The sequence below is a fragment of the Felis catus genome, chromosome X, assembly GCF_018350175.1.
Source record: "Felis catus isolate Fca126 chromosome X, F.catus_Fca126_mat1.0, whole genome shotgun sequence".
Lineage (NCBI taxonomy): Eukaryota > Metazoa > Chordata > Mammalia > Carnivora > Felidae > Felis > Felis catus.
Window position 1 is genome coordinate 86,162,947 of NC_058386.1, and position 214,352 is coordinate 86,377,298.

Sequence of the window (214,352 nt, forward strand, 5' to 3'; positions counted from 1 at the left end):
GAACTTCATTATTTGGCACCTGAATGAAGGGCGATGAGTCTTTTCATCTGGACTCTGAGTTGGTACAAACTTGCTGGGTAGTTTCTCTTTTCTTCCTTCACTCTCATTTCAGGGGCTTTTTGAGAAGTGTGGTCTTACTGGAACACTTTCATGTGTTGCTCAGGCTGCAATCCTCTAACCTGTGGCAACTCTATGGGGAGGACAAAGCCTGCCTTTTGGGTGGAAGTTAGTAGCCTGGCTGGAATGGCAATAAGACCCAGAAACTTGATGCCCTCTCTTTATTCCTGTCCTTATACAAAGTTGTCTGTCATGGGCATGGGACAGCCACCTAAGTCACCAGGACAGTTGCCAATCTTAAGACATTTATGTGTGGCTTCCTCCTCATTGGTCTAATGTGATCTCCTCCACATCCCTGGTTTAGCCACTTTTGGCCAGGAGACCTCCACTGGGAGCCAGCCGAAACCAGTACCCTATTGAATTAAAACCCAACCAGGAACCGTTTCCTAGGAAGTTGGCTGTAAAGGCTATATGTGTTGGAATGTCACTTAGATCATGATGGATTTCTATCTGTGCTGCTTTCTGTCAATGTCCTCTACTAACTAAAATTGCAAAATTGGGTAATTCCCCCTTGTAAAACTTTTCTAGTGTTTTCCATGGGTTAAAAACAGCAGTTCTTCATGGCCTTCTTAGCAAGGCAAACTCAGGTCCATATGCTGACACCCATTTGTAGCCCAGGATGCCCTCCTTCAGGGGCTCTTAGTCAGGTGGCTGGTGATCACAGAGACATCGTTAGAGAGATGCCTCAGGTCACTTTGATACCTTAGGAACCTCTGACATATCCTGCATGTGGGATGCCAACCGAGGGAGCCAGGGGGTATTTTTTGTGGTAATGGACCTTCTCTACTCTCTCTAGGAGGAACATGGGAGCTTCTCTTCAGTCCCCAAGGATTCTCCCTTGGAATGCCTTTTTAACCCACTGGAAACCATTTGGATTGCAAAATGCAGAAAAGGACTGATCCCTATAACACTGCATGGCCTTAGTAAACAAGGCAAATAGACGGAGGTACCCAAGGTCCAGGCCTTCACAGCTCTAAATCGGGATCCGGACCCAAGGGTCTCTTGCAGAACGTGTTTGGTCAGTAACCAGGCCAGTAAACTCCCTCCTGTTAATTGTCTAAACAGGCCTCCTCCTAATAGAACCCAGGTTATTGCAGGAAACACAGGCCATTCCTGACAAAGGGGATGCTGACTCTTTCTCTCTGTACCATCCTCCTAATAGATGTGAGAGCTTCCCCCTCATTCATTTCCCAGATTAATGGCTATGATAATTGGAACCAACTGTGGCCAAGTCTACCTCAGGACAGGGACTTTATTTAAGGAATATTCCCAAGCAGTTGCTGAATCTCCCTTGGTTTTGGGGAAATTCTTTGTCTTCTCTGGCCTGACATGGACTCCATATTTCCATTTTGATGGGAAAAAAGAAAAACATGGTGTCTGCTCCTCTGTCTGAGCTGACAAGGTTCAGAATCAGGAATCTTCCTTCTCTGCCTTCTGCAGGCATCTCACCTCTTCTTCCTTCCCCTCCCCCTCCTGTTTTTGCACCACCTTGGGTGTGGCCTACATAACTGGTTCCCATACCATCCTCAGTGCCTCAGGCACCAATGGCTCCTCTTCCCACCCTTAATGTCAAGGAGTGAAGAGCACCCCTTTGGACTGTCCGTTTCAGATTCCCCCACTGGTGTCCCAGGTAAAAACTGACAATGGAAAAAATTGATTGACTTTTAAGTGGATGCAGGTGAAACATATTCAGTGTTTGAACTAATTGAAGTTTGTTGGTTTAATTAAGATGGACCTGTCTTTAGAGTTATCAACATTAAATATGAAACTTTCATTCTACCAAGTTTTACTAAAGGTCAAATAAGCTCATGTTATCTCTGTTGGAATTTGTTAGCAAAAAGATGATTTAATGGTTAATTTTTTCTGTCTCAAAGTTTTCACGGGTAATCGTTAAGATAGGTAATTGTTAAGATTCAAAGTCTTTGGTAACCTGAAACTTTAGTTTTGCTCGCATGATAATTGGGATTGAATTCAAGGGACATCTAGATCTTTTCCAAACAGAATGGAGTGCTAAAGCATTGATTACTGAATGTAGGTTTGTGCTTTTGACTTCTTATTGCAGAGAAACTAAGGCTATTTGGGTCTGTTGGTAAACATGCTTTGTTCTTAAGTAGTTCATAAATTAGTCATCTAAGGAATTCTGGTGTAACAATTCACAATTGGTTACTACTAAGTTTTCACTGGAGACTAAGGTTTCTAAGAGTTAAAATTCTGCTAAATGTAGTTACGACTGGTGAAAGTAAGAAAAACAACTCTGTAGGTAAAAAAGTAGGAGATGTGTAAGAAAGATATAAGGAATGGAAATACATTTTTGTTACAGGTAAAAGAAAGTAATTTTGTCCTAAATGAGACTGGTTGTTTGGAAAGAAATGGCTTGGAACAAAATCTGAATGCAAAAGAAAGTTGTAGAAGGTTCATGAAGGGAAATCTTTGGAAAGGAATTTTATGTGTGGCCAGGATAGACTAAGGTTGCAATGAATGGATTTTAAAAGTACACTGATACAAGATTTAAATTCTGCTTTTCTCTTTGTTCAAAAGACAAAGTTTTCTTGAAATGTTGATCTGCTCTTGATAAAAAAAAATAATATGCAAAGGTTTTTTTCTATTTTTGTCTGCTGGGAAAACCAAAGCTTATGTTTTTTCCTTTTCAGTTCTTTAATTACTTAGTTAAAACTTCTCAATGTTAAAGAAGCTAAGTTTTGCTAACAATTATATAACCCTAAATATAGCCCCAAAAAGCCTCTGGAATCTCCTATTGCCATTTTGGTTAAATAAATAAGATTTATAATGATCTGTAATCCTATTTAGGATGTGCTTTATAACTTTCTAAGGTTTAGCAAACTTCCCAGGATTGAAATGGTAAATGAAATCTTTTTGACCAATTAGGCCTTTTTATTTGATATGCTAAGTTACTTGGAAAGCAATGTCAAATAATGGTAAACCTTAGGTGGTATTGTATGGGTAAATGCTGTAACCGCTCAAATATATATGCAATTCCAAAAGTTTTCATGATTTAGTATAAGGTCCTCACTTGATATTCTGATTATTGAGATATTATGTGTCAGAAAAATAACTGAATTTCCTTGTCAATTGCATCATAACGAACTCTTATCAGGTTTTTAACAGTGTCCATTTCTGAGATTTTGTCATTTATAATTGTTATTCTTTCACAAAACATGTTTCATCTTCAAGAAGATTCACAAAAAGGACTTTTAGGACAAATACAGGTATTTGACATCTTTAAGATTAATACTAAAATGGGTAAGAATTTCCAGAATAAAAAGCTGCATTCAAATTGAACAAGAATTAGGAACATGGGACTAAATGAACTGAGGTAGATTATAGTTTTTGTGACTGTTGTTGGAAATATTGCTGGTTCTCTAATATTTGCTCTTCCAGATTAAGGAAACTTTCTTCTAAGATATCTATGATATACAGAAATGTCATAAAGCATTCAATTGTAAACTGAATCATTTATCTTTTCTCTCTACCTAAACACTCTGAAATTCAAAAACTCTCAGTGAGTGTTCTTTCTTTCATTGGCATAAGTTCAACAAGAATCTGTTTTCCTTGGAAATCTGGACACCATTGGGAATACTGGTTATCTTACCAAAGCTTTGACTGGAATGTCATATTTGAGAGACACGCCTAGACTCAGATATGATCATACAGCTTTAAGGAACTAAGGTTGACTTTATGAAACATGGAGCCAATAAAGCCCCTTCGAAATATTGGCCTGATACCTTGCTTACAGAGTTCCCAACAGCCTTACCAGGTGAGTAAAGAATGTCACTTCCTGGCAGGTACAGGAACCTCAAGATATATTGGGGACCTCGTGAAGAGCAATTTGCCCAAACCTATAGGTATTGCAGACATGTCTGTATGATAGCAAGTACTTGGCTTGGTTTCTGGCCTGGGAAGCTAATACAGCAGGGGATTTAACTCCAAAATATAAGGGCTCGTATCAAGTCATGTTATGTATTCCCACTGCACTAAAGAAGGGCATTCCTCATGGACTCACATATCAAGAATTAAACCTGTACCTTCCTCACAGGAATCTAGTTTGCAAGCCAGCATGCCTTCTTATTTCTGTGAACCAGTAGAAGACCTCAAATTTCTCTTCAAATGACAGTAATAGACTGGAGGAAAATTACCAAAGGGTTTTTTTTAGGCTCCTCTTTCTCATAATACTAACCTTATTTTGTTATCTTTTTCAGTGTCTCCCTGCTTGGTGCCAAGACTCCTTCACTGCCACAACTTCTAGCTGACAGATGATCCTTTCTACTCAAGGAAGTTCATCTATGTTGTCTACCGTGGATTGGCTGCCTTTGCCAATATAAGCTGTAATGCCTATATAAATTCCTATATAATTCCTATATAAATATCCCAACTGTCCAAGGTTTATCCATAGATAGGGATATTTCTGTACCCCTATTCAGGAGGAAGAAGTTAAAGAAAAGACCTTCCACCCTCAGCAACCTTAGAGATTTAAGGGTCAAAATTGTTCAGGGGAGAATGATGTGGGAAACAAATGCAGAAGGAGATGAAAGATCAAATTAAATTTCCTTATAACCTTCAGCCCATTGACAAATACTGGCAGAGTAAAACATTTCTCCAGTAACTCCCTACAGTCTTAAGGTTTAATGCTTTGCTAGAGGGAAAAACCACCTTAGCTTGACAATAGCTAGGCCTCCAGTAATCTGTGAGTCTTTAGCATATGAAAATCTCTTTGGAAACTTCCCTTTTGACTTTACCTTCCCCCAGCCCCATAGAATGTAACCAGTCACTCTTCACAACCCCAGTGCAGCTCTTTCTGCCCATGGGTCCTGTCCCCGTGCTTTAATAAAATCACTTTTTTCCACCAAAGATGTGTTCAAGAATTATTTTTGGCCATCAGCTCCAAACCACCCCACCATCACCCCAAAACTTCGTCAATTTACAGACAATTGTTTTACTCTGATGGTTTTGCAAAAGCAGTCCTGCAAAAGTGCTTCATCTTCAAAGAGACTAGATTCGTGGAAAAGACCGGCAAGTACAGGTTTGTGGTAACTAAGATCATACCACTGAATTGAACAAGAATTTATAGACCTCGATTTGAAAAACATGAATTCATTTAACTGCTAACAGAAGAGCAACAAGAATGAATTACTTGAGGGGCGCCTGGCTGGCTCAGTCGGTTAAGTGTCTGACTTCAGCTCAAGACATGATCTCACGGTTTGTGTGTTCAAACCCCGCATCAGGCTCTGTGCTGACAGCTTAGAGCCTGGAGCATGCTTCAGATTCTGTGTGTCCCTCTCTCTCTCTGCTCCTCCCCCACTCATGCTCTATTTCTCAAAAATAAATAAGTGTTAAAAATTAAAAAACAAAAAATGAATTACTTGAACTGAATGAACTGATGAAAAAGATTATAATCTTTACAACTTTTTGTCTGAAACATTGTTGGTACTTTTGATGAGGTTTTGGGGTGATGGTGGGGTGGATTGGAGCTGATGGCCAAGAAAGAATTCTTAAAGACATCTTTGGTGTAAAAAGGTGATTTTATTAAAGCATGAAGACAGGACTCATGGGCAGAAAGTGCTGCACTGGAGCTGTGAAGAGTGACTGGTTGGTTATATACTATGGAGTTGGAGGAGGGAAAGTCAAGGGGAAGTTTTCAAAGAGATTTTCATATGTTAAAAAGTAGATTCGCAGGACACTGGGGGCCTACCTATTGTCAAGCTATGGTTGTTTTTCCCTCTAGCAAAGCATTAACATTAAGACAGTAGGGAGTTACTAGAGAAATGTTTTACTCTGCCAGCCTCAAGTATTTGTCAATGGGCTGCAGGTTGTAAGGAAATTTAATTATACCTGCCATTTCCTTCTTACTTTTGTTCCCCATGTCTCCATGGAGTGGTGATGTTGGGGCTTGAGGAAACTGAGTCTACAGGTTTCTGCAGATTAGGATATTGATAATATTGCCTTTTTCTTGTAATTAACTAAGATATTTGTAAACTGATGGAGACCCATGTCCTGTATGACTGTGATCTCTATCCGTTAATGATTTTTCCTTTCCTTTGTTCTTGGGAAGCCAGGAGTGCCTGAGGAATATCATATACATCCCACCTGCAGTGTGTGTGTGTGTGTATGTGTGTGCACGTGTGCACACGCTCACTTGTACTTTGCCCTCAGACTGACTTATGCCCCCTCTGTTTTTCCAGATTTAAGAAAAACTTTTTTGCTCTTAAGCTATCAAAAATTTGCTAACATATAACTTTGTGATGAGAGATGAAACATTTATCTATTCTCCCTACCTGTTCCCTCTAGAATTTGGAAACTCTTAGTAAGTATTCTCGCTTTCATGGCAATATATTTGCATAAGTTCACTAAGAATCTGTGGGGAAATAGGTTCAAGACTTCCTTATACTTAAATGGGTTAAAGAAGCTTAGGGCAGAAAGCTGCCACCACAGGGCAAAAGCACCCAAGGTTAGTCATTAAGTAGAAGAAAACTTAGGGAGGAAAGCCGGTGCCACGGGGCTAAAGCTCCCAAGGTTGATTAATGAGATATTATAATGGGATCATGAATAACTTGTTATATCACCTGCAGGAAAATGCTTTCCCTCTGGCACCAATATGCTTTGATCACAAATTCCACTTGCCCTCCCCCCTCTGCCCAGACCCTTTGCTTCTTACACACACAAATTAATGATTACTATCTGATTTTCTTCATGTTCACCACGTGTGTAAGATCTTGAGTGCTCACTAAATACATAGACAAAACCTCTGTTCCGGGCTCTTATCTCTTCCCAGACATTAGTCTCTCTCATTTTCAATTCTGCATCTACTCTCTTGCTGGACAAGAGTGAACTCCAGACTCATAGTCTGGGACAAGAATCTGTTCTTCTAACTGGACACACTTAGAAACATTGTTTATATTACAAGGCTTTGACTGGAATACCATATTTGAGAATGTACACGTAATCAGATACGATCAAACAGCTTTAATGAACAGCATATTATGTTAGGCAACTCCCTTCCTTTCAAGGGGTAGATTGTGAATATGTTCCATCAACCTACCTCTACCACGGCCCAAACTCCTACTCTGACTAAGTTGCATGCCTATTTGCAGCAGAGGAGCACCCTGTCCACCAGTCCACGGTCTCTAGAAACATGAATGCTACTAGGCCCTATAGAATACATAAATCCTCCACTCCATTCCTGTGGCAGCCCCTGAGGTCTGCAGAGACATAATGAGGAAAATTCCCATTGATACCTGATATACAGATAGGTCTAGTCTCAAGTCAAGGCAACCCATCCTCACAGACTATAGTCACTATTCGGCCCAACACTGACACCATCTGGATGGAAACAGGAATGAATCACAGCCAGTGAGCTGAACTCAAAGCAGTTTGACTAGTGATCTCTTATGAGTCCTGGGTGTTAACCCTTTACTCTGACAGTGGGACTGTTCTATGGTGAATAACCCTATGGCATGAACAATGGGAAGCCAAGGGGTACATGATAATAAGCCCTTGTAGGGTCAGAATACGTGGGAAGACATTTGGATTTGCCTGCAAGAACTTGAGGCAGTCCTCACTGTTCCCCATGTTCCAGCTCATAAGATGCTGACAGCCCCTGACAATCAGGAATCTAATACGCTAGCCTGGGTATGAACTCTAGTAACCTACCCTTCAGTAGACACAAAAGATTGAGTGCATACAGTGGTCATCATAGTACCCAAGTGAGATGGTATAATGCCAGGGAATGCTAGATTGTCCTTCAAATATGGTGACTTGGTTAATGCAGTAACAGCATGTCCTATGTGTTCTTAACAATGCCCAAGGCAACTGCCAAAGGTGCCTGGGGTCATTCAGTAAGTTCCTAACCAGTGAGCAATTGACAAATTGAATATATTGGCCCTTTTCCTCTGAGTGAAGGTCCTAAATATGTCTTAGTTTATGTGGACACCTCATCTGGCCTACCACAAGCTCTCCCCTACAGCCATGCAAATCAGACTATCACCATTAGAGGATTAGAAAAGGTGAGTAACATATATAAATACCCTCATTGAATAGACAATGATTGGAGTCACATTTCAAAAGTCATGATGTGCAAGACTGGACAAAAGAACATGACAGAGAATGGAGGTTCCATCTCCCCTATAACCTGCAAGCATCAGGGTTGACAGAAAGGAAAAATGGAATATTATAACCAGCAGATTAAATTACTAACAGATAAAACCACCTTAACTGGGAGACCTAAGTACTATCCCAGGCCTTCATACATTTGAATGATCACCCAGTAAGGCTGATTGCCCCATATGCCAGAATGAAGACTCCTACCAAGACACCCAGTACCGTAAAGGTATGCAAGATGCAGAAAACAACTATTGCTCCAACTTTTACCACAGATCTACACGCTATGCTGCTGAGAATACCAAGATCCATCACATTTAGGAAAGGCATTACATACTGGAATTTGCAATGAGACATCCCACTGAAATAGGTGATTTATTTTGCAACTCTCTGTGAGAGGGAACTATTCAATCTCCACAGGGATCCTACTGTCTTGCTGTAAGCCAGACCTATTGGAACACACTATACCTGGAATGGAACACGCACCACTGAAAGCGGAGGAAAGGTGGAGGTCCTGGTGTGACGTATTTCACCCCTAGTCCATTTCCTCATGCCTGACAGTTCTGCCTCCCCTGGCCATGGCCAACATGTATGGTGCTCATGAATGGTATATCCAACCAGATAAAATTCCTAATGCTGTGGTCACATTAACATCTTAGGATCAGTCCACACGTGTAATTCTTAAAGAAAGGGAAGACCTTTCCACACAAGTTCCTACTAAATATGTCTTTCAACCTTAGACTTCTGCTGCTCCAGTATCCTGTAATCACAGGATGGGCCCTGATGGAAAGACCTTTCTGCAGTGGGTCCATTCATGTGCCCAGCAAAGGAATCAATCCAACTGTTGGGTATGTAGGCATTTACCCCTCTCTAGCTCCTTAGGATGGCCTTAGACATTACTACTGCCTCATAAGGAGAGACATGTACCATTACCCAAACAAAATGTTATATGTTCATACTCAGTGAGTCTGCTAACTTACCATCTTTATTGAATCACATGAGGCCACAAGTGAATGCCTTGAGTGATCCAACCCCCAGCCTAGGGGACTTGATAAATCAGTGATTTGGATCATGGGACTCTTGGTGGGAACAACCATTACTTATTGGGAATCATTATCTTAATCAGTCTTTTGTATGTGCTTATATTATTGTTGCGGCATCATCCTGTAGTGAAGCCAGGTAGCCACCAAATGAGCCACCTCCACACTAAGAAAATCCCTTGCTGACCACTCAGGGCACAATGTAAAAGAAGGGGGCATATAAAATTCTAAGAGCCAGTCTTGAAGGACAGAGTATTGAAGGAGATTATCAAACATGAAAGCACATTGACCTACAAGCTGGACCTGTGCAATCAGAGGCTCCTTATACCCCCACTGTCCTTGGAATGTACATGCTGCCCATGTTACCCACTAGGAGCCATTTCAAGGATACAGCCTTTAGAGGGTAATATGTTGTTGAGACCATCTGGACTAGATATGTAACTGAACCCCATTAAGGCCTCCATACAAACTTTTAAGATTATGGCAGGCAGGTGTGGAGATCTACTCCTCTGTGGCCACCCAAGACAAGCCTTGTATGTAACTTCTCTTGCTTATTGAAATCGCCATCCACCAATCTGGAGTGGTCTGCCTCTTTCTTTGGGTCTCTCTTTGCCCTCCATGTACAGTGCCAATTTCAAATTTCACTCAGAGAACTGCTGAGGTTGCAAACCAAGTTTTAGTGTGCGTAGGTATGTGAGTGAAATGTTTATTATGCTTGTGTGAGCCAATTAGTGAGCTTTTCTTATGACTGAATGTTGAGCATTTGTATATATGTGAGCATAAATGTGACAGTGTATGTGTGAACCTATTCACAGGGAAGAGTGTTCCATGGTATAGAAATTTGTTTGAGTATTTGTGTGTGCTCATTTGTATGAGTGTATTTATGAGTGTAAATACACACATTAGCATGTTTGTATGTAGTGAATAGGTAAGTGGATTTGGGGTATGATGTTACCAACATATGACTATACTTGTGTAAAGGCATGTATATGTGTCAGTGAATATAAGTGTATTTATGTGTTTGAATTTGTGAGCTTCCTATTGAGCGTGACTAGATCCATGTGCAAGTGACTATATGAGAATGTTTCTCCTTATGTCAATGATAATTTGCCTGTGTAAGTGAATGTGTGAGTGTGTGTACAGAATTCTTCTGAGTATGTTTGGTGTGTGAGTCAATGTGTGATAATGCTCATTTGAAGGAGTGAGGTATGAGTATATCTGTGAATGAATGTGTGAGTGTATGTGTATATACAAGGAGGAATATATAAGAGATTAAATATACAAACTTGAACATATGAGAGTGGGTTAGTGTCATGATACTTGAGTGCTGAGGTATGTGTTTGTGTGCGTTCAAGTGTAGGCCTGAATTTGTGACCACATGCTCAGATGTTAGCATATGTATGTGAGCAAGTGAATGTGTATCAGACTCACTGCTGTAAAGTAGTTAATGTGAGTGTATTTGTATGAGTGAAATGTTAGCATCTGAACATAAGCACATGTGAGTGCATTTTCTTATGTGAGTGAAGGTTTGTGCTTTGTGGTGGATATGAGTATGTTTGTGTATGAGTGTCTCTATAAGCATATTCCTGGTTATGAGAGTATTAATGTGTATATGTAAGGGTCTGTGCCACTGGGAGCATCTGAGTTTATATTTTTGTGTCCCTGTGTGTGTGAATTTGTGGGCATGCTCATGTGACTGGGTAAATGTTTGAGCATGTTTGCATAGAGTACATTTATTAGTGTGTGAGAGAAGGTATCTGATACATCTGCATTTTTTAGTATATTTGTGAACATGTTCATGTGAGTGAGTGAAGGTGGGAGTATATTTGTGTGAATGAATGAATGTGTGAGCATGTGGGTATGAATGTATATGAGTGTACCTACATGTGTGAGGAATTTGCCAGTATGCTCCTTTGAGTAAATTATAAACACGATAATGAGTGAGTGTGTGAGCATGTACATATATATGAGCATGTAAATTTGTAAGAGTTAATGTGTGACCTTTTTCATGTTTTAGAGTGTGTTATATAACATATTTGAGTGTTGAAGCAAATGTTTGGGTATGTGCAAGTGTAAGGAATTTGTGAGCATGTTCATAAGTATTAGTATATTTGTGTTAATGAGTGACTATCACATTTGTTTTTGTGACCCTGTTAACATATGAGTGCATTGCACATTTAATGTGAGTGTGTAAGTGAATCTGAGTGTGAGTGAATGTTTGAGTTTATGGTAAGTGTGATGTGCTGGTATAACTGAATATGTACATCTACTTCTGTTTGTGAGTGTGTTAATGTGCCTGAGTAAGTGAATGGGTGAGGGTGAGCACATAGGGTATATGTGACTATGTATGAGCTTATGAGAATGCAGAGGTTGAGTCAGTGAATGGGTGAGGGTGAGCACATAGGGTATATGTGACTATGTATGAGCTTATGAGAATGCAGAGGTTGAGTCAGTGAATGTGTGAGCATGGCCCTGTTTTTGAGCTTGGTAATGTGTGTGAGGGAATGTGTTTGTGTTAGATATATAAGTGTGTCTTCTATAAGAATGAATTTGTGAATATGCATGATGGTGGTAGTTTATGTATGTGTGCCTACATGTGTGCAAAAATTGAGCATGTCTGTGTTAATGAATGTGTGAACGTGTTTATGCACATGAGGATGAATTTTAGTGAAATTGTGGACATGCTCATGGGTGAGAACAGGTGTGTGCATGAGTGAACATGAGAATGTTGGCACATGAAAATATGTAAATATGATTCTATGACTAGACTAGACGTGATTTGTGTAAATGTTCACATGTAAGAGTGTCTCTATAAGCAAATGATTCTGTAAATGTGTTTGTATGATTGAATGTGTTATCATGTGTGTGTGTGATCATGCTAAGGATGCCCAAGTGTGTGACTGAATGTATGGGTATGTCCCTGTTTGTGAGTGTTTATATGCATGTGTGAGAGAAAATGCGATTGTGTGAATGTGAGCATATATGAGCATGTGCTTTGTGAGAATGAATTTGTGGGCATGTCCATGTGAGCAAATGAAGATGTGTGCACATGGATGTGAGTGTGTCTATGTGTTAGTAAACTTGTAAGCATGTTGTAAGTGAATGTGAGTTCATCTCTAAGCTTGTTAATATGCAGGTGTATTTATGTGAGTGATTGTGTGAGTATCTGTTAAGTATGAGCATGTTCATGTGAAAGTGAACACATGAGCATGCTCCTTCTGTAATCATGTTATTTTGTGTAAGTTAAAGCATGAATATGGGGACACCTGGGTGGCTCAGTCAGTTAAGCATCCAACTTCTGCTCAGGTCATGATCTCACCATTGGTGAGTTTGAGCCCCATGTCGGGCTCTGTGCTGACAGCTCACAGCCTGAAACATGCTTCAGATTCTGTCTCCCTCTCTCTCTGCGCCTTCCCCACTCATGCTCTGCCTCCCTCTCTCTCTCTGAAATAAACTTTAAAATAAATTAAAGTGTGAATATGTACATCTAAGTATAAATAAGTCTGATATGTGAGAGATTTTGTGATCATGTTTATGGGAGTGAATTCTGAGAATGCTTGTGTGAGAGAGTGCATGAAATTATATGTGTGTATGACTGTGTGAGTTAATATGTCACTATTCTTGAGTAAACTGTTAGCATGTTATTGTTAGTAACTGAACATGAGCATGTGCATATGTATTATCTACGTGTGCTTGAGTAAATTTATGTTTGTGTGTTTGAGCACAGATATACGAATGAACAGCAGCCAGGTTTTTATAATTAGTATATTGATATGCATCTATGACTGGGTATGTGAAGATGTACAAGTGATTAAAAGTGAGTGTCTATGTATGTGAATGAATTTTTAAGCATGTTTATGTTTTTAAAGAAATATGTGTCTGTGAACATAAATTAAAGAGTGCACATAAATTCAAGAATGCATCAGTATTGACACATATGAATAAATAAGTAACTGAGTATATAAGCTTATTTGGGTGATTGAACATGTAAGCACTTCACGTGTGTAACCATGTTGATTTGAGTATATTTGTTTGAGTGAGTGAATGAGTGACCATGTGCATGTGAATGGATAAGTACACCCACCAGTGTGAGTAACTTCTAGGCATGATCATGTCAGTGAATAAATGTGTGGGTGCATGTATGCAAGCATGCCTAGTGCTGTGATGAGAAAAAAAAGCTATTCTGAGTTGCTACCTATGCATTTTATAGTATAGCAACCCTACTCACACCCTGAGTTGACATCGAGATAAGGACCAGAGTTTAGGACTCCCATCACAAGTTCCCACTTTGCTTTTACCAAGGCACATTTTATTTTTCAAGTTTATTTATTTTGAGAGAGAGAATGAGCGGTGCAGGGGCAGAGGGAGAGAGAGAGGGAGAGAGAGAGGGAGAGAGAGACTCTCAAGCAGGCTCCGTGCTGGGGCTTGATCTCATGAACCATGAAATCGTGACCTGAGCCGAAATGAAGAGTCAGATGCTTAATCAACTGAGCCACCTCGGCACATCTCTAAATGGTTATTTTACAAGGTGCCTTTTGCGGGGGGATGGTGCCTGGTGGCTCAGTTGGTTAAAGTGTCCAACTCTTGACTTCGGCTCAGGTCATGATCTCATGGTTGGTAAGTTTGAGCCCCATGTCAGGCTCTGTGCTGACAGTATGGAGCCTGCTTGGGATTCTCTGTCTCCTCATTCTCTGCCCCTCCCCCATTTGTTCTCGTTCTCTCTCTCTCTCTCTCTCTCTCTCTCTTTCTCTTTCTCAAAAAAAAAAAATAAACTTTAAAAATAAAATAAAATAACCACTTAGAGTTGAGCTCGTGAAAAGTTAGTGACCTCCACCCCAACCACCTTATAAGATGCTTGCTACCCTCTGTACCTTCTGCTTGATCTTGACCTGGGATGGAGCACCACCCTTCCCCTGGTTTGCTGTGCTCCCCACCCCGATCCTGCCTCATTTCCGGGATCTGTAAGTAATAAATCTTGTGACCTGACTTCCTTCATGCAAATGTACTGAAACTGTCCCTTCAATCAAAATAACCTTTGGGTTTTCATTTTCCTGAAATTGGGAGCTCAGATGCTGAGGGAGGTACCTGACAACCCCATGTGGGTGGCTTGTGCCTCCCTGCTTGGCAGCTCATGATCTGCATATTCTTAATTTAATACACCAGCTCCAGACCCCCCAACACAAGGACATAATAGGAATCTCAGTCCATAAGGTAGCTGGCTCTGTTCCAGTAAAGGCTTCAGTTTCAATAGGGTCTCAGGACACTTCTAGTAGTTGTCACTCTAGTGACAAACATCTTTGGGCTGAGTCTGAGAGTCACCAAAAGTCCACAGGTAAGGCATTTCCCTGTCCATTTGGTCCAGAGGTTCCCAGAAGTGAATTTTAGAGTGAACAACCTTCTGTTCTCAGAGCACTAGTGGGAAAGCTGAAGTGATAGCCTTCTTTAATTTATCTAATATCTACTGTTGATCAAGTCCCCACTGAAAAGTGGAAGAATTATGGATGAATCAAAAGATGGGGGCCAGCAAATTTTTGAACTTAGGAATATGTTGGTACCAGAATCCAAACATTCTTACCAAACAACCCAGGGCAAACTTCCAAAGGAAACATTATATATTGGAGTCCAAAGCCTTCTCTGGGGTCATTCTCCTGCCATCTGCACTAATTGTGTGGGGTCTTTTAGTGGAGACATTTTTCCATTCCATATTAGGGCAATCAATTGTTCAATTTCAGCCCCTGCTAGGTGGAGCTCACTTTCCATCAGATAAATTCTACACAGCCAGACAGCCCTTTTGTCATTTGCTTCTTGAGCCAAGTCTCTCTTAAGGAGAGACTGGGTCTTGGGATAAATGAGAGGATGTACTCCTTCTTCCAAGTTAGAAGTGACCTCACCTTTTTGGCCCTCCCCTTCTGTCTTTTCTGTTTTTATGACTTTTGTGTTACCGGCAAAGCAGTAGGTAAAATAATTCTCATCACTATCCTGATGCTATTGCACCATCTATTCTTCTAGAGGGTACCAGTCCTCTTGCTCAGCGTTCTCCCATCTGTCTCAACTTCCCAGGGAATTAAAACTCCAACCTCCTCTCCAGGTGGTGGTCTGGTGAAAAGCAACTGTGAGCAGAGCCCAACACATATCTTATGGTTTGGAATGCTTGTTTAGTAGGGCAGCCACCTTTTTTGGGGCCCTGGGAGAGGCAGGAATATAAACTTCTTGCTTTCAGTCACTTTAAGTGGTGCTTTAGCTGGCTAGGCCCAGGGATTAGGTCTCCATATCCGTCAGGTTAGTGATTAGAATGATACTATCTGCAATTGGTCTAAAGAGACCAGCCTCAGCCTAATATCTCTCACTTACTGATTCCTTTGCCTGCCACAGTGGTCCCCAGGGACAAGGATGTCCCCATCCCCTCATCTCAGTGTCCCAAATCACCAGCACAGCTGCAGGGAGCTCCTCCTGCTGAAGCCTGTTATGGGGTCAGAGGTAGCCCACTCTCTGTCCAGAGGCATCCACTCCTCTCGTTTTCTTCTTCAGGCCCAAAGGCCTTACAATGTCCACTGCCTGCCTAATGAGGGGCCCAGGTGGACAGGTCCTTAGGGAACTCAGTGCCTCCAACCCCAAAAGTCAATTGCAATGAGAGAGGTTGACTCAAATGCTGGTGCTACTGCTTGGTCAGGCTAAACACACATACACACTCACTCACGGAGAGACCACAGAAAAATATAGAATAATACAGCAAAGCTGACATGGAAACATTCCAAATTTTGAGTCTCAACCACTTAAGGATGTCCAGGATCATTTTTCCAACTCATTGTCCTACTGACTGCGTGGATCCTATGTTGGCTTCCCAATTATCACCAAAATCCTCCCCTATGCTTACCACCACTAGTAGCAAGTGCTAGGCATCTGGAGGCTGATCACAGAAAAAGATATGCCCAAAAGTTGGCAGTAGCACACAATGACCTTTATTTGGAGGAAGCTTTCACAGGTGTGCATGCAGGGGATGTCTCTTATAACAGGAGACCTTCCAGAGGCTACCATGTGGGAGCCACCTCTAAGAAGGAGAGGAAGGAAAGGTAACTCTCAGGGAAAAACATGATCATTGTAGGGACTTATGTGCCTAGACAATGCCACTCAGCAATACAATGAGGATTCTCAGGGTCAAAGACTGCTGAAGGGAAGCAGCAGCTTGCCGTCTTGTATAGCTACAGGGTGTATCTTATCTATGGTTAGCGGATGTTGGGTGCAGTTGTGCATGCTATGCAAAGCAGGAAAGCTCTAGGCTCTAAATAGCTAAAATAGTCTGCTTATATGGGATATGTTTAAAGCAATTTAATGTGTAAACATTTGAGTTTGGTGCTGGCCAGCTTTTGAGTTAATGGGTTCTAACCTACTATGAAAAAAATAGTCAACATAGGACCAATAAACTGAGGCCACCTTTGTGTCCTTTATATAACAATGTCCACACTGGAAGGTGAACGTGTGAGCCTGTTCAAATATGAGTGTATTAATAGTATATTTATGTGATTAGGTAAATGTGCACATTCATGAGCATGAGTGAACAGGTTACCATGTGCATGGATACTAGCACATTTGTGTGTGAGTGAATTTATAAGTATGTTTACTTGTGTGATATTTTTAAAGTATTAGCATATTTGAATCCATGAGTTTTGATCCATGTATGTGAATGTGTCTTTATGTGAGTGACTGTGTGAACATCCCGGTGAGTGTGAGAATGTTTATCAGTAAATGTGTGGGCACATTCCTATTTGTGAGTGTGTTAATGTGCATGTGTAAGTGAATGTGTGTACGCAAGCATCTGTGAACGTGACTGAATGAATTGGTAAATACGTTCCATTAAGTGAATGTCTGAGCAAGTTTTGGTGAGTGAGTGTGTGAGCATGTTTGTGCAAGTGAATAATGACTGTGCATGTATATAAGCACATATGTGTGGCAGTAAATGTGGAAGCCTGTTCAAGTATGAGTTTTTGTGTTTGAGTCAGACTGTTCACATGTATAAGTGATTATGTAAGTATGTGCATAAATGTTAGCATATTCATGTGTAAGTGTGTCCATGTGGACATGTTAAAGTTGAGTATATTTTGTGAGCTAATGTGCAAGCACAGGCTTATGAGTATATGTTAGCTTATCTACATGGGTGAGTAAATGTGTGAGCTTTGTGGTATGTGCATACTCATTTGTGAGAATATGAGTATGGCACCATTGTGTGTGTTAACACATGTAAGTGAGGAAATGTGTCAGTACATAACTGTGAGCACATATGAGTGTGTCTACATGAGTGAATGTGTGAGCAAATTTTATTTGAGTGAATGCATGTGTAAGCATGCTTGTATGAATGAACGTGTAACTGTGTTTATTTGTGTGAGCTTCTTAATGGGTGAGTGTGTTTCTGTGCAGAATATATGAGAATATGCACATGAGTGTATCCGTGTGAGTAAATGTGTATTCAAGTGAATGTGCGAGCATGGTAATAATATGCATGTGTAAACTCTGTGAGTGTATGCTTGTGAGCATGAGTGTCTGTATGTGAATTTGTATGTCCGTGTGAGTGAATTTAAATATTTTTTGTGAGTGAACATGTATGACTGTATGTGTCTATGCAAGTAAATCTACGAACATGTTCATGTGAGTCCATGAATAGGTTTTAACGTTAGTGAATTTTTGAGTGTGATGAATATACTCGTGAATGTGTAGTGACCATGTTTGCGTATGTGACCATGTTAGTGTGTATTTGCAAATGATTACATGTAAAGGTGTCTATTTGAGGAATTTGTGACCAAGTTTGTGTCTGTGTGGTTGAATTTTTGTGCATGTGAGCATGTGAACACCTTAAGGATGAGTATGCTTATGCATATCAGTAAATGTGTGACCCAGGGTACATGAGGCATATTTGGGTGTGCAAGTGAATGTATAAACATATTAATTGGAGTATATATTTGTTTGAATGAATGTATGTGTGTGTCAGTGCATATGAGTATGTCTATGAAGGGGAGTAAATTTGATAGTATGTTCATGTGAATAAACATGTAATTGTGTGGATATGTATAGCATATATGTGTGTGAGTGAATTCAGCCTGTTCATGTGTGAATGTTAATGTGAATTTGTGTTTCTATGTGTTCATGCATAAGAGTTAATTTTTGAGAGTGCATGATGTTAGCATGTTTATCTGTGAATGAATATGTAACCACGTTCATTCATGTGAGCCTGTTATTGTGTAGTACATCAGTGTGTATGTACGCGCAAATATCTGTGTATGAATATTGATCATGTCCATGTACATGAATGTGTTAATGAGTGTACATGTGAGTATGTGAGCAGACTCACTGTGCATATATGTGAATATGTCCATGTTTTTGTGCAAGTGATATAAATGTGAGCATGATCACATGTTTGAATGTGTAAGCATATGTGTGTGTTCATGTGTGAGTATGAGTGAATGTGTGCTTTGTATTTGTGTTTTTATGTATCTGTGTTTGAGTGAATGTGAAAAGATGTTTATGTCTGAATAAATGTATGAGGGTATAGATATGTGTGCATATTACTGAAATGCAGGTTTGAGTGAAAATAGGAGTCCATGTATGTGAGTTAGTAAATATGCAAACATGTTTGTGGGGGGCATGATAACGTGTATGTTCTTCTGTGTAAGCAAAAGTGAGCAAGTTTGTATGTGACTCAATGTGTGTTCATCTGTGTGGAAGTAATACTGTGTGTTCTTCTATGAGTGTGAGTGAATGTGTGTGGGTGAGTATATGTAGGTTCTTGTGTGATTGAGTGAATATGGTCCTATCTGTATGTGAATGTGTGCTCATGTTAATATGTGTGAGTGTGTGTTTGGGGTAAGTGAATGTGTTAATGCATGTGTATATGTGTTTATGAGCATGTCAACTAAGTGAATGTGTAAATTGTTCATGCATGTGTGATTCTGTTAGTGCATGTGACTGCGAGTGAATGTTGGAACTAAGTATGTGCAATCATATCCATGTGTGAATGTATGAAAATGTGTGTGTTTTTGTGTGCATGGGAGTGAAAATAGGAGTGTGCTCTTGTGGGATACTGTGTTAACATGTTTGTGTATGTAGAAATGTTCATTTTTATACTCATGTGGGTGAATGTGTGAGCATGTTCGTGTGTGTGAGCATGAACATACCTGAATGAAAGCATGAGCATGTCTGTGTTTTTAGCATGTTAATGTGCTAGTATGAATGAAAGTTTATGTTTGTGTATGGATGAATTATTGTCTTCATTCATGTCTATGAGTGAATTTGTGAGCATGTACATGTATGTGAATATATTTGTGTGTGAATTAATACATGAACAAGTTGGTATGTGTCTGTGTTAACATGTGAATATTTTTCCTGTGTGTACTTTAATGCATAAGCAAGTTCATGTATGTGAGTGTGATCAAGTACAATTTTAAGTGAAGTTTTAAGTGTGTGAATGTATGTCAGTGTGTCTATATGTGAGTTAATTTTTGAGCAAGTTCATATGAGTGAATGTATGAGTATGTTTGTGATCATGTTAATGTCTTAATATGTGCATGAATGTCTGAGCATTTTGTATGCGAATGAATGTGTGTACATTCATGAGGTGTTTGATGTTATAATGTGAATACGTTCATTCAGCAAATGTGTGAACATGGGTATACATGTGAGCAAACATGTAACTACATGTGTGATTGTATTAAAATGTGCTATGTGCAAACAGATTTGGCTTAGAGTATGTGAGTAAATGTATGAGTGCACTCATGTGTGAATATAAAAACATGTTCATGTCAGTGAATGTAGGAGCCAGGTTGTATGTTTACACATGTTCATGTCAGTGAAAATGTTAATGTCTTAGTTTGAACACATGTGTGAGAGTGTTCTGTGACTGTAATAAGTGTATCTATGTGTAAGTGAATGTGGAAGTATACTCATAAATGTGACTGAATGCATGTGCATGTTTGTGTGGGAGTGACTCTGAGTTTGTATGTGTGAATGTGTTCATGTACAAGTGTGGATGAATATGTAATTTTATGTGTGTTTAAAAGAATGTATCAGCGTTTTCATGTATGTGCATGAATGTCTGAGCATGAGTGTATGTGAGCATGTTTGTGTGCAAGTAACTGTGTTTGTGTTATGTCACTGTGTCAGCATGTTCTTATGTGGCTGACTTAACATGCATGTTCATGTAAGTATGTTTGTGTGAACGTGTGAACCTTTTCATGTGTGAGCTTGTTCATATGTAATTTGTGCATATAGACGTGTGACTATGTGTTCAGTGAATATATGTTTGTCCTTGTGTGTGAGCATGTTCATGTGAGTGAATGCAAGTGTAGAAGTCAGTGTGTAAATGCACTAGCATGTTCATATGTGGAAAATGTGTGAGCACGTTAATGTATAAATGTAAAAGCATGTGCAAGTGTGCATGAGTGCATGTTTCAGCATGTGATTATGTTTGTGTGAGTGAATGAAAATGCATGTATGTGTGTTTTTTTTAATGTGCAAATGTAACTGGATGTGTAAGCATGTGTTTCACTATGTTTCTTCCTCCTGGGCTTTTTTTTCAGGTCTCTGTTTCCATTGGCAGGATTCAAACATGATTATGGGTTTAAAAGTATACAGTGAACTATAAGGTGCTGTGCATGAGTAAATTTTAATTTTCTATTGGCTCAGAGCTGCCTATAACTAGCTCTACAGCAAAGCCACATTATCCTCTATGTATTACATCACACTGCTGCTATGGAAATATGCATGACTATTGTGATTCAGCCTGCTGGCTACACTGCAGGCTGACTGCCCAGAAGCCACTAAGGCAAAGGAAGAAATGTGTTACTCCAAGTCCAGTGTTTCAGAAAGCAAAGTGCTACTGGAAAGAATTGTCTGAATGACAATGGAGAAGTAAATGGGCTTCTGAGTTAAGGTGCAGCCCAGACACCAGCATTCAGGGCTATTGTGAACAAGCCCTGGCAAAGTGCTATGTACTAACAGGGTTTTCTATAGATGGAGATTTCTATTACAGTCTTTCAGGCCTCCCACATGTCTTTTAAGGATGGAAACGCTATTATGCAGTTAACAAACCTGAACTGGGCCAGGCAGCCAGGGCCCCAGACCAATCCCAGGGTCATTCTTCTCATTCTAGACCATTCAGGCAATTCTATCCCTCCTGATGGAATCCTGGGGACCCTAAAAGGCCAGCACAAAGCCATGTTCATGGGATCCCAGCTGAAAGAACAGTCCATATTCCCCTCACCAAGCCATAAGCCTGGCACGGAGCTGTATCCCAGAGGAAGGAAAACTTTTTCTACTTTATCTGCCCATAATGGCCATCTTATGTGCTAGCAGTGGTCAGTATGAAAACATAGCTAAAGTATCCCCACATCTCTAAAAGTATCATTGAAAGAGAAGTGTTATGGACTACATATTGGTGTTCCCTCAAAAACTCATATGTTAAAGGCCTAACCACCAATATGATTACATTTGGAGGTGGGGCCTTTGGGAGATAATCAGGTTTAAATGAGGCCATGAGGGTAGGCTCCCCATAATGATTAGTGCCCTTATAATAAGAGAAAGAAACATGAGAACTCTCTCTCTTCCACCATGTGAGCACACAGCAAGAAGGCAGCTGTCTTCTGCAAAAGGCTGAAAGCTCTAACTAGTAACCGAATTAGCCAGCACCTTGATCTTGGACTTCTCAAACTCCAGAAGTGTAAGAAATAAATGTCTTGTGGTTTCCACCCAGTCTACAGTATTTGTTATAGCAGCCAGAACTAAGAAAAGAAGCTTCCAGATAAGGTACCTAAAATCCATCTTTGGAATGATGGCCTCAGCTCCGTATCCCAGTGCCATCCTCCCTGATGAGCTCTGGAAGGCAAGAAAAGTGGCAGCAATAACCACTTCTCTCCTGCTTCAGAAGTTCACTGCTCCAACTTCTGTTCCTTAGTATCTACCACAGTTCTAGAGCTCAAAGAGCAGATGAAGGAAGGAGTGATAAAAATGTCCCACTCATTCCTTCACTTCACAATATGGCAGAGCCTATGTCATTCCAGGTGCTGGGCTGGGTTGAAGCCCTCAGGGAGCTGCTTTTCACAACACTGTGGCTTCCCTCTTGCTCAGAGGGAAGCAGCTTTGCTAGCTTTCCCTGGCTCCTGCTCCTCTTCCTCTTCTCACTGCCCCTCCCTTCTTAAGGAAGTAATAAAGCTCCTATTTAAACCTTAACAGGACATGTCACTAAGGACTCTGTGAACTTGTGTAGGAGGAGGAGGCCTCTGTTTGTGAACTCTGAAACTCTACTGCAGCTTAGACACAAAGAGAGATTTGACTCTGAGTCTAGTGGGAGGCCTCATAGGGAGATCTAGGGGTCCCTAAACTTTATAGCCCTTAGCCTAATTTCCTTGAAGCCAGGCTTATAAGGGCAGGTGACTCTCATGGGATAGGTGCCACTGCCTGGATCCTGCTTACCACTGATGACCTGACAGACATGGGGACAGGCTTGGGCTCAACCTGCCTTTGAAGCAGGTTTGAATGGGTTTTAAGTGCTACTGATAAACCAATTACTACTTATTTCTGGGCAGTGTTTTCTTTCTTATCCTCACTATTCTTCTTTACCTTCATCCCTCTCTGTCCAGCATCAGCCCTCATTCTCCTGCTGCATCTTTCCCCCTTTGATTATATGCAATTCAAAATGTAATCTAGCATGTTCACTCTTTGATCTTGAGAGTCTGACTCTCTTCTAGATCAAGTTGTACATCTCTACCCAGGCCCTCTTTTCTCCCTGTGAAACACTCCCCTCAGCTATTTTAACCTCACCTCCTTGTTATTTACAGCCCACAGCAGGTGCTTGCCTTCCTCTTCTCCTGCTCCCTTCAGCTAAGCCTCCTCTCTAGAGCACGCTATGGTCGCTGACCAGGCAGGGGAGGCTATCACCTACGAAGAACACTTGGCACCATGGTGTTCTGCTTTGTTCTCTGCTTTCTCCATCCCTGCCGCCCACTCCATTCAGACTGAAGCTGCCCCATCTACTGGCCTCCCCACTCCCCATGTACACATACACAGCCACAGACTTAGAGCCTACAGTGACCCCTTCTGTATAAATAAGGTCCTGAGTTGTTCTTACATTTCACCCTTCATTTACTGTTTGACCAAATCAATCCAGAGACCCACCCCGTGCCACAGGTCTGCATGCTGAGAAAGCTTCATATAACCCACCAGCCACCCCCAACCACCACTGCCACTTAGGCATCAGGTCATAAACAAATCAGAATCTGTTTGAAAGGAGGTGGTGAGGTACCTCAGAGACAATGCAGACTATCCATACCTGACAATCCCCAGAGGTCGGCCCTTGCCTGCTGCTCTCACCCTGGCCCTGGATGCCTACCAAGATATAGCTACCTTGCCTTAAAACAGGGGAAGAACATGCTTGGTACCTAAATACTCATTGGTTAGACTTTGCTAAGATATAAGAGAACAAGGAAATAAAGAAATGAGGTAGCTGCTCTTCCTTGACACCTACCAGTATCTGGCCCAATGGATCCAAATGTTGGTATCATATAACGGGAAGTTGGCTCTGCTCTAACACCTGAACTCCCATATACCCAGCCCTCTCTCCCTCAAGAGTTTTGGCCTCCTCCCCAGGGAATCCACCTAGATGAGGCACTGCTGTCCTTATAGGGTAAAGTCATTGAAAGAGCCTGCCCTCTGCCCTCTGCCCTCTCCACTCTGTTTCCCAGTTCTCAGGAGCATACTCACCTTGGAACCTGTGCACCGCACCTTATCCCCCTCACACGCTGCAGGGACCAGTGGAGTAAAGGGAAATCAATTAAGAGACCCACCTCCAAAGTTCAGGGCCTAGGGCAATGGCCTTGGTTTTCAAGGTGGCTCCCATGCCAAACATAGTGGCCCTACTAGTCTAATTTCATGTGCCAAATCCTCACAGCTGTGTGTTCTTTAGGACTGAGGCAATGAGTATTCAAAAAACTCTATTTGGGGTGCCTGGGTGGCTCAAGTCGGTTAAGTGTCTGACTTCAGCTCAGGTCATGATCTCACGGTTCATGGGTTCAAGCCCTGCATTGGGCTCTGTACTGACAGCACAGAGCCTGGAGCCTACTTCAGATTCTCTCTCCCTCTCTCTCTGTCCCTCCCCGACTCACACACTGTCTCTCTCAAATATAAATAAACACTAAAATAAATTAAAAAAACAAAAGAACTCTATTTGTTTGCACAAATGCAAACCCTTAGCATTCATTAATCCTTTAGAATTAAGTTCAACCTCCCACAGAACCTCTATTTAATGCACCCTTTCTTTTGTCAGTCATTGGCTTAGGTTTCCTGGGTGTCCCCTGGGTCAGAGAACATTACTTCTACTCTGTGGACTCAGGATAGGTTTTCAGTCACTTAAAGCTGTGTGATCCAGGCTACTTGCCCTTCCCAAGGGGATGGCTGAGAGGAAATATAGAAACTGACTCATTGGCTTCCTGGTAGTTTGTGCTTCAGTTTCATTGTGATTTCTCATCTATTCTCTCAATATTTGAATGCTAGGCCAAAGAGTTTGGATTTTATGTGGAAGTTAAATAAAGCCATTAACAATTCCTGAAGTAATCAGGCTAGATTTATAAAGATGATGCTGACTGCAGTGTGTTGAAGGGACTAGAGGTACCAAAACTGGTATCAGTCACACAAGAGGTTAGGAAGTTGTTGCACTAACTCAGCAGCAAGATTCCCAAGGCCTGATATTGGGAGCCCATGATCAAAGAAGAGATAAGATGTTTTTCTGGAGGTAGAGCCAATAAACTTGGTGAGAGTCGAAGGCTTAAGGGACAGAGGGACAAGCACCTGGGGCCTGGGCAGGCAAAGGAGACTGGATAGAGTAGATCACATGCCCAGTTTTCAACAAACTGAATAGGGTGAGTGTCCAGGGTGCAAAGAATGTGTGTTCAAAAATGTGTATGCCATACAGCATGACAGATGTTACAGAAAATTCTAGCTTGAGAAGCATAGGGCCCTATGGCCTGCACACCTATTTCTGTGGGTAGTGCTCCTCCAGTCACACCAGGGAATGAGCCTCAGATGTGGTACCCTCACAAGGGAGTGTGGAGAGAGCAGAAGCCCTCTTCCACATAAAGCGAGAGAAGTGGGAGAGACTCCAGGGTCAAAACAAAGTGCCTGAAGATTGGCAGGCCAGGAGTGCTCCACTGCAGGTCAGGAAGGTGGGATCTGGAGAGGCGGAAGTGTAGAGCCTGTAGGTATGTCAATGGTCAGCTTAGTTGGTGGGACTGATTTGCTGTGTCTCAGCTCTATTCAACTTAACACACAGATCTCAAGTGTCTAGAAGTGGCTTACCTCCAAACTTTGGACTCTGATGAACATCATATCCTGTCAGCATCCTGTCCAAAACTTTCTGAATCAATTTCATTTGTAGTTTTTGCTGAACCAGAGAAGTCACTGATTATCAGTAAATACATGGTTTCTTAGACAGCATACAGCAGAGGTCACCCCAGCTATAAATTTTCCAAGGCCTTCTCTTCTCCTGTATACATAAAGACATACATAGTCCTATGTGTACATGCTCACTCTCCTACCCACCTCTCTCCCCACAGAGAGTCAGCCAAAAGCACAGTAACAAGGCCGACTTCTACTTCTTCCTCAGCTTTTATCCAGAGGGTGGGGCACAAAGACTGGGTCCATGTTATCAGGCAGGATGAAGGGGTAGCAGCTGGCCTTCTGGGAAGGAAGCAGGCAGGAGGCAGCACTCAGGAAAATGTATTACTTCAACCCCTTGAAGAGGCCCACCTTGCAATCAGCATGGACACAGCTCTCCAGGTTGGTTGACTGACCCAGGAAAAGTAATCTTCCACCCTTGGTGCCCTCTTGAGCTGTGCTAACCAATTTACCTTTTCCAGGTAAAAGTCACACTTCCCCTTTCTGGGCTGGGACCGGGCATTTTGTTGTCAAATAGATGTCAACCTTGCTCTTATACACCTCTGTTTTTAGGGCATAAGGCATATGATATAAAGAACCTTTTGACCCTTACCCAACAAAGCCATTTCAGATTCTTGGGCCTCAGCACTGTCTTCTCAAAGATATCCATTTTGGAATCTAGCATGTGTCTCACTAGTCATGTGTTTCCAAGCCTAGAGATGTCTTGGGTGAGTATATATTAAGTACCTAACTGTAGCCCTGCAGAGAATTGGTGTAATATTGTGATATATATATATATATATATATATATATATATATATATGAGGAAGAATATATATATATATTCTTCCTCCTTATCCTTCCTCCTTATTTCCTGGCTCACAGCTTTCCAAACCCTTGAAATTCCCTAAGTGTTGAGACTGATACAGGTGTCTCTTGTTATGTGAATGAGCACATAAACAGCACCTAAGGACAAGGTCTGTTTGCCAGGAGAACCAACAAAGTGATTAGAGGGCTGAAACTTCCAGTCATACATCCCTGACCTCCCAGGAGGGAAGAGGGGCTGGTGGTTGAATCAATGGCCATTGGTCAATCAGCCTCCACAAAAACCCAAAAGGACAGGGTTTGAGGGTTTCTGGCTTGATGAACATATGGAGATTTGGGGAGAGTGGTGAGTCTGCAGAGGGCATGGAAGCTTTGCACCCTTTCCCCGTACCTTGTCCTATGCATCTCTTCCATCTGGCTGTTCCTGGGTTACATAATTTTATATATAGTAAGTAAAATGTTTCTCTTAGTTCTGTGAGCCTCTGCAGCAAATGAACCAAACCCTAGGAGAGACTTGTGGTAATGTCTCTTTTATAGGCAATCAGTCAAAAGCACAGGTAACAACCTGGACTTGTGACTAGAATCTGGTACGGGGGGAAGGTGGTCTTCTGGGACTGAACACTTAACCTGTGGGATCTGATGCAGTCTCCAGGTAGGTAGTGTCAGAATTGAGTTGAACTTTCAGACACCCTGATGGTGTCTAAGAATTGCTTATTAGTATGGTGGGGGGGGGACCACCTCAGATGTTGGGATTGAGCCCAAAAACCTAATTTAGCTGGCCTTTCCTAAGGTCTCTGAGATATTCACCCAAGGCACCTGAGACCTTCAGTGAGGCCACTCCCCCCCCCCCCCCCCCCCAGCCAGAAGGGGCTTGTGAATGAGAACAGGCCCTGAGCATCACTGCGACACTTGGGATCTTCCATATGTTGGCTAGGGAATATTAGTGCCTACAAAACTGTGTGTGTATGTTCAATAGCACACTCTGGTATGTGAGACTGTGAACAATGCTGAGCTGCTGCCCAGAACCTTGCCCAACTACCTTTTCTTCCCCCTGGGTACATGTTCATTTCTGCCATTTAAAAACATATTCCCGATTATCTTCAATCATAACATTTCATTTTGTAATATTCCAAAGTATGTTGCATGAATTATTTCTGAATTAAAGCAATGTGTTCCTACCTGTTTCCAACCGTATGTTACCCATGTGCCAGTGCTCAGGATCTTGGGGCCACAACAAATACATATTTCTGTGTGATCTGCATGCAAATAGCTGACCATCTCTTCAGGTATTTACAGGCCTAAACTGAAATCCAGACGAAAAAAAACCTGTATCTTCAAAAGTTTCACAAGAGTAAGTACAAAAGTACACCCATCTCAGGCCACATGAATATACTTCCATAGATTACACCATCTGGGCTCCAATGAAGCAGAGACAATAATTTCCATTGGTAACATTGAATAGGGTCTCCCAGCCTTTCCACATACACACATGCCCCTGAAAGTGGGCTAAAATTTGTACTCACAAGTGCCTGGGTGGCTCAGTCAATTAAGCGTCCGACTTGGGCTCAGGTCATGATCCCGTGGTTCCTGAATTCAGGCCCCGCCTCCAGCTCTGTGCTGACAGCTCAGAGCCTGTCGCCTGCTTCAGATTCTGTGTCTCCCTCTCTCTCTGCCCCTCCCCAACTTGCATTCTGTCTCTCACATAAATAAACATTAAAAAAATCAAAATCTGTACTCAACAGGTATCTTTCATGTCTATGTTTTGTGTCTTGCCCATCACTCTGTACCCATTTTGATCACCTCCTATTCACCCCATTAAGGAGGAAAGGATTCTTTCCTATGGTTGTGAGGATGGCCAAAAACGTTAACACCTGACACTGGACAAATGTGAAGACAGCAGTGGATCAGTCACATATACTCACAGCCTGAAAAAGGAGGACACAGCAAACCAGAGAGAGCCTCACTCGAGTTGCACTCAGGAACCCTGAACAATCAGGGTCTGTAGGAGACAGGCTTTGCAGTGTCAAGGACAGAGTGCCTCTGGTTTCCAGGGGAGGATGTTATTGGCTTCAATAATTAATTCCACAGCTGGCAGGGAACTGAAACTCGCTAGAACAGCACTGAGTCTGTTTAATAAGGAGCGTTGTTTGGCTAAGAGACCTTGTCCACAGGCACAAAACAGGCAGGAGAACTTGTGGTTAGACCATTTGAGGTCCTTCTAATTTTACCAAATGTCAAGACAACATATAATATTAATTGTAGGCCTTGTACCATAATTTACACCTGAATGCCTTCACATCAGTTTAAACCTTGGTGTTGACTGAGACTTTCAGGGAGTAGTGGTGCCTCCCTAGGAAATGGCATAGGCACTTGCCCCAAAAGACAGAGGGCCACATGGTGAGGTGGTCATCAAAAAACATGAACTTTAAAGGTGCCCTCCTCTTGTTGGGATGAGTACTGGGTGTTGTATGTAAGCAATGAATCATGGGAATCTACCCCAAAAACCAGCACACTGCATACACTGTATGTTAGCTAACTTGACAATAAATTATATTTAAAATAATAATAATAATAAATAAAAATATTTGAAATAAAAAAAGATGCCCTCCTTTGTGGCTAATAAAGACAACTAACAGACCTGAATTTAGGCTAATCAGTGCTTGTAACAATGCCTGTAACAATGACTGTAGAGGAGATCTATTTACCACTTTGTAACTAAGTAGAAGTTCTCTGAGGAGCCAATTATGCCTCTCAATTAAACAAGCCACTTGGGGCCTACACAGAAGTTGGAAGTTCCATTTACTGCCTTTTTCAAGAGCCCAGCATTGTGTACTCTGAGAACTGAAATGAGTGCTTTGGTCATAACAATAAGATCTGGGGCTCCAAATGGCATAAGGGGTTTCCTGTTGCAGCCCTTACACTGTGACCGTAATACAGCTGATCCTAATTATTTGCAGATTCTATATCTGCAAATTTGTCTACCTGCTAAAATGTACTTGTGACCCCAAAATCAATACTCAGCGCTTGGGTGCTTATTTGCAAACATGTGCAGAGTGGCAAAAATATGTGAGTCATCGGACCCACAAGTTCTCAGGTTTATTTATTTATTTTTTCAACGTTTATTTATTTTTGGGACAGAGAGAGACAGAGCATGAATGGGGGAGGGGCAGAGAGAGAGGGAGACACAGAATCGGAAACAGGCTCCAGGCTCTGAGCCATCAGCCCAGAGCCCGACGCGGGGCTCGAACTCAGGGACCGCAAGATCGTGACCTGGCTGAAGTCGGACGCTTAACCGACTGCGCCACCCAGGCGCCCCAACAAGTTCTCAGGTTTAGACAAGGCAGCATTCCAGCTTCTTATTTCACTTCTCATACTGTATACAATGACCTTTCTTTTTTAAATTTTTTAAATGTTCATTTATTTATTGAGAGAGAGAGAGAGAGAGAGAGAGAGAGAGAGAGAGAGAATCCCAAGCAGTCTCCACACTGCCAGTACAGAGCCTGATGCGGGGCTCAAACTCACAAACCATAAGATCATGACCTGAGCTGAAATCAAGAGTTGGATCCTTAACTGACTGAGCCACCCAGGCGCCCCAACAAGTGGTCTTTCAACAGCATATTTAGTGCCATGTCGTTCACACTTGTGTGCTTTTTGTTAGTGATTTCACTGTTTAAATTTTCCCCCATGTGTAGTGCTGATGTCCTGTCTAGTGTTCCTAAGCACAAGAAGGCTGTGATGTGCCTTATGGAGAAAATACATGTTTTGGGCATGAATTATAGTGCTGATATCAGTGAGTTCAATGTAAGTCAATCAATAATATATGCTAAATATCAATTTAAATGAAGTAACACTATACACAAAATAAGAGGTCTTTAAACAGAAATACACATAAAACGAATTTATGTATTGGATTGGTTGATGACAATGTTGTGACCAGAGGTTCACAAGAATGTAACCAGGTATTTCCACTAGGAGCAATGGTTTCCTATTCACTAGTTCTGTGCTCATGGTGACTTTTACAGGATGTAACTACCACAAATAACAAGAATCAACTGTATATGTAAAGACATCTGGTATCCTCTGAATTAGTCTGCAAGGGCTGTCATAATAAAATACCACAGATTGGGTGGCTTAAACAACAGAAATTTATTTTCTCACAGTTCTAAAGTCTAGAAGTCAGATATCAAGGTACCAGCAGGGTTGGTTTCTGATGAGACCTCTGTCCTTGGTGGATGGCTGTCTTCTATGCCCTCATATGGCCTTCCTTTACATGAAAGTGGACAAAGACAGGGAGAGAGTTCTCTGGTGTCTCCTCCTTTTCTTATAAAGACCCAATCCTATTAGATTAGGGCCCCACCCTCATGACCTCACTGAACCTTGATTACCTCCATAAAGGCATGTCTCCAAATACAGTCATATTGAAGGTTAAGGTTTCAACATATGAATCTGTCGGGGACACAAATCTGTGGGGAAGCTGTAAGCCAGAAATCATGGACAAAGGCCAAATATATATGAAAAATACATTTTAGTCATCTGAATGATTAAATACCTATTTCTTATAAATCACAATATCACATTCACCTATATTCAGGTTTGATGCACTCTTTTTTCCCTTCTTTCATTCTTTTTGCTTGTTTGTTACTGGATATACTTTGTTCCAGGGGGCTCCTCTCTACTCTGCTCAGATTTATAAATTTCTTCAACCAGAACCAGAATCATCAGGGTTTAGGGGCCTCCCCTATAGCAATGGTTGCTTTTTGGCACTGGATAGGGGTTTTTGCATTGGGAGAACAGTTTAATACTACATGTTTCTTCCCCCTTTCTCATCAATTCCTGGGCCACAAGCAACCATGGGTGTGCACTTCAATATCCTTGGGTGTCAGGATAGTGTGTAGGTAGCAGCAAGGGAAGCAACAGCACAGGAGATAAGCAAGCTCACTACCCTGTCCAGGACAATAACTATTAAGGCAATCAGGGTGCCATGCTTCGTTAATTCTCCCTGTGGTAGTAATCCCCTTCCTATCTGCAAACCTAACAAAGGGCCATCCCAGGAGTACACAATCACAATGACCACATGGCTGGCTGCCCCAAGTAAACAGAAATGCTCACCAGGTTAGAAGCAGTGGTCACTGCCTAAAAAGTCACTAACCCAACCCCTAGTAAGAAGGACTCAAGTACTGACCGATTAGGATGCTGGGTTGTTGCTACCTTTATGGGTGGGAGCCTCAGACACTGTCTGGCACACACTGTTTGACTTTGAGCCCAAACTCAAAGGCACTTCACACTGAGATGCAGTCAATTAACTCCAATTCTTATGTTAAGGAAGGAAGACATGGCAATATCCAACAAAAACGACACAGTGCCACCCAGGCCAGAGCACAAGCCCACCAGGAATTGGTGGTCCTGTCCCAGGCAGCCTTCACTATATCACAGAACAGTTGGTCAAGGAACAGCTAGTAAAAGCTCACCAGTTCTCTTTGATTGTGCCTGGATCATCATGTGTGTGATGACAATTGTTTTAATCACCTCCCCTTCTCCTCTTTGTTGACGTAAGGAGGCTCATCCTAGAGTTATAGGGATGGCTAAACACACATCACCCAACTCCAGACAGAAAAGATCAATAGTCACATACATTCACAGTCCAAAAGAGAACATTGCATACCATGCAGAACACATGAGAGTTGCACTCTGAAATAGCATAAATCAGAAGGATCTGTGAGAAGGCGCCTGGGTGGCTCAGTCCTTAAGCATCTGACTTGGGCTCAGGTAATGATCTCATGGTTCATGAGCATGAGCCCCCGCTTCAGGTAAGAACACGAGCCCTGCTTCAGGTGAGTTTTGCTTCTCTATCTCACTTGTGCCCCCCCTCAAAAAAAGAAAAAGAAAAAGAAGAATCTGTGAAAAGCAGGCTTTGTAGTATTAGGAGGGTGAGGTACCCCCTGCTTCCTGAGTTATGTGATTGGCTTGTTTGAATTACTGTGCTGGCTGATAGGGAACTGAAACCACTACCCAAGGATAATACACAGGAATACATCTAGTCCATTTGATAAGGAGGATTGTTGCCTAGTGGACCCTATGAGGGGTGGGGAACAAAGTGTGAAAAGGAACTTGTGATTAGTCCATTCGAGGCTCTCCTGATTTTACAAGATGTCAATAAAGCATAAAAGAATAATTTTAGGGGCACCTGGGTGGCTCAGTCGGTTAAGCATCTGACTGAGGCTCAGGTCATGATCTCGTGGTTTGTGAGTTCGAGCCCCACATCAGGCTCTGTGCTGACAGCTCGGAGCCTGGAGCCTGATTCGGATTCTGTGTCTCCCTCTCTTTCTGCCCCTCCCCCGCTAGTGCTCTGTCTCTGTCTCTCAAAAGAAATGAATAAATGTAAAAAAAAATTTTTAAAGAATAATTTTAGCCTTTACCCATGTGAATATAAAGGAAACCTCATTTAACATTGAGATGGGAAGCCCCGAAAGAGGAGCTCTCAAGTACATACCTCACTGTAGCCTACATAACCAGCAGGAAGAAGGAAGAGAATTTTTGCCATGGAAGACACTTTTCACGTAAGAATTTATCTCCTGTCTTTAAGAACAGGAAAGATCCCTCCCTGCCCCAGCAACAAAGCATTAAGCACCATCTGAAGCCAATGAGAATCCCACCCAAACCTCAAACTCTTGTTCTTCTCCAATAAACTTTTTTCCCCTGAACCCTCCCCAATTTCCTCCTAAAACCTAACAAAAGCCGACCTTTCTTTGGTTTCTTCGGACTTGCCTATGGTTTGCCATAGCTTCCTTGTCCCAAATTGCAACTTCTCTGCTTTTCCCAATAAACTCATAGTTTTACTTAAATAAAATTGCTCTTTGCTCTATTTACAGTTAACTTACTTGGTGGTCAGAAGTGGGATCCTAAGGAGACAAACCCCAAAGGACAACAACTCTCAGAATCAAGTGAGGTATCCACACAGAGAGAGCCCTTTGTGCACCTCACTTCTGCAAGTTTCCATCTACTTCCGGTTCAATAATTCTCCTCTTGGATTTTGAGCTCCCTCCTTTTGGATGAGCTCTTTGCCTGTCCTCGGGATCTATTTAAAGGCTCCATCCTTTCTGGTGAGTACTCAGTTGGTTTTCCGAATCTCTGATTTTGAGTAATGGGATTACAATCTTCTAAACATTCTCAAGAGGGTCTTTCTTCTGGGACTCTGACTGATTTTATAGTTTTGAAACTATGGTCCCTCCTCATGTACATTTTTAACTACCTGGACCAACTTAGCCAAAAATAATTTAGAACTTCAATGGCCTTTAGGGGGACTTCTGACCCCCAAACTAGAAAACTCTGAACTTAAAATTAAATAGACTACATGGAAGGAATGTAATTGTTGGAATGAGCACTGGCTGATGTATGGAAGTGTTGAATCACTATAGTGTACACCTGAAACTAATATAACACTATATGCTAAATGGAATTAAATTTAAAAAATAGAATACACGGGATGCCTATTTTAGTTGGTACCTGGAGGCTTCCAAAAATATATTCAGGACTCAAAAATCACCTCTTCACAAAATAATGTTTCCAAATTAACTGAGGTAAAAAAAAAAAAAAGGAAGACAAAAAAGCTTCTAAAGCCCTTTACTCCTCTCCCCTGTCCTCTTGGTCTCAGGTACCATATTGTTCCACTCCTTTTTCTTGGTCTATGGACATGCAACGACCATCTTATGCTGAGTCCCTACTACCGTCTTCCTCTTTCCCTCCTATGCTGGCTCCACCTTCTTTAATATTCTCACTTCCTCATTCTAATCCTCTCACTGAACTTCCCTCTTTTTGAATCTCTCCCTGTGTCCTCGTCTCCCAAAGTTATTGAAACCTGCCCCTTTATTTTTTTTCCCAAAGTTTTTTTTTTTTTTTTTTTTTTTAATTCTGAAGTTAGTTAACACACAGTGTAGTCTTGGCTTCAGGAGTAAAACCTAGTGATTCATCTCTTACATATGGCACTCAGTGCTCATCCCAAAAAGTGTCCTCCTTAATGCCCATCACCCATTTAACCCACCCATATCGGATAAAGGGTTAGTAACCAAAATCTACAAAGAACTTACCAAACTCAACACCCAAAAGATAATCCAGTGAAGAAATGAGCAGAAGAATAGACACTTATCCAAAAAAAGACATCCAGATGGCAAACAGTCACATAATAAGATGCTCAACATTGACTCATCATCAGAGAAATACAAATCAAAACCACAATAAGATACAATCTCAAACCAGTCAGAATGGCTAAAATTAACAACTCAGGGGAGAAAAAAAATCTTCCTCTTTAAAGTTAAACACTCCACGGGCACCTGGTTGGCTCAGCTAGTTAAATGTTTGACTTGATTTTGGCTCAGGTCATGAACTCATGAGATCATGAGACTGAGCTCCAAGTCAGGCTCCATGCTGATCCTGGAACCTGCTTAAGATTCATTCTCTCCCTTTCTCCCTCTCTCCCTCTCTCTCTCTCTCTCTCTCTGCCCTCTCCTCCTCAAATGCACATGTGTGCTCTCTTGCTCTCTCTCTCTCTCTTTCAAAAAATAAAGTCAAACCCCCTGAGGATTCAAATTCTAAGCCCCTAATTTCTTAGTTCCCTGGACTGAATTATGAGCTATAGTCAAAAACTTCCCCAAAGTGACTGAGGATCTTCATAGATTTGCTGAGGAATTTAATAGTTTTCCAAACTTACCAACACAGTTTCTCAGATTTGTATTAGTTCACGTGCTCATTGGTGAGGGGCCAGGTCCAACAGTGGATAACACTGCCAACCAGCATAATCTTGAACAATCTCTAGAACTACAAATGAGGCACTGTCCCCCTGACTTGTTATATGATCAAGCTCTTTCAATTGTGAAATGACTTTACCAGTCTATTCTTAGGGCTTTCCCAAAACCTGTCAACTGGAAAAAGTTCCATGCTTATACCCAGAAGCCCAATGAGCCCAGTGCATAATTATTACAGCCAGCTCCAAATTGTTTTCAAAGAAGATTCTGGTCTTCTTTTAAATGTTGAATCCACTGGGGTAGCTTTTAATTCTATGGTCATGAATGGACAGAAACAGGATCTTGTATAGTTAAAAAGGACCAAGATGGAATGGAAAACTATGTCCACTCCAGGTTTAGTTAATTAGCAAATCAGCTCATCCACACCCTAGATGATTCAACTACAAGGAAGACCACTGAAGTCCCTAACTTACAACTCTGATAAATGGAGGCCCCTAAACAAAACCAAAATGCTCCTGATCTTTGTCATTGCAAAAATCCAGAGCATTGGAAAAGACTGTTACAAGCTTAAGCACTTCAAGTGCCTTCAGTTCTTTAAGCAACCTTTCCAGTGCCTTCATAACCGCCAATGACGGGACTCCAAGGAACTACAGGGGATTTTCCCAATCCTGCTCTTAACCAGTTCAGAGAAACAACTCTCCAGACTAGGAATGAATCTCTCTCTGTGTTGTTATTGACACCAGAACTACACCCTCAGTGCTCAACCCCACTGTTATTAAACAGTCCCTGCCTTGAGTATTACAACAATTCAAATGGGAGGGGATTGTCAAACCTCAACAGGTTCCTGTCTCTGAACCTATCACCTTTTGTTTAGGCCCTCTAAGAGATACTCACCCTTTTCTCCTTAGTCTTCCACCCCACCCCCCATTCATTTACTGGGCTGAGATTTCATGGAGAAATACCATGCTGGAAATTCTCTCAAAAGAGAGAAATAAATTCTATAATTTGACAGCAACAACCAAAATAGCCAATTAGGTGATGCAAATGAACCTTTAAGGTCATTTATTTGTTCCATCTCTAATGGCACTAGAGCTAGTTCTAAGGACACTAATCATTTGTCTCCTTTTCACAGGAGGGTAGCATCCATCTATCCAAAATTTTAGCCTTAAAGGTACACAAGGTCTCCAAGGAAAAACTGCAGTTTGTTCAAACTCAAGTTCGTTATTTAGGGCACCTAATCTCAGAACAAGGGCTGCACCTAGATCCAAGTAGGCTTCATAGCACCCTGCACTTCCCCAAACTCAAGACTAACTGCCAATTACAAGATTTTCTCAGGCAGCCTGGCTGCCTACTGTCAGAAATGGATTTTGAACTTTTCTCTCATGGCCCAGCCTTTATATACATTACTAAAGAACACCAAACCTGACCCCATTAATTAGGAAGCTTGGGATGACCTAGCTTTTAATACCTTAAAAGAAAACTAAATAAATCCCCTTGCCCTTGAGGGGCACCTGGGTGGCTTAGTCAGTTGAGCCTACTATTCTTGATTTCAGCTCAGGTTTCTCATGGTTTGTGGGTTCGGGCCCTGCATCAGATTCTGAGCTTACAGTGCAGTGCCTGCTTGGGATTCTCTCTCCCTCCCTTTCTCTCTACCCCTCCCCAGCTCTCTCCTTCTCTCTCTCTAAGTAAATAAACTAAAAAATAATAAAAAAAATAAATCCCCTTGCCCTTGGACATCCCAATTACCAGCTTCCTTTTTTTCCTTTTACATATGAAAAGGAAGGGAATACCCTTGGGGTATTCAACAAAAAACATGGAGACCACCATCAACCCACAGGGTAATATAGCCAACAGCTAGACCCTGTGGCATGAGGTTACCTCCCTTGCCTCAGAGCCATTCCTGATACTGCCATCTTAGTTAAGGCCACTGAAGAAATAGTCATGGAGTCCCCTCTAACCCCCTTTGTGCCCCACAAAATAGAACCCTTCCTAAATCCTAATGACTGTGAATAGAGGTCTGTCCATGATCTCAGAACAATGTAAACAATGTTATCCCTCGTCACCCTGTTGTTCCCAACCCTCATAGTCTACTAGCCTCCATTCCAACCTAAATTCTCACCATACTCAACACCTTTCAGCCAGTCATCTCACCTCCTGTGAAATCCTCCCTCTTGCTAACAGCTCCTCACATAACTTTTTTTTTCAACTATAAGAACCTTAACCCTGCTACACTTCTTCCCTCTTCTAAGATACTCCTCATGACTGTTTGACAGATCAGTTCCTGACTCCCTGTGAAAACTTATAGGAAAGTCCTTTGGATGATGCTGATTAGTCATGGCTCACTGGTGCTTCTTATATGAAAAGAGAATATGGAAAACACAGTGCTAGACATGTAATTCTAACTCCCTCCAAAGTAAATGAAGCAGCATATTTGCCTTTGGCTACTTCAGTACAAGCCAAGCCAGAACCAGGACCACTCACAAGGACCAGAAAGACTCTCTTCAACCTCACTGAAAGGACCCCTATCAGGTACTGCTAACCAACCCACATGCTGCCAAATTCCAAGGAACAAACTTTTGGATTCCTGGGTCACATATAAACACCAAACCCTGACGAGACCTGCACACCATCTGGTGACCTGAAAATAAAGATTTCCAGGAAATGAAGCAGATGGCAGCTGAAGGAAACAGCTTTCCCAAGATGATGGGACCAGACACATATACCTTCTGTCCCTTGGTTGTTCTCACTCTTTCTTTGCCCTCTCTGGGAAAGAAAATGCCCTTATGTCCACATTTCCCAATCCTATGCAAAATGGGGTAACCTTTCTGACTGCTGGATCTGTCACGAGAAGCTCCAATCTGTTCACAATGTCAGAGATCCCTTGGTGTTACCTAAAACGAATTTCCTTCTAGTCCCAAATACCATTGCTGATACAACCAAAAGCCTATAGATGTTAACTATAGGGTTAGGCTATTGTGACCAGGCATTCCCACACCTTGTTTCAACCTTTCCTTAGTCATAACCATACTAGCTCAGTTAAATCCCTCCATCTTTGCCAGTTGTACCATCTTCACTCCCCCAGGTTCTTCTCCTTATCTAACTGCAATATGTCTCCCTGTACCCAAGGGAAATACAGATACATTTGTTCCTCTTTGCAAGGTTTTTGCAAGGTGTTTTTTTTCAATGTTTATTTATTTTGAGAGAGAGAAAGAGAAAGAGAACGGGGGAGGGGCAGAGAGAGAGGGAGAGACAAAATCCCAAGCAGGCTCTGTGCTGTCATCATGGAGCCTGATGCAGGGCTCAATCTCATGAACCCCAAGCTCATGACCTGAACCAAAAATCAGAGTCCCACGCTTAACCATCTGACCACCCAGGTGCTCCTGCAAGGTTTTTAGAAAATAAAAAATGGACTTTAGGAAAAAATGGACTCTCACAGAATGTCATCCCAACTCCTCTGACCCATGGCTTGAAAAGGTCAATCAGGACATTTCCAGCTAAGGGCTCTATCAAAAACCAGACCTTAGCTAGAGTCTCCTATGCTCCACCTGGATTTGTTGGCAATGGACAGCATTTCCTATGGGCATATGAATGCTTAGATAGCTGGCAACTTGGAACTCAATGCTATTGGGGCATTTAACTGTTCCTGTTAACATCCTTAACAAATCAAGAGACTTCCCATCGGTCTGCCCCATTAGGCTTCCAGAGCATCTTAAATGTGAAATTCTGGGGGGCATACATGACTCCCGGTTTGCCTCCATCGGAAGAGATTTTCTTCCTTGGGTTGGAGTAAGTGCCAGTGAACACATGATCAGATATCTCCCCCTAACCTTAGGAGAGCTAGCCAATTCCACAGCAATATCAGCCCACTGACTATCACTTGACTGTTTGACTAATGTAGTTTTAGATAATCACATAACCCTTGGTTATCTACTTGCTGAACAAGGAGGTATTTGTGCAATAACAAATATCACCTGTTGCACATGTATAAATTCATCTGGAGACGCAGAAATTCAATTACACAAGATCAGGGAACAAGTGCACTGGTTACAACAAATCTCACTTAATGACCCCCGGTCTTTTGATCTATTTAGCTGGGTTTGGGGTCTCCATATGGAACCATCACATAAACTGTATTTGTCATATTACTTTTAATCCTGCTTGTATAATTAATTTTAAACTTGACCTGATGCCTGTCAAATCTCTGCAGAAGTAATGTATCAAATAGGGTGATGCTAGCTCAGCACTTCAAGATGATCTCCAATGTTTATGACCTTGACAAGACATAGACCTTAGATGGAAAGTGACTGAGATTTCTCCTTCCTACGCTTCCTTATTCCTCAAATGTGGCCTTGATGGTTTCCAATCATTATGCACTTTCCCTCCAATGTGGGTCAGTGACAACTGAAGAAGATCTTTCCTGGTACTGAGGGACAAACCACTAAATTTAAAAAAATCTGACTCTTGTTCAGCAATACTTTCGAGGAAAAATCTTGATCAAAAGGGGGATATGTGAAAATAAATGAAGGAAACATCATTTAAAATGGAGTCAGGAAGCCCAGGAGTGGGACTTCTCAAGTACAAACCTCTCACTGCAGCCTACAAAACTAGCAAGAAGGAAGATAATTACTTTGCCAAAAGAAGGCACTTTTCACATAGGAATTTATCTCTTATCTTTAAGAACAGGAAGATCCCCGCCCCACCCAGCAAGACACACTAACCACCACCTACAGCCAATGAGAAACCCACCCCCATCCTCAAACTCTTGTTCTTCTCCAGAACTTGTCCAGAACTCTCCCCAATTTCTCCTTAAAACCTAATAAAAGCTGGCCTTCCCTTTGTCTCTTCAGACTTGCCTATGGTTTGCCATAGCTTATCACAAATTGTAATTCCTCTGCTCTTCCCAAATAATCTCATTCTTTTACATAAATAAAATGGTTCTTTGTTCTGTGTAATGTTAACACCCAACAACCCTCACCGCCCCCCCCCCACACACACAATGGCCAATGCCTGTGACCGCAAACTGCCTGGAACCTTAGTCCCTGGGAATGAATGGGTGGTGGTATCCTCACTCCCTGCTATATGGGCACACACTGAAACTGGGTGCTATCAGGTGCCACTGTAATATATAGGCTGAAACACATGGCTCCATCTTAACTGGCCACCCTCATCACCACCACCAACCCCTTCAGGGGCCGAAGGGCAGGTTGCATAGGGGGGCTCAGAAGCCCAGGTCTATGTGTCCCCCCAGTGGGCTCCTACCAAGAGATCACTCGCCCACTCACCACCCCCTCCGCCACCTCCCTCTTCTCCTCCTCTCCATTCACCGTAGCCTAGCAACCCGCTTACCAATAAAAGAGGTCCAGGATGACGTTGGGAACGTCGGAGGAGGATTCACTACAGGCCAAAGTGGAATTTCAAGGTGAGTGTGTGTGTGTGTGGGGGGGGGGGGTCGTCGCCCTCCAGGAGCCAGGTTCCGAAGAGCCGTAGGAGGACAGCGGCTCCCAGCAAGCCCGGGATGGCATAGCTGAGACCGACCACAGGGAAGGCCTCGGACCAGGAAAAGAACAGAGGGAGGTGAGCAGGAAGCACTAGGCGAAAGGGAGCTGGGGGAGGGAGGCAGGAGGCGGTAGGTCTTCCGCAAAAAATCACTTTTAAGAACTGAAACCAAGGGGAACAGAAAGTGCGGGAGTCGCTCAGGAGCCCAGAGCCCCGCGCGCGGCGAGAGGAGCAGCCAGGTAGGAGCTCTACTCCACGCTGCGCCCGTAGCACGCGTCCTGTGCTTTGAATTGCGCTCGGTCTGAAGCCAGTCCCATCTGCAACTGGGCGGGCACTGAGCCAGCTGCGCCGCTGGCTCCGCCCACTCCATGGCAGCGCCTGCCTAGCCAATCGGGAGATTCCAGGAGCCACACAAAAAGACGTGCAATCCTACTACCTTCTCCAACTACGGCGCTGCTCAGTCCTCTGCTCTTTCAGGCCTCTGCGGTTTCTCCTGGGGCAGGCTTCAGCACCTTGGTTGCTGGAGGGCTGGGCTGGAATCAGCTGCTTGACTTACCCTCCTCCGCCTGCAGCACCTCCGCCTCTGCAAAAATGCAAAATTTGTTTTTCTCTTGGAAGAGCGTGTGCCCAAGAGTTTGGTGGGTTTTGTTGTTGTTGTTGTTATGTTTGTTTTTGTTTTGGTGAAGGAAGTGCAGTGCTTTGAGTGCCCTGGCTGAATCTGTATTCTAAAAGAGCTGGACACCTTGGGGGAATCAGGAGGTACTAGACTGCTTATCATTCCCAGACGCTTGAGCCTCCAGTAAACCTCAGTGCCTCGCCTCTGGGTGGAGTGGAGGAGGGTCAGCAAATAAGTTTTATGAGGGGACTCTGGCCACAGCAATAGTGGCCCTTCAGTAGGACAGAAATTGGGCTCCAGGAGCATCCCCTCAAATGGGGTTCATGAGCAAACGGCCAAGAAAGAATTCCTGAGACGTTTTTGGTGCAAAAAGGTGATTTTATTAAAGCACTGGGACAGGACCCGTGGCCAGAAAGAGCTGCACTGGGGTTGTGAGGAGTGACTGATTATATATTTTTAAGTTTGTGGAGGGAGGGAGATAGAGATAAAGTAAGTTTCTAAGGAATTTGGAAGCAAGTCTTTCAGGACCTTGAGGACTAGCTGTTGTTAAGATAAGGTTACTTTTAGTTTTTAACAAAACACAAACATTAAGGAAGTAAGGCAGCCACGCATTCCTCAAGGAAGGTCACTCTCTGCATGTTTCGGATATCTATCAGTGGGCTGCAAACTGTAAGATTTAATTTAAGCTACATTTCTCTTGCCTTTGTTTTACTCCTCACCACCACCCCCCAACCAGAGGATGCAGAGTTGGAGTGTTCTTGGCTGACACCATGGAAGGGGAAAAGAAGGCAAAGGTAAGTGTATCTTTAAGGGAGTTAGCCCCTAGAGAGCAGGCCATTCTACTGTTCCAGCATTCTGGCCCCATCATATGGAAAAGCCTGGCATTTTGTGTAGAGGGCATCTGTTCTTTCCACTACCCTGAACATAGTCCTGTGGGATAGAAGGATATCAGAGAATGAGGAAATGCCTCCACTCATTACCCTCTGTCCTTCCCATCTCCAAGATGAAGCAAGTTTTGGGGCGCCTGGGTGGCTCAGTCTTTTAAGTGTCCATCTTCCACTCAGGTCATGATCTCGTGGTACATGGGTTAGAGCCCCACATCTGGCTCTGTGCTGATAGCTCAGAGCCTGGAGGCCGCTTCGATTCTGTCTCTCTTTCTCTGCCCCTCCCCCCGCTCGTTTTCTCTCTCTCTCTCTCTGTCTCTGTCTCTCTCTTTCTCTCATAAATATTAAAAAAACTTTAAAGGGGCGCCTGGGTGGCTTAGTCGGTTAAGCATCCGTCTTCGGCTCAGGTCATGATATCGGGGTCCATGAGTTCAAGCCCTGCGTTGGGCTCTGTACTAACCTCTTCAGAGCCTGGAGCCTGCTTCAGATTCTGTGTCTCTCTGCTCCTCTCCCACTCATGCTCTCTCTGTCTCTCAAAAATAAGTAAACGTTAAAAAATAAAAAGCTTAAAAAAATGAAACAAGTTTAGAAAGAGGCCTCTTTAGAGCACATAAGCCAGACAGGCAGTCAACAAATAGAACTCAGTGATGGCATGTCATTTAAAAGTGTTGAAATCAGGGGCACCTGGGTGGCTCAGTCAGTTGAGCCTCCGACTTCAGCTCAGATCATGATCTCACAGTTCCCTGAGTTTGAGCCCCATGTCAGGCTTGCTGCTGTCAACACAGAGCCTGCTTTGTGTCCTTGTCCTCTGTTCTCTGCGTCTGTCCCCTTCTCTCTGCCCCTGCCCTGCTTACGCTCGTACTCTCTCTCAAAAACAAAACAATATTAAAGAAAAAAGTAAAAGTGATAAAATCAAAACAGATTTCAAGTTCGCTTTTGGTTAACTATAACATTCAAACAGAGGAGCGCCTGGGTGGCTCAGTCGATTAAGTGTCTGACTTGGGCTCAGGTCATGATCTCACGGTTTGTGAGTTCAAGCTCCACGTCAGACTGTGTGCTGACAGCTCAGAGCCTGGAGTCTGCTTCAGATTCTGTGTCCCTGTCTCCCTCTGCCTCTTCCCCACTTACGCTCTGTCTCTCAAAAATAAATAAATGTAAAAAAAAATTTAGAACATTCAAACAGAAACATTGTTCCCATTGTCTTTCCTTGAGTATTTGGTAAATGAGTTGGGACTGCTTGTACCCAGCATATTGCAAATCTTCTGTTTGGAACTGCTGGGGGTAGCTGAGTGTTTTGCACAGCTAAAGATTTAACTCATTACCCCACCTCAACAACAACCCATCTATTTTTTTACCATTTTTGAATCACTTTTAAAATATATCTCATCATTTTCTGCCTTCTTAAAAGCAGCAGAGCACCCTAGCACCTTCCTTTCCCCTCTTTTCCCTCGTACCTTTTTTTCCTTCCATTGCAGCAAATGCTTCCTTCCCACCAGTGCAAGATTAGAAAAAAAAAAAAATAGGTGGGAGTATCTATATATCACTAACCATTACATACAGGAGTGGGTTTGTCAAGCCTACTGCTACTGCCCTTAATCCTTCATCCCTTGTCCCTGGTCACTCAGGCATCCTTGGAGACAGTCCTTGCTTACCAAAGATGGAAAGGCCATTCCAGGTAATTTTGCCCAAGCACCTGAATTGTACATGTGGGGACACTGAAGCCTAGAGAAGGAAGAGGAATTGGCCCAAGGTTACATGGCAGAGGCCAAAACTAGAATCTTGTTTCCAGAATGACCTAGTTCCAGAACTGGTTTTTGTTTTTGTTTTTGTTTTTGTTTTTCCAGTGATAAATTGGTTTTGCCTGGTATTTCAGTCAACCACCAGCAGGTGGGAGTAAATTTGTTTGCAAGCAGGTTGTTCTTAGCACCCTGGAACAAATTGCACACTCAGTCCCACATTTGTCAAAGCAAGCCTGAATTATTTTCTCCCTAGGTGTCCTTGTGACTACAGTGATTGCTAAAAACTTGATGGCAATAGTTTACTTCCAGAGCTTACATCCCAGACTCCCATGACAAATACCCCCAAAGTCAACAAGAAATCTATAAAAGCCAGTATAATTTGTATGTGTTCAGCTTTTGTATAGTTAATTTATTAGAATATACATAAATATCCAGGATTAATGGACTTAAACCTGAATACAGGATCATGGTGTACTGACCTAGGCGTTAACCCATCTGTGTTCTGACCCAGCTCTGCCACATTACAGAGAGTATTCCAGTTTGGCTGGAGTGTAATGTGAGTTGGGAGGTAAGACAAGAGGTAAAAGAGGTAAGAATAAAAAGAATAGGTAGCACCTGGCCTAGTGAGGGTCACACAGTAAATACGTATTCAGTGAATAAGTACAGCAAAAAAAGAGTTTTAGATCTGATTGTCCAAACTAAGGAATTTGATTTCTGTTGTACATTCAACGGTAAGCTTTTGACGGATTCGTGCAGGGGAAATGATACAATGAGGAAGAAACATTCAGTACCTCTGTGAGGGAGAAGGAGAAACTGGAAGGAAGAGACTGGGGAGGAGAGCAGTTAGGAGAATATTGTATACCTCTGCTTCTGGTAATGGCAGACTGAGTAATTTGGACTAATCATCCCAAATAAGGACAACTAAAAAAAAAAAAAACTAGATAAAACATAAAAAGTAATTACCTTCACTAAGAGCTAAGAAATGATGAGGCTAAAATCTAGAAGAAGACAAGGACCTGGATAGAAAAGCCCAGCACTATAATCCACTTTTGCCCAAGGGAATTTGCTGAATTCAAAAGGAAGTATTGTGAAACTGAGCTGTGGTTTTCATGACCTTATGGGCAAAGGGGACAAGAAGTTGAAACCTTCCCAAATGAGTAGATCTAATAAGCCACTCATCCACTTTAAGCTGAAACTAAGTGGCTACCCTCCAGGATAATAATGAATCAGAAGTAACAAGATCTTGCATGGACTTGTACCCTAGATACCAATCAGCAGGGTGATCCAAGGAACTCCCAATCCCTGAAGTTGGATTAAAGGAGTCTTGGTCAGGGGCACCTTGGTGGCTCACTCAGTTAAGCATCTGACTTTGGCTCAGGTTATGTTCTCACAGTTTGTGAGTTCAAGCCCTGCCAGGGGCTCGCTACTGTCAGTGCACAGCCAGCTTTGGATTCTCTCTCTCTGCCTCTCCCCTGCTCAAGTGTGCACGTGTGTACGCACATGTGTGTCTAAAAAATAAATATAAAAAAGAAATCTTGGACAAGCACTGTTGCCAGACATTTGGGCTTGCAGCCTAGATACGCATCACCAGGGTGATCCAAAGAACTCCCTTTCCTGAACCTGGATTAAAGTAGTCTTGGACAGGTACTGTTGCCAGGCATTTGACAAGAGTAAGTGAAAATACTCTCCACAGAAAGGTTTTGTCTTCTATGTCTGAAATCTGTCTCACAAATAATTTTTCAATAATATATCCGCACGTAGTTAAAAATAAGTAGGCACTCAAAGAAAAAAAAATCATGGTGACAACTGGAAGAAAAAATAGACAAAAATTCAGAGAGACTTCAGATATCAAAATTATGACACACAGACTATAATGACTATGGTTTACTATAGTTCAAAAAAATAAAAAATAAGCTTTAATGGGGTGCCTGGGTGGCTCAGTCGGTTAAGCATCCGACTTTGGCTCAGGTCATGTTCTTACAGTTTGTGGGTTCAACCCCGAGTCGGGCTCTGTGCTGACAGCTCAGAGCCTGGAGCCTGCTTCAGATTCTGTGTCTCCCTCTCTCTCTGCCCCTCCCCCACTCACCCGCTGTCTCTCTCAAAACAATGTTAAAAAATTTTTTTAAATATGCTTTAAAATAGCTGCAGGGAAGAAAAAAAATCATAAAAAGTGACAATTTGAAAAATAATCAAATAGGACATCTAGAACTAAAAAATATAAAGATTGAGAGTTCAGTGCATGTGTTTAACAGATTAATAAACACAACTGTTAGACAATAATAGGTATAATGAAAAATAAACTTAAGAGAATTATTTTTTAAGCTTTTAATTCCAGTTGGTGAACTGCAGGTAATATTACTTGCAGGTGTACAATATAGTGATTCAGCAATTACACACAACACCTGGTGCTCTTCACAAGTGCCCTCCTTAATTCCCATCACCTGTTTAAGCCACCCCCCACCCCCCACCCCCCATCTCCTCTGGTAACCATCAGTTCTCTAGAGTTAAGAGTCTGTTTCTTTGCCTCTCTCTCTCCCTCCCTCCCCCTCTTTCCCCCTCCCTCTCCCTCCCTCTCTCTCTCTCCCCCTCCCTCCCTCTCCCTCTCCCCCTCCCTCCCCCCCTCTTTCTCTCCCCCTTCTCTTTCTCTCCCCCCTCCTCTCCCTCTCCCCCTCTCTGTCTCTCCCTCTCTCCCTCTCCCTCTCCCTCTTCCTCTCTCCCTCTCCCTCTTCCTCTCTCCCTCTCCCTCTTCCTCTCTCCCTCTCCCTTTTTCCCCCTTTACTCCTTTGTTTTGTTTCTTGAAATCTACATATGAATGAAATCATAGTATTTCTCTTTCTCTGACTGACTTCTTTTGCTTAGCATAATTCTCTCTACTTCCATCCATGTCATTGCAAATGACAAGATTTCATTCTTTTTATGGCTGTGTAACATTCCATTTTTGTGTGTGTGTTTGTGTGTGTGTATACATACTACGTCTTCTTTATCCATTCCTCAGTCGATGGACATTTGGGCTGCTTCCATAATTTAGCTATTATAAATAACGCTGCTATAAACAGAGGTGCACGTATCCCTTTGAATTAGTGTTTTGTATTTTTTGGGTAAATATCCATTAGTGCAATTCATGGATCATAGGGTACTTCTATTTTAAACTTTTTGAGGAACTTCCATACTGTTTTCCAGAGTGGCGGCACCAGTTTGCATTCCCACCAGCAGTGGAAGAGGGTTCCCCTTTTTTCACATCCTCATCAATACCTGTTGTTTCTTGAGTTGTTGATTTTAGCCATTCTGGCAGGGATGAGGTGATATCTCATTGTAGTTTTGATTTGCATTTCCCTGATGTAAGTGATAAGAATCTTTTCATGTGTCTGTTGGCCATTTGTATGTCTTTGGAGAAATCTGCCCATTTTATAATTGGATTATTTGTTTTTTTGGATGTTGAGTTGTATAAGTTCTTCACATATTTTGGATATTAACCCTTTATCAGATATGTAATTTGCAAATGTCATCTCCCATTACTGGGTTGCCTTTTGTTGATTAACTTTGCTGTGCAGAAGCTTTTTATTTTGATGTGATCCTAATAGTTTCTTTTTACATTTGTTTCTCTTGCCTCCAGAGACCTATCTGGAAAAAGTTGCTGTGGCCGACGTCAAAGAAGTTACTGCCTGTGTTCTAGGATTTTTATGTTTCCCATTCTTACATTTAGGTCTTTGATCAACTTTGAATTTATTTTTGTGAACAGAGTAAGAAAGCAGTCCAGTTTCATTCTTTTGCATGTAGCTGTCCAGTTTTCTCAACACTATTTGTTGAAGAGATTGTCTTTTTCCCATTGGATAGTCTTTCCTGCTTTGTTGAACATTAATTGACCCATAAAGTTGTGGGTTTATTTCTGGGTTTTCTGTCCTGTTCCATTGATCAATGTGCCTATCTTTGTGCCAGCACCATACTGTTTTGATTACTACAGCTTTGTAATATAACTTGAAATCCAGAATTGGGATGCCTCCAGCTTTGCTTTTCTTTTTCAAGATTCCTTTGGCTATTCAGGTTTTTATGGTTCTATATCAATTTCAATTGTTCTAGTTCTGTGAAAAATGTTATCGTGATAAGGATTGCATTAAATGTGTAGGTTTATTTGGGTAGTATAGACATTTTAACAATATTTGTTCTTCCAATCCATAAACATGGAATATCTTTCCATTTATTTGTGTCTTCTTCAGTTTCTTTCATCAATGTTTTAAAAGTTTTTAGCGTACAGGTCTTTCACCTCTTTGGTTAGGTTTATTCCTAGATATCTTATTATTTTTGGTACAATTGTAAATGAGATTGTTTTCTTAACTTATCTTTCTGCGGTTTAATTATTGGTGTATAGAAATGCAACATATTTCTGTACATTGATTTTTGCATCCTGTGAATTTACTGAGTTTATCAGTTCTAGCAGGTTTTTGGCAAAGTCTTTCAGGTTTTCTGTATATAGTATCATGTCACCTGAAAATAGTGAAAGTTTTACTTCTTCCTTGACAATTTGGATGCTTTTTATTTCTTTTTGTTGTCTGGTTGCTATGGCTAGGACTTCCAGTACTATATTAAATAACGTGGTGAGAATGGACATTCTTGTCTTGTACCGGACTATGGAGGAAAATCTCTGTTTTTGCCCATTTAGGATGATGTTAGCTGTGGGTTTTTCACATACAGCCTTTATTATGTTGAGGTATGTTCCCTCTAGACCTAATTTGCAGAGGGTTTTTATCATGAATGGATGTTGTACTTTGTCAAATGCTTTCTCTGTGTTTGTTAAAATAATCATATATGGTTCTTAGCCTCTCTCTTATTGATGTGATGTAGCACATTGATTTGCCAATATTTAACTACTGTTGCAATCCAGGAATAAATCACACTTGATCGTGGTGAATGATTTTTTTTTAATGTATTGTTGGATTTGGCTTGCCAATATTTTGTTGAGGATTTTTGCATCTATGTCATCAAGGATATTGGCCAGTAGTTCTGTTTTTTTAGTGGTGTCTTTATCGGATTTTGGTATCAGGGTAATGGCTGGCATATAGAATGAGTTTGGAGGATTTCCTTCCTTTCCTTTTTTTTTAAATATAGTTTGAGAAGAATAAGTATTAACTCTTCTTTAAATGTTTGGTAGAATTTGCCTGTGAAGCCATTTGGTCCTGAACTTTTGTTTGTTGGGTGTTTTTTGATTACTGATTCAATTTCATTGCTGCCAATTACCCTGTTCTAATTTTCTATTTCTTCCTGTTTCAGTTTTGGTAGTTTATTTCGAGGAATTTATCCATTTCTTTTACGTTGTGCAATTTGTTGGCAAATAATTTTTCATAATATTTTTTTATAATTATTTGTACTTCGGTGATGTTGTCATTTCTCCTCTCTCCTTTGTGATTTCATTTATTTGAGTCCTTTCTCTTTTTTCCTTGGTAAGTCTTGATAAGTTTTATTGATTTTTTTAAAAATTGTATTCATTTATTTTGAGAGAGAGAGAGAGCAGGAGGGGCAGAGAGAGAGAATCCCAAGCAGTCTCTGCACTGTTCAGCGCAGAGTCCAACGCAGGACTCAATCTCATGAACCATGAGATGGTGACCTCAAGTGAGATCAAGAGTTGGATGCTTAACCTACTGAGCCACCCAGGTGCCTCTCAATTTTATTGATTTTTTCAAAGAACCAGATCCTGGTTTCATTGATCTTTTCTACTTTTTTTTTTTTTTTTTTTTTTTTTTTACTTTTTAGATCATTTATTTCTGCTCTATTTTTTATTATTCCTTTCCTTCTGCTGGTTTTAGGTTTTTGTTTGTTGTTCTTTTTCTAGCTTCTTTAAGTATAAGGTTACATTTTTTATTTGAGTTTTTCTTGCTTCTTGAAATAGGCCTGTATTACTATATCCTTTCCTCTTTGGGCTGCTTTTGCTGCATCCCAAAGGTTTTGACCATTGTGTTTTCATTTTCATTTGTTTCCATGTACTTTTTAATTTATCCTTTTATTTCCTGATTGACTTATTCATTGTTTAGTAACATGTTATTTAACCTCCATGTATTTATAGTTTTCCAGATTTTTTCTTGTGGTTGATTTCTAGTTTCATAGTGTTGTGGTCGAAAAAATGCATGGTATGACTTTGATCTTCTTGAATTTGTTGAGGCTTGTTTTGTGGCCTAATATGTGATCTATTCTAGAGAATGTTCTATGTGCACTTGAAAAGAGTGTGTACTCTGCTGTTTTAGGATGGAATGTTCTGAATATATCTGTTAAGTCCATCTGTTCCAGTGTGTCATTCAAGGCCAGTTTCCTTGTTGATTTTCTGTTTAGATGATCTGTGCATTGCTGTAAGTGGGGTGTTAAAGTCCCGTACTATTATTGAATTATTATTGATTAGTTCCTTTATGTTTGTTACTGTTTTATGTATTTGGGTGCTCCTATGTTGGATGCATGAATATATCTTCTTGTTGGATTGTCCCCTATATGATTATATAGTGTCCTTCTTTGTCTCTTGTTACAAACTTTCTTTAAAGTCTTTTTGTCTGATCTAAGTATTGCTACTCCAACTTTCTTTTGACATCCATCTGCATTATAGATGTTTCTCCATCCCTTCACTTTCAATCTGCAGGTATCTAGGTCTGAAATGAGTCTCTTGTAGGCAGCATATAGATGGGTCTTGTTTTTTATCCATTCTGTCACCATGTGTATTTTGGTTGGAGGGTTTAGTCCATTTACATTCAAAGTAACTATTGATAGTTGTATATTTATTATCATTTTTATTTGTTTTTGTGGTTGTTTCTGAAGATTTTCTCTGATACTTTATCTTTTTCTCTTTCATGTTTTGTTAATTTTCTTTAGTGATATATTTGGATTTCTTTCTCTTTATTCTTTGTATATTTATTAGTGGTTTTGATATATGGTTAACATTAGACTTGTATATAACCTCTTCTGCATATAGCAGTCTATGTTAACTTGATGGTCATTTAAGTTTGAACCCATTCTTTTCTCATCTCCACCTGTTAGGTATATGTTATTATATTTTATATCTTGTTTTGTGAGTACCTTAAGTGATTTTTTTATAGAAATATTCATTTTTACTGCTTTTGTGTTTCATACCTTTATACTGTCACTTTTGCTCTCTCCTTTCCACTTAAAGTGACCCTTTTAATATTTCTTGCAGGGCTGGGTTAGTGGTCGTGAACTGCTTCAGTTTTTGTTTGTCTGGGAAACTCATTATCTCTCTTTTCTGAATGATAGCCTTGCCAGATAGTGTTCTTGGCTGTAGGTTTTTCCCATTTAGCACTTTATATCATGCCACTCCCTTAAGAGAGAATTAATAAGTTGAAAGGTAGATAAGAAGAAATCATCCAGAATTCCTCCTAGTGAAACAAATTATAGGGAAAAAAAGAAAATATATGATAAGAGACACAATGAATAGAGTGAGAAGGTCTATAGTACAGTTGAGTCTCAGAAGGACAGGAAAGAGAAATGGGGAAGATGATTGCAAAAAAATTTCCAGAGCAGATGAAAGGCAATACTCCAAGGATTCTAGAAACCCCTTGCATCCTAGGCAGGATAAATAAAAAGAAATCCACACCTATACACATCATAGTGAAAGTGGAAAAAAAAAACAAGGACAAAGAAGACTATGTTAATGATCCAAATTAGAGACAATGAAGTCTTTTTTTGACATGTAAAAAGTTGTACACATTTATTGTATACAATTCAATGAGCTTGGCAATAGGTATATACCTGTGAAACCATCATCATCATCAAGGCCATAAACATAGAGATAATGAGTCTTAACATTAAGCAGGAATAGAACAGATTGAGACAAGCAGATGAGCCTTTAGATTCTGGCCTTTAGAATGTCTTTTTCTCAAACTTACCATGAAGGACTATTTTATCAAGGTATTATCCATTTCATTCTAATTAATTAAATTCATTTGTTAACCAATCTATTTGTTGGAGCAACCTGACTCCTAGGAGCTGTTCCCAGTTTTCTCTTCATACATGTAAGGCCATCATCATATACATACGTGTCCCTTATCTCATGGGCTATAAAAATAATAAATATTCTCCATAGAAATTGTGATGGTTAATTTTATATGTCAACTGGACTGGGCTAAGGGATATCCAGATAGCTGGCAAAACATTATATCCAAGTATGTCTATGAGGGTGTCTCTGGAAAAGATTGGCATTTGAATCAATAGATGGAATAACGAAGATGGCCCTCACCAATACAGGGGGGCATCACCCAATGCACTGAGGGCCTGAATAGAAGGAAAAGGTGGACAAAGAGTAAATTCATTCTCTCAGCTTAAGCTTAAACATCCATCTTCTTCTGCCTTCAGACATTGATGCTTCTGGTTCTCCAACTTTCAGACCCAGACTGGGACTTACACCATCAGCCCCTTGATTCTCAGGCCTTTGGACTCTGACGAAATTATGCCTGAACTTTCCTGGTTCTCCAGCTTGCAGACAGCAGATCTCAGGGTTTCTTGACCTCCATAACCACATAAGCTAATTCCTATAACAAATAAACACATACCTCAATACCTACCTACTTACCTACCTACCTACCTACATAACATACATATATACATACATATATATTCTATTGGTTGATACTCTGAAGAACCCTGACTAATACAGAAATAAAATGCCAGTAGCAACTGAGCTCCAAGAATGGAGAAATGTGTTTTTATATGACTTTCCAAGAGAAAGCAGAATAAAAGTGAATCTATGTAGAAATTCTTCTTTCTACTCATCTTCCCCATCCAACTTTCACTGTTTCTGAGGAAAAGTATATAAAATGAACAGTTTTGGGTTCCCAAGGTGTTTAATTACAACCTTCAGCCTTGACCATATGCATTCACTCACTGGACTACCTATGCTCAACCTGCATAGAATTTGTCCAGGGGTTTATATTTGTAATAGACCTAAAAGTGCAATGGACTACTTGTTACTACTGCTGTTCACACACTAATGAATAGCTAGTTGTCAGGAATGTGATAGAGGCAATTCTCCATATGGAAAGCTGTTTCCATCAGAGTTTCTGTGGCCCGCTGAATTTCTGACATTTCCTGACAAAATCTAAGCTAAAAACAACTGTTTATGATTTTTTTAAGAAGAATTTCAAATATTTTGTTCAAAATACTTAATTCATTGATTTTGTTGAGGAACATGCATTCTTTTTAAATTTTTAATGCTTATTTTTGAGAGAGAGAGAGAGGGCAGGGAGGGGCAGAAGAGGGGGAGACACAGAATCTGAAGCAGGCTCCAGGCTCTGAGCTGTCAGCACAGAGCCCAATGTGGGTCTTGAACTCATGAACTGTGAGATCATGACCTGACCTAAAGTCAGACGCTTAACTAACTGAGCCACCCAGCTGCCCCGAGGAACAAGCATTCTTATGTACCCACAAAGACCCCTCAAACTCCCACAGAATATTGTTTCTCCCAGAGAAGATATTAGGCAGGAAAGCCTTTTCCATTGCCTAATCCCAAGCCAATTAGAAAGCTATCCAACAGTAAAAACACTAACCTGTCCTCATTTATAGAATGCAGTATGCACCAACAATTTTGACCAAGTGTCACAAAGGGAGAGATTGCTGGATTTTTTATTCTATTTTTTCTGGTTTCTCTTCACTTTTGCTGGACATTCACAATTTGTGTAGGTCACAGCTCTCTCCCCAAAGTTCGCAGAAACCTGCTTTTTAACATATATATCATCTTCCAGCAGTATATTCCTCCCTTTCCATTGAAGGGTGGGAACAGGAAAAATGCTCCACTACATCCAAGGTATTTATCTCAGGGACTTGTAGCATAGTTTACTAAAAAGGGTAATGGACTACAAATCTGAAGATCTAATGCCACAGCCTCTGAATCTGTTTTATTGTGTGAAACATGGAAGCGGTAATAATGCCTATTTGCTAATGGAACTACCCTGACAGAAGGGAATCCCTGTGTGTCCCAACTTCTGGCTCATTTCCTCAACCTTGACATGTTTCTCCGTTGTCCATCTGGAAGAACTGTTGTCACTACCACTTCTAGCCACCAGGGGTCATCAGTTCTCATGGTCTAACTGTGGAATGTGCCTTTTTATGCACCCCCCTTTTTTGTCTTAGAGAGAGAGAGAGAGAGAGAGAGAGAGAGAGAGCGCGAGAGAACAGGAGCTGGAGAGAGGGGCAGAGGAAGAGAGACAGAGAATCTTAAGCAGGTTCCACGCTCAGCAAGCCAGACTAACATTTACAAACTTAACATTCTTCAGAAACTCTGTGTAACAGAGGGGAATAAACACAGGAAACAGACACTACTGAGGGAGGTATTAATGCACTAATGGATAGACCTCTACCACTACAGTGAAGTCCTAGCTGCTACTGTCTACATTGTCCTTCACTGGGGCTTCTGATGGCTGGCCTCTAGTTACCCCTGCCTCTCTCCTGATTCCAGGGGGCGAGAATCAGGGGTCCTGTACAAATGATAAATGGTAGCCCCTGGAACTGTACAGGGCACAGCCTGTGTTGCCATATGTCATAGAGAACTTGTCCCCACCAGCACTCTAGCTTCTATTCCATACTGTGTAGACTCAGGCAGTCTTACTAGTTTACATTTAGCATGTCCAGTTAGCATTGCTTGAAAGATGGATCTGCATGCCTTTTGTCTTAGAATACTAGATGGAGAAGTGTTCCCCAGTCAGATACAGTGTCCATCCCCATAATGCAATCAGATAAAAGAGACAACCTCTTCATATAAATCCTGTTCAAACATACCAATTCTTCTACAAACTTTTACCTTGATTCCATTAACCCTTATATTCTTTTTTTTAATTTTTTTAATGTTTTATTTATTTCTGAGACAGAGACAGAGCATGAGCAGGGGTGGGGCAGAGAGAGAGGGAGACACAGAATCCGAAGCAGGCTCCAGGCTCTGAGCTGTCAGCACAGAGCCCGATGCGGGGCTCGAACTCACAGACCGCGAGATCATGACCTGAGCTGAAGTCAGACGCTCAACCGACTGAACCACCCAGGCGCCCCAACCCTTATATTCTTAACTGTATCTCAATCTTTGTCAATCTTTAACTTGATTAATATGCCTAAACACTGCCACAAGCACATTATTGGTCAGGTTTCTCATTGTAAACTCAGCCTTTACGCTTTTTAAATTTTCCAACTGGGATAAATAGACTAGATTTGTTAGGAGCACTTTAATGTTGGGGAACCAGCAGGGGGGCCCTTTGGCCCTCCCAACCTTTGGTAATGCTATATTAAAACCTTGGTTTTGAAAAAAAAAAAAAAAACAACCTTGGTTTTAACCCCATCAATGTCCATATTATTCATCCCATTTCTCAACTATCTAAACATTTTTACCCTGCAGGACAAATCCTGTGACTCTCCCCTTTCTTTTCCCTGTTTGGTTCACTCCTATCAATATTTGCCTTATTCACCTTTTTTCCATAATAACTGTTTAAAACTTTCCACCTTATTGGGAAGTCCCTTGACTCTCCTCTCGCTTTTTCCCTATTCTCTTGTTAACTAACCTAATATTTTTACTAGCATCTGGAAGACCCATGAGGGGAAGTTGAGACAGCAATTTCAATAAAGTCCTGAATTGTCCCTCAGTTTTGTAGCAAGGTGTTTTGTCGTGCCCATGTGAAAGAGGACCCCTTAACCACAGCATTTACCATGACATGGGTAATTGTCATATTCAGTGGGTAAAATAGTCTAGCTATCATAAAGGCTGTCCACATGGCTTGCATACAGAGCATATCAACAGCTACCTCTGGGGATATTCCACTTGGCTTTCACAGGGGGAGACTTTTACCTTTCTCAAGGTAAACAGATCTTATAGTGCCTTTTACCCAGTCCACCAGACTCGATGTTCCCTTAGGAATAACCTCCTTTGTGTCTGAATCACATATAGCTATCTGTGAATGTTCAGTAGTGAGCTGTGTGGGTCCTGCATCAACCCTAACATGCTTTTCTATTGCCGGGTGAACTGGGGAAACTCTGGGCCCTGAGGCCTTGAGCCAGCCTGACTCAATGATGTCAGGCAAAGGCTCTTGGTCTTATAGGGAGAAAGAATTCAAGGACATACACAACACAGTGGATGAGTGACACATAAGCAAGAAAGTTTATTAAAATGAAAGTATACTCTAGAGACGTGAGAGCTAGCAAGGGAGAGAAGAGAGAGAGATGTAAGCCCTGGGGGTTTGGGTGTCTATATTTTATTGACAGTTGTTAACAAGGGGTGGAATATTAATCACTTGAGACAGGGATTTCTTGGAAGCAGGGTTTCGTGCTTTTTCTTCCTTATTTGGTCAGGAGTTTCCTGCCATGGAACCCACTATCTTGGTTTAATCCAGCTTCATGTAGAGTGCTGCCAAGACAGGGCTCTGACTTTCTCAATAGCAGGCAATGACTTCATTTTTGCTGGTCTCCAGGCCTCCTATTAGAACCTAACTAACTTCTTCTAATACTTCTACTCTGCATCATTCACAGCTAAAGACACAGACCCTGAATTAGTCATTGCCATAATCCATTTCAATAAAGGTTCCTCAAGAAGCCGATGATACTGATCCACAAAATGAAACAACTCCTTCACACTGCACCCTCTTGAGGCAAAAGGGGAGGGTGACTTGGGAGGCAAGTTGACCAAAGTAAAGCCATTTGGGTTTTAGCTGACCCTAAAAGTCAGCAGGTTATAAAATGAGTCATAGTATCCAACTCATGGAAGACCACAACACCCCACTCCTTCTGGCAGTAAAATCCATAAAGCCTGGACACTCTTAAAATTGCTCCCTGTGGGTACTTTCACAGCCCTAAGACAATGAAGCAACTAACTGCCCAACATAAATGATAAACCCAAAGCCCCTCCCTATACAGTTAGCTAATTTTAAAAACTTATAAAACCCTTCAATAGAGGCAAATGGGGATCTTCTTCCTCATCTGGGAGGACAGATCACTACTTTGTAAAGTATTTCCTTTCTTACTTCTAGACCTAATAAATCTTTGTCCCTTTCTCTAAATGGCTTGTTCTTGAATTATTTGTCCTGCATAGCCAAAAACCCTCTTAGAGAGGGTCCTGAGTCCCTCCCTCTTGGGGCCTGAGTCCATCAAACATTATTCTGGTTTCATTAGTTTCTTGGTTTTGTCCTCTCCCCACATTGACTACCTTCTTGATGACCAGAGATCATAGAGGGAGTTTCTTTTGTGCTTGCATAATTTTTCTCTTGGCTTTGAGGTGAGTGGCCAAAGCTCAGACTAAGTGAAATCTGAGCTTGGTCTAGCATCAAGATTGGACCCAGTACCCTCTTTTAATTTCATTTTAAGTATCACAGATAACAAAAATCGAGGGATTAATATTTGGTCTTTTTCTTATTAGTTTGCATTTCCTTATGCATCTAGTGAACCAACCCCAGGATTTGGATCTATTTTTTTTTCTTTTTTTTTTTAATCTGAAATTTATTGTCAAATTGGTTTCCATTACAATACCCAGTGCTCATCCCAAAAGGTGCCCTCCTCAATATCCATCACCCACCCCCCATCAACCCTCAGTCTGTTCTCAGTTTTTAAGAGTCTCTTATGCTTTGGCTCTCCCTCTCTAACCTCTTTTTTTTTCTTCCCCTCCCCCATGGACTTCTGTTAAGTTTCTCAGGATCCATATAAGAGTGAAAACATATGGTATCTGTCCTTCTCTAAGTGAAATAAGTCATACAGAGATGGATCTGTTTTTAAATTCCATTGGTAACTGCTTTTAGTATAGCTGCTGCTCCAAACCGGCAGTAACCGTGTGGCCACCCAGGAGTCAAAAGTTATTTACCCCCAACCTTTCATTCTTTCTCTTCCCAAACCACATGTTTCCATGACCCAGGGCCAATCTAGAAAAGATCGCGCCTCATTGACACTAACTGTATGAGAGAAGCCCCAGTCTTCCCTCCTGTTGTCTCCTCTTCCACTAATATAGAATATTACTACAACATTCACAGTGCTTCTGCCACCAGATGTGTGGGTCTGGGGTTGGGGATCCTCATATCCAAGCAATTCTGCAACACCAGCTTGGTGTCCTACACTGATGATTTTCAATTATTTTCTCCTGTTCTGGGTATTGCCCTTTCATCTCTTGAAAGTCCTTTGATGTCCAAGAGTTTTTGATTTTGATGTAGTCTAATTTATCATTTTTCTTGTTGTCGGTTCTTTTAGTGTTACATATAATAAATTGTTACCAAATCCAATGTCATGAAGCTTTTCTCCTATATTTTCTTCTAATAGTTTCATAGTTTTCACTTTTTCATTTAGGTCTTTGATTAGGTTTTGAGTTAATTTTTGTATACGATGTAATATAAGAATAGTTTTCACATTTTATGTTTGTATTGACTATTAGGCATGTAAGTGATGACATTGAGTAGGGATTTGGATATATGACCTCCTCTTCTGCATAGCACATTCTTCTCACTCTTCCTTTAAGACCCAGTCTAGCTATTATGAAGTATCTCAGACTGTAAGGGAGAAGAAAACTTCCAGAAGTTGGAGTTCATAAAAAATGAGGACTTGGAAGTGGCCATCACATTTGTTGATTAGAAGGCCCATTGGTGAGCACTGAGGCAGCAGAAAACTGACTACCATGTTTGGAGGAATCATAAGAATAGGCACTCTATCAGAAGACTTTGCTGCATGGCCTTGTTTGCCTTTTATTTTGGCAGTCTTTTTAGCATTTCTCAAGTGTTTTGATGATGAAAGAGATCCAGGAGATTTACACCTTCTATTATACTTCAAAGATGCCACCCTCTTTCCAGAAAGGGATGTTATAACTCTGGAAGTTATAGGCAGACAGATTTTGGCTTAGACTAAGTTATAATACAGGGAGCATCAGAGTCAGATCAAATTATGAGTTCAAATCCCAGTTCTGCCACTCACCAGCTGTGTGACCTTAGACAAGTCACTTTCTCTGATCCTCAGTTTTCTCATCTGTAAAATTAGACATTGGGGAGGATTAAATGAGATCAAGTTAGTAAAGACACCAAGAGTAGTTACATAGTAGCATAGTGACACAATAGTTGTTAGAGAAGGGTTAATACAGAAAAATAATATTTAGGAAAAGCCAAAAATGGAATGAGGTTTCCATCATTGGGGATGTTCAAAGACAGACTACATGATTACTTGATGAGAACTTAATGGAGAGGATTCCAATGATTTTGCCAGCTGAACAGTGAAGTCCTTTCTAATCTTCATTTTTATAATTCTAAAAATTCCAAACAATGGAAATGTAGACACGAAAGTTGTTGCTGAGACCATCCTGCAAATTGTGGAGACTTCATGCCCAAATGTTATCTTCTTGGAGTAGTTGGTCTAAGGGTGAGGATAAATACCATCCAAGGATCTATTGAAGGTATGGAGGGAGGAGGGTGATGGCATAGTACTGTCTCAGATTTGAGAGCACACTGCCAGCAGTCCTGTCTGCTGCTGCCATCCAGCATCCTGCTTCAGCACTGTGTGCATGTCCTTCCAATAATCAAATAAGCCCCCGAAGACTGCAAGTTCATTTTACTCCCTGACTCAGTCAACTAGGGTATCCCATGCTAATCTCTCATTTACTCTTTTATGGTTTTATCATAACTGGCACCCATTTTGAGAGAAGACTTTAGAAGTTGGTACAGTGAGAAAGTGTTGATTATCTAGGCCTTTATTTATGGCTTACAATATCTTTCAGTTTGGCCTCCAAAGTTATCTCCACTTGGCTTCCCCACTGTGCCTTCTTCAAGCCAATGCTGGTGACCCCCGTTCAAGCCTTCATCCCTGACCTAGACTTTTGCAATAGCCTTCTGATTGGTTTTTCACCTCTGGTGTTAACCCCCTCTTTAATCCTTGCATCATCCAAACCATTTGTTATATGACTCCAACCTACCCTTCTAGCTAGCTTCTCTCTGCTGTTCCTGTCATGCATGCTCAGCTCCAACCTAATGGAGCTACTGGCCGTTCCCTGAGCAACGCTCTCTTCCAGGTACTCAGTTTTCCTTCTTCTGCCAAAATCCTATCCTTTTTAAAAAAATCCAGTATCAGGGCGCCTGGGTGGCGCAGTCAGTTAAGCGTCCGACTTCAGCCAGGTCACAATCTCGCGGTCCGTGAGTTCGAGCCCCGCGTCAGGCTCTGGGCTGATGGCTCCGAGCCTGGAGCCTGTTTCTGATTCTGTGTCTCCCTCTCTCTCTGCCCCTCCCCCGTTCATGCTCTGTCTCTCTCTGTTCCAAAAATAAATAACGTTGAAAAAAAAAATCCAGTATCATATATTCTTCTAGCCAAAGCCACCTGTGAGTATATGCACTGTGTGGCTCTCTTTGTACCCTGATCACATAGTACTTTTTATTAGAATTCTCATTGTCTCTGTCTCTCTCCTTCCCTCCCTCCCTCGCTCTCTCCCTCTGTGTGTGTGTGTGTGTGTGTGTGTGTGTGTCTGTGTGTGTGTGTGAGTGTGTCTGTGTGTGTGTGGCTTATTTCCCTTAAAATTCTGTAAGCTTCATTTCTCACATGAGTAGCTGCATTCTCATCGTATTCTGTCTCATTTTGAAAACGAATTCTCTTTGGGGCACCTGGGTAGCTCAGTCAGTTAAGCATCTGACTTTGGCTCAGGTCACGATTTCATGGTTCATGATTTCGAACCCTTCATCAGGCTCCATGCTGGCAGTGCAGAGCCCACTTGGGATTCTCCCTCTCTTTTCTTTCTCTGCCCTCCCCTGCTCATGCTTTCTCTCTCAAAATAAATAAATTTTAAAAACATAAAAGATATTTTAAAAACAAACTCACCTTGTCCACCATGATTTATCCCCTGATTCCAGTCTCATTTAACAGATAAACAGATAAACCCAATCAGGGTTTGCATGGGTTACACTAAAAAGTAATTTTAATACCTGTCATCCTAAAAGACAAATTGTAGAAGTCATTTTAGGTACTAATTGACATTGTAGAAGTCTGGGTGGGGAAAAAATCAGACTACAATTGACCAATTCCACTGAATGTTGGTTCCTTGATCAGCAAAGAGCTGTATTTTCTCTCCTGTTTCAGCTTTTCTTTTTTAAAAATGTCAAGCCCATGGGGTATGATTGCTTGAACTATATATTTAATTTATTTCTTAGCTTGTGAGCCTAACTTAAGCCATTGGTTTGTTCTTGGATATTATGCGATTTTAAAGAAATGAGCCATTCTCTAGCTTGTTCTTCAGGATGTGGGAATATTGCATCCATTTAATCCCTTGAATCTACAGAGTGGGTTGGCATAGAAATCAGAGGTGAGTATAACATTATTTGGGCAGTACCAATTTCCAGAAAACAAGATAATAGGAACCCACTACAGCTCTTCTGACAGCTTCCATGTTCCTGATGTTGTTTAGGAGAAAATTGCTTATTACAGTGAATTGGTTCCCCTAGACTTTGTTTCTCTCACATGGAGTATACTGAGTTGAGGTGGAAAATAAAGGGTCAACATGCCTTAGTAGACAAACAACCACCAAGGCTATGTCTATTAATAGCAAATGACTAAGGTAGGGCAAAGGGCATTTGGAACAGGTTGCAAACATATTCAAGTGCATAAACCTATTCCAAAAGCTATTAGGTCTAGAAAACCTTCACTGTAGACCTGTAGATACTATTTAGGAGTCAGCCATTGAATTAAAGTCAGAGTGACCCTTCTTGTGTTCCATTAAATGCAGAAATGTTAGGAGAGCTTCTTTCCACTAAAATCCATTATTATGGCACTCAGTTTATGCAGAGCTTCACTTTAGATTTCTTTTTAAAGGTGGAAATGCTTGTTTCAGGTTGAGGATTATGTCTGGAACTTACTTTGAAAAATTTACTCTATAACCCTGCTCACTAGTCAGAAAATGACCACTCTACTCCAGAGGACTAACAATAACAATTTAATCCTCACTGCAGCCCTGTAAAGTAGATATTATTCTTCCCATTTTCCATCCAGGAGGGGAGATGATATAGTGAAATTCAGAGCTTAGACCTTAATGGCAGACTGGCTGGGTTTGAATCCCAGCTCTGCCACTCACTAGCTGTGTGATCTTAAGCAAGTTACCTAACTTCTCTGTGCCTCAGTTTCCTCATCTCTAGAGTGAGAAAATAGCAGGACTTCCTTATAGGGTAAAATGAGTTAATTCATGGAAAGAACCTCAAACTGTTGCTGAGCACACTGTCAATTCTCAAAGAATGAAAGATCTTCCAGAGGGGTGGCCATTTCCTGGCCAGTCGATAGGACAAGTGAGAAGGAAAACTATGGATCACTGAAGTAGGCTACAAAGAAAAATGTGGGTCATTGGAGCAGGCTAGCCTTATTCATAGTTCCTGAGATGAGCTGTGTGACTCCTGTTGGAGGCAAAGGCGGGTGTATAGAAAGATTAGATAATGCTAGTGCCTTGGATGTGTCCCAAATGTTTCTGCCCCAGCCTGCACTTCCTGGATTCCAGGATATGAAAAAAAGGCCCTTTCCTACACAGACTCCAGGAAGAGTTTAGAACCCCAAGGAATATGCAAATATGCAAGTTCAATGAATCACAAATAAATTAATTTTGAAATGACTACTTTATCCTTTTAATTTAGAAGTGGCAATTTACAAAGCAACTGACTATTGATCATAGTTTTTCTTTGGAAGACCTAAAGCACAGTTTCTGGCTTACCCAATAGGGGTGTCAAACACCTGGGTTACATGAAACCACTTTGTCATTTTACCTTGTAATTTATAATGAATACACTTGGTATTTTATTGTTGTCACAGAATTTAAATGTTTCAAATATAATTTTGCTCAAAGTTCTCAGTCCATATTGAACTAACCAGTATTTCACCTTCCTAGGTAGTTTCCATAGCAGCAACTTCAGTACCTTTCTATCAGTAGCTTTGTATGCTTAGAGCCATCACTCCCATGGATAGCAAAGGGAAAATTTAGCTGAACATGGTGTGTGTTGGCTTCAGTAAGGCTCAGTTTCATGCCCCTCACTTGGATTCCAGCTTCTGACTACCCAAATGGTTTCACAATGCACATTGGAAGATGTGGGCCCACCTGGCAACACTGCCAATAAGCAAGGAGTCCTAAGGGGCCCTTAGTACAGAGAAATTCACTGGGCTACTAGGGTGGTGAACTCAAGGTGATCCAGTATTTCTTCATTCATTAGTATAACAAAATTTACTGAGAGAGCACCATGTGCCGGGCACTGTACCATGCACAGCCAGACACAAGTTCTGCCCCTACGGAAATGAATTGTTTAGTAAAAATAAAAATGATGAAACAAGGGATTCTGATACAGTGTGATACTGTGATATACATAAGAGGGGCCTCTAAACCAGGCTTGAGGGTTTGCAAAGAAAATTGGGAGGCTGGGCAGGGGGAGGAAGGAATATTAATCTTTGCACTTTGTTTCTCTTTTCCCCAACCCTGCCCCAGTCTATAAGCAAGTCCTATTTTCTGACCAGAATACATTTTAACCACTTTTCAACACCTTTACCTTTTTTGCTCTGGTCCAAGCCACCACCATCTCTGAGGTGGACAACCACAGTAGCCTCCTAACTGGGTTCCCCACTTCCAGTTTTGTATCCTCTGGCAAATATCATAGATTAGCTCACTTGACCCCTGTTCCAACTCCAATCACAGCAAGCATTACTGAATGATAGAGGTTGGAAAGCTAACCCACATTTTCTGAACTTCTGCCCTTATGGCCTGTATTCCACAGACACTTAGCCTCTGCCAAAGCATAGAAACTTGTATGAGATTTGAAAGGGGATGTGAGGTGTAATCTATGCTTCTTCTATGGTTTCTGCTTTCTGCTAATGAGCATAGTCTTGGAAGCTTTTGCTTCTTCTGTAGCAGCAATAATAGAAGCTCCAAGGTATAGCTCCTAGTTTTGTGGGTATCACAAGGCAAAGCATGGGATATATGCTTTGTTTATTGCAGATAGAGAATGAGGCAGTGTGATCTTGAAGCTAAAATTTGTGATGATCTCAGCAGAGCCAGAGTCATCCTGGAGCCAGCTATTAGAGCAATGGATTCCACACTCTCCACCCTCCTGATTATGCCAGTTCTGTGGTGTTATTCAGGAAAGTAGTTCTGGAAATTCATATTAGAATTTATTCTTCTGGCTCTTTCAACACCTTTGTAAGCATTTCTGCTTAAATGCGCTGAAGTGGCTTCTGCTATCTCTAATAGAATTCTCCATTCTACTTTCTACACAGAAGGTAAAGGAAATATTTTAAAAATGAAAACAAGATCCTATAACCTCCTTGCTCAAAACCTCCACTGGCTTCCCATTCTACTTATAGTAAAAGCCAAACTCATAATTTCCTTCCACTCTAACCTGCATGACTTTGCTGAAGCTTTTGTTACCCTCTTGCTGTTCTTCAAATATACCAAGAACACTCCTGCCTCAAAGCTTACTTGATGTTTACTGTTCCTTCTACCTGGAATATTCTTGCCTCTGATAGGTGGATGGCTCAACTTTTCACTTCATTATACCCATCTCTCTCTAATCTAAGAATAGCCCATATTCACTCTCTGTTTACTTTCTATGTGTACTTTCTGAATAGCATGCATTGCTCTCTGATATCATCTTGTTTAATTTTTTTGTACATCATCTGTACCTAAGTTCCATAAAGATGGAGACTTTCTCTTACTTTTTTCAGTGGATCCTTGGGAAAAGCAATGACATATACAAATTGAAAAAATACCTAGGAATTCCAGATGAGGATGAAGAAATAGAAGAGACTGGGCATTTTTCAGTGCTGCTGGGATGTCTGTGGAGTTTTAGAAAGCGAAGCACCAGATACTGAAAAACAAAATCACTTGAGAGCAGTGGTAATTTATGAAGAATATTCTTGCAATTGTGAGATAGAAATACTCAGGCAATATGAGGAACAGCCAGACCCGTGTCTGAAGTGGGTATCATTATGTCATTGGAATCTAATTAGAAGGCTGGTTCATGATCTTCTCTGAAGCCTATTTGGGATTTTCTTCTACAAAAGCATGTGCTTGGTCTGGTCTGCTCATCTGGGGAGTAATAAAACAGGGTGTTGAGGTTCAGATCATTTGAGGGGGCAAAACTGTATTCTGAAAGCTTCTGCTCTGCATTCAGCCCAGCATTGCACATTCTGGGATGGGAGTAAGAAAGGGAAAGACACAGCCCCTTCCTGCAAAGAGGGAAGAGAGATGAAATACTCTATAATGAGGGCCAAGGGGCTGACTAGGAGATAACCAATCTCTAGGGATCATAAAGTGGGTGATCTGGAAAGGGAAGAGACCAGAAGGACAGAGAATCAAAAACCTTGGCAGTAGCGAATAGGAGACCTTGAAGTGCCTTAGAACTGGGGGAAGAAGTCAAATAAAATTGACCATTTTTGTTCATGAAGCCAGAAACAAAGGAAGTATTAGGCACTGTAATGTTGGTTTCCTATGTCCCTAGATCACCTGCACTAGAATCCTCAGAAGTATTTGTTTACCTGCTGCATCATCTATTAGGAGTGGCTCCAAAGATTTTGCAGTTTGACAGTCTTCCCCTGAAATAGTTTTTACATATACTATGCATTCAGAGCCACTAATACAGATTACCAATAATTTGTCAAGTGCCGAAATTCTGGAATGGATCTGTTGTCATTAATGAAAGCAGACTTACAGTGTGTGTGTGTGTTTTTTTTTTAATTTTATTTTTTAAAATTTACATCCAAATTATTTAGCATATAGTGCAGCAATGATTTCAGAAGTAGATTCCGTAGTGCCCCTTACCCATTTAGCCCATCCCCCCTCCCACAACCCCTCCAGTAACCCTCAGTTTGTTCTCCATATTTATGAGTCTCTTCTGTTTTGTCCCCCTCCCTGTTTTTATATTATTTTTGTTTCCCTTCCCTTATGTTCATCTGTTTTGTCTCTTAAAGTCCTCATATGAGTGAAGTCATATGATTTTTGTCTTTCTCTGACTAATTTCACTTAGCATAATACCCTCTGTGTGTGTGTGTTTTTTTTTAAAGGCAGAGTTGGGGCGCCTGGGTGACTCAGTTGGTTAAGTGTCTGACTCCGGCTAGGGTCATGATCTCAGGATTAGTGAGTTCAAGCCACACGTTGGGCTATGTGCTGAAAGCACAGAGCCTGGTTTGGATTCTCTGTCTCCCTCTGTCTCTGTCTCTCTGTCTTTTTGTGTGTCTCTCTCTCAAAAATAAACATTTAAAAAAGATAAAAGGCAGGGTCAATTGCAAATAACAATAATCTTGTTAGACCATCTTCTCATCAAACAGATTTTAGTATGGTATGTGACATCCTTTACCCCACTCCAATACTCCCATCTCTACTAAACATACACACCCAGAGCCTGCTCTAATGCATGGAGGAACATGTTTGTTCTCAAAGTTAACACTATAAAGAGGTTCAAATATGGGAATATGACAGTGCTGAGAAATATTTAAGCTGTTTTTATGAAACACAACAAACCTAAAGAAAAGTGCATAAAACATAAGTATACAGTATAAGGCATAATTATAAAAATCTGGGCATTAATGTAACCACTACCTGAGTCAAATAAAACATGACCAGCTTTCCAAAAGTCCCTCATGTTTTTTCCTTATACCCTGTTATTTTGTATACTTTTTTCATCTATGTATGTATAACTGTTTTTGAAGTTTATAAAATGGTCTCATATAGCATAGTATATATTCTTGTGTGTCCTTTATTTGTTTTTACTTGATATTATATTCATAATATTCATCCAACTAGTATACAGCCAACTTCATTTTCTTTGCTATATGATATCCTGTTTATGGGCATATCACTTCATATACTCATTCAACTAGTTTTGGAATTTAGGCTGTGTTCCATTTGGTACTGTTGCAAACAAAGAGTACTGAGTTTTCTTGGCCATATCTTCTGGTGTGCATGTACATGGGATTCTCTAAGTTAAGCACCTAGTGATGGTATTATTGGATCTAGGATAAGTAAATTTTACCTCAATAAAGCTGGGGAGAAAAGAAAATTCTTACAATATTAAAACTAAATTTTATAGTGGTATTAAAAATATGAAGTACCAGAAATTAATATAAAACATGCAACACTTCCACAAAGAAAATGATAGAACTTTATTGGGAGTGTTGAAACAAGACTAAAATAAATCACATTATACCATATTCATAGATTGAAAGATTCAATATTATAAGATCCTATTTTGTGGAATTTGTCAATCTAACTCTAAAGTGTCTGTGGGAAACCAAAGGATCAAAATAGTCAAGATACTCCTAAAGAAGAAGATGATAGAAGATTCACTGTACCAAATATTAAGTCTCCTTATAAAGCTAAAGTAATTAAGACAGTCAAGTTCTAGCATAAGGACAGAACAGGGAACCCAGAAACATCTCCACTTCAACATCTACTCTAATTGTTACCTTTATCTTTAGTCCTTAACTGCAACCTGACTGTTCATTGAGGCCCTAGCTTATCCTGAAGTCCTCTCCACTAGAGATTCTGTTCTCTCATACACCACATATCTTAGGGCCAGAAGAAATATGGGTCTTCCTCACTCCTATGTTGCTTCTAGACCATTCCTTATTATTTCTGAAAATAATCTTTGTCCTTTTGAGGTTTATGCCATCCTACTATGCCACCTCCTATAACTCCTTTATGCTGTCATCCATTGACCATAGCCATCCACTGGCCTTTGCCCATCCTGTCATCCTCCAGATGACTCTAACATCTACATCAACCATTCATCAATTTAATGTTCTCATTTCCAGTGAACTTGTCTGCACCATACTAATCACAATGTCCCACAGACACTCTCCAAACTTATCCTTTACCCTAATATGCTCTACGTCTGACATCCAAATTACCTTTTACCCAGTAAGACTTCATCTTCCTTGACCTCTCTATTTTCTGCCCATCTGTCCTCTCCGTCTTCTCTCTCTTTCTCCTCTTACCATTGATTTGGTTTGGGGGGTGTTCTCCTCTTCATCTTCTCTTCCTGTCCACACTCAAATTTACTAAGTTGGCAATATCTCCTTTACCACTTATCCTCTATACTTTCAACACCTCCTGCATCCCCACATCCAGTCATGGCTTAAATCTCCTCATTTGTTGATTTTCAATTCTAGGCACTTCTTAACATGCTTTATACCACTATCTTAGTTTAGGTCTTCTGCATCTCACACATAAATCGTTGCTATAGTCAATATTCCATTCTTGCCCCTCTCTGATCCTTTCTTCACATTGCTTCCAGAGTAATATACCTAAAACACAAAGTACCTCCCAAATTAGAGCCCTTGTAGTCTTAAGTATGAAATCTAAACTATTATCTCTGGCAACTGAGGCCCCTGCCTGCTTCTTTAACCTTCACCTCCCACCACTCCACCTTAAAAAATCCTTTGCTGCACTTACACTGAAACATTGGCAGTACCCCCAAAATACGCTTTCATGCCTCTATGACTTTCTCTGAACATACTGTTCTTTCTGCCTGGAGGTCTCTTTCCCACATTACCATTTTGCTCTCTATGTAACTCCTCATCTTTCAAAACTCAGCTTTCTTCATACTCCTGTACTGACTTTGCAGTGTCATGACACTTATCCAATAGAATTTTGGTCATTACTCTGCTAGTCAATAGACTTTGAGCTAACCACTGAACTTTTTGGTAGTTACTAGATGTTGAACAACTTGGAGGTCAGAGACCATGTCTGTTTCTTTGTATCCCTAATTACAAGGTTAGAACCAGTTGTATGGTAGATGCCTTTTTAGTAATTTTTTATCGGTTAAGTAAAGAAATAAACAACTTTGCCATCTCTCTTGGACTTAACATGTTCCTAATGATGCCTCAGGAAAAGTAATAAAATTGCTTTCCAGAATTTAGGTAATTTGATTAGTACAAGATCAACCTAAAAGCAGTGCAAAAGCCTCTTACTTAATACCTCAAATTAGCTGTGAGTCAACTAGATTGCTGCAAAGGCTGCCCAGAGACCTGTCATCAAGTAAACATACCAAAATGAATCTTTGAATTATCAGAGTATTCAGAGGTTAAGAAATAAATTTGAATTTAACATGAAAAATAACTCGAAAATATGACCAGCTGGGATATATGATGACTAATTTTAAGGAGATTGGTTCAGTTTGGTACCTAAGCAAGTCAACTCCCTTGTACTTTAGAATACAACACTGAATAATGCATACACAGAGTAGCATCAATGTCATTGACTTTCCTCAGCCTCACACTGAAGGGTTCCAAAGCGCAGCCTCAACAAAAGATGAAGTTGTTGACCCTAGTGCACCTGGAACGAGACTTGCAAGGCAGTCCGAAAGCTAAAGTGTCAGGAAAAGGGATTTTAAAGAAGTACATTTATCCCTTGTCATTACTCTTGTTATACATGGACCCAGAGCACAGAGTAGGGAACTCTCGTTATACATGGACCCAGAGCGCAGAGTAGGGAAAGAATAAGGCAGAAATTGGCAACTTCTCCATAGGGCCTACTTTTCAAATATTTTTATTATTTCTCCCAAACCAGAGAGTTAAAGCAGGAGTTCCTTTTTGTGTGAGATGCAAAGGAGCATCTAAAAGAAATCAGAGCAGTGAGAAGCCTCTTCATGCTTTCTGTTCTTAGTTCAGACCCAGCTCAGGCTGAAGGCTCCCTAGTCAGACCTCCACATCTCTCTGGGCAGCTACCCTGTATCCAAGACAAAGACCATGGCATGTGGAGTTTGTGGCTTCCTATCCTGCTCTTTCACCATAGCTTCCTCCAAATCTACCTGATGGCCATCAAGGGCAGGCAGGGTAGGACAGCAATGGGAGTAAGCCTAAGCACCCAGGAAAGACCCAAAGGGAGACCCTGTCTGGGTACCAGCCAGCAAATACCAACCCTGGTAGGACAAGCAAGGAAGAAACCATCTCTCTTCTTTCTGGGGCCCTTCCCTCTTCCAGCCCCTTTAGATACTCATAACACAGGCCTGGATGGAAGGATAATACCTGATGATGAGGGCCAAGGTTGGAGGCTGGAAGACATTAGACACCAGAAGCTAGAGATTCTTGGGATCAACTATGGTGGGTGCTGCTGAACTCAGAGGATTTGGTGGTGGGAGAAGCCAAGAGAGGAGCAGTCAGAGGTCAGTCTTGGATGTCTTACTTACCAGTATATCCTCAGTATTTACAATGTGCCTAATGCATAGTAGGTACTCAGTAAATTATTGACTGAATGAATGTACATATAAATGAATTAAGAAATGACCATAAGAAATGACAGGTCTTCAATGATAAAGATGGCACAGAGAAAGGGCAGAGCTTATTTGAGGACTACTTTGGTATTACTAGGTGTACAGGACTACTACCCCCTTTTTGTGGACCCTTTTTGTGTGGGTGTTGAATATCAGGTATATTTTGTATACAGTAGAGTCATCAAAACTTATAAGGATTTGGCATAATTAGAGTTGGGTTTTGGGAAGGTTAACACAACAATAATAGGAAGGATGGATCTGTGGGGGAAAAGAGGGAGACAGGAGAAAGTTAGGAGACTATGGCAAAAGTTCAGGCGAGAAGTAATGAAAGTAATGACACAGAGAATTGGTGACAATGTGGAGCAAGTAGAAATCTCATCTAGTACAATCACTTTGGAAGATAATTGCTATTACCTAGTAAAGTTGAACTTGGACAGACCCTGTGACTGAGAAATTTCATTTCTGGGTATATACTCTAGATCAGGGCTTTTCAACCTCAGCAGTGCTGACATTTTGGGACCGATAGTTCCAGGTTGTGAAGGGCTTTTCTGTACATTGTAGGATGTTTGGCAGCATCCCTGAACTCTACCCACTGGATGGCAACAGCTCACCCCCAGTTATGACAACCAAAAATGTTTCAAGACATTACCAAATGTCCCTGAAGGGAAAAATTACCCTCAATTGAGAACTATTGCTCTAAATAAACTCTTGTACATGAGCATCAGGGGATATGCATGAGATGATTCATAGCACCCTAACTTGCAAAAGCATAAAACTAAAAACTACCCACATGTTCATCAATAGGAAAATACATTGTAGCATTTTCATATAACTAATTCATATGAAAATTGATTACTATAACTGCACACAAGATGGATAAGTTTCACAAACAAAATTGTTGGGCAGGGGAGGAAAAAGAAGCAAACAAGTAATACATATAATTACATTCATATAAAGTCCAAAAATGGACCAAAAAGACATATCATTTAAAGGATCATACCTGTTCAGTGAACATATAAAGAAAATAAGTGAATTATTAAGAAAATTCAGGAGAGTAATCCCCTCTGGGAAGGAATGAGGGGATAAATCAGGGAGGGCACAAGTGGGCTTCAAAGGCATTGACCATGTTCTAGTTCTCAAGCTTGGTGATAGGTATACAGGTTTTTATGTTATTATGATATATACTTTACATATTATATATGTACATATACATATGTATACATATGCTGTATTACCTTGTGTATGCTAAAATAGTTCATAATTTGTAATGAAGTGATGGATCTAAAGTAAGGCAAGAAAAATAGAAAGGAGGGCACCAGAGTAAACAACTAATTGGGTGAGGGAGAGAGAAGAGCCAACTTTTCAGTGGCTCTTAAGAATAGTTTTAAATTCATTTTTTCAGATTTGATGATGAAATTAATGCTTTCTTATCTTCTAAATATACATAGCCCATTGCTTAGGCTTCTGAGCAACATAAATTTCATCAAACCAAACCAATCCTACTGTGTGATGTGATGTGATGTGATGTGATGTGATGTGATTCACAGGACTTGATAATGGCATGTTTACCAAAACTCCATTGTCTGAGAATTCTGCCCTCTTAGAATACTAAAACATGTGTTCATTTATATTCCTTAAAGTCATAAGCATCTGAAAATAGGGGAGTTAAAGTAAAAGCGATTCTTTGTCTCTAACTTTAGTATCAATAGCATATCTCCAACTGGTACAGAAATCTGTTTCCAACTTTGGCACCCCAGTGGTCACCATCCAGGTAGTGGAATAAAAGGAAAATGTTTTTAATCAAATCCTTTCAAAAGACTAACCCACATCAAAACATCTTAACCTTTCCTGAGTGAGGCAAAGTGGGACAGGATAGGCTTTTCACTAAAAGAAGCACAAAGTTTTCAAGGTTGAAGGACTCAGGACTCACAGAGAACATATTTCACACATGTGGAAATAGAAAAACCTACAAACATCCAGAGAAACAGGAAATGCAGGAAATATCCCTGACCTTATTTCGACATGAGCTCTCAGACACTCATAAAAGCCTGTTATGTTAGAGCTATAACAAACTCCTCAGAGTCTGACTTCTGCACATGGATGTGGAAGAAGTGGGAACCAGAGAGGAGGGTATACGTCTTGATGAAGATCCCCCAGCTAAACAGAGGCAGAGGTGAAGCTATGGTCCTTATCTCCTATCCCTAGCTCAATGCTTTTTTGTTGTTCCAGGACTTAAGAATTCCAGAAAGAGCCAGGAATATTGTTATTTCAAAGGCTAGAGCTGGAAGTACTCCCAGAGAAGAGAAGTGACATGCAAAACTCATAGCACTGAGGTTAGAATGTAGTCCACAGACTTTAAACACTTAGCACTGTTTTAAGGCTTTTAAACTCTCAGTTTAAAAACTCCTAGTTTTTAATACAAATTTGTGTAATGGTCAGGGATTTTTAGTTACAAGCAACAGAAACACCTAACTTAAGCCCCAAGGAAATTATTGGCTTAAGTAACTGGGAATTTCAAAGGTATATATGATGGTTCAAATGACATTGACTCATTTTCTTCTCTCCTTCCATTTTTCAGTTCTGCTTTATGCTTAGGTCTTATTCTCTCCATTATGGATGGGATTCCTCTATGTAGATAAGACTTGCATGGAACAACCTTAGCAACTCAACAGAACAATAACTATCTTTCAAGGGCTGTACATCTCAGGAAAGGTTTTTGATAAACCCTTGTCTAGCTCATGTGCCATCGCACGGGCATTTCCTCAATTCAAGTGGCTTTCACCATTTTGTCTTCAGCAGGCTCTTGCCATGGAAATGGCAAATGCCAATTCATTGTGGAATGGGTGTTTCTTTTGGTAAGGGAAACATTATTGTCACCCCACTCATAAGTGACTTTAAAGGCAAAAGGCAATAATAGAAGGGAAAGTAAGAGAATAAGAAGCATCACTTATGTTTTATCATGATAAATCAGGAATAAATGATTGGATCCTTTGAAAAATAACAGGGCCTGTTACATTAGATGTACAGCCAGTAGTTCTGCCTCCTATTCGTTGCACAACATCAGGCAAGTTACTTCATCATTCAAATGAAGTAATCTTCCCCTTACCTTCACATTTTCTCATCAGAACAATAGGGAAAAGAATCTTTGGGAACTTCCTGTGGTGGGGCTTACTTGTGTAGCAGCAGCAGTAGCCAAGGCCTCTTGGTTCTGCTGCATGTGACGGTCAGAACACCTCTGCCACTGTTTCCACTGTCGCACAGGGCTAAGTGTGTGGGCAGGTGGAGGCACCAGAGCTGCAGGCACTTATTTTTTTTTTTTTAAAGAATCTTTGTGTAATTCACTGCAAATGATTGGGATTACCATGACTGCCATATTGCCATATTGCTCGACTTAGAGGAAGGGTGGCAGTCCCATTAAAGCTTGAATAACAGTGGGCACCTGGGTGGCTCAGTCAATTGAGCATCTGACTCTTAATTTTGGCTTGGGTCTTGATCTCATGGTTTGTGGGAAAGAGCCCTATGTGGGACTCTGTGCTGACTATGCAGAGCCTGCTTGGGACTCTCTCCTTCTCTCTTTCTGCCCCTACCCTGCTCACGCTCTCTGTCTCTCAAAAAATAAATATAAATATATATTTTTTTAATCTTGACTACCAGGATGATGAAAGTATTACTGGTTAATGCATGACTGGATGTGATGTCTCTGGTTGTGACAATTAAAAATAATGGATACAAAAGCATGTTTCAACCTATAAAATTTGTGAAAATATCAAAGGCATTTATTCTGCCCCCAAGAAGCTTACATTTGAGTTCAATCAGAGAAGCAGAACTACAAAGAGATTTTTTTATATGTGGATTTGTCGCAGGGATTTGACAGTTGTGGACACTGGTTAACAGTCTCTGTATGGCTATTATCTTTGCATTTGATCTTGTATCTTAAAGCCCACAGCCAGGCAGCAGGAAAGGGAAGATGAATGCCAGGTGGGGGAAAGCAAGAACATGATGGTCCACAGGCATGCTCTGGAGCTCACAACGATGAACTGAAACTATGTCCATTCTTGTTGCCTCTAGCCTTGATGGCATAAATAATGTGGAGAAGTTGGGGCCCTTTGTCATTGAACTAAACACACATCCTAGGAAATCAGAGATGCTGAAATAGGATCCAGGTAATAGAGTGGTTGCAGGCCTGACTGCTGCCTTATACCAACACAGTGAGACAGTAACAATGTTTGTGAGTTCAAAGATGGCTACTTTCCTTATGCTCTGCAAATCTCCCCTAATAATATCTCTTGTGGCCCATCCTAATCTACAGAACAGGTTATTTTGGGAAATGTAGCTTAGATTTCAGCTTGCCACATCACAAAGCCAAGTGCTATGTGTGCATACTTGTGGCAAATATCATCTCATTGGAAGGGGGGTGAGGACATGGATGTGAGTTATGGGTATTTTGAGAATCAACAAGTATCCCAGTTTTTCAGGCACTTGGACTCTAGGAATAGGCAGATGTGGAGATGAAAAGGAAGATTGGGGCAATATTAAGTGACTCTTGAATGCCAGATAATGAACCTAATACAATAAGGAATGGAGAAATGATTGAACATTGCTAAGCAGATGACTGGCATTTTTGAAAATTTAATCTGCCAGCAGATATAGATCAGACAAGAGGGAGACTGTAGCAGGAAAGAAGCTTAGTACCAGAGGATTTGGGCTTATTTTGTTTCATCCCAGCCCCCAAACATTGGACAGACATGGAAGAGGATAAGAAGTACTAAATTGCCTCATGGCACACAATTGCCAGCTCTACCGTTCTGTGTGATCTTTCAGTTCCTCTGGCTCTAGTCACAAATTACTGTTGTCTCTCAAATATCCCTCCCGTGCCCAAGATGTATTTTGCAACCATTAGTTGTTATTCTGAAAATGAGAGAGGCCAGGTTTTCCTCAGAGGATGGCTACCCAAAGATATCTTAAGGCGTTGTTAGATGCTGACTCCATGTTCAGGCCAATTAAGTGCTGTTCTTGGAAGCACAGATGGACACATTTACACATTAGGGGGAAAGAAGTTAAAAGAATAAGCCTCCTACTGGATTGAGACTTTCTTTACAGTAGCTTTTCACTCCCATCTCAGCGGGGGGGGGGGGGAGTTAAGAGCAAATGCCTCCCTGTCGGGTCTACCACACTTAGTGTGTAATTGGAAAGTCCAGAGAGAGCTGCACCTCAGTCCTAGCCCTGGAACTTGGAGTCAGGGCCACAGGTACTCAGTCCTGGATCTAACCCTCCTAAATGTAGGGCCCTGGGCAACTACTTAGCTACTCCTCCTCCCAAGGCCTCAATTTCTTCATGTGTGCTGTTGAAGTAATGACAGCTTTGTCTGACAGAGCTGCAGTAAAAGCACCATGAAGTGACAGTCATAAAAGTACTTAGTAAACTTTAAAGAGCTGTGCTCAGGAGACAAAACATCATTGTATTTGTTATAAAAGGATCTTTACTGGTCTTAGTAATGCTATGATCCCAGCAGTGCTTAATAAATAACTCCTGGTGCTACTGCTGCAACTGAGCATTTGACTTATGAGAAAAAAGTTTAATTACAAAAAGAGACTGGGGGTGGCTGGGTTTCTCAGTTAGTTAAGTGTCTGACTCTTGGTCATGATCTCACAGTTCATGGGTTTGAGCCCCGCATCCGGCTCTGTGCTGACAGTGTGGAGTCTGTTTGGGATTCTCTCTCCCTCTCCCTCCCTATCTCTCTCTCTCTCTCTCTGCTCCTTCCCCGCTCTGTCTCTCAAAATAAATAAATAAATTCAAAAAAAAAGTTTTTATAGAAAAAGAGACAGGGTAACATACTATAAAATAAAAGTCACACAGCAGCCATCAGTGAGGGACCTGGGGAAGACGGATTGCTCCCACTTCATCAAACCCTCACTTTCTCCTTTGGATATTTCTCTTTTTGGCCTTTGCTCCCCCCCTTCTCTCTTTTCTTCAACTGAGTTCATCTCACAGCCCACTCCCTGAACCTCTCTCCATTCCCCTTTTCCCCTAAACTTGCTCTTATTCTCTCCTATTTCTTCAATTTTTTGTTTACTAAACTCTCTGCTGTGCCTGCCTTTGTCTGTCTCTGCATTTCACTCACTCTCTCTCTCTCTTCTCTCTCTTTCTCTGCTTCCCCACCCCCATCTCTCTCATACACCTTTAAACCAATTTTCTCTGCTAAGAGGTTCAGGAAGGAGAGCCTTCTAGTCAGTGTTGCTAGGTAACAGTATCACATGGCCAACCCCATATTTTTTTCTCTGCTTCTTCAGAATGTGGCTATTCAGATGCAGCGGATCTGAGAAAAGAATGGGTCTGGTTGGCTCACTTGCAGCTGGCCAAAGGTGTCAGCTTTACTCTTGGATATCTAGGTTGCTGGAAACATATTATGGGAAAAAAGCTAAGGAAATAAAAACGATTGCAGGATGGCATACATTCCTACATACTGCTCTCCAGAGCAGGGGGTTCTTAATTGGTATCCATGGAACTCCTAGACACACTGTGGGGAAGCCACAGGGGCTAAAACTTTCTTGAAAGTCATGCAAAACTGAAATATTTATATTTTTTGTGCTTCTTGTTGTTGTAAATGTTTCGTAGCTTTTCGCAAAGTCTCAAAGGGAGCAAGGTTTTCAAAGGAGCTCTTACATGTATTTCCAACTCCTACCAATTTGTGCTGAATGTTTTCTCTTATCCTCCACCCCACCCCCTGATCTGACCTGTTTGGAGTGCTTCCGTAAGTCCCCTCACCCTAAAATTTAAAGTTTCGTTTCCTCCAGTGGGAGGAGGCATCCCTAGGAGATCAGAGGTAGGGTTGGAGGAGAATGAGGACAGAACAGTTATTTCCCTGGCTGCTTCCCTGCTAATCTGCCAGGGATTTGTTTTACCTCTATACTGAAACAACTGTCAGGCAGTCCTCTCCATGTGGCTGCTATCTCTCTTTTAGTTCTGGTAAGTGCAACTTCTTATTCCTTCACACCTTGGGATATTAAGGTCCAACAGTTAATAGCCCCAGGGAACCTTGTTGGTTTCCTTAAGCCCTGCCCATGACTCAGTAGTCCATTTATTAAACCATCCTCAATTACCCAATTTGAGAGAGCCATATGTTTCCTGCCAGAAGCCTGACCAATAAATGGAGTCACAAAAAATTAGAAGGTGAAGGCGAGAAATAGATATTTGGAAGGTATCCAAAATATCAAGTATTTGAGTAGGTATAGACATTTTCAAAACCTAGCTGTAATGGCCAGAGCATTCTGTTTCAGATGACTTCATGTTGTTCCACCAGGATAAATTACTAGTAATGGTTAAAGCGTGACTATTTCAGAATTTATAACTTTGACATAACAATTCCAGTGGATCAACTTAGGATATTTACCTCTACAGCAATGACTACTTGAGATTCAGAGCAAATCTTGTACCAGTGGGTATTTCACCAGAGTCTTGATTCCATAGGAGATCTCAAGACAGTTCTTTATCATCCCACCTTGCTCAGATGTCCAGGAGTCTTTGAGGGGCTTGGATTGATGAATGGTTATAGGCAGGAATTGTTCTTGCTAGACAATCACTGAGCGATAGGCTCCTTGAAACATGTATCTCATGAGGGACACTGATTTGGTTTTCTCCAGTGAAACTTTTGTTTTCTCCCTTCTGAATCCATCATGTTCTATGTGGTCTGTCCCCTCTTTACTCCCCAGCCTGTGGAATCCAGGTAGGAGAAGAAAAGAAAACTGGGTCACAAATGTTTCCAAATCTTCTCTGTCTTACCCCTGAACTTATAACTTTTGAAAAACTCAAGAGCCGATATTTTGACGCTTTTGTTTTCTGGTTACATTCTGAAAACTTGCATTAAAGCCATGGGCTACTCATGTCTAGCATTTTGGCTGAGTTTGGAGAGGGTCTTGGGCAAAATTCAATGAAGCACAGAAGAGGAAAATGCTATAGTTAAGGTCTTGACACCTTCTTTTGTCTCAATTTCTGGAATGAGGTGAAGACCACCTTATACTGGATATAGATGGCATGAGCCTCCAGGGTCCTTTAAAATTAGAAGCCCCTTACCATTTTTTTTTCTAAATTGAGAAGCTTTTTGAATAAGACTATGAGGGATGATTTTATTCACAAAGAACAATAAAAAAGGGGGGGCAAGAATTTCTGAACTCTTCACATGTGTGGAAAAGTTCCATTTGTAATTGAGGACATTATTTGAGAAATCATCTGCAACCCATTAAACAAGATAATATGACTCAGGAATTCCACTGAGCCAATTTCACATTTTAATTTTTCTGATTTTAAATTCAACTGCCCATCATAGAGATATTAAAGTTCACAGCTACTAGTCCTGATTACCTAATGTAATGGAAAAGACCAAGAATTTACTCTGACAGTAATGGGCTAGTTCATAAAATCCCTGCAGATTTTGTTGAAAAAGGCAGGAAAAGTACTTAGCACAAACAGCATGGCACTGTATGCAAAGAGTTCATGTCTCAAATTATCTTCCCCATATTGCCTTTGTTTACCTAGACTTGATTGTAGGCTCTCTGGAGGTTTTTACTTTGTGAACCATCTGGCCTATCAAAACTGTTTGAATAATTCTGGGATGGGTAGAAGCACTTATCCATTTGTAACAGCAAATTGGCTGACTATCATCCTCACTATGGAAGGATATGTTTTTTCATTATTTTCATTTGTATAAGAACCTCAGCTAATGATGTGTATATATTTTGGGAACAGAGATGATAAGGGTAGAGCTAAAAGAAACAAACATATCAACTCTCTCTGAAATGTGCTTATATCACAGCTAGTGACTGTGTTATTTGGATACTCCAGGAAGCAGACACTAGGTTAGAAATGTAGGAATACAAGAGGTTTATAGGGGGACATCTGTGTAAAATAAAAGGAAGGATGAAGCAGGTAGAGGAAGGATGAACTGGGTAGAGGAAGGCTTAGGTCTCAATGCACATCTTACAAAGTCTCAGCCAATCCAATGGGAGCTATGGAGCAAACATTTCCCATTAGGTGAATTTTGCATTGGGAAGAAATGATCAGGGCTTTGGTATTGTATGGGGCCTGCTCAGGAAGAATGTGGTTTTGGCTCAAAAGCTGAGATGGATCCTGAAAGTGCTAATAGCTGGAGGCTTTCAGATCACTTCACTTTTTACAGCTAAATGGCAGGTTACAGCTAAATGGCAGCTAAATAGCAGGTTCCCTAGCTGACACAATGATCCACCGAGTTTACTGGCAGAAGTGTCTTGGCTTTTTTGATTCTGAAAATATTCCTATCATTCACCTTTTTTCACACTTAACCCATGATCATTGAATGACATGAATAACATATATAGAAGCTTGAGTTTTTAGATAAGTAGCATGCTCCTTATGCAATCTTTGTTATAAAGACCTAGATGAGTCATTTGGTACGAAAGATAATGCACACAGAGTAGGACTCTGCTCCAAGTAGTGACAGTGTCCAAGAGTCTTGAGAACTATGCATAATGCTAGATTTAAAATATCTCTGGAGGGGCGCCTGGGTGGCGCAGTCGGTTAAGCGTCCGACTTCAGCCAGGTCACGATCTCGCGGTCCGTGAGTTCGAGCCCCGCGTCAGGCTCTGGGCAGATGGCTCGGAGCCTGGAGCCTGTTTCCGATTCTGTGTCTCCCTCTCTCTCTGCCCCTCCCCCGTTCATGCTCTGTCTCTCTCTGTCCCAAAAATAAATAAACGTTGAAAAAAAAATTTAAAAAAAAATCTCTGGAGACATGTCAGGTAAGAAGTTGCTGTGGCCAAGGTCAAAGAGGTTGTTGCCTGTATTCTCCTCTAGGATTTTGATGGTTTCCTGTCTCACATTTAGGTCTTTCATCCATTTTGAATTTATTTTTGTGTATGGTGTAAGAAAGTGATCCAGTTTCAGTTTTTAAGTCTCTTATGGTTTGGCTCCCTCCCTTTCTAACTTTTTTTTTCCTTCCCCTCCTCCATGGTCTTCTGTTAAGTTTCTCAGGATCCACATAAGAGTGAAAACATATGGTATCTTTCTCTGTATGACTTATTTCACTTAGCATAACACTCTCCACTTCCAAACACGTTGCTACAAAGGGCCATATTTCATTCTTTCTCATTGCCATGTAGTATTCCATTGTGTATATAAACCACAATTTCTTTATCCATTCATCAGTTGAGGGTTGATGGCGGTGGGAGGGAGAGGAGGATGGGTGATGGGTATTGAGGAGGGCACCTGTTGGGATGAGCACTGGGTGTTGTATGGAAACCAATTTGACAATAAATTGCAATAAGTTTTTCAATAAATTTTTGTATATTAAAAAAATATACAAAAAAATAAACTTGATGTATAAAACTAAAAAAAAAAAGTATGCACAGATGTTTGTTTAAAAAAAAAGACAAAAGAAAGTGGTCCAGTTTCATTCTTCTGCATGTTGCTGTCCAGTTTTCTTAGCACCATTTGCTAAAGAGACTGTCTTTTTGCCACTTGATATTCTTTCCTGCTTTGTCAAAGATTAGTTGGCCATACATTTGTGGGTCCAATTCTGGGTTCTCTATTCTATTCCATTTATCTATGTGTATGTTTTTGTGCCAATACCAGACTGTCTTGATGATTACAGCTTTGTAGTACAGGTGAAAGTCCGGGATTGTGATGCCTTCTGCTTTGGTTTTCTTTTTCAACATTACTTTGGCTATTCGGGGTCTTTTATGGTTCCATACAAATTTTAGGATTGTTTGTTCTAGCTCTGAGAAGAATGCTGTTGCTATTTTGATTGGGATTGCATTGAATGTGTAGATTGCTTTGGGTAGTATTGATATGTTAACTATATTTGTTCTTCCAGTTCATGAGCATGGAATGTTTTCCCATTTCTTTGTGTCTTCTTCAATTTCTTTCATAAGCTGTTTATAGTTTTTAGCATACAGATCTTTTACATCTTTGGTTAGGTTTATTCTTGGTATTTTATGGTTCTTGGTGCAATTGTAAATGGGACCAATTCCTTGATTTCTCTTTCTGATGCTTCATTTTTGGTGTATAGAAATGCAGCCAATTTCTGTACATTGATTTTATATCCTGCAACTTTGCTGAATTCATGTACTAGTTCTAGAAGTTTTTGGGTGGAGTCTTTCAGGTTTTCCATGTAGAGTATCATGTCAGCTGCAAAGAGTAAAAGTTTGACTTCTTCTTTGCCAAGTTGGATGCCTTTTATTTCATTTTGTTGTCTGATTGCTGAGGCTAGGACTTCCAACACTATGTTAAACAACAGTGGTGAGAGTGGACGTCCCTGTTGTGTTCCTCATCTCAGGGGGAGAGCTCTCAGTTTTTCCCCATTGAGGATATTAGCTGTGGGCCTTTCATATATGGCTTTTAAGGTATGTTCCTTTTATCCTGACTTTCTTGAGGGCTTTTTTTTTATTAAGGAAGGATGCTGTATTTTTTCAAATTACTTTTCTGCATCTATTGACAGGATAGTATGGTTCTTATCCTTTCTTCTATTAGTGTGATGTATCACATTGATTGATTTTTGAATATTGAACCAGCTCTGCAGCCCAGGAATGCATCCCACTTGATTATGGTGAATAATTCTTTTAGCATACTGTTTAATTTGATTTGCTAGTATCTTAATGAGAATTTTTGCATCCATGTTCATCAGGGATATTGGCCTGTAATTCTCCTTTTTAGTGGGGTATCTGTCTGGTTTGGGAATCAAGTTAATGCTGGCCTCATAGAATGAGTCTGGAAGCTTTCCTTCTGTTTCTATTTTTTGGCACAGCTTAAGAAGAATAGGTATTAACTCTGCTTTAAATGCCTGGTAGAATTCCCCTGGGAAGCCATCTGGCCCATGACTCCTATTTGTTGGTAGATTTTTGATGACTGATTCAACTTCTTCGCTGGTTTATGGGTCTGTTCAAATTTTCTATTTTTTCCCAGTTGAGTTTTGGTAGTGTGGGTGTCTAGGAATTTGTCCATGCCAGATTGTCCAGTTTGTTGACATATAATTTTTCACAGTATTCTCTAATAATTTTTTTCATTTCTGTAATGTTAATTGTGGTCTCTCCTCTTTCATTCATGATTTTATCTATTTGGGTCCTCTTTTCTTTTTGAGAAGTCTGGTTAGAGGAGTATCAATTTTGTTTATTCCTTTAAAACCACCAGCTCTTAGATTCATTGATATGTTCTACTGTTTTTTTTGGATTCAATATTGTTTATTTCTGCTCTAATCTTTATGATTTCTATTCTTCTGCTGGCTTTGGGGTTTCTTTGCTGCTGTTTCTAGTTCCTTTAGGTGTGAGGTTATATTCTGTATTTGGGATTTTTCTTACTTCTTGAGATAGGCCTGGATTGCAATGTATTTTCCTCTTAGGACTGCCTTTGCTGTATCCCAGAATGTTTGGACTGTCATGTTTTCACTTTCATTTGCTTCCATATATTTTTTTAATTTATTCTTTACTTTCCTGGTTGACCCATTCATTCTTTGGTAGGATGTGCTTTAACCTCCATGTATTTGGAGGCCTTCCAATGTTTTTTCTTGTGGTTGATTTCAAGTTTCATAGCATTGTGACCTGAAAATATGCATGGTATGATCTCAATCTTTTTATATTTGTTGAGGGATGTTTTGTGACCCAGTATGTGATCTGTTCTGGAGAATGTTCCATGTGCACCTGAGAAGAATGTGTATTCTGCTTTCGGATGAAAAGTTCTGAATATAACTGTCAAGTCCATTTGGTCCAGTGTATCATTCAAGGCCATTGTTTCCTTATTGATTTTCTGCCTAGATGATCTGTCCATTGCTATATGTGGAGTATTAAAGTCAACTACATTTGGTATTATTATCAATAAGTTTGCTTATGTTTATGATTAATTGATTTATATATTTGGGTGTTTACCAAGTTGGGGGCATAAACATTTACAATTGACATGTCTCCAAAGGCAAGGGAAATAAAAGCAAAAATGAACTGTTGGGACCTCATCAAGATAAAAATCTTCTGCACAGCAAAGGAAACAATCAACAAAACTGAAAGGCAGCTGTCAGAATGAGAGAAGATATTTGCAAATGACATATCAGATAAAGGGTTAGTATCTAAAATCTATAAAGAATTTAACAAAGTCAACACCCAAAAAACAAATAATCCAGTAAAGAAATGGGCAGAAGACATGAATAGAACGTTTCCAAAGAAGACATCCAGGTGGCTAACAAACACATGAAAAGATGCTCAACATCACTCATCATCAAAGAAATACAAATCAAAACCACACTGAGATACCACCTCATACCAGCAGAGTGGCTAAAATTGACAACTCAAGAAACAACAGAGGTTGGCAAGGATGTGGAGAAAGGGGACCTCTCTTGCACTGTTGTTGAGAATACAAACTGGTACAGCCACTCTGGAAAACAGTGTAGAAGTTCCTCAAAAACTTAAAAATAAAATTACCCTATGACACAGCAATAGCACTGATAGGAATTTATTCAAAGGATACAGGAATGCTGATTCATAGAGGCACATATACCCCAGTGTTTATATCAGTGCTATCAACATTAGCCAAATTATGGAAAGAGGCCAAATGCCCATCAACTGATGAATGGATAAAAATGGTGTGGTATATATGTACAATGGAATACTACTTGGTGATAAAAAAGAGTGAAATCTTGCCATTTGCAACAACGTGGATGGAACTGGAGGGTATTATGCTAAGTGAACTAAGTCAATTGGAGAAAGACAGATTTCACATGTTTTCACTCATATGTGGAATTTGAGAAACTTAACAAAAGACCATAGGGGAATGGAAGGAAAAATAAGTTACAGAGATGAAAGCTAACCATTAGAGACCCTTTTTTTTAATGTTTATTTTTGAGAAAGAGAAAGAGAGCACAAGCAGGGAAGAGGCAGGGAGAGAGGGGGACAGAATCTGAAGCAGGCTCCAGGCTCTGAGCTGTCAACATAGAGCCCTACATGGGGCTCAAACCCACGAACTGTGAGATCATGACCTGAGCTGAAGTCAGATGCTGAACCCACTGAGCCACTCAGGCACCCCACCATTAGAGACTTTTAAATGCAGAGAACAAACTGAGGGTTTGATGGGAGTAGGGACTGTGGGGAGGGCACAGAAAATGGGAGATGGGCATTGAGAAGTGCATTTATGGGGATGAGCACTGGGTATTATATGTAAGGGACGAATCATGGGAATCTACTCCCAAAGCCAAGCCTATAGTGTATACACTGTATGTTAGCCAACTTGACAATAAATTATTAAAATAATAAAATAAAATATCTCTGGAAGGAGCTCTCCAAAAATTGGGAGGGTGGCAGGTTCAGAGGTGAAGGCACCCAAACATTCTCCCATAGTCACAAAGTAGCACCAGAACCACAGAATAATGCCTGTTTTATAAACCTGATGTCTACAGAACAGACTGGGGCCTCAGCGACACTCAAGGTCAACATGGATTCCCTCTTTTTGGGTCAAGTATTCAAACTCACAGTGACATAAGGATTTTCATCCTTACAGAAAGATGGCTTTTATCCTAAACATCTGTCCCATAACACACTAAGGCCTTCGGACTATGGGACTGCACAGAGAAAAATCTCAGTAGTAATGTGGGTTTTTGGAAGGCCATTTGTGTGGCCTCTAGGGGGCTTTGCTTCTACTTATTTGGTTCCAGAGTCATGAGCCTTTGGGCATGCATTTGAAACAAAGGTACTTTCAGGGGAACTACTCCTACACCTACTTCCTCAGCCTAACACTACTAGTGTTAGTGTTAAGCTCCTCTAATTCTAGGGTATGGTAACTTGCATGGGCTCGTTCCTCATAGTCTAAATGACTCTTTGCCTAGCAGAGAGGAATTTGGTCAACTTATTCCATTTAATGTATGTAGAATTGATATGAGCTCTCTGGTATACTGGACTAATACTAACGATACCTAAAAATTATGGAGGACTTATTGTTTGCTAGGAACTGTGTTAAGAGCCTTGCATGATTTTTCTCATTTAATCCTACAAGTATATATGGTATGCACAATTATTATTCACATTTTACATATGAGAATCCAGAGACACTGAGATTAAATAACTTCCTCCAAATTCATACCACCTGGTAAGAGGTAGAGCTCTGGCTCCAAAACCCACGCTCTTAATAGCTACAGTTGACTCCTGAACAATGCAGGTGTTAGGGGCACTGACCCCCACACAGTAGAAATTCCATGTATAACTTTTGACTCTCCAAAAACTTAACTAGTAACAGCCCACTGTTGATCAGAAGCCTGACCGATAACATAAAGTCAAGTGACATGTATTTTGTATGTTATATGTATTATATACTGTATTCTTACAATAAAATAAGCTAGGGAAAAGAAAATGTACTATATGGGAAAAAATCTGCCTATAAGTGGACCCATGCAGTTTAAACCCATATTGTTCAGGGGTCAACTGTACACTCATACAAGCTGCTTCCTCAGATGCAGTGTTTGTAGGTCATCTCACCATATGGAGTGCATCTCCCTTTCAGAAGATGCAGGAAATAGTAAAGGACAAAGACTGAATAATTCAGATAAAAGTCATTAGATTTAGAAGTTCAATTCTTACTGTAGTGAGACAGAACTATATTTTGGAAGGTATAAAAACTGGAGGTAGCAGTAAGTATCAAGCAAAATAACTAGCGAATGATATGTTGGAGGTAGGTATAGGTAAAGGGATGCCCATTGAGGTGTATACATTAACCTACAAGTACACTACAAGGCACACTCTGGAAGGCAAGGTTATTTTACTCCCTACCTGGACCTAGAGAGAGAGTGTCATGCCAAGGCATGGTCAGCAATGGGACAGGGATACCTGAAAGGCCCTAGTACTGGAAGCCTCCTATGCATAAAACTATGGCAGAACCCCAATTCCAGCCAAGCTAAGAGTCAAGTCTAGAGGAGTTAAGAAAGGGAAGAAGGAGCAAACAAGTGCTATAGCTCCAAGTTGGTCAGCAGGTAGGATCCAAAACCCAGAAAGCCAAAGTCCTTAAGAGCAACACCAGCAAACAAATTGAATGTTGTTCCAAGATAGAAGCTGTTTAGTCTTTTTGCATTTGCAGCCCACCTTTTGAATCAAGCCCTTGAAGCCAGGACATGTGAACTATAGTTAGAAGTCAATAAGCCCACTCTTGAGTGTGAAAAGATACACCAATGTTTTCTCATGACTAGATATAGTAGAATTCCCAGTGCTATGTCACACAATTCATTCCCACATATCTACTATGATTTTAGTCATTTTTACATCAAAGAAAAAATCAAATCAGTACTTTTTAATTTTATATCAGGCAGGAGATCAGCCACCATATCGTCAACACTGGTCTTGATTTTGAGTAGATTAATCTTTCACAAGAATGACAAAAGTGCAATTTTGAGAATGGATAAAGAAGAGTTGGTATATCTGTACAATGGAATATTAGTCATAAAAAGAGTGAGATCTTGCCATTTATGACAACATAGATGGACCTAGTGGGTATTATGCTAAGTGAAATAAGTCCGACAGGGAAAGACAAATACTATATGATTTCACTCATGTGTGGAATCTAAAAACAAATGAACAACAAGAAATGCAGAAACAGACCCATAAATACAGAGAACAAACTGATGGCTGCCAGAGGGGAGGGGGGCTAGGAGATGGGCAAAATGGGTGAAGGGGAGTGGGAGATACAGACTTCCAGTTATGGAATAAATAAGTCACAGGAATGAAAGGTACAGCATAACTTATATAGTCATTGGCATTGTAATAGCATTGTGTGGTGACAGATGGTAACAAGACTTGTGGTGAGCATAGTATAATGTATAGAAAATTGTTTAATCACTATGTTGTACATCTGAAACTAATGTAAATTGTGTGTCAACTATACTTCACTTTAGAAAAGTGTAATTTTGATTTTGTCAAAATTGAGTTAACAATATTAAGAAGTTGAGTAATAGACACAGAAGAAAAATAAAATTTCTCCCCAAACATAATTTTGAGACAACAAAGGCATTAAGGTAGAAATCAGAGGTAGATTTGTGAGAAATAAATTTTGTTGCAAAACATAATTTGAATATAAATGTAACCCGATGGAGGATCAGAGTTGAGGGCCTTGGAAGAGCTTTGGCAAAGTACAGGTTACACATTATTTAACTCAGAGCAAGCATTTGGAAGCAAGTGAAGAAACACCTTTTCTCAAACTACATCTTGGCAAAAAATAGAGTCTAGCCTCCTCCCTAGTTGCTTTCTTACTTGGATCTGATCATCACAACCATCCAGAAAGCTCAAGAATCAGACCAAAAAGTTGAAAATGTGCTTTGGAACTAAATGATGCCAAATAACAGATTCTGATGATTTTACCAAATGTTTCTTTCACCATCTCTTCCTTGTCTTTCTTCTTTCTCCAGCCTTCTCTGCTTCAACCCTTGACTTTTTCGTTCTGAGTCTTGGAGTAGTTAAATTGTATTTCAAATTGCTTTTGGCTTCCTGGAGTGACTGCTTTTAAAAGGCATTTTTTCTTTCCAAACACATTTAGTCCAAAAATATTTTTAGAAATAAAGTGGATTAAATATTGGGGGGAAAAAAGTCCAACAGTGTTCTGACCTTCTTTGCTCCATTTAAGGATTAATACTTGATAAGCACTTTGTGTTTCTCTTACTGAGTCTGGACTTGTCCCTACCAGAGCCCTGTTCTTTTCATTTCTTACTAGACTTTGAGCATCTTGAAGGGGAAGCCTATATCTTATTCATATCCATTGTGTCAGCCCCTAAAGCAGCAGTAAATGCTTAGCAAAGTATTGTTAAGTAAATACTAACATAGTCCTACTCCATCACAATATTTCTGTTTTTGAAATGGTCAACTAATGAACTTTAATTAATTTTAAATTTGTTTAACTTTGGTTTTACTACTGTGCTAAGGACTCTGCTGTCCTGAAGCCCATAGGCAGTAAGGGTAGTCAAATAGGCGATCTATTGCAGTGTGGTAAGATAACTGCTGCAATGATGAGAGCATGTAGGAACAGAACCTTAGTAGTCAAACAATGTCAGAAAATGTAGATGATATTTTCTGTGACTCCTAAAGAATGAGTAGCATTGTTTAGTCAGGCAAAATGAAATTTAGGTAAGCAGAGAGAGCAGCATGAGTAAATACACAAATGCAGGGAGAGAGTGAAAGCTTTAGGAAATAGCCTGTCCTGTGAGATGACGGGTGAGTAGAACATGGGATAGAGAGATGAGGCTGGAAAGGTAGTCAAGGATTAGATAATGCAACACATTATATGACAACTTGAGGAGATTCAACTTTATTATGTGTGCAATAGGAAGTGACATCAATTTGTAACACTATTCTAGTGGCACAAGAGAAGATACACTGGAGAGAGCTGGGCTGATCACAGACAACAGAGTAGGAAGCTATTGTAGTAATTCAGGTAAAAAAAATGGTGACTTGAACATAAGTGGTAGCAATTAATATGGAAATGAAGAAATGGACTCAAGAGAGAGACTTAGTACTTCATCTGACAATAGCAGAATACACATTCTTGTCATACACATGAAATATTCACCAAAATAGGGCACATTCTGGGCCATAAAACATACTTTAACAAATTTTGAAAAGTATAAATCATATAATGTTTGTTCTCAGACCACAGTGGAATTAAACTAGAAATCAATAATAGGTAACTGGAAAATCCCCAAATGTGTAGAGATTAAACCACACATTTCAGTGGTGCCTGGGTGGCTCTGTTGGTTGTGTCCGACTTCAGCACAGGTCATGATCTCGTGGTCCATGAGTTCGAGCCCTACATCAGGCTCCACGAGGACAGTGCAGAGCCTGCTTGGGATACTCTCTTTCTCCTTTTCTCTCTCTGTCCCTCCCCCACTTGCACACTCTCTCTCACAAAGTAATAAATAAATAAACTTTAAAAACACACACTTCAAAATAACACAAGTCAAAGAACAAATCTCCAGAGAAATTAAATATTTTGAAATAAATGAAAATACAACTTATCAAAATTTGTGGGATTCAGTGAAAGCAATGCTTAAAGGTAAATTTATAGCAATGAATGCATATTTTAGAAAGGAATAAATAGGTGGTGGGGTTAAGGAGTGCACTTGTGATAAGCAGAGTGATATATGGAAGTGTTGAATTCTATATTGTACACCTGAAACTAATATAACACTGTTAACTAACAGGAGTTAAAATAAAAACTAAAAAATGATCTAAAATCAATGGTTCCATTTTAGGAAACTAGAAAAAGAAGAGCAAATAAAATCCATAGTAAGCAGAAGAAAAGAAATAATAAAAATTAGAGCAGAAATTAATAAAATTGAGAGGAAGAAATCACTAGAGAAGATCTATGAAATCAAAAGCTGGTTCTTTGAAGAGATACTTAGAAGGGTGAACAGTTGGATGTGGAAGGGTGATGGAGATAAAGATACATGGATAAGTTTCAAATGATGATGCCAATAACTAAAGTAGTGAATGCATGTATTCCAAAGACCGGTTATAGCAAGTATTGACCAGGATGTGGAGCTACTGGAATAATCATATGCTGCTGTTGGAAATGTAAAACAGTATACCACTTTGTAAAATACTTAAGCAGTTTCTTTAAAAGTTAAACATGTACCTACTATATAACCCAGTCATACTACTCCTACCTGTTTACTTGAGTAATGAAAGCATATGTCCAAAGACTTGTGACAGATGTTCATAGTAATTTTATTTGTAACAGACCAAAACTGGAAACAGCCTAAATGTCCATCAACAAATAAATGAATAAACAAATTGTGGCATACCAATACAATAGATTACTGTTGCAATGAAAATGAACTAAGAGGGGTGCCTTGGTGACTCAGTCAGTTGAACATCCAGATCTTGGTTTCAGCACAGGTCATGATTTTATGGTTCATGAGTTCAAGCCCCACATCAGGCTCTGCACTGACAGTGAGGAGCCTGCTTGGGTTTCTCTCTCTCCTTCCCTCTGTACCCCTCCCATGAGCTTTCCCTCTATCAAAATATTAAACTTTTTTTTTAAAGAGTGAGAACCTACTAGATCAGAATCTATCTTTTTTTTAATGTTTATTTATTTTTGAGAGAGCGAGAACAGGGGAGGGGCAGAGGGGGGGGGACAGAGGATCTGAAGCAGGGTCTGTGCTGACAGCAGAGAGCTTAATGTGGTGTTCAAACCCACAAACCATGAGATCATAACCCAAGCCAAAGTTGGACACTTAACCGACCGAGCCACCTAGATGCCCTTCAAAATGAACTTTAAAAGATATTTTTTAAACTAATAATTGCTACAGCATGAATGAATCTCAAAATAATTATGCTGAGTGAAAGAAATCATACCCAAAAGAGTACATGTTATATGATTTCACTTATATAGAATGCAAACTAGTCTACAGTGACAGAAAGCAGATCAGTGGTTGTCCACGGATTGAGGTATGGGGAAAAGTGAGAGGGAAAGATTACATAGGGGAATGAAGAAACTTTGGGGAGTGATAGATATATTCGCTATTTTAAATGTGGTGATGGTTTTATAGGTGTGTTCACATGTGAAAACTTTTATTTTTTTTAACGTTTATTTATTTTTGAGACAGAGAGAGAGCATGAACGGGGAGGGTCAGAGAGAGGGAGTCACAGGATCTGAAACAGGCCCCAGGCTCTGAGCTGTCAGCACAGAGCCCGACGCGGGACTCGAACTCACGGACCGCGAGATCATGACCTGAGCCAAAGTCGGCCGCTTAACCGGCTGAGCCACCCAGGCGCCCCCATATGTGAAAACTTAAATGAGATTGCACACTTAAATATGTGCGGTTAATTGTCAGTTGTACCTCAATGAAGCTATTTTTAAAATGGTTAGGTTTATAAAAATGTACATATTTAAAAAAAAACAGAATCTCACAGGTTGGTACTTCAAACAAACTTACAAATTTGTGTCAATCTTTACTTGATCTTATCTTTTCAATCTCAGGTTAATTTATCCACTGCCAACTTTTACAGATGGATGCTCTCACCACAGCAATTCTGCCTTTGTGAGAGATCCTTCCACATTTATCATTTTATCCTCAATCCCCAAGAATCTAGAATTATTGTAGAAGAAAAAAATTTAATTACCACACAGAATGGATATAAGCATAACCTGTAGAGTCTTTGTTTTGTAATGATGACATTAGAAATACAAGTGAAAAATGCTTTAAAAGTCTACATATAAAATGACCAGAGATGCATGAATTGGAGGACAAATTTTATGAATACAATCTTAAAATATGACTCATCTTAGTAAAGTACTCATTTGATCCATTTTAATCCTCCAAATGTATTTTAAAGCTGACATCATACTCCACTCTGAGTATTATAATGGCTTTTGTCTAAAAGCAATACAATTCTGATGTGATTAGAATATCAGAAAAACCTTCTAATAAAGAAAAATAGTCAAACAGCAGAGCTGTCAGAGATGCTCAGTAAGTGTGGACTCAGTGACAGAGTCCTTTCCTGCCCTGAGTTTTTAGGATCCTATGACATAAGTTCTTAACCTGGAGTCTGATGATCCTGTGAAAGTACAGGAAAATTACGTGTTCCCTTCCCTTGTACAGTCTTCCCAGGTCATAACTTCTCTTCCAATTCTAGATCAATCATGGACTTTCCTCTTATATGCTATAAGAAAATGAGGAGAGAGGGAGGGGAAGAGACAGAAACAGACAAAGAGAGAGAGGCAGGAGCGTCTAATCTGAAGACATAGCTCTGGCAATGGACTTGCATGTACTACATGTACTGTATGTGTGACAGTCCAGTTTCCTTCCGCCTTCATGAGCCTCTTTCACTATTACTTCAACTAAGAGGTTGAATTAGATAGATGCTCAGAACCCTTCAAGTTTTAACTTCCTAGGTGTCTATGTACTAATGCAGCTCTTGACTTAACCTTGATTTTGCCTTCATTTCCTGAGGTCATTGCCATTTCCCTCTTTTCAGCCAAGGTTCTGCATCAGAGTGATGCTATATTGGCTTCTAGTTTTAGTCAGTGCCACTGTCCAGCATAGCAAAGGAAAGATTTTAACAATGACAAAAGCCACTGACTTTCCTTCTGAGTCTGCAGGTTCTGAGGCATCTTGTCTCTTTCACATTCTCTGACAATACATTGAAACTTAGATCCCATGATGACATGCTCCACAGCTGTGTTGCAACTCCCTATGCTTGATCAAATCATTTATCAAGTTGTGGTCACTCTTACCATAAAACATCAGGGCAGTAAGAACACCCTTAGGAATCATCACCTTGTCCATTATCTTCTCCACCACTACACCACTGTTTTCCAGATATGTGTGAGGATTATAAAAAGGAAAGGACACAGAAAGCCACTCATGGAGTCTACAGGTCAGGGTTAGAACCCAGAGATTCTGATTTCATGTTTAATGCTATTTACACAGTACCTCTTCTGTTAGTCATCTTGCCAGGCATAAAGCCTTATTTTATCTGGCCATTCATTCTTTCATTTAAAAATAAGCGATGAACACTTACTGTGTGCCAAACACTGTGTTTGGTGCTAGAAAAAATGCTGACAAGAACAAGTCATTTCTATCTTGAGATTTGCCCTAGCTATTAACTAAAGGTTGGTTCTTACAGTACTGCCTTGGGCTTAATGCAACAGAACAGGTAATCATCATTGCTATTATCTCCACCTCTAGGCACTTATCCACCTACACTGACCTAATCAAGATCCAATATGCTTTGAAACAGAGGCACCACATAGCATTAAACATCATTTTGTTGACTTTCTTCAATGCACAAGTATTCATTGAACACCTGCTGATTCAATCTTAATCTTATTACTAAGAATCTAATGCAGTTTAAAGATAGAATTAATCATCAAAAGAGAAAGCCCAGGTTCCTGCTGAGTCATTCTGTGGATGTTCACTGTGAGAGGTAATCCTTTATTAACCACTGAACATCCCTCTCAATGATCCTTTGTGTATTCACAACTGTATATTGGGGAGAGGATTTCAAAGAGAGAGTGACACACTAAAGAATGGGTACGAGTAGAAAGGACCAAGTTTAGTAGATTAAGGAAGCAGCAAGCACCTTGAGAACTCTCCAGTTTTTGGTGTGCAGCAGGTCAAGGCCAAGAATAAATTAATAACAGAAAAGGCAAGCAAGTTCCTGAGAGTCCAGGGGATTGGAAGTTCTATAACAGAAGTAGAGGTGAGAAGAAGCAGTCATTTGTACTGAGCCTTGGTTAGCATAGTCCTATCTGGCAAGAGAGTAAAGGCAGAGAGGAGCAGGGTTGGATAGTCCAGTGAGAGTTGGACAGAGGAGTTAAATCTATGGATTTAACCCATACACATTCAAATATTCCCACTGCCAAAGGGTGTGAAGTAAGGGAAAGGTGGGGTTGATGCTAATGCTGCCTATCAATAAGTTTATTATCAAGGTTGAGCATGAGGAAGAGACATGATCCAAATGTTGTTTCATTGAGTCTCATTCCTGAGAGCCCATAGTCTTGTGAGAACTTTCCAAGCATGATTCCTGTGGTTAAAGGTTAGCATTTAAAACGATCAAGGTGAAATTCACATAACATAAAGCTTATCATTTGAAAGTGAACAATTTAGTGGCATTATACATTCACAGTGTTGTGCAATCATCCCCTCTATCTAGTTCCAGAACATTTTCATCACTCTCGAAGGAGATCCAGTAGCCATTAAGCAGTGACCACCTTCTCCCAGTCCCTACCAACTACTAATCTGCTTTCTGTCTCTATGAATTTGCCCATTCTGGACATTTCTTATAAATGGACGCATACAATATGCAGTCTTGTGTCTCAAGCTTCTTTCTTCATTTGTTTAGCATAATGTTTTCTAGGTTCATTCATGTTATAGCATGTCACAGTATTAATTCCTTTTTATGGCTGATAGTATTCCATTTAACGGATACACCAAATTTTGTCTATTCATCCATTGTTGGACATCTGGCTGGTTTTCATCTTTTGGCTATTGTGAATAGTGCTGCTATGAAAATTCATGTACAAGTATTTCACTGAATGCCTGTTTTTATTTTTTTCAGATACATAACTAGTAGTAGAATTGCTAAGTCATATGGAAAGTAAGTGTTTAACTTTTTGTTAAACCGTGTTCTGCAGTGGCTGCACCCACTTTACATTCCCACCAGCAAATGTATGAGGGTTTCAATATCTCAATATTTCAGCCAACACTTGTTCTTGTCTGTCTTTGTTATTATAGCCAATCTATTGTGTGTGAAGTGGTACTGCCTTGTGGTTTTTATTGCATTTCCCTAATGACTAATGATATTGGATACCTTTTCGTGTGTTTATGTCTGAGGGACATTTATTGTTAATATCATTTATTCTGGTGAATAAACCACCCTTGTTATTTTGAATGCCTTCTAATTTTTAAAAATAAAAACTGCATGTTTTGAATATGATAAGGTAGTAACTCTCAAAATCAGATCTTTCTTCTTAGAGTTTGTTGTTGCCTGCTGTGTGTTGTAGTTGCTTGTTTGTTTCATGGTTATTCTAAACTAGTTTTTAAAAGACTTTGTCATGTGTGGTCTTTAAAGTTTGTTCCTTTAGCCAGTGGTCAGATAGTGGTTTGGGAGGGATTTTCTTAAACTCCTGGAGTTCACAAAAAATATTTTAAAAAATATCTTTCTTGTCTTTGCAAATTAGCTATGTGTTGAAGCACTCTTTAAATACCTAGTGAATCATGTAGAACCCTATCTTAGCCTTCCCTTTCTGCTTGTGCTGAGACCAAAATCAGCCATTGGTGAAAGCTGAGGTCCTTCTCAAGACTTGTCTAAACATGTATCATGCCCTGGGCATGCATGTGGCTTTTTAGATTCCCGTTTATATGTGAGAGCTTTTCAAAGCCCTTATTCCCCCAGGTAACTCTCCTAAGCTTTTCTTCCCAGGCTTTTGGTGTGTTTACTATTTATTCAAACTATAATCTTTTGCCCCAGGTACCAATGGCTTATTGAGTTGCCTTTCAGTATTTTCAAGGAGCACCCCCCCACACACACACACTCTTAGCCATTTTTCTGTCCTGAGAGTTTGGAGTTAGGCAAAACAAAGGCAAGTGACTTGCTTCATTCTTTCAAGGAGCCCCCAGACAGATCAAAACAAACAAACACAATTCCTTGAGAACAAGTTCCACTCTACTCTTGTAACCAGATACCTATGGAGGTGGGAGGCTGGAGTGAGGGGAGATATAGGCTGCCATCTTTAAGACGGGTATCACACCAAGGAGCGGAGTGGGACAAGGCCCAATTTAAATACCACAACAAAGCTCTTCTATTTGTCCCCTTTTCTGAATTCATCATTCACTCGATTACTGTAATCCTTTGATAATATTCCAGAGTTCTGACATAGTTTACTCTGACAGTTTCTGCTAATTTTCTTGGTGCTTCTGTGGAGGCACAGACTATTAGATCCTCTTAGACTCCCATTTTTGCTGAGCAAAGATGGGTATTTTACAGAGAGTATAGCTGTGGCCCCTGAATTCAAGCCACAGACTTCATCTAGTGCTTGACCCAACACAGTGATCTTTTGCAGCACTAGGGACAAGCTGATGGCAATAGACTTAACTGATGCATTAACATCTTACTTAATGGCAGTAATCAAAGTGAGCCTTTTAAAACTTGAACTCCCATTGGAAGAAGCAGCTCTCTGTAGCAGGTCAGTGGATGCACACTGGGTCCAGACTGCCTGGCTTTGCAATCTGGCTTTTCCATGTACTAGTTACATAGCCTTAGAGAACTTTCCTAAACCTTGTTTGCCTCAGTTTACTCACTTGAACAATGGGGATAGTAAGGCACTTACCTGCCAGAGGAATGTTGTAAAGATTAAATGCATTAGTACTTGCAAAGTTTTCAACAGAGTCTGACACAAAGTCTACATATGTGTTTGCTATTACTGTTGGGTCACTTAAACAGAAAACCTACAATAATTTTGCATCTTTTTTTCTCAAAGTAAAAACTAAAACTCTTCCAATGGACTTGCAAGGTCATATATAATCTGGCCTCTTAATCACCTCTCTGACTTCATCTCCTGCTACTTTTCTGATTGCTCACTTAGCTCCAGTCAATCTGGCCTCAGATGTTCCAGAATTGCTCCAGCATGGGAACCTTGTCACTGGCTGGTACATCTTCCTGGATCATTCTTCCCAAAGATATCCTCAATTGTGAACTCACTCACCTTCTTCCTTGGACTTCTTTGACACACTTACTCATCCTTCCTTCATACAAAAGTCCGCCTCTTGCTACACACAGTGCTAAACATTTTATCATTTGTTTGTATCCCCATAATATGTTAACATATGATAGTAATGAAATTCCCTTATTACTCTCTGGTACAATACTGCTGCATTATGGACTTTACTAACAGATTGAATGAAAAAAATTCACCAGCACAGAACCTTCGTACCAGGCGTTAAGGGATATATTGATCTTCTCCAGCAAGTACTCTGTGATGGAGAATCTCTTTTGGATAGAAATGACAGCCAGAATTACTGACATTGAATTGGGATTTCTGAAATCAAGAGGAATATTGTGATCCCAGTATTACAGGGACAAAGGAGAAATATTTAATCAACAAAGCAAGGTAGGTGAAGTTACTGTAATAAGGGGCAGAGCTGAAGCAGTAATCATAACATTCGTATCCACGAGGACAATATGAAGGGCTGTATAAATGCCCTAGCCCTTTGTTACAGTCTGGTTCTCAGAAATCTTTTTTTGTTTAAGTTTATTCATTTATTTTGAGACAGAGTTTGTGTGAGGTGAGAGAGTGGGAGAGACAAACCTAAGCAGGCTCCATGCTCAGTGCAGAGCCTGATGCAGGGCTCAGTCTCACAACCATGAGATCATGACCTGAGCCAAAATCAAGAGTCAGACGCTTAACCAACTGAGCCACCCAGGTGCCCCAGGTTCTCAGGACACTGTCCCTTTACATTGATTTTTTCATGCTGATAGGACCCGATGAACAAGATGTAGCAACTATCCTAAACACCATGGTAGAATGCATGCATGCTAGAAAGTGGGAAATGAACCCCACAAAAATTCAAAGGCAGTCTTCCTTGGTGAATTTTCTAGGGATCTAGAGGTCAAGGGCATATTGAAATATCCCTTCCAAAGGGAAGGATGACTTGCCACATCAGGCCATTAACTATTGAGAAATAGGCACAATGGGGGTTACTGGGTGGCTTAGTCAGTTGAGCATCCAACTCTTGTTCTCAGCTAAGGTCTTGATTTCAGGGTTGTGAGTTCAAGCCCCACATTGGACTCCATGCTGAGCATGAGGCCCACTTAAAAAATAAAAAAGAAATAAGCACAGTGACTAGTGGGCTTCTTTTGATTCTGAGGGCAATATATATCTTATTTGGAAGTCCAACTTCTTCTACCTATTTACTGAGTAAAGGCTGCTATAAACTAGCAGAATAAGAAGAGGCAACAGCCCAGGCTGCCATGCAACCTTCTCTGCCACTTGGTCAATATGGCTCAGCAAATTGAATGGCACTTACAGTGACTGGCAAATCAAGATGCATTTTCAGGCTCCTATACGTGATGTATTTGCTTATACAGTATTTCCTCCTTACTCTCATGGCAAATAGTTAATTTGGGTAGATACTATTACCTATATAATTGTGTTATACTAGCTGTTACACCTCCAACCCTTCTAGTTTTTCTCAGAGTAAACCAATGTAAGATCAGTCTCATTCTGGAAATTCCCCCATTATAATTTTCTTTCAAAAGTTAGAAATAAAACTCTGTTTATTTGCGAATGTTGAACCAGCCCTGCATCCCAGGAATGAATCCCACTTGATCATGGTGAATAAGTCTTTTTATATGCCGTTGAATTCGATTTGCTAGTATCTTATTGAGAATTTTTGCATCCATGTTCATCAGGGATATTGGCCTGTAGTTCTCTTTTTTTACTGGGTCTCTGTCTGGTTTAGGAATCAAAGTAATACTGGCTTCATAGAATGAGTCTGGAAGTTTTCCTTCCCTTTCTATTTCTTGGAATAGCTTGAGAAGGATAGGTATTATCTCTGCTTTAAACGTCTGGTAGAACTCCCCTGGGAAGCCATCTGGTCCTGGACTCTTATTTGTTGGGAGATTTTTGATAACCGATTCAATTTCTTCGCTGGTTATGGGTCTGTTCAAGCTTTCTATTTCCTCCTGATTGAGTTTTGGAAGAGTGTGGGTGTTCAGGAATTTGTCCATTTCTTCCAGGTTGTCCAATTTGTTGGCATATAATTTTTCATAGTATTTCCTGATAATTGTTTGTATCTCTGAGGGATTGGTTGTAATAATTCCATTTTCATTCATGATTTTATCTATTTGGGTCATCTCCCTTTTCTTTTTGAGAAGCCTGGCTAGAGGTTTGTCAATTTTGTTTATTTTTTCAAAAAACCAACTCTTGGTTTCGTTGATCTGCTCTACAGTTTTTTTAGATTCTATATTGTTTATTTCTGCTCTGATCTTTATTATTTCTCTTCTTCTGCTGGGTTTAGGCTGCCTTTGCTGTTCTGCTTCTAGGTCCTTTAGGTGTGCTGTTAGATTTTGTATTTGGGATTTTTCTTGTTTCTTGAGATAGGCCTGGATTGCAATGTATTTTCCTCTCTGGACTGCCTTCGCTGTTTCCGAAAACATTTGGATTGTTGTATTTTCATTTTCATTTGTTTCCATATATTTTTTAATTTCTTCTCTAATTGCCTGGTTGACCCACTCATTCGTTAGTAGGGTGTTCTTTAACCTCCATGCCTTTGGAGGTTTTCCAGACTTTTTTCTGTGGTTGATTTCAAGCTTCATAGCATTGTGGTCTGAAAGTATGCATGGTATAATTTCAATTCTTGTAAACTTATGAAGGGCTGTTTTGTGACCCAGTGTATGATCTATCTTGGAGAATGTTCCATGTGCACTCTAGAAGAAAGTATATTCCGTTGCTTTGGGATGCAGAGTTCTATATATATCTGTCAAGTCCATCTGATCCAATGTCTCATTCAGGGCCCTTGTTTCTTTATTGACCGTGTGTCTAGATGATCTGTCCATTTCTGTAAGTGGGGTGTTAAAGTCCCCTGCAATTACCACATTCTTATCAATAAGGTTGCTTATGTTTATGAGTAATTGTTTTATATATTTGGGGGCTCCGGTATTCAGCGCATAGACATTTATAATTGTTAGCTCTTCCTGATGGATAGACCCTGTAATTATTATATAATGTCCTTCTCCATCTCTTGTTACAGCCTTTAATTTAAAGTCTAGTTTGTCTGATATAAGTATGGCTACTCCAGCTTTCTTTTGGCTTCCAGTAGCATGATAAATAGTTCTCCATCCCCTTACTCTCAATCTAAAGCTGTCCTCAGGTCTAAAATGAGTCTCTTGTAGACAGCAAATAGATGGGTCTTGTTTTTTTATCCATTCTGATACCCTATGTCTTTTGGTTGGCGCATTTAATCCATTTACATTCAGTGTTATTATAGAAAGATACGGGTTTAGAGTCATTGTGATGTCTGTATGTTTTATGCTTGTAGTGATGTCTCTGGGACTTTGTCTCACAGGGTCCCCCTTAGGATCTCTTGTAGGGCTGGTTTAGTGGTGACAAATTCCTTCAGTTTTTGTTTGTTTGGGAAGACCTTTATCTCTCCTTCTATTCTAAATGACAGACTTGCTGGATAAAGGATTCTCGGCTGCATATTTTTTCTGTCTAGCACCCTGAAAATCTCGTGCCAATTCTTTCTGGCCTGCCAAGTTTCAAAAGAGAGATCAGTCACGAGTCTTATAGGTCTCCCTTTATATGTGAGGGCACGTTTACTCCTTGCTGCTTTCAGAATTTTCTCTTTATCCTTGTATTTTGCCAGTTTCACTATGATATGTCGTGTAGAAGATCGATTCAAGTTACGTCTGAAGGGAGTTCTCTGTGCCTCTTGGATTTCAATGCCTTTTTCCTTCCCCAGTTCAGGGAAGTTCTCAGCTATTATTTCAAGTACCCCTTCAGCACCTTTCCCTCTCTCTTCCTCCTCTGGGATACCAATTATGCGTATATTATTTCTTTTTAGTGTATCACTTAGTTCTCTAATTTTCCCCTCATACTCCTGGATTTTTTTTATCTCTCTTTTTCTCAGCTTCCTCTTTTTCCATAACTTTATCTTCTAGTTCACCTATTCTCTCCTCTGCCTCTTCCAGCCGAGCTGTGGTGGTTTCCATTTTGTTATGCATTTCGTTTAAAGCGTTTTTCAGCTCCTCATGACTGTTCCTTAGTCCCTTGATCTCTGTAGCAGGAGATTCTCTGCTGTCCTGTATACTGTTTTCAAGCCCAGCGATTAATTTTATGACTATTATTCTAAATTCACTTTCTGTTATATTATTTAAATCCTTTTTGATCAGCTCATTAGCTGTTGTTATTTCCTGGAGATTTTTCTGAGGGGAGCTCTTCCGCTTGGTCATTTTGGATAGTCCCTGGCGTGGTGAGGACCTGCAGGGCACTTCCCCTGTGCTGTGGTGTATAACTGGAGTTGGTGGGCGGGGCCGCAGTCAGACCTGATGTCTGCCCCCAGCCCACCGCTGGGGCCACAGTCAGACTGGTGTGTGCCTTCTCTTCCCCTCTCCTAGGGGTGGGATTCACTGTGGGGTGGTGTGGCCCGTCTGGGCTACTTGCACACTGCCAGGCTTGTGATGCTGGGGATCTGGCATATTAGCTGGGGTGGGTAGGCAAGGTGCACAGGGGCAGGAGGGGCAGGCTTAGCTCACTTCTTCTTAGGTGATCCACTTCAGGAGGGGCCCTGTGGCAGCGGGAGGGAGTCAGATCCGCTGCCGCTGCCGGAGGTTTGGCTCCGCAGAAGCACAGAGTTGGGTGTTTGCGCGGAGGGAGCAAGTTCCCTGGCAGGAACTGGGTCTCTTTGGGATTTTGGCTGGGGGATGGGCAGGGGAGATGGCGCTGGCGAGCGCCTTTGTTCCCCACCAAACTGAGCTCTGTCGTCAGGGGGCTCAGCAGCTCTCCCTCCTTTTGTCCTCCAGCCTTCCCGCTTTCCGAGCAGAGCTGTTAACTTATGACCTCCCAGATGCTAAGTCGTGCTTGTTGTGGGAACACAGTCTGTCAGGCCCCTCCGCTTTTGCCAGCCAGACTCGGGGGCTCTGCTTGGCCGGCGAGCCGCCCCTCCGCCCCGGCTCCTTCCCGCCAGTCCGTGGAGCGCGCACCACCTCGCCGCCCTTCCTACCCTCTTCCGTGGGCCTCTCGTCTGCGTTTGGCTCCCGCGACTCCGTTCTGCTAATCCTCTGGAGGTTTTCTGGGTTATTTAGGCAGGTGTAGGTGGAATCTAAGTGATCAGCAGGACGCGCGGTGAGCCCAGCGTCCTCCTAAGCCGCCATCTTGCCGCTTCCCTCTAAAACTCTGTTTAAATAAAAAGTTTAAGGATGTCTAAATTCCAAGAGGCACATTCTGACAAGTTCCCAGCTTTTTTATGGCTTCCTTGGTCTTTGCTTTATGAAAAAATGAAATTACAAAAACAGAAACTGTACCGTTATCCATCTCAGTCTATATGAAATAGGGAGAGAAATCAAATAGGATATTAACAGTGCAGAAAAGGAAAATGTTCTTTAGGAGGATTGTGCTGATCTTAAATGGGCTTCATACAGGTGTGCCTGAACAAGATGATGGCTGGTCCCCTCCAGCTGGCTATTTTCACATGGGAGAAGTGGTCTTAAGTAAGTGGATTTGTGCACACAGTATGTGCACAGGAAGTGAGATATGTGGAAGAGAGTGTTGATGTAGCCAGGGGTAAGCAGAGGGGCAAGGTGGTTGATGGTTATACTGTAGCAATGCCCAGGGACTATGTACGTAGGTCCAAGTCCCATAGAATTATGGGCTATAAAATCTAGCTGCAGGGCCCATTTCCAAAGCGAGGGGGCAGTACTTTTTCTGTCCTTGGGTAACAAAGTGTGACAGGGAACAAGGAAGGGAAAGGGGTAGACCAAATATTCAAACTGGACCACCAGTAACATTTGTAACATTTAAAGATTTCAGGGGCACCTGGGTGGCTCAGTCGGTTAAGCATCCGACTTTGGCTCAGGTCATAATCTTGCGGTCCGTGAGTTCGAGCCCCGCGTCAGGCTCTGTGCTGACAGCTCAGGGCCTGGAGCCTGTTTTGGATTCTGTGTCTCCCTCTCTCTCTGACCCTCCCCCATTCATGCTCTGTCTCTCTCTGTCTCAAAAATAAATAAATGTTTAAAAAATTTTTTAAATAAAAAATAAAGATTTCAAGCCAAGAGTTCACTTGGGGCCTTCTTGCCATATATAAGGGTTTAAATCAACAAATAAACTGTTAAATGAAATCTTATCTCCAATAACATGAAAAATCCACCTTCTTAATGAGCTGAAAGACCAGGTTCAGGTCTAGAATACTGGGTATGTTTTAGTTATATATTTTTCCTATTTAGTTTATCAAGAAAATTTAAAAATGCAAATCTGTCAGTCATAGATATAATTCTGGAATAGTTTGTTGTGTGATGTTCAAGACTATACATCTGGATACCTGGGGTATCCAGGGATGCCCTTTGTTGGGCCTGGTGTAGAAGGAAGTCACAGGGCAGGAGATTATACAAGAGTATGAATTCGAGAAGGCTGGGGTTATTGGGAGTCAGTTTAGCGTCTGTCTTCCATACTTAGAGTACTCATAGTTCTATTCTAGTGATGTTAAAGGAGAGTGGGCCCTCCCACCTTGGGCCCCTGGTCCACATCTCAATCCCTAGAACTCAGCATGCCCCCCTTTTTAATGCACTCTGAGATTCCTCATCAGGAGACACTTCACATACATATATGTGAATAGTGTAGCTTACTTGTTCCCTGTTAGCTGCATATAACCATCACCTTTTGGTTACCTCTCAGTCCTGGGAGTATAGGATTGACCATGTCATTCAACCCTCAGAAGCACAGACTCAGTAAAGAGGAACACCCAGGCCTTTTGGGGCTTGAGACATGGGGTCATTTGGGGAGCAAAATCAGGGCCTTAGGTACCTGTAGCATAATTAGGTGCAAGGTCATGGACTCTGAGTATGTACACAAAAAAAGGCTTATCTCAAAAAGAGTTGTGTATGTGTCTTTAGTCTAATGTGAATCCCCTAAGATTCTTAAGCCCACATAAGGACCTTTAATATATATTAACTACAGTTAATATATTAACTATATTAACACATAAATATCTGCGTGCATATATATACACATATATATATGCATGTATATACATATACACACACACACCCATACATACATACATACATATACACACACACATACCACCATCACCACCAACATGGCATGGACGAACAGAAACTAGGAGAGGGATGAAACAAACTATCCCTCAGAACCTCCAGAAGGAACCAATCCTGTGAACACCTTGACTTCAGACTTTGGGCCTCCAGGAATGTGAGAGAATAAATTTGTATTGATTTTTTTTTAAGTTTATTCATGTATTTTTGAGAGAGTGGGAGCACATGAGTGGAGGAGGGGCAGAGAGACAAGGAGACAGAGAATCCCAAACAGGCTCTGTTCTGTCAGTGCATAGCCTGACGCAGGGCTGGAATCCACAAACCCTGAGATCATGACCTGAGCTGAAATCAAGAGTTGGACACTTAATGGACTGAGCCACCCTGATGCCCCAGTACTTTACAATTTTAATCAGGCAGATTACTCCTCTGCTTAAAATCCTTCAGACCCATAAATTTGTATTGTTTTAAGTCACCTGGTTTGCAATAATTTTTGGGTTTTGGCAGCTCTATAAAACTAACACACCCTGGGCACTTGAGTGGCTCAGTCCGTTAAGTGTCTGGCTCTTGATTTTGGCTCAGGTCATGATCTCATGGTTTGTGGGTTCAAGCCCTGCATCCGGCTCTGCACTGACAGTGCAAAGCCTGCTTGGGATTCTCTCACTTTTCCTCTCTCTGCTCCTCCCCTGCTCGTATTGCCTCTCTCTCTCTCAAAATAAATAAACTTAGAAAACTAGCACATCCCTGCAAGAGATATTTGTGCATCACACCCCTGAGAATTCTAGTCTCTTCCTCAATCCAGATTTTACCATCATGTTCAGTTTACCTGCAACAGTACCAAGTCAGTAGGCTGGTCCTACTGTAGGTGAAATTAGTTTTCCCACATTGCTCTAAACCAGTGGTTCTTAAACTTTAGTGTACTTCAGAAGCACCTGAAGGACTTATAAAACCCTGATGGCTAGCAGCCTACCTCCAGAATTTGATTCAGTAAGTCTGAAGTGGGGTCTAAGAATTTGCATTTCTAACAAGTACCCAGTGATGCTGATGCTGCTTATCCATAGCAACTCAACAGCACCATTTGGTCTCCAGGCAAGCTAGGTAGTCCATTGGTTTCTTTCAATAAAATGCAGTAGAGGCTAGACCACCATTTCTGCCATTACACAAATTGCTTATAACGTTATATTTTAATTTATTTGAAGCTGCAATAAAATAATTTAAAATAGGCTTACCAAACAGTTGAAAGATACTCCTTTCAAAGAAAGTAAGGTGGTGGGCTAAAACAAATAGAAAGATACAAAGTTCTGAGTCAGTGTCATTTATGTAACAAAAAAATCTGCAACTTATTTATTTCAAACAAGCTTTTATTTTTTAAAAAAATTTTAATGTTTATTTATTTTTGAGAAATAGAAGAGACAGATCATGACCAGGGGAGGGACAGAGAGAGAGGGAGACACAGAACCAAAAGCAGGCTCCAGGCTCTGAGCTGTCAGCACAGAGCCCAACGCGGGGCTCAAACTCAGGAACCGCGAGATCATGACCTCAGCCAAAGTCAGACGCTCAACCGACTAAGCCACCCAGGTGCCCCAAATAAGCTTTTATTTTTAATGCAAACAAATGTTGTCAAATATATCTGTAAAAGGTAAGAGTAAAGCCAGACGTCAGTTAATATTATTTTGGGGTGATTAACTTTGAAACAAAACTAGTGGTTTGGGCTACTGAAAAGTAGAATATATGTGAAGAACAAATTCTTCTTTTGCCATCCATTTCTTTCTATGCCTTCCAACTGTAGGATGAAATAAGAGTCAATTAACAATTGCACACCATTAACATATACCAGTAACTTTCTAATATGAGTTAATCCTATGTACATCTATTGTCTCAACAAGGAGAAATGGAAACCATTTATTGTAACCCAGACCCTTAAGATATCAGGGTGCACATGCTTCAATCATTTGATCACACCAGCTTCGAATCCCTCTTGCCCACCACTAACAAAACTTCCTTTTTTTTTTGTTTAGAGGCCACTGTGATTTAAATACACCTTTCTACCTTAGAAGTCTGTGCTCTTTACACAAACCATATATCCCTTATACTCCCAGACCTTCAGTTTCCTTATCTGTAAAATGGGAATGAGGCTGTTATCAGACTCTGTAGCTGTGAAAATTTAGAAAGAGAGAAAGAGAGGTAGAGGGAAAGTGGGAGAAAGAGGTGGATAGTTGGAGGAAATATAAGCTAAGACTTAATTACCAATTCAGTGATAAGCAATCTTACTATGACAAATTTTCTTTCTTTTGAATGTCATATGAAATACAAAAACCTAAATAGAACTAATATTTGTGAATTAATCATGATCCTTTTTAATACTTTTGTAATCCTTTTAATACTTTTGTAAGGAGTCACCTCAAGAGGCGTTGTTATTCCAAGAGACTACATTTCTGTGACCAAGTGATGAAGGCACAGCTTGTGCATGGCCTATCTGCTTTAGCTACTTCTTCTGGTGACCATTTTCTTAAAAAATTATTGATCTCTAATGCAAAGTCTCATAAATCTCCCCTTTGTAGTAGTCTTTTTTTTTTATTTTTTTAATGTTTATTTTTGAGAGAGAGTGGGGGGGGGAGGGGCAGAGAAAGAGGGAGACACAGAATCCGAAGCAGGCTCCAGGCTCTGAGCTGTCAGCACAGAGCCCGATGCAGGGCTCAAACCCATGAACCGTGAGATCATGACCTGAGCCAAAGTCAGACGCTCAACTGACTGAGCCACCCAGGTGCCCCATTCCCTCTGTAGTAGTCTTAAAGCTATGGACAAAGGACTTGTAGCTATGAATGAAGTACATTTCAGAATGTACTGTCTTCTATACTATCTAGTATATAAGTATATTATTAACTTTTCAAAACTAAATTTCAACATTTTTTTCTTATTAGTTTACAGAAACAATTTTAAAGCATAAAACTCTCAGTAACAAGTATATGTCAGAAATGGTTAGTTAATACTTAGGGCTCTACACTAATACCTGGATTCTACACAGTTGCCCCCTGCTGATTCCATATCAATTTCAAGTTTTTCTTCTGGTTCTTCACTTTCATCCTCTTCCACTTCCTTCTCCTCACATCCAGCTTCTTGGGCCTCTTCATCAAAGTTCTCATATTCAGTTGCTTCTTTAGTGAAGAAACTTATATTCAGTTGCTTCTTTGTGACCAGAAAGTGGCAGAAAAAATAGCCCAATTTAAAATCAATAGTGGCATCCAGTATTCTGCCCTCAGAATAATCTGTAGAATAAAAATATGTTTAAAAAAAAGAGTAGCTGGGCACATTCCTACTAGTTGATAATAACACTTCTGGGGCCCTAGATTTATGCTGCTTGATAGTTTTCTCTGTGACATTTCCCCCCTATTTCCAATAGACCTCATACCCTGTGCTGATGATTATTTTGGACCCTTGTTAGAAGAGGTAAGAATCACTTGGTCATCAGCATTTTGTATGTTTTTGTCAGAACTTTGTTGGAAAATACATGTTTGATTTGAAGACAAATTCTATCATGAAGTTCATTGGTTCCTCATCCCCTGAAAAGAGCTCCAGTACCATTTCATCATTTTCTCATATTATCTTACCAGGAGTCAACATTTTTAAAAGCCATCAACCAAACGTGAGGTATAGCAGTTGTTTGCCCTTTTCCTTCAGGCTCATTTTCCATTTTCTCCCAAGTACCTTCCTGTACACCTACTTCCCACTGACACCTTCTCTGGGCTCATGAATTGCATTGATGATCTCAGGTCTCAGCTCTCTTATCAAACAGGCTGATAGAAATTAAACTTTTTTCTCAAGACTGTAAATATCTTTATACAATTAGTACATTCAGCCTGAAGGTTTTTTTTTTTAAACATTGACCTGTTGCTTAGTCACCTGAGGCAAGCACAAAGAGTGGCCTTCAAGTAAGCCAGCTGTGCCAATAGAAGTTACAAGAACCTGAAGATGTTGCCTCCATTCATGACCACTGTCTCCTCAGGTGCATAGGCCCCAGCTTTCCTATAAAGTGGCAGCATCCCCCAATACTTCGCCCTCCCAGACCTTGACCTCCACCAGTTCTGTCTTCTGGGCTGTAGCCCTCTCTGCAGGTTCCTCCAGTTCTCAGGGTCAGGTGCCCTCTGCCAGGTACCTTCCCTCCCAGACCTTGGCTCCTGGAATTTTACCTGACCCCTTATGGGTCCTTCACCTCTCAAGGCACCAGTCCATCGGCAGGGTCATTGGGCTCCCTGGAGTGGCACCTGACCACCATACAGTCTATGTGGGGCTGGACCAGGAAGGATATGGTTGTTATAATGACTATGATATGAAAGGGAATGGATCACAGCTCTGATTAAGGGCCAAAACTGTGCCATAGGAAACTCAAAGACGTGCCTTCCTTACCTTTCTTCTCTTCCTCTTTGTTCAAATAATTCTCGTTCTCTTCCTCAAAGTTGTCATCCTCCTCTTCTTCATTGTCCTCCTCCTCTTCCTCATCTTCCTCATTCTCCTCCTCTTCTTCTCCCCCCTCCTGATCTCCTCCCTTCCCCTCTCCCTCCTTTTCATCATCGTCCTCCTCTTTTTCCTCTTCTTCGTCCTCGTCGTCTTCCTCATCTTCCTCTTCCTCCTCCTCTTCAATTTCCTCCTCCTCTTCTTCCTCCTCTTCTTCCTCCTCTTCTACTGGTTGTATATCCCAATTCCTCTGGACTACAGGCTGAGCAGCCTCCTGCCCACCCTCTTCCTCCTCCCAAAGGGCTTGAACAGCTGCCTGAAAATCCCTAGGGGCTGCGGCCCTTGCAACTCCACCCCCCAATTCTGCAGGCACTGCACCATGCCTGATGGATCCAGGATCCTGGCCCACCTCAACACCGGCTCCCATCTGGCCACCTGAGATTAGGCCTTGATTCTCTGTGGCAGACATGGCAGAACAGATACACCAGTCAGTGCCTCAACTGTAGAAGCGATCTGGCCCCTTAACAAAATTGGCAAAGATGGCGACCACAGAGTTGAGGCTGTTGGCAGCAGTGCCTGCTGGTAGGTGATGGAGGCAGCAGAGGATACAGCGGTCTATAGTGCCTGTGGAAGCCCTGCAACAGGGTGGTTGTAGAAGTAGGGTATGGGGGTTGAGAGGGGTGCGTGTGAAGAGCAGCCAATTGAAACTACACCTGAGGCAGTGTTGGACAAGGTTGGAAGTAATCCGTTGGGCTGGTGACAGGAGGCAGAGCTTCGAAACGTCAACAAAGGATTGCCCCGCCCCCTGCCATTGCAAGCTCTAAGTTTATTTGCTGAAAGGTAAAGATTGACATGCTTGGGGTCCAATGAATTTTCAAGACCCTCAGCTTCTAGAGTTTCTGTCCTTCCCTTTCCTTTGAGACCTCAGAGTCCTGGATTACCTTTTTTTTTTTTTTTTTTATGAAATTTATTGACAAATTGGTTTCCATACAACACCCAGTGCTCATCCCAAAAGGTGCCCTCCTCAATACCCATCACCCACCCTCTCCTTCCTCCCACCCCCCATCAACCCTCAGTTTGTTCTCAGTTTTTAACAGTCTCTTATGCTTTGGCTCTCTCCCACTCTAACCTCTTTTTTTTTTTTTTCCCCTCCCCCATGGGTTCCTGATAAGTTTCTCAGGATCCACATAAGAGTGAAACCATATGGTATCTGTCTTTCTCTGTATGGCTTATTTCACTTAGCATCACACTCTCCAGTTCCATCCACGTTGCTACAAAAGGCCATATTTCATTTTTTCTCATTGCCACGTAGTACTCCATTGTGTATATAAACCACAATTTCTTTATCCATTCATCAGTTGATGGACATTTAGACTCTTTCCATAATTTGGCTATTGTTGAGAGCGCTGCTATGAACATTGGGGTACAAGTGGCCCTATGCATCAGTACTCCTGTCTGGATTACCTTTTAAGCCCATGCATGTTCTGTCCTTTTAATTCTACCAAATTCTAGAAAAACTAAAGTGTTCCAATATGGAGGCACTCTGCTGCATAGGGTGAATTGTTCCTTGAGTTCCACTTGGAGTCAGCTTGTGCCAATAGGGAAGGTTCATAAAAAACTGTATAGTTCAGATCTTAGCAATTGTAAAAACCTACCAGAAGGGAAAGAAAAGAGAATTTGGACGTTTTAACATTATTAAAGCTATTTAGGAAAAAAAATACAATTGAAATAGATGCAGTCAGAACAGTTGAAGAGATGTTAAAAAGCAGAGCCGGATGGTGTTTAAATTAATAGTGTTGAATATACTTCAAGCCTCCAAAGAACTAATAAAGAAAGATACTTCTTTTAAAGGCCAGGCTAAGCATGAAGTCAGGCTTCCTAGAATGATTTCTGAGTCAACTGCCCAAGACTTTTTATTGCATTCAGCCCCACTTAGCCAAGATCTGAAGTGTAAACAATTCTTAAAATTATGAAGAAATCAACACCTATTTTATTCTGAATGCATTTACCATTGTTACCAGGCTAGAAGCATCAAGAAAGAATTCCTGATGAATCCTCTGGGTTTAGACATACTCCTCCTTATCCCAGTTATGTAGCAGCAACTCATATCTCTGCATGGTAATCAGAGTCAACTTACCCCTCTACCATATAAATTTCTTTCTTTGCCTACTGGTCCTCTGCCATGAGGAGACTAAAGTGACCAGGTGGTAGTTGTAGCTTCAAGTTCAGTAGAACCCAACTTGATTCCCTTACCAGAAGCAGCCTCTCCTGGGACCCAGAACATTTACTATGGCAGACCCTAAAGTTTAATAGACATTTCCTTCTTGTAAACATCCTTGCTAAATGGTTCTACTCCATGATCAAATTGTGTATATCCCAATTGTCATAGAAACCAGAAGGTCACTATGATGTGTGAACTGTTGACAGCTTTCTATGGTCATCAAAATGTGAAAATTGATTTTCACAGTGAGAGCCATAGTCCATACTTCAGCCACTTACACCTTCCAATAGAAAGATTGAATAGACATTATTAAAGACAGGAAGCTCACCAAGGTGTAGTGTGGAGAGAAAACTTCAGATAATGGGTTAGGTAGATAGTCCATATAGGGTGGGTAGCAGATATGGTTTCCTTTGAAAAACAAACCACTGGGATTCCAATCTTATAATGTAACTTCCTTAGAGACTAGCATAACTGTTGCTACGTTAAATAGCAATCTCAAAGACAACATAGCCCCAAATATACACCCATCACTTGGTTGACTCTAGAGTTTGGCAGATAAGGAAAATAAGTCTCAAAAATGGGGAAAATTCAAACAGATCTGAGACTGATTATCTTCAGTAAATGCCTCAGGTCTCAATCATATGCCAGAAAGCTCAGGCTGCCTCCCTCCACTTCCAAACAAACCACAAACTGAACGGCAAGTCACCTAAAATCCCTACTATCATATCCTGATATTATTCACTTTGTGGCAGTCCATACCTCTGCTCCATATCTCATTTCCAGACATAATATACTACATGCTGTCAGTATAAAAATTTGTCATATCGATTGAAAGATTATCCTGTTCTTTCATAGGCATATAAAGTTTATCCTCTGATTCATGGGCTTAAAATAGCACTATTATTCCTCATGATGCTGAAAATGTAGGAATGTATGAATGAAGTGGTAGAAAAATATTAGATGATAGATGTGATTTTAATGAAAAGGCAGTTTTTGAGTAATATATGGAAGTCAGTTTCTATTATGATAAATATCCCAAAGTAGCAAGTGAAGATTTTCTGGTAACAACAATACCTAGGGCTCCAATGAATCCAGGAATGTCTGTGTAGATGGAGTGCCCAGGAAATCTTGGTCACATAGGTATAATATTGGAAAGTATAAAGAAAGGTAAACAACATGCTAAGCTGTTTCCAAAGTCAATAGTTTGTAGCTGTTTCCAAAGGCAATCTTTGAAACAACGTACATGAGGATGGCAGCAAAGATAAAAATGATTCTTGGAAAGACAAATCCATTTTTGACAAAGTGCCCTGTGCCCTAGTGATCATAGAGACATAGTGTGAGGCTATCACAGCTTGGAACTTATGCTCCTAAAGCAAGGGAACCCCTAATACTGCCAATGGATGGGGATGCTCAGAGATCATTATCACAGAATGGTGATAAGCAATGACTCAAAAAATAAAAATGTATATGAGGCTGGTGATGAACTGATAAAGATATCATTAGTGGGGAAAGTGAAACACAGTCTCTGTCATATTGGATTATTTAGGTTAGAAAAACAGCTGTAGTGTGGCTCAGCTTTCTTGGATTAAAAAGCAAAGTGGAAGAACTTTCTGTGTTCATGCCTAAGGATTCTACTACATGAAGAAGCCATCTTAGTTCCCAGATGGCACATGGGTCAGAATTAAACCTGGAAGCAAAATAAATGAAGGTCATTTTCAGGTTCTTAGTGGGGATAAATATAAGACAAATACTAAGGATCATTATTGAGCCTCTATAGTTTGTCAAAAGAACAATATGGTGGAGTGGTTGCATGTTTAAGGTTTCCATCAGAAAAAAAAGGCAGATGTGGGTTTCAGTCTCAAGAGTTGCAACTTATAAATTATATAATTTAGTATAATCTTTAACCTCTGTAAAATCAGCTTTCTTATCTTTTGAATAGGGATAATATTAATGGTAACACTATAGTTGATGAAAGTACATAATATAACATATGGAGAGAATAGCCATGAACATTCTTTTAAAATAAAGTAATGGCAAAAAGGTTTAAAATCAATAATCTAATTGTGTACATTAAGAAGCTATATGAAGAGGGGCGCCCAGGTGGCTCAGTCGGTTGAGCGCCCGACTTTGGCTCAGGTCATGATCTCACGGTTTGTGGGTTCTAGCCCCGCGTCGGGCTCTGGGCTGACGGCTCAGAGCCCGGAGCCTACTTCCGATTCTGTGTCTACCTCTCTCTCTCTCCCCACCCCCACTCATGCTCTGCCTCTCTCTGCCTCTCAAAAATAAAGAAATGTAATAAAAAAAAAGAAGCTACATGAAGAAGAGCAAATTAATAACAGTTAGTGTAAAGAAAGAAATTATATAGCTAAAAGGCATATTATCAGTTTTCTGATAAGCTAACATTATTTGTTTTCTTGTGAAAATAAATAAAATTCATTAAGCCCTGCTTGAATAATTAGGGAAGACAGAAAATACTAATTACCAATATCAGGAATGAAAGAGGGGATATATCTACAGATTTCTTAAACACTCAAATAATAAAAAAGAACATATGAATGATTTTATGCCAATAAATTTGATAACATATGAAATAGACAAATTCCTTGGAAAACACAATTTTAGAAAACTAACACAAGGATAGAAAATCATAGCAGTTGTGTATCTACAAAAATTTGAATCTCTAGGGACACCTGGATGGCTCAGTTGGTTAAGCATCTGACATCAGCTCAGGTCATGATCTCACAGTTCATGGGTTCAAGCCCTGAATCCAGCTCTGTGCTGACAGCTCAGAGCCTGGAGCCTGCTTCACAGATTCTGTGTCTCCCTCTCTCTTTGCCCCTCCCCCACCCACACTCTGTCTCTTTCTCAAAAATAAACATTTAAAAAATTTGAATTTCTAATTTTAGAAATGTTTCCTGGTAATGGTACACGGAAAGGGAACTGAGGTAGAGCCCAGTGGACTTCATGCGTAGGAGAGAGCTAAGCAGCTAAGGAAACTAGGGTGACTACAGATCGTAGAACAGAATACACAAGAGAAATCTTCATAGAGAGAAACTACTAATTCTATAGAAAGTCCCTTGAATATTAAGAATTGTAACCAGAACATGTACATGAAACTACCCCAGGCTGACAAAAAAAAAAAAAAATCAGAAGTATTAGAGAATGCTTTCTAGTGCTCACACAGGAGAGGGAAAAAGTATCTCTCCCCACCAGCCAGACTGGAAAAACTTTTATAATTCACTGGGTATTTGGCTGAATACACAGGAAAGTCTTGCCTCAGTAACAAATGATTAGCCTTGGATGGAGAATAGCTCCAAATCCACCATACAGAATCACAAAAGCAATTCCTGAAATAATCAAATTGTTCCCAAGTAACTTAAATGTATCTTAAAGAAAATTCAAGGGTATGTATGGGAATATAAAAATATCCAACAGCCACTAAGGTAAATTGCACATCTGACATCCATTTAATAATTAATTAGGCATTCAGTGGTCCAAGAAAACACAATTCATAATGAGGAGAATAATAATTACATCCAAACCAACTCAGAATTGGCATTAGAAGAATTGTTATATCCATATTCCTTATATTAGATAGAGATGTGGAAGATATTTTTTTAGTGGAAATCAAAATCCTACAGATGAAAACTATCATGTTTGAGATGAAAAATACAATGGATCCCAAACCAAAACCCCACCAAGTTATTTTGTGAACATCAACAAAGTGATTCTGAATTTTATGTGGAGAGGCAAAAGATCCAGAATAGCCAACACAGTCTTGAAGAACAAAGTTGGAGGGCTGACAGTACTGGACTTCATGACTATATAAAGTTTCAGTACTTTAGAAATTATGTTATTGGTGAAAGTATAGACAAAGGACCAATAGAACAGAATACAGAGTCCAGAAATAGACCACCATACATGTAGTGAACTAAACTTTAACAAAGGAGCAAAAGCAATACAATGGAGAAAAGGTACTCTTTTTCAAAAAATGATGCTGGAGCAACTGGCATTCAAATGCAAAAAAAATGAATCTAGATTAAAAAATTAATTCAAAGTTAATAATAGAACCAAATGTAAAATGCAAAACTATAAAATCCTAAAAGATAACATAGGAGAAAATCTAGGTGACCATGGGTATGGCAATGACTCTATGCATGTAAAACCAAAGGCACGAACCATGAAAGAAATAATCAATAAGCTGGAATTCATTAAAATTAAAAACATCTCAAAAAAAAATAAAATAAATAAAATTAAATAAAATTAAAAACATCTCTGCAAAAAAAAATTATGAAGAGAATACGAAGACAAGTCACAGACTAGAAGGAAGTATTTGTAAAAGATATATCTGATAAAAAACCATTATCCAAAATATACAAAGAACTCTTAAAACTCAACAATGAGAAAATGAACAACTTGGGCAAAAGACTTGAACAAAAGACTTAAACAGACACTTCATCAAATAAGATTAACAGATGGCAAATAAGGGTATGAAAAGATGCTCAACATTAATATGTCATTAGGGAATTGCAAACTAAAACATGAAGAGACACAACTATACATCAATTAGAATGGCAAAAATTCCATATGTTGACACCACCAAATACTGGAGAGAATGTGAAGCAACAGGAACTCTCATCTGTTGGCTGTGGGAATGCAAAATGGTATAATTATTTTGGAAGACAGTTCAGCAGTTGCTTGGAAAGCTAAACATACTCTTACCATGAAATCCAGCAATCATGCTCCTTGGTATTTATAGAAATCAGGTGACAATTTATGTCTACAAGAAAACCTGCACACAGATGTTTTTAGCAGCTTTCTTCATAATTTCCAAAACTTGGGATCAACCAAGATGTCCTTCACTAGGTGAATGGATATATAAACTGTACCAGTCGGAGGACAGGGGACAAACAAACGCAGTATGTTCTGCTGAATTCTTTTGTGAATCTAAAATGATCTTAAAAATAAAGTCTATTTAAAGAACAAAAAAAAAAAACCAAGATGAGTATAAATAAGCAAACAAACAAAATCCTATTTGGTGGGATTGATAGTAGATTATACTGGCAGAAGACAAGATAATGACTGAGGATACAGCAATAAACTACCCAAAATGAAATACAGAGGAAAAAAATCTAAAAAATATGAAAAGAGCATCATTGATATATTGGACAACTTCACGCAGCAAAATATATATGTGATTAGAGTTTCTGAAGTGGGGACAGAACTATATTTGAAGAAATAATGGCTGAATTTTTTTGCAAATTTTATGTAAACTATAAATCCATGAATCCTATTTACTGTTTCTTGTGCTTTGGGTTTGTTGAGACTCTTGGATTCATGGATTTATAGTCTCAACAAACCCAAAGCACAAGAAACATAGAGTAAATTTCAACAAGGTATATAATAATGTAGTTGCTCACATTAAGTGATAAAGAATAATCTTAAAATAGAGGGGGCGAAAACATATTGTATACAGAGGAACAAGGAGAAGATGCCATCAAATCTTTCATTGGAAACAGTGCAAGTGATAAAATGGTGTAGTAATACCTTTAAAGTACTTTAAAATTTTTCAACCAAGCATTTTATACACAACAAAGATCCTTTTAACAGGAAGAGAATTTATCACCAGGAAACCCACACTGTAAGAAATGTTAAAGGAAGTCTTCAGGTCAAAAGAAATTGATAACAAATGGAAATCTAGATCCACACAAAGAATTAAAGAGCACCAGAAATGATAATGACCTGGGTAATATGTAATTTTTCTTCTATATATCATTATGTAAAAGATAACTGTTTAATCAAAAATAATAACAGGGGCCCCTGGGTGGCTCAGTCAGTTAAGTGTCTGACTTCAGCTCAGGCCATGATCTCACAGTTTGTGAGTTGGAGTCCCGTGGCAGGCCTGCTTCGGATTCTGTGTCTCCCTCTCTCTCTGTGCCTCCCCTACTCATACTATGTCTCTCTTTCTCAAAAGTAAATAATTTTTTAAAAAAAATATTTAAATAGTAAATAAATATTTTCTCAAAAGTAAATAAATATTAAAAAAATAATAACATTGTCTTGAGGGTTTATAAAATATGTATAAATAAATGTATGACAACAAATAGCATTAAGGCTGGGAGGGGAGAGATGAAAGTATACTATTGTAAGATTCTTATGATGTATATGATATAGTATAATATCACTTGAATGTATACCATTATAAGTTAAAGGTACATATTATAATCCCTAAAGCAACAACTACAATAACAAAACAGTTATAGCTAAGAAGGCAACAAAAGAGTTAAAATGAAAACAAAATATAACCTGGAAAAAGGCAGAATAAAAGTAAAATGGGAACAAGGAATGGACTGGACAAATAGAAACCAATAACAAGATGATAGACTTAAATGTAACTATATCGATAACTACATAAATGTTAATAGTCTAAACACCCCAATTTAAAATGCAAAGATTGTCAGGTTGGACAAAAAAGCAAGACTCAGCTACATGCTGCCTACAAGAAATAGTTTATTTTTTTAGGGGCACCTGGGTGGCTCAGTCGGTTAAGCATCTGACTTCAGCTCAGGTCATGATCTCACAGTTCATGAGTTTGAGCCCCTATATATATACAGCCCCTATATATATAGATAGATATATAGATATATAGATATATATAGCCCCTATATATAGATATGGATATATGTGGATAATGAACGACCATGAATATATATATATATATTCATGGTCGTTCATTATCCACATATATCCATCAAATATATATATATATTTAATATATATATAATATTTTAATATATTTATATATTTAATATTAAATATATTAATATATTTAATATTTAATATATTTAATATATTTAATATATATATAAATATATATATATATTCATGGTCGTTCATTATCCATTCATCAGTGAATGGACACATGGGCTACTTCATAATTTGGCTAATGTAAATAATGCTGTCTAAACATAAGGGTGCATGTATTATTTTGAGTTAATATATTTATATATTTAATATTTAATATATTTAATATATTTAATATATTTAAATATATATCCATCAAATATGTATATCCATCAAATATATATATCCATCAAATATATATATATTTATATGTATATAAATATATACATCAAATATATATATCCATCAAATATATATATATATCCATCAAATATATATATATATCCATCAAATATATATATTTAATATATATAATATTTTTAATATATTTATATATTTAATATTTAATATATTTAATATACTTAATATATTTAATATTTAATATATTTAATATATTTAATATATATATATATTCATGGTCGTTCATTATCCATTCATCAGTGAATGGACACATGGGCTACTTCATAATTTGGCTAATGTAAATAATGCTGTCTAAACATAAGGGTGCATGTATTATTTTGAGTTAATATATTTATATATTTAATATTTAATATATTTAATATTTAATATATTTAATATATATATATTCATGGTCGTTCATTATCCATTCATCAGTGAATGGACACATGGGCTACTTCATAATTTGGCTAATGTAAATAATGCTGTCTAAACATAAGGGTGCATGTATTATTTTGAGTTAGTGTTTTTGTGCTTTGGGGGTAAATACCCAGTAGTGTGATTCCTGGATTATAGGGTAGTTCTATTTTTAATTTTTTGAGGAACCTCCATTCCCTTCCCCACAATGGCTGCACCAGTTTGCATTCCCAACCACAGTTCAAGAGGATTCCTTTTTCTCCATCTCCTTACCAACACTTATTTTTTCATGTTGATTTTAGCCATTCTGACAGGGGTGAGGTGATATCTCACTGTAGTTTTGATTTGCACTTCCCTGATGATGAGTGATGTTGAGCATCTTTTATGTGTCTGTTGGCCCTCTGTATGTCTTCTTTGGAGAAATGTCTGTTCATGTCTTCTGCCCAGTTTTTAATTGGATTATGTGATTTTGGTATTGAATTATAACAGTTCTTTGTATGTTTTGGATACTAACCCTTTATCAGATATGTCATATGCAAATATTTTTTACCATTCAGTAGGTTGCATTTTAGTTTTGTTGATTGTTTCCTTTGTTATGTGGAAACTTTATTTTGATGTAGTTCTAATAGTTTATTTTTGCTTTTATTTACCTTGCCTCAAAAGATATATCTAGAAAAATGTTGCTATGGTTGATGTCAGAGAGATTACTGCCTATGCCCTCTTCAAGGATTTTAATGGATTCAGGTCTCACAAAATTAGGTCTTTAACCATTTTGAGTTCATTTTTTTGTATGGTATAAGAAAGCGGGCTAGTTTCATTATTTTGCATGTGGCTGTCCAGTTTTCCCAGCACCATTTGTTGAAGAGACTCTCTTTTTCCCATTGTGTATTCGTTCTCCCTTCATCAAAGATTGCATCAAAGATTGACCATATAACTGAGCATTTCTTGTTTTGTTTTGTTCTATTTCATTCTATTGATCTATGTGTTTTTATGTCAGTACCATACTGTTTTAATTACTACCTCTTTGTGATATAACTTGAGGTCTGGAATGGTGATACCTTCAGTTTTGATTTTCTTTTTCAGATTGCTTTGGCTACTCATGGTCTTTTGTGGTTCCATACAAATTTTAGGATTGTTTGTTCTAGTTCTGTGAAAAATGCTGTTGGTATTTTGATAGGGATTGCATTAAATGTGAAGATTGCTTTAGGTAGTCTAGACATTTTAACAATACTTGTTTTTCCAACCCATGAGCATGGAATGTCTTTCCATTTCTTTACATCATCTTGAATTTCTTTCATCAGAGTTTTATAGGTTTCAGAGTATAGGTCTTTCACCTCTTTGGTTAACTTTATTGTGAGATATTTTATTGGTTTTGGTTTGATTGTAAATGGAATTGTTTTGTTAATATCACTTTCTGCTGTTTCATTATAAGTGTATAGGAATGCAACAGATTTCTGTACATTGATTTTATATCCTATGATTTTACTGAATTCATTTATCAGTTCTAGTAGTTTTTTGGTAGACTCATGAGGGTTTTCTACATATAGTATCATGTCATCTACAAATAGTGAAACTTTTACTTCTTCCTTAGCAATTAAGAAGAATTTTATTTCTTTTTCTTGTCTGATTTCCTGTGTCCAGGACTTTCAGTACTATGTTGAATAAAAGTGGTGAGAGTGGACATCCTTGTCTTGTTCCTGATGTTAAGGGAAAAGCTCTCAATTTTTCACCACTGAGTATGGTGTTGGCTGTGGGTTTTTCATATATACCTTTATTATGTTGAGATATGTTCCCTCTAGATCTACTTTGCAGAGGGATTTTATCATGAATGAATACTTTGTCAGATGCTTTTTCTGCATCTACTGAAATGATCATATGGTTTTTATCCTTTCTCTTACTGATGTGACATATCACGTTGATTGTTTTGTGAATATTATTTTTAATTTTTTTAATGTTTTATTTATTTTTGAGAGAGTGAGAGACAGAGCATGAGCGGGGGAGGGTCAGAGAGAGAGGGAGACACAGAATCCGAAGTAGGCTCCAGGCTCCGAGCTGTCAGCACAGAGCCCAATGCGGAGCTTGAACCCACGAACTGTGAGATCATGACCTGAGCTGAAGCCAGATGCTTAACCAACTGAGCCACTCAGGCACCCCAATTGTTTTGTGAATATTAAACCACCCTTGCATCCCAGGAATAAATTCCTCTTGATCGTGGTGTATTATTTTTTTAATATATTTTTGGATTCAGTTTGCTAATAGTTTGTTGAGGATTTTTGCATCAATATTTATGAGAGTTATTGGCCTGTAGTTCTGTGTTTTTGTGGTGTCTTTATCTGGTTTAGGTATCAGGGTGATACTGGTCTCATTAGAATGAATTTGGAAATTTTCCTTCCTCTTGTATTTTTTGGAATAGCTTAAGAATAGGTATTAACTCTACTTTAAATATTTGGTAAAATTCACCTGTGAACCCATCTGGTCCTGAACTTTTGGTTTGGGGAGTTTTTTGATTATTGATCTAATTTCTTTGCTGGTTATTGGCATGTTCAAATTTCCATCTCTTCCTGCTTTAGTTTTGGTAGGTTATATGTCTCTAGGAATTTATCCATTTCTTCTATATTGTTCAGTCTGTTGCCATATAGGTTTTCATAATACTGTGTTGCAATTGTTTGTATTTCTGTGGTGTTGGTTATTATTTCTCCTCTTTCATTAGTAATTTTGTTTATTTGGGCTTACATCTCTTTTTTTAATGAGTCTTGCTAGAGGTTTACCAATTTTGTTGATCTTTCAAAAAACCAACTCATGTTTTCATTGATCTATTCTCTTGTCTTTTATTTTCTATATCACTTATTTCTGATCTAATCTTTATTATGTCCTTCCTTTCTCTGGGTCTTGGTTTTGGTTTTTTTCTTTTTCTGGCTCCTTTAGATGTAAGATTAGGTTGTTTTTTTCAGACTTTTCTTGCTTCTTGAGGTAGAGCTGTATTGTTATAAACTTCCCTCTTAGAACCACTTTTGCTGCAACCCAAAGATTTTGGACCATTGTGTTTTCATTTTCATGTCATCTTTGCACAGGGGCCATGCAAATCTTCTCTGTATTATTACACTTCTAGCATACGTGCTGCTAAAGCGAGCACTGTTTTCATTTTCATTTGTTTCCATGTACTATTTGATTTCTTCTTTGGTTTCTTGGTTGACCCATTCATTGTTGAGTAGCATGTTATTTAACCTCCATTTATTTTTGCTCTTTCAAGATTTATTCTTGTGGTTGATTTCTAGTTTCATAACGTGATTAGAAAAGATTCACAGTATGAATTTTATTTTTTTCTAATTTGTTAAGACTTGTTTTGTGGGCTAATATGTGATCTATTCTGGAAAATATTCTTGAAAAGAGTTTGTATTATTGTTTTAGGATGGAATGTTCTGAATATGTCTGTTAAATCCATCTCGTCTCATGTGTCATTCAAAGTCACTGTTTCCTTGTTGATTTTCTGTTTGGATGTTCTGTATGCCAATGTAAGTAGGATGTTAAAATTCTCTACTATTATTGTATTACTATCGATTATTTGTTCATATTTCTTTTATATTTGTTATTAACTGTTTTATGTATTTTGTGCTTCATGTTGGGTGCATAAATATTTACAATTGTTATATATTCTTGTTGTATTTTTCCCTGCATTACTTTATAGTGCCCTTATTGGTCTCTTGTTATAGTCTTTTTTAAGGTCAACTTTGTCCAATATAAGTATTGCTACCCTGCTTTTTTTTTTTTGACATCCGTCCATTTGCATGATAGATGTTTCTCCATCAACTCACTTTCAGTCTGCAGGTTTCTTTTGGTCTGAAATGAGTCTCTTGTAGGCGGCATATGGATGGGTCTTGTTTTGAATCCACTTTGTCATTCTATGTCTTTTGATTGGAGTATTTAGTCCATTTACACTCAAAGTGATTATCAATAGATGTGTATTTATTACCATTTTGTGACTTGTTTTGTGGCTGTTTCTATAGATTTTCTCTGATCCTCTTGCTGTCTTCCATGATTTGTTGGCTTTCTTTAGTGGTCTGCTTGGATCCCTTTCTCTTAATTCTTTGCATATCTATTACAGGTTTTTGATTTGTGGTTACCATTGGGTTTATATATAATATCTTCTGCATATAGCAGTCTTTATTAAGATTATGGTTGCTTACGTTTAAACCCATTCTTTACTCTTCTCCCTCTAATGTTTTAGGTATACGGTGTCATATTTTACATTTTCTTATTTTATGAATCCTTTGCCTGATTTTTACAGAAATATTTCTTTTTACTGATTTTTTTTTTTTACTTTTCATACTCTAATATATGAGCTTCCTTTCCACTCAAAGAATCTCCTTTAATATTTCTTATAGGGCTGGTTTAGTGGTCATGAACACCTTTAGTTTTTCTTGGTCTGAGAAACTCTCTCTCCTTCTATTCCGAATGATGGTCTTGCTAGATAGAGTATTCTTGGCTGCAGATTTTTCCCTTTCAACACTTTGAACATATCATGCCACTCCCTTCTGACTGGCAAAGTTTCTCCTGAAAAATCTCCTGATGGCCTCATAGGGTTTCTTGTTGTTTTTATTTATTTATTTATGTTTTTATTATTTTTTGATATGAAATTTTTGTCAAATTGGTTTCCATACAAAACCCAGTGCTTATCCCAAAAGGTGCCCTCCTCAATACCCATCACCCACCCTCCTCTCCCTCCCACCTCCCATCAACCCTCAGTTTGTTCTCAGTTTTTAAGAGTCTCATGCTTTGGCTCTCTCCCACTCTAACCTCTTTTTTTTTCCTTCCCCTCCCCCATAGACTTCTGTTAAATTTCTCAGGATCCACGTAAGAGTGAAAACATATGGTATCTGTCTTTCTCTGTATGACTTATTTCACTTAATATAACACTCTCCAGTTCTATCCACATTGCTACAAAGGCCCATATTTCATTCTTTCTCATTGCCACGTAGTATTCCATTGTGTATATAAACCACAATTTCTTTATCCATTCATCAGTTGATGGACATTTAGGCTCTTTCCATAATTTGGCTATTGTTGAGAGTACTGCTATACACATTGGGGTACGAGTGCCCCTATACATTAGCACTCCTGTATCCCTTGGATAAATTCCTAGCAGTGCTATTGCTGGGTCATAGGGTAGGTCTATTTTTAATTTTTTGAGGAACCTCCACACTGTTTTCAAGAACGGCTGCACCAGCTTGCATTCCCACCAACAGTGCAAGAGGGTTCCCTTTCTCCACATCCTCTCCAGCATCTATAGTCTCCTAATTTGTTCATTTTGGCCACTCTGACTGGCGTGAGGTGATATCTGAGTGTGGTTTTGATTTGTATTTCCCTGATGAAGAGTGACATTGAGCACCTTTTCATGTGTCTGTTGGCCATCTGGATGTCTTCTTTAGAGAAGTGTCTATTCATGTTTTCTGCCCATTTCTTCACTGGATTATTTGTTTTTTAGGTGTGGAGTTTGGTTAGCACTTTACAGATTTTGGATACTAGCCCTTTGTCCGATATGTCATTTGCAAATATCTTTTCCCATTATGTTGGTTGTCTTTAAGTTTTGTTGATTGTTTCCTTTGCTGTGCAGAAGCTTTTTATCTTCATGAGGTCCCAGTAGTTCATTTTTCTTTTAATTCCCTTGCCTTTGGGGATGTGTCAAGTAAGAAATTGCTGCGGCTGAGGTCAGAGGTCTTTTCCTGCTTTCTCCTCTACGGTTTTGATGGTTTCCTGTCTCACATTCAGATCTTTCATCCATTTTGAGTTTGTTTTTGTGAATGGTGTAAAGAAGTATTCTAGTCTCATCCTTCTACATTTTGCTGTCCAGTTCTCCCAGCACCATTTGTTAAAGAGACTGTCTTTTTTCCATTGGATACTCTTTCCTTGTTTGTCAAAGATTGGTTGGCCATACTTTTGTGGGTCTAGTTCTGGGGTTTCTATTTTATTCCATTGGTGTATGTGTCTGTTTTTGTGCCAATACCATGCTGTCTTGATGATTACAGCTTTGTAGTAGAGGCTAAAGTCTGGGATTGTGATGCCTCCTGCTTTGGTCTTCTTCTTCAAAATGACTTTGGCTATTTGGGGCCTTTTGTGGTTCCATATGAATTTTAGGATTGCTTGTTCTAGCTTTGAGAAGAATGCTGGTGTAATTTTGATTGGGATTGCATTGAATGTGTAGATAGCTTTGGGTAGTATCGACATTTTAACAATATTTAATCTTCCACTCCTTCAGCACGGAATGTTTTTCCGTTTCTTTATATCTTCTTCAATTTCCTTCATAAGCTTTCTATACTTTTCAGCATACAGATCTTTTACATCTTTGGTTAGATTTATTCCTAGGTATTTTATGCCTCTTGGTGCAACTGTGAATGGGATCAGTTTCTTTATTTGTCTTTCTGTTGCTTCATTATTAGTGTATAAGAATGCAACTGATTTCTGTACATTGATTTTATATCCTGCGACTTTGCTGAATTCATGTATCAGTTCTAGCAGACTTTTGGTGGAGTCTATCAGATTTTCCACGTATAACATCATGTCACCTGTAAAAAGTGAAAGCTTGACTTCATCTTTGCCAATTTGATGCCTTGGATTTCCTTTTGTTGTCTGATTGCTGATGCTAGCACTTCCAACACTATGTGAAACAACAGCGATGAGAGTGGACATCCCTGTCGTGTTCCTGATCTCAGGGAAAAAGCTCTCAGTTTTTCCCCATTGAGGATGATGTTAGCTGTGGGCTTTTCATAAATGGCTTTTATGATGTTTAAGCATGTTCCTTCTATCCCGACTTTCTCGAGGGTGTTTATTAAGAAAGGATGCTGCATTTTGTCAAATGCTTTTTCTGCATCGATTGACAGGATCATATGGTTCTTATCTTTTCTTTTATTAATGTGATGTATCGCACTGATTGATTTGCGAGTGTTGAACCAGCCCTGCGCCCAGGAATGAATCCCACTTGATCATGGTTAATAATTCTTTTTATATGCTGTTGAATTCGATTTGCTAGTATCTTATTGAGAATTTTTGCATCCATATTCATCAGGGATATTGGCCTGTAGTTCTCTTTTTTGGCTGGTCTCTGTCTGGTTTAGGAATCAAAGTAATTCTGGCTTCATAGAATGAGTCTGGAAGTTTTTCTTCCCTTTCTATTTTTTGGAAGACCTTGAGAAGGATAAGTATTATTTCTGCTTTAAATGCCTGGTAGAATTCCCCCTGGGAAGCCATCTGGTCCTGGACTCTTATTTGTTGGGAGATTTTTGATAATTGATTCAATTTCTTCGCTGGTTATGGGTCTGTTCAAGCTTTCTATTTCTTCCTGTTTGAGTTTTGGGAGTGTTGGGTGTTTAGGAATTTGTCCATTTCTTCCAGGTTGTTCAGTTTGTTGGCATATAATTTTTCATAGTATTCCCTGATAATTGCTTGTATTTCTGAGGGATAGGTTATAATAATTCCATTTTCATTCATGATTTTATCTATTTGGCTCATCTCCCTTTTCTTTTTGAGAGGCCTGGCTAGAGGCTTATCAATTTTGTTTATTTTTTTCAAAAAACTAGCTCTTGGTTTCATTGATCTGCTCTACAGTTTTTTTTTTTTTTAGATTCTATATTGTTTACTTCTGCTCTGATCTTTATTATTTCTCTTCTGCTGCTGGGTTTGGGGTGTCTTTGCTGTTCTGCTTCTACTTCCTTTAGGTGTCCCATTAGATTTTTTATGTGGGATTTTTCTTATTTCTTGAGATAGGCCTGGATTACTATGTATTTTCCTCTCAGTTCTGCCTTTGCTGCATCCCAAAGCATTTGGATTGTTGTATTTTCATTTTCATTTGTTTCCATGTATTTTTTAATTTTTTTAACGTTTATTTTTGAGACAGAGAGAGACAGAGCATGAACAGGGGAGGGACAGAGAGAGAGGGAGACACAGAATCTGAACCAGGCTCCAGGCTCTGAGCTGTCAGCACAGAGCTGGACGCGGGGCTCGAACCCACGGACCGTGAGATTATGACCTGAGCTGAAGTCAGACGCTTAACCGACCAAGCCACCCAGGCGCCCCTCCATGTATTTTTTAAATTTCTTTTCTAACTGCCTGGTTGACCCATTCATTCTTTAGTATGGTGTTCTTTAACCTCCATGCTTTGGGAGGTTTTCCAGACTTTTTCCTGTGGTTGATTTCAAGCTTCATAGCGTTTTGGTCTGAAAGTATGCATGGTATGATCTCAATTCTTGTATACTTATGAAGGGCTGTTTTGTGACCCAGTATGTGATCTATCTTGGAGAAGGTTCCATGTGCACTCGAGAAGAAAGTATATTATGTTGCTTTGGGATGCAGAGTTCTAAATATATCTGTCAAGTCCATCTGACCCAATGTATCATTCAGGGCCCTTGTTTCTTTATTGATCCTGTATCTAGATGATCTATCCATTGTTGTAAGTGGAGTATTAAAGTCCCCTGCAATTACCACATTCTTATCAATAAGGTTGCTTACGTTTGTGATTGTTTTATATATTTAGGAGCTCCCATATTCGGCACATAGACATTTATAATTGTTAGCTCTTCCTGATGGATAGACCCTGCAATTAATATATAATGCCCTTCTTCATCTCTTGTTACAGCCTTTAATTTAAAGTCTAGTTTGTCTTATATAAGTATGGCTACTCCAGCTTTCTTGTGACTTCCAGTAGCATGATAGATATTTCTCCATCCCTTCACTTTCAGTCTGAAGTTGTCCTCAGGTCTAAAATGAGTCTCTTGTAGACAGCAAATAGATGGGTCTTGTTTTTTTATCCATTCTGATACCCTATGTCTTTTGGTTGGAGCATTTAGTCCATTTACATTCAGTGTTATTATAGAAAGATATGGGTTTAGAGTCATTGTGATGTCTGTAGGTTTCATGCTTGTAGCGATGTCTCTGGTACTTTGTCTCACAGGATCCACCTTAGGTCCTCTTGTAGGGCTGGTTTAGTGGTGACGAATTCCTTCAGTTTTTGTTTGTTTGGGAAGACCTTTATCTCTCCTTCTATTCTAAATGATAGACTTGCTGGATAAAGGATTCTGGGCTGCATATTTTTTTCTGTTCATCACATTGAAGATTTCCTGCCATTCCTTTCTGGCCTGCCAAGTTTTAGTAGATAGATCTGTCACTAGTCTTATCGGTCTCCCTTTGTATGTTGGAGCCTGTTTATCCCTAGCTGCTTTCAGAATTTTCTCTTTATCCTTGTATTTTTCCAGTTTGACTATGCTATGTTGTGCAGAAGATTGATTCAAGTTATGTCTGAAGGGAGTTCTCTGTGTCTCTTGGATTTCAATGCCTTTTTCCTTCCCCAGCTCAGGGAAGTTCTCAGCCATGATTTTTTCAAGTATACCTTCAGCACTTTTCCCTATCTTCCTCCTCTGGAATACCAATTATGCGTATGTTATTACATTTATTTGTGTCACTTAGTTCTCTAATTGTCCCCTCATACTCTTGGATTTTTTTATCTCTCTTTCTCTCAGTTTCCTCCTTTTCCATAATTTTATCTTCTAATTCACCTATTCTCTCCTCTGCCTCTTCAGTCTGAGCTGTGGTTGCCTCCATTTTATTTTGCAGATCATTTATAGCATTTTTTAGCTCCTCCTGACTGTTTCTTAGTCCCTTGATCTCTGTAGTAATAGATTCTCTGCTGTCCTCTATACTTTTTTCAAGCCCAGTGATTAATTTTATGACTATTATTTTAAATTCATTTTTTGTTACATTGCTTAAATCGTTTTTGATCAGTTCATTAGATGTCGCTACTTCCTGGAGTTTCTTTTGAGGAGAATTCTTCTGTTTCGTCATCTTGGATAGTCCCTGGAGTGGCACAGAACTGCAGGGCTCTTCCTCTGTGCTGTCTGGAGTAACTTGCAATTGTGGGCGGGGCCACAGTCAGACCTGATGTCTGCCCCCAGCCTACCACTGGGGCCACAGTCAGACTGCTGTGTACCTTTTCTTCCCCTCTCTGAGGGGCAGGACACACTGTGGAGTGGTGTGGCCCCTGTCTGGGCTACTTACGCACTGCCAGGCTTGTGGTGCTGTTTTGATGGGATCTGGCGTATTAGCTGGGGTGGATCTGCCAGGTGCACATGGGCAGGAGGGGCAGACTCACGGTGTTGGGTATTTGTGATATGCAAGCAAATTCCCTGATGTGAACTGGTTCCCTTTGTGATTTTGGCTGGGGGATGGGCGAGGGAGATGGCGCTGGCGAGCACCTTTGTTCCACACCAAGCTGAGCTCTGTCCTCCAGGGCTCAACAACTCTCCCTCCCATTGTCCTCTAGCCCTCCTGCTCTCGGAGCAGAGCTGTTGACTTATAACATTCCAGATGTTAAGTCCCGCTGGCTGTCAGAACACACTCCGTCTGCCCCTCCGCTTTTGCAAGCCAGACTCGGGGGCTCTGCCTTGCCGGGCGGGCTGCCCCTCCACCGCCCTGGCTCCCTCCTGCCAGTCCCTGTAGCGTGCACCGCCTCGCCGCCCTTCCTACCGTCTTCCGTGTGCCTCTCATCTACACTTGGCTCCAGAGAGTCCATTCTTCTAGTCTTCTGGCAGTTTTCTGGGTTATTTAGGCAGATGTGGGTGGAATCTAAGTGGTTAGCAGGACGCGGTGAGCCCAGCGTCCTCCTACGCCGCCATCTTCCTCCAAAATTCCATCCTTATAGGGTTTCTTGTATGTAATAGTTCTCTCTTGCTGTATGTAACTGTCTTCTTTTGCTGCTTTTAATTTTTTTCTCTTTATTGCTGCTTTTGTTATTTTAGTTACTATGTATCTTGGTGTGGACTTCCTTGGGTTGAATTTGGGGGGGGGGGGACTTTCTCTGCCTCCTAGAAATGGATCTCTACTTCCTTTCCCAGATTTGGGAAGTTTTCAAATTTATTTCTTCAATAAATTTTCTGCCCTCTTATCTCTCTGTTCTTCTTCTGAGATCCCTATATTGTGGATGTTATTATGCTCAATGAAGTCACTGTTTTCTGTAAGACTATTTTCAATCTGCATAATTCTCTTTCCTCTCCTTTGCTCAGCTTGGTTACTTTCAATTACTCTGTCTTCCAAGTCATTAATTCATTCCTCTGTTTCATCTAACCTGTTACTTATTACATTAAATATATTTTTTATTTTATTTATTGTGTTCTTAATCTCTGATTGGTTCTATTTTATTTCTGTGTTAAGGGTTTCACTGATGTCTTCCATTCTTTTCTCTAGTCCAGGGAGTATCTTTATGATCATTACTTTAAATTCTCTATGCAACATATTATTTATGTCTCTTTCACTTTTGTCTCTTGCTGTGGTTTCGTCCTGTTCTTTCATTTGGGAGGTGTTTCTAATCTCCTCATTTTGTCTGATTTTCTGTGTCTTTATATGCGTTCTGAGAAAGTCAGCTACTTCTCTTGCTCTTAATGATAAGTCTTATGAAGAAGAGGTCCTGGAGTGCCCTGCAGTGCATTGCCTTCCATTCCCACTGGTGCTTCAGTAAGTATCTCCTATGCACATTGCAAGTACTCTGCTGTTGACTCTTAACATCTTTTTCCTTCAGTTCAATTCTGCAGAGGCTCTCTTTGCCCAATGTGTGCAGTGTTTGGTTCCCAGTAGTGGTCGGGCACGTTTTAAACAAGGTGTGTGATGGTCTGCTTACAAAATGAGACCCACTGCCACTGCTGACAGAACTGAGATCCCACAATAGGTGTGGATCAGGAGACGTGGTGCTTCTGAGGTTTTCCCTGGTCTTCTGAGGGAGGGGACCCACAGTGTAGAGACTCAGATGAGTATGACTATGAAGAGTGGATCCGTGGAAGCCCAGGGGTTGGGGCTTGTTGTAAGCAAGTTAGGTAAAGAGTTTTGGTGCTATGATGGTTCTCACAGGTGGCCTTTGTTTATGTTGGGGAGCTGGGGAGGGAAATGGTGCTTGCCAGCTCCTTCATTCCTGGAAGGGTCTTCCCATGATCCCTGTGTCTCTGAGCCATGCTCTGAGATGAGCAAATCACTTACCTTCATGTCTGTCCCCATTGTTTTTCAAACTGCTGGCTCTACACAGTATCTGCATAAGCTGTTTGTTTCACTATCTCTTTAAGGGCAGGGTACAGTTCCTAAAGCTTTGGGGTTCTCCCAGAGCCAAACCTTCCAGTTTTTTAAATTCCAGGCTTTAACTCTTGCTGGTTTTAGGAACTCATGAAATTCAGCCACTCTCACTTTCAAAGGCAAATATTACAGAGATTCATCTTCCCTGTTCCTGGGCTCCCTGGTGTGAAAGTCTGTTTTCTGCCCTTCTCTGTACCACCAACTCCCTCCCCACCTTGGATGGCTACTAAGGTGGGGAGGGATCAAAGGAGTCCATTTTGCTCCCAGGTCACTCCTTCACCCCTTCTACATTCTTCAAGGTGGCCTCTTCCCTGCCTTTAGTTGTGGAGTTTGTTCTTCCAGTCTTCAGGTCATTTCCTGAGTTATTTACACTGATATGAGTGTTACCTAGTTGTATCCATGGGACGAGGTGAGCGTAGGGTGCTCATACTCTGCCATCTCTCTCTTACTGTTCTTATATCTGTGTTACCTCATTGTTCCCTTTTAGCATTTTTAATCTTATAGTAATTATTAAATGAGGTAACTATTAAAATATGTTTAAATAACTGTTGTGTTTTTTTATTTCCTGACTGGACATGATATACATGTAGTTTTTTATTCTAATCACTTTTACAGTTTTTTGTTTGGTTTTCTGCATTTTCACTATGATGTACCTTGTTGCAGTTTTCTTTGTATTTATTTAGCTTGGGGTTTGTATCTCTTCTTGAATCTGTGACTTTTTTTATTTTCATTACTTACAGAAAATTCTAGTCCATTTTATCCTCAACTGTTGCCAATTCTTTCTTCCTTTTTATATTATAACTCCAGTTTCACATCTGTTAACTGTTTTCACTGTGTCCCACAAGTCTCATTTGCTCTTTGTTGCTTTTTTTTAAGTTTTTCTCTTTTTGATTTATCTGCATATATTCTACTGTGGCTTAACATCCAGTTCGGTCATTTATATTTCCTGTGTTTAACCCACCATTTTACCCATTTAAAAAGTCCTTAATTTTATTAACCTTTGGTTTCAGTTCTACAATTCCATTTGTAATTTAAAAATAACCTCTGTAGTTCTATCAGATTCGTTTTATAGATTTAAAACTTAGGTACATCAACATTTCAGAATGAATACTTTCCTTTTATCATAATGAAATGTCCTTCCAAGTCCTTTGCAAGACTAATCTCTTTACAAATGTGCTACCTTCTGGTATTAAGTTAGTTAACACTTGATTTACTTTTGTTTGCAACTGCCAATATATCTTTATCTGTTTATCATGGTTTTTTGAATATTTTCAATTAATTTTTGAGGTAATTGTAAATTTATGTATAGTTATAAGAAATAACACAGTAAGATCCCCTGTACCCTTCACCCAGTTTCCCTCAATGGTAACAATTTGCACAACTGTAGAAGAATATCACAACCAGGAAATTTACATTGATGCAATTTATTAAGTTATCAAAATTCACCAGTTTTACATATATCCAATTGTGTGTATTTAGTTCAATACACTATATCACAGGCTTGGATTGATGTATCTACTATTATAGTCAAGATGCAGAACAGTTTTGTTATCACAAGGATCCCCGAAGCTGTCCTTTCATAGCCACATCTACTACCCTCTCCCTACTCCACTGTTACCCTTAACCCCTGACAACTACTAACCAGCTCTCCATTTCTAGAATTCCTTCAAGTGTTTTCTCTTTTTTTTGAATTTGAAATTTTCAGTTCAATTTGTTATAGTGTCAAATAGATTTACAAATATTGTACTTACCATTCTGCTAACACAATGCAAAAATTTAAGAGGGATATTTTTCTCCAGTAAAACTAGGGTTTCACAGTCTTTGATATGTGATGTTAAAGTTACACAGGCAGAGCTGTATATATGTAACTTTTTAGGATTAACTTTTTTCACTCATCATAATTCTCTGAAGATTCATCCAGATTATTACATGTATCAATAAGTTTGTTACTATTCATTACTGAATAGTATCAGTTTGTTAAACCATTCACCCACCAAGGAACATCTGGGTTGCTTCTAATTTGGGGCTATTAAAAATAAAGTTATAATGGACATTGATGTACAAATTTTTGTGTAAACTTAGATTTACATTTCTATGACATAAATGCTTAGGAGTACACCTACTGGATCATATGGCAGTTGCATGTATAGTTTGATAAGAAGCTGCCAAATTTTTTTCTAGAGTGGCTGAACCATTTTACATTCCTACTAGCAGTATCTCAGTGATGAAGTTTCTCTCTGCATTACCACCAGTATTTCATGATATCACAGTTTTTTTTTTTCATTTTAACTGTACTTATAGATGTGCAGTGATATCTCATTGTGGTTTTAATTTGCAATTCCTGATTAGCCAATGATGTTTAACATCTTTTCAAGTGCTTATTTGCCATCTGTACAAACCTTTTGGTGAAATGCCTCTTCATGTCTTTTGTCCATTTTCTAGCTATACTTTTTAGTGTATTTGCTGTTTTGAGAGTTCTTTATATAGTCTTAATACTAGTCCTTTGTTAAATATGAGGTTGCAAATAATTTATCCCTGTCTGTAGCTTATATTTCATCTTCTGAACAAGGTCTTTTGCAGAGCAATAGTTTTACATTTTAATTAGGTTCTGCTAATTCATTTTTCCTTTGCTTGTGGTACCTACTCTAAGGCCTCTTTGCCCAGAACTATATCCCAAAAACTCTCTCCTTTGTTTAAGGTTTTGTAGTTTTGCATTTTACATGGAGTTAATTTGTGTACAAGGTATAAATTTTAGTTTGAGGTTTTTAGTATTGTTGTTGTTGCATATGTGTGTCCAATTGCTCCAACATCATCTGTTGAGAAGACATCCTTCGATTGAAATATTTTTGTACCTTTGTTAGGAATCAGGCATATTTGTATGAGTCTATTTCTGGGTTCTCTATTCTCCACAGATCTCTCTACCTATCACATTGTCTAGATTATTCTACCTATATATTAATCTTTAATATTGTTAATCAGATTGTTCCAGATCTGGCCATTGGGAGCTCTTTCAGTCAGCTCCTGTGTCCCTTTGACATATCCCCATAGGTTTGTTTTTTTAGCACTTTTTAACTTTTTGGTGGTACAAGGTATTACAGGCTCATCTTTGCATTCCCTGACCCATCCCCTCAATTAGCCATTTCTCTAAGGACTCTTGGTTTCTTTTATTAGAGTGGCATTAGAAGTGAAGATATGGGTGTTGGATGTGCTCATTTTTTTTGATGTTTATTTCTTTTTGAGAGAGCGTGCACAGGTGAGGGGCAGAGAGAGAGGGATACAGAGGATCTGAAGTGGGCTCTGCACTGACAGCAGAGAGCATGATGCAAGGCTCAATTATGCCCTGAGCCACCCAGGCACCTCTGGATGTGCTCATTATTACTGGATTCTCATTGCTTCTAAGCCTTCTCAGCAGTTAGGGCTTAGAAGTATATGTGTATATGCTAACCTAAGTATACACACATATCTATAGTTAGTTCTATATTTACCCATCTCTATATTTAGCTAAACATGAGTTTGTACTGATGTTTCCAACTCTGATATATAATCACATGCTTTATCCTAGCCTTCACTTCTTGCCTATTGTGATCACATTAAATCTGTGGATCAAAATGGAAAGAATTGACTTCTTAACAATATTGAGTCTTCCCATCTATAAACATGAAATATCTCCATTTATTCATCTCTTTGATTTCTTTTACCGGTGTTTTATAGTTTTCCACATATAAATCATATACATATTTTGTAAAATATATACATTTTTAATTTTTGAATGCTATTGAAAATGATTATTTTTTTTTCAAATTTCTTGGTGTAATTGTTGCTAGTTGTGTTTTGTGTTGAATTTTTTGTATTGACTTGTAAGCAGTGACTGCTGCTATACGTGATTAGTTCCAGGAGTCTTTTTGTAGATTCTTTTGGTTTTCTGCATAGACATTAATGTCATCTGTAAATAAGAACAGTTTTCTTCTTTTCCAGCCTACATAATTTTATTTTTTTTCGTATCTTATTTTACTATCTAGGACTATCTAGGACTATCTAGGACTTCCCGTATGATTTTGTTTTTTTTTTTTGAATGTGAAAATTTATATTTTACACACATTTAAGATATAATTAGATTTAGTACAAATAATACTTTGAATTAAAATAGATTATTTCTACAATTAATTATTAGAGGTACAGAACAGCAATATTATCTGTATGGTAGGTCTATTTATGAGGCTATTTTGGTCATTGTTTTAGTATTCTAATGATTTGTTGTTATTTTTTTTATATATATGAAATTTATTGACAAATTGGTTTCCATACCACACCCAGTGCTCATCCCAAAAGGTGCCCTCCTCAATACCCATCACCCACCCTCCCGTCCCTCCCACCCGCCATCAACCCTCAGTTTGTTCTGTTTTTAACAGTCTCTTATGCTTTGGCTCTCTCCCACTCTAACCTCTTTTTTTTTTTCCTTCCCCTCCCCCATGGGTTCCTGTTAAGTTTCTCAGGATCCACATAAGAGTGAAACCATATGGTATCTGTCTTTCTCTGTATGGCTTATTTCACTTAGCATCACACTCTCCAGTTCCATCCACGTTGCTACAAAAGGCCATATTTCATTTTTTCTCATTGCCACGTAGTATTCCATTGTGTATATAAACCACGATTTCTTTATCCATTCATCAGTTGATGGACATTTAGGCTCTTTCCATAATTTGGCTATTGTTGAGAGTACTGCTATAAACATTGGGGTACAAGTGGCCCTATGCATCAGTACTCCTGTATCCCTTGGGTAAATTCCTAGCAGTGCTATTGCTGGGTCATAGGGTAGGTCTATTTTTAATTTTCTGAGGAACCTCCACACTGCTTTCCAGAGCGGCTGCACCAATTTGCATTCCCACCAACAGTGCAAGAGGGTTCCCGTTTCTCCACATCCTCTCCAGCATCTATAGTCTCCTGATTTGTTCATTTTGGCCACTCTGACTGGCGTGAGGTGATATCTGAGTGTGGTTTTGATTTGTATTTCCCTGATAAGGAGCGACGCTGAACATCTTTCCATGTGCCTGTTGGCCATCCGGATGTCTTCTTTAGAGAAGTGTCTATTCATGTTTTCTGCCCATTTCTTCACTGGGTTATTTGTTTTTCGGGTGTGGAGTTTGGTGAGCTCTTTATAGATTTTGGATACTAGCCCTTTGTCCGATATGTCATTTGCGAATATCTTTTCCCATTCCGTTGGTTGCCTTTTAGTTTTGTTGATTGTTTCCTTTGCTGTGCAGAAGCTTTTTATCTTCATAAGGTCCCAGTAATTCACTTTTGCTTTTAATTCCCTTGCCTTTGGGGATGTGTCGAGTAAGAGATTGCTACGGCTGAGGTCAGAGAGGTCTTTTCCTGCTTTCTCCTCTAAGGTTTTGATGGTTTCCTGTCTCACATTTAGGTCCTTTATCCATTTTGAGTTTATTTTTGTGAATGGTGTGAGAAGGTGGTCTAGTTTCAACCTTCTGCATGTTCCTGTCCAGTTCTCCCAGCACCATTTGTTAAAGAGGCTGTCTTTTTTCCATTGGATGTTCTTTCCTGCTTTGTCAAAGATGAGTTGGCCATACGTTTGTGGGTCTAGTTCTGGGGTTTCTATTCTATTCCATTGGTCTATGTGTCTGTTTTTGTGCCATTCCTGTATGATTTTGAATATGAGTGGTGAGAGAAGACATCCTTGTCTTGTTCCCAATCATTGGGGGAAAGACTTCAGTCTTTTCTGTTAAATATGATTTCAAATACTGGAGTTTTTAAAAATATACCTTTTATTAGCATGAGGAAATTTCCTCTATTCCTGGTTTTTGGAGTGTTATGTTTTGTCAAATGCCTTTTCTGCATCTATTAAAATAATCATATACTTTTTTTCTCAATCTATTAATTCATTACTGACTGACTTACAAATGTCAAATCTGCTTTGTGTTTCTGGAATGAATCCCACTTGGTTATGACACATTATCCTTTTGATAGTTAGCTGGATTTAATTACTAATCTGTTATTGTTGATATTTGTTTGCATCCCATGAAATATTGGTCTGTTGTGTTTTTCTTTAAATGTATTTATTTTTGGTATTATGGTGATACTTATAAGATATGTTGGAAAGTGTTCCCTCTTCTATTTTCTGGAATTGATTGTGAAAAATGAGTATTGTTTCTTTCTTAACTGTTTGGTAGAATTTACCAGTAAAACCATCTGAGATAAGAATGGTGATTTCTCTTTTTTAAAGGTTCTGGGGCGCCTGGGTGGCCCAGTTGGTTAAGCATCTGACTTCGCTCAGGTCATGATCTAGCAGTTCATGAGTTCAAGCCCTGCATTGAGCTCTGTGCTGATAGCTCAGAGACTGGAGCCTGCTTCAGATTCTGTGTCTCCCTCTCTCTCTGCCCCTTCCCTGCTTACACTCTGTGTCTCTCTTTCTCAAAAATAAATAAACATTAAAAAATTTCTTTAAAGTTTTCTAAGTAGTAATTCAATATTTTAATAGATATAGGGTTTTTAGAGTTATCTATTTCTCCTTGAGTTTTGGTAGTTTGTGTCTTTTAAAAGTGCTGCTGTGATAAAGTCTCATTCTTTTAGTAGGCCTGTGTCTCAGAGGTATGGTTTGCACACGTGTTTCTGTCTTTCCTTCGGGGATATGGCTTTTTTGTTTTGTTTTGTGTTTTGTTTTTTGGGGGTTTTGTTTTGTTTTGGCCCTTGTTTCTGCTGTCTTCCTTGGCTCAATGGCTCCAATCTACTTCCATAGAGCCCTGTTTTCTATTGACTATGTTTTTCTCCCCCTTAGGTTAAAAAGGAAGACAGAAAGGCTGAAGAGGTTTAGAACAGAGAATTCCCTTCCCCCAGGTGGAATAAACTTCTAATTCACTCCGGTGAGTCTTTCTGCTGGAAAGCAAGCTTATGTTATGGAGAAAAACCTGGGAGGTTTTCTTAATTGTTAACTTTTTCCTTCTGCCTACTACAGCTGAGGCTCCACACACGAGAACATGATAGGGAACCTGGTAGGGTTCCTGGAAGAAAAACTCATGAAAATGTGTGGAACCTTCTATGACTGCAGCCCCAAGGATTTTCTCACTCTCATGTTAGTTCACATTCAGCCTCCAGCAATTCACTAAATTTACTGGTGAATAAGTGGTCTTACTGCTTATAGCATCCAGATGCTTCTGTTCCAAGTAAGCGTATCTTAGATGCTATTTATCTCAGAATGTGGCTTTCTCCTAGTGTGGTATTTTCTCCTATGACACCAGTTATCTGATGAGTCAAGGAAAATTACTGATTTTCAGTTTGTCCAGTTTTTTCTTACTGTAAGGATGGGAGTGATGTCTTCCAATCTCTTTATTTGTTAAGGTTAAAAACAAGTCATCCTCTCTATGGTTTCTGACTCTATAATTATATGCATAGTTTCATTCCTAATATCAATGATTTGTATTTTTATCCTCTTTTAAGAATTAATATTTAATTACATAGTTAAAACATAAATGACTTCTGAAAATTTACAATATTATATGATAATAATGTCCCAATTCACTACTTGCATCCATGCTAGTCCTCAACTGCCTTTATTTGTAACTCTTTTGTTAGATTTGTGCATACCCTCCTATGCATGTATTTATAGTTATATCTTAATAGAAAAAAATTAATATCATTTGCCACATAAAAGTAGATGTTAAACAATTATATTATTACAGAAATTTAGGCCTATAAATTATTTTTTTCCAATCCATTGTAATGCATTTAGATCCTACTCATTCTTTTTTTTTTTTAATTTAATTTTATTTTTTAACTTACTTCCAAGTTAGCATATAGTGCAAATATGATTTCAGGAGTAGGTTCCTTAATGCCCCTTACCTATTTAGCCCATCCCCCCTCCCACAACCCCTCCAGTAACCCTCTGTTTGTTCTCCATATTTAAGAGTCTCTTATGTTTTGTCCTCCTCCCAGTTTTTATATTTTTGCTTCCCTTCCCTTGTGTTCATCTGTTCTGTGTCTTAAAGTCCTCATATGAATGAAGTCATATGATATTTGTCTTTCTCTGACTAATTTTGCTTAGCATAATACCCTCTAGTTCCACCCACGTAGTTGCAAATGGCAAGATTTCACTTTTTTTGATTGCCGAGTGATACTCCATTGTATATATATATACCACATCTTCTTCAACCATTGATCCATCGATGGACATTTGGGCTCTTTCCATACTTTGGCTACTCATTCTTTTTGATGGATACATACTATTCTATTTTTGGAATAGACCATAGATGTATTCATTCCCTCTTTATGGATTTCTTGCTTCTTTCCAGATTTTTTAAATGACAAAAGATAGTACAAATAATGATGGAAGAGCCTCCTGGAAGCATGGGCAATACCTTGTTTTTGAACACAATTAAGGGATCTCATGTGATGAAACAATTACTTGCCTAGTACCTTTACCTCAAGGTTGATAATTATGGAAAATACTCTTACATTTTAATCCAATACACCATTACTGAAATAATTACAATTATGGGATCTTTGTGGAAGTCTAATCTATTGTGGTTTTCTGAATATTTAAGCATCTTTCATGAAAATTTATTGCTGCATTGTAGGCAGGAGTATGAGTTCTGGGGAAATGGTCTGTGAATGGGTAAGGGTTCACATCAGAATTTTAAAAAATCCATCCAAATAAAAATAAAATTAGTGTATGAGGCTTTTTATCAAGTACAAATGTTGTTTTCTATAACTTTTCTTGTTTCTTGGAAAGTGCCCTGAAGGTTTCTTTATGGATGCAAAAGTTTTCTAAATTATTTATTTGTTCAATGAAGAATTGAGAGATGGCCCTCCACATGGGAATAAGTTTTTGTATTTGGGACATATTATAAAATTGGGGCAAGTGAAACAAGTCTAAACTTTTCCTTTTCCTTTTAATCTGTGGAAATTTCATGATTTTAAGGCACTTTGCCATTTAATTATTATATATTTATAACACTCCCAAATGGGCAAGACCTCTTTGAAGATAACTATGAAAATTTGCTGAAGAACATAAGAGAAAATTTGTATAGTTATAAATTTTAAATGTATAGCTATAAATTATATTATAAGTTAGTATAGTTGTATCTTGTATAGCTACAACTTAATCTTTCATTTAGTGTCATCTGAATACATTCTGAAATATTTTTAATCTAAACTTGACAAGGCTGCTCATTCATGTAGAGAAGGAAAGTTGCAAAGTTATTATGTATTTTTAAAAGAATATAAACTTGAACTTTCTTACAATATAGGTATTTGTTTATTCTTATTTTTGTGAAATATTTGCCTTGTGGAAGGCTTTCTAAAGGTTATAGCCCACAATAAGATATTTTACTGTTTAGCAAAAGATGATAAATATTGGTATCATTATCTGCTTATCTATCTATCTATAACATCTATCTAAATATCTATCCATGTATAAAGAAAATGCCAATAGGCCATATGGCCTATTACCATAGAATATAAAATGAAACATATTTGGAAGACTATAGGCAAATCTGCTTAAAAAGGAAGCAGTAATGGAGTAAGAGGACAGGACAATTCAATCTTTTTATCTTACAGATGTTTCTAGTATTTTCTGTACATGTATTACTTTTGTAATCATAAAAATAACTGAAATTAAAATTTTTAAATATGGGGTTATATTCCTTTGAACTAATTTCCAAAGATTATTTAGACCCATATGAACAAGGGAAGATGTTTAAAAATTCTGTTTAACTTTCTAGAAAAACCATTTTTTAAATTTTTTTGATGCTTATTTATTTTTGAGAGAGACAGAGACAGAGTGCAAGCAGCAGAGGGGCAGAGAGAAAGGGAGACACAGAATCTAAAGCAGGCTCCAGGTTCCGAGGTGTCAGCACAGAGCCAGACACAGGGCTCAATCTTGTCAACTGCGAGATCATGACCTGAGCCAAAGTCGGACAGTTAACCGACTGAGCCACCCAGGCACCCCTAGAAGAACCACTTTTAAACAGTATGTGAATATGTACTTGAATAAAATAAAAATTTGCAAGTATATAAACCTGAATTTTAACACTGACCATCTCTCTGTGATGGAATTTCTAATGATACAGTATATATTTCCATGATAGTTTTCAATATCTTATTTGACTATTTAGTAAGCAATTTTATAATCAGAAAAAAAAATTTGAAAATAGCATGTTTTTGTTAACACACACATGCACATATAGCCTTGTCTTTACATGAGGGTGAAATTTTTCATGGGCTGGAGAGTACTTCCTATGTACCTGTTGTGACTACTTTCCTGACTGACTGGATTGTTTTCAATCCCTGGATATGTAAGTCACAAAGCTAACTTCAGTTAGGAGGTAATGCTTATCTGTATATCACTATTTTCTCTGGACAAAGAGAAAGAAAAATAGAAAGGGGGATAGAGATAAATTTTTATCAGTTTTTGAGGTGGAATTTATGTATAATAAACTGCACGAATTCAAAGTGTAGAGTTCACTGAGTTTTGGAAAGCATATACCTCCATGTAACTACCACCAAATTTAAGATAGAGAAAATTTCCATCAACCCCAAAAGTTCCCTTTTGCCCCTATGCAGTCAATACTGCCTCTACCCACTTTAGGCAACCGGTGTTATGATTTCGGTTACTATAGAGTAGTTTATATTTTCTAAAACTCTAAAAGAATTTCTAAAAGTGTGGAATTAGTGAGTCATATGGTAAATTTATGTTTACATTTTCTAATAAAAAGCTCAGACATGCAACCACACCACTATATTTCATTCTTGGAAAACAGAAGCAGCTAGACAATGAGCCTGTATATCTGATTACTACTGATCCTTTTCTGAATTCAGTTTGGCTACACATTTAATTCTAGTCTAACCCAGACCTTCTCCTACGTATTGCATCTAGTACAAGATAACTGCTTGTTCCTATAGATATCCTGATTATAGTCTTGTTTCTACATCCTTTGCCTAATGATAGAAGTTCCCATTGAAAGATGAACTATATTTTCTCATCCATTGATTTTAAGATTATCCATTTCTTTCTTCTTTTTTAATTTTTTTTAACGTTTATTTATTTTTGAGACAGAGAGAGACAGAAGGTGAACAAGGGAGGGGCAGAGAGAGAGGGAGACACAGAATCTGAAACAGGCTCCAGGCTCTGAGCTGTCAGCACACAGCCCGAAGCGGGGCTCGAACTCACAGACCGTGAGATCACGACCTGAGCCGAAGTCGGACGCTTAACCGACCGAGCCACCCAGGCACCCCTAAGATTATCCATTTCATTGCATTGGCACAATCAGAGATCTAAAAAAGCACTTTTGCATTTCAGCCTTAATACTTGCACTTTGGCATCACCATGAGAATATGCCAAGGCTAAGTTAATGGACTATAAAAGACAAATGCACCAGAGCCAGAAAATCCTAGGTTTCTGAAATGAGGACTGTCCAAATCAGCCAACAGCCAGACAACACACATACATGCAAGTGAACCCAGCCATAATCAGGAAAACTGCCCAGTTGAATCCACACTAAAATGCTCACCTGCACACTCATATTCTAAATGGTTATTGATATGTCACTGAGGTCTGTTAGGTTTTTTTAAAGCAGCATTATTATGACAATAGATAACTGATATGGAATGTAATGCTAAAATTCATACACCTTTAAAAAATGATGCTAGGAGTTAGGTCTCTTAGGATAATGTGAAGCTAAGATTAAGAAAATGAACTTTAAATAAGAGTAATGAAGACTTCCCAACCACATTACTACATTCTATTCTCAGATTAATAAAGTCAGAGAAAAGAGATGTAGTATGAAACAGTTTATCCAGGGTTGCCTGGGTGGCTCAGTCAGTTAAGCGTCTGACCCTTGATTTCCGCTCAGGTCATGATTTCTCAGTTCATGAGTTTAAGCCATGTGTTGGGCTCTGCACTGACACTGCAGAGCCTGCTTGGAATTCACTCTTTCTCCCTCTCCCTCTGCCCTTCCCCTGCCCTCTCTCTAAAAATAAATAAACTTAAAAAAAAAAAAACAGCTTATCCAGTATATGAAATTAGTCACATGACTAGGAAGTTATGAACCCAAAATGGGAACCCTGATTTTTCTGCAATCACAGCAGGTGAACATACTGTCTTTACCAGTCATTATTGCCTCAGGGACTAGAATCTGGTCTTTCTTGTAGAAGACCGGTAGGTCTTAACCATGCTCCATATTTTTCAGTAAGAAGAATTTTAAACATTAAACCTCTCTCTCACAATTTACCTCCAAAAAAGTAGAAAATACAACCATGTGTTCAGGGCAGAACTGCAGCCAGCATTGCTAGTTGGAAAGAAATTAGATCCTAGATCATCACCCAGCTATAGCCACCATGCCTGTATGCAGACCTTCTTGAGTGCACAGAAAGTTCCACCAACCTTGGCTAAAGAACGTTCTCCAGCCTATGGAAAATTGCCCTCTCCTAAACGTGTGTACATGTGTGCATGCACAATAAAATGGAATAGGCTCTTTTCAGAACCATTTTACCTAAAAAAAACTGGTCAATAATAATTTTAAAAGATGCTAAAAATTAAGAAAATATAGGGGCGCCTGGGTGGCTCAGTCGGTTGAGTGTCAGACGTCGGCTCAGGTCATGATCTCACAGTCTGTGAGTTCGAGCCCCGCGTCGGGCTCTGTGCTGACAGCTCAGAGCCTGGAGCCTGCTTCCGATTCTGTGTCTCCCTCTCTCTCTGACCCTCCCCTGCTTGCGCTCTGTCTGTCTCTGTTTCAAAAATAAACTTAAAAAAATTTTTTTTTAATTTAAGAAAATATACATCATCAATGGTCACATAATTAAGATAATATTTGGATCTATAAACTTCTCAATTTTAATTTTATAGGAAAATTTTTATTTTAAACTTAACAGTCTATTTTATAGATTCGTCATAATTTGAGTGTCATTTTGAAAGAATATATGTTCATCTTTTAAGCTTATAAGTTACAGTTGTTTTTCTGATTAAAAGATAATAAATTTTCAAGATATAAAAGCAGGGAAATGATAAAATGAGAATTTTAAATTGTCATGTCTTCTCATTCTTTAAAGCCTTCCCACGACAACATTTTAAAAATATGTTGCACAAATTCTTGTATGGATTGTTTGTTTTATGTTTTGTGCCAATTAGGAAAGAAAAAACTCTCTTTTTCTCTGTCTTTCAATCTCAACAAAGATACTGACACATTAGAAACAAACCAGAGGGTGCTGAGCGACTCAGACGATTAAGAGTCTGACTCTTGATTTCTTCTTTTTTTTTTTCATTCTTTTTAAATTTTTTTAAGTTTATTTATTTTGAGAGAGAGACAGAGTAAACACAGGGTAGGGGCAGAAAGAGAGAGAGAGAGAGACAGAGAGAGAGAGAGAGAGAGAGAGAGAGAGAGAGAATCCTAAACAGGCTCCTCACTGTCAGCACAGAGCCCAACACAGAACTCGAACCAAAAAAGTGTGAAATCATGACCTGAGCTGAAATCAAGAGTCAGACGCTTAACCAACTGAGCCACCCAGGCACCCCCAGACTCAGACTCATGATTTCGGCTCAGGTCATGATCTCATGGTCATGGGATTGAGTCATAAAATAACATAAATGTAAAATAGGATAACACAAAATTTACTTAAGTGTAAAATTCAATAATTTTAGATAAAAATTAGAAAGTTATGCAACTTTTACCACAATTTATACATTCTATTCAATTTTAGAAATTTTGCAACACCTCAAAAAGATCCTCTGTGCCCATTTGCAGTCTATCCTTGCTTCCTATCCCAGACCCAGGCAAACATTAATTCACTTTCCATTTCTATGAATTTGCCTTTGCTGGACATTTCATATCATTTGAAACATACAATATATGGCCTTTTTCACTGGATTTTTTAACTTAGCAAAATGTGTTCAAAATTTATTCAAATTATAGCATGAATCTATACTTCATTCTTTTTATATGGTCAAATAATATTTCACTGTAGAGATAGAACACATTTTATTTACCCATTCATCAATTGAGGGACATTTGTATTGTTAAATTTACTCCTAAGTATTTTATTTATATCACGTTATTATATAGGGAACTCATGTCTTCATTTTGTTTTTGGATTTTTCATTGCTAATATAAAAACAAACAGATTTTTATATATTGAGCTCAATATAAAAACAACAGATTTTTGTATATTGATCTTATATCCTGCAATCTTGATGAATTCAACCCTGATGATTTTTTGTGGATTATTTAGGATTTTTTATGCGTAAGACCATGTCTGCTGCAAATAGAAATAGGTTTGTTCTTTCCTTTTCAATATGCATGCCTTTTTCTTCTTTTCCTTGGCTAATTGCCTTGGCTAGGACTTCCAGTATATTTTTATTTTTTTTATTTATTTTTTTTATTTTTGAAACATTTGATTCATTTTTTAATTTTTTTTAATTTTTTTTTATTTTATATATGAAATTTATTGTCAAATTGGTTTCCATACAACACCCAGTGCTCATCCCAAAAGGTGCCCTCCTCAATACCCATCACCCACCCTCTCCTCCCTCCCACCCCCCATCAACCCTCAGTTTGTTCTGTTTTTAACAGTCTCTTATGCTTTGGCTCTCTCCCACTCTAACCTCTTTTTTTTTTCCTTCCCCTCCCCCATGGGTTCCTGTTAAGTTTCTCAGGATCCACATAAGAGTGAAACCATATGGTATCTGTCTTTCTCTGTATGGCTTATTTCACTTAGCATCACACTCTCCAGTTCCATCCACGTTGCTACAAAAGGCCATATTTCATTTTTTCTCATTGCCACGTAGTATTCCATTGTGTATATAAACCACGATTTCTTTATCCATTCATCAGTTGATGGACATTTAGGCTCTTCCCATCATTTGGCTATTGTTGAGAGTGCTGCTATGAACATTGGGGTACAAGTGGCCCTATGCATCAGTACTCCTGTATCCCTTGGGTAAATTCCTAGCAGTACTATTGCTGGGTCATAGGGTAGGTCTATTTTTAATTTTCTGAGGAACCTCCACACTGCTTTCCAGAGCGGCTGCACCAAATTGCATTCCCACCAACAGTGCAAGAGGGTTCCCATTTCTCCACATCCTCTCCAGCATCTATAGTCTCCTGATTTGTTCATTTTGGCCACTCTGACTGGCGTGAGGTGATATCTGAGTGTGGTTTTGATTTGTATTTCCCTGATAAGGAGCGACGCTGAACATCTTTCCATGTGCCTGTTGGCCATCCGGATGTCTTCTTTAGAGAAGTGTCTATTCATGTTTTCTGCCCATTTCTTCACTGGGTTATTTGTTTTTCGGGTGTGGAGTTTGGTGAGCTCTTTATAGATTTTGGATACTAGCCCTTTGTCCAATATGTCATTTGCGAATATCTTTTCCCATTCCGTTGGTTGCCTTTTAGTTTTGTTGATTGTTTCCTTTGCTGTGCAGAAGCTTTTTATCTTCATAAGGTCCCAGTAATTCACTTTTGCTTTTAATTCCCTTGCCTTTGGGGATGTGTCGAGTAAGAGATTGCTACGGCTGAGGTCAGAGAGGTATTTTCCTGCTTTCTCCTCTAGGGTTTTGATGGTTTCCTGTCTCACATTTAGGTCCTTTATCCATTTTGAGTTTATTTTTGTGAATGGTGTGAGAAAGTGGTCTAGTTTCAACCTTCTGCATGTTCCTGTCCAGTTCTCCCAGCACCATTTGTTAAAGAGGCTGTCTTTTTTCCATTGGATGTTCTTTCCTGCTTTGTCAAAGATGAGTTGGCCATACGTTTGTGGGTCTAGTTCTGGGGTTTCTATTCTATTCCATTGGTCTATGTGTCTGTTTTTGTGCCAATACCATGCTGTCTTGATGATGACAGCTTTGCAGTAGAGGCTAAAGTCTGGGATTGTGATGCCTCCTGCTTTGGTCTTCTTCTTCAAAATTCCTTTGGCTATTCGGGGCCTTTTGTGGTTCCATATGAATTTTAGGATTGCTTGTTCTAGTTTCGAGAAGAATGCTGGTGCAATTTTGATTGGGATTGCATTGAATGTGTAGATAGCTTTGGGTAGTATTGACATTTTGACAATATTTATTTTTTCAATCCATGAGCAGGGAATGTCTTTCCATTTCTTTAAATCTTCTTCAATTTCCTTCAAAAGCTTTCTATAGTTTTCAGCATACAGATCCTTTACATCTTTGGTTAGATTTATTCCTAGGTATTTTATGCTTCTTGGTGCAATTGTGAATGGGATCAGTTTCTTTATTTGTCTTTCTGTTGCTTCATTGTTAGTGTATAAGAATGCAACTGATTTCTGTACATTGAGTTTGTATCCTGCAACTTTGCTGAATTCCTGTATCAGTTCTAGCAGACTTTTGGTGGAGTCTATCGGATTTTCCATATATAATATCATGTCATCTGCAAAAAGCGAAAGCTTGACTTCATCTTTGCCAATTTTGATGCCTTTGATTTCCTTTTGTTGTCTGATTGCTGATGCTAGAACTTCCAGCACTATGTTAAACAGCAGCGGTGAGAGTGGTCATCCTTGTCGTGTTCCTGATCTCAGGGAAAAAACTCTCAGTTTTTCCCCATTGAGGATGATGTTAGCTGTGGGCTTTTCATAAATGGCTTTTATGATCTTTAAGTATGTTCCTTCTATCCCCACTTTCTCAAGGGTTTTTATTAAGAAAGGGTGCTGGATTTTGTCAAAGGCCTTTTCTGCATCGATTGACAGGATCATATGGTTCTTCTCTTTTTTTTTGTTAATGTGATGTATCACGTTGATTGATTTGCGAATGTTGAACCAACCCTGCATCCCAGGAATGAATCCCACTTGATCATGGTGAATCATTCTTTTTATATGCCGTTGAATTCGATTTGCTAGTATCTTATTGAGAATTTTTGCATCCATATTCATCAGGGATTTTGGCCTGTAGTTCTCTTTTTTTACTGGGTCTCTGTCTGGTTTAGGAATCAAAGTAATACTGGCTTCATAGAATGAGTCTGGAAGTTTTCCTTCCCTTTCTATTTCTTGGAATAGCTTGAGAAGGATAGGTATTATCTCTGCTTTAAACGTCTGGTAGAACTCCCCTGGGAAGCCATCTGGTCCTGGACTCTTATTTGTTGGGAGATTTTTGATAACCGATTCAATTTCTTCGCTGGTTATGGGTCTGTTCAAGCTTTCTATTTCCTCCTGATTGAGTTTTGGAAGAGTGTGGGTGTTCAGGAATTTGTCCATTTCTTCCAGGTTGTCCAATTTGTTGGCATATAATTTTTCATAGTATTCCCTGATAATTGTTTGTATCTCTGAGGGATTGGTTGTAATCATTCCATTTTCATTCATGATTTTATCTATTTGGGTCATCTCCCTTTTCTTTTTGAGAAGCCTGGCTAGAGGTTTGTCAATTTTGTTTATTTTTTCAAAAAACCAACTCTTGGTTTTGTTGATCTGCTCTACAGTTTTTTTAGATTCTATGTTGTTTATTTCTGCTCTGGTCTTTATCATTTCTCTTCTTCTGCTGGGTTTAGGCTGCCTTTGCTGTTCTGCTTCTAGTTCCTTTAGGTGTGCTGTTACATTTTGTATTTGGGATTTTTCTTGTTACTTGAGATAGGCCTGGATTGCAATGTATTTTCTTCTCCGGACTGCCTTCGCTGCGTCCCAAAGCGTTTGGATTGTTGTATTTTCATTTTCGTTTGTTTCCATATATTTTTTAATTTCTTCTCTAATTGCCTGGTTGACCCACTCATTCGTTAGTAAGGTGTTCTTTAACCTCCATGCTTTTGGAGGTTTTCCAGACTTTTTTCTGTGGTTGATTTCAAGCTTCATAGCATTGTGGTCTGAAAGTCTGCATGGTATAATTTCAATTCTTGTAAACTTATGAAGGGCTGTTTTGTGACCCAGTATATGATCTATCTTGGAGAATGTTCCATGTGCACTTGAGAAGAAAGTATATTCTGTTGCTTTGGGATGCAGAGTTCTATATATATCTGTCAAGTCCATCTGATCCAATGTCTCATTCAGGGCCCTTGTTTCTTTATTGACCGTGTGTCTAGATGATCTATCCATTTCTGTAAGTGGGGTGTTAAAGTCCCCTGCAATTACCACATTCTTATCAATAAGGTTGCTTATGTTTATGAGTAATTGTTTTATATATTTGGGGGCTCCGGTATTCGGCGCATAGACATTTATAATTGTTAGCTCTTCCTGATGGATAGACCCTGTAACTATTATATAATGTCCTTCTTCATCTCTTGTTACAACCTTTAATTTAAAGTCTAGTTTGTCTGATATAAGTATGGCTACTCCAGCTTTCTTTTGGCTTCCAGTCGCATGATAAATAGTTCTCCATCCCCTCACTCTCAATCTAAAGGTGTCCTCAGGTCTAAAATGAGTCTCTTGTAGACAGCAAATAGATGGGTCTTGTTTTTTTATCCATTCTGATACCCTATGTCTTTTGGTTGGCGCATTTAATCCATTTACATTCAGTGTTATTATAGAAAGATACGGGTTTAGAGTCATTGTGATGTCTGTATGTTTTATGCTTGTAGTGATGTCTCTGGGACTTTGTCTCACAGGGTCCCCCTTAGGATCTCTTGTAGGGCTGGTTTAGTGGTGACAAATTCCTTCAGTTTTTGTTTGTTTGGGAAAACCTTTATCTCTCCTTCTATTCTAAATGACAGACTTGCTGGATAAAGGATTCTCGGCTGCATATTTTTTCTGTCTAGCACCCTGAAAATCTCGTGCCAATTCTTTCTGGCCTGCCAAGTTTCAAAAGAGAGATCAGTCACGAGTCTTATAGGTCTCCCTTTATATGTGAGGGCACGTTTACCCCTTGCTGCTTTCAGAATTTTCTCTTTATCCTTGTATTTTGCCAGTTTCACTATGATATGTCGTGCAGAAGATCGATTCAAGTTACGTCTGAAGGGAGTTTTTGTGCCTCTTGGATTTCAATGCCTTTTTCCTTTCCCAGTTCAGGGAAGTTCTCAGCTATTATTTCTTCAAGTACCCCTTCAGCACCTTTCCCTCTCTCTTCCTCCTCTGGGATACCAATTATGCGTATATTATTTCTTTTTAGTGTATCACTTAGTTCTCTAATTTTCCCCTCATACTCCTGGATTTTTTTATCTCTCTTTCTCTCAGCTTCCTCTTTTTCCATAACTTTATCTTCTAGTTCACCTATTCTCTCCTCTGCCTCTTCAGTCCGAGCCGTGGTGGTTTCCATTTTGTTATGCATTTCGTTTAAAGCGTTTTTCAGCTCCTCGTGACTGTTCCTTAGTCCCTTGATCTCTGTAGCAAGAGATTCTCTGCTGTCCTGTATACTGTTTTCAAGCCCGGCGATTAATTTTATGACTATTATTCTAAATTCACTTTCTGTTATATTATTTAAATCCTTTTTGATCAGCTCATTAGCTGTTGTTATTTCCTGGAGATTTTTCTGAGGGGAATTCTTCCGCTTGGTCATTTTGGATAGTCCCTGGCATGGTGAGGACCTGCAGGGCACTTCCCCTGTGCTGTGGTATATAACTGGAGTTGGTGGGCGGGGCCGCAGTCAGACCTGATGTCTGCCCCCAGCCCACCGCTGGGGCCACAGTCAGACTGGTGTGTGCCTTCTCTTCCCCTCTCCTAGGGGCTGGATTCACTGTGGGATGGCGTGGCCTGTCTGGGCTACTTGTACACTGCCAGGCTTGTGATGCTGGGGATCTGGCATATTAGCTGGGGTGGGTAGGCAAGGTGCACGGTGGCAGGAGGGGCAGGCTTAGCTCGCTTCTCCTTAGGTGATCCACTTCAAGAAAGGCCCTGTGGCAGCAGGAGGGAGTCAGATCCGCTGCCGCTGCCGGAGGTTTGGCTCCGCAGAAGCGCAGAGTTGGGTGTTTGCGCGGAGCGAACAAGTTCCCTGGCAGGAACTGGTTCTCTTTGGGATTTTGGCTGGGGGATGGGCGGGGGAGATGGCGCTGGCGAGCGCCTCTGTTCCCCACCAAACTGAGCTCTGTCGTCAGGGGGCTCAGCAGCTCTCCCTCCCTTTGTCCTCCAGCCTTCCCGCTTTCCGAGCAGAGCTGTTAACTTATGACCTCCCAGAGGCTAAGTCGCGCTTGCTGTCGGAACACAGTCCGTCAGGCCCCTCCGCTTTTGCCAGCCAGACTCGGGGGCTCTGCTTGGCCGGTGAGCCGCCCCTCTGCCCTGGCTCCCTCCCGCCAGTCCGTGGAGCGCGCACCGCCTTGCCGCCCTTCCTACCCTCTTCCGTGGGCCTCTCGTCTGCGTTTGGCTCCCGCGACTCCGTTCTGCTAATCCTCTGGCGGTTTTCTGGGTTATTTAGGCAGGTGTAGGTGGAATCTAAGTGATCAGCAGGACGCATGGTGAGCCCAGCGTCCTCCTACGCCGCCATCTTCCCTCCTTCTCCAGTATATTTTTAAACAGAAATGGCAAGAGCAGGCATCCTTGTCTACTCTTGATCGTAAGACAAAAGCTTTCAGTCTTTCACCAATAAGTATGATGCTAACTGTAACTTGTTTCCAGTCTCTCATTTATCACTCTCCATTTTTGCTTTTTGTCCAGTATTTTGAAAACCATTGTTTCACTTTTTTTCTGATTATTTTTGTTCCTTCATAGGAATTTGCGGTATCTAAATTAGGGATCCCCAAATATCTCCACATCCTAACCCCCAGGATCTGTGAATATATTACCTTATATTGCAGAAAAGTCTTTACAGGTGTGATTGACTTAAGGTTCTTGAACAGAGATTATCCTGCAATATTTGGGTTGGCCCAATGTATTTATAAGTGTTCTTATAAGAGAGAAGGAGATGTGAAGATGGAAATAGAGATTTGAAGATGCCACCCTGCTGCCTTGGAAGATAGAGGAAGGGGTCATAATCTAAGGAAGGAAATATATACAGCTCTAGAAGCTATAAAAACAGGTAAACAAATTCTTCCCTAGAGCCTCTGGAGGAGCATGGCCTTCCAACACCTTGGTTTCATCCTGATGAAACCTATTTCAGGCTTCTGACCTCCCAAACTGTAAGATGATAAATGTGTGTTGTGGTAATGTGTTACTGCAACAATAGTACATTAATACAGAAGGTAAATTTTGTCCCTGTTAATCTATCATATGTGGAAATAGAAGAGGCAGAACAATTCCTACCTCAATACATGAAGTCAGCATTACCTAGAAATCAAAGAAGGAAAGTCATGACATGAAACAGAAACTATAGCTCAATATGCCTTTTTAATTTAAATGTGTTTTTAGAAGATTAAACCACAATATAAAACAAGAATATTACACTATGATCAAGTAGAGTTCATCCTAGAAACAGAATTGTGGTTAACTTGCTTCCCTTCCTCCAGACACATGTCTCCAGGTGGCACTCATGAGCAGAGCCTAACAATGAACCAGGTAGCAGATTAGAAACAGGGTTAGCAGAGACCATCCTTCAGCGTCACAGAGCAGAGTCAGAAATGTAAAGCTGAAAGATTTAAATAGACATTATACCAACTGCTTACTGAAGCATAGCTAATATAAAGGAAACAACAATAAGCAGTTTAAATAATCTGCCTTTCTTTTGAAACATGGTCCATAAATAGAAAAAAAAACTATTACATCAACAAAATCACAATAAAAATTCAACCACAGAAACCAAAAGCTTTATTAAAGGGCTTGTACTTTATGCATAGATAATAGAGAGCCATTTGCAGATTTTAGTTATGTAATAAAAGTTTATAGCCATAATTTCCAAATGGTGTTCAGGTAACTAGGGGATGTGCAAATGATCCACTAAAGTACAGGGAAAAATGTGTTCGAATTTCTATTATATTCATTGTATTTCACAATTCATTTGTTTCAAAATGTGGGTATTCATAACTTACCTTCCCCAAATTTCCTTAATATACAAAGATATAAATGAAGATACATCTTTCAGAGCTACTGCAAAAATATTTCATGGAGAGTGGTGCATAGTCAAAAACAGTTTACAGACTTTGGCTTATAGAGTCCAAGATCACAGAGCCCTCATACTATGGGGTGTCATCCAAGGACACAAAAACAAGGGAGGAAATGGAATAACTAGTGACTCAGCCTCTTCAGTCTGTTCTCTGCAGTGGCTGCCAGCATCCTTTCAAAACAGGAGTAATCAGCCTTTACATTTGCAATCATATATTTAATTACTGTCCCTGCAACACCCTCACATATGCACACACTCATGGTGATTGGAGACACCCAAATTATCTTGTTTTGATGCAAGTATCACACGCTTTTTGCCTGTAAACATCCAATTTAAATATTTTTCCTCACAGGATAAGATAACATAGTTCAGGTGTCATAGAAACCAAAAAGTACATCATGTTTCTACGGTTGACATCAGTTTCCTATGGCAACTGGATAGTACAAGTTCATCTTCAGAGGCAAAATTTTAATCTCTACCTCAGATACTTGAGCCTCCCCATCCAATAAATGAATGAATAAATATTACAGTAAACACCAGCAACATACTGTAGGGATATGCATTGAAGGGAAAATATTTCTATACAATGGTTTAGGGAATCAGGGAATCCATTTAAATAGAAAAGTTGACAAGTTTAGCTTTCCTGTCAGGCACACACCTGTGTTCCAGCCCCAGCTCAGCATACTCATACAAGATGTTTATAACATATGCTGGGTCTAAAGGGGATCTCAGAATCACCCAATCCTAATTCCACTCTCATTTTCACGTGGCACCTAATGATGCCAGTTCTCAACGAGGGGGAGAATCCAAGCATATCTGAGACATTTTTGTATCCCTATAGTAAGTGCCTCAGGTATGAATCACATGGCAGAAGGGATCAGAACACTGATCAGAACACTGCAGCTAGAACCCTTACTCATAAACACACAGACAAGGGTTACTGGGAACTCCAAATACCAGAAGCTGGTTTTCAGACATCCCTGCCAGCACATGCCTTTGCTGAAGATCTCTGCCTCTGTGGAATATGTACTGCATCTCAGTTATTGTAGAAATTAGATTGTCATATAAGTCATAAGATTAAATTCTCCATCCTCTGACATCCTAAATTATCTTTAGAGCCAGAGCCTAGAACCATAACCTTGTCACTCAAAATACCTGTATGTTTAAGGAAAAGAAATATTTACAGGATTTGTCTGTATTATGTCATGACAAATAAAAACTGATAAAATCAAACCTGCCACAAAAGGAGGAATAACAAAGTAAATGATGGTATATTCAGAAATTAAATTCTATGTATCTATTACAAAGATGAGGCCAATCTAAATGTACTAACACAGAAAAATAGTAAAATAAAATCAGGTCACATCTGCTGTTGAAAACAGTATGGAGATTCCTCAAAAAGTCAAAAATAGAAAGACTGTATGATCCAATAACTCTACTACTGGTTGGTATTTACCCAAAGAAAATCAAAACACTAATCTGAAAAGATATATGCACCTCTATGTTTATTGCAGCATTGTTTACAGTAGTCAAAATATTGAGGCAACCTAAGTGTCCATCAATAGACAAAAGGGTAAGGAAGATTTGGTATATATATTGGAATGAAGAGCATGGACTATTATGCAGCCATAAAAAGGATGAGATCATGCCATTTGCAATGACATGGATGGACCTAGAGGATATTACACTAAGTGCGATAAGTCAGACTGAGAAATACCATGTGATTTCACTCATATGTGGAATATAAAAAATAATAAGAATAAGCAAATAAAAAGCAGAAGCAGACCTATAAATACAGAGGACAAACAGGGTTGCCAGAGAGGAGGTGGTGAGGAGGTGAGCACAGTGGGTGAAAGGGAGTGGGAGGTACAGGCTTCCAGTTATGGAATGAATGAGTCATGACAATAAAAGATACAGCACAGGGAATATAGTCAGTGGTATTGTAATAGCATTGTATGGTGACAGATGGTAGTGATACTTATGGTGAGCACAGTATAACATATAGAAAAGTTGAATCACTATGTTGTACACCTGTAACTAATGTAATGTTGTGGGTCAATTATACTGAAAATTTTTTTTAAAAAAATCAGGTGAAAACATGTGTGATGCATTAAAAAAGATGTTGTAGGTACACTTTCAAGGGAGTCAGCCCTAGCACGTCGCAGTCATGGTGTGGTGCGGTAGCGTGTGGTTCAGAAAGTATGGAAACTTCATTGATAACCTAAGACTCTTCACCAGGGGAGGAAGTGGTGGAATGGGTTACCCTCGTTTAGGTGGAGAAGGTGGAAAAGGTGGTGATGTCTGGGTTGTAGCCCATAAGAAAATGACTTTAAAACAACTTGAAGACAAATATCCTCAGAAACGGTTTGTGGCTGGAGAAGGAGCAAATAGTCGTGTTAATGCACTGAAAGGCTCCAGAGGAAAAGACTGAAATTCCTGTACCTGTGGGTATTTCAGTAACTGATGAAAATGGTAAAATTATAGAAGAACTCAATAAAGAGAAGGACAGAATTTTGGTAGCTGAAGGAGGTCTTGGTGGTAAATTACTTACAAATTTCTTACCATTGAAAGGCCAGAAATGAGTCATTCACCTTGATCTAAAACTTATAGCTGATATAGGCCTAGTAGGATTCCCAAATGCAGGAAAATCCCCTTTGCTAAGTCAGGTTTCTCATGCAAAACCTGCAATCGCAGATTATGCATTTACAACATTAAAGCCTGAACTTGGAAAGATTGTGTATAATGATTTCAGACAGATATCAGTAGCTGATCTTCCTGGTTTAATAGAAGGAGCAAATATAACAAAGGAATGGGCCACAAATTCCTCAAGCTTATAGAAAGAACTAGACAACTACTTTTTGTTGTCGATATTTCTGGATTTCAGCTTTCTTCCCAAACTCAATACAGAACTGCCTTTGAAACCATAATACTTCTTACAAAAGAGTTGGAATTGTACAAAGAGGAACTTCAGACAAAATCTGCACTCCTGGCAGTTAATAAAATGGACTTGCCAGGTGCCCAAGATATGTTCCATGTACTGATGAATCAACTCCAGAATCCTAAAGATTTTTTGCATTTATTTAAGAAAAACATGATTCCAGAGAGGACTGTGGAGTTCCAACACATCATCCCCATCTCTGCAATTACAGGAGAAGGAATTGAAGAATTAAAGAACTATATAAGAAAATCTCTGGATGAACATGCCAATCAGAAAAATGGTGCATATCATAAGAAACAGTTGCTTAATTTACAGATTTCTAATACAATATCTTATAATGAGCCACCACCAAATAATGGTGTTACTAGTCCCAGATAGATGTAATTTAAATCTATTAAAAATGATATCAAGGGGGAAAAAAAAGAAAAGGATGTTGTATGTTTCTTCTTAATACGCGATTACTGGTAAATGCACAGATTAAAGGACTCGAAGGGTAGGTATACACGAAACTGTTGAAATAGTTGCATATAAAGGTAGGAGAGTAGCACTATGGGAGGTTTAGTGAGATGAAACTTAAGAATTCCTTTAATATTAAATATTTCACAAAGAAAACCAACTGATGTTTAATGTATGTATATTACAGGCATACCTCACTTTATTGCATCTGGCTCTTTTGCACTTCTCAGATACTGCAGTTTATACAAATTGAAGGTTTGTGGCAACCCTGCATCAAGCAAGTCTGTCATTTTTCCAGCAGCATTTGCTCACTTTGTGTCTCTGTCACATTTTGTTAATTCTCACAATATTTCAAACTTCTTCATTATTACCATATTTGTTATGGTGATCTGTGATCAGTGATTATGACTCACTGAAAGCTCAGATGATTAGCATTTTTAGCAATAAAGTATTTTTTAATTAAGCTATGCCCATTTTTTTAGACATAATGCACACTTAGTAGACTACAGTATAGTATTAACTTTTATAAGCACCGAGACAACAAAAAATTCATTTGACTTGCTTTATTGTAATATTTACTTTATTATCGTGGCCTGGAGCTGAACCTGCAATATCTCCAAGGTATGCCTGTACTGATCTTATAAACAACGGAAATTTATTTCTCACAGTTCTGGAGGTTGGGAAGTTCAAGATTATGGCACTAGTAGCTTTAGTGTCTGATGAGAGCCTGATTCCTCATTGACAGCCATCTTCTTAATGTAACCTCACATGGCAGAAGGAGTATGCCTGTCCTTTTAAAAGCATTATACAAAGGCAGGAAAAGATAAATCTGGCATATGTGAAAGAAAGAACCAAATAAGTATAGCGATTTTAATATCAGACAAAATAAAATTCATGGTGAATAGATTTCCATGGATTTACAAGACTGTTTTAAAATATAAAAGGAACCACTCATAACAAACTTTTATGCACCCCAAAGCAAAAATTTTAATTTATAGATAGAATCTGCTAGAACTGCAACAAATTAAAAATCCATACATACAGTAGGAAACTTTAAAACACGACTCTTAAAAATGAAATGATTAATATATATGTTATGGAGAGCCAGAGAGTGGACTATTTGGGTTGAATTGTGTCCCCCCAAAAAAGATAAAGTCTTAACCCATGGTACCTGCAGGTGTTAAAATAGGGTCTTTGCAAATATAATCAAGTTAAGATGAAGTCATTAGAGTGGGCCCTAATCCAATATGACTGGTGCCCTTATAAGAAGAGGAGATACAGATACAGAGATATATTTAGGAAGAATACCAAGTAACAATGAAGGCAGGCTTTATGCTGCCACAGGCCAAGGAATGCCTAGGGATACCAGAAGCCCGAAAAGGCAAGAAAAGATTTTTCTCTCTAGGCTTTAGAAGGAGCATGGCCCTACTAACACCTTGATTTCAGACTTCTAGCCTTGAGAACTTAGAGACCATGAATTTCTGGTTTTAAGCCACTCCATTTGTGGTTACAGCAGTCATAGGACACTAATACAATGCTCTTCATAAAGTTGAGAAAGTTCTCTTCCATTTGAATGTTTTATTCAGAATGTTTTATTTTTTTATGAATATAATTTATTGTCAAATTGGCTTACATACAACACCCAGTGCTCATTCATGCCATTTGCAGCAATGTGGATGGAACTGGAAGGTATTATGCTGAGAGAAATAAGTCAGTCAGAGGACAGATATCATATGTTTTCACTCATATGTGGATCTTGTTTTATTTTTTATCATGTACAAGTGTTGAATTTTTTTGTTTTTATTCTGCATAGATTGATAGGATCATATAATTTTCATTTTTTAGCCTGTTAGCATGATGGGTTAAAATGACAGATTTTTACATATTGAACCAGACTTTCATCACTGAAATAAACCCCATTGTATGTAATTATTATTCTACATTGCTGAATTACATTTGCTGACATTTTGTAAGGAATTTTCATCAATATTCATGATGGATATTGGTATATAGTTTTCTTTTTTATTCTGTGTTAAGCTTTTGTATCAGTCTAATATTAACTTCATAAAAAATTAGGAAGTGTTCTCTCCACTTCTATTTTGTGGAAAAGATTGTATATAATTTGTATTAATGTTTCATTAAACATTTAGCAGAATTCTTCAATGAAATTATCTTGGCCTGGAGATTTCTTATTTGAGAGGTTTTTAAAATAGACTTTATTGTGATGAGCACCAGGTGTTGTATGGAAGGAAGTGTTTAATCACTGTATTGTACTCCTGAAACTAATATTACACCGTATGTTAACTAAGGGGAATTTAAATAAAAACTTTGTTTTTCCTTCTCCAAATTTTTGTTTAAGTTCCAGTGTAATAGGAGTTTCAGGTGTAGAATTCAGTGATTCATCACTTCCATACAATACCCAGTGCTCATCACAACAAGTGCACTCCTTAATACCCATCACCTATTTAGCCCCTCCCCTCCACCCACCTCCCCTTTGGCAACCATTGGTTTGTTCTCTATAGTTAAAAGTCTGTTTCTTGGCTTGACTCTCTTTTTTTTCACCTATGTTCATTTTGTTTCTTAAATTCCACATATGAGTGAAATCATATTTTTGTCTTTGACTATTTCGCCTAGCTTACTTTCTAGTTCCATCCACATCATTGCAAATAGCAAGATTTCATTCTTTTTTATGGCTGAGTAATATTCCATTATATAATTCCATTACATTACATAATTCCTTTATACACACACACACACACACACACACACACACACACACACACACAACTTCTTAATTCATCAGTTGGTGGACATTTGGGCTCTTTCCATAATTTAGCTATTATTGATAATGATGCTATAAATGTCAGGATGCATGTGTCCCTTCAATTCAGTATTTTTGTATCGTTTGGGTAAATACCTACTAGTACAATTGCTGGATGGTAAGGTAGTTCTATTTGTAACTTTTTGAGGAACCTCCATATTGTTTTCCAGAGTGGCTTCACTACTTTGCATTCCCACCAACAATGTAAGAGGGTTCCCCTTTTTCCACATCCTCTCCAACACCTATTGTCTCCTGTCTTGTTAATTTTAGCCATTCTGACTGGTATGAGGTAAAATCTCATTCTAGTTTTGTTTCGTATTTCCCTCTTGATGAGTGATGTTGAGCATTTTTTAATGTGTCTATATTAGCCATCTGTATGTCTTTTTTAGAAAAATATCTATTCTTGTCTTCTGCCAATTTTTAACTGGATTATTTGGTTTTTGGGTGTTGAGTTTGATAAGTTCTTTATATATTTTATATACTAACCCTTTGTCAGATATTTCATTTGCAAATATCTTCTCCCATTCTATAGGCTGCCTTTTAGTTTTATTGACTGTTTCCTTCACTGTGCAGAAGCTTTTAATTTTGATGTAGTCCCAATAGTTTATTTTTGTTTTGTTTCCCTTACTTCAGGAGACATATCTAGAAAGAAGTTGCTATAGCCAGTGTCAAAGAGGTTACTGCCTGTATTATCCTCTAGGATTTTGATGGTTTCCTGTCCCACATTTAAGTCTTTCATCCATTTTGAATTGTGTATGGTGTAAGAAAGTGGTCCAGTTTCATTCTTTTGCATGTTGCTGTCCAGTTTTCCCAACACCATTTGTTGAGGAGACTGTCCTTTCCCATTGGATATTCTTTCCTCCTTTGTTGAATATTAGTTGACCATGTAGTTGTGGGATTATTTCTGGGTTTTCTGTTATGTTCTAATTGATCTATGTGGCCATTTTTGTGCTGGTACCACACTGTCTTATCTTGATCACTACAGCTCTGTAATATAACTTGAAGTCCGGAATTCTTATGCCTCCTTTTTCAAGATTGTTTTGACTATTTAGTGTCTTTTGTAGTTCCATACAAATTTTAGCATTGTTTGTTCTAGCTCTGTGAAAAATGCTGGTGGTATTTTGATAGGGATTGCATTAAATGTCCAGATTTCTTTGGGTAGTATAGACATGTTAACAATATTTGTTCTTCCAGTTCATGAGCATGGAATATCTTTCCATTTCTTTGTGTTATCTTCAATCTCTTTCATACGTGTTTTATAGTTTTCAGAGTACAGATCTTTCATCTCTTTGGTTAGGTTTATTCCTAGATATCTTATGGGTTTGGGTACCATTTTAAATGGGATGACTTCCTTGATTTCTCTTTCTGCTGCTTCATTATTGGTGTATAGAAATACAACAGATATCTGTATGTTGATTTTGTATCCTGTGACTTTACTGAATTCACGTATAGTTCTAGCAATTTTTTGGTGGTCTGTAGGTTTTGTATATAGAGTGTCATATCATCTGCAAATAGGGAAAGTTTGTCTTCTTCCTTGCAGGTTTGGCCTTTTATTTCCTTTTGATGTCTGATTGCTGAGGCTAGGACTTCCAGTACTATGTTAAAAAACAGTGGTGAAAGTGGACATCCCTATCTTCTTCCTGACTGTAGAGGAAAGGCTCTCAGTTTTTCCCCATTGAGGATGATATTAGCTGTGGGTTTTCCATATATGGCTTTTATGATGTTTTGGTATGTTCCCTCTATCCCTACTTTGTTGAGGGTTTTTTTTTTTTTATCAAGAATGGATGTTATACTTTGTCAAATGCTTTTTCTGTATCTATTAAAAGGATCATATGGTACTTATCCTTTCTTTTATTAATGTGGTGTATTAAATTTATTTGCAAAGATTGAACCACCCTTGAAGCCCAGGAATAAATCCCACTTGACTGTGGTGAATGATTCTTTTAATGTACTGTTGGATTTGATTTGTTAGTATTTTATTGTATTTTTTTTTAATTTTTTTTTCAACGTTTATTTATTTTTGGGACAGAGAGAGACAGAGCATGAACGGGGGAGGGGAAGAGAGAGAGGGAGACACAGAATCGGAAACAGGCTCCAGGCTCTGAGCCATCAGCCCAGAGCCCGACGTGGGGCTTGAACCCACGGACCGCGAGATCGTGACCTGGCTGAAGTCGGACGCTTAACCGACTGCGCCACCCAGGCGCCCCTGTTAGTATTTTATTGAGAATCTTAACATCCATGTAGTTCTCTTTTTAAGTGGAGTCTTTTTCTGGTTTTGGAATCAGGGTAATACTGGCATCATAGAATGAATTTGGAAGTTTTCCTTTCATTTCAGTTTTTTGGAACAGGCGTTAACTCTTATTTAAATGTTTGGTATAATTCCCCTGTGAAGCCGTCTGGCCCTGGACTTTTGTTTGTTGGGAGATTTTGGATTACTGATTCAATTTCCTTGCTGGCTCTGGGTCTGTTTAATTTTTCCATTTCTTCCTGTTTCAGTTTTGTATGTCTCTAGGAATTTATCCACTTTTCCAGTTTGTCTAACTCATTGGCATATAATTTTTCATAATATTCTCTTATAATTGTATGTATCTCTATGGCGTTGGTTGTTATGGCCCCGCTCTCATTTATGATTTTATTTGAGTTGTTTTTCTTTTCTTTTTGATAAGTCTGGCTAGGGGCTTATCAATCTTGTTAATTTTTTCAAAGCACTGGCTTCTGGTTTCATTGATCTGTTCTCCTATTTTTTTTTTAGCTTCTATATCGTTTATTTGCCCTAAACTTAAGTATTTCCTTTCTTCTGTTGGCTTTAGGCTTCACTTGTTCTTTTTCTAGCTCTTTCAGGTGTAAGGTTAGGTTATTTATTTGATATTTTTCTTGCTTCTTGATATATGCCTGTATTGCTATATATTTCCCTCTTAGGACTGCTTTTGCTGCATCCCAAATGTTTTGACCATTATGTCTTCAAAAATATGAAATACTTCACAAATTTACATGTCATCCTTGCACAGGGGCCATGCTAATCTCTGTATCATTCCAATCTTAGTTTATGAGCTGCCAAGGAGAACACTAAATAAAAACTTTTAAGAAAGAAAGAAAATAGACTTTGAGAATAGCTGTACATTCACATTAGAACTGAGAAGGTAGTGCAGAGTTCCCATATACCCCCTCACATGGTTTCTCCTATTATTAATTTCTTATGTTATTATGGTACATTCATTGTAATTAATAAACCAATATTATCACTTTATTATTTACTAAAGTATATACCTTATTCAAATTTCCTTGGATTTTACCTGGTGTGTTTCTGCTTCCAGATCTCATCCAGGATACTTGTATTTATTTGTTATGTCTCCTTAGGACCCTCTTGGCTGTGAAAATGCCTCAGATTTTTCTTATTGGTGATGACCTTGACAGTTTTAAAGCATATAGGTCAAGTGTTTTTTCAGAATACCCTTCTATTGGAATTTTTTATAATTTTAAAATCATGATTAAACTAGAATTATTGTTTTTCTTTTTTGGGGACACAACAGATAAATTCGCATTTTCATCACTTTGTATCAAAGGTTAATATACTCTCAACATGACATCACTATTGCTACTGACATTGATCACTTAGCTGAAGTGGAATTTGTGAGATTTCTCCAACGGAAAGTTGGTTTTTGTCTCCATTCCCCTTGACATACTGTATTTGGGAAAAGAAATTCACTACACTCAGCAGCCTATACTTTAGGTGTAGGGATTTATGGTCTCCTTTTAGTGCAAAGTATCTATACAAATCACTTAGAAATTTTATGCAAGAAAAATTGTGCTCTCTTTTAGTTCATTGAGCATCCTTATGACAGTTGTTTTAAATTTCTTTGTTTGGTAACTCATATATCTCCATTTCTTTAGTGTAAGTTTCTGGAAATTTATTTTGTTCCTTTAATTTGGCCATACTTTCCTGTTTCTTTGTATGTCTTCTTATTTTAAATTGGGACTTTCACATGTGAAAGTCTTTATAGTCTGGCTTTGTATAAGGAAGATCTTCACCAGTAAGCCGAGCTTGAGTTCTTGAGACCTCTCAAGCCTTTTCTGGGGATGCATCTTTTCTGGGCTTGTGTGCAAAATGTTGTAGTTGAAGAGGTTTTCCTGTTTGTTTCTACTCAGAAATTTCCTCTGATGTCTGTTTGCAGTACTAAAGCCTTTCTGGTGTTGTACCAAGCTGTGGCACATGAGCTCTACCTAGTGTCTATCTTCAGTACTGTGGATTATTTGGTGTTAGACCATGAAGTTATTTCCTTTGTTCTCAGCAGTCCCCAACCTGGTGCCAATTCTTGTCAGTGTTTTGATTCATGTAAGAGAACTCTAGTCCCTGATGCAACCCCCTGAAAAGTCAGAATGTTGGATGTATATTCCACTCTTCTCTTTCCCTCCCTGAGAAGAAGCCAGACATTGGAAATGTTCTCACTATCACACTGTGCTGTACCAGAGGTGGGAGCTTTGGTGAGTAAATACCATCAATTTTCTGTCTTCAATGTAGTTCTTCTTGGACATATACTTCATATGTCAGGAGCTTCTTAACTGGTTTTCATGAAAGCAATTGATCTGTGCAATGTTATGGTTATGTCTCCATCGGGTAAAGGGGATTTGGGGCTTTCTATTCTGCTATCTTGATGACAGTAATCCACTAACATTCCTTTTAATACGGATGTGGAGATGTCTGTTAGGATTTCACTGAATTTATAGATTATTTTGAGGAGAACATATAACTTTATAAGTTTTTCCTCATGTCACCAATGTAGTGTTCATGGTTTATTCATAATACTTAAATGGCAGTAATCACAACCTTGAAAGTTATGAAATTTCTCTCTCATTTCTTAAAGAAATGGAAAAGTTTAGACTTTTCCCTTACATTCTAAATACAAATCTGTGAACAAACACAACTAACTATTCCAATTAAAAATATTTTCACAATGAGAGTTCAATTTTGCCATCCTTTCATTAAAAATAAACCATTGCAGAGAATTTCAGTCCTGCAAAAGTAAAGTAGCCCTACTCCTCCCAGGACCTACCCATAAAAGAAAAAAATCTCTGGATATAACACAAAAAAAAGCATAGGAAGACTCTGAAAGGAATTAAAAAGAAGGCATACTACAAAGGTACCTTTAGACTTGAAGAAGAACACATTAGTGAGTTCCCTGGGTGTCTTTGTTGCCTTTCCTCTATCCTGGACAGAACATTTCATAAGCCTTGAAAACAAACCCACCAAAAGGCAGATTCTAAAAAAGATTCCAAAAAAGCCTGTTCTCCTTAGTGAAAGAGTGACATAACAATAGAAAACCTTTTTGGCAATATCTACCCTATTCCACCCAAACACCAATGGTAAAACAGTACCCCTCCCAGCATGGTTTCAGTAGGTCAGAACAGGAAGTTGATCTCTCATCCCATCCTGCCCTTGTCCCCACAGAAGTAGGCATCAGCACTCAAATTTCCACACCTGCCTCTGGTAGTATAGGAGGGGCACAGCAGGAAGCTAATCTTCTCTTCCCCATCTTGCAGAAGGTGGCAGCGCCCTGATTTCCTGGCAATGGTAGTATCAGCAGGTTCCAGCAGCCTTTTAAGCCTCCACCCCACACAGCATCAATGAGACTGAACAAAGTGATACAAGCTGGAGCCATTTAGCAATCCACTTTACTCCCAGCAGGAAATTGGGCCGTCACCCTTAATCCTGCAGTCTCATGCAGCATCAGCAAGACTACACAAGGGCAGGTAACAAGAGGTGGAGATAGTGTTCTGCCCATCTTTTGCCAGTATCAGTTTGGAAGTGTTCCCTCCTTTGCAGTATTTTAGAAGCATTTAAAAAGGATTGGAGGCTTGGTATTAATTATCAGTTTGGGAGAATTCACCAGTGAAGCCATCTGGTCCTGGGATTTTCTTTGATTTTGATTATTGAATCAGTCGCCTTACTCATTATTGCTCTCTTCAAATTTTCTATTTATTCATGATTCACTCTTGATAGGTTGTGTATTCCTATCCATTTCTAATAGTTTATCCAATTTGTTGGCATTTAATTATTCATAATAATCTCTCATAATCCTTTTTATTTCTGTGGCATCAGTTGTTATGTCCTCTTTTGAATTTCTGATCTTATTTATTTGACTCATCTTTTTTTCTTAGTCAAGGGTTTGTCAATTTTGTTTATCTCTTCAAAAAAACAGTTCAGTATTGTTGATTTTTTCCTATTCTCTATTTCATTTACTTCTGATCTTTATACTTCTCCTCTGATCTTTATTAGTTATTTCCTTCTGCTAACTTTTGGCTTACTTTGTTCTTCTTTTGCTAGTTTCTTGAAGTATGAATTTGTGTTACTTATTTGGGAGCTTTTCCTTTTTTTAGTAGGCATTTATCACTATAAAATTCCTCTTAATATTGTTTTTGCTGCATCCCACAAATTTTGCTATGAGTGAAAAAGCAACTTACAGGATGTGAGATACTTGCATACCATATATCTGGTAAAAGCTTAATATCCAAAATATATAGGGAGGTCCTACAACTCAATAGCAAAACAAAAAAAAAAAATCCAGTAGTCCCCCCTTACCCACAGTTTAACTTTCCACAATTTTAGTTACCTGTAATCAACTGCTGTCCAGACGCAGATGATCCTTTGTCTGACACATTGTCAGAAGGTCAACAGTAGCCTAACACTACATCACAAGGCCTATACTGTTCACCTCACTTCATCTTGTCACAGAGGCATTTTGTCATCTCATCTCATCACAAGAAGATATTTTGAGAAAGGGAGAGAATACAGTCCCATAACATTTATTACAATATATTGTTATAATTGTTCTATTTTATTGTTAGTTGTTATTAATCTCTCACTGTGCTTAATTTATAAATTAAACTTAATAAGAGTATGTATGTATAGGAAAGGTATAGTATATATAGGATTCATTACTATCTGCAGTTTCATGTATCCACTGGAGGTCTTGGAATGTATATCCTTACAGATAAGGCAGTACTATCTGTAGTTTCAGGTATCCACTGGGGGTCTTGGAATGTATATCCTTACAGATAAGGGGAGACCACTATCACACAATTTAAAAATGGGAAAAGGGGGCTTCTGGGAAGATGGCGGCGTAGTAGGATGCTGAGCTCACCACGTCCTGCGGATCACTTAGATTCCACCCACACCTGCCTAAATAACCCAGAAAATCGCCAGAAGACTAGCAGAACAGATTATCCAGAGCCAAGCATAGACGAGAGGTCCATGGAAGAGGGTAGGAAGGGCAGAGAGGCGGTGCGCGCTACATGGACTGGCAGGAAGGAGCCGGGGTGGAGGGGCAGCCTGCCAGCAAAGCAGAGCCCCCAAGTCTGGCTTGCAAAAGCAGAGGGGCCGGATGGAGTGTGTTCGGACAGCAAGCGGGACTTAACATCTGGAAGGTTATAAGTTAACAGCTCTGCTGAGAGAGCGGGAGGGCTGGAGGACAACGGGAGGGAGAGGATGACAGAGCGCAGCTTGGTGGGGAACAAAGGCGCTCGCCAGCTCCATCTCTCTCACCCATCCCCCAGCCAAAATCCCAAAGGGAACCAGTTCCTCCCAGGGAACTTGATGGCACCGCACAAACACCCAACGCTGTGCTTCTGCGGATCCATCCCTCCGGTGGGTCTGACTCGCTCCCGGTGCCGCAGAGCCCCTCCCGAAGTGGATCTCCAAAGGAAAACGAGATGAGCCTGGCCCTCCTGTCCCTGTTCACCTTTCTGATCTGCCCCAGCTAATACACCAGATCCCCAGCACCACAAGCCTAGCAATGTGCAAGTAGCCCAGACAGGCCATGCCACAGTGAATCCTGCCCCTGGGGGAGGGGAAGAGAAAGTACACACCAGTCTGACTGTGGCCCCAGCGGTGGGCTGGGGGCAGACATCAGGTCGAACTGCGCCCCCCCCCACCAACTCCACTTATTCAAGACAACACAGGGGAAGTGCCCCGCTGTTCCGCACCACTCCAGGGACTATCCAAAATGACGAAACGGAAGAATTCCCCTCAAAAAAACTCCAGGAAATAATGACAGCTAACAAACTGATCAAAAACGATTTAAACAATATAACAGAAAGTGAATTTAGAATAATAGACATAAAATTAATCGCTGGGCTTGAACAGTATAAAGGACAGCAGAGAATCTAAAGCTACAGAGATCAAGACACTAAGAAACAGTCAGGAGGAGCTAAAAAATGCTACTAACGAGCTGCAAAATAAAATGGAGATGACCACAGCTCGGATTGCAGAGGCAGAGGAGAGAATAGGTGAACTAGAAGATAAAGTAATGGAAAAAGAAGAAGCTGAGAAAAAGAGAGATAAAAAAATCCAGGAGTATGAGGGGAGAATTAGAGAACTAAGTGATGCACTAAAGAGAAATAATCTACACATAGTTGGTATTCCAGAGGAGGAAGAGAGAGGGAAAGGTGTTGAAGGTGTACTTGAACAAATCATAGCTGAGAACTTCCCTGATCTGGGGAAGGAAAAAGGCATTGAAATCCAAGAGGCACAAAAACTCCCTTCAGACGAACTTGAACCGATCTTCTGCACGACATATCATAGTAAAACTGGCAAAATACAAGGATAAAGAGAAAATTCTGAAAGCAGCTAGGGATAAACGTGTTCTATAATATAAAGGGAGACCTATAAGACTCGTGACTGATCTCTCTACTGAAACTTGGCAGGCCAGAAAGGAATGGCAGGAGATCTTCAATGTGCTGAACAGAAAAAATATGCAGCCGAGAATCCTTTATCCAGCAAGTCTGTCATTTAGAATAGAAGGAGAGATAAAGGTCTTCCCAAACAAACAAAAACTGAAGGAATTTGTCACCACTAAACCAGCCCTACCAGAGATCCTAAGGGGGATCCTGTGAGACAAAGTACCAGAGACATCACTACAAGCATAAAACATACAGACACCACAATGACTCTAAACCCGTATCTTTCTATAATAACACTGAACGTAAATGGACTAAATGCACCAACCAAAAGACATAGGGTATCAGAATGGATAAAAAAACAAGACCCATCTATTTGGTGTCTACAAAACTCATCTTAGACCTGAGGACACCTTCAGATTGAAAGTGAGGGGATGGAGAACTATCTATCATGCTACTGGAAGTCAAAAGAAAGCTAGAGTAGCCATACTTATATCAGACAAACTAGACTTTAAAGGCTGTAACAAGAGATGGAGAAGGGCATTATATAATAATTACAGGGTCTATCCATCAGGAAGAGCTAACAATTATAAATGTCTATGCGCCAAATACAGGAGCCCCCAAATATATAAAACAATTACTCACAAACATAAGCAACCTTATTGATAACAATGTGGTGATTGCAGGGGACTTTAACACCCCACTCACAGCAATGGATACATCATCTAGACACAGGTCAATAAAGAAACAAGGGCCCTGAATGATACATTGGGTCAGATGGACTTGACAGATATATTTAGAACTCTGCATCCCAAAGCAACAGAATATACTTTCGAGTGCACATGGAACATACTCCAAGATAGATCACATTTTGGGTCACCAAATAGCCCTTCATAAGTATACAAGAATTGAGATCATACCATGCATACTTTCAGACCACAATGCTATCAAGCTTGAAATCAACCACAGGAAAAAGTCTGGAAAACCTCCAAAAACATGGAGGTTAAGGATCACCCTACTAAAGAATGAATGGGTCAACCAGGCAATTAGAGAAGAAATTAAAAAATATATGGAAACAAACGAAAATGAAAATACAACAATCCAAACGCTTTGGGATGCAGCGAAGGCAGTCCTGAGAGGAAAATATATTGCAATCCAGGCCTATCTCAAGAAACAAGAAAAATCCCAAATACAAAATCTAGCAGCACACCTAAAGGAAATAGAAGCAGAGCAGCAAAGACACCCCAAACCCAGCAGAAGAAGAGAAATAATAAAGATCAGAACAGAAATAAACAATATAGAATCTAAAAAAACTGGAGAGCAGATCAATGAAACCAAGAGCTGGTTTTTTGAAAAACTAAACAATATTGATAAACCTCTAGCCAGGCTTCTCAAAGAGAAAAGGGAGAGGACCCAAATAGATAAAATCATGAATGAAAATGGAATTATTATATCCAATCCCTCAGAGATACAAGCAATTATCAGGGAATACTATGAGAAATTATATGCCAACAAACTGGACAACCTGGAAGAAATGGACAAATTCCTAAACACCCACACACTTCCAAAACTCAAACAGGAGGAAATAGAAAGCTTGAATATACCCATAACCAGCGAAGAAATTGAATTGGTTATCAAAAATCTCCCAACAAATAAGAGTCCGGGACCAGATGGCTTCCCTGGGGAATTCTACCAGACATTTAAAGCAGAGATACTACCTATCCTTCTCAAGCTCTTCCAAAAAATAGAAAGGGAAGGAAAACTTCCAGACTCATTCTATGAAGCCAGTATTACTTTGATTCCTAAACCAGAGACCCAGCAAAAAAAGAGAACTACAGGCCAATATCCCTGATGAATATGGATGCAAAAATTCTCAATAAGATACTAGCAAATCGAATTCAACGGCATATAAAAAGAATTATTCACCATGATCAAGTGGGATTCATTCCTGGGATGCAGGGCTGGTTCAACATTCGCAAATCAATCAACGTGATACATCACATTAATAAAAGAAAAGATGAGAACCATATGATCCTGTCAATCGATGCAGAAAAAGCATTTGACAAAATTCAGCATCGTTTCGTAATAAAAACCTTCGAGAAAGTCGGGATAGAAGGAACATACTTAAACATCATAAAAGCCATTTATGAAAAGCCTACAGCTAATATCATCCTCAACGGGGAAAAACTGAGAGCTTTCCCCCTGAGATCAGGAACATGACAGGGATGTCCACTCTCACTGCTGTTGTTTAACATAGTGTTGGAAGTGCTAGCATCAGCAATCAGACAACAAAAGGAAATCCAAGGCATCAAAATTGGCAAAGATGAAGTCAAGCTTTCACTTTTTGCAGATGACATGATATTATACATGGAAAATCCGATAGACTCCACCAAAAGTCTGCTAGAACTGATACATGAATTCAGCAAAGTCGCAGGATACAAAATCAATGTACAGAAATCAGTTACATTCTTATACACTAATAATGAAGCAGCAGAAAGACAAATAAAGAAAGTGATCCCATTCACAATTGCACCAAGAAGCATAAAATACCTAAGAATAAATCTAACCAAAGATGTACAAGATCTCTATGCTGAAAACTATAGAAAGCTTATGAAGGAAATTGAAGAAGATATAAAGAAATGGAAAAACATTCTGTACTCATGGGTTGGAAGAATAAGTATTGTTAAAATCAATACTACCCAAAGCTATCTACACATTCAATGCAATCCCAATCAAAATTGCACCAGCATTCTTCTCGAAACTAGAACAAGCAATCCTAAAATTCATATGGAACCACAAAAGGCCCCGAACAGCCTAAGTCATTTTGAAGAAGACCAAAGCAGGAGGCATCACAATCCCAGACTTTAGCCTCTACTGCAAAGCTGTCATCATCAAGACAGCATGATATTGGCACAAAAACAGACACATAGACCAATGGAATAGAATAGAAACCCCATAACTAGACCCACAAGAGTATGTCCAACTAATCTTCGACAAAGCAGGAAAGAGTATCCAATGGAAAAAAGACAGTGTCTTTAACAAATGGTGCTGGGAGAACTGGACAGCAACAGGCACAAGAATGAAACTAGACCACTTTCTTACACCATTCACAAGAATTAGCTCAAAATGGATAAAGGACTTCAATGTGAGATAGGAAACCATCAAAACACTAGAGGAGAAAGCAGGAAAAGACCTCTCTGACCTCAGTCACAGCAATTTCTTATTTGACACATCCCCAAAGGCAAGGGAATTAAAAGCAAAAAGGAACTATTGGGACCTCATGAAGATAAAAAGCTTCTGCACAGCAAAGGACACAATCAACAAAACTAAAAGGCAACCAACGGAATGGGAAAAGATATTCGCAAATGACATATCAGACAAAGGGCTAGTATCCAAAATCTATAAAGAGCTCACCAAACTCCACACCTGAAAAACAAATAACCCAGTGAAGAAATGGGCAGAAAACATGAATAGACACTTCTCTAAAGAAGACATCCAGATGGCCAACAGACACATGAAAAGATGCTCAACGTCATTCCTCATCAGGGAAATACAAATCAAAACCACACTCAGATACCACCTCACTCCAGTCAGAGTGGCCAAAATGAACAAATCAGGAGGGTATAGATGCTGGAGAGGATGTGGAGAAACGGGAACCCTCTTGCACTGTTGGTGGGAATGCAAACTGGTGCAGCCGCTCTGGAAAACAGTGTGGAGGGTCCTCAAAAAATTAAAAATAGACCTACCCTATGACCCAGCAATAGCACTGCTAGGAATTTACCCAAGGGATACAGGAGTACTGATGCATAGGGGCACTTGTACCCCAATGTTTATAGCAGCACTCTCAACAATAGCCAAATTATGGAAAAAGTCTAAATGTCCATCAACTGATGAATGGATAAAGAATTTGTGGTTTATATACACGATGGAGTAATTCGTGGCAGTGAGAAAGAATGAAATATGGCCCTTTGTAGCAACGTGGATGGAACTGGAGAGTGTTATGCTAAGTGAAATAAGCCATATAGAGAAAAACAGATAGCATATGTTTTCAATCTTATGTGGATCCTGAGAAACTTAACAGAAAACCATGGGGGAGGGGAAGGAAAAAAAAAAAAGAGGTTAGAGGGGGAAGAGAGCCAAAGCATAAGAGGCTCTTAAAAACTGAGAACAAACTGAGGGTTGATGGGGAGTGGGAGGGTGGGGAGGGTAGGTGATGGGCATTGAAGAGGGCATCTTTTGGGATGAGCACTGGGTGTTGTATGGAAACTAATTTGACAATAAATTTCCTATAATAATAAAATAAAATAAAATGGGAAAAGGATTTAAATAGACATCTCTTTAAGGAAGACATATAAATGGTCAACAGGTATGTGAAAAAATGCTCACCATCACTAATCAGGGAAATGCAAATCAAAACCATAATTAAGTATCATCTTACTACTGTTTGGATGACAATCTTAAAAAAAGAGAGAGATAACAAGTGTTAGCAAGGAGGTAAAGAAATGAAACTCTTGTACACTATTGGTGGGAATGTAAAATGATTCCACTATGTAAAACAGTATGAAGGTTTCTCAAAAAATTAAAAATAGAACCAACATATGGTCCAGAAATCCCACTTCTGTGTATTTATCTGAAGGAAATGAAATCAGGATTTCAAAGATATATCTGTTCTCACATGTTCATGGAAGCATTATTCACAATAGTCAAGAAATGGAAACAGCATAAATGCCCATTTACAGAATAATAGATCAAGAAAATATGATATATATATACATAATATGAAATTCTATTCAGCCTTAAAAGAAAAGAAAGGAAATCCTACCATTTAGGACAATATAGATGGACCTGGGGGACATTATACTAGGTGAATAAGCCAATAACAGAAGGACAAATACTACATGATTCCACTTATATGAAGTATCTAAAATCATCAATTCATAGAAACAGAGTAAAATTGTTGTTCCCAGGGTCTGGGGCAAGGTGAAATGGGGTATTGCTGTTCAACAGGTGTAAAGTTTTAGTTAAACAAGGTGAATAAGTTATAGAGATGTGCTGTACAACATTGTACCTACGGTTAACAATACTGTACTTTGAACTTAGAGAATTTGATGAGGGTAGATATCATGTTGTGTTCTTACCACAATAAAAAACAAGACAGGAATTATTTTTGTCAGTAATTAGTTTAAATGTAAACAGATTAAGCCCTTAAATAAAAGGCTGAAATTAACAAGTGGGTTTTTAAAAAGCATGATCCAATTATATTCTGTTTAGAAGAGACATACTATAGATATGTTTAAAGTAAAAGGATAGAAAAAAAGTGTTTTGTGCAAATATTAATCAAAAGAGGGCGGGGGTGGATATACTAATATCAGACAAAAAAGACTTTAAAAGATGTCAAAAACAAGAAAAGGACACTATTCATAAAAGTATCAGAGTGCTATAGCAATTAGAAACATATACCCACATCAAAAACAAAGCCCCAAAATATAGGAAGCAAAACAAAGCCCCAAAATATAGGAAGCTAAAATTGACAGAATTGAAGGGAGAAATAGTGAATTCTACAATAATAGTTGGGGGCTTCAATATCCCACTTACAAAAATGCAAAGAACAGTTAGGTAGAAGATCAGAAGGGAAATAGAGGCCTTGAGCAACACAATAAACCAATTATATTTAGTCAATATGCAGAGCACCCCATTCAACAACAATGTCAGAATACCCATTCTATGCACATGAAACATTCTCCAGGATAGACCATATGTTAGGCCACATAACAATATATTATAAAAGTGAAATTATGTTAAGTATTTTCTTTGAACACAATGGGAAAGAACTAGGAATCAATAACAGAAGAAAAACTGGGAAATTCCCAAATGCATACAAATTTTAAAATACTAAAAAAATAAATAATGGGTAAAAGGAAAAAGCACAATTGATATTAGAAAAAAACATTAAAATGAATGCAAATGGAACACAACACACCAAGATTTATGAGGTACAGTGAAAGAAGTGCTCAACAGGAAATTTATGGCTATAAATGCCTATATTTAAAAACAAGAAAAATCTCAGGGCTCCTGGGTGGCTCAGTCAGTTAAGCCTCTGACTTCAGCTCAGGTTATGATCTCACAGTTTATGGGTTCAAGCCCCATGTCGGGCTCTGTGCTGACAGCTCAGAGCCTAGAGTCTGCTTCTGATTCTCTCTCTCTCTCTCTCTGTCTCTCTCTCTGCTGCTCTAGTGCTCATGCTCACTCTCTCTCTCTCCCTCCCTCAAAAGAAAAAAATAAACATTAAAAAAATTTTTTTAATAAGAAAAATCCCAAATCAATCACCTAACTTTATAGCTTAATGAGCTAGAAAATGAAGAGCAAGTAAACCCAAAGCTAGAAGAAAGAAAGAAATAATAAAAATTAGAGCAGAGATAAATGATAGATATATAAAAACAATAAAGGGAACCGACAGAACCAATAGATGGTTCTTTGAAAAGATAAAAATAACAAGCCTTTATCTAAACTGACAAAGACAAAAGAGAGGACTCAAATCATTAGAACTAGAAAATGTTATGGGCTGAATTGTGTCACACCAAAATTAATGTTTTAGTCCTAGCACCTATTCGCTCAAAATGTAACTATATTTTGAGATACAACCTTTAAAGAGGTAATTCATTTGAATGAAATCATTGGGGTGGGTCCTAATCCAATATAATTGGTGTCCTTATAAGAAGGGGAAATTAGGGCACAGCTGCACATGCACTAAAGACCATATGAAGACAAAAGGAGATGGCCATCTACAGGCCATGAAGAGAGGCCTCGGAATGAAATTAATCTTGCCAACATCCTGATCTTGTATTTCTAGCCTCCAGAAGAGTGAGGAAATAAGTTTCTATTGTTTAACCTACCTAGTCTGTGTTATGGCAGGCCTACCAAACTAATAAAGAGCATTACTACAAACCTTGCAGAAATAAAAAGTATCAGAATAGAATAGTATGAACAACTATATACCAACAAATTAGAAAAACTGGAGGAATAGACAAATATCTAAACAAACAAAAATTACCAAAACTGCTTCAAGAAGAAATATAAAATCTGAATAGTTCTATAACAAATAAAGAGATTGAATCCATAGTCAAAAACCTCCCAACAAAAATCCAGGACAAGATGGGCTTCATTGTGAACTTCTACCAAACATTTAAAGAAGAGTTAATACATTCTCAAATTATTCCAAAATGTCAAAGAGGAAGGAGTACAATCTAACATTCTATGAGGCCAGCATTACCCTATTACAAAAGCCAGATCAAAACATCACATTAAAAGAAAAATAGAGATCAATATCCTTTATAAATATAGATGCAAAAATCCTCAACAATATACTAGCAAACCAAATCCAGGAGCATATTAAGAGTTTTATACAAATGATCAAGTGGGATTAATCCCAGGAATAAATAGTGGTTCAACTTAAGAAAATAAATCAATGTAATATATTACAGTAATAAAAGGAAGGGGAAAAAATAGGATTGATTCAGTTAAAGTAGAAAAAGGACTTGGCAAAACCCAACACCATCCCATGGCAAAAGTGCTCAACAAGCTAGGAATAGAAGGCAAGTACCTCAGCATGAAAAATGAAATTTATTATTAAAGAAACCCTACAACTAACATTATATCCATTGGTAAAAGAATGAAAGAGTTTCGGTTACAATAGGAACAACACAAGAATGACCACATTCACCACTTCTATTCAGCATTGTATAAGAAACTCTAGCCAGAGAAATTAGGCAATAAAAAGAAATAAGCAATTAAATTTAAAAGGAAGAATAAAATTTATCTCTATTATCTCAAATGATCTTATACATAGATTCTAAAGAGTCAACAAAAAGTATTAGAGCAGTAAAAAAATTCAACAAATTTTCAGGATATGAGATCAATGCACAATTATCAGCTGTGTTTCTATATATTAGCCAAGAACTATCCAAAAAGGAAATTGAGAATTTTCTCCAAAGAAGATATACACATGGCCAGCAAGCACATGAAAAGATGCTCAGTGTCATTAGTGATTAAGGAAATGAAAATCAAAACCATAGTGAGTTATCATTTTATAACCACTAGGATGACTATAATCAAAAAATGGAAAATAATAAGTGTTGGACAGAATATATAGAATTTGGAATACTTGTATATTGCTGGTCAGAATGTAAAATGGTTTGGTGTCTATGGAAAAGAAGTTTGGTGTTCTTCAAAAAGCTAGATGTAGAATTACCATGTGACACAGCGATTCCACTCCTGATTATACATCAAAAGAATTGAAAACAAGTATTCAAACAAAACTTGTACATAAATGTTCATGCAGCACTATTTACAATAGCCAAAAGGTGGTCAACAGTTCAAATGTCCATTAAGGGTTTAATGACCTAACAGAGTACATCCATACTGTGGAGTGTTATTCAGCCATAAAAAATAATGAAGTACTAATACTTGATACAACATGGGTGAGCCTCAAAAATAAGTGAAAGAAGCAAGACACAAAAGGCCACATATTAGGTTATTCCATTTATATGAAATACTGTAACAGGTAAACCTGTAGTGACAGAAATCTGATCACTGGTTGCCAGGGGCTGGAGGGGGAGGAAAATGTGTAGTGACTACTAATTTGTATGTGGTTTCCTTTTGAGATGATGAAAACACATTGAAACTAGTTAGAGGTAATGGTGGCACAAATTGTGGATGTACTAAATGCCACTGAGTTGTATACTTTAAAATGATTAATTCTGTTATAAGAATTTCACTTCAATAAAAACAAAGAAAAGTAACCAATCAGATCAGGAACTTTATTAAGGAGTTCATATTAACAATTTTGAGATGAAATGGGAAACATTTAAAGATTTTAGTAAGTGGTGTGAGAATACAAAATTTGTACTTCGAAAGAGACAATATTAGAATTTTCAATTATGTTCACATTTCTTTATAATTTTCAAATTTGGTGTGCTTCATAATGTGAGAATATTATTTCTTTGTGTGTGTGTGTGTGTGTGTGTGTGTGTGTGTGTGTGTGTGTGTTTCAGGGCCACATGATGAGAAATGTTTGGAGATTTTAATTTATAAAACTCAGAGACTACACATGTATGAATGTCATCTGAAGACACAGAAAGTTAAAAATAATGAATGATGACTCAACCATTTCAGTCTCCACTCAGCAGGTTCTAAAAACCTGTCACAAAACTGGACTATGCACACATCTTTTTTACCTGTTGAATTCTTTGTCCCCAAAACACACAGATGCATACACATACTCACAATATGTAAATACATATACACACACAAAATAAAACCCAAAAGTTATGGTAGATACCAAAAAGGCCTGATATTGATATAGGTGTTCTAACCTTATTGCATTGAAATATACCGGCTAAATGTTCCTACTTCCAAGACAAATTGGCATGTCCCAAATGTCATCATAATGTTTTGTTGGATGTCAGCTGTCTATGGCAATCTGAAAGTACTAATTCATCCCCAAAGACCAAAGCTTAATATGTACTTTAGCCATACAAATCCATCCCAATATAATGAATAAAGGAAAATATAAAATCTTAGAGATAATGCAAATCAGTCACCAATGAATATGCATAGGAGAGAGAGGAGGCATTTTAAACACTGGGATATGGAGTACATGATGATTAACAGGTTGGTATTTTCAATGTGAGACAGAGATATCAAGTCCAGTCCTAATTTAGGAACACCTTACAGCCTGACATAATACACTGCCAGACTGGAATGCATTTCAAATTCTACACAGCCTTCACCATTTACATGGCACAGATGACTCTGAAACTCAAAGATAGTATAAGAGCATGTATGAGACATGTCTAATGTCCTTAACTGAGTGCCTCAAGTTTGAATCCCTGCCTACAATGTTCTGGTTCCCTGAATCCACCCAACAACAAACACACACACAATTCTACTAAGGTTGGGTTACTTGACATTTCTGATACCAGATCCCGGTATACAGTGGGTCCTCTCAGTGCATAACTCTGCTCAGTATTTTGACTGGAAGGCAAAAACAAAACAAAACAAAAAAAACCCACTGCAACTAAAGTTGACACAATTTTTAGTCACTGGGGTGCTTTCATTAGGGTCCTAAATTTATCCTCAGAGGTGTAACCTTACAAAACACATCAATTGCTCACATATGTTTCACAATGCTAAAACTGAATGAAGGAATGAAGGAATGAATGAGTTATGACAGAAAATGTCAAAATGTGCATGCAATAGTTTCTTGTAGCTGCTATAACAAATTACCACAAACTTGGTGGCTTAAAACAACAGCAATTTTTCTGCCAGGGTTCTGTAGGCCAGAAGTCCAAAATAAAGGTGTCTAGGGCTATTTTCTCCAAAGTCTCAAGGGGAGAATTCTTCCTTGTTTCTTCAAGCTCCTGGTGGCACCAGGAATTACTTGGCTTGTGCCTGCCTAACTTCAGTCTCTGCTTCCATTTTCACAAGGCCTTCTCCTCTTATGTCTCTCATAAGGACATCATTGGATTTAAGACCCATATAGGTAATCCAGGATGATCTCTTCTCAAGACCCTCAACTTAATTATGTTTGCAAAGACCTCCTTTTTTCTAAATAAGGTAACATTCACAGGATACAAGTATTAAAGTATGAATACATCTTTGGGGGGCTACCACTGAACTCACTACAGTGCATATAGAAATTAATCTAATAAGAAAGTCAAACCTGAGCAATATGTGGGAATCAGATTTTCTTGTCATATAGAAAGTGGAGAGAAAGGGAGAATGAGAGAAATAGAGAAAGAAAGAAAGAAAGAAAAAGGGAGAGAGGGAGGGAGAGAGAGGAAGGGAGGGAGGAGGGAGGAGGAGCTATTCTTCTCTGGTCATAGCAGTCTCTAGGTCTGTCATAAGGCCAGGTAGGTTTGTACAAGTTGAATGTCCAAGGACTCTTGGCCTCTTTGGAATAATATAAGGAGCAGAGAACAAAGAATGAGTCCCCCGGGTTCAGAGAAAGGCAATCCAGACACTCAAGCACTGACATAGCCAACTTTTCGTGGCAATCAGAAATTACTAATTCTTCTTCAGTGGCAGTTGGAAAATAATCCCCCCTTTAGTATAGATCATATGCAGAAAAGCCTGACCTTTACCACTTCCAAATATCTAGGTCAGTGTATATGAAAATTGTTGTGAGAGATTCCCTTAAGAGAAACACCCATAGTGCCCTGTGTAATAGGGACCAAGGGAGACAAGATCTTGTATGTCTCACTGAGGAAAGTGAATTCCACACGAAATGCTGAAACTTACACTTTGACAATGGATAATGATGCTCAGAGATTATGGTAAATTTTTAAAAATTTTTTTAATGTTTATTTTTGACAGAGAGACAGAGACAGAGTGCAAGCGGGGGAGGGGCAGAGAGAGAAGGAGACATAGAATCCAAAGCAGGCTCCAGGCTCTAAGCTGTCAGCACAGAGCCTGACATGGGTCTCGAACTCACAAACTGTGAGATCATGACCTGAGCCGAAGTCGGATGCTTAACCGACTGAGCCACCCAGGCGCCCCTATGGTAATTTTATTTTAAATAAAATTAAGTAGAGTTGATGAAAACTATAAATTTTTCATCATAGTATTCAAGTAAAAGCATTTTCTGTCATGTATGGTTTTTCTGGCTAGACAGACAGAATTGAGTTTTTGTGGTAGAGTCCAGGAAACGGCCCTTAACTGTGCTAAGGGCTAATTCATGAGCTGTGTTTCAAAATATTAATTCTCCCATCCAAGTACCAACCAGGCCCAACCCTGCTTAGCTTCCAAGATCAGATGAGATCGGGCGCGTTCAGGGTAGTATGGCCATAGACATTTGGATGTAAATTTTAAAAAATACAAAATAAAATTAAAAAATAAGTAAATAAATTTCAGAACTAAAAAAAATATATTAATTCTCTTCAAAAGTTAGAAAATACAAATCAGTATCCCAGCTATACTTGCAGCCTTCATTTCAAGGTTGTAAAAAAGCAGACCTGAACCACCTGCCAACTATAGACTCTGTGTGTATACAAATTTCCCATGTGAACAGAAAGTTCACCTTTTATAGATAAAGAAAAAGGGAATGGGGGTGTAACATATGGGATTACTTTATTTTCTAAAGACATTGTTTCTTTTTTTCTAGAAATTAGATCATTCATGTTATTCTGAAATTTGCTATTTTCATACAACTTGACATCATTGTATGTAACTTCAGGTTCCACCTCATTATTTTATTTATTTTTTTAAAGTAGTACACATAATAATTTCACCACTTTATTTTTTAAATATAATTTATTGTCAAATTGGTTTCTATACAACACCCAGTGCTCATCCTAAGTGCCCTCCTCAGTGCCCATCACCCACTTTCCCCTCTCCCACCTCATTATTTTAAACAGCTGCATTACTATTCCATTATTCAGACATATGTATCATGCAACATAATAATTCATTACCTCTTTTAAAAATTTTAATAATTTCTCTCTCTCCTTTGAGCTTGTATATAACTACAGATAAGTGCTACCTGCTTATAGGAGCCAGCACTGTGGTGTGAGATGGAAAGAGAAAAACACTCAAAGCAATCAGGCAGCTAGTGACATTAAGTGCATATTTAACAGCCTCCAGATCCGTGGAAAATTCCATCCTTACCTAAAGACACATTCATGTGTGCATGGGGTGGGGAGGGGAGATCATAATGTAAGAAAATGAGATATGCCATATTCACCTCAATTTTTCTGGTTATAAAAATGGTAACTGAAAATTTTTTTTTAATTTCTTAATGTTTCTCTTTGAGAGAGAGAAACACAGAGTGCGAGCAGGGGAGGGAAAGAGAGAGAGGGAGACACAGAATCTGAAGCAGGCTCCAGGCTCTGAGCTGTCAGCACAGAGCCTGATGTGGGGCTCAAACCCACGAACTGTGAAATCATAACCTGAGCCTAAGTCGGAGGCTTAACTGACTAAGCCACCCAGGCACCCCAAAGTAACTGAAAAATTTTAAAAGATGATAAAAATTGTAGGTAAGACAAATACTCAGACATTTTGTGTTAACACTTAGGTTTATATACTTAAAATTTTTACTCTCTTCATACATACATATTTGAATGAACTATTTGCAAAGGCTTTCCCTTTTAAACTCAAAAATGGATTTTTCTCGTTTTCCCTTTTAAACTCAAAAATGGATTTTTTACATTGACATCCATTTAAATGGCAGAGTAGGAACTGCAGGTACCTTTTCCTTCCCAGAAATACCTAATAACCTGGCAAAAACTGTCAAAATCAACCTTTTTAAAACTCTATAAGATAGTCAAATATTAACCAGCAAACAAACATTTAACTAGAAGAAAGGCCACTGAAACACAGCACTCAAGGAAATCTCTGTCAAACCACTAGCTTAGTTTAGCACTAAAGTAACAAGAGTCTTCAGAGACAATACAAGGCAAAGTACAGTCTTTATAAAAAATCACTCAGAAGAAACACTAATAGTGAACAAATAAAACCCACAAGAAGCAACAACAATCTTGAGGAGGATGAAGCATCTGAATTCCAAAGTTAACACATCATAATACTTAAAATGACTAGTTTTCAACAAAAAAATTATGAGATGTACAATGAAACAAGAAGTATGGCCCAATCACAGGAGAAAAAAAATAAATTAGTTAACAGAAATTTTCTGTGCAGAAGTACAGACATGGGACTCACTAGAGCTAAGACTTACTATAAAAATGAGCTGTCTTAAATATGCTCAAAGAGCTAAGGGAAAACATTGGCAAATGCATAAAGGAAACTAAGAGAATGAAGTCTTACAAAATAGAGAATATTAATAAAGAGATGGAAATTATAAAATGGAACAAAATAAAATTTCTGGAGCTCAAGGGTACAAAAAAAATGAAAAGTTCATGAGAGAGGTTCAACATCAGATTTGAGCACGCAGAAGAAATATCAGCAAATTTGAATAGGTCAGTTGAGATTAAGTTTGAAGAGCAGAAAGAAACTAAAAGGATAGAAATGAACAGAACCTAAGAGATTTGCGTGACATCATCAAGTGGACCAACATATTTATAAATGGGGGCCTCAGAAGGGATAGAAATAAGAGCAGAAAGAGTATCTGAAGATATAAAGACTGAAAGCTTCTCAACTTTGAAAAAAAGGCACAAATCTACACATCCAGGAAACTTCATATACCTCTAAGCAGGATACATTCAATGAGATCTACATAAAGACACATTCAGTCAACCTGTCAAAAGACAAATACAAAAACATGAAAGCAGCAATAGAGAAGGAATGTTCACAGGGGATCCTCAATAAAATTAATAGCCGATTTATTTATTTTTTTTCAGAGAGAGCATGAGCAGGGGAGGGGCAGAGAGAGAGTCCCAAGAAGGCTCTGCACTGTCAGCACAGAATCCAATGCAGGGCTTGGATCTCACAAACCGTGAGATCTTGACCTGAGCTAACATCGAGAGACGCTTAACCAACTGAGCCACCCAGGTACCACAGTAACCCAATATTTCATCAGAAACCATGGAAGGCAAAAGGCAGTGGATAACATATTTTAAGTGCTGAAATTAAAAACAAAAATTGTTTCCCAAGTACACTATAACCAGCAAAATTATCCTTTGAAAATTAAATACAAATTAGAACATTCCCAGATTAAAAACAAAAAAAAAAAAAGCTGAGGAAGCTCCTTGCTAGTGCATCTTCTCTACAAGAAATGCTAAAGAGTCTTTCAGATAGAAATGAAAGGAGAGCAGACATGAATTCAGTTCCATACAAAGAAATAAACACTAGAAAATGTAACAACATAAGCAAATATAAAAGCCAGTATTATTATATTTTTGGTTCATAGCTCATCTATTTTTCCTATATGATTTAAAAAACAAATGCATTTAAAATTATAAACTATTATTAATGGGCACACAATATAGAAAAATGCAATTTCTGAAAATAACATAAAGGAGGAGTGACAGCAATTTGTAGAAGGAGATATTTTTTAATGCTTTTAAAGCAAAGTTGATATTCATTCAACTAGTTTGTTATTAGTTTAAAATGTCCACTGTAATCCCCAAAGTAACCACTAAAAAATAACTTAAAAATAAAGAAAATAAGTGAGAAAAGAATTAAAGTGATATACTATAATCAGTTAAACACAAATGAAGATAGAAATGAAGGAATTAAGGAATAAAATAAGTATGACATATAAAAAACAAATAGCAAAATGTCAAAAGTAGTTCATTCATTATAAATAATGACTTTAAGTGTAAAAGGATTAAATTCTAAGCTAAAAGTCAGAAATTGGCAGAATGAATAAATAACATGCTCCCACTGTGTACTGTTTATAAGACTTACTTTGTATCCAAAGATGCAAATAAGTTGAAAGTAAAAGAATGGAAGAAGATATTCCATGCAAATAGTAACCAAAAAAGAGCTGAGATGGCTATATTAATATCAGACAAAAGGGAATTTAAGTCAATATTATTACAAGAGACAAAGAATGACATTATATATGGATAAAAAGTTCAATCCATCAAGGATATATAATGATTATAAACATGTACAGGCAAACTTCATTTTATCGCACTTCACTTTATTGTGCTTTGCAGATTGGCACCTTTTTTTACAAACTGAAGGTTTGTGGCAACTGCATTGAGCAAGTCTGTTGCACCATTTTTCTAACAACATTTGCTCACTTTCTGCCTGTAAATCATATTTTGGTAATTCTCATAATATTTCAATTTTTCATTATTATATTTGTTATGGTGATCTATGACCAGTGACCTTTGAGGTTACTCTTGTAATTGTTTTGGGGCACCACAAACTGCAACCATATAAGACAGTGAACTTAATCACCAACTGTTGTGTATGTTCTGACTGCTCCACTGACTGTTCCCTCATCTCTCTCTTTTCCCTTGGGCCTCCCTATTCCTTGAGACACAAAAATATTGAAATTAGGCCACTTAATAACCCTACAAGGGCCTCTAAGTGTTCAAGTGAAAGGAAGAGTCACATGTCTCTCACTTTAAATCAAAAGCTAAAAATGATTAAGCTTAGTGAGGAAGGCATGACAAAAGCTGAGATAAGCCAAAAGCTGGGCCTCTTGCACCAAAGAAGTGCATTTGTGAATGCAAAGTAAAAGTTCTTTAAGGAAATTAAAAGTGCTATTCCAGTGAATACATGAGTGATAAGAAAGCAAAACACCCTTATTGCTGATATGGAGAAGGTTTTAGTCGTCTAGATAGACAATCAAACCAGCTACAACATTCTCTTAAATCAAAGCCTAATCTAGAGCAGAGCCCTATGTCTCTTCAATTCTGTGAAGGCGGAGAGAGGTGAGGAAGCTGCTGAAGAAGAGTTAGAAGCTATCAGAGAGAGGTTGGTTCATGAGGTTTAAAGACAGAAACCATCTCTAGAAGATGTAAAAGTGCAAGGTGAAACAACAAGTGCTGATGTAGAAGCTGTAGCAAGTTGTCCAGAAGATCTAGCTAAGATAATTAATGAAGGTGGCTACATTAAACAACAGGTTTTCTTTTTTTTAATTTTTTAACATTTATTTATTATCGAGAGAAAGAGACAGAGCATGAGCATGGAAGGGGCAGAGAGAGGGAGAGACACAGAATCCGAAGCAGGCTCCAGGTTCCAAGCTGTCAGCACAGAGCCTGTCATGGGGCTCGAACCCACGCACCGCAAGATCATGACCTGAGCCGAGTTGGACGCTCAACCAACTGAGCCACCCAGGCACCTCTAAACAACAGATTTTCAATGTAAATGAGATGATCTTCTTTTGGAAGAAGATGCCATCTAGGACTTTCATAGCTAGAGAGGAAAAGTCAATGCCTGACTTCAAAGCTTCAAAGGGCAGGGTCACACTCTTGTTAGGGGCCAGTGCAGCTGGTGACTTCAAGTTGAAGCCAATGCTCATTTACCATTCCAAAAATCCTGGGATCCTTAAGAATCATGCTAAATATACTGTGCTTGTGCTCTATAAATGGAATAACAAAGGCTGGATGACATTTCATCTATTTACAACATGATTTACTGAATATTTAAACCTCACTGTTGGGACCTAATGCTCAGAGAAAAAAAGGTGTTGTGTTGTTTGATTTTTTTTCATAATATTACTGCTCATTGACAATGCATCTGGTCATCCCAGAGCCTTGATGGAGATGTAAAAGATTAATGTTGTTTTCGTGCCTGCTAATACAATATCCATTCCATAGCCCATGGATCAAGGAATAATTTTGACTTTTAAGGCTTACAATTGAAGAAATACATTTCATAATGTTACAGCTGCCATAGATAGTGATTCCTCTGATGGAAATGGGTGAAATAAATTTAAAGCCTTCTGGAAAGGATTCACCATTATAAATGACATTAAGAACATGTGTGATTCATGAGAAAAGGTCAAAATATCAACATTAACAGAAGTTAAAAAGAAGTTTATTCCAACCTTCACGGATGACTTTGAGTGTTTCAAAACTTCAGTGGAGGAAATAACTCCATGTGCAAGTGAAATAGCAAGAGAACTAGAATTAGAAGTACAGCCTGAAGATGTGATAGAATTTCTTCAATGTCATGATAAAGTTTCCAGGGATGAGTAGTTGCTTCTTATGAGTGAGGAAAAAAAATGGCTTCTTGAAATGGAATCTACTCCTAGTGAAGATGCTGTGAAGAATGTTGGAATGACAACAAAGGATTTAGAATATTGCATCAACTTAGTTGATAAAGCAGTGGCATGACTTGACAGGATTGACTCCAATTTGAAAGAAGTTCCACTGTGGGGAAAATGCTATCAAACAACATCACATACTACAGAGAAATCACTTGTGAAAGGAAGAGTCAATCAATGGGACAGACTTTATTGTCCTATTTTTAAAAATTGCCACAGCCACCCCAATTTCAGCAACCACCACCCTGATCAGTCAGCAGCTATCAACATCAAGGCAAGACCCTCTACCAGCAAAACGATTATATCTCACCAAAAGCACAAATCATAGTTAGCAATTTTCAACAATAAAGTATTTATAAATTAAGGTATACATATTGTTTTTATTTTTTTATGTTTATTTATTTTTGAGAGAGGGAGCGGGGGACAGGATCTGAAGTGGGCTCTGCGCTGACAACAGCAAGCTACAGCCATAACTGCCATATCTCCGATGAATGCTTATATATGTGAAGTGAATTTCTTGCAGACAACATATAATTATGTCATGTTTCTAATCCATTTGTCCAATATTTGTTTTTAATTGGTATATTTAGATAATTTCTGGCTAACAAAGATGAAAATTCTAGGCTCTCTACTTGGTCTTCTTTGACACCATCCCAATGGGGTTTGAGGTGTTTTGTTATAACCCCAGGAGAGTGAAGATGTAGGTGCTGGCATGGGTGAAAATGGGGCACAATTTTTTTCTATGATGTTTGGCTGGAGTAGAGCAGTTATTGTGTAACAATTTGGTCTTTTGGGGCTGTCTCTTTCTTTTTTTCCTTTGGCTGGAAAGAACAGGCTTTTATTGGAGCTTTTCTGTCTGCATCTGTTGAATTTTCTGGGTTGCTGGCTTCTTCACTTCCATATCTGGTATGCATAAAGCAAAAAGAAAACCCAGAGAGACCCCACTCTTATGTTGTTCTTTGGGTCCTGAGGTCCCTAATCAATCTGGTTTCTGTCTACATTTCAGAGTCTTCTTGTGTGTGTTTTGTATATAATGTCAAGGGGTTTTAGTTGCACCTAGTGAAAGGAATATGGGAAATCACATCTACTCCATCTTCCCAGAAGTGGACAGAGAGTTGGAGATGCTCAGAAGGCAACTGGATATATAAACTAAAAGTTCAAGACAGGGGTTTAGGCAGGATATATGAACCTGGGGGTCACTAGAAGATAGGTGATACATAAAGCATAATCCAGGACAAGATCATATAGGGAGTGATTGTAAGTAGAAAAGAGAAGACATCCACAGGCTGTCCTCCAGTGTTTAGAAGATGTAGAGATGAGGAGGATCCAGCAAGGGGGTCTAAGAAAGAGCCATCAGAAAGATAGGAGAAAACCTAGGAAAGTATGGTTTCCAAGAATTCAGGTGAAGATAGTATGTCAGGAAGCAGGGTGTGATCAACTGTGTCCACTGCTAATGAAAGATCAAGTAAGCAGAATAATGAGAATGGACTATGGGATGTAGATATATGAATGCTGTTTGGTGGCTAGTTATATGGCTGCTTTGGTGGATCTTTTGCTTTATTTTTTTCATCAGGTATACATCCTAAGGATTATTTGTTAGAAGGATAGAAAAAGCCATCAATTCAACCACTTAATCCTATTTACAGGATCCCTGACAATGGTTTGTCTAGTCTTTGCTTAAACACTTAGCAGTGGCAGTTAGCTCACAGTGTAAAACTGTCATTTCCATTTCTAGAGAAGCCCTAACAGTGCCTTGTGTTGAATACATGTACACTCTAAATTCCTACTCCTAATTCATATTTCTGCTTTTGTGGTCACACAATATAAAGAAATGCTGCCAGATATTCAAAAGATACTTCTGATTTTTGGAAAAACTTGCATTGTTTAACTTCTACCATATTGGAGCCTTCTGAAGAGTGGCACCTGCAAGGATGATGACATCCCCCCACAGGCAGGAGCTACCCAGGTTTAGGAGGACCCTGCTTTGGTCCCATCTCACCACTCCATCCCCAATTACACATAGTTTTTTTTAAAAAAGCCCCACTAAGTACACGTAATCACTGAGCAATATTCCCCACTCCCACTTCCAAATATAGTTCCCCTGCTCCAGACCACGGTTTTATCATTGACTGTCACTCATCTTTCCTATGTTTCATCTGTCACCAAGCAGTTGGAAGTCCCTGTGCTAAACCCATCAGAGGCCTAATGTTTACAGTTTCATGATTGGTTTACCATGTCTGCAAGCCCTTATTACAGGTGCACAGTTGGAATAACCCAGCCACTACCCATGTGACCCACTAGTGACCTCTAAATCTGGCACCACCCCAAATACCATTCAATTGTCCAATACCAACTCACCATAACATGGAATTAAGACATGAGGTTTAAAAAAAGTTGCCACCCCACTCTAAAATAAAGTTGCTGCTACAAGCTCATGTTAGTGGGCATGAGAATACTTTATCCAAGTTACTAAGCCTACCAGCCATATACATAGATGAGAGAATGTTCCAGAAAAACTAAGGTACAGAGGAAGTGTCATGCAGATAAAAGTCACTGGGTAGCTGACTTCCCAGAGATTCAGAAAAACTTCTCTAGAGGAGTTATCAAAGTCACCCCTACACCAATCAACCTGGAGTGGACACCAACTCACTTTGACCTCACTGAATGGTAGAAAATGTCTTTGATTATCTCTGTTGCAGCATGATTAAGATGTCATATGCCATTTTTCTGTTTGCATAACTGCTCCCAGAATAAAGGAACAGTCAGTGAAATCAGAAGTGGCCCTACGTAAAGAGAAATAATGTTCACATCCAATCAACCCTTCACTCTTACTTACCACTCTTCTCCCATCATCATTATTATTATTATTATTATTATTATTATTATTATTTAAATAAAGCCTTTCAACAACACACTCTCAATTATGCACCCTTTCCTGCCTTCTTGGACTGGGAAATACTTTTCAATTGATAGTATTACTTCACCAACCCAGTCCTTACAACTATTACATTCATGCACTTGGTCAGTTAGCATTCATGTTCTAACGTCTATCCCAATCCTCATTCCTAGAATTGACAGTCACTCATTCTCCTCTAGCCCTATATGCTACTAGGCAGTTGGAATCCACAGCTCTCAGCCAATTAGGGTCTCAAAGTTGGCTACCCTATTTTTGTCTTATCCAGGCAGCAGCTCATCCAAAAGAGCATAAACCTCAGAGCAGGACCTACACTTTCTCTTCACATTCCAGCTTTCCCAAAGCACCGAACATTCCCTTCTTCCCCACATTACTGCATTCTTACATCCCAATATCAAATGCAGTTATAGAGAATTTAGGAGATCTTTTGGTAGTCAGTTTCTATATCATCATTTTTTGTTTCAGATATGGTTATATTATAGTCAGTAATAGTTATCATTGTTATTATCATTGTAGTTATTGCTATAGTTAGCTATAGTTATAAAGTTATGGTTATAGTTGCAGTTAAGCTACTTATGGTTATCTATAAGTAATTGCAGTTAACATAGTTATTTTTAGTTACTAAATAGTTGTGGGTCCTAGTTGTGAATAATTCTAGTTAACTCTAGCCAAACATAGTCACCATAGCTAACTATTCATTGTAAATAGTTATGGCAACCAATTAGCAGTAGACACCATTCATGACTGCTACCTAGCCATGGCTATTAAACATGGCTACTAGCTACTTGTGGTAACTAGTTGTGACCACTGGAGATCATTGGTGGTAGTTTTGGTTACAGGTAATGTTTGATATTACGTAATTATGGTTGGTTGTACTTATGGTTAATTGTATTCAGTTTTGAGTATAATTTTAATAGGTACGGTGGGTTATAAGTAGTTATGGTGTTCAAATTATAGTTATTTGATATAGAATGTAATAAATTCACAGATGTATCTTCAGATCTTCCAAAGCTTTCATAATGCATGCCCACTGGGCAACACTATTTTATTCAATCACAATCACTTTGTTACTTACAGAGAATATAAAGTGTAATGTCTTTCAACACAAGTGTAGCTACCATCTATCCTGTTACATCACTATATTACAATATCATTGACTATATTTCTTATGTTGTGCCTTTTACTCCTGTGACTTATTCATTCCATAACTGGAAGACTGTATCTCCCTGTCTCCTTCATCCCTTTTGCCCAACCTCCCACCCTAAGATGTAATTCTTTAACACAAAGCCATGTTTGTAAATTCCTGGAAGATTTCTTACCTTCTGCATCCCATTTGTTATTATCATACTTCAGAGGCACCTGACAAGCAAAATACCAACCACTTGTGCAATTCTTAGAGGGAGGTAAACCATAAGAGACTCTTGGATACTGAGAACAAACTGAGGGTTAATGGGGGATGGGGGAGAGGGGACAGTGGGTGATGGGCATTGAGGAGGACACTTGTTGGGATGAGCACTGGGTGTTGTATGGAAACCAATTTGACAAATTATATTATTTAAAAAAAAGAATAATGAAATTTAAGATGACTTGTTTTCATACACATATGTGCATAGGCACCTATGCATATATGTACACATTCAATCTAGGTTATCCCAAAACAATGTCATACTTGGTTGTATTCTGATATACCCTTATTTATTATTTATTTATTTATTTATTTATTTATTTATTTATTTATTATGCTAAATGAATAAAATCAAGAAAGTTTATTATTGACAACCATTAACTTTCTCCCTGCGTGTGTCTGCAGGGCTCTGATGCTTGAATTATAATTAAAAAATCATCCATCTTTGCATGGGCACCCATGAAGTATCATAGAAAAAAAGGCAAATTGAAAAATAATAAGCAAAATATGCTCCAATATATATATATATATATATATATATATATATATATGTAAAACAAAAGTTTTCCATCATGAAACATGATAAACATGTTTTTTATATTACTAAAAAAAGTCATTATAGACTTAATAAGATAGACAAAATTAGATATAGGTATCTAGTCATACAGCAGTAGTAGTAGTAATAAAAAGGAAATTTTGCTGAGTGATTATTTTCTTTCCAGATATTGTACTTTGGAATTTCATGTGAATTTTCATATTTGAAACTCACAACAAAAACATCAAGGAGATACCTAATAATTCTACAGCTCATATTTTTATGAGAATTAAGTGAGAAAGCATGTAGAAAATACATTAGAAACCGAAAAGCCATAGAAATGCAGAAGCAATCATAGTATCACAACCATAAATTCCATAACTACTAAATTCCATTTGAATAGGTTGAATTCCTACTTGAAACCTACTTATCTAACTGCAAAGAAGTAAGTAATTGTGAATTTTTAATATGAGTTAAAATTCCCTTTTTCCCATACCCAAAGGTTTCTAGATGTTAGTTCTTCTGGAAGAACCCATGGTAAAGCTGGATTAGAAGAACACAATGTTCTTCCAAAATCATGCTTCTTGGAGCTCAGTTCTCTGAATAAAATGAACTCTTAGAAGAGAGTAGAGTATTGCTTAGAAAGGCAAAGTCTGAAAGTGAGGGTGCTATTTTATCTTTTTGGTATTATGATTTAAAGCATTTAACAATGAAATTATGGGGCACAATGTTTATTTAAAACTATTTCAGAAAATCTGTAAGTGTAATCATCCAAGTAGAATAGTCTGAAAATGATGAGAAGACTATTGAAGTAAGGTATTATAGCAAAAAGTAAATACACAAAAATCAATAGATCCCCTGTCCACAAACAAAAATCAGCCAGCATACACAGTGAAAATATAAATATAATAAAAACAGGAGCAAAATTATAATTTCTAGGCATAACCTCATTGTATCCTTTCCAGACATCTAAGAAGAGGCAGAATTCCCTAAAGAAAAATAATCTGGACTGCATAACGTATTAGATACCTATATCAAGGGATGAGCAAGATCTTATCAAACAGCATACAGCATATAGACTTATCACTTATTTTGTTTATTCTCATAGTCCTTTATCATATAATATTATTATACATTTTGCAACACAGGATTGTTTTCTGTTTGAATGAGGCAATAAATCACTATCAGAACTCTAACTGCAATTAGAAGGGTAGAATGGACAATTCATACTATCTACTGCATTTATTTTAAAATTTATGTACTTCTACTCAAAAGTGCAATTAGTCTATTATTTTTAGTTATCTTTACCAGGTTTTTGTTAAGGTTTTGCTGTCTTCATAAAATTAATTTAATATCTTTGTGTGGGCCTGGATTTATTTGTATAGCATAAGAGATACCTATTCTTTGAAGATGTTTGGGAGATACTTAATCTTTCTAATTTCTTTCTATACTTAATATTTTTATAATAATAACAATTGTTTCATAACTGTGAAAGGAATAGGATAGGCCATGGTAACAAACAGCCCAAACATCTCAACATAATCAAATGGCTCCATAGGGCCGTTCTCCTCCAAGTGGTAACTCTTCAGTTTCTTTGAGTTGTGGCACTGCTATCTCAACCTAAGACCTCTCTTTTGCCACAAAAAGGGAGGAAAGTACACAAAGCAATTAAATGTTCCTGCCTAGAAGAGAATGTCACTTGTCCTCATAGCCCATTGGCCAGCATTAGTCCTCATTACTAGCCTCACTTCTACCTCACAAATAATCCAACAAGTCTATCTAATTAGTAGAATCTAATTCACTGTCAGAGCTCTAATTGCAGTTAGAAGGGTAGAATGGACAATCTACAATATCTACTACATTTATTTTGAAATTTATTTATGGCCCTATTTACATTCAAAAAGATGATAAATATGATCTTCTGTATACCCAAGAGGTAGAGGAGAAATTGATATTGGTAAGCACTAATAATCTGCATCACAGTCTACCAAATATTTGCTTCATTCTTCTTTCCACGGGGAAAACATACTTACCTCCTCTCCAAGGAAGACACTACAAATCCCATTCAGGCACATTTTGAAAGCCCAGAATCTGCAGATGATTTGCAGTATTTCTTCCATCAGGTCAAGCTGTGGCTCCCCTTACTCCTGAGACCTATGAATTAAAAGGTCAAGTCTTCTGCCCTCTATCTGATCCTAATATACAATTGTGGAACAAGGAGAGAATAACCATTCTAAATACTCTCCTTTGCAGAGACAAGTAATGGGAAACAAAAAGAAGTCACATATATATAGCAGGTATTGTGAATATCTCTTACCCAGGAGAATGGAGGTGTTCCTTCATTAGGCCATGATTCTTTTCTCTGTATCAGTTTTTGTGTTAATTGTTCTCTGTGGCCGCATGATTCATCCTCACCTTCCTTTTCTATTCCTCCTTTATATCTGAAGTGAGCATTACGGAAGATGTCTTCCTTGGGGGGTATGCATCTTCCTCAGCCGCCTTCTTGTCTGTAGAATTTTGGTAGCCTAATGATTGTTTTAATTCATAAGGCCTAAATTGAGTTTGATGGCCTAGACTGTTTTAATTCTGAAGGTCCAAGGATTGGTTTAAGTCTTTTTCACGGGCTTTCTTCATTCAGGATTATGATTTGTTTAACAGTTCAATTGTCTCAAAACTTTAGCTTTCGTTTCAGTCAGCAACGTGTACCAGTAACTACACCCATACTTCTTTTGCAGGCATAGTTCTCCAATTTACTATAGCTTGTGTTTTTCTTTCTTGCCCCCATATCTCCATGTTTCTTTAACGTGGATTAACTTGAGGTTGTCAGTCTTCTGTGAAAAGACCACCTCGTTAAGATAATGTTTACCCTAAGTATTTTATTTATTTGAAAAGTTTTATAGGGTGTCACACCATTAGTCTAATTTTCCCCCAGTACATTTTAATAATTTGAAACCGCTTAATGGGTATTGCCCATCACAAGCTTTCTCAATCTTTTTTTCTTTACAGTTTGACATTGAAACCCAGTTGAGTTTTCCAACCAAAAAATATCTGAAATTCATATACTTTATATTCCCCTTTATTTCTGTTTGCAATTCACCTAATTCTTTACTGAGTTCACCTCTTTCCTGTACTATTCTTGCCAATTATACTAATCTAGGCTCACCAGGGAAACAAAGCCAATAGGGCATTTATAGATATATATATAAAAGGAGGCTTATTATAGGACTTGTCTCATGCTGTTATGAAGGCCAAGAAGTCCCTCAGTCTGCCATCTGCAAGCTGGAAAAACAGGAAAATCAGTGGTGTAATTCAGTCTGTGTCTGAAGGCCTAAGAATGGGGGGCTGATGGTGCAATTCCCAGTCTGAATCTGAAAGCCCAGGAACGAGGTGGGCTGATATACATGGACAGGAGAAAAAGAGTGTCTCTCAGCCTAAGCAGAGAGAATGAATTACCCTTTCTTCACCTTTTCGTTCCATTCAGGCCTTCAACAGATTGATGGATTTCCACCCACATTGGTGAGGGCAATATTTACTCAGTGTACTGATTCAAATGCTAATCTCTTCTGGAGACTTCCTCACAGACACACCCAGAAAAAATGTTTTACCAGCTAAGTGGGCATCCCTTAGCCCAGTCCAGTTGACACATAAAATGAGCCATCATACCAGTCAAACCAGCAGCAATCAACAAACACTATCACTACTATAAACAGTACTTACATTTTTTTCTAGCCTCTTCCCCTATAATATTTCCCTACTAGCATTGTTTTCCAAACACTTCCCTTATACCTGCAAACTCCCCAATCATATGTGCTAAGTCTATTATAAGTTATAATTTCACCAAATTTTCATCACTGAAAACTCCTACCACAAAACCACTTAGCCGATGTCACACTTCAGGTTTTCATTATATCAATAATGCACTTTTAATACCAGCTTCTTTATTAATCAGGTGGGTTAAGCTAGGCTATAGTAACAAACAGTCCTACAATCTCAGTAGTTTAACACAACAAAAGCATGCTTCTGACTTGCAGAAATTACATCACTGTTAATTTAGGCAACTCTCCAGAATATCTTCCCTCTATATGGTGACTGAATAATCAAGCTACTTTAAACTTGAAGCTCTAGCATCTCAACACAATGTCTCCTCAAGTTGCTGCAACTAGAGAAGAGAGGTGGAGAGTTGCACATTAGCAATTAAATATTTATTTTTTTAAGTTTTTTTATTTTAATTCCAGTTAGTTAACATATGCAGTGTTATATTAGTTTCAGGTGTACAATATTGTGATTCAACAACTCCATACTTCACCCTGTGCTCATTATGACAAGCGTCTTCCTTAATTCCCATCACCTATTTAACCCATCTCCCCATCCCCTCCCCTCTGGTAACCATCAGTCCATTCTCTATAGTGAACAGTATGTTTCTTGATTTCTCTCTCTTTCCCTTTGTTCATTTGTTTTGTTTCTCAAGTTCTACATACGTGTGAAATCACGTGGTATTTGTCTTTCTTTGACTGACTTATTTCACTTAGCATTACAATCTCTAGCTCCATCTATGTTGTTGTGATGGCAAGATTTCCTTCTTTTTTATGGCTGAATAATATTCCTCTGTGTGTGTGTGTGTGTGTGTGTGTGTGTGTGTGTGTGTGTGTATTCCACCTCTTCTTTATCCATGTGTCAGTTGATTGACACTTGGTCACCTTCCATAATTTGGCTATTGTAGATAATGCTGTTATAAGCATAGTGCATGTATCACTATGAATTAGTGTTTTCATATTCTTTGGGTAAATACCCAGTAATGTGATTGCTGGATCATAGGGTAGTTCTATTTAACTTTTTGGGGAAGCCGGTACTGTTTTCCACAGTGGCTGTACCAGTTTGCAATCTGACCAATAGTACATGAGTGTTCCTTTTCTCCACATCCTTGCCAATACCTTTTGTTTCTTGTTTTGTTGATTTTAGCCATTCTGACAGTTGTGAGGTAATATCTCAATGTAGTTTTGATTTGCATTTCCCTGATAGTAAGTTATGATGAACATCTTAGCAATTAAATATTTCTACCTGAAAACAAAAAATATAATTTCTGTTTATAGCCTGTTGTCTAGAACTAGTTAAATGGCCCTAAATACAAGAGGACTAGGAAATATACCCTCCTGAGGTGCATAAAATGGAGGAGAACCAGGTACTGTTGAACTCCAGTAATGTATATCTCAGATACTATTGGAAATAATACAGCTTATAACAGCTGCAGTTCATAAGCCTTAAATTCAAGCCCTAGCTTTGATATTTGCTACCTAACAAATGGCTTAAACCCTGAGCTTTGGTTTAAAGTACAGATAATACCTGTCTAGTTGGATAATCATTTATTTTAAATGGTATTATGCTTGTGCATTGCTTAACACAGTTCCTGGCACACAGGAAGCATTCAATTTATTATTCTATTTAATGCATGGTGCATACAGACATTGTGATCCACTAAGCTGTGATCATGACCAGTAAAATCTGCTGCAGATAATTTCTGGGACATCATGGCAACACCACTTGTAATATACACACTATAACAGTTCTCAGTCATTTACCAGTCTTTAGCAGACTGGGAAAATACTGACACTGTTATACCCCCCCCCCACAATAAATTAGAGTGAAGACCATGATGATAGCAGTGTGTTGACAAGAAGAAAATTAATGTGACAGAGGCTATTTCATTTTGCTAAGATATCAAATTTTGTAGAACAATGGTCATTTACTATAATCAGGAGCTACTCCAAAATTACATGGTAAAATAGAAATTTGAAAAGGAAACACATCGCAGAAGCAAGTAAATGACCCTGAAAAGCCTCTCAAAAGAGCTGTTTGTAACATCCTTTTTTCTGGCTTCTGCAAATCCTATTACAACACCTCCTAAGTAATTTCATCCAAACTTTATCTGTCATCAATGAGGATTTTTGAATAAATAAAATTTCATAATTCATATTACTGGAATGATGTTTTGGCCCTTCTAAGGAAATAAGTGTATATTGCAAATAGAGATTTTTCTGTGAAATGACTCATAAGTTAAACATATTTTCTATGTTCATGGCACTAAATAATCAGAGTTTATGCAATATGTTATTTTTTTTACTTTTAGGTACTAAGGTTATTAGAAGTTTTAAGTTTATAATAAATGATAATATCTTCTTCAATTGATATTTTCATACTAAATAAAAGGTTTTCAAATTTTTATATTTTTTCAAACCGTGATCAAATGTACTTCAAGAATTATAAAATTAGCATGTGTTCACTAAAAACACTGGAATAAAACAATACAAAACATATAATTTCACATATAGATACCTTTTCCTTCCTTACTTCCAAACTTCAGAAATCTACTATGTATTATTCCATACTTTTATCAATATTCTATGTGTGTGTATGTATTTTACTTGGCATATCATGAATATCTCTCCAAGTCATTAATCTAGATGTAACTTATTCTTTCTCTGATAGCTGAAGAAAATGTTCTATTATGAATATACAACAATTGGTTCAAGCTTCCACCCATTGGTGGATATTACCTTCCAATATTTTGCCATTATAGACAATGCTTCACTAAGCATTCTTATACTATCCAGCAATTCCACTTTTGGGTATTTATCTGAAGAAAACTAAAACATTAATTTAAAAAGATATGTGGAATCCTATGTTCATTGCAGCATTATTTACAATAGCCAAGATACAGAAGCAACCTAAGTGACAATCGGTGGATGAATGGCTAAAGAAGATGTGGTATGTATATACAATGGAATATGACTCAGTCATAAAAAAATGAAATATTACCATTTGCAGCAATATGGATGGACCTAGAGGATATTATGCTAAGTTAAATAAGTGAAAGAAAGACAAATACCATATGATTTTACTTATATGTGGAATGTAAAAGACAAAACAAATGAACCAACAAAACAGAAATAGACTCCTAGATACAGAGAACAATCTGGTGGTTGCCAGAGAGGAGGTGGTAGGAGTTTGACAAAATAGAGGAAGAGGATTAAATGGTATAAACTTCCAGTTATAAAACAAATAAGACATGGGGATGTAATTTACAGCATAGAGAATATAGCTAATAATACTGTGACAATTTTGTATGGTGACAGATGGTAGCTAGATTTATTATAACCATTTTGTAATGTACAGAGATGTTAAAACTCTATGTTGTCCACCTGAAGCTAACATAATATTGTATATTAACTACACTTCAATAAAAATATAAGCATTCTTATTCTTATATCCTATACCAATAAAACATATGCATCTCACAGTGACAGAAAGAGGAAATGAGACTTACATTTCTCTTGGTACTGAATCTGAAGTGAAAAATATCTGGAGTAATATATAGCAAAATTATTTATAGATATCTTGGAAAGGGGCCTAGGAATGGGGTCACAGGGCAATTAAATATTATTTTACAGATTTATCCTGCTATTTGTTTATCTAAAACATATACTACCTATATACTCAGAAAAATAAATGAAATTAAAAATTTAAAGATATGCAGAAATTATTCCTTCTGCAACCAATTAACAAAGTAATGATATAGACAGTATGAGCATGGAAGTATATTAAATATACTGTGGAGGTTTTTTCCAATTATTTTCAAATAGTTTATTTAAAATGTATCAACAGTGTATTAGTTCCTAGAACTGCCACAACAAAATATCACAAACTAGGTGGGTTGAACCAAGAGAAATTTATTCACAGTTATGAAGGCTAGAAGTCAAAAATCAAGGTGTCAGCAGGTCCATGCTCTCTCTGAGGGCTATAGGGGAGGAATTCTTCCTTGCCTTTTCTAACGTCTGGTAGTTACTGGCAACTATTAGCATTCCTTGGCTTGTAAATATATCATTCCAATCTCTGCCTCTGTCTTCAAATGGCCTTCTCCCCTTTGTGTCTGTGTCTTCCCATGGCATTTCTCTCTTTCTGTCTGTATATCTCTCTTGTCTCCTTATAAGGACACCAGTCATACTGATTAGGATCCTAAACCAGTATGATCTCATCTTAACTTGATTGTATCACTAAGGCTCTATTTCTACATAAGGTCACATTCACAGGTAACAGGTATTAGGACTTCAACATATCTGTTAGGGGGATACAATTCAAGCCACAGCAATAGAATAGAAATGTGGAAGTTTATAGAACTAAATATTTTTTAATGTTTATTTTAGAGAGAGACAGAGAGCAAGCAGGGGAGGGACCCAGGGAGAGAGAGGGAGGGAGACACAGAATCCTAAGCAGGCTCCAGGCTTGGAGCTGTCAGCACAGAGCCCGATGTGGGGCTCGAACTCACACACCGTGAGATCATGATCTGAGCCAAAGTCAGATGCTTAACTGACTGAGCCACCCAGGTGCCCCTAGAACTAAATATTAATACCAAATGTTTCTGGCTAATAATATTACTAATTATATATATTTCATTCTTTGTAATTTTCAGCATCTTTTTTAAAGCTGAAAATGGCCTCTGACATTTTGTTACACACACACACATACACACACACAGAGCCTTATCCTTAGGTGAAGATGGAATTTTCCATAGGGCTGATTTGGTTATACAGTGCTGCAAAAGTACTTGATATCAAGAGTTGTCTGACTGCTTGGAGTGCATTTCTCTTGTCGTCTCTCTTCAGATCACAGTGTTATAATTAGAGTAAAAGGAACTGAAAATGATATATCCCATTTCATTAGACACACCACATCTTCTCCAACATGAACACATACACATACATCCTTATCTTTAGTTAATGGAATTTTCCATGGGTGAGCAGTGCAGCCTATACATCTTTTGTCTCCAGTTGCCTGACTGCCCTGCAGGTGTCTTCCTTGTCATCTACCTATGTAGATGACTAGCTCTGGTCAGCAGCTGCTATTTATCAGTATTTCTATGCTTTCTGAGAAGAGAGACCATGGAGGGGAGGGGAGGGGAGAAAGAAAGAATGAGGAAAAGAGAAAGAAGATATTAAGTTTTTTTCCTAATGGTTATGATACTGTATGAAGTATTTCGCTGTATACATATACACATACATACAACGGAACACTAAAGTAGCCTAATACAATGATTGAAGTCAAAGTCCTTGAAGTGATATGGAGTGATATCAAATTATATTAAAGGATAAAATTCAAAAATAGCATGGTTAAATTATTCCTTTTGGGGGGGAAATGGCACTAAAAACTGACACCATAAAAACTGACCCCATCATGTCACAACTCTCTACTTATTTTTCATTTATGGTGAGAAACTGTCCCTGAATCCAAAAAGACTGCATTATAGACATGGTGGTTTAGTTGACTGGTGGTTCAGAGTCTGATTTCTTGCCAACTAGCAATGCAAGCTGCAGTTATAGCTGCAACACATTTGTAATTTCTACTTTTGAAACAGATTTAGAGGTAGTGTAAGAATTAGTGATTTGAAATGTAGCTCATGACACAATTTGTAGCATGGTTAGGGCTACCACCAAAGATTCTATCACAAAGATGGTAGACCAGGAGTGAGTAATGAGTGATAGGAAGAGCAGGCCCACCTGCTGTGAATACAGATAGACCTGGGTTCTGATTTGGGCTTCCCCGCTTTCCACCTGTGTGACCTGGGGCATGAGCCCAACAGTGTTCAGTTTCTTGCCCCATTGCAACATTGTGCTAGGTCTTTCTTTTTCTAATTTGTATATCCAAATAGGTAAAAATGAAATCCCTTTATTATGATGATGATTATTATTATTATTAACATTTGGATTTAGTTAATTGTTAAAGAGGTTGGGGAATTTGGGAGGGGGGGCACAGAGGAGGGCTGTTTGGTTTTTGTGTAACCATTGGTCATTTTTATTTTGTTTGTGGGAATGTCACTTCCACTCAAATTTCTTTGGCCAAAGTCAGTCTATGGCAATGCCTAAATCTAAGGAAGTTGAGGACAGTCCAACCACACACATAGAGTGAGAATCAGAAATCGTAAGCAAACAATCATATTGACTACTTAGATAGATTTCCAGAAGTGAAATTTCTTGGTCAATGACAGGCATATTTGAAATTTCCCTAAATATAACTTCCAATGTTCAAAAGGGATGTAGCAATCAACTTTCAATAAAAATGTGCAAGAGTATCTATTTCCACCCATCCTTTCCAGCTCTGGATGTCATCAGGTTTTTTGTAAATATTTTTATTGAAATACAACATACATACAGTAAAGTATATGCATTTCAGTGTACAGCTTGATATTTTTGTTTACAAAATAAACACACCCATGGAACCAACACCCAGGTCAAGATATAAAACAGCATGTGCACCCCAGAGCTTCCTCCATGTCCCTCTCAGTCACTACTCTGCAATGTAAACCACTATTTTGACTTCTAAAACCATAGATGAGTTTTGCCTATTTTTGAACTTTTCATAAATAAAATCATACATGTATATCCTTTTGTATCTAAGTTATCTTGTTCAATATTATATTTGTGAAATGTATCCATGTTGTTTCTAATAGTACTTCATTCCTTTCCATTGCTGCTACAATTTTATTGGATGAATATATAACATCACTAGTTCACTCTATTGTTGATAAGCATTTGGGTTGTTTACTATTTTCATTATTTACTACAAATAACGTTGCCATGAACACTCTCATACTTTTATTTTGGGTCACATATATAGGCATTTCTGTTGTGTATATATACCTGACTGGAATTACTGGGTAATATGATAAACTGTAATATGTATAGCCCATCAGTGTTCCAAAGTAATTCTATCAATTTATGTTCCCACCAGCAACGTGGGACAGGTTCTATTTTTTTTAATTTTAGCACTCCTCAATGGATGTAGAGTATTCTCTGATTGTTATTTTAAGTTGCCTTTACTTGATAACAAAATTGAGTGTCTATTTATTGTCTTACTGACCATTTGGATATTGTGTTTTTGATGCAGCTGTTCCAGATTTGTCAGTAAAAATATTTGGGTTGCCTCTTCCTTCTGCCGCTCCCAGTACTGCTTGTGTGCTCATTGGGTGTGGACCTGATACCTTTTTTGTGAAGCCACAGCTGAGGAGACTCCAGCGCTCGCCATGGCTGACAAAAAGCCCAAGGAAGGTGTCAAGACTAGGAGCAATGACCATATTAATTTGAAGGTGGCAGGGCAGGATGATTCTGTGGTACAGTTTAAGATTAAGAGGCATACACCATTTAGTAAACTAATGAAAGCCTATTGTGAACGACAGGGTCTGTCAATGAGGCAGATCAGGTTTCTATTTGATGGGCAGCCAATCAATGAAACAGACACACCTGCACAGTTGGAAATGGAGGATGAAGATACAATTGATGTGTTCCAGCAGCAGACAGGAGGTGTCTACTAATAATGGAACCTGCTACTTTACCCCAGAATTCTGTCCTTCCAGATCAAGAAGACATTCTCAATTAGAAAACCGCAATTTGGTTCTACCACAGCCTGACTACTACGGTATAGTTTTCTCTAGTATTTCATTTTTCCCTTCCCTGTTCATTTACTGGACATAAAAGTAACTGTGTATGTGCACAAGCATATTGCATTTTTTTAACTAATTGGCCAATAGTATGTTTTTATTGACATCAAATGGAGATGGGAAGGGCAAATACCCCATTTCTGTGAAAATGCTCCTTTTCTCCACTAGTGGCGTGTTCATTCAGCTCTTTATATTCCAGTAAGTTGTTTTGCTCTCACTGCTTAACAAAACAAAGAGCAACATAAAAACCCTTGCATACCTTGTTAGATTGGAGAATTTTAATGTTTTTCATTTATGATTGAAAAACTAAGTTTATAATTTTTTGTACATAGCTGCTACATATAGGGCAATCTGTCGTTAGGTAGGGATAAAACTGAATCCTAGATAGCTTTCCTTTCAAGTAAAATGTCTTGTTGTTTAAATAAACTCCGTGTTTAAAATGAAAAAAAAATAACAATTGGGTTGCTCTTATCTTTATTGATTTGTAGTTCTGTATAATTCTGAATCTAAGTCCTTTCTCAGATACAGGTATTGAAAATATTTTCTCCCATTCTGTGACCTGCCTTTCACTCTCTTAATAACGTCTTAATTTTAATAAAGTGGAATCTATTTTTTTTTGTTTAGGGTTAGTGCTTTTTGTGTCCTTGCTAAGGAATGCTTGACTATATCAAGGTCATTAAGACATTATCCTATGTATCTTAAATAACTTTCATTTGTTTCACCTTCCACTTTTAATCTATGATCCATTTGGAATTGAATTTTGCATATAGTTTGAAATTGATGCAAAGGATTATTTGGATTTATTGGCTAACCCAGGTAATCCAGAGCCACTTACCAAAAGGACCATTTTCTCCCCTGCTGCATTATAATGGATTGTTTTTATCATAAATGACAGTATACATATAGATCTCTTTTCAGACTCTACCATTGTTCAGTTTTTATATATTTGCAAAAATCACACATTGGTTAAATTGTTATAGCTTTGTAAAGTAATTTGATTTCTGTAAATCATCAAATTTTGTTTTTCTACAAGATTTTAATTGCTGTTATTGCCATTTGCAATTCTATGTACAATTTAGAATCCACTTGTCAATTTCCATTTTAAAAAGCCTACTGGGATTATTATTTTGTATTGGAAATTGAGTTATAGAAAATAAACATCTTTAAAATACAGAGTTTTCTAATTGGTGGCCAGTGTACAATTCTCTTTTTATTTAGGTCTATGTTAATTTCTCTCAATGTTTTTGTACTTTTCTTTGTAGAAGTATTGCAATCTTTGGTTAATTTTATCCCTCAATATTTGATAATTTTTTAAAATAATGCCAGTGGCATTATTTTTCATTTTATTTTCTGCTTGTCATTAATGTGTAGAAATACAAATCATTTTTGTATATTATGATGGTTAATTTTATATGTTAAGTTGACTGGATCAACGTGTGCTTAGATATTTCACTAAACATTATTTCTGGGTGTCTGTGAGGGTGTTTCTGGATGAAATTAGTATTTGAATAGGTGGACCAAAAAAGTAGTTTGCCCTCCATAGTGTGGATTGGCATCATCCTATCTGTGGAGGGGCTGAATAAAACAAAAAGGCAAAGGAAGAATTGAGCCCTTCCTACCTGATTGCTTGAGCCAGGATATCAATCTTTTCCTGCTGGCGTTGATCCTCATTCTCAGGCCTTCAGACTGACTGAATTACACCACTGCTCTCCTGGATCTCCAGCCTGCAGATGGCAAATTGTGGAACTTCACAACCTCCCTAATTGTGTAAGCCAATTCGTCATAATAAATCCTTTCCTAAATATATCCTATTGGTTCTGTTTTTCTGGAGAACTCTGACAAATACATACAGTGACCTTATATCTGGCAAACTTGCTAAATTTATTTATTAATTCTAGTAAGTTTTTTTGTAAATACTTTTAGAATTTCCACACACACAGCCATGTCATCTGTAAATAATGAAACACTTATTTCTTCCTTTTCAATCTTTGTAAGATCCAGTTCTCTTTATTTATTTTTTAAGTTTATTTATTTATTTTGAGAGAGATGGAGACAGCGTGAGCAGGGTAGGGGCAGAGAGAGAAGGAGAGAGAGAATCCCAAGCAGGTTCCACACTGTCAGCACAGAGCCTGATGCGGGGCTCCAAATCACAAAACCGTGAGATCATGATCTGAGCCAAAACTGAGAGTCTGACACTTAACTGAATGAGTCACCCAGGTGCCCTGATACATTTCTCTTTCTTAATTTATTTTCTAAAATATCCAGTTCAAGTTTGATTAGAAATGGTAATACAGACAACCAGGTCTCATTTCTGATCTCAGAGGGAACGCTTTCAATATTTCACCATTAACATGCCTTGTGTTGGGAATGTTTTAAAACCCTTTATCTGATTAAGAAATTTTCCTTCAATTCCTAGTTTTCCAAGATTTTTTCACATGAATAAGTGTTGAATTTTATCAAAGGTTTTTTCTGCCTCTATTGTGATGATCATATAGTCTTCTTTTCTGTTAAGGTGATGGATTACGTTATTGCCTTTTAAATGTTAAACCAATCTTTTATTCCTCAAATAAATCTAACTTGTTTGTGATGTAGTTAACTATCCTTATTATCCTTAGATTTATATTGCTAATATTTTGCGTAGGAGTTTTGCATCTATAGTCATAAGAGATTTGGTTGATGGTATGCCTTTCTTATAATGTCCCTGACAGGTTTTAGTGTCAAGATTATAATGGCCTCATAAAACATGTAAGGAAATGTGTCATTCACTCTTTTTTTAATTTCTGGAGGAGTTTAACATTCATGTTATTTTTGCCTTAAATATTAGTGAGAATTTACTGCGAATCCATCTTGATCTGGCATTTTCTTTGTGGGAATATATTTAATTGTGGAACCAATCTCTTCAATATGTATAAGATTATTTGAATTTTATATATCTAATTGAAATCAGTTTTAGTAAGCTGCATTTTTTACATAACATGTGCATTTTATGCAAAACATCAAATTTATTGTTCATAATATCTTCTTGTCTTTACAGTATCTATAGATTCTATACCGATGTCCCTTGTTTCCTGACTGATACTTATAATTTATATTTTATGTTTTTCTTATAAGTATTGCTACAGATTTATCAATTTCATTAGTCTTTTCAAAGAGCCAACTTTTGGTTTTTTTAATCTTCTCTGTTGTCTGTTTTCTATTTTTTTGTTTTCTGCTCTTATCATCTTTCTCCTCCTTTCTTGCAGTTTAATTTGTTATTTTTTAATCTTTTTGAGGTGGGTGTTTATATCATTGATTTTTAGCCTTTCATCTTTTCTAATATATTCACATAAGGCTATAAAGCTCTAAGCACTGCTATAGAAGCATTGGACAAGTTGTAATGTCATGTAATGTATTACTTAATTTTTCAGTATTTGGAGATTTCTAGTCTTTTTGTTATTGATTTCTACCTTAATTGCACCCACTGTGGTCAGAGAACATACTCTGATTCCAGCCACTCAAAATGTGTTGAGAATTGCTTTGTGGCTCAGCATATGGTCAGTTTTGATAAATAGTCCAGGAACAATTTGAAAAGAGTGTCTTCTACATTTACTTCATACAACGTTCTAAATATGTTAGAACATATTTGTTAGTCTTATTTATGCTTCTATACCCATACCTTTGTTTTGTCTGCTTATTCTATCATTTTATTGGAGAAGGTGTGCTAAAATCTCCACATTTGTTTGTAGATTTATCTGTTTATGTGTGGAGTTATGTCAGCTTTCACTTAATATATTTTGGAGCTATTTTATTTTGTTTTTTATAATTTGTTGTTGATTTGATCCTTTAATCATTGTGATATGTCTAATATCTCTCATAATACTTTTTACCTTAAAGTCTAATTTGCCTTACATTAGTATAATTATAGCTGCTTTATTTTGATTCACGTTTGCATAGTGTATCTTTTTCAACATTCACTTTCAAACTTTCTATCTTCTTTAAGTAAGGTGTGTCTGTTGTAAGTTGCACACAGTTGTAGTTTGTTTTTATCCAGTTTAACAATTTTTGTGGTTTTTTTTTAATGTTTATTTATTTATTTATTTTGAGAGAGAGGCAGTGTGGGAAGGGCTGAGGGAAAGGGAGAGAGACAATCTTAAGCAGGCTCCATGCCAGTGGAGCCTCACACAGGGTTTGCTCTCACAACTGTGAGATCATGACCTGAGCCAAAATCAAGAGTCAAATGCTTAACTAACTGAGTCACCCAGGTGCCCCTACAATCTTTATTTTTTAATTGGACTATTTACTCTATTAATGGACTATTAAATATAAATGTGATTTACTGGGAAATTTGGGTTTTAATCTACCATTTTACTATTTGTTTTCTATTTGCCCTCTTTTCTTTAGCCTGTTTTTTTTTTCCTTTACTGCTTTATTTTGCATTAACCAAGTTGTTATTTCATTTTTAACACTCTTGTAACTTGTCTGTGGTATTTTTTTTATTAATAGTTCCATTTCTCACAATTACAACATCCTTCTTGGCTTATGAAAATCTACCCTAACATAGTGCTCTTACCACTTTTCAGACAAGGTAAGAACCTTATAACACTTCAACTCCATTTATACTCTCCCATCTTTTGTGCTATTATCATGTATTTTAATTGCGCATATATTTTAAACTCCAAAAGATACTATTGTTCTTTTGAATGGACAATATTTACGTAGATTTACCTGTATTAACTCATTTTAGTATTCTTCATTTTTTCTTAAATTAATTGTTTCCATTTGGGATCATTTTCCTTATGCATAAACAACCCCCTTTAGTATTTCTTTTAGTGCATGTCTGGTAGTTATAAATTCCCTCAATTTTTGTTTCTCTTAAACCTTTCTGATTCACCTTCATTTTGAAAGAATTTTTTCCTGGTTGGAACATATTTTGCTCAGCACTTTGCAGATGTCAGGTCATTTTCTTCTTTCATTATTTCTTTTGAAAATTCAGTTGTCAAGATTATTGTTGCTCTTGCAAAAATGATGTGTCTTTGTTCTCCAGTTACTTTAAAATTTTTCTCTTTGTTTCTGGTATCCATCAGTTTTACTTCAATGTACCTATTGTCTGGTTTTCTTTCTCACTATATTATTTTTCTATTGTTTCCATAAAGAATTACTATAAATGTAGTGACTTAAAACAACACAAATATGTTGTCTTATAGTTTTGTAGGTCAGAAGTCCAGTATGTGTCTGAATGGTTAAAGTTGTGAGCAGGGATGAGTTTCATTCTGGAGGCTCTAGAGGAAAATCCGTTATTTTATTCGTTAAAGCTTTTGACAGAATTCAATTCCTTATGCTTATAGGACTGAGGACACATTATTCTTGCAGCCTGGAAGCTGAGGGCCATTTCTAAATTCTAGAGGTCACCTGCATTCCTTGGCTCATGACCCCCTCCTCCATGTTTAAAACCAGCAATGAATGGTCAAGCCCTCATTCCACATCTTTCACTGCTGCCTTCCTCTTCCACTTTTAAGGGCCCACCAGGATCCAAGATACTCTTCTTATCTTAAATTCAGTTGATTAAAAATATTAATTTCATCTACAACTTTAATTCCCTTCTACCATGTAATATAACATATATGTAGTTCTGAGGACTCAGATGTGGACATTTTGGGGGATGAAATCAAATGAAATGAATCTGCCTGCTGCAGTCATTATTCTGCTTTAGATTCATATAGCATCTAGAACATGTAGCTTAAAAACTTTCTTCAGTTTTTGGGGCGCCTGGGTGGCTCAGTTGGTTAAGTGTCTGACTTTGACTCAGGTCATGATCTCACAGTTGGTGAGCCCAAGCCCCGCATCGGGCTTCGTGCTGACAGCTCAGACCCTGAAGCCTACTTCGGATTCTGTGTCTCCCTCTGTCTCTATTCCTCCCCACTTGCACTCCGTCTCTCTCTCAAAAATAAAGATTAAAAAAAAAAAAAAGTTCTTCAATTTGTAAAAAAAAAAAAAATCCTTGACAAGAATTTCTTCAAATACTGGTTTTGTATTGTTTTCCTCTTGTTCTCCTATTCCAACTACGTATATGTTAGATCTTCCCACCATCTTATCCCTGTCTCATTCTTTTTTCTATATTATCCAATGTTTTTCTGAACTTTAGTCTGGATACTGTCTATTGATCTATTACTATCCTGTCCACTAATTCTTTCTTCTGTTCTGTTTAATCTTTGTTAAATTTATCCATTTAATTCTTAATTTCAGTTATTCTATTATTTAATTACTGAATTTTCACTTGACTTTATTTTATAACGTCCATATCTCTGGTAAAATTATCTATTATTTCCTTTATTTATTGAACATATTATTGATAGTTATCTTAAAGGCCATTCTGTTTACTCCAACTTTTTAATCACCTATGTGTTTGTTTCTGTTGAGTGTTTTCTTGATTTTTTTTTTATTTTTTGTCATTTGGTCCTGTTTCCTAGCATATCAGGTAATTTTTTATTTGTGCATAGAAAATTGTAGTGGTTCTGGATTATATCTTCCTCAGAATAAGATAAAAAATTTTTTTTTCTAAACAACAGATAGAGTGGGGATAGATCATCTTAACACAGTTGTGGCTGGCTGGTCTATTGCCAGTTTAAACTTACTCACATGATGCAACCTTCCTTGGGATCAACTAAAAACCTAGGTTGTTTATTAGGGTATTTGGAGATTCCTGAATTCCTGTTTTTGCCTTCCCAGCACTCTGTGATATTATGACTCTGTTTAGCTTAGTATCATTTTAGCAGCTGATTTATGCTTGGTTTCTTTGCCTCTCACCCTGAACAGGCATAGGTTAAAAGTCAGGTAATGCCTCAAGGGGAAATTTCATGCAGAATGTTGATCACAGGCCTTTGTACATCTATATATGTAAATATATAGATACAGATAATGTTATCTACATCTATATATTTATATATATAGATATATAATATCTATATAATATCTATATAATATATATTATATAGATATAATATAATATATATATAATATTATAATATCTAATATATATAATATATAATATCTATATAATATCTATATAGATAATATTTATATATATAGATATTAGATGTTATATACATCTATATATATATCTATATATATATAAATATATAGATGTAGATATATATAGATAGATATTTATATATATATAGATGAAATATATAGATGTAGATATATATATAGATATTTATATATAGATGTGGATAATGTTATCTGTATCTATATATATAATTAATATATAATATAATATATATTATATATATTTTAGCCATAAAAAGAAGGAAATCCTGCCATTTGTGACAACATAGATAAACCCTGAGAGCATTATGCTAAGTGAAATAAGTTAGAGAAAGACAAATATTATATGATCTTAAGTGAAATGTGTTAATGTGGAATCAACAAAAGCCAAAATCATAGAAGCAGAGTAGATTGGTGGTTGCCAGGGGATGTGAAGTGGGATAAATGTGGAGATATTGGTCAAAAGCTACAAACTTCAAATTATAAGAGTAATAAGTACTCAAGATCTAATTGTAGCATGATGATTACAGTTAAAATTATTCTAATGAATACTTGAAAGTTGCTAAGAGTAAATCTTAAATGGTCTCACCATAAGAACATCAGCAAAAAAGTTGTAATTATGTGAGATGAAGGTTGTGTTAAACAACCTTACTGTCATCATTTCACAGTATATATGTGTATCAAATTGCCACATTGTATACCTTAAACTTAAACAATGCTATATGTCAATTATGTCTCAATAAAGATGGAAAAATGTAAATGGACTAACATCTGCAATTCAAAATTCCAGCTGCCATTTTTGCAGAAATTGACAAGCTAATCCTAAAATTCCCATGGAAATGTAAGGGACCCAGAATACTTAAAATAGTCTCAGAAAAGAGGAACAGGGGTGCCTGAGTGGCTCAGTTGGTTGAGCATCCGACTCTTGGTTTTGGGTCAGGTCATGATCTTGTAGTTCATAAGTTCAGGCCCCACGTCGGGATCCACGCAGACTGCTTGGGCTTCTCTCTCTCCTTCTCTTTCTGCCCCTTCCTTGCTTGCACACTCCCTCTCTCAAAATAAATCAATAAACTTTTTTTAAAAAAATGAGTGAATTATATTTTATGTGAATTATATTTCAATAAAGCTGTTGTTTTTTAAAATAAATTAGCATGGACATCTTTAAGTAAATAGCCTATTGAGAACCAACTTGCTGGCCCAGGCCTATTTCAGGTAAGGCAACCCAGTATACATACTGGTATTCATATTTCCAAAATTTTAGCCACATATATCAACAAACAAATTCTTGAGAGGAGAAATATAAACACTGAAGCGTGCTGGATATGACAAATGAGAATAAGCAGGAATAAATTAATCTGTAGAATCCTGGGAGTTTGCTGGCAGTACCCCTTTCTCAGTCAGGGAAACAAAGACTTAATTAGTTAAAAATACTCAAATCCAGGGATGCCTGGGTGGCTCAGCTGGTTAAGCGTCTGACTTGGGCTCAGGACATGATCTCACGGCTCTTGAGGTTGAGCCCCACATCAGGCTCTATGCTCAGAGCCTGGAGCCTGCTTTGGAGTCTGTGTCTCCCTCTCTCTGTCCCTCCCCTGCTCACTCTCTGTGTCTGTCTCTCTTTTTCAAAAATAAACATTTAAACTTTTTAAAAAAATGATCAAATCCATATTCCAATAGTCTCTTACAGATACATAATATTGAGATTCAGAAGAAAAGCTAACACACCGAAATCTTTACAAAAATAGTAGGATTTGAAAGGACAGAAGAGAAGGGGGAAGAGCATCAATTAACTATTAATTGCGCATCCAATATGTACATAGGATAAGCAAGGGCATGGGAACAAATATGAATATTTATTTGAGTAACTGAGGGGTAAAAGGAGTCTAAAACCATTGTTACGGTAAGCTTGTGTTAGAGACCTTTGTGTGTGTGTGTGTGTGTGTGTGTGTGTGTGTGTGTGTATTTGAGTATATATGTGTGTGTGTATAAATATATATATGTATATATATATATATATATATACACATATATATACATATCCAACAAATAAATCAAAACGTTTCTGATATCAGAGAGAAAGGTAACACAGAACATTCTTGATTCCAATGAGGTAGGGGGTATTAAAAGCTATGCAGACTCATCCTTGTATGCAGAGGAAATTTGGTTAATAAAATCATCAAGATCAGCCTTAAAAACGAACGATGTTGGTAAAGGGCAGCGCTGAGCCGGAGGTTGTAGAGCTCTGGTTGCCAAGCAGCCACCCTCGGGCCCTCTTTGGTTACCGTGGTGATGTTTGGAGAGCTTACCTAAATACTCTTTGAGATATCATCCGAACTCTCCACATCCCTTTAACACCAGCTAGTCATGCCACTTCTTTTTCTTCCTCCCCCACATCTCTACCCACACTGACAGAATCTTACATATTAGATGAACTGACAAGTGTACCTCCAATGCCCAATGCCTCAGGCCAGGAAATGATTTTGATTAACCTCCCTATTGCAAATAAATGAAAGGACGGTTAAATTAATGAGAAGATCAAACAAGGTTATTCAAAGAAAAATAACTAAAATTATAATAAACAAACTAAGGCTTTTCAAATAAAAAACTTGATATAGTTGGGGTTTAATCCAGGATCTAACTTTATGTCATGGAAAGGGCACTGGCTTGGTAATCAGGAGACTTGGCTATCAGTTCTAATTCTCCATCACTTATCACAGGGTGGTCTTGGTCATGTTAGCTCCCTTTTCTGGGCCCAAAATTCGTCATTTGTAATAAAAGGGGGATGTACTATATAGCAGTTGTATTTATACTTTTCTGGCCACAATCTATGGTAAGGAAATCATTTTACATCACAACCCAGTATACACATACACCAACAAATCTGAAACAAAAATTTTACAAAACAATCCTTACCCTTACTTTGTGTGATGCACTCTGACATTTTCTGTTCTATTCTCTTTTTTAATGTTTATTTATTTTTGAGAGAGAATGAGAGAGAGAGAGAGAGAGAGAGAGAGAGAGAGAGAGGTTGCAAGCAGGGGAGGAAAAGAGAGTGAGAGGGAGAGAAAGGATCCCAAGCATGTTCAGCACTGGCAGCTCAGAGCCCCATGCAGGGCTCGAACTCATTACCTGAGTCAAAATCAAGAGTAGGACCCTTAACGACTGAGTCACCCAGGCAACCCTGTTCTATTCTTTTTCATGTTTTTAACTGCTGCGTGTGACCCAATAAATTGACATCATGACCTCATTAATGCCTCACAATGCTCAGTTTGAAGAACATCGAACTAGTGGCTATCTAATGGCTCCTACAGTTCTAGCATTCTATGATTTTATGTTATGCCAATATCTTCTTTTTAAAATAATGTTAAGAATCACTACCATTCATTGAATTCTAGGTATGTGCCAAAAACTGCTTTAGGCACTTCATCCATATGAACTTATTTAATTTTTCAACAACCATGACTATTTCATTAGTCCAATTTTAAAGATAAGAAAAATTAATGGGCTATTATCTGCATACCAAATTTGGTGGTCTACCAAAATTAATTTCATGATGTATTTAAAATGTTTTGAATATCTTAGAATATCACCATTTAATAAAATAAAATATTATCTTGCCTGCTTTTATTATTTTACACTCTGGAGGGCACTATAACAGATCATCCAGATCTGAGGGGAGAAAAAAAATCAATGACCTAAATGATATCCATTATTGGCTCTAAAAGTCATTTCTCTTACTTTTTCTGTTATTGTGTAAGTAACCCTAAAACAGACACTTCTAATGCCACAACAGGGAACATTTATACATAGGTAAGATAACTACCCAAGTAGGTACCTTAATTCTTAGAGAGATGTACTGTCAGCAGATTGTCAGTAGAACAATACAAGACTCCAAATGTGTTATCATAGTCACTGTGCATGTTTATTGTGTGTAGTATTGCAAAAAAAAAGAAAAAAGCATAGGTGCTATTTTTTCCTGATTCCACTAATTACTGAAACACTGAGCACCACTGCCAATATTTATCTTTTATGAATTAGCTAGAAGGACTTAGAAAATGATGATACAATACTATTCTGCATAAACTTTACTGAGTATATAGTTTAGGGGGGTGCTAATGGATCAAATATGAAAGATTTTGAACAATTCCTCCTAGATAAATAATAGAGATGGCTGATATTTAATGTCTCTTGCAGTAAATCCAATAAAAATCCAAAATGTCGTTTATTCATTTAACAAATACTATTGACCACCTGCTATATGCTAGATACTTATTTTGGCACTGGGGATTCAGCAGCAAACATAACAAAGTACTCTGGGAGCTTAATTATTTTGTGTTTTGTACGTCTGGATTGTTTAATGTATTTGTTTATAGAGAGGCATACTTATGTATATTCACTTTGGTGGAAAGGTGGTAGGAGTTACAAGTTTCATTTATTTAAAATATTTGAGTGCCTTTTATGCATGACAGTAATGAAAGAACTAGGCAAAACAAAAAAAGAATAAATCAGTTTGTGCTCTTAAAAGGCTTACAGTCTAGTTAACTTAGTGGTTCCTAACCAGTGGTAATATTACCCCTCATGGGATCTTTGTCCATATCTGGAGATACTTTTGGTTGGCAGGGGAGGGAGATTAGTTCTACAGGCATGTAGGTGGGTAGAGCTCAGGAATGCTGCTAAACATCCCCCAGTGCACAAGACACCCCCACAACAAATAATTCTGTGGTCCAAAATGTCGAAAGTGTCCAGATTGAGGAACCCTGAGTTAGAGGGACAAACTACATACATTAGAAGTTTTGTTTTTAATTACAAGGTATTAGATGATAAATGCTAAATAAGTGATACACACCAGGTGATACCAATAAGAGACAGAGATCATTCTAGAATGAATTAGTTATGGGAGTCTTCATGAAGGAAGTGGGGCTTAAGCTGAAGTATGTCACTCTCCTGCTCAAAGCAGAGGAAAGCCCACAGAGACCTGCTACCTCTCTGACTTCATCTCCTACCACTCTCTCCCTCCCCCTTCCACTCCAGCGGGTGGCTTTAGCATTTCCTTGAAAATATCAAGCATCCTCTTGTCTTATGGAATCTGCTTTTGCTGTTCCCTCCGATTCAAATGTACTTTTCAAAGATATCCACACATCTACTCCATCACTTCCTGTAGGTCATCACTCTGTTCAGTCTGTATTTTCATAAAGAGCCCTTCCTTAATCTTCATATTCTAAATAAAATATTAACTCTTGCCCATCCACTCCCTTTCCCCTTATTATGTTTTTTGGTCTCCACAGCAAGATTGTACCCTGCCCAGGGCAGATACTCAAGAAATATGTGTAGAATGAATGAATTGGTTAAATAATGTCAGGGGTGTTCAACCCAAGCAATGAGAAGAAGCTCGGCTAAAGGATCCTCACTACGGTTATTCCCAGTGGCCTAGAACAGTGCCTGCATCATGGTAGGGACTTCATAAAGAGTTAATAAATAGTGATGAAATAGTAAAAGGGGATTAATATAATCAAAACAAGCCTATAGCCACCTTTGCAAAGTATTTTTAGGACAATTACTACATTCTGTGTACAGGCATACCTCATTTTATTGCACTTCACTTTATGAGCTTCACACGTATTCTGTTTTTTACAATTTGAAGGTTCAAGACTTCAGTGAGAAAGTAACTGCAGATGTGGTAGAAATAGCAAGAGAACTAGAATTAGAAGCCTGAAGGAGACTGAAGATGTGATAGAATTGCTGCAGTCTCATGGTAAAACTCTCAAGGATGAGGAGTTGCTTCTTATGCGTGAGCAAAAGTGGTTTCTCGAGATGGAATCTACTCCTGGTGAAGATGCTGTGAAGATTGTTAAAATGACAACAAAGGATTTAGAATATTACATAAACTTGGGGTGCCTGGGTGGCTCAGTTGGTTAAGTGTCCGACTACTGCTCAGGTCATGATCTCACGGTTGATGAGTTGGAGTTGCGCATCAGGCTCTGTTCTGACAGCTGAGAGCCTGGAGCCTGCTTTGGACTCTGTGTCTCCCTCTCTTTCTGCCTTTCCCCATTCACGCTCTGTCTCTCTCTCAAAAATAAATAAACACTTAAAAAATTAGAATATTACATAAACTTAGTTGATAAAGCAGTGGCAGGGTTTGACAGGATTGACTCTGATTTTGAAAGTTCCACTGTAGGTAAAATGCTATCAAACAGCATCTCATGCTATAGAGAAATCATTCAGGAAAGGGAAGAGTCAATCAATGGGACAAACTTCATTGTTGTCTTATTTTAAGGAATTGTCACAGCCACCCCAACCTTCAGCAACCATTAACACCTGATCAGTCAGCAGCCATCAACAATGAGGCAATCAACAAAATGATTATGACTTACTGAAAGCCCAGATTATGGTTAGCAATTTTTAAATGTTTATTTATTTATTTTGAGAGACAGAGAGAGACAGAGCAAGCTAGAGCAGGGGAGGGGCAGAGACAGAGGGAGAGGAGGGGAGAGGCAGAAAGAGAGGGAGAGAGAGAATCCCAAGCAGGCTCCATCTGCGCTGTCAGTGTAGAGCCTGACAGGGGCCTCAAACCCACAAACCGGGAGATCATGACCTGAGCCCAAGTCTCAGATGCTTAACTGACTGAGCCACTCAGGCACCTCCCAATTTTTAGCAATATTTTTAAATTAAGGTATGTTCATTGTTCTTTTTAGACATAATACTATTGCATACTTACTACAGTATAGTATAAACATAGCTTTTATATGAATTGGGAAACCAAAAAATTCATTTGACTCGCTTTATGGCGATATTCACTTCATTGCAGTGGTCTGGAACCAAACCTGAAACATCTTAGAGTTATGCCTTTATA

General features: G+C 38.6%; 2 protein-coding genes, 1 long non-coding RNA gene and 2 other non-coding genes across 10 annotated transcripts; 2 read left to right on the plus strand and 3 right to left on the minus strand.

Annotated features, from left to right (window-relative positions):
* Positions 1 to 24,388: 24,388 nt before the first annotated feature.
* LOC123383348 lies at positions 24,389 to 41,058 on the minus strand. The gene is made up of 3 exons (XR_006592955.1): positions 40,589 to 41,058; positions 27,684 to 27,807; positions 24,389 to 25,788 (listed from the first exon to the last, which is right to left on the minus strand). It is a non-coding gene; the product is annotated as an uncharacterized LOC123383348 (long non-coding RNA).
* LOC101101037 (small ubiquitin-related modifier 2) lies at positions 40,774 to 202,288 on the plus strand. 6 transcript variants are annotated; one of them, XM_045050715.1, is made up of 5 exons: positions 41,123 to 41,376; positions 42,091 to 42,148; positions 136,477 to 136,561; positions 136,654 to 136,861; positions 199,933 to 202,288. In XM_045050715.1, exon 5 carries the CDS (start codon positions 200,069 to 200,071, stop codon positions 200,354 to 200,356), a length of 288 nt encoding a protein of 95 aa, XP_044906650.1. In that variant the 5' UTR covers positions 41,123 to 41,376; positions 42,091 to 42,148; positions 136,477 to 136,561; positions 136,654 to 136,861; positions 199,933 to 200,068; the 3' UTR covers positions 200,357 to 202,288. The 6 variants fall into 6 exon arrangements, with proteins under 6 accessions (XP_044906652.1, XP_044906650.1, XP_019679687.1 ...); XM_045050717.1 differs by lacking the exons at positions 41,123 to 41,376; positions 136,654 to 136,861 and adding an exon at positions 40,774 to 40,816; XM_019824128.3 differs by lacking the exon at positions 136,654 to 136,861.
* LOC111558811 lies at positions 120,611 to 120,720 on the minus strand. The gene has a single exon (XR_002739950.1). It is a non-coding gene; the product is annotated as a U6 spliceosomal RNA (small nuclear RNA).
* On the plus strand, positions 153,463 to 155,311 carry LOC101084008 (GTP-binding protein 10-like). The gene is given in 3 exon segments (XM_045050714.1): positions 153,463 to 154,005; positions 154,007 to 154,374; positions 154,377 to 155,311. Coding segments are annotated over 3 exon segments (1,146 nt in total). The 5' UTR covers positions 153,463 to 153,745; the 3' UTR covers positions 154,895 to 155,311.
* LOC111558795 lies at positions 160,757 to 160,860 on the minus strand. The gene has a single exon (XR_002739935.1). It is a non-coding gene; the product is annotated as a U6 spliceosomal RNA (small nuclear RNA).
* Positions 202,289 to 214,352: the final 12,064 nt, after the last annotated feature.

Coding starts and splice junctions, on each gene's coding strand:
- LOC101101037 (XM_045050717.1), top strand. CDS start 200,069: ATGGCTGACAAAAAGCCCAAGGAAGGTGTCAAGACTAGGAGCAATGAC.